At 45.0% G+C, this 288,358-nt stretch overlaps 2 protein-coding genes and 1 long non-coding RNA gene across 5 annotated transcripts in view; 1 reads left to right on the forward strand and 2 right to left on the reverse strand.

The window, feature by feature from the left end:
* LOC149329216 (uncharacterized) overlaps nt 1-108 on the reverse strand; it is a 1,024-nt gene extending 916 nt beyond the window's left edge. The window contains exon 1 of the mRNA XM_089560147.1: nt 1-108. This exon is cut by the window's left edge and continues 726 nt beyond it. The gene's annotated coding sequence lies outside the window, so the exon portion shown is untranslated.
* A 24,475-nt stretch (nt 109-24,583) lies between these two features.
* LOC149329217 (potassium voltage-gated channel subfamily KQT member 1-like) lies at nt 24,584-181,240 on the forward strand. 3 transcript variants are annotated; one of them, XM_089560148.1, is made up of 17 exons: nt 24,584-24,720; nt 87,552-87,925; nt 103,397-103,522; nt 120,482-120,572; nt 129,163-129,289; nt 140,426-140,504; nt 141,252-141,348; nt 144,075-144,215; nt 165,295-165,405; nt 166,986-167,081; nt 167,836-167,949; nt 171,052-171,181; nt 172,246-172,348; nt 173,097-173,172; nt 174,952-175,046; nt 176,344-176,440; nt 177,019-181,240. In XM_089560148.1, the coding sequence occupies exons 2-17, from the start codon at nt 87,768-87,770 to the stop codon at nt 177,115-177,117; spliced, it is 1,740 nt and encodes a 579-aa protein (XP_089416274.1). In that variant the 5' UTR covers nt 24,584-24,720; nt 87,552-87,767; the 3' UTR covers nt 177,118-181,240. The 3 variants fall into 3 exon arrangements, with proteins under 3 accessions (XP_089416274.1, XP_089416276.1, XP_089416275.1); XM_089560150.1 differs by having other exon boundaries at nt 172,246-172,345; XM_089560149.1 differs by lacking the exon at nt 24,584-24,720 and adding an exon at nt 53,247-53,562.
* A 19,195-nt stretch (nt 181,241-200,435) lies between these two features.
* LOC149329218 (uncharacterized) lies at nt 200,436-204,251 on the reverse strand. Its single transcript, XR_016285845.1, has 2 exons — nt 204,006-204,251; nt 200,436-200,619 (listed from the first exon to the last, which is right to left on the reverse strand). It is a non-coding gene; the product is annotated as an uncharacterized LOC149329218 (long non-coding RNA).
* Nucleotides 204,252-288,358: the final 84,107 nt, after the last annotated feature.

Genomic DNA, 288,358 nt, shown 5'->3' on the forward strand with positions numbered 1-288,358 from the left:
AACCAGAGCGAGCGCGTCATCCTTTAGGGGCGTGCTTACGGTGCAGGTGTTGTTGACCGGGTGTACCCTGATTTGGGTGCGCGCTGGCTCCTTAAGCTGGGACGCCGCTTGGAGGATGGCCTCTCGTAGTTCTTGGGGTGGAAGCAGGTCCAGCTGCAGCCCGCCTCGTGATCTAAAAACGATCTTGTAATCTGCAGCAGGAAGCGGTGGCTGCTGCCGCGAACGCTGCGCAGCTGTGCGAGTTGCTTGCAGGTGCAGTGACTTTTCAAGGCATGGAGACTTGGGGGTACCGGTAGCAGAGGCTGCGCCCTCCTCGCGTCGGGTTGTTGAAAGGACGTCCTTGGAGCGGGCAGGCACACTAAGAATGTGCGTCCAGTCCCTTGGGTCGTAGTCGTTGGGGTTAAGAACCTCTCCCTGCACCTGCACCTCCATGATGGCGTTGGTGGCGGAAGCGTCCGTCGGAGTAGGCCTAGCTCCCAGCGGAGCGAGGCCTCGCTCAGGCGGAGAGGTCACAGAGAAGAAAGGGCCGTGGGTGCCCGAAAAATGGCGTAGGCGGTCGAAAAAGTGATGGCGTGCAGCGCTCACATTCGCAGATCCGTGGGTGGTGAAATTTTGGCTGATGATGCTGGCGATTGGCGAATTCCGCTGTCTTTGTGCGGAGCCGATGTGGGGTGCGTCTGTACTACACGGCCCCCTAGCCCTATATCTGTAACCCCCCTGTCTCAGTATAATTAACAGCGCAGCTATCCGCGGTTTCTCTCTGGCTCAATATGAAGTTAAAGTTTTAGCCTACGCTGATGATGTCGCCCTCTTTTGTTCTGACAAAAAGAGTGTACTTGAGGCTCTAAACTTGACTAAACAGTTCTGCGATGTATCAGGCGCGGCTCTCAATTTAGAGAAATCTACAGGCTTTTGGTTGGGTTATTGGGGAACTAGGCCAAGCCAGTTCGGTGGCATATGCTGGGACTGTAGCCCTCTTGAGTACCTAGGCGTTCCGTTGCACCAAGTTCGCAACAGTACAGCCTACTGCGATTCACAAATTGTAACTCTACGGCGGCAAACACAGGCTTGGATGGGTAGGGAACTCTCAGTGTTTGCGAGGGCAAAGGTCTGTAACATATTTTTGTTTGCAAAGCTCGCGTATGTCCTTCAAGGCCTGCATTGTGCGAGGAGGAAGGTGCAAGCAATACACAGAATATTTGCAACATTCGTTTGGCGCTCTCAATGGGAGCCCATGAGGCATGACAACTTGTTCCTTCCCTTAGAGGGTGGTGGAGTGGGCCTTGTTCACCTGTTAGTGCATCAACTTGTTTCCCGTTTTTTTCTTTTTCAAATCGGCAAACCACCCGTTTCTGGTAGCTGTGCTCATTAGGCGGCTTAGTTTTCATTTGCCTTACTTATTCGCACCGACTGTGCAGGCTCGTGAGGGGACTTTATGGGGATTCCTTAAGGAGGTTGCTGACACTTTCAATTTCCTCACTGTGCGCTTCTCTTTAGATTACCTGTATAGCCTCTCGAGAAAACAGATGACCCAGGCTCTCACTGAGTCTTTGTTCCCTACACCATTGTATCGGCAGCCTTATCTGGGGTCTTTGGACATCAGTGTTCTAAAGCATGTTAGGCGGACGTGCATTCAGGCAGCCGCTAAAACGTTCTTTTTCAAACGCTGCCTGTCAAGACATTTCTTAATGACAAGGGGATGTTTGTATCCTGGAATGTGAATTGCCGTCTGTGTAACGTGCCTGAGACAATTGATCATTGCTTCATCCTGTGCCGTGATGCCATGTTCTTTTGGGACATACTACAACGAACTCTTAAGAAGGACATTGAAATTACACCATACACTATTAGATTGCTGCCTGTTGATAAAAACTCTGTTGTGCCTTATGATCTGTTTATGTTGATGGGACTATTCAGTCTTTGGAAAAGCCGTATGATGGACAGAAATGCCGAGCCACCAAGATCGTCCAAATCTGTGTTTCGTGAACAGTGTGCTTTGGTGAGGAGTATATACGTATGCTGCACGCGAAGAACCACCAAGCTGGCTGCCGTGCCTAGATGCATGTGTGTGCCTCCCTGAATTTTGATGTTTTGATGGGTGGGAATGCAGTGTTGAGTTAGGGCTATGGCGGGCTCCTGTTAAGCAGCCCGGTAACTTGAGACGCGAACGAGTCTGATTGAAGTTTTCCTCCTTTCTACGGAAGTTCTTCCATGCAATAAAGAAAAAAAGAGCTGGCATGGCGTAGTAGTTAGCATGCTCGGCTCGCACTCCGGAGACCGGGGTTCAATTCCAGAACTCCACGAATTTCCTACTCAGTTTTATTTATTTATCTGGCCTGACTAGAAAGGTTAATTAGGCTAACTGGGTAATTATTCAATGAACTAAACTCATTTACACTTATTTATGCGAGCTAACCTTGAATGTTCGAGCATAACCTGGGGCGTACATCAAGCGTAACTAGTTGAGGAAAAATAAATAACCAATACACCACAATAGCTTATGCATTCAATGTAATCTGGTCTGGAAAGAGCGACAGCCATACGCATTCAGGCATAGATTCTGACTTTATCTTCCCATTGCATAACGACTGCAGAGAAATTCATTTTAACTTTTTTCATACGGCATCAAATACCAATAAGAAAAGTTACTTGAAAACATCCAACTGTGACTTAGGCCTAAGCAACCAAATAAAATCTTTTGACCACACATCGCCGGTTCTGATTCAAATAAGCACTCATTATTTCCAGAGGCAACTGAAATGTAGAACGCTTTACTGTGAGAATGTTTGGAATCTGGAAGCGTTGACGCCTTTGGAGAAGAAGTTCAACTTTTTTTTACAGGGAAAAGTGATGTAATTTGATTATTATGAGAAATTTGTTTCCATTTCCAGCCTGTTCTTTCTCTTCCATCCCTGTTCAAGTTCTCTCATCACTATTGTGATTTGACCATCTCCTGCATGAGCCTCTTGAAAGCTTACAGTGTTAATAGATACAGATAAAATAAATAATCAAATGAATGCACGTAACCTTTCTGAAGTAAACAATTTAAGCCTCACGGTTCCAAGAGAGCGACAAGTAAAACTGAAGAAAAAGGGCATTCTTAAGATGAATCGGGCAAGAGCACGCCGTGGAAAAAAGAGCAAAGGCTTTGCAGCAGCAGCAGCAGCTGCCCGAGAAAAGCAGCAGAGATTATCTTAGAGATGGTATGGCCGAAATTGCGATGATTGTAATTTTCTCATGCGTCTGAAACAAAAAGGCTGTCATTGTTCGAACAAGCTGCACCACCTGAGCACGCCTGTCGTTTTGTTACCAGCCTTTTTATAACAGCGTGAAACGAGAGAGCGAAAGAAAAAATGAGAGAAAGGACAGACGAAGATTGCCTTCCATTGTCGTGCCTGTAAGGTGTAACCGGATGCTTTAATAACCGCTTCACCTGAAAACTCGGTTCAGAGCAAGCCTTCCAGGCGAACGCTGTAAAGCAGTCTGCTGCGACCGCCTCTAGTTAAGACGAATATTTTAAATTTGGGGTACGGGGGAGGGGGAAACGCGGCGTTTATTGAGAGTTCTCTTACATGAATTGAATGGTGACAAGACAAATTTAAATTGAGTGCCAAAGGGAGGGGGAGCGGGGTGGAGATTGCTAATAAGTATACGCACTTTCCGCAGGAAAATGTAGCAGCAAAATATGTTATGTATCGCACAGGACCAGACAATGGAAATCGAGGAACTTTTCTGCAGATAGTAACCTTAAAACATTTCTAAAATGTATCAGCAGACAGCGATCTTTTTACGTTGTTTTTGTATGATTCAATTGAACAGCGAGAATGGAGGAGAGTTGAATTGTAAATAGGCTCCCGATCCGCGATCTGCACATCTATATAAAACGCTGACTGTATGATTTGAAATTCGCCTACACGACGTTTTAACGTTCTCTTGTCACACGTCGCTCATGGAGCCTTAGTTGAGAGATCATGAAGTGCGGGGAGCAAAATATTCATCTACATTCTTGATCAGTTATTTAATGCACTGATCTAAACGTCTATGCGGTCCGCATCCATCAAATAATGGAAAAAAAAAACCTGGAATTCTGCGTATCTAGCAGCATCATGCCGCGCAGACTTCCCTCTCAGTGGTCTGCAAACTTTATAATCTTTTCGCACCGACCGAAAATTATAATCACATTTTTCTTGGTCTGTACCAAACGTCATCGTGCATTATGATTGGGCATAAGTCTGCAGAAACTTGTCTGTACCTCAGATAATACACACAAAAAAAAAAACTTTGAACCGGAGCCTTTACTTGGAGAGCAAGAGGTCATTGTATTAGGACTTAATACACACAAAAATAAAGTCGTCTTCTTTTTAGACAATTTTGTGGGCCGTAGGCATATGGCAGCCTAAGACACGAATGGTGATAAGCTCTTCTGCGTACGCTGCATTCAAGTAGTCAAGTTACGAAACTGTTACGAAACCTACGAAATGAGCCAGTTTCAATTGCGCGCGGCACACGAGCACTAGTTGCCGAGTTTCCAGCGCAAATCGAATAGAAAGAGATTGAACAATTCTGTAGCCATCCCCTGAAGCGTCCGCGGCATCTCGCGTGTAACTTCGAAATGTACATATCTAGCAATCAAGAACAGAAATTCAAATCAAAGACGTTAGAAGCAAGACGTCAGAGAGTGCAGGGGGGATTAGACCGCACTGTTCTTCAGAAAGCAAGGATTACGTGTGTAGAAAGCACTGCTCGACGTGGTTGCTACGGGTTTAACAGAAAACACTTAATTTTCTGGCTTTAATTACAAATTGTATGCCTAATCGAGGCTCCAAATGACATGTGCGTGAAACAGGCTCCCCGGAAGGCATCCGCCCTCTTGCGTTCCGCTTCTAGACGGCGATAAAGCCAGTACTAAGTCAGACTGCCAATGAAAGAGTAGTTGATCTGCTCACCTCACAAAACGGAGAATATAAACGATGCTAATCGCATTATGGGTTATTTTCGCCGAACTCACCCCCTAGCACTCCACTCCCCTAGTGAAGTTATTTGCCTATTTAACCTCCACTCGTCTCAAAGCGGAATACGCATGCACTGTTTTGGATCCCTATCAAAGTTTCCTTTCTAACTTACTAGAAGCAACACACAACTCCGCAGCAAGATTCATCCACTCGGCCTACTGCTGAACTAAAACGTAATGCTCATCGTACAAACTTAGCAGACCGCCGTACTACTACAAGACTATGCCTTTTTCATAAGTTTTACTATCATAACATCATCAAGTCCGCTATCAGCCCTGCCCACCGCATCTCCAGCCGCACGAAACACCGGAAGGCCGTTTACCCTCCCCCTTCCCGGACAAGTGCTCATATCTGTCTTTTTTGTCCGCACTGGAAAGAACTGGGATAACTTTCCCAACGCCGTCGTACTTCATTCCGGCCCATCATCATTCAGATCATCCATCGAATAAACCGTGTGCCCTGAACTCCGCTCCCTCATGTAATACCGCTTTAATGAGGTCTCTGACGCGGTAATAAATGAATGAATGAATAAATATATAAATAAATCAGCAGCAGACCCTACCGTGGAATCATTGGTTGATCTGGGATGTAACAAGCACCCCGGAAGCCTTTAATCAATCGAGAACTGGTTTTTCAACCTCGAACTACTTCTTTCTCAGTGCTGTTTTTTTTTTTTGTTCTTGACGCTTGCGCAAAACTATAACAGAGATTAGCATTAACACCACCGCCCAGCTTCAATGCGGTAAGATAGTCGCAAATAACGAGTAAACTGAGCTTAATAATAATGACGGCTAATTATCTCCTGGGTATACGATGGTCATAGTGAATGAGCCTCTTTCTGTAATAATTACAGATGTCATCGCAAAAGTGCTTCAAACATTGAACGTCGATATTTCGTTTTAATTATGAATACTTTAAGGATGTTAATTTGTTCATGGAGGGGTAATGCCCTTGATGGGGACTTGATCATGCGGCTCTCGTATGGAATTAAACAGTGAAAATTGGTTTTAGTTTTATGGCGTTTAACGTCGCGAAGCAACTCGGGCTCTTAGGAACGCCGTAGTGGAGGGCTCTGGAAATTTCAACTACCTGGGGTTTTTTAACGTGCACCACATTGCACTGTACACGGCACTCTAGAATTTCGCCTCCATCGAAATTCGACCACCTCGGCCGAGATCGATCCCGCGTATTTCGTGTCAGCAGCCGAGTACCATAACCACTGTGCCACCGCGGCGGCAGTAAACAGTAAGGACTACACGTTGTATGTTAAAACAGAATACTTCTCGCTGTCACTCGCCAGGCTTTTGGAAGAAATACTGTGTTTTGATCTCCATGCGGAACCCCTTTAGGCAAGTGTCTGGCTTGGAAACCGAAACTTCGATATGGAACCATTGTTCACAAGACATGATAATGAACCAAGGTTAGCTCTTTCGAACCCACAAAAATAAAGGTTTATCGCCATATTGTTAAGGGGTGTTCCGTATAAACCCGAAAAGTCGAATATTTTTTTTAATTAGTAACTCATATTCGCAAGCATGTCGGTACAGTATGCCCCATTGTCCTTGACCACGCGGTGTTTCGTTCAAATACCCGGCAACACGTGGCATGCAGTGCTAGCTTTTGTAGCCATCCAGCATTGTTTCCTTTCCAAAAACACAATGGCGGCAGACCTATCACGTGCTACAAGAAAACCGAGAAATCACGGAAGAAGCAGGCAAAACAAAAAGCAAAGGAAGGCATAAAATATCAGGCGCTGCACAGAAGCTACAGCAACAGCTTGATCGATGGTTTCGCTGTTGTCAGCCTGAACCAGGAGAGAAATTGCGCTCGCAAAGAATGGCTTTCAGCGGCGATCGCATTCCGGTAGGTATGCTGTAATTGCATCACTGCGTCCTTGTGCGCGTCCGCTACCGCTTCTTGCAGTGGGGTTGCAAATGGTCTCGGGTTTGCATGTTGTTGCGCTGATCAGATGAAGGCAAGCGCCAAGGACACGATGTCAGGGATGAATTGCTGTGCGTGCCTGAAGCACAAGCACGGCCTTCGATCGGAATAACGACGCTGCTGAAGTTCACTTCTAGTTGCGTATTACCTTCCCTGCTGTCGTCATTCTGCTCAATAAGAGATGCCTCTGCAGCACTAATATTCAAGAATCACTGCCTATTCGACAGAAACTGTAAATAGTCAGTTTCACTGCTTACCATATTTGCGTACTTCAAACTCCACGTTCAGCCTTGTGTGCGGGCCCACTTTTCTATGTTGGTGTGAGTACCCGAGGCTCGAAAACCAGAGCGAAAGGCGCAACAAACAGAAATGCACAGCACAATATCTGACGCCCAGCCAAGACATTTACCACACGCAACAAGGAAATATACATGTAAGAATGAATATGTATGCCACCTGTAATAAACAGTTTCTCCATGACTGCATTCCTACTGCTCCTGATGTAAGGCTCCCGTGCTATAGTAAGAAAATTGCTCAAGTATTTCTAAATGGACACACACACAAATCAATATATATGCGAAATCAGGAAACACTTCATTTAGGTAGACATTTCTTTCGAGACGACGTTTCAAACAGTCTTTCCTTTCTGAAGACTGAAGTTACACGGTTCTTGCTTCACTTCTTAAGGCGTTCCCAATCCCTTAAGAAGGATATATATATATATATATATATATATATATATATATATATATATATATATATATATATATATATATATATATATATATATAAAAACCGAGAAATCTATAACATTACAGAAAGCCCCAAGGCATTTAAATTTTCAGCAGTATAATTTTTTTGCTCAGATGGGCTGTGTACTGTTTTGTGGCCCGTAAGCAGTTCTCGCCCTCATGAGTTAAACATAGCTTCAAAGGCAACTGATTGCCAAGCAGATGAAGTATCCAACCGCATCCTGGCAGCTGGGTTCGAACCCACGACCTGCGCATGTCGCTTACTGCGGTCTACTCTGCCAGCCGAGCTGCGGCAGCGCATGACCAAGATTGCAATTACGAGTTCATGTTCCACCCAGGCTAACTTTCAGAGTGCCCACCAAGTACTACCCTCTACCACAGCGGCGCTCTTGGAATGCCCTGGAATACCGCAGTCACCACACGAAACGTGGCACTTGAATTGCAGCTTTCCTGTGCTTTCCTTGTTTTGAGCGAGAGTTGGCTGTGTTTACATATACCAGGACAAAACGAGATCCTCAAAACGAGCTCCTAGGGGCCACAGCTGTGAAGGCGTCTTAACGAGCCCTAATTTCCCTACACTTGTGTCGGAAATAGCCTAACGAGGGCCTCAGTTCTGGCAGTCTTGATGCCATAGGTAGCAAGAGCGGGCAGATCACGTTCCACGTGGCACATGCAATAAAACAGTCTCTTCTATGTCCGCCGCTGAGAATGCTCTCAGAATTAGGTTACTCGCAAGATAAGCATCCACGAAGTGGAGTGTTGGATAGGCTCCGCCATAGCTGTGCACGTAGAGCCCTGTGGGCGATGCAGGTCGTCGTTTCGGAACCCGCTTAAGGCGTGGGGAATTTTCTACAACTTTATAATCAGCTATCTTTGGGGCATAAAATGATTAATATACAATATTCCTATTTATTGACAACGGAAAAGAAACAACAATACAAATTACTTAGTTTTTCTCGGTGCTGTGATTACTAGCTGGTATCGTTGGTATTTCATAACGAGACACCGCCGCACACACCTATGCCTTCCGCTCTCTTGTCAGTTGCGTATCACAGGTGACAGAACTGAGAACCGCTAGTAGGGTGCTGAACTCACACCTCTAAAAAACATTTAACGACAAAGCCGCTTCGGAACTACCTGGTTATGTGCAATACATAAGCTAGCACTTATTTCTGACTCTTTTGATCTTAGAAAGAACTGCCATGTCTTTCTCACTGTTTCTCGAAAGTTATTGAATTACGACGTTTCACATTGGCGCTGCTGTTGCTACAGAAATATTTACGATGTTGCTATGCAAATACTTACGGCAGCGCTGCAGACACGTGCTCTATTCGGTCTGTAAATTTAGGCGACTTTGTCTCACACAGTAAAATACCGGTCTACGCTGTAAAAAGAGGACACATAAAATCGGTCGGCTTCTTCAGGCAGCCTTTCTGGGATAAAACTACCAGCGAACATCCTGGTTTATCGCATTTTAAGGTTACTTCATCAAAAGACTCTCGTTCAAATTTTCAACCTTTCAGACAATACTGTCAAGATGATACGTTTTACTGCGACAACTCTTTCGGGGTATCTGCCCTATTGCTATTTTTTCCAGCATAAGTATTAACGGCCCGGTAAGAGTGACGCAAAAGCAGCAAACCTTTTGCACACATTGATTATCGTCTTCTTCTTTTGCAGCTAGTGTCATAGCATGAAGGGCAAACTAGACAGGCTCAAACAGAGCGGAAGCAACCGCAGAGACGATAATGGGCTGGATATTGCCTGCGGGCTGTCAAAGTGAGCTTGCTTTTCCCAGCGGACAGTGAATGCAAACAAAGGGGAAATCGGGACGCGTGCAAAGGGCGAAAGCAAAAAGCTTTGAACACCGCAGAAGCGATGTCTGGACTCTTCCTTCTTATCGCACACGCAATGCCCGAGGCAAAGTTAATTTAGCGTGCTTTTTTTTGGTCTCGCGCTCTTGAACTGAACGGGGCATTGTGGTCTGCAGCTTGTCGCGTTCATTTTGCTGCAGCCCGGAGGACTGGGACGGCAGACAGATTGACAAGGCAGGCGGTGACCTTTCAGAATTCTGGTTTATTTCTGGAGGCACTTGGATAAGCACCATAATGCCAGCAAACAGCAAAGCGGGGTGAGGGACAGAAAAATAGAAGGGGGAAAAAAGATAGAAGGGCTCTGACGTCACTTTTTTGTGAAGCCAAAAAACCGGGTATGTGCCATAGCGACTACAACGCCGTTTCGGTCCGTTGTCCGGAGCAGATGCACAGCAGCATCAATGCACCAGTTTTCAGGATATGGAGGGAGGAAAACGACAAGGCAGGCTCTGTTCGTTCCTTTAGGTGCTATTTCTTACACGGCTATTTACGGATGGATCGCCAATTGGCGCTACAGTAGCTTCTATCATAGCACTACAATGTAATGCCTGCCCGTTCCTGAGAGTGCACAGGAAAAAATGGCCTCCTGAAACCGGTAACCACCCCACCCCTCCTCCCGCTTCACCGGCCATGGTACTAGATGGATCCTTGGTTTTTTAGAGGTAATAGTGGAAAACATATTTAGGACTATCTACCAGAAAGAGTGGAGACTGGCCTTAAGGGCCAGCTCCTTAGAAAATCAAGGAGAGGTCCCTATTCCGGGACCCCTGTGGCTTCCTCGACTGCTCGGGCCCTAGACACGAGGGCTCTTTGGCTCTCTAACGTAGAGCAGCCGAGCAGGGCAGCCTCCCAGCTCTCTTGGGTTGGTGAGGGGAAAGAGGGGTAGGCAGGGTTAGAGGGGCATGCCCCCACCACGTGGTACACGACCGAGAACGCGCCCCCACAATGCGGGCATTCCCTGTTAAAAGCCGGATTAAAATATCGCAGCACTGCCTGACACAGTACCGTGTTGGTATATAAGCGAAGGAGTGAAGGCTCCTCGCTTTTGGTTAGCCCTTTCGCAGGGGGATGAAAGTGGCTATGCTTGGTTTAATAAAATTTAACAGTTTGCTTGTAGGTGATAGCCGGATTAGGTTCTGATACCTATGGCGGCGAGTGTCGAGGCGATGCCCGGTGGTTGAGCGCGTGGGATGAGGCATCTGCAGCCTCGTATCCCTCTAGTCCCGCACGTGCTGGGGTCCAGATGACGACACGTGTGTTCGGATGATCCCGGTACTCGCATCTATGTAAAATTTTGGCGGCGTCCTTGTTGAAGATTTCGACACGCTTCCAGGAAGTCGGTAATGATAACCCGAGTGCTATGTCGGCCTCCCCCGCGTGTGTATTGTTGTGGGCACGGAAATTGAGTCCCTGAACGTACGCATTTTGATGGGTTACTGCGCCCGTACACCGCCTACCATGTTGTGGGCAAGCAGCATCCATGTAGAAGACTCTGTAGCGAGAGCCATAGCTGTCGTTAAGGGCCGTCACGAGCGCGGTTCGACGGCCCTCGTGAGTCTCTTTGTCATGTTCTATGGCAGAGGTTGGACAGGTAGCGCGATGCGCCAGTCCTCTTGGACTGTAGTCCTTTCCTCTGCATGCGCTTTGTAGGCAATGTGCAGGCGGTTTAGGACGCACTTCCCGGCTGAGGATTTGTTCAACCGCAAGTATTGATTGTTTAAGAGCGCCTCGCGTAGCTTCGCAAAGTTGTGACGTCACTGGTGACGTCACCATTGGATGACGTCACACATAATTGATGACGAAGTAATGACAAAAACTAATTACTGACTAAATACTGATTAATCACTCAGTACTAATTGACTGCTAATTAATGGCGCTTAAGCTTCGCATTTAGGAGTGGAACGCGACAGCGTGTTGTAGCGCTGACAGGGAGTCCACGGAACGGAACGCCACCATCCGTTCGGCGCGATGCCTTGCCCTTTGAACGCAACGCTTTTTGAGGAAAGGAAATGACACTGTAATTCTCAGTCACCTCGGTGGACACCTTAACCGTACCGTACAGGAAGGGAGGAAGTGGCAGTGAAAGAAGAAAGAGCGGCCGTAATGAAGAAACAAAATTTTATTTGAGGAAAGGAAATTACGCAGTAACTGTCTCAGATATCTCGGTGGACACCCGTCAAAACGCGGACACATCTGTCGACACGGCTGCCGACACGGATTATGACAGCATGAGGCATTAAAGGCTTTCGCCTTGCCGGCCTGGCGGATCCGCTCAAAAGCGATCGTACAACGGCCCTTGAAGTGTTTTAGTGCTGCCGGGCACAGCAATGTATTGCGCAAGCGCTGGCTCGATTTCCCAACTCGAACAATTTCCTTCTCGGTTATATTAAGCATGAAATGCTTTTAGCTCCCGTTGTCGGCAGTGTGGTGAAGCCATCATCCGGGCACTGAATTCCAGTCATCCGGGCACTGAAATTCACTCATCCGGGCACTGAATTCCAGTCATCCGGGCACTGAATTCCACTCATCCGGGCTCTGAAACGAGAACATCCGGGTACCGTACGAGACTTAACGAGATTTAACGAGACTCTCTAAGGCCTCCTACGCGACCGGCATGCAAGCGCCGGTTGGTCTCCAAATGAGACAAAAAATAACTGCTGCCAGTGCCTTCTCAATGTTTATCAAGATATCAGTGGAGCTGTGGGTTTGATAATGCACGGAATTATAATTTCCGATTTCTAATAACGCGTGCAAAAAGCACATAAATGCCACGTTACACTTCGTTGTCATGCATGATCCGGGGGAGAAGCGCTGCGTTCAAAGGGCAAGGCATCGCGCCGAACGGGTGGTGGCGTTCCTCCCTTCCTTTACGGTGCGGTTCGGGTGTCCACCGAGATGGCAGAGAATTACTGCGCCATTTCCTTTCCTCAAAAAACCTTGCGTTCAAATGGCAAGGCATTGCGCTGAACGGGTGGTGGCGTTCCTCCCTTCCTGTATGGTGCGGTTCGGGTGTCCACCGAGATGACATTAGGCCCGTAAACATTTCATGCTTACTCTACTCTCGTTTACGGGAGAGGCAGAGATTTTTATTAATGCTACTGGGATTTTTCGCTCACGGCCAACGCGTCCGACGACGACACCGGCTTATCTGCGACACGGGGCCCTTAACGTGGTCGCGTTAAAATATGCTTAAAGATCAAAGATGAGAATTACAGACAGTTTATTATAGTAATTCAAACTGTGGTTTAAACATGCAGAACAGCAATACTGTAGCATATATCGATGAATGGATGCTACAAACGTACCTTTGAAAGCGCGATGGTGGAGGGTTTCACCATGCTAGTAGGCAAAATAGGTGCAATATATTGGCAGGCACACAGCAGTTCCTTTTGCGGACACGCCCGAACGCGCGTCAAATAGTAGTCGCTGCGGTATGTCACAGCAAACCCCAGGCTTTACTGCCCTATATAACGAAATCCTTATTCAGGTAGGCCTCGATCATATTGCTACTGAGTCTGTAGCTGTATGCGCTAGTTGTGGCAATAGCTTCTCACCCGCATAGCGTTTATTAAGTGCGCGCCGCCGGCAGTTGTTGTGTTTCGAGGAAGGAAAGTCATCTGGGTTTTGTAAGTGTGACAGAAAAAAAGTGCAAGACGCTGAGGCATCATATGAGCATTTAGCGTTAGCAATATCGAAGCAATGTCGAAATGCGCCATTAGCCGCCTTCGGTATATCCAGTCAAATTTATATCCAGGTATCACCCCACCTTCCCTCCTGATGTACCACGTCTGGCGTGCCCAAATCCACAATTTTCCACTACCTTTGGGAATGTCCTTCCCCAAAGGCAGTACCCCCCATCCCCAATCCCACTCATTCTTCCTGGGAGGCTGCGTTACGGACCGCTCAGCCCGCCGGCCAGAAATGGCTGGTGGATCGGGCTTTACGTGAAGCACAAGCCCGTGGACTCCTGCACCAGTAGGGGACCACTCTGCAAGATTTTTTTTTTGCGTGTTTGTGTAATAAAGTTGTTTCTATCCATCCTACCTTTTTCATGTCATCGTATACAGCGCAAGGGGAAAATCTTTTGACACTGCTCCGAATGCCTTACGTCAATTAGTTTGTCCATACCATCGCCACCGGCCGGGCTGCCAGTGTTATGGACCTTAGTAACATAAACACTTGATTGCAGTTGGGTCGTGCGGGGACCCTGGGGCGTGCCCCGAATTTCTGATATAATAAAGTTTTTCTCTCTCTCTCCATAAAGGACGTTTCAATTTGCAATAAGTCACGATAAGGCGAACCAAAGGTCCTTGGTGCGAATACTTGGGATGTGCTGCGCTTTTTTTTCGACTAGTAATATTATGCTCCGTAACGTACTGAATCATCTGATGCACTCCGAACGCTCTGCGCTAATTAGGTGGCCCACAGTCTGCGTACCAACGGTACCACCCCCGGTCCCACCTGAATGACCTGTTTTGTACTAATGCGACCTTGAGCATAGAGAGTATTTGAGCTGTGTTACCCGATAGGCTGATGGCGTGGCGTTTGACATAATAGTAACAAGAGGAAGAAGAAAACGGTATGATGCTCGGAGCCGCATACAGTTCTCCAATACCAACTACGGAGCTTCAGCCACGAGGAGGCATGCTCAGCATATTAAGGCGAAAGCCTTTAATGCCTCATCGTTGTCAGCAGAAGCTTGTCAACAGAGGTGTCACGTTTTTCATTTCCTTTCCTCCAATACAATTTTCATTTTCTTCATTACGGCCCCTTTTTCTCTTCCTTCTTTCACTCCCACTTTCTACCTTCCTGTACGGTGCGGTTCAGGTGTCCACCGAGATTACAGAGAATTACTGCGTCATTTCCTTTCCTCAAAAAGCGTTGCGTTCAAAAGGCAAGGCATCGCGTCGAACGAGTGGTGGCGTTCCCTGGACTCCCTGGCAGCGCAACAACACGCTGTCGCGTTCCGCTCGTAAAGGCGAAGCTTAAGCGGCATTAATTAGCAGATTAGTATGTAGTCATTATTTACTAATTAGTCATTAATTTTTAATTTGTCATTACTTAGTAATTAATAATTAATTACGTGTGACGTCATCCAGCGTTGACGTCACCAGTGCCACAGAGGCACTCATAGTGCGGAAAACGATTTCGCCTCTACGCTTTTTAGACAGACAAAGCACCCCCTGAGATGCCGCCTCCGACGCGCTCCCGCCGATCCAACTTGCACAAAAGTGATCTGGGCTCCTGGCCACCAGGATCTACGAGGCAATGAGGCCGCTGATGCGGCCGCCCGAGCGCTCACACACCGGGCTCCTCATCCTTGCTCTCCTGGCTCGGAAGCTCATAAACCGCTTCTGGTGTTCCGCGAAATCCTAATTCATTATTGCGACAGCCACCGCCTCTACCCGGCACCTGCCAAGGGGCTGAGTAAGGAGGAGGAGGGAACTCTGCGGCGCTTGCAGACAGGAACTCTTCTCTGTCCTGCCATAGCAAAACACTTCGACCCGAACACAGATGGGCGCTGCCCGCACTGTGGAGAGATCTGCGATATATTTCACATGGTGTGGGCGTGTACTCAGAATCCTCACCTTCCCCCTTCCCCCACCCCCACCCGAGAGGCATGGGAGACTGCCCTCCTCAACTGCTCCACACTGGAGTCCCAAAGGGCTCTAGTAAAGCGGGCGCGAGACGGGGCCTCGTCGTGCGGTGTCCCGGACTAAAGATACCGACCATGTAGCGGGGTCTTCTGATCCCCAAACTCTCTCTGAGTATTAAAAATGTTTTTCACCACCACCACCTTCGCTGGGATTGCCGCGCCGTTGCTTGCGCAGTTCTACTCGGGGCGGCCATTGGTCAAACCACAGCCAATTTTTTTTCACCAGCGCATGTGTACATCTCACGTCTACAATCTTTTGTTTTCTGATTTAAGCTTATTCAGCATTTAGGAAATATCAATAAGGCGCTATTTTTTTAGAGCTCCAGGCTGGTAACAATTCTTGTTCCTCACGAATAGGTTACTGGATTGAGGTTCATAGGCTGTTTCACACTCTTCAGAAATACTTAACTAATGGCATTCTTTTTGAGCACGATGTAAAACTTCTATATTTAGCTCAATTCTTTTATAACCAAAATATTAATAAAGCTTCACAGAGGAGCTGCCTGCCAAATCGGATTTCTATTTCTTTTTCACATTTATTATTATTTCTTCGACTACGCAAGAAACTCCACTTGCACCTCTTTCGAACTGTTTCATACCTGTCCGTTTATGACTGCACTCTGAAAACAACAAGGAATGAAAATCACAGCTGCCATTTTCAACACGCAACAGCTTTGAAGCAGAAACAGCCTGCGCAGCACTCACAATAAAACTTCGGATCAGATCCTCTCTTCCAGCTTCACGCTTCGAATGTACTTACCCAAAATTATTTTCACTTTACCCCATGCCAAGTATAATAAGCGTGAAGATATCTTTTTAACTTTAATTTACAGCCAAACTGAAAACACTGCAAATAAAAAAAAATTTCTGCCTCTCCCGTAACCGACAGTAGAGTAAGCATGAAATGTTTGAGGGCACAACACATTGATTGTAGATGGTACTACTCAAAATTTTAAAAAGGGTCTAGTGTTCAACACACCACACCACACATACTGTGCACTGGTCCATATGGACGCAATCGTTTCCTGTGTGTGTCTGGGGACTCTCTTCCGCCCTGCCTCGTCAGCTGCATCCGGTTTCTGTTTGCCTTCCATCTTTGTAATCGTTGTTTTCATTCCTCGGTTATTTGTACCACTTTGCCTATATTACACTGGTGGCGTCACCACTGGATTACGTCACACATAACTGATGACGAAGTAATGGCAAATTACCAATTAGTTACTAATTACTGATTAATGACTGAATACTAATTAACTGCTGATTAATGACGCTTAACGTTCTCCTTTAGGAGTGGAACACGACAGCGTGTTGTAGCGCGGCCAAGCAGTCCACGGAACGCCACCACCCGTTCAGCGCGATGCCTTGCCCTTTGAACGCGACGCTTTTTGAGGAAAGGAAATTACGCAGTAATTCTCTGTCATCTCGGTGGACACCCGAAGCGCACCGTACAGGAAGGGAGGAACGCCACCACCCGTTCGGCGCGATGCCTTGCCCTTTGAATGCGACGCTTTTTTAGGAAAGGAAATTACGCAGTAATTATCTGTCATCTCGGTGGACACCCGAAGCGCACCGTAAAGGAAGGGAGGAACGCCACCACCCGTTCGGCGCGATGCCTTGCCCTTTGGACGCAACGCTTTTTGAGGAAAGGAAATTACGCAGTAATTATCTGTCATCTCGATGGACACCCGAAGCGCACTGTACAGGAAGGGAGGAACCCCACCACCCGTTCGGCGCGATGCCTTGCCCTTTGAACGCAAAGCTTTTTGAGGAAAGGAAATTACGCAGTAATTATCTGTCATCTCGGTGGACACCCGAAGCGCACCGTAAAGGAAGGGAGGAACGCCACCACCCGTTCGGCGCTATGCCTTGCCCTTTGAACGCAACGCTTTTTGAGGAAAGGAAATTACGCAGTAATTATCTGTCATCTCGATGGACACCCGAAGCGCACTGTACAGGAAGGGAGGAACCCCACCACCCGTTCGGCGCGATGCCTTGCCCTTTGAACGCAAAGCTTTTTGAGGAAAGGAAATTACGCAGTAATTATCTGTCATCTCGGTGGACACCCGAAGCGCACCGTAAAGGAAGGGAGGAACGCCACCACCCGTTCGGCGCTATGCCTTGCCCTTTGAACGCAACGCTTTTTGAGGAAAGGAAATTACGCAGTAATTATCTGTCATCTCGATGGACACCCGAAGCGCACCGTAAAGGAAGGGAGGAACCCCACCACCCGTTCGGCGCGATGCCTTGCCCTTTGAACGCAAAGCTTTTTGAGGAAAGGAAATTACGCAGTAATTATCTGTCATCTCGGTGGACACCCGAAGCGCACCGTAAAGGAAGGGAGGAACGCCACCACCCGTTCGGCGCTATGCCTTGCCCTTTGAACGCAACGCTTTTTGAGGAAAGGAAATTACGCAGTAATTATCTGTCATCTCGATGGACACCCGAAGCGCACCGTAAAGGAAGGGAGGAACGCCACCACCCGTTCGGCGCGATGCCTTGCCCTTTGGACGCAACGCTTTTTGAGGAAAGGAAATTACGCAGTAATTATCTGTCATCTCGATGGACACCCGAAGCGCACCGTAAAGGAAGGGAGGAACGCCACCACCCGTTCGGCGCTATGCCTTGCCCTTTGAACGCAACGCTTTTTGAGGAAAGGAAATTACGCAGTAATTATCTGTCATCTCGATGGACACCCGAAGCGCACCGTAAAGGAAGGGAGGAACGCCACCACCCGTTCGGCGCTATGCCTTGCCCTTTGAACGCAAAGCTTTTTGAGGAAAGGAAATTACGCAGTAATTATCTGTCATCTCGGTGGACACCCGAAGCGCACCGTAAAGGAAGGGAGGAACGCCACCACCCGTTCGGCGCTATGCCTTGCCCTTTGAACGCAACGCTTTTTGAGGAAAGGAAATTACGCAGTAATTATCTGTCATCTCGATGGACACCCGAAGCGCACCGTAAAGGAAGGGAGGAACGCCACCACCCGTTCGGCGCGATGCCTTGCCCTTTGAACGCAACGCTTTTTGAGGAAAGGAAATTACGCAGTAATTATCTGTCATCTCGATGGACACCCGAAGCGCACCGTAAAGGAAGGGAGGAACGCCACCACCCGTTCGGCGCGATGCCTTGCCCTTTGAACGCAAAGCTTTTTGAGGAAAGCAAATGGAGCATAAAATCTCTGTGATCTTGGTGGACACCCGAAGCGCACCGTACAGGAAGGGAGGAACGCCACCATCCGTTCGGCGCTATGCCTTGTCCTTTGAACGCAAAGCTTTTTCATAAAAGCAAATGGAGCAGTAATTCTCTGTTATCTCGGTGGACACCCGAAGCGCACCGCACAGGAAGGGAGGAACGCCACCATCCGTTCGGCGCTATGCCTTGCCCTTTGAACGCAACGCTTTTTGAGGAAAGGAAATTACGCAGTAATTATCTGTCATCTCGATGGACACCCGAAGCGCACTGTACAGGAAGGGAGGAACGCCACCACCCGTTCGGCGCGATGCCTTGCCCTTTGAACGCAACGCTTTTTGAGGAAAGGAAATTACGCAGTAATTATCTGTCATCTCGGTGGACACCCGAAGCGCACCGTAAAGGAAGGGAGGAACGCCACCATCCGTTCGGCGCTATGCCTTGTCCTTTGAACGCAAAGCTTTTTGAGGAAAGGAAATGGAGCAGTAATTCTCTGTTATCTCGGTGGACACCCGAAGCGCACCGCACAGGAAGGGAGGAACGCCACCATCCGTTCGGCGCTATGCCTTGACCTTTGAACGCAAAGCTTTTTGAGGAAAGGAAATGGCGCAGTAATTCTCTGTGATCTCGGTGGACACCCGAGCCGCACCGTACAGGAAGGGAGGAACGCCGCCACACGAAGCTACCGGTGCTTGTATGCCGGTCCTGTAGGAGGCATTCGAGAGCTCGTTTAATCTCGTATGGTGCCGGGATGTTCTCGTTTCAGTGCCCGGATGTTGGCTCTCGGTCTTGGCGTGACGTCACCACACTGCTGACGATGGGCGCTAAAAGCATTTCATGCTTAATAACAGAGCAACCGATGGTTCGCAGTGGACGCCTTTTGCGTTAGGGCACAATTTGGTTTCACAGAAATTTTGAGGAAACCACGCAGACAAACATCTGGCTAAAACGTTGTTTTACCGGAAAACGATGTTCGCTCTTCATGAAACAACCTTCAGCAGCTTCGAGCCCCAAAGCGCATGTTTATTTTGCATATAGCGTTTCCTTCTTGCCCTTGTCGCAAGTTTTGTGCGCAGACATGACTGTGAGGTTCTACATATCGTCAACAAGTGTTCCACTGCACTAAGGTGCGCGGCTGGTGCACTCAGTCTACGAGACGGCGAATCAGCTGCTGTGCTAAATATTGTGTTTTATTTGAAATGATAAGAAATATTACATAAAACAATACACAGTCAAGGTCCTGACCTCCATCTTGCAACGGGGCCTTCTTTTAATATGTATACCTAACGTTTTAAATCGAATATTCTCTAAAACAGAAAAGGCAGCTAATGGTAACACACAAAATCAAGCTAATGGAATAATTTAGCAAATCAAGAAGAGCCTCATTATGGAAACGGCATTATTAGATACAACTTCCCGACACGTGCAATTAGAAATTTAAATAAAAGTATCCAAGCTTGCGTAACGCTGATGAAAGAGAAATACTCAGCTCGCAGTATTTTATTATTAGGTCTATCAAGGACGCTAGCATTTCAGATAATAAAAGTTCAGCAGTTTAAACAATAAAGCGGTAAAGATTTGGTCTGTTGAGAGACAGAGCGAACGAGGGAAGGATGGGGAGGTTAGCCATAAAGCCGTTCTGATTGCTTTCGCTGAATTTCGGAAATACTAGACATGTTGCAAAATTGAAACAAAAAGGGAAGGAATTGAGTAAGAAGCAACGATGTCAGCTAAGCTTGTTCATGCTATGTCGCAACCTGCAGCATATGCAGGAAGAGTTCTTGAAGCTTCTGCAATCACTCAAGAATGTTTGGGAAAATAACTTAAGCGAAAGTTTCATCATAGGACTTGTCCACAACTCTATTCCCACCCGCGTGCTCGGAGACCCCGGACGAAAGAAAACAAAAAACTAAAGTCCTCGCTAATGTTGCCACTGCTGCACTTATAACTTATACATGGATAGAGTTCATCATTAAGCATTCATGGGCGTCTATGTCAGTTGTTTTATCATATGCGCCTCTTTTTGCTGCACTGGTTTTGGTGTTGCGTAGCGGCACTCAGTTCGTTCATTCCTCTAAGCGCCATGTTGCAACACGTTATTACGCGTCAATGAGCAAACCCATATTACGCAAGGAATGGCCGCTAAACACTTGCCAAGGTTATTAACACGTCGATGCCGTCGTCAGTTAAGATAACGAGTTTATCTGCGTTATTTTTCTCTCTTGTTCCTCTTTAAATACGCTAATCATTATGAGAAGCTCTGTCCCAACTCTGGTGGGAATTCTAGGAACTTTTCGTGCATTGTTCTAGTGTATCTAATCAGCCTTTAAGTGAGAGTGATTGACTGAGCAGCGCAACGTCAGCACCTTAGTTATTTTTTGGTTTCAAATTCGCGGTCATATCAAAGAATTCATATTTTTGCCTTTTCTTTTGTCTACTTGAAATAAAGTTATTCTCGCTTGAGCATATTAGTCCAAACGTTTTGCGCGCGGGTTAGCTTCATTTTTGTTAAGTTTCCCTTGCTGTGCTCCCCTATCTGCGCCTATTTTCAGTGCTTCGGGAGATCACGTAATCCTGAAGTCGTCATGGAAAGGCACTTACCTAAAAGAACGCTTCACTCAACTCTGATAAATCGACTTGAACGCAATTAAATCGGCGACGTAGTCTTCCTCACCGCCGTTCGAGCAAAACTGCTCTCAGTCTCTACACTTTATTTGTTCATCCCTTCCGACCCTACCGATCCCCACACGGCCTTCGTCTTCTTCTAAACGGTATTTGTTCAACGACCGAGAAAACACACCCAGCCACCCACGAAAATGCGGATGCTGCGTCGCCTTGCACGGTAGCCTCTCCACGCCCTCCTGAAGGCAGCGACCCAGTGTTGATCCGGCCGTGACCGACGGCATTTCTCGACGTCTAGCTCACGAGTTAGGCAAGCGAGGCGGCAGGCTTAGAAGGAGAAAGCTTCGCGGCAGGAAGGAGCAAAAGGAATAAATGATGGTAGAAAACCAAACTCGATACAATAAAAATTCCAGGCACGTAAAAAGGATCAGAACTATTAACATCGACGAGCTGACTTCGTCATTTGTTGCCTAAAGGGAATAAGCAGTTACAAATGTAATTTTGAATACTGTGGTCAAAAATATGCTTGAAAAGTGTTCATATCAACTTTGTTGGCATCTTTAACTGATTCATGTCTTAAAATTAGCCACGTCAACAAACGACTGTCAGTCAAGTTACTTCTTAACGGAGGTGATGCAATTACCCGAAAAGCGTACATCGAATGACATGTAAATCTGGGAAAGGAAGGCATGCTTGAAGGAAAATTATGGACGACTTTTACTTCAGAGAATATTTTCAATGCTCATACAATTGTAGTTAGTGGCTGTGCTAAACTTTTTTTTGTAAATCCTTAGTGGCCCCCGTCATAAGTTTCAGATATTACATTAGCCGTCGTGCTGTGTTAGACAATACAGTAGAAGCATTGAAATAAGTAAGACATCTTGGAATGTATGCGCAGTAATAGAATAAAAGCCCAATGGTTACTTTACCTATTAAACAGCCTTTTTAAATATTGCATAGCAGATGCAGCATATATATTTTTTAAGTTACTCGAACGCCTATTGATTACCTTATAGGAAATCTCTATTGATACGTGCTATCCTGCGTGTCACTGGAATTCTTTGCACCAAAGTGGGCTGCAAGGAAGGCTGACAAAAGAAAACTGGCCACTTACTGTGCTGTGTTAAAGTTTACGAAATAGTTTTCGTCTTTGCCTTGGTCTAGACAAAACCTAAGAGAGAAATAGGGCGAAAGTTTCTCCTTCCATTGTTCCCCCTTGGTAACAAGACCCTATTACTACTCATTTTCCTCTACAACTGCTCTTCTTTCCAGCAGTTCACTGCCTGTGTCTTGGCCGTTCCCCCGTAATGGTTATGTTCCATTTTATTTGAGGCCAACCAACCACAAGAAGCTCAAAAACGGTCAGAGCAGGAACGGGTTGCACATGATGAATCATTCCGAGATGGAGCTGGTTAATGCGAATCTCTAGGGCTGCGGTCACGAGAGACTCTCAGGCATCAGAAGGACCTGATGACATCTTCGCCCCGCAGTCTTCCGAATCTTTACCTATTATCTAAACCTGAGTCATATTAGCTCCACTGATCAGAGTCGGGAAGTCACTTTGGAAAGCATCGAAGCTGAGACTGCGAGTGGTTAGATGACCCATCCCTCGCCATGTTCCGCAAGGAATTTTTTTATATATTCCTGTGGTTCATCACGGAGCAGAATTTTGGGTTCACGTCTTGTCATTTTTCACACGCAAATCTTTAAGTGCAGTATTGTAATGTATTCTGCGCATATCACTGCTTGGGAGTGTTGAATGATTCTACTGAGTCAGGTTTACCCGGTATTCTGAGCGAAAGACAATATTAGGGGTGCAAAGCATCACTCGATGAGACTGGTATTGAAATTCATCTTTTTTTTATACATCACGTTCCGTAGCATTAACTAGGGCACTCTGAGAATTGGCGCAGTCGCATGGATTCCGTGGAACTAAAACACCATGTGTTCATGTGTCTCAAATTTCTGCGATTCAAATGGGGTGGAAATAATATCTCCTGCACCCCAAAACTTCTAGACTCTAACGAAGGACGGCACCAGTGTAGTTCGCGGTGCAGTCGGCGTGCGAGTTACTTGAGCTCCACCACACAGTTACGCGAGGGGCAAGAGGTGTCTACTCCGGCTTCTTCACGGAAGATCAAATGACACTGTGGAAACTACAAAGGATTAATTCAAAGCGTGTGTTTCTGTTGGAACACCTACATCAATATTGATGAGAGAGTATACACTGTTTTGGAGTAGATAGCGTTCGTGCTTTAACAACATGAGTACGCTGAAAGGTGGTACGCGGTCGTGACTGCAGTGTCCATGACGTAAGGACGGCTTTGACTTCCATGTCAACGTTTAAGCTTGCTTTCGCCGAGTTTCCCATTTTACGTAGCTAAGCGGAGACGTAGTCAATTGTTTTCCTTCTTCGACTCTTTCTTCATGCAATCTCACTTCAATAACATGCATAACTTATCAAACAACCAACACAGCCTTGTCTGAGGAGTAGTTTATGTGGGGTTTTGTGCGCACTTTGTTCTTAATAAAATGTGTATCTCCATCCTTATCGAGGCGAGCTCTGGTGTGTAAACAGAAAAGTGCTGCCTCCAAATACGAACAAATAAAGAGATATGAGCCGTCACCTCGGGCACACTGTCCTTTCATACTGATACAGCCGAAACTCGACGGTTAAACATTCGACACGCATTCACCAGATTGAAGTAGTGTGCCTCTTACTGAATACTCAACACAAAGTGTGACAACAGCCACTCGCGATTTGGTTCTTAACAGTTGTCAGAACCGGCTTACACTATGTCCTAAAAAGGATGACAAGAGGTAAGATTTTGCTTTAAAACTTAGTTTGCGTATCGCATGTCAATTTGGTAATGATGAATTGTGTTAGCGAACTGAGTTAGTTTTATCACTCTGGGCTATTGTACTAGTTGAAATCTAGGAGCTTTTTTAACCAAATACAAAACTTGCAATTTCGAGGGCAGGAATGCTTTTGTGAGTTCAGTTTTCGGGTACGATTTTCGCCATTGCAGTCCACCTGAGTTAGAGATACGTTCTTCCAATTTCTTCATTAAAACTTAGGCCGGCGTATTTCATGGTACCAATAGCGCTGACTCAATTTAGTGTCACTTCTCGAGTCAACGTCGAGCTTCTCAAAATATCTACACTAAGAATTTGTTGAATCTTGTGCGGCAGCTTTCGGTACGCTTGTTTACATGTCGCTGATGTTGCCAATGTAAAGTACTTTCTGCTCTGCCCAACGGTACATCGCAGCTTGAAACTTTCCCTATGTGTCCACGCAGGTGATCTGCAGTAGTCCACTACAGCTGACATCCGAAGCACCCATTCTCGCTCGAATTACCGGGTCCAGCGCCGGCAAGAACCTAAGAAGATGGTAGCCATTTTACAAGGACGATCTCCATCTCGTTGCCTCCTGGATATAGGGTGACCTCAAACAACCGAAACGTACCACCGACGGCAAAGAGCGCCGTCTAGGGCACAAGTTCACTTTCAGGGGCTATGAGGAACAATATTCCCTATGGTGGACAGCAGCTATCAGTACAAGCCACACTTAGACATGACATTACGCAATGGTCTGCGATGCAGTTCAAGCCGTACATATGGAGTGACCCGCGTCTTCTCAACTCCCGAGCCGACAGCAAAGACAACTTCGCAGGGTGAGTGTTTTGTCGTGTATTATATGACATTTGGCTAATTTTTGCCTTTGAGCCTCTGGAAAAGTACAGAGAAATATGCAGTGTTTTGTATCATTCCACATCGTGGACCTTGCGTTGAATAAGAGCCAAATGATTATGCAAAGGCCGGACAGATTAGTTATTAAACTTCTACGCCCAAAGTCCTTCATAACAGCAGCTGGCCAGAGTTCAGGACTTCTGAACACAAAAATATAGGACGACTTCGTCATTTAGCCAGAATGTCATTGACCATGGACGCACAGAAAACTTACGTACCTAATTTACATAATCAGTCCAGGATTCTAAAGTTTGTTGTCAGATGGCTTGGCAGCCACCTCGTTAGCAGTAGCGACAGTTTCACCATGTGCAATGAAAACTGCTCCAACACAGCTGGCGGCTTTCCCTAATGAAGCCAACCTGGACTACGTTGTCCGCTGAAGTCCAGCTACATAAATAAACAAAACCATTATAAAAGGTAAAATTGTATCTGCTCTAGCAATAATATTTATTCCTTCTTGTTATTCGTTTTTATACACAACGAATTTTTCCAGTTCACCCCTCCCGCCCTCATCAGTTTAGCACAAACTTTCAGCGACATAACTTTTGAAGCATTTGCATCTTCAGCTCGTAAGAAGGTGTCTTTAAGGACCGTCTGGTTTAAATAGGTTTTAAAAAAATAACTGCAGTTAAAAGCCCCAAGATATGCTGATTAAATGCGATAAAACTGTAAGTCTTCTATTTTTCTATGTCATTACATTTCACGCATAACTTGTAAGCAAGGTTTCCAAACCAAAAATACTCACGCATAATTTGAAAGCAAAGTTACGGAACCAAAAATTCACCGTTTACACGGTCATTGCAGCTGCCGTGCAGTGACTGGTAAGACACGCGCAAACCATGTTCAAGTTCTCCCAAACTATCTCAAAGATGGGTGTTTTTTTCACTCAAATGAAAGAAAGACGCAACTAAGTTGTCTTCGCACTTATTAACATAAATGTACGCCACCTGAAATTATGCGCTGAGTATAAAAAGAACAAGATGATACAAAGTGATACTACCATAGAGTTTACCGGGCGCTCGGCGACGATGATATCACCTCATTTGCGCGAGAAGCATGGTAAGAAACCTTTCCTCTTTTGCATTTAAGCAATTTTGGTAATAAGATTGGGGAAAAAGTGCCCCGCATTTCTTTCCGAATGCTGGGAGAAGAGAGTGGCTTCGTGCTTGCTTTCTTTATTTCTCTTCTGTTCCTCAGTGCTCTTTGCGCTGGCATTGCTGTTGACGTGCGTATCGCACAACTCTTCGCAGACTCTAGGCCGCCTGTCGTGTTTTCCACTCAGGGCAGGGGAGGGGGGGGGGGGGTGAGGCTCTCGTTAGGGCCCGCTCTTTTTCGCCTCGCGGTTTCGCGTGGCTGACATCTGCATAAATGTGCCGCCAAAGGGGATGGAGAGGGGGTGTGGCCGGAGTGGAGCCTTGACGACCTACATGTGAGCGCAACTATTTGCGTTTCCGCGAATCGGAAACGTGTCGTCTCGTGGACTCTGTGTAAACAAGCCGGGATCGTGTTTGCTTCGTTCGTGTCGGCTTTCATCGTTTGTTATGACAGGAAGTTCGTGAAGGATGTGCTTGGAGGGTTTTTTCTCCCTTGGAGGACTTGCTGGCACGTGGCACGAGAAACTCCGGTTAAAGACATCCCTTCCTGGGCTCGGTTTCGAGGAGTGTTTCAAGTTCTCAAGGACGAAAGAGACGGTGGCTGGAGAAGAAGATTCCTTGTTTACTCTTGCAAAGAAAGAACCAAAACTTAAAGACGTTGTTTTGTAGTTTAGGGCTCGGGTTGAGATATTTGCGTGAGATGATGGCAGTATGAATGAAACGACGGTGAACAAAGTTCTGTAGTAATTGGTTTCTGCTCAGGTGTTCAGTAAGATCTTCTGCAAGGCTTAAACATCTAATTTTGATTTTCTGCCAGCTTTCGAAACCTTTCGGAGTCGAGTTTCGAAACCTCTCGCTGCCTCAGGTCTTGGAAAGGATTAATAGCTTCATTAATAGATTCATACTAAACTGGCAATTAAATGTTAACTTAATATGAATTCAGCGTTAATTGACATGCAATTAAATGTGAACTGCAGGTTTATAAACAGTCAGTTAAATATGTATTGCCAGTCAATAAAATCTCAATTTGGATCTATCGAGTTAAGTTAATAAACAGCCAATTGGAATACGGTGGTCAATTTTAAATTGAAACTCAACACAAAAAAGTCTATAAATTGTCAATTAAACCGCAAAAGAATTCATAATAAACTGGCCATTAAAGTTAACTTAATATGAATTCAGTGTTAATTGACATGCAATTAAATGTGAACTGCAGGTTTATAAACAGTCAGTTAAATATGTATTGCCAGTCAATAAAATCTCAATTTGGCTCTATCGAGTTAAGTTAATAAACAGCCAATTGGAATACGGTGGCCAATTTTAAATTGAAACTCAACACAAAAAAGTCTATAAATTGTCAATTAAACCGCAAAAGAATTCATAATAAACTGGCAATTAAATGTTAACTTAATAAGAATTCAGTGTTAATTGACATGCAATTAAATGTGAACTGCAGGTTTATAAACAGTCAGTTAAATATGTATTGCCAGTCAATAAAATCTCAATTTGGCTCTATCGAGTTAAGTTAATAAACAGCCAATTGGAATACGGTGGCCAATTTTAAATTGAAACTCAACACAAAAAAGTCTATAAATTGTCAATTAAACCGCAAAAGAATTCATAATAAACTGGCAATTAAATGTTAACTTAATAAGAATTCAGTGTTAATTGACATGCAATTAAATGTGAACTGCAGGTTTATAAACAGTCAGTTAAATATGTATTGCCAGTCAATAAAATCTCAATTTGGCTCTATCGAGTTAAGTTAATAAACAGCCAATTGGAATTCGGTGGCCAATTTTAAATTGAAACTCAACACAAAAAAGTCTATAAATTGTCAATTAAACCGCAAAAGAATTCATAATAAACTGGCCATTAAAGTTAACTTAATATGAATTCAGTGTTAATTGACATGCAATTAAATGTGAACTGCAGGTTTATAAACAGTCAGTTAAATATGTATTGCCAGTCATTAAAATCTCAATTTGGATCTATCGAGTTAAGTTAATAAACAGCCAATTGGAATACGGTGGCCAATTTTAAATTGAAACTCAACAAAAAAAGTCTATAAGCTCTCAATTAAACTTCAAAACAATTTATTGCCTAGACTCATTAAGTATTTAATTAAAACTGGGTACAAATATTTGTAAGGGACTGCAGAATCGCCTGCGAATAAAGGTAAAATATTTTCTTGCATGAACCTAAACTTCCATTCCGCTTTCAGATCCATGAAGTGTCATCTTTTTTTATCATATGCATCCTTCGTAGTAAGTCAAAGTCCGTTCTGGAAACCTGCCCGCTACTTTCGCCACTTTGATATAATTCGAAAAACTGATTATAATTTGGATTCTAAGCGATCTCCAATCATCTTTTTCCCTGCTTGCAGCACGTGCTGACATTGCAGTTTGATCCGCATCTTATCCAGCTGAAGCACATAACGAACACCTTATCCGTTCCTACAATTTATCTACAACAGCAAAAGATGAGGTGAAGAGAAACGGCTATTCAGTTACGAGAAGGGAGTAAGGCGTGCTCGTGAAAACAGTGCGCTTATAACGAAAACTGGAGCCTGTCTCAACTATCGGGGAAATTGCAGCCGAAATCGTGAACATAAAATAAAACACGGGAATATAGAAAGTCCTCTTGTGGTTTATTTCTTTAGTGCAGCGGATCTTGAGGCGTGGCATATAATTACAAGACAGACCGGCGGCTGCTTTCTCGATTAATCAATTAACGCGGGTTCGATCCCGGCCGCGGCGGTGGAATTTCTTTGGAGGAGAAATTCTAGAAGCCCGTGCACTGTGCGATGTCAGTGCACGTTAAAGAACCCCAGGTGGTCGAAATTTCCGGAGCCCTCCACTACAGCGTCTCTCACAGCCTTAGTCGCTTTGGGACGTTAAACCCCATAAACCAAAAACCAACCAACCAATTAACATCTTCTTCCAACGTGTACCGCTGAGCTCTGATTATGCCGCTCTTTCGTTTTGCCTGAATTCAGAAAATATGAACAAATCTAGGTCGTAGGCCAAAAAATTAATCAGGGTTCCTCGCGAAATATTACAGCCCTAAACCTAAAATGCAGAGGCAGCGGAATGGGCACTACCATCATGACGCCAATACTTGCATGATCAAGAAAGAAGGAGGGATGGAAAGCGGGAAGAACTAGATAAGAAAATTAGTCTTTACGAGATGGGCGTTTGCATCGTGAGAATAATATTAGCACTGAGCAATGCACTTACATCAGGAGGGGCCAGAACGTTATAGAATAGTTAAAATACCAAAAGAAATCGAAACACAGAAGGCAACTAAGAAAACAGTGAAAGAAAATGCGCACTCAATATTTCAAATCTGAATGTGCGCACAGGAGTAACTGAACCTAGCCTGTATCGATGAATTACCGCATTCTGACGAGGAAAAGGTTACTGTCATGCAAAACGCGCCTTTTATGGGTCACAAAAGAGATAAATATAAAATAGAGGTTTCGGCCCTATTGGTTTTTGCAAGCAAAGCACCATAATGACAAAAAAGCATCAAAGCGTCAAGAGTTACCAACTCTTGAACACCCAGTAGCGTTTCAAACTGGGCTATCTTGTTACAAACAAGGCTATGAACATGCAAGACGATACTAGCTCTTGTCCTGGTGTTGCGACATCGCAGTCACTGCTCTTGGAGTCCGCACCGTGCTGTGAAGGCAAGCTAAACGATCTCTTTGACGAGCAAAGCACTTGGATTCAGGACACACGATGGCTGTTTGCCGCTGGAGAAGGCCGTATTAATACATCGTGTTTAGTCCAAGTTATGGGGAAGCACAACTGCACGCGCCAAGATTAAATGTTTTCCGGTCAGCTTCGAGATTGCACCCTATACCTGCATTTAATGGGATCTAAGAAACCCTTTAGGGTCAGTCGCGTTGCAAAATTTCGAAACCTTTGACGCATGTCCTTTTACTCATGTGACTATTGGCCCATGGCTGAAGTGATAACTGCATTACGCCCGTCGCAAAAACTTTGCCTCGCGAGACATTGCTTCATAAAGAGCAATCGCCGACCTTGCCAGCAACTGACGCTATGGCGCGGGCAACAATTGCACGCAACTGGCATTGCGCTGCGGCGCGAGTACGAGAACTGAAGCGACCAAAGCTGTCCCCCTGTGAAGAGAGGATGTCATGGAAGTGCTACATGGAAAGTTACCCGCGTCATGGAATGTTAGCCGCACAAGTGCCACATAGCAGCGTCGGGTAAATAATAAAAACAGAAAAATTTTTCAAAACCTCGAAATAGCGCTGCGAATTGTGCCTTTCTTTCAAACCATGACATTTATACTTGTAAGCCCTAAATGGAAGAGACGGAGTGCTGCACAATCTGTCTTGTGAAATTATGTCATGTACGGTACACCGAATTACAGGACTGGGGCGCTGTGCAAGGAGGCCCTGTGTTTGGCGAAGCTCGGGATCTCGCCGATCTCTGGTGACGCCCTCAGATGAATAAACTAATGATATGGACATAAAACCCAACCATCCGCAAACCACCAATTTTGTTGGGATGTCTAGAATTCATTGGGGGTTATTATCAATCTGGCGTCACTTCATGGGTGGTCAACAAAACACCACTTACGGGATCACACCGTCGATGACTTCTTCCACTTCCTTATCGTTCCACTGAGTGCATTAACTATAGAACTACGTTATAGAGGCAATGATTTTAGGGCATTTTAATTTCGCGGTTATCGTGCTTCACAAGCACTTTACACTGCGCAATATTCGCATTGAACGCGCTTTGGAATAATAATAGACTCAAGTTGGACATTTTATGATGAACGACCTTTCTTTAAACCTGCCATTGCTGCAAAATAAATATATTGATGGAAACTCTATGGTCCACAAATGTGAAGTAGGGTTCTGCGCATTAGTTTCAACATTGCAATTCCAAACATCACAGTACGCCCGTTAGCCTGTCATCAACCCGCTTAACATTTTTCTCCTCGTCTTTGCACTTCTGAGGCAGAACTGAGAGCTTAGGTATCATCCTTTTGAATGGTTTTTTTATACTACGGCAAGTAAAATATGGTTAGGGGTTAGAAAAAGCTTAACATTCACAAGGAGACGAGGAGCCACAAGGGTAAACATATAGAACACTAGACAGGTTGCATATCAGAACTGAGACGACAAGAAAAGCACACTAGTACAGCATAAAATGGATCGCTTAAAAAATGTAGACACGAGATAAACATGAAAATTATATACATGCACAATGTTCTACGGTTGCTGAGGATTAAAATACCCTGATTGCATCTTATTTTGTAATGCGGATTTGACGGCAGGTGTGGTTAAAGCTTGCTTGCTTCTCAACATTTTTAAACCATTTAAACTGTAACGCTGAGCTATTTTGCAATATTACGCAAAACAGCGACGCGCAGAATGAAAGGATATCTATGTAATTCATCCTAAGTGAAATCATCTCAATGTCAGGTCCTAGGTGTCTGCCATATGCCCAGAGTAAAGCCTTTTCTTGGGCCGCAAATTTAGTCCGCTAAACAATTTCGCCTGAGTATACACCTTAACCACAATATCAAGGACTTGCAGAGGAAAGCTACGCTGCCCTAAAGTAACCAGCGTTTATACGTACACTGGTCTTCTGCGTTCGAAGTTTATTCTTATCAAAACTTATTTACCCGGTCTCTAAATTTCTGTTTTGATCAATGCGATATATAGTTTTATGGTTCCATGTTTATGCATCTCTCAAACATTTAATCGAATGAACGTACAGCCGCGGCCATAAGTAAACGGAGCACGCTATTGCGTTCAATGTGCAATCACGCTTTCTCCATTGGTAATGAAGAAGCGTTGTTTGTCTACAAGAAAGCCCACCAACCTCCTCTACCAGCATGTGCGCACCACTGCTGGAAATTTCAATTAGGTAACACGTGAAAAATATTCGAAGACCGTTGAGTGCTCCGTTTACTTTTGTCCGCGCCTATACGTGGTTTTTCGTCTCGTCGTAAATTTCCGGCCCCGCGAAAGATCTCCCTAGTTCCTTGATGACGTCTCGGTTAGATTTTTAAATAACTTTATTCCAATGTACGTACCACCGACACAACCGGTGACGTCCGTAATGCTGCCGCGAAGAAGAAAACGTTGAGTTGTAGTATAAAACTTTATTCTGCAAAATGGGATGGGGTTCAGGGGTTGGGGTCCTGAGCAGCAGGTGGTGTTTCTAGGTACAGGATCCCATTGGTTCTTGCTGCCTCTTCGGCCCGCTCAACCAGCGCAAGCTGATCTTGCGGGTCGGACAGAAGCTCCTCCCACTGCTCGACTGATGGGTTTGTAACTTTGGGCTCTATCGGGCTCGCCCGACAGCCCCATAAGGAGTAGTAGAGGTTGAAACTTTGAATAATATAAGTACGGTCTGCCACAGTCTTTGGAAAAGCGAGCGACCACTTCTGAACAGCGCGTCGGAGACGTCCCTTATACAGCGACTCACAGCTGTGATATGCAATGCGTCAGTCTCAGCGGACGCTTCCCTGTAAACCCCAGTCTTGTAGAATGGAGGACACAGAGGACTTGCTCTTCTACTACGAAAGATTCAGGACCACCACGCAGTCGCCGCAGGCGTGGGACATCGCCTAGATCGTCGCATAGCCAGCGTATCGGCTTACCCCCTATGCTAAAATTAACCGAGAGACATGTTTTTGCTTCTAAACCATACAGTGGGGCCTTTACTGTACCCCTAAAGACCTAAAGATGTCAAAACGTGAGGACAAGGGTTCACCTTACGTTACACAGACTCTGAGCTCAAGGGCTGCAATAAGTGCTTCGCTGCGCGGCTAAGAAACAAACCACAGTTGCACGGTTACTTTTGACAAAGACGGTACGTTCTAGAGAGGCAAAAATGACGGTGGAACTCTTCGCGTGCAAGTTACTGTTCGGCCATGCGCAAGAGCTAAAGCAAGGACAAGCTGACGGACACCAACAATCGTGACTGTCGAAGTATAACGGTAGACAACGGACGGCATCGCGTCGGAGTCTGAGCGTCACTCTCGAAAACACAAAGTGCATCGATTGTCGCTTGTTTCTTATCTTGGACTGCAATCGCATGAAATTCCTATAAGCTGCATTCTAGCCACGTAGCACTGACCAGAAAGCTGTTGGCACACGTCTACAGCTGCTTGTACGAGGTCTGTCCGACCTTTGGCCGAAGAAAAAAAACTGGCATGATTGGAGCGTTGAAAACCTGATCATCTTCAATGTAGTCTCCTTGGGACTCAACACACTTCTGCCAGTGGTGCTGTCACTTTTGGAAGTATTCCGAAAAGGCCCCTTTCGGAATGGAGTTTAGCTGAGCTGTCGTTGCCGCCATAATGTCCTCTCTTGTTTGAAATCGCGCTAATTTCAATGGGCTCTTGATTTTGGGAAACAGCCAGAAGTCGCAGGGGGCCATATCAGGGGAGTAAGGAGCCTGTTGAACTTCTTGAGCCTGGTTTCTCGCCAAAAAGTATGAATTAAGTGCGAGGAATGTGCAGGAGCATTGTCGTGATGGGTGCGCCAATTTCCTCTTAACCTCAACTCCGGTCTTTTGCGCCGCACAGTGTCTCGTAGGCGACGGAGGACATCCCTGTAGTAATATTTGGTCATTATTTGACCATGTGGGGTGCGTACTCGTGGTGTGCCACACAGCAGGAGTCAAAGAAAGCAATTAGCATCATTTGGACGTTGCTGCGCATTTGGCAGGCATTCTTTGGTCTTGGGGACGTGGAATGCTTTTACTGTGACGACTGGGATTCGGTTTCCGGGTCGTCCCCGTACACCCAAGACTCGTGACCAGTGATTATGGTGTTGACGAAATCGGAGTCACTGTTTGTGGAATCCAGCATGTCCTGTGAGACTTCAACACGAAGCTGCTTTTGCTCCACCGTGAGCATTTTCGGCGCGAATTTCGCCGCACCTCTCTTCATGGGGAAATCTTCGTTGATAATGAAATGTGTATAAAATTGCTGATGTCCACCTCCTCCGCAATTCCTGGAATAGTCACTCGACAGTCCCTCATCCCCACAGGGTTCACTTCAGTAATGACCTGGTCATTTCGGTATGTTGGTGGCCGACCGGAGCGTGGTTCGCTCTCCACCGATGTGCGGCCGTCTCTTAAATAGTTGTACCACTGCTTAATCTGTGTGCTGCTCATAGCATCGTCACCAAAAGCTGTCTGAATATTCCGAATGGTCTGCACTTGGCTGTCGCCCAATTTCTGGCAAAATTTGATGCATTAGCGCTGCTCCGGTCACTCCGCCATTTTCTTTGCTATAAAAAACCGACGAGAGCACTGCGCACCACCTCACTCAAACGCTGCGTCCGAGCGACTGACGCTATCGGCAGGCGGGAAAAAACGCATTAACTGTCTCACATATCTCAGTAGACACTAGTCGAAAATTGTATTTGAGGAAAGGAAGTTGCGCAGTAACTGTCTCACATATTTCGGTGGACACCCGTCCAAATTCGCGCGCGGTGACGTCACGACAATTAGACCAATCTCAAACACGGACAAATACGCCTTGCTCGTCGGTAAATTGGTTTTTGAGGAAAGGACATGTATCTGTCTCGCATATCGCGGTGGACACCTAAACCTCGCCGTAACGGGAAGGGAGAAAGATGGGAGCGAACGAAGACACCGTATTCACTAGACGCACCTTTGTTCATTCCAAACCATCGAGCTGGCATCGTGGTGTGGTAGCGTGCTCGACTCGCACTCCGGAGACCGGGGTTCGATTCCCAAGCTCGGCCAATTTGTTACTCGGTTTTATTTATTTGTCTGGTCTGACTAGAAAGGCTAATTAGACTAATTGCTTAAGTAAGCAATTAACTAAACTCAGTCAAACTTACTTGGAGCATCACTATACGATCCCTTTAATTGGTTGCTTGGTTAGTAGCCAAAGTACAATTGGCTCCGTCTGAAATTCGCGCACTGTGACGTAACGACCGTTTCGACCAATTGAAAAGCGTGACATTTCTGTCGACAGCTGCTGCTTACAACGATGAGGCATTAAAGGCTTCCGCCTTAAAATTCGTGCATGCGCACGAGGGTTCAGGGTCGGCTGATGCAAGCGGGCTTGTTTCATATCCATCAGGTGTTTGTAAAAAAAAATAAGGTCGGATACTTTTCTAAGAGACCTCGTATAGCATTACCCAAGGATGACAACGATGACAAAACGGTGCAATGGGGTATGTGCCACTCCCAAACAGCAGCGTATAAGAGAGCTCTGTTGGTTGGCATGGCCGTGCTTTAATTGAATGAAGCGAAAGGTTTGGCGCAAGAATGTGCGGCATGTCCGCTGTTCGCCTTTGACCATGGATAGACAGATAATACCCGAAAGAAGAGACAAGCTCTTGGCACACTCCAAAAAGGCTTGACAAACGGATTCCAGCGAGTTTCCAATAGGTGTGCTTCTCTTGCGCTTTCCACACTATCTTCTTTCACTGACTGCAGTCTCGCAAACTCGCGGAAAACTCGGGCCACCGTAACGTTGCATTCGTTTTAGCCGTCTCGTCATAGCGTGAGTCGTGGCGTAAGCAAGAGGAGATGGAAAAGGAAACCAACCATAACTGGCAAGGCGATATCGTCGAGTCGCTGCTGACTAACCACCTTAATGCCGCCGATATCAGGTCTGCGCGAGCCACAAAGACCGAGCTCCGCCAATCCGGCTAGAAGAGATTCTTCCCCTAGATTAAAGCCGGCCTGCCAGAAAGGCATGGGTATGGCGTGCGTTTACGGAAGTGGCATCATAGGCATGTTCTTGCTGCGATCGGCATGACACCATCCCGCACTGCTTTCGTCATTGGCAGCAGCGACCAATGTCTGAAGAGGGATTGAAAGAAAACCGAATTTAAAGGATACAAAATGAGCAGCTATTTTACATATAGGCTTCTCTTTCCATTCACTCATATGTAAAAGTTATGGAAAATGTTTATTGCTACTCAGCTTTACAAAAACTTTTTCTAAGAATAATCGTACAAATATTAACTACCGTGCGGACCTTCATGAGATGTGAACTACAGTATCAGCGAAAAATAACAAATGAAACGCAATAGTCTAATTAGAACGATGGGATTCATTTCATAAACTTCTCTTTATATATTTCTATTGTGTTCTCACTGACTTTAATCTATTTCCTTCCACTTTGAATGAGGTCTCGGCGCTTGCATTTCGACTCTGGCAAAATGAAATTGGGTTTCAGTTCAATTAGAACAATGCCTAGAGTTAGAACTAAACATGGGACACTGAAATGCGGTGTCTTCGTGTTTTAAGGCGTTATCTAGGACAAATGAAATCCAGCAATCGATCGATGCACTCCAATTTGCGCATTCAATACATTTCAATTACAGCTTCACAATAGCACCCCCTATACAACAACAATGAAATTGAGTCTTCGCTTTCGATCTCTTACATTTCTACGCAAACACGATCATCTCTGCCACTCTTATCAAGTTTTTCTTCGTATTCATCTATGCGCGTTTTTGATCTCGCCATTTTGTGTGCGTCATGTCACACCGACCACGGTAACAATATAGGGCTTTCATTTTGCAAGACAAACAATTGTTATTCATTTTTATCATTCATATCTCAATATTATAATTGACTTTCAGCAACAATTCCAAGCTTTGAAGGTCGCTTACACTGTAAAGGCGCTTGGTCTAGCGTTTATAATTTTTGTTTGCTTTTTCTGCGACCAAAAGCTGGTGCTATCTCCTTATATAATTTTTTTCAATTTTATTCAAAGGTCAGAGATACTGCACTGCTGAAATACTGCGGCTCTTCCTAAATATGGCTCTAAATCTGCCCTTAAAGTGGTGTACTAGAAAAGTGCAGAAAATTTCAAGAAAAATTGTAAAATATAATAATGCGGCACTTTCAAGGTCCATCGTACAAACTGCTAGGCTAAGGCAACATGCTCGCAACTGAAAATTTGTTAACATCTTAAGAGCGTGAGAGAGGCGCAAAATAGAACGCGGAAAAAAAAATACAGTTTCTCTGATGCAAAACGACACCATCGTAGCATCAACGTAGAATTTTGCGGAAGGCCCGACGAAGGAAGAAACCGCATTAATGTAACGGGAATGAAACATTTTGTATAGTGAGAAGCATCTTATGCTATTATTCACAGTGATTTCTAATGAAACGGTCCGGGCCAAGGAATGCAACAAATTTCGAGAGTGCAATTCTTTTGAGGTGAGGAATAGTTAGAAGACTCAAGTACATGTGTGGCAGCATGTTCTTTTTTTTTTTTTGTTTTGAAGAAAAATTTATGAGAACGTGAATGGGCGTGTAGGAGGTTGAAATCGATGTTTGAAGAAAAATCTCTAATTTGCAACTTTAACCTCTTTCTTTCCGCTCTTGCAGAAAACGATATCTAAATAGAAAGAATAATTCAAACTAGCACGAAATGATTCTTTTGTGTGCCATCGGAATGGCGGTCAGGCTGATGATTATGATGAAGATAATGGTATGGTGAATCATAACAGCATGCTAGGTAAATACGTACTAGGGCGTAGCTTTCGATAGGTACTAAGATGAAGGTGCCTGAGGGTTATCTTGGGAAAAAACATGTTATAGATGGGCATCGACTGGAAGATTGCATATGTACAGTCGTTGCCCAAAGTAACCGAGGTCCTGAAGGGGGAGACTTACGCCAGCCCTTAAGCTCCAGATCAGCGTAAGGTAAGGAGAACTCTCGTCCTCACTTTTAGAGGCCGTTTGGTCCATATGAGCATCGTAAGGCTTCATAGAAAGGCAGAGAAGGAAACCCCGTTCCTCGGTTATTTTTGGCAAAGCAACGGGGTATGCCCTTGCGCCATGAAAATTCATCATCATCATCACTTTTGGCAAAGCGTGCATGACCACATGGAATATGGAAAGGGTCAGGTATAGAGAGTTCTTTGAAACAACAAATTGGCAGTGCATGCAGCTTAGGAGAGTGATAATCCATGACACGCATACGAGCAGCTACCGCTCAAATACAAGCGGCGAACGCTGAATGAAGAACGGTAATACGACCACAATATGCAATTTTCGTGACGTTTTATTGTTTTCACGCTTAAGTAAAGGTCAAGGGATTTGGAAACGTTTAACTAAACACGTTTCAGGACATGTTTTAAAAGCTGAATTGTAGGAGCAAAGCAAAAACTTATAGCCGGGTACCGTCTTCTCAGGACGAGCGGTCCGCAGTGGTTGGATATGATTAAAGTACTGTAATGTCGCCACGCATTATGGTCACTGCCACCGGACAATCAGAAATAGCCGCGCTAGCTCATGCATGGTTAAAGGGATTCGTGACAAAAGCAGTAAACTCTTCAGCAGTCTGGTTCTTAGTTTTGGCCAGCTTTTCTAATTCAGTGGCCATTGTTGGATTTAGGCGGATGGTGGAGACGTAGAGTAGCTGTGATCCGAGCCGGCAGCTTGACATTTGTTTATCTATAGTTGTTAACCTCTCTGCTTGCGGACAGGACTGAAGCGACGTCAAGGACGCGAAAACGGGTGCACTAGGCTCTTATAGGTGGCGCTGTAAAAAATAATGGACAGGCGAATAAAATCACGGATGACTCCACCTCATTTTGCTTTCCTTCCAACCTTTACCACATCCACAAGCAGCAAACCGCACTTCGGTATCGCTCTAGGGCACCAGGCGTCGACGAAGTCCGGGGACAACGTACCCTACAAAAAATGAACAGCCAACCACAATACAGACTAGAGAGATGAACGCAAGGAAGAAGAAAGAGGAGGTGTGTTCCCTGGAGGGGAAAACATGAGCGAATGAGAGTGAGGTGTTTGGGGGAGGTCGAGGAGACAGCGACGGCGGAGGCAGGGGGGAAGGGGGTAAAGAACGATGTTTCTCAACCACGCAAGCAAGGAGTGATGGGGAAGAACCGCGAGACACAAGGTAACCGACCCGAAGCGGCGGCCGGCATCGATCCATTTGGCCAAACACACCTGCAAGCAGCCGGGGCAGCGGGCCGCTCCGAGTCGTTGGACTCGCGTCGAGGGAGCAGCAGCAACTGTCTCGACAAGACGCCCCCATACGAGCTGGACGCGGCGAACGAATGCCTAGCGCTGAGCCGTCTTCGTTTTGTTGTTAGGGCGGTAGTACGTGTAAACTGGCTAGGAGCTTGGAAGTTTGTGTGTTAGCGTTTTTTTCAATTCCCAGAATACATGACGTGGCACGACGCTTTTGTTCTTGCAGACAACTTTGTCTTTCCTAGTTGATTCAACCCTTAGATCATAAAAAAAAACAGGAGGAAAAAAGAGTGGAAATAAAGCATAGATAGTGCATCGGATTATTCAATTCATTTATGTGCTCGCGACTACTGCTAGCTACTACTTGCGGCCACAGGACATATGGCTGTCAAAGAACTAGAAAGTTTGTCGCAATATATATAGCAGGTAAGTAAGGCAAGATGCTGTACTATCATTTCCAAATGAAACGTGTACAAATCAACTGAGAGAAGAACGAAAACAAACAACAATATTAGTGACCGGAGAGAAATTACAGGCTTGGCCTATTAAGAGTTCCAAAGAGCGGTTTCTTACGCCTTCGATGCGAAAGTCAACCTTTCTAGCACTCTGCATTCCTAGGGTAATATCTTCTTGTTTTGCTGTTCGCATTTCAGTTATCTCTTTTGCGTTTCATTTCTCGCTGAAAGTACATCGGTTGATAACAAGCAATAGAAGTAGAAATGTGAATAAAACAAGCGCTACAAACACAAACACAAGGGGGAACACTGCGCTTACTCACAACTGAAGGGTTTATTAAGAAGCTCCAATATATATGCACACTGAATATATACGAAGTGCTACTCACAATGAATGTTTATCAACTTGCTCAGTAGTCTGCACTGATGCAACTAGAAATGTGCCGTGCCAGCCTATGTTCCTAAGGCATTTTTTAAGAATAGTAAAAAGAAAATAATGGATCAGGAAAAGAGACGTTACGAAACACGCAACGAAATTGAAAAGGACGACGCAAGAAGGGGTGTCTCGATGCAAATTCAGTTTTCTTTCTCGGCGTGAAATGGCATCCCTGCTATGTAAATTAGATGCCTCCTCCTTGGTTGAATGTCATGAAATTGGGACTGCGTGAGCATTCGCCGTATGTTTCTTAATATCTGATGAAGACTTCTCTTCAGGAGTGCAGGCTAGAGCGGTATATGCAAAAGGATTATGATAATGCTTTGCATGAACTGAGAAGCTATAAAAGGAAAAGTAAGCTCATTGAGAGATGAAAGACACGCCTAAAAGTACTTCAAGCGAGATTTTTTCCTCACCAAAATTTCATGTTTTCCTTTTTTGTGGCTTCGCTAACGTTCGTTCTGCGGCAAAAGCCTATTTGTTACTGATAAATTTCGTTTTAAAAAAGGAATACTTTTTCGTTGCTTTATAACGATTTATGACCTTGATGTTGAAGTCAAAACATAGGAGAGGAAGGCAATGTCGTGCAGCTTCAAACGTACGGTGCGAAAAACGTTATTGACGTCACCGGCCCCGCCTGTGGAAACGGCTTGTGGCGATGATAGGGGTATTTAAGCTCTGTTTTTTTTTTTCTAGACAATAAAGGCTTCATTTTAATGAGTGGGCCCTCTTTTACGTAGAAAGCCGCAACGAATCGCACCTCGCGAATATGAAACCATCCGTCCAGTTCTTTTACACTAAAATTAGCTGCGCTGATCTCAGATAGGAATATATTGACCTTTGCTTTCGTGTGAAGGTGCAGCGGCCAAAGGGAGGCCAGTTCATTCGAGATAACGGCGTTGGGACCAAGTTTTAATTAGTAGGAGATCGGGGAGAGAGTAAATCTATGATTTGGAGAGCTGTGATTTGGAGAGGAAGCTTACACTTACGTTAAAATAAAGTAGATGTTATGACAGTAAAAACGCACTGAAAAAAATCCATCCGCTATTTACATGACCAGGTCACGTATGTCCAGTCCATTATCCATAATAATTTTGCAAAATAATTTTTCCAATTCTCAAAATTCGGGCCACAGCTCTCAAGTGATTGCTGCGTTCGCAGGGGTGACTTGTGGGCAGGTCTCTCATCACCACGCAGTGGGTCTTAGCAGCCCACTGTTAATGTGACCTGAGGCACAAAAATGGCAATAGGTAGTTCACTTATCACGTATTTTGCATCAGCATCTTCTCGCACCTCGCTGGTAAACGGCCACAAGGCATAGTGCCTACTATTGAAAGAGTGAGCTCAGCATACGCGCTTGACACTTGATATACGTGAAGGCAGCACGGTCGTTAAAGCATATTCACAGAGAAAGAAGACATACTTTTTTATTATTTGATACCTCAAAGGCCCCTCGTATGGGGCATTAAAGAGCGATGGGCATGACAGTTCAACTATTTTCTTGATAGCGTTCTTGAAATGGATGGCGTTGATGTGATGCACGGCGTCCTGTGGTAGATCATTCCAGTCCCGGGATGACGTGACGAAAAAAGATCGGGAATGAGCGGTGGTTCTTGCGGTGGGGACGTAGACGGCCTTATGGTGGTTAATACGGCTTGAGAGGCGATAAGCAGGTGATATGACCGATTCTCCTAAAGATGAATGATAAAACATGTGAAAGAGGCACAATCGAGAAATTTTTCGTCGCGTTTCAAGGCTGGCTAAGTTAGCTCTAGATTTTAAAGCAGACACACTAGTGTAGTACGAATAGTCAGAATAAATGAAGCGGGTAGCTTGATTTTGTATTTTTTCCAAGGTTAAAGAGAGGTTAGACTGGTGAGCATCCCATATTGCCGAAGCATATTCTAATTTAGGACGGACAAAAGCTATGTATGCAAATGATTTAATGGATGGGGCGGCAAAATGTAGATTGCGCCGTATGAAACCAAGGGTACGATTAGCTTCGTTAGCGATGTTCGGGATATGAGATGACCATGTTAGGTTTTCCGTTACAGTAATACCCAAGTACTTACAGAAAGAGACGGACGACACTTCTGAACCGAAAATAGTGTATTTAGAAGGAGTACGCATCTGCCGACGATGGAATGAGATTAAACATGTTTTGCAAATATTGAGAGACATTAGCCAACGTTCGCACCAAGTTTGGATTCGGTTAAGATCTTGTTGAAGAATGCCCGCGTCAGTACTGTTAGTGATTGGGCGGTAAATTACACAATCGTCAGCAAATAAACTGGAGTAAAGTAATAAACGGGAAGAGTAAAGGAAAAAAACGATTTCCTTAAAAAGTTATGCTATTAGAATGGTGCGATATATATATATATATATATATATATATATATATATATATATATATATATATATATATATATATATATATATATATATATATATATATATATATATACAGGGTGTCCCAGCTAAATGTAACCAAACTTTTAAAAAATGCGAAGTGTCCTAGTCCAGTAAAACCAACTCGGAGTTGTTCGTAGTCACGTGGCCTAGTCTTGAGTATTTTTTTCGCTCTTCAAAGTTAATTAATTAGTTAAGTTTAATTAGCCAGCTTTTTAATTATTCACTTCAGGAAGAAAGTGTTAATGCAAAAGTTTTAGATCACCTCAAAAAACCGCTAGTAGTGCTATTTCCGTCAAGTTACGATTTACGTAGCTTCATTTATTGGCCTTAGAAGAAAGTTGTCACGTGACCAGCTGCTCGCTCACTTCTCTGCCCCGATGTGCACCCAAAGTCTCATCGAGGAGAGGACTTCAGAAAAAATGGGTTTTATTCTTTAAGGCGCGTCTTGGGACGTTGAAGTGGCACAGTTGTCATGTGGAAGCTTTTTCTTATTGTGCGGGTTATGGTTAAAGGCCGGTAAAAAAACTACTATACGTAAGTATTACTTTGCTGCAAATGTTTCAGTAAGCTGTTTCTCAAAGCGATCTACAACTTTTCGAATGACACTTTGTTCCTCAAGTCAATAATTAAAAAGTTAGTTAATTAAGCTTCACTAATTATTCAACCTTGAAGAACGAAAAAAATACTGCAGACTAGGTCACGCGACTCTAAACAACCCTCATTTGGTTTCACACGGCTAGGACACCCCGTGTTTTTTAAAAGCTTGGTTACATTTAGCTGGGACACCCTGTATATATACCGGGTGTTTTTTTTTAGAAGGTCCAAAATTTTTAAAGACAGGTAAATTCCTTTAGATTTATTTTAACCCTGGGGCTATACTGAGGGCTGCGGCGGACACCAGGTAACAGGCAAACTACTTTAATTAGTTCGCTGATTAACTTAATACGTTAATTAACTTTTATAATTTTTATTTTAGGGGATATGTTGTTTGAGCAGAATTGGAGATCGTCTTCCAAACAGTCCAGAAAAAAAAAAGATTTTCATGGAAAAATTTTTTCCGCGCGTAACGAAGCGCGAAAAAGTCACCCTAGTAGGCAGCTTCACACTGTAACACAGCGTCTGTGAGCGCCTGTGAAGTAGCTCGCTCCGCCCTGCACTTTGTGTCAATGCGTTTTTGTTCCAGCGCGGCATTCCGTGAGGCCGCGGAGCGAAGCGAGATAAGCAGCGATAGCGCAGGCCGCCAGCCCGGGACGCGTGACGCAAAGCACAGGGCGGAGTGATCTACGTCAGAGGCGCTCCCGCCGCTGCGTACGGTGTGAAGATGCCTACCAGGGTGAATTTTTCGCGCCTCGTAACGTGCGCGAAAAATTTTTAATTAAAATTGTTTTTTCTCGGTTGGACTGTTTAGAGGACGATCTCCAATTCTGCGAATACAACATATCCCCTAATACAAAAATTAGAAAAGTTAATTAACATATTTAGTTAATCAGCGAACTAATTACAGCAGTTTTCCTCTTGCCTGGCGCCCGCCGTAGCCTCCAGTATAGCTCCAGTGCTAAAATAAATCTAAAGCAATTTACCTTTTCTTAAAAATTTTGGACCTTCTAAAAAGAAACACCCGGTATATATATATATATATATATATATATATATATATATATATATATATATATCAGTAATATCGGTAAGAAATAATATGCATATATATATATATATATATATATATATTATTTCTTACCGATATTACTGACGGCGGGCTACAAGCCTCTCAAACGTTAAGGAGCTTCACTGTAATAATCCAAAATCACCATTCAATATATATATACAGAAACTGAGACGCTGCTAATGCATTGTGTTCGGTCCTTCTACAGACTCATCACTCGCAATAGCCTCATGAATTTTAAAAATTTTCCATTGCTCCTTTTCCTCAAATACCTTTCACAGAACAGTTGACCGGTTATTCAGTGGTTATATCTTCATGCATAGAGATTCTTAACGTTAAGTAGTACTCTTTAACGAGGCTTGTACACTGCACACCCCAAGCCTTGCAGTCGTCGGTCAACGCCCTCTCACCTAGCGAGAGCATAGCAGCTCCTCAATTCCTGAGGGTCCTATGCCCGAGCATTGTCTTCGCTTGGCGTGTGTCCTGACAACCATCTCTAGACTACAAACTACAGTGGCGCGGCGCCGGTTATTTGAATAAAACATTCCCGGGCTCGTAACCAGCGGTTAAGTGTTTGTCCTTCGTCCATCTGTAATTACCAAGGACACCAGCAGTACCGTAGCGCAGCAGGTAAGGCGGTGTAATCACGGTGATTATGACACGACTACAAGGTTACCGGTGCTAATCAAGAAGCTTCAAATGACAGAACGCCGGCTGAATTCTTAGAACCAGCCTTCATTACTGGGGCGCATAATGACGCCGCTTCCTAAGCCGGCTTACGGGGCCTGTGCGCGTCGCTGTTGGAGGCAGAGAAGCCGGTGTTGTGTGGAGGTAATGGGCGAGGAAGTATTATCTCCCTCTCTTTCCCACAGATTGTTACGGTACCAGTACATTTCTTTCTGTAGAGCGCGAGATTACGGCAGACCTCTTAAATGAGCTGCATTATGCAGGCCATTTTTCATACTTTCGGACTGTTTTGAGCTAACTCAGGTAAAAAAAAAACAATAAACTAACAAAGCACAGTCCTCGGAGTCGAACTCGGCTCTTAGGACTCCAAATAAAGTACTGTCTAGGTATAAAATAAATGCAAATGAATCATGAAGCAAAATGTATATTTTGCTCAAAAATATAGTGTCGTTTTTAGAGCTGGGTAAGGAAATGACCTGATTTCTCGTAATATGGCCCCGAAGGCCCTGAAATTGTGCATTTCAGGGAAAGGAGTGAAGACCGATGAAATATGTAGGATAACACTACCATCACAATTCTGCATGTCGTCAAAAGAATTCCAGAAATTTAGCAAAGAAGAGGCAAAGCTTGCCACAAATGCAAACCTTTATTCTAGATGAAAAAAGGGGGGAACAATGTCAACGAAAACAATGGACACAACGTTCATATTCACAAATATTACCGGGAAAACCTGCTTCCGGCAGTAAGGGAGGGCAGGGATGATAGGAAGTTCGCCATGTACTGTCGCAAGCATTATGAAAGAGAATGCGGGAGCGCTGGAGTGCGTGGCAGATAGTCTCAAACCGTGCTTGGGGCGATACGCGCGGCCGCGTTTCGCAGCGTGATGGAAATGACTCTGCTGCATTGCCTGCTTCTGGCAGATTGTACCTCCCATCCCACTTCGTTTCTGAAAGCGGCCACCGCGTATCGCCACAAGTTGGGTTCCATTCTATCTGCCACGCGCTGGCTTGTTCCCTTTCATAAAGCTCACGACGGTACGCTTGCATATGAAAATTTTGAGCATCATGGCGTGACAACGACAGTAAATATAACCCATAATCTCTAAAATGCCGCACTGATATGCGAAGCAATCTTTTAGAGAGAAAAGTAAGCTCCGGCTTAAGGGTCCAAACAGAGGATCCCTACAATGCACTCGAGAGACGAGATTTTGCGTTCCTGCGTTCACGGGCTGTGAACTGCAATGACTCTGCGCACCGAATGTAGGATATCTTCAGAGGCAGGGGAAGTAGTTTTGCAATTTTTTTTTCTTTAAGACAGGATTTACGAAGTGTAATGGCTGAACAAGAGGGTTCTTGCACGATTACAGCTATGTGCTGCGTGGTGGACAGAATAATATCTTGACGCATAGCAGAGTAGAGAGGGATTCGTTCAGAATATAAGAATTGCTTGTAATTGCATAATTAGTCAGGTTTCTCCAGCGACGATAAGAGTAGACGAAACGTTAATTTTACCATTCCGCTTTCTTGCAATTGCCTACTCGTTGTCTATGTCAGGGGAAAGCAAGGCTGTGTCGCAAGTGTCGAGGCCTTGCTGGTCATGAGGACGTTTCTTCAGTCTGCTAAGGAGTACTCCACTTTGATTATCCTCGGATGCAGCCTAATGAATGTGCAGTACAGATAGTGGGAATAAATTAGCGCGTCGAGTTCTTCATCCCAGAGAACAGCCATGCCTCATAAGTGGGCGCCGGCACTAAGTTTCTGGTTAGCGCTTTCTACGTTTTAGCGTTGCATTTTCCTCCACTATGTATGATACGTGCTCCACGGTTCATATTGTTACGTGGGAGGAGGCGTTCACAGCCCGCAGAACGCTGGTGCACTCACACTGAACAGACCACAAGCACAGGGCGCACCGGACGTCAAGACACAGGCCACTGCACAGGATTCAGAGCCCGCGCACGCGCCAAGCGCCCTCTCACTTCGTCTGCCTCATCGTCTCTGAGTCGACCCGTAGCATGACCCCCGGGCGTGAAAGCATCGTCGCGGTGCGGCTCAGAGAGTGTCAGAAGAGGGTAGGTGGTAGGGCTTAAGGCGCGACACGTGCACAATATCGGAGGGTGGAGTACGGGAATTGCACTCGGGGAAGGCAGGCTCAATCTCGTATGTGACGGCTGTGACTTGGCGCAGCACGCGATACGGGCCCACATATCGAGAAAGAAGCTTTTCCGAGAGCCCTACACGGCGAGAAGGCACCCAGAGCAATACAAGGGACCCAGGCAAGAAGGCACTGTCCAGGTGGCGGCGGTTATAGTGCTCTTGCTGAGAAGCTTGGGAGGCTTGCAAGCGGGAACGGGCGACTTGGCGAGCATGGTCAGCATGGGCAATGGCTTCACGGGCGTATTCAGAATGTGCGGGAGGAGACGTTCGATACAATGTGTCAAGCGGCAGTTGAGGCTCACGGCCGTACAAGAGGTAAAACGGAGAGTATCCGGCAGTGTCGTGGCGGGAGGAGTTATATGCAAATGTAACGTATGGGAGTGCGACGTCCCAGTCTCGGTGATCAGAGGAGACGTACATGGCGAGCATGTCGGTGAGCGTCCGATTGAGTCGCTCAGTGAGGCCATTAGTTTGGGGGTGGTAAGCGGTCCTCAACTTGTGCTTAGTTGAGCACGTGCGAAGAATGTCGTTTACCACTGCGGAAAGGAAGGTGCGGCCACGGTCAGTGAGCAGTTGGTGGGGTGCTCCATGATGAAGAATGACGTCCTGAAGAAGAAAGTCGGCGACATCAGCGGCAGTACTCGTGGGGAGCGCACGCGTTATCGCGTACCGGGTGGCATAATCTGTGGCGACTGCAACCCATCTGTTCCCAGAAGTGGACTCAGGGAATGGGCCGAGAAGGTCCAAGCCGATACGGTAGAACGGCTCCGGAGGGATGTCAATGGGCTGAAGAAAGCCAGCGGGAGCAGACGCAGGGCGCTTGCGACGCTGACACTCATCGCAAGCACCAACGTAACGGCGCACTGAGCGGTAGAGGCCAGGCCAGAAGAACCGACGGCGGATGCGGTCGTACGTGCGAGTAACGCCTAGATGGCCAGCAGTCGGGAGGTCATGAAGTTCGTGGAGAACGACTGTTCGTAAGTGCTTCGGGACGACGAGGAGAAGGTCAGGACCAGTTGGTTGAAGATTCCGGCGGTATAAAATACCATCAACGAGAGCAAAGCGGTTCAGTGAAGGGTCGGTTGGGGCGGACGTTAGGCGATCGATGATGGAGAGAAGCTCCGCATCCCGACGCTGTTCTTCGCCGATAGCTGTAAACGGAGTTACAGAGAACAGGTCAATGGTGCTTGCGCTCGTCACAGTATTAGAGTGGGCAACAGGGTAACGAGAGAGACAGTCGGCATCTTTGTGCAACCGGCCAGACTTGTATATCACAGCGTAGTCATATTCTTGGAGTCGTAGCTCCCAACGACCGAGGCGACCGATAGGATCCTTCAGAGAAGAAAGCCAGCACAGTGCGTGATGATCTGTCACAACTGTGAATGGCCTGCCATATAGGTAGGGACGAAATTTACCAACAGCCCAGACGAGGGCCAAGCACTCTCTTTCGGTAATGGAGTAGTTCTTCTCGGAAGGGGATAAGAGACGGCTAGCATAGGCAATTACACGATGTGTGCCACATTGACGCTGGGAAAGGATTGCACCGATGCCATGGCCACTAGCATCAGTACGGACTTCCGTAGGAGCGTACACATCGAAATGTGCCAAGACCAGTGCAGTGGTAAGCTTTCTTATAAGGTGGGCAAATGCTTGGTCTTGGGAGGACCCCCAGGAAAACTAACATCCTTTTTAAGAAGATCGGTGAGCGGCTGAGCAATGTCGGCAAAATCTTGAATGAATCTACGAAAGTAAGAACAAAGGCCCAAAAAACTTCGGACGTCATTGCTCGAACGGGGTACTGGGAAGTCTTTTACTGCTCGGATCTTGTCTGGATCGGGACGAACCCCCGTAGCATCGACGACATGGCCTAATATATTGAGCTGGCGACGCGCGAAACGGCATTTTGAAGAGTTGAGCTGCAGCCCGGCATGGCGAAAGAGGGAAAGAACTTGTGAAAGGTGGCCCATGTGGGACGAAAACGAGGGCGAAAACAAAATTACATCGTCTAAATAGCACAGGCAAGTGGACCACTTAAATCCTTGCAGCAAGGAGTCCATCATGCGCTCGAAAGTGGCTGGGGCGTTACATAAGCCGAAAGGCATAACCTTAAACTGATATAAGCCATCAGCAGTAACAAACGCAGTCTTCTCCCGGTCCTGGTCATCCACAGCAATTTGCCAATAGCCAGATCGGAGGTCTATGGAGGAGAAGAATTTGGCTCCGTAGAGGCAGTCTAAGGCATCGTCGATTCGAGGAAGCGGATAGACATCTTTTTTAGTGATCTTATTCAAGTGACGGTAATCCACACAAAAGCGCCACGAGCCATCTTTCTTCTTGACCAAGACGACGGGCGAAGCCCAAGGACTGTGAGAGGGCTCAATGATGTTCTTCTCCAGCATTTTTGTCACTTCCGCCTGGATTACCTGTCGTTCGGCATGGGAGACCCGGTATGGTCGGCGGCGGATAGGAGGAGCATCGCCGGTGTCGATGAGGTGCGTAACGGTAAGAGCTTGGCCGAGGGCGCTGTTATGGAGGTCGAAGATGTCGGAATAGGACTCGAGAAGCGCACGCAGCTGAGAAGATTGGGCAGGGAGCAAATCGGAGGGCATCATTGCCGTGATCGCGTCAGTCGAAGTGGGATCGTGAGCAGGGTCTGCAGGAGCTGATGCATGGGCAGTGTCCAATGGGGCAACTTGGCAGGAGCCAATAGGTGCGAACGTTGCCACGCATATGCCAGGTGGAAGGACTTGGGCTGAATAGCTGAAATTGATTAACGGAAGTGACACACTGTTTCCCCTGATTGTAGCGACAGTATGGGGCAGTGCAACGTTGCGGTGCAGCAAGACATCTGAAATAGGGGCGTCTAAGTAGTCACCATCGGCGACTGATGAGGTAGGACGTAGGGTAACGAATAAGGCGGCTAGGGAGGGCAGAGAAACTTGGTCGGGCGAATACAGTATGGGAGAAGGCAAGGGTTCAGGATCGATGGCTGGGAGATCGAGGTGTAGGATGCCGTGCGAGCAGTCTATCAGGGCGGAGTGTTCTGATAGGAAATCGAGGCCGAGGATGAGGTCATGAGCACAAGGGGTCGAAACATTGAACTGCACCGGAAGGTCATGGCCAGCAACACTAACGCGTGCAGTGCAGAGTCCGTCAACACAAACTGTTCCGCCGTCCGCGACACGCACTCGAGACCGAGCTGGCGTGAGAACTTTACGTAAACGACGACGAAGTTGTGCACTCATGACAGAGATGTGCGCTCCAGTGTCGACAAGCGCACGCACGGGAACACCATCAACACAAACGTCTAGTTGGTTCAAGTGGGAGGTCTGTAGAGGATTTGTGGGCCTGGTCGTGGATGCAGCGTCACCTCCGGGAGCTGCATCAGCTAGTTTTCCAAGTCAGAGCGGTCGTATGAGGCTGCAGTCGAGGATCGAAGGGACTGCGGGGATCGGAAACGACGGCCTCGTGGAGATGGAGAGCGGGAAGAACGACGTGGTCGGGAGCTGGTGAGATCGTTGGCCGAATCTGATTGGTCATGAGGTGGTCGGGGCGGAAAACGGCGGGGAATATCTGAACGGTTGTCATAGGAGAGCTCGGTGCGAGGAGTCGGAAACCATCTATTGCGGCAGTGCCGGGAAATGTGGCCGACACAGGAACAATTGAAACATATGGGGCGATCATCAGGCGTGCGCCACTCTGCTGGATTTCGGTAGCGACGAAAGTTCGGAGCACTGGGACGGTAAGCATTCCTGGTTGGAGGCCGGACGCTAGAGTTCCCGATGGAACAGATGGCAGGTGAGAGATTCAAATTTGCGAGTTCCTCTCGTACGACGGCTTGAATAAGGGACACATCGGGCAAGGGGTGACTGGGGATGGTAGGTTGGAGGGCCGCAGGTGCACAGGCCTCCATTTCGCGGCGAACGATCCGGGTGACTGTGTCGTTGATGTTGAGAGGCGAAGTGGGAGGTGGGCTAGTTGGCGGCTGCTGCAAAACACACGAAGATGTGGCGGCCGTATGGGGAAGTCTGAAATTGTGGAAATATGCGCCGGCTCTTTACTTGCTCGAAGAGACGGCACTCCTTAATAAGGGCATCCACGGTATCACTGCCTTTGCAGAGAAGTAAATGAAAAGCGTCGTCCGCGATCCCCTTTAGGATGTGGCCCACCTTTTTCGATTCCGACATGGAGTTGTCAACCTGGTGACATAAGGCAAGGACGTCTTGAATATACGTGATGTAACTTTCACAGGTGGACTGAGCACGCGAGTCAAGATGTTTTTGGGCTGCGAGCTTCGAAGCATCTGGAGGTCCGAAGAGAGCGCGAAGCTTTTCTTTAAAGGTGTCCCAACTCGTTAATTCGTCCTCATGGGTTTCGTACTATTGCCTCGCTGTGCCAGACAAATAGAAAATGACGTTGGCCAGCATGACGGTGGGGTCCCACCTGTTATGGGCGCTGACGCGTTCATACATCAAGATCCATCTGTCGACGTTTTCAGTTGAGGCACCGGAGAAGATGTTGGGGTCACGGGGATGAGCCATGACCATGAATGTAGTGGCAGTGGGACTTGGCGAGTCGCCGGGCTGCGTCATTGTAGCGGTCCCGGTGTAGCGACCGCTGCGAAGCTCCGTGATGGAATAGGCCAGAACGAGAGGAAGGGGAAAGTCCTCACCTCCACCAAGAGATGTTACGTGGCAGGAGGCGTTCACAGCCCGCAGAACACTGGTGCACTCACACTGAACAGACCACAAGCACAGGGCGCACCGGACGTCAAGACACAGGCCACTGCACAGGATTCAGAGCCCGCGCACGCGCCAAGCGCCCTCTCACTTCGTCTGCCTCATCGTCTCTGAGTCGACCCGTAGCAATATAATAAAACTAAATAATTTAGTTTTGCATTATTTCTACCGAGCCGTTTCAGTTTTGGGTTGTTTGTGCCGGGGTGTGCTATGATGTCAGAATCATGGAAGAACACAAACCTCGTACCGGCGGTCACAAACGTAGTAACGCACAGAGTGCTGTATCGTTTGTCCTTGTACGCATGCTGTGCATACAAAGCGCCTTTAGAAACGGCGGCAAACTTGGCCGGTACGGCGATAAGCTGAGAAACGCTAAAGCAGCTCGCTTGGGCTGGTCTAAGTGGGCACACCGTCTGCCAGCGCGGTTTATGCGTTGTGTTTGTCTTTGTCACACTATGCCAATACTCGGAGGAAGGCTCTTGGCTCGTAGACCAACGCGGAATAGTAGGGCTGGACTCAGTCGTTGTCATTTTTACATTACAAAAAGACGACGCTTCATCATCCGCACCGACCAATAGCCATCGCCTTATTCACTCCCCCCCCCCCCCCCCCCCCCCCAGCCATATCGAGTGAGTGCTTCGGCTCTTGGGGCGGTTGACTTTGATACCTGCTGATCGCTTTTTTTCTGGCGCTTGTTTAGCAAAGAGTCCATGTGTTCGCAAAGTGAATGCTTCAAGGTGATACTACGCGATTCACTATTTACAATGCGAGTGTGAACTTCCACCACAGATGCACGTCAGTGCTAATGTGTGCACACAGCAACAGCACTTTCGTTCGCATAAACTAGCGCTATGCTCTACTTCCGCCAAATGATATCTTCTTTCTTGCGCCGGTTCTAAAATCGTCCAGTAACTGAACTGCAGTACAGCGAGACTTCCCTGTAATACCACTTTTATATGATGCAATTGTATGCAAATTCTGCCCATACAAGGCTTCCGTATCTAAAGCCCAAAACGATGGAGGCTACCAGAGAAGTGCGAAGGTGCTAGCCAAGTTTCTAGCTGTGGCGTCAAACATGGTAGTTGAGTTCCATCCTGCAATCTGACGTGAGTCTTTGAATTCTTGTTCATTCTATTGAGGTCAGGGTCAGATGAAAAGGACCAGAACAGCTTCAGGTGTGAAGGCTAGATAAAGTATCCTTCCACAATGTGCCCTAATGACCAAAAACATGACATTTCTGTCACAAGTCCCTGTAAGCGCATTGGATAATAAGATATTTGCAGGCGGCTCGTACCGCTTCGTGAACTCATTCACAATTGTGAACGTCAGAGGGGCGTTCATAGCAGAGCAGAGGGCTCTTCCGATCACCTTCAATTACTCCCATTTCGGCTAGCTGCTCTCTTATTGTACTGTAAACTATCGAATTTAGTCCCGTCATCTCAGTGGCGGCCGTGTCCGATCACGTTAATGCGACGTGTCCCTCAAAGCTCGACACTGTTGTGTAACCATATTCTGTACTCAAACGCTGAACCATCACTCCAGCAAACATAATGCTTCACTCGGAATCGAGAAGGGGGCCGTCGCGTCGCCGCGTCTCTACTATCTCTCACGCCGCCAGACGGGAAAAGGGGAAGAGGGAGAACGGGTCAGGAAGGAAGGAAGAGCCGGCGCGACAACGGGAACACTCCCCTTCGCCTTAGCGCGCGACGTCTTCCTCTCCGTTCCTCTCCAGGGGGCGCCAGCATCGGCGCTTTTTTTCCGGGCGCTTCGGGAGCCCGCGCTCCGGTGCCAAAATTAACCGGCAGCCGGCAGGGTTCGAAGCGCGCGTACAGCTCTCTGCATCTGTTCGCTGCTGCTCGTAGGCTCGTCCGCATGACAGGCTAGGAATGCGGTCACGCATGCATGGGCAACCCCGGATGTCCGACAGGATACGTGGTGAAATGAAGAGTCGACTTCGGTTAGCCGTCAGGGTTGGCTGCCATGTAACACTGTGGTGAGCACGCGGCGACCACCGGCACCCATGGATACTCAATGATTTTCCAGACAGGATTGATGACGCATGATGCTGGGCTCGTCAACGTGGAGTGTGGGTTGTGCCATTTGACGGATGCGTCACTGTTTCTTATCAGGTGAGCTTTCGCAGTCCGTTCCATGCTTACTCTACTTTTGCTTTTTCATTGTCTGAGGGAGTGACAGAGACCATGTATCAGGGAACAAATTGGCTTCCTTATAAAAGAGTAACATTTTTTCGTCCCGTGCAACAGGCACACGGCAGCTTTATCGTGCGCTTCGGTGTATGTTGCGAGTGGCGCTATGACTATAGGTTAATTGAAGTTTAATTTGTTGATAAGTAGATAAAATATGTTTTAAATCTGAAATACGCGCAAATGCTGCACAACATAGTGCTACCTCGAAAAATTACTGCGCAGCGTTCATTTAAAGGCTGGAGCTATTCCTCTCTCTCACTGTGAGTCGACAAAGCTAATTAAATAGCACCAGCTTAAGGGTTGTAAGTGTTTCTAGTGCAACATGGAAATGCATGTAAAGTTCAAATGGGAAAGTCGATAATTTCAAGTTATGTGCAATAATCTTGCACTGAGAGTAAAGAAGCGCTGATTCTACCCTTTCGAAAGCTAACACCCATAAACAATTTAAGTACTTTCATCAGAATGCAAAAAAAAATATAGCTGAAGTATAATAAAAAAATGCGATTCCGAGAGAAAAAAGAAGTCTTGAAAAATTTACACTTTCTGAAGCCTACTTATTAATGAGCTTATAAGCGGAAGAGCCGTGAAACACTCTATCTGCGAGTTTGCGCGCACATAAAGAAACTGATGCATTAATTTCGAGCTTAGGAACGCTTCGGGTTCCACGTTGATCACCGACAAGCCAGAGCAGAAGGCTACTAAAACATTGACTTGCGAGATGCATATCAATGATCTGGTGCTCACATGGTTTATAAAACTACTGGAACGTGCAAGTACCCTCAGGTGATGTGTTAGCGTCATCGTGTTCATACTCCATGCGCTCAGACGACGTGCAATTTTAACGCACTCACATATCGTAAAAACGAAAAGTAGGACAGGATACCCAAAGCTCTCAGTGGTGTTCATGTACACGAGTGTTTCTGTGCCGTTTTCGCGCTGTTTTCACTGTTCCTTGCCGGTTCGCTCGTCAAGTCATCATGCTACCCTGTTCCCTATTTGCAAGCGTTAGAACCGGAATAGGAGTGCATACACTATGTTGCAGATCCCCCCACCCCCCTCCACACACACAGGCAAAGCCTTAGTGCATGCAATAGACGATTTGAATCTTCTAGTTCAAGTAGCTACGAACGAAAGTGCACTTTGAGGAACTTCGGAGACCTTGTGAAAGTACTCTTTCATAAAAGGTGAAAACAAAAGTAATTTAATTAATTTTGGTGACAGCCTTGTCTCCCACTTATTATGTAAGCGCATCCGAGTGTTCCCATTTCGTGCTGGATCTAATGCCATTTCAGTGTAGTGATGACAGCGTGTTCGTGTCTTTCTTTAACTGATCTGAAAACCATTCTCCCAAAGATTTGTTTTTGTGTTTCTCTTTTACGTGTACGTGACCGCGTTTTTCATTGTGCTCTACACTTTTGTGTTTGTAACTCCTGCCCCCACTTCAATTGGTTTGGTTTATTGGGGTTTAACGTCCCGAAGCAACTCAGGCTATGAGGGACGGGCACTGCAATTCCGACTGGCGCTGTGGATTTCAGATAAATAAATAGTAAATAGTCTTCTGTCTTTCGTCCCGGCACGTTCATAATGGGATAAAAGCATAAGCCTGTCGCGTGTCGTTCTCTGACCTTGGCTTCTCAGGCTTCTCTTCGCAAATACAGTAGACTGCCGCTCGGTCTCGCTGTTAAATTCAGTCAATGCATTCCGAACAGGGTTCTTTGTCGCTTTTGCTAAATGTGATCGAATATTCTTCAGATATTTTTCACCTGGAACCGCCTGTCTGGTCGTTAGACAACTTCATTTGATCTGCGATGAGTTCCCGCTCTTTATTGTTTAAGGCTTTAAAGCAAGAGAGTAAATATTCGTACAATCATTAAAAAAAAAAAGCTGGAGAAAAATAGTACCGTGACTGCAAGATATTTTCATACTCTAGGAAAAAGATGTCAATGGTAAGAAGGCGCAACTAGGCCTTTCTAGGCGTGCAACGCTCCGAAACCAATTTCCGAAGGTGCTGGAAGGCCACTGGTTTTTTTATTGCTGTAAAACTCTAGAATGCTTTTATATGCATAAGTGTATTGAAAACAACATGTAAAAAGAGGCTTATTCGTTGATGTTATGTGGAAGACTTTTCGAAGTGGCTATGCAGTACACTTTCTTGAAAACAACATGTAAAAAGAGGCTCATTCGTTGATGTTATGTGGAAGACTTTACGAAGTGGCTATGCAGTACACTTTCTCAAAACGCCCTTCTTTACACCGTGACGTTACTTGAGCACTACACTGTCTAGTAAACTATGCGATGTAGACCACAATCTGCACCGATCAAAAAATGCACTGCACTTTCCCCTATACTCCAACACTATTGCCAAAGTCCGCTTCTGAAGGCCACTTCTAGGTCACTCAATCTCGAGTATAGAGCGGGATACGCCCCAGTAAGACCAACTGTGCAACACAGGCAACTTCACAATGAAAAAATAAACAGCAAAAGGGTTTCAACGGGTTCGATATATCTGACCATTTACGCAATCAGCTATAGCAACTACACTAGTGTTTGGTGTAACAACTTTAAAACTACAACAATAAATAATTGTTTCGCAGTTTTGTTTTGTTCTGTCATTTCCTGAAGCTCTGGTATAAAAACAAAATCCGGTGTCATGACTGGTAATGGCGGTTTAATGTATGTTATAGAAGTGCGAAAAAGGAAGAAGGAGTTTACAAACAAAATATCACCGTCCTTCATCTAAACAATCGTCGTATCTGCTCTGTAGGGAGTGAAGGACAAGAAGCGGGATATGTGGTGCGAAATCATTTCAGGTGAGCTGTGTAATGACATAATGAGCGAAGTGAACAAAAAAATAAATCCGCAGTGTGCATTAAATTATTCAAACGCTGGAGCAGCTAAAAAAGCACTATACATGGAGCTCTCGCTACTAGTTCGAAGGATATAGAACCCAGTGGCTCATAATCCTGAATTTCATTCCGGGATTTCAGGAATCCGTAGGTGTAAATGGCTGTGCGAATAAAACTCTTTACAAGGAATAAAAAAAACGTACGTTCTCAAGTGAATTCGCAGATCATGACTCGTCCCTGCTAAAGCAGCCTGGGCGCTGTTCGTCGATCTTGACGCAAAACTGTGCCTCCCAAAGTGGCCAGTTCGCATCAGCTCAAAATTCGTAGCCTAGCCTACTCGAAACCATCGTAACAAAAACACCCGAAGAAAAGGAAAAGAAATGCGAGGATAATACACCAAATAGCGGAAAATAAGGCCAGAATGGGCTTATTCATAGGAGGAAAAACATGCGCAAAAAAGAATGCACTTGAGACACCGCCCTGCATCACTCCCGGAGGCCGCGTGACACACATGTTTCCCCATCCCACTGTCTATGGAAAGGCGTTGCACGATGTGATCGCACGAGCACGTCCCCTCGTCAGGAGACGAGAGATGGGCGTGTTTGCACGACACTTCCATCCACTGCAGAAACCAGTCGACGGGAGTTTCTGGGAGCGAGAACAACAAGAGAGGAGCGTCACTGGCGGAGACGTACTGTATTGCGAAAACACAGGCCGCTGCTCCTGGCTTGCGAGAAGTCAATAAGTGTCTCAGAAGGATGTGGGAGTTAGCGTGGCAGTGTAAAGACGTGTCTCAAGAGAAGAAAATGAAGGGGAGCACGTCGATGAACTCTCCCGAGGCCTGGTCGATGAATCCCCAATACCACGTCCAATGCATTGGGCTTGTTAGAGCGGGGCAAACAAGCAGCACGTTTTTGAGGTTGCAGATGGGAATGCGAAATTAATTAGAGGGGAGCCGCAACTGTTGCGATTACTTGCAAAGACTAGCCTACCACTATAGGAGCGAGATTAGCTTCGCTTTTCGCAAGCGACTTAAAACCAGCCTCACAATTACCATCGTTTCGGTATAATGTGCTACATTACTCGCCGAAGGCTGATTTATGCGGCTTTATTCTGTGAGCTTTTTCATTCTCTTGGTAGTCAATATGAGGAGCAGTCGAGAGCCGAAACACTTTGAACATGTGAGAGTTTTTTTCTTTTTTCAAAACAAAATTTAGCAGTCAACAAATGCAGATTGCCCAGTGCGTACGGAAAAGTCTGATTATTATTTCGTTTCTCCAAAATAAATGCGCCACCAGTAATATAAACCCTTTTTAATGACTCATCGAGGATGAAAATTTGTCTGAAAACATCACTGAAACAAAAGCTAGAACTGAACAGTTAATAAAACATACCTACACTTCTACAGCAATTGTGTTGTTCTCCAGTGGTTTCTCAATGCTGCGCGGTAATGGGTTCAATGAAAGCCCGACCAACCCCCTTTGTTCATTTTCCACAAAACTGATTTCTTCCCCAAGAGAGGCGTGTGGTTTCTTTATATGCGTACTACTTGTTATTGTGAAATTATCGGGCCTTGAATCTTCTTGCAGTGACTACTATTCAAAAAGGCACGCTTGTACTTCTGTTTACTTGTGCATGTCGCTGATGTTTCTGAGCTTTATAGATTGGAGGCTGGCAGTCACCTTATGTAACAGTAGATTTGGTCCCGTCCTGGATGACACGTTGGGTTCAGAAACGACAACGTGCACAAGCATTATGTAGCCACCTTGTGTCAGACACTATTATGAATTAGAAAGTGTTTTTGGAAACCAGTCATGCGGCCTTTATGTTTGCTTGGCTTCTGAGTGGCTAAGATGAGCGCCTATATTAGCCCTGAGGCATGGAAAATACGGCGCTTCAGGAAATAGACGTTGGTTCCGCTTCACCCTAAACACCCTTAAATGTCACCGCGACATTTCAAAAGTTTACTAGAGCACCAGATTGGGAAACCACCAAGACATCACGGGAAACCTATTAGACCGTTTTCAAGAAGAAAAAATGTAAAACTGCATATTCCTCATGGTTTCAATGCGACCAGCCATTGAATGGGCTCAAGAAGTCGACCGCTCTGGAAGCGTGAGAGCTATTCACACTAGACAAAGACTGAGTACCGAGTCGGAAAATTAGGTTTTCCGGGCGTTCAGAGAAACTGCTTGCAGCGAAAAGTAGTTCAGTGAAGCGCGAGTGTGTTTGTACTTTCCGTACGGACAGGGAAGAAATTGTTGGGCGGCTATTGAGATTCGTTTGAAAGACGCTAGTGAGGTCTAGTAGTCGTTGCCGCAGGAGTCTCTAGAAACAATTGCAACCGCAGATGGAAATCATATTTATTTTCAAGGTGACCTTAAAGCACCAAGCAAGTACAGTGATGAGAAGTAGGACTGTCATTGTGTCGTTGCAATTTTCTCCGCAGCGGCTTTATATAAGTTTTGGAGTTGGATTAGTTTTTCTACACTTACATGCATTTTCCAGCTATCTATGAGCCCACACCCATGCGTGCCATTTGCAACGTGCATTTAACTTATCAATAATCTATTTATCTTTCCCACTCATATTATTAGATACAAATATCTATAATGGATTACACCTCTCATGACTTAAGTCGCCAGTCCAAGTCGAGCTGGCATATAGGCGAGGAAGCGTGTCGATGGCAACAGAATACAGATGTTGCAAACAATTTTTTAAAGCACAATGCTCTGACGCAAGCATCCAAAGAAAGAACCGTTGAGCCCCGGACTCATCGCGATGTCGCTATTACAGGAGTTTGCCCTCGTGAGCATTTCTGCCTCTCATTGCCGAAAACGAGAAACTGGTGTCATGAAAGTGAGGTAGGTATCCACTATATGAAACTTGGAGACGTTGGTGCTTTTCAAACCTAAAAACAGATTGACTTATCGCTTTGACGCGACGTTTGTGTTCTTAAAAAAAATTCCTCTATTATTTTGAAGCTACCGCTTGTAAATACTTATGTATAATGTACAACGAGACCGCGTTGAAGCTTGTCACTTGGCGGCTTGTATCTGTTCAAACCTGATACTGTTACTCCTCATTGTCTTTTCCAGTTTATTAGAGTAGGTATAGTATCAGTGTGTTGGATAATATGCAGTCTAATAATTCAACGGAAGGAAAGGGATCCAAGCTTATGATTTCGGCGGCAATGAAAGATGTGGTAGCATTATAATCTATGGCGAAAATCGCTGAAACGAGCTCTTTGCTCGACATGGGCCCAGGTGGCGCTAGAAATAGACATTCACTTGACGCCAGATGGAATGTAGGGAGAGATTCGAAGCAGTCATGTATTTGCAATGGAAGCTTTTATAGCGCTTCTTATGTCGGTGCCACGTTGTTTCCAGTTCCACTATACAATAGTACTGGAACAACTGGCATCTGACAGGAAACCCGGGAGGCTTGCGTGAAATAAGGGGTTCGAAATAAAAAAAAGAGTAATGTTAAAAATGCTCGAAAAATGAATACCATTGGTGCAATATCTAAAAAAAATTATCCAACATAACAATTTTATTTTTTCAGTTTTATTGCATTCTCACTTGTTCTCGTACCGGCTTTGTTATCGCAACGGCAATAGATGAGTGAATAGGCATTAACCCCGAACGAAGAGACACATAGAATTGAAAGTGCAGACAACAGTCATACCATTCCAATATTTTTGTTTTATTTTCGACCTGAAGCAGCCTTTCATGAAACAGCCTATACAAATTCTGTGTTCCTTTTTCTTGTCGGCCCTAATATCTACCTACATTCTCGTTTTGTCTCACTCTTTAGTTGTTGGCTGCTGTTAGGCGGCTGTTTTCATTTTTCTTTTTTTTTTTCGGGACGGGAGCGCTGCGATCATTTCTCAAATCGAGGAACAACTTTGGAAGGTGGGTGGCGAAGGAAAAAAAAGCTAGCGAGACGATGTGGAATGAAACGAAAAATAGGCAGTTTGGTAGGATGAAACTGCGGAAGTTTCGTCCAGGGCGGTAGAGGTAACTTTAGGTTAGCGCCTATCTATATCCTAAAAAAGCAGAGTGTTTTTCCGGTGTTCAGAAATAAAGAAAAGTGCAATATGGGGAACTATCTTGTTAGAGATACAACCGTTATGTTGTTAGAGACAAAACCGTTCCTGCTTGATGCATTTTTTTTTCGCGGGTAAGTGCGGTGACATCTCCAGTATTGCAAACTTTTCTTTACCATATTTGTCAGTTACCTTCTGAAACTTTTTTTCTCTAACCAAGAGCAAACTATAATTCTCGCAAGTAAGTTTTCTTGCAACTCCTCGACCTTTCTGCGCACCTGCTTGAGATAACGGCACATGGCACTTGACAACCTAAGGCATCGCGTCCAGAACTACGGAGCGCTATTCAGGTCTACTCCTAACGCTATGCGAAATTCTAAATAATAAATCGCTGCAAGCGTCGTCCGTCAATCATTTTTATAAGGCGCTTGAAGACCGAAAGAGAGCAACAGGGGCGGATTTCTTGCGGTTGCACCAACATGCACCCAAGCGTGCGTTGAAGATAAGTGGTGCACAAGCACTGGGGAACGTTCATGGCTGCCTGTATCATCTGACGGGTCGATCAGCTGCTTCTACACCAGGCCCTTTAAGTTGCCTCCGATAAAATTTTGGCAGAAATCTACATTTCCTTGTGAGGCTTAGGACTCTGCCTTAATCGAAACAGGCCACGCGTTACAACACACTCTCAGTCGTTATTTGGACTCCTATCCATTATTTCCGGCCACGTAGCTTCGGGATTTGGTTCGCTGAGGTCGAGGCTATCATAGCGTTCAACTGCATACCTCTACAGCATATTTTCTAATCCGTCGTCGTTGACGAGCTGCCGATCAAGCTGAAGCGCGTTTTCTTAGGGACGTTCATCAATCGCCACCCCAGAGAAAGCCTAAGATAATCCGTGCTCTCTCACTGGGGAGCCAAGTAGTAACTCCTCCCGCATGAAAGTGCCGATTATACCTTCGTCTCACACAGACGATCTTCCTACATCTAAGCTATCGATCACTGCCCGCCTTCATAATATATACTCTACGTGTTCAAGATGCGAACCACTTGGTACATTGAGTTCATCGCTGCTATAGTGAGGCTCACTCCTTCGTTCACAGTGTACTATGTCAAAACACGGTTGATCCTTAACCGCAACCTGTCGTTATGAGCAACAATCAAAAGGGAACGTCTACTAAATGCCAGCTCTTCTCAACAAACAGCTTGCTCGTGCTCCACGAACCACGTTTCACGCGATCGCTTCCGGACAAAACTTATCAAATGGGTCTCAGGGCTTGAGTGACGGAGGTCGTTGCACAGATAACTACGAAGACCATCTGACCAAAGGGGATGCATGCCACAGTGCTAGTCCGAGTAGATCTTTACTGCTCTCCGCACTTCAAGCGCCATTTGTATGCTGTCCGTCATTTTTTCACGATTTTGTGCATGGATCCTCACAGTCAGTATGGAGCTCACCCATCCCACATGTCTTACCAATTCGCTGACGTTTCTCTTTTCATGTAGCGCATCATGTAACGACACACGTTGGAGATTTGCATAGCTGCTATGGTGGCCGTGTTGTTGTGATGTGTCTCTCAGCACCAGCCGCGCTTGGTTCTTGGCGCTGCTTTCATATAAACGCTGGCGAATCCCAACTTGGACAACTCTTTCAAGGGGCGTTTAGAAGATCACTTTCAGATAGACCTATAGCCTCAGCGAATATACAACTTTGTTAGTCAAGCCAAACGGCTGTTTTCCAAAGACATTGACCTGCTTCGATTGACTTAGGATGAAGGATAACTGTTTGTGTCCTTTCTCTTTAAATGAAGCCCAATGTCATGGTACAAGCGCACACTGGGCTCTAAAAGGAGCGGCAAATCGATGGAGGGAACTTCTTCGTATTCTGATATTTTTTTTTTCAGTTTGAAAAAGATTAAGACGTTGAAATGTAACAAGAACATACTTACCAATTCTGGACAAAAGCAATTTTCAATAGGAAACCGTTTAGGAGCGCAAGTTTTTCAAATGTTGTCAGAGTTCATAGTTGTGAGATTGCACTATACGAATCAATATATCTGCAGATCTCCAGTGGCAGGCTTGTATTTTTTGCCATTAACGTTTTTGCTATTGTCGAAATCGTTCCCTTTTGGTTCGCATCGAACACTCTTAACTGCTCGATTCGAACGATAGAAAATTTTTAAATGAACTCCCATGCATCGGATGAATGTGCCAATATTTTCAATCTTTCTCTCACAGTAGCTTACAATATTCTAACATAAAAGTTTTCATCCAAGAGCGCTAGACATGAGGAATGAATAAACTGCATTAGAATGAACCACGTATAAACAAGAAACATTTAATATTCTCAAAGAAATCTACAAAAATAGGATGATTAACAAAAGTTGAAAAAAACAGTTGGCGCTGGCACTTTTCGAGACAAATTGCGAACACCATCACAGAACACGGAAGAAATAGAGAGTGGGAAAAATCTGAAATCACCCTTCTGATTTTATTGTTCCCACATATCAGCTAACAAACAAAGTTGCACTTCTTGCGACCGCACTGTGATGAAATTCACTAAATGTGCTGGCCGCCAATGGCAACACGGAAACGTTTCACGGCGCCGTTGCTCCATAGCTTTTTTCATGACCTGTCTCCTTTAGACCTCAGACAGGGCTTTCTATTTGTACGTTAGGACTGCTATGGATAACGTAAAAACATAGGTAAAGTTTTAGAGTAAGCAACAAAACCATTACCTTTACTTCAGTCTCTCCAGAACATCAGAATTTTGCGTATTGCCTTACTTGTATCCTGCTGCTGAAATAGCTCCCTGTTCGAATCCTAGAACTTATAATACATTAATTTGACATAAGATAAGGCAGATAACCAACTGTAGCATTTGAGCAATTATGTTTATCTTGGACGGCAGGCCAACTGAGTCGCATAGTTTTAAAAAATTTGGGGTCCAGATTTTCGCATCTTTTAGACCGCTTTTTTTTCACGAAGGCTCTCTTCGCAATTTTTTTTATTGCTCAGAAAAAGCTATTCTAACCATCAATACGTTATCTTCTAGAAGACATGTAGTGGCTCGTGTCAGCTAGATATCAAGTTTATATGATTGCATGATCAAAACTTAAGAAGCGCAAAGTAACAAGATATCACGGTGTTCCCCACTCTAGCCCGTAACTTTCAATAGAGCAGTAATAGTTTGAAAGCATCTACTAACTGCTTTGAGGCACCCGTCCTGCTAGACCTTGCATAGCTCGATCGTTCAAACAAAACTCTAGTAAACACAATATTTGTAAAAGGCCTTTGCAAAATTTATTACAAAGTTTCAACAAGATTTGGGTTTTGTATGCTGTATGGTCAATAAAGACAGTCACATCAATATGCAGTAAGAATAGCACTTGTCAAACCGTAGGACGCTAGCTTAACGCAAGGGGCGCCGTCAGACGTAATATAGAGGTTTACCTTTCGCTTTATGCTACGCAGAATGCTATTCATACGTTGAAGAGGAAGAAGGCTCCATCCATACAGCAGGCTCGAAGCATAACATACAATGCATATAATGCATTTGAAAGGAGAAACAACTGAAAAATTACGCTCTATCAGCGGCATTCAGAGCGCTGCTTGCTTGCGTTCTGCAAGAATTGCTCTCGCGCTCGGGCTTTTCATTTAAGAAAAGCAAAAGCATAACTAAATTTCCTATTGTGCTTCCTTTGAGTCACCTTTTCTTTTTAAAGGGAGGGGGAATTGGAGATAGCAGAACTGGACCGTACCTGGCATTCGCGGAAAGAATTAAACGAGAAATGAAGACCGACGAGAGGCGTAAGCTTTCAAAAATATGTATCTCAAAGTCGCCGTATCAGCGTTGCACGCCTCTCTGAGTGCTCAGTGAGCCCTTGGGAAAGGTTGAAATTGTTTTTCATTTCGCGCGATTCGAACCAGAAAGGCTGCGCCTCCATCTTTGCAGGTGGATTTAGTGAAACAAATTAACGCGCTTCCTATTATCCTGAAAGACCGCTTCAGGATTCACTTTTTTTTCTCAGTTTCAAAAAACAGGTATTTCTCTGAGTAGTTCCTTGTTTTCTTCACTCTCGGAGCAAAAATAAAATGTGGCTGTACTTTTCCGACGGTTCTGCGTGATGTATCTAAAGCTGCTTCCGGGTTCTTTCATCTCTGTTGACACCGAGCCTAGATTGAGTTTCATACCTCTGCCTTGATGTTTATTTTTTGAGAATGAAACAGAACGTCAGCGCTAGAAGTAAAATAACGGGCATTCTATAACCGCTCGGACAATGCCATAGCTATAGGAACGTTGAAACTGAGACCACACTGCTTTAATTATTGAACCGAGGGGAATTTCCCCAGCACAAATCCCGAAGAGCCTTCCTCTGTGGCTAGAAATTTATCTTTTCACCTATCCGCTAATGTGTTTACGTCTAAGCAATCTATTACTTGCGGTTCGCTGGAGTGATTTTTTATTGACGTGTTTTGAACTGTGGGTGTTCGAATCTAAATGTTTCAAGAGAAAAACATTTCTGTACATACCTCACCTGAGTGGCAAAACTCTGAGCAGAACATCTATAAGTTACACCGGCCATTATCCATAAACTCTACTTCGCGTCTTGCTGCAAATTCTTACCCGCTGTGCGGTATATACGTAATGTGTCCCCAAGGCAGCTCCAGACTTGACGGATTGGACCACACTTAACGTCAACAGTTGACTTCGTCGTTATGCAGCTCACGATACAGGTGCTTTGCTGACACTATCTGGCAACAAATCAACAATGTCAAGGCAATGAGACCGTGCGCCTGCTACGGGATGCACCCGCGGATTTGTGCTCCTTTTCTCCCCTTTTTACGCCTGGACAAGAATTTCTAATTTACAAGGAAATGCCAAAAACAGCAGGTTCTCTTGCAGTGCGTAAAACTGAGCATTTGAAATATATATTGACTTACAAAAATAACCAATTGCGCTCCGTTTGAGCAAAGGCAGGGAATTGCCGCGCAGGTTACTGAAAGCTTTTTCAAATTCGATGTACCAGCTAGTAGTTGTATTGTGTCGCTAAGGGCGGCCTTGCCCGCTCTGGAAGCCAAAAATGCCGATGCTCTGCAGGAGATAGGATGCCACGGAAGGGACGCACTGACTCCAGGTCAATTAGGTGGGCTGTCCGTAGGTTTAGGTATTTGCGAGGAAAGTTCATGGAAGGTTTTATGGAATCTGCACTACGCGTTGTACAAATCTGAGAGTGAAAAAGTGGGGTCCTATTCATACATTACTACTCGGAAGCGTGGCACTATCGCCATAAAGCTTATTATGATCGAAGAAGTGTGTGGTATGAAAGATAATAGCCAAAGTTGTAGCTGCGTAACTTTCCTCGGTAGGTGCTTATAACGCAGGTTCTTTCGCCATATTTTTATTCATCGTCTACATTTTTCCGCATCTGTGTTTTATCAGTAGTTACCGTGCCACATGTAGGGCTGATAGCTAGCCGGGGGTGTCACTTGTTCCTTTCTTTGTTAAGGGTGACACCAACCAGGCGCCACGGAGAACATATTGTTAGGAACGAAACACATCCGGGTTAACGCCCCTCAAGTTGGGCGTGGGCTATAAAAGATGCCGTGATTGACCAGTCGGCGTAAATTTCAATCTCTTTCTTGAACTAGCACTTACATGCAGAGAAAACTACGGCAATCAAAGCTTAGAAAGCACAGGACTTACAAGAAAGCCTGACGATCAGGTGAACATGATGATGATGATTAAAACTTTATTTACAACAGGGGAGTTTGGGACAGGTAGGTCCCTGGGCCCCCGCACGGCCCCACTGTACTCAAACGTTCATGTCCCGGAGGCTCATGACGCTGGCAGCCCGGCCGGTGGCGATGGCTTGCTTGGCCGGGTCCTCGGAGCGCAGTAGGGTCTCCCAAGCCTCCCAAGTGGTAAGGGGCTCAGAGTTTATGTGCTGAGACAACTGGCTACTCCATCAGCGATTTTCCATTTCAGTTTAAAGTGAATGGGGTCCAAATCCAATGTTTTCTTTCTTTCGAACCAACCAGATTGCATGAAGCTCATTGGATGCAAACATCATGGTCAGCCATGTTTTCTTTTTTTATCAATAATGACGCGGACATGGTGCAGTGATGTCGGTAGCAGTCACAGCTGGTCACGTGCCTATTTCTCAACAAAACAGCTCGATGGAAGAACCGCATCTGGAGCGAGGCGGCGACGGCGAGGCCCCCAAATCCCGGCCAAATACTGGGACGAAATGAACTCTCTGCCTATTTCGCCTCCTGTGGCAGCTAAGGCAGCTGATTGTTTTGCTCTCTCTGTCCGAGTCGCACAGATGTCGACGCGACTCCTCTGGGATCCGAATGCCGTCTGCTTAAGGCAGCCGAATTAGCAAAGCGCTTTCTGGGAAGCGGATGGTGTAGAACAAACAAGGGCGGATAGTCGAGTCGGCTTCCATTACTCGCCAGCTTTGTTGGCTCGTGTCTTTTGTCTGCGTCGTTTTTTTTTGTTCGTTTTTGCCGAAGTTCCCCAGTAATTAGATTGGGGACCAAATGGACCCGGAGATTGCATGCAGCGGATAAACACAGTAGACGATTGCTTAAAGAAAATGAGATTGCGGCTCTGAACGAGACACCGAAGAAACATGGATAAATATTGTCGCTCGCAAGCCTATCCAATTACCCGGACAGACAAGCTATAGATTAGATAGGGCTGTTTGCTTAGCTAAATGCCGAAAGAATATAATTGATCAACTTCTCGAAGCAAGTAATGTTTAGGAAGGACCACTGAATTGTGCCATCACCTCTTTTTAGCTGAAAAGATCTCAATAGCGCGGTTTCGAACTTAGTTTAGGCGTTTTAAGAGGCATTTATTGACATATACGTAGTACAGAATGTTAAAGCAAGGAGTCGTGGTTTTAAGTTTGCTTTGTGTGGAGCCTCTCTTGAGGCCCAGGTCGGATATTTTATTACCTGTAGTAAAACACAAACAGGCCCACCAGGTACTAGGAAATATTATTAAACTTTCACATATACAGAAAAGTGCAATCCGTATAATTGGAAAAGTGCCTCCTTACTCACACACAGCCGAATTGTTCAATACGTTTAACAGCATCCGCATACAATGTCCATACACCTATAGACTGATCCGCTATTACAAATCAGAAAAAAATCAAACACAATAATTCATTACCTGAACTAGCCAGGCTCTCAGTGAACGATCCTGTGTATTGTACGCGAAAACCGGAGAGATGGAAAGTTGACGTTTGCCGCACCAATTACGGAAAACAAATGCTGAAGTTTTGCTTGCCATCTCTCCTTAACTAATTTTCCGGAGAAGATGGCACAGACCTCACTGACAAATCATTCAAGGATTTGCGTAATATATTTTTGCACAACTACATACAGCAATAGTGTTAGTTTCTTTGTCTATGTTATATGTACTCATTCAGCTGTGTTTCCCAGTGCTTTGCATTTTTCGTTGATCATATCTGTCATGTTTCATAACCTAAAGTTTGTCATTGTTATTCGCATCACGCTTTTGTCGTTTTTATAGTTTTCTGTTCATGAGCAGCTGCGTTTCTGCTGGTGTATTTCTGTTATTGATGTCTCAGATGCGTTCCACTGTATGCCTTGTAGGGGGCATGGACCTCGTCAAGCCCATTTAGGGCTTTTTGTACGTGCCCCTAAGCATTGTAAGATGTTTAAATAAACTGATTTGATTTGATTTGATTTGATAGAGGGGGGCGCGAATGGCTTTGTGCGTCATCGAACAGTTAGAATGTAGTCGAAGTCATCCATGATCATTCTGGGTAATTCCTAGACTATATATATAGAGAGAGAACAGAGATAGAGGAAAGTCGGGGAGGTTACCCAGAAGAGTATTCCGGTTGGCTACACTGGAAGGGGGAAAGGAAAGAGGGGAATAAAAGGAAAAGGAAAGAGAAATGCGGCTTGCAGCTAGCACAACAAGCTGAGATACGAGCTCTGAAAGTCAGTCTACTGCAGCAGAGGCCTGCACATCGTGAGGACTGCCAAGCGCTACACAGCGTCCGACCTTGGCTGCCAAACACAGAGCAGCCAAATGACGCGCAGACTTTCCACCATGAAGCAAGGTTGCTTGCCGTTGCGGTTGATAATGTCGGTTGTTGAGACATCCCGAATTCTCAGAACGATGAAGCCGGAATACTACGTAGCCGCTACTGAATGGCTGCAAGGGCAGGAATGATCACGTGAATTTAGTGCCGCTGCTATGTTCAAGCTAGAAAGAAACACATGCATGGTGTTCACGAGGGTCTCCATGATGGCATCAACTTACTTGTCTTCGAGAGGCGCGCACAAGGGCGTAGTAGACAACGCGATGACTCCGACTGTATCACTATAGACACACTGCTTAAAGATTGAGACTAACGGTAAACTGCACTAAACCAGAATATTGGTCTTTTGGTCTCTCTGTATCGTGGGTATAGAGAAAGCAGGCCATGCGAACGAGCTGTAACTTGATGTCGATGTATGTCGCAAAGGTAAGATGTTTGGTACAAAGTATTCAAACACACTGGGACCATCCGAAACTGCTACGCAGAACTAACAACGTAGAACGAGATACGAGTGCGCAGTGGCCTGGCATTGCACAGCATGTAGAAGCCTTACATAGATTGACGCGCGCAGCCACATTATATTCTGATGGAAGTGCAGATAGCTTACTATTGTTGAAGTGTCGACTTCACAAATGCAGCCCACGTTTTGCAGCCGGCAAACTTGAGTGGTTCAGAAAGAAGTACGCCTTTGTACGGGATAGAGTTAAGGATGCCCGTGTACGGAAAACTGGGCGTTGGCGTTGGAGTGTGGAAAAAATTTGAATTGGTCGAGAGGGTCGTGACTTCACAACCACATGACCTCGCGCGGGTCACTGAAACACTCCACAACGATCGCAGATTACAACAGTGACGACGTCATTAAAAAATTCCTCATTGGTCAACAAGGTCGTGACGTCGTTTCACCTCCATTACGTAGTGTCTCAGAAGAAAGAAAAGCAACTGCGCTTTAAACAAAATTGCCAAACCGGGACTCGAGCAATTGCATGCCCTTTGGGCCATGAGCCGGCCGAGCTAGACCGCTGATGAACGCTCTTTCGACTTGGTTAAAGGAAGCCCTTTATGTCTTGTGATAAATAGAATAAAAAACAACAAATCAAATTTATAATACATCATCCTAAAAATAAAAATGTAACAAACAACAGTGTCTCCTCCTCCGAAGCGAAATACAAAGAGGACACCAGGACACTGAAGCGATCCATTAACGCTGTTGTGCCAAGCCCTCAACGCGGAGATTGAGTTTCCCAGGAATTTTCTTTCACTTAGCGCAATGACGGCTTCGTGAAAGCTCGCTGAATTACACACCCTTAGTGCGAAGCGTCTTAGCTCAAGCAATAGCGGGGCCGTGAATAGCGACAACTTACCGTCACGTCCGCAATAAGAAGCGGTTTTCGGCTGAAATGACGAACCGTCTTCCAGGATTTTGCGATAACGCTTATGTCCTGCGCGTACGGGCCACCATCCACTCCGCCACCGAGTTGAGTTTCTAGCCAAGCAGCACATTTAATTGGCCTAATATTGTAAATGTAATGGTAAAGGCCGGGCCTACAAAGGAGTAGAGTAAAGACATCCATTTCCAATATGGTGCCAATTACCTGCACTGCTTCGGTGTTTGCGGCCAAAAGATCTCTCAGTAAACAGCTTTTGAGTTTGCCTCAAATCCCCCGGCTTCTTTCTGAACTGCCTGCCATCTCCACTACGTGGAGATGCAATTCGTGTCCAGCCTAGCGTACTATTTGTTCTTGCCGTTTAGAACATCCCCCGCTTCTTCGGATACCGGAGCAGCAGGCCCAGTAGGGTATTGTACGCTGGTCAGTATCAATGATAATGTCACTGCAATTGCGGAAGTGCGCTCTTTTTTTTTTTCAGAGCATTTCACCCCAGTAAAGCCGACCACCAGGCAGGGGGAAATCTTCTACCCGTTTGAAAAACGGCGGCTATCCGGTCACTCTCGGGATTGAACGCAATACTTCCCGGTTTTGAGACGGATGCTATCCCACAATGCCATCGCAAAGATCGCTAGAAAAGGCTAGCAGACTTTTCCACTTACCAGCAACATTGTGACAGTTATTGACAAACCTCATGCTTAGGCCCATGTTCGGCAGCCGACATCCGGTGCTGGATCCGTATGAAATTCAGGCCCTACCACAATTGACTTTGCCACAACTTCCTGGTTTGTAGTAAATTGTAGATGCTACTGGCTAATGACATCACTTTTCGTAACACGTTAAATTAATCACCGCACCTAAAATAGATATCTCTAACAGTCGGTGCTTGTTCGAGAATGAATTTGGCTGTTTTTTACTTGATCGCAGCTACAAGCTAGTGTCGCAAAAAAAATTATATTAATCTTGATCCATGCCAGCAAAGTGCTTCTACTTGAATTGATCTCTTACGACTAATTCCAAGCATTGTGAATGAACCAGTGTCTGCGTTATATAGTGTTCATGACCAGTCATACTCCTGCGGTAAAATTACTTGAGTTCTTTTGATTTCTCCATACGTGACGCTTTTTCATCAATGAACAAATTGCAGCTCCTATTCATGGCAAAAGCAGTCCATTTCCGGTCGGAAATGGCTGTGAATCTATTGTCGAAGATGAATCCGACTCTTCGGGAAAAGGTTCGAGATTAAGCATTCAAATGGTATCGAGTGCAAAGAAAATTACGCTGTCGAGCGGGGTGCGAAAACGCCGCGGCGCAAACACAGCTGCTTTGTTTTCTTGTATTCTACACGTTTGGAGACCACCGAAGCCTGCTGCTTCTCGATTCGACACTATGCTGTGAAGCCTTTGCAAGAAAAAAATTAAGCCACGTGGATAAGATTAAGTGATAATTTCAGGCTACTCTTTTGTGCACCCAGTGCGATTTGAGGGAACACAAATAAGTAGTTTCGTATGCTTGTTAAAAGCAAGAAATTTTACATTGAATATAGAAATTAACAAAAAAAAATTAAAACTGCAGAGTCGCATCACGCAACGCCTAGCTCATTTACAAAGACATCACCGAGGTTCTGCGGCGGCATCTCTATACCAGAGCGATGCAAAGTCATTTCCTGGTTTTGCTCCATGTTTAACTTCTGGAAATGTTCTCTGTCTGTGTTGTGTGGCATTCAACAGCACGAATATTGCTTAACCCAGTGGGTGGGGGGGGGGGGAGGGGGGGGAGGCATGAGTCTTCGCCCGTAAAGATTTTCGTTTGCAGTTGAAAATACTTATGTAACAAATATCCTTACTGATGCGTAGTTTTAGCGAATAGAATTACTGACTATCGTACGCCTGATAGATATCAGCTATTCGCATATTTCTTAAGTGGTTCTCGTGCTCAGTCGTGTTACAGTTGAAGCCGGATTTATAGAAGTCAGAAAGCATCGGCTAATATCGATATATCCATAATTAGATATATAAAAATGGCGGTAAATAAGTACACCTGTAATATAGAAACTGAAAATTGAAGGAGGCACTTAAGACAATTTGCATGTGGTAATGGGAAAGCGCTTGTACTTGCATTAAGGCGCCATCGGCAGGGCCATCGTCATACATTGCGAAAGGTTTTTCAGTGGATACCGCATGATGGCGCTACGACACGCCAAGCAAGAAGTACATTTACCGGAAACTTACTTTTATTCTCGGTAAATTGCGGCATCGGTATTTTATCTGCTCATAACTACTTATGTACGCCTCTAGGACAGCTCTTCATTCAATAGACGCGCCTTTATTTAGCTGCAAACGTCAAACCGTCGTGACGGAGCTGAAAATTCTCTCAACTGCCTAAATTTTCCAGAATTTTAAACCTGACAAGACCTGCCAGGAAAATCTGGCGGGTTGCTGGCGTCAAGATTGGTGAATGGCCCTGTTGTTTTTGCAGTGTTTCTTCGAAGTATGGCATTAAAGTAAAAAATCGTCGTGGCGCAGTGAAATCAACCCCGTCTCACACGCCGCTGGCCCGGGTTTGATTCCTTCATAGGCCCAAATTCTCTTATTTTGCATCATTGACACTTCGTAGCTTTTTTGGATTATGTATTAGATTGTGGATTATAATTTGGCTTCATGAATATGGACTTAAATGTGCAATGGCTTCTTGGATGGCTGTGCATTGTATTATGGATTGGCTGAATTGGTGAAAGCATTGCACATCCTGTCCACGCTACCAATAAGGCATAAAAGGTATTCGAATTAAAATACACTCGATACACTTTTGTGATACTCTTTCAGCGACGTGCCACGCGCCCACATGCAGGCAGCGCAGCACCCTTCAGGGGTTGCTAAGCCTCAACTTCTTAGCACTGAAGCCGGAACGGACTTCTGAACGAATCGCCTGCTATCCTAAGACGTTTAACCCTGTCACTAGCACAGTAGTCCACACGCTTTTCTAAAGCGCTCAAACAGGCACTGCAGCTTGAAGGGCCTGAGCGAGATTTCAAAAACATGATTTAAACAAGATCCATGGGAATGCGCATGCACACATAATGTCAGGTTTGTACTCCCCTATGCCTCATTCCTGCCTCTGGACAGATTTGTGAAGGACTGTGCATTAAAAATTTAATCCGCGCTGAATAAAATCAGGATACGATCAATTTCAGCAACGCCTTCGTCATCGATGAGGACATAGAAGCCAGATGAGTGCCACCGCTAGGCTTTACTTAAATAGTTCAGAACTCTGCAGCGCCTTTAGCTGTTATCAATAGCCGGCGGGATAGGGATAGACAGCACGAGTACAATCTTTGTCGCATTCTTACCGCATATCCTGAAGGCTTCAAAAGCATTTAGCTATGCACGAGAAGCCCGATCAAACGTGGCTCATCTTGTGAGAACACCAATTTTTTAAAAGCTACCTTCCCTTCCGTTAGGTCAGCACAAGACAGGTTTTTTCGACAAGGTTCTCATTGTCGCTAAATGTCCTATTTTGAATGATAAATAGGAGGGGGCACCACAGGCTTTGATTATAGAGCACACAATCACGGCTTCAATACCGAGAGAAAGAGAGCACCTGTGAATTATGCTGGAACCTCGAAAAAAAGTGAAAAGTAGTTTAAGTAGCAGTGATCTTAGAGTGAAGGCGTTCAATGCGAGCAGTGAGCGGATGAACGGAAATATATTCTCGTAGACCTCGCGAGAGATTGGTCACGTAGAAGCAGGCTTACCGCCCAGATTAGAACACGCTGGTTAAAGACCACAGAGTTTTAGGAAGCGCGGACGACAACGTCGAGCTAGAACGCAGGCTTGGCGGTGCTTGCTCAAATTTTTTTTTGTTTATCCCGGAAGCTTGGCTAATGGGTGTCCTGCAACGCGTCCTCGCCTCCGGCTTCTGTCGTGTTTTCTGTCAATCGCGATCGATTGGTTTGCCGAGCGCTTTACGAACGTTGAGACAACTGCCTTACGTGGTGTTAAGGCGTTCCTTGGGGGGGGGGGGGGGGGGGGGGGGCTAAAGCAGTTTGTGCATGGCTTTAGCTCCTCAGTCAGTTGCATAATGCAGTTTTATTTTTATCGTGATGGTTATAGGGAAAACTACCATTTTACGTGCAAGTTTTTCTTTTCTGCTGCCGGATATAGCATTTCCACATTTGTTTTGATTATTTGGTACACAGAGAAATGTTAAATGTTGAACCTCAGCAGTGCTGATTCTTTAGATATAGGTACTACTATCAAATAACAATAACTTCTTGACGCGTGAATCGGGGAATGTTTTAGGTAATTAATCTTTAAAGGTTTTACACAACAGCCTGTGAGTACTGTCGATGAATGCAAAAATATTTAAAACGACACATACCTCTGAGATTTCTAAATGGCATATGGTAGGTCTCAAGAACCATAAAAACATAAATTCGCCAACACTGAGAGAAATCATTACCTTCTCGAGAAAGAACAGAGAAAGTCAGGGATATCTAATAAAATAATATATTCAAGCCAGACTTGCACACAAAGAAAAAGTTAGTTCACCATAATGACTTGTACGTAATGGTTTTCATTGAAACTTCAAATTGCGTAGTTAAACTTTCTGAAAAGACACACTGGCTACCAGGGATGCAACATTAGAGGTCTCCAGAATAATTCAGACCACTTGGGGATCTTTCACGTGCGTCGACATCGCACAGCGCAGGTGCATCTTTTGCGTTTCGCCTGCATCGAAACGCGGTGGCCGCGGCTGGAAATGAACCCTGGTCCTCTGGCCGAGTAGCCAAGCGCGGTAGGAACTAAAACATATCCTCGGGTGAATGATGCTAGTATCATACAGAGGAAGTGCGTGTATTGGTTCGAAATGACCGAAAGGTGAATTTTTATGTCTAGCGCAGATGCACAGAGCCTTACACCATAAAATCGAAGCTCGCGTTAATGTGACCCCTACTGCACCTTCTTTATGCATCCACTGTACCACCACTGCACCCCATTTACGCTATCCGTAATCGGCTTTGTAATTTTACTTTCTGGCAGCGTAAAACATTTGTTCAAGGTAAAATATGCTGCTCAAGATTTAGTGATAACAGAAAGAACCGCACTCATCGTTTAATTTGTGTGCATTAGTCTAATATACATGATCCTGGCAATTTTCCCATCTTTATTATAGTTCATAATCGCCATCATAACTCTCTGGGAAATTGAAGAGTAAAGGTAAGTATAGCAGTATTTAAGTGTAAAGATAAGTATAGCACTGTTTACAAGGTCAGGTGCCGCTTCTCGACCTTATACTTCATTCACGACTTACCACCGCCGCCTTTATGATTTATCTCCAATTATCCCAACCTTGCGGCTATAGCAGCCGCAAACTCCTAAACTCAACCAAACGTCGTAATGTTATCTCCCCCGTGAGCGCTCGGCTTAACCGGCTACGTTGCTCTTCCCTTGGTATTTTATGTAATAGCTTGCCGGACTATAGGTTATCGGCTGTGTACGTTACATTTCTTGGCCAAGCAAAGTCATTCCTTTTAATTTCTGTAAAAAATCACTCCGTCAGGTTGTTATCCGATTCAAGATTTTTCTTTCCATTTCATAACGTTACATAAACCATAAACAACAGAGCTTCGCCGTCATTTGAGGTTAAGCTCAAATATACTGCTTTCGAACAGCTCAAATATACTGCTTTCGAACAACTAACAGTACTACTAGCGTCATCGACGGCTTTGAGCTGAGTAGAATATAAGAGAGACATATATTTCGATGCCATTACAGACCGAAATCCAGGTAGAAACACAATAAATATTGTTTTGCCGACAAGAATATCCCTCTTGCGATGACCCCGCACCGGAGGATGCCGGTTTCTTATCTGCACTGGCAGTGGCATTTTCTCTCGTGAAACGAAGGGAAAAAGTTCGCTGTGGGTTAGCTTGGTTAAGCCCAGTAATTGCGAAAGCAATATTCGTACCTACGCCATGGTACAGCTGGTAGTGTAGCTAGTGGTGGTGCTTGTGGTTAGACTTGTGGTGATGCATTGGTTATACAATCCAATCCACTACTATCCAATCCAATCCAATGCAATCGAATCCAATCCAATGTAATCTACACTAATCTAATCCAATCTAATCTAATCCAATCAAATCCAATCCAGTCCAATCCAATCTAATGTAATCCAATCTAATCCAACTAATGCAATCAAGGTCAAATGAAGGTCAATGGTGGTCACCGCCGCGGCACGATGGTGGTCACCCTGGAAAGTGCCAGTAGTATTGCTTTCGCAATAAAATATAGTGCGTCAGTTAGGCGTGCGCGTTAGAAGTATATAGTTCTACCCTCTAAAAAAGAAAGGTTCATTCTCGAAGGACCGAGTGAAGGGAGCACTGAACGCTAAGCCCAATTATTCTAATTTTTTCGTATATTTCAAGGTTTCACTTGATGAGCCTGCATATCCGCGGGTCACCCGCTGGCAGACTTGCATTTTTTATTATTAATAAGTTTTCTATTGTCACAAGCGTTTCCTATTGGTGTTCTGTGTCAGCCCTAACTGCTCGATGCGAACGATAGAACGCTCAGCTGATGACCGAAGAGATGCTGGTTCGATCCCGGCCGCGGCGGTCGAATTTCGATGCAGGCGAAATTCTAGAGGTCCGTGTACTGTGCGATGTCAGTGCACGTAAAAAAAATCCAGTTGGTCAAAATTTCTGGAACCTTTCACTACGGCGTCTCTCACAGCCTTAGTGACTTCGGTATGTTAAACCGCCATAAAACATAAATCATAAACACTATAAAAGAAAGTTTTTGCTACATATTGGAAGAATGAACCATTGCCCTCAATATTTCTAAACCAGTAGCTTACAGTTTCTAATATTGAAAACTTTTGTCCAAGAATGCTTGACCCGAATGACTTTCTGTTGTCCTATCTTCCTGCTATTATATATTTTAATTCGCCTGTCTACCAGTGAAGATTCTTAGTGCACTGTTGAGGTAACATCCTGAAAGATGGCTTATGGTTAATGCTTTATGGGGGTTCAAAGTGCCAAACCGACTCAGGCTATGGGGGACACCGTAGTGAAGGGCTTCGAAAATTTAAACCACCTGGAGTTCTTTAACGTGCACTCACTTCGCACAGTACACGTCCCTCTAGAATTTCGGCTCCATCGGAATTTAGCCGCCGCGGCCAGGATCCAACCCGCGGAGTTAACCTATTGAAATGAGGAATTCGATGTGCTAAAATTTCCTATCACCTTGTACTTACAGTGCGTGTTGTTGAGTATTATTGCTCGCTTGACAGTGGGGTTATTTGACTGGTCGCTGAAATGCTTGCTTGTTGAAGGGTAATCCTTGCTAAACGACCTTGTTTTGTCCACTCCCTTTTCTTGTTCTGCTTCCTCCAAGTCTGTCACGGGCCATTTTGTTAGCGTGTGGGCCCAGAATCAATTTCCGAAACGTCAGCCACTAGTTTGCTCAATTGGTTATTTTTGTGCCATAATGTTTGGAGTTGATCTCTTTCATGTTCTTGTAAAATGTATAAACCGGCTTGAAGAGCTTCTGTGCACAAGAAAGTGGTTTCTAGAAGAAGTGGTTTCGTGAAAGAAGAAGCTTCTTCTTTCACGAAAGGCACCTCGGAGGTCACGCATTACTAGCCCTGTACACTTGGGAGCCAATAACTGTGAATGTTACGGAAACGAGAAGGCATCTAGCCTAGGCAGTAATATCACTTCTGTTGGTCTTTTTTTTATTTGGTAATGTCCTTAATCTGAGGAAGCAATAGCGACACTTTGCTCTGATTTGTCGTCAGGTTAAGCGCAGGTTAAGCTTTGATTGAGGTTAAGCTGATCTCATCTGTTCGGGCCGCAGTTTGAAGTAGATGAAAACGATGACGTACAGTGCACAGAGCTAGAGTGCGTTGCAGCTCAACACAAGGCATGATCGGCTACGGGGGTAGCACAGTGCTCTCGTGCAGTGGCCAGCGCAGCTGGTCTGTTCTCGCCGCTGCGATTTCCAGACCAGGTCGCGGCAATATTAATTTTATTTTTATTTATTTATTTACGAATACTGCGATCTTGTACACAAGATCATAACAGGTGGGAAACAATGTATTAAGATACAAAAATACAGACACATACGAACAAAACAGAATTGCACATAGAATTGCACATAGAACAAAACAGAATTGCCTATAGAAAAATCAGCAAGAAATATACCGCGGCAAGGTCATAAACAAACAATTATTTCAAATGCTCTTCAAACAAATGCAATGATCTCTGCCTGACAACATCATCCGTAAGGTTATTCCAATCAGTGACGGTCCTTGGAAAAAAAAAGAATATTTAGAACAATTAACTCGAGAATTTAATGGCGTTATGGGCAGAGAATGGCTATTTCTAGTTTGGTACCCCGAAGAATAAGCAAGGATATTGGAGGTGTCAACTTCGAAATTATTATGAATTAATTGAAAGAAAAATTTTAAGCGACATATGCGATTTATGTTAACAATAGAGGGTAAGCCGCTTTTTTTTCAGGAGATCACTGACTGATGCTCGCCCGTAAGTGTTATTTATGAACCTTACTGCTTTCTTTTGGATTCTTTCAAGTTTATTTATGTTTACCTTTGTGAACGGGTCCCAGATAATCACTGCATATTGTAAGATTGGTTTAATAATAGTGTTGTAGGCAAGGAGGCGTGTAGCAGGGGTCGCTAACTTAAGCGAGCGTCGTAAAAAAAAAGAGCTTTCGGGGAGCTTATATTCCGTTTTTATTCCTCAGTGTCGATGTCATTAAAACCATAAGATTCTTGGTTGGATTTGAACCCGTGAAGTAGTGCTTTCCCACAAAAAGTTTCTCTGAAATTATGTTTGCGGCAACAGCGGCAAAAGCGTAAGACAGGATAACTCTACAAACTTTCAGGAAAATAAGGGCTTGATTTGGTCAGAGTAGACTTATTTGGCGATGCATCTGCTGCAGGCGTGCCTAGCCAAAATGTAAATCATTAAATGAGATCCAGAATGCTAAATCTCTGTCGCGCGTTGAAATGAGCCACCGGCTACCTCTCATGTACGTTTTCATTGCCGCTCATAGGTTCTCTCTCAAAAGTCTATACGTACTCAGATTCAGGAGCTTTCCTGCACCTGCTAGCCTATATGGCAATACTTTGGTTTATTGGTTTATTGGGGTTTAACGTCCCAAAGCAACTGAGGCTACGAGAGACGCCGTAGTGAAGTGCTCCGGAAATTTCGACCACCTGGGGTTCTTTAACGTGCGCTGAGATCGCAAAGTACACGGGCCTCTAGAATTTCGCCTTCATCGAAATTCAGCCGCCGCAGCCGGGATCGAACCCGCGTCTTTCGGGCCAGCAGCCGAGCGCCGTAACCACTGAGCCACCGCGGCGGGGCCTATATGGCAATAGGCTGCAGCTCTTGTATGCTCACAGTGCTGCGAAACCTGCATCTTAATAACATCTAACAAACATTATTAGGCTAAAGCTTAATCAATTTACATAATCCAGATAAATTTGCTTATTACATTTCAATTGATGAGAACAAAATGTTTATTTCCTTTTCTTGTTGTTTGCAAAGATTGTAATGATAAATTAAAAACTTCGGAGAGCTTTTTGGGCTCAAGAATCGCCGTTACTTTAGCGTTTTTAAGAAAATTGAACTGTACCACTGGCGATGTCTGTTTCACATTCACAAAACTTTCTTCCTTTTAATCTCCGTCTCAATCGACACGCATACACGGATCCTAATTCAATGCTTTCACCGGACCGGTTCAATTTCCTCTGCGACAGGATCTACCATCGTGCGCTGCGGTTGCCTTCAACACAGCTACAGCATACAAAAAAATCGCATTGCGATCTTTATACTTTAGCTGTCGCTGGATGGAAGACAAACCTGAAAAACTTCCACAGCGCAGATGCATTCTCAGGGCACTAATTGACCGGGTATTGAGAGGACACTCTGAAAGAAATTTTCTCGGGCACATGAAGCGCCTGCAACTCTATAAATAGCTGCATTCTGTGCCTCGCCATCTAAACCACGTCTCCTGGAAACCTCAGACTCAGGAATCTGGCAGCCAAATATTAGTTTGCGGTCCCTTTTCAAACAAGTTTTCAGTTGCGTGACGTCTTTGGGATCCTCTCCTATTTTGGGGTGATAAATATAGCGTCCTTCGATCGTAACCGTTCACGTGAATTGAAGCACGCTGTTTATAGAGGCCTTTTATAGAAACTTGAAATGCTCGCCCCTTGGCGGGGTAAACAGACTCATCAAACGCTTCACCGTGCTATGGTGAGCTTGGTATGAAATATTATTTTGCTGACGATGGCGCTTTCCATCTGTGTACTTTTTTTTAGAGTAGTGGTACATATCACTAGGGCCATTTTAGCTGCTCTTTGTATTGTGCCTTTTTAAGCTGAAGAGATGTGGAGATAAGCAAGAAGGGCACAAAACAAATTAGTACGCCGCCGCAACCTCATTTTACAAAAATCGACTGCAACAACCACGTCGCCTGCACATTAAGCGGCTGTAACGTTTCCGCATTGAGCACGTCTCTCATAGAACCCCTGTAACGTCAAAATGTAGTGTGGAGGTATCAAGCGTGATGCCTCAGCGCATACTTGCGATTGCGAGCCTGTAGCATTAGCTCACGGTAGTTGTGAGCTTATGACCTCGAATAATTTTGTATGGCACTGCGCAATAAACGTATCCTTGCCGTAAAGATTCCACAAATATTTAGGTAGCATGGAACGCTCTAGTAAAGGACAAATAAATATCTGTGACGGATGGTTGATTTCCTATAGTGGTGCTAGGCGTAGTGATTTGGTCCCGTCTTCATCCCGATCTTTACAGGAGAAAACTCACTCTCAAATATTAGCTTCTCGGATACCGAGGGAATAGACGGATAGAGTATTTTTTTTTTCAGAGCCGTCGGGCAGCAGAACTATAAAACAGCTTGATTTTGGTTGAGTTGAGCTCGAAGCTAACTGTGTCTTCAAAGCTTATAAAGGAAGAGTCAAAGGAACCAAAACATATCTCTGCGGAAAGTTTGCGCACACTGTGCATAAAGATAGCTCTGGCCTGTTTGGATGTATGTTCTCTTTCTTTATTCGCTTTTAAAACTCTTCGTTTCCTCGAAGCATTTGCCACCGGTTGCACACTTGCACAACTGTCGGCGGGTCTCTGATTGGTGACACCATTCAGAGCGGGTGTGTTACTTGCCCTCGGATGTAACCATTGAGAGTGAGGTACCACTAAATACCGCAATTTTCGACATTTAATGCGCACCTGGTGTACGCAGCTCTATATTTTGAATGAAAAAAAAAATATTCTTACTACACTCCGTTTTGCACATAGCAGGAAACACTGCCAAAGCTAGCGTGTTTGTTCGCACAGGCTAAGTCCGCGCCCAAAAAGTAGTCCACCCTACAACAAAAGTGAACCCAAGAAAATTTCGTTCCGATAAATTTTCACTGCCGCGAATGGCAATCTGTGACTTCGTTTTACCCTTTGCCACATTTAAGTCCTCCAACTCATGGAGACTTCAGAGAGTAAGGATGACTTTGGCGGTCTGGTACCCGGCTAGTAGGCCGAATCGCTCTTGCTCCAATCGTCCCTAAAAAGTAGTTAACACTGAGTGAAAATTACAACCAGAAGGTCTGAGTACTGAGCGCCTGGTAGCTTCGACTGCAATTTTCAGTCCTACCACTTTCTTTTATACCGCTCCTTGTTTTCATCCAAACACTCATGAGGCATCGAGATGGACGAATTATACTTGGCGGAGTAATATGGTTTCGCGGACGCACTATTTTCGCAGCTTCCGCAGCGTTGCCTGTAATTTATGAAACAGAGCATAGATAGCCTGCACACGGTACGCATACTCCCCATCTAGTACATCGGGAAAAGTGTTGAAGATTTCATGCGATATTGGTTGATGTTAAAAAGGAAATGTTTTATACTACGCACACATAGATGATCCGCAAACTTGAATTTTTTAACTATTAAGCATATATAGCGTGTTGACTGCATAGTTTAATTAGCGGTAAAAGTTTTTACGCCCGCAGTGGGAGGTATTTCTTGGATGGTACGAGGATGCGGCTCCGTTTACCATTCGTGAACGACGAAAAAATTTCTGGTCGAATCACAGTTCGTTCCAAAGTGAAGAAGAGCATTTACGTTGCATTGTATCTGTTTTTCCTTGCGTTTTGAGCTCCCGATGAATTCCAAATGTCATTAACTTCATCATAGTGCACGTGTTGCTTCGTAAACTCTTCGTTCAAAAAGAACTCGTGCTTTGCATACAGTGCCAAAATCATTCGAAGGAAACAGATTAAAAAATGCAGGAACAGTTCGTTTCCCTCAGTGTCAACGCCCGCCTGAAGTATCGACATTTCAAAAGAGAAAAAGAAACACCGTGACGTCCCTCTATTGTGTACTTGAGGCATTTCGGCACAATACTCAAGAAGTAAGAAAACAGACAACGCTACTCTGACTACCAAGCTAGAAAAAAATCGATTTCAAGTGCGGCAAACAATACTGTTAAAAAACACACTGGTCACATTGGCTTTGGAGAATCTGTATAAGGCCTGGGCACAACTTGGATACAAATCAACCTTAAAGGTTAGCAATGAATGGTTTCATGAAACCATAAAAGCAAGAAAGACGCTTTTTCGGTATCAACGTGCAAAACATCAGCAATCACAGTGTCACCTCGGGAAGCAATACTGCGAAACATTTTTCTTTTGAGTAGGAAAATACCAAAAACGGCGACGAAAGGACTTAGCCCCCATATCGGAATCTTTCCGCTTTTGTCGGTGGTCTTATTTTCTGTAACGTCTTCATAAAGACAAACACAAAACTGCGTCAATCCAGCTTCCCCTCTACCTTGCTTCCACATGTGGCTCCTTGGTTTCGAGTTCCATGTGAGAAATGTTTTCTTCGATGACTCCACATCCTAGTACGTTTGTGTTGGAGGCCATTCGGACGTTGAGAATTGCCAACTTTGGCGAAAGTACTTGAAATGGAGGGAGGAAATGTCTGCCCCGTTATTTGCGATAAGCCTCTACGTCGCAAGCGCAATATCACTGGAGGATGTATTGATTTAGAGAAAAGCTTAGCTATGACGGATGCAATTTCTTGAAAAAGTTGAAGCGTATATTGTGTTTGAAATGCGCGCTGAATAAACCAGACGCAATTGCTCTCTCAACTGTCCTTTAGGCGATAGAAGTTCCATACGCATGGTCACCGTGTATGTACAGGATTACTTCTACGCTTGAGCGCGTTGATGGAGATGTTCGTGATTTCGAGCCTTAGTATCGAATTCGCTCACAGTAGCCCAGAAAATACGCCAGGTTATTTGGCAACACGCCGACATGACGTAATAAATAATGGTAATATTCAGAATTTCTTCAAAAAGGTCACTAGGAGTTGACCCGGCAGTTACTAGATGCTTTCCTTACTGTCTCAGTTTGGGAGCCACCATACATAGCTCATTATCTGCAAAAAGAATCCTTTATGAGCCCGAGAAGAAAAATCGAGTGAATGGTTGGCAACAGTTCAAAGAAAACTTCAGGTTTGGCAGTCCGATATAGTGAGCCGCAGAGAATAAAACAAGCACCTACACTGATAATAAAATTTACAACAGGTTATAATAAGGAACCAGGGATCATTAGTAGAAGCGAAGTCAAGGATTACAAATGGGTAACCCAGCATCACCATCGAAAGGTCAGACGGGACAAAAAATTGGGGCTTAGATCGGATTGGCGGCAAGGGTACAGTATTAAGGGATATCTCTTCTTAGAGCGGGGCTAATTTAGCAAGTTTTTTGTATTGTTGACGATCAAAATTCCGGAAAAATACAAGGTTCCTTATCTTACGATATGCTTTTCATGCCACTGACTGGATTGCGATACTCCAACTATCGACAAATGATTTCTACAGGCAGTACTCTTCTGTCGTTGCGTAACTCCAATTTAGGTGATGAATGATATCAGGTTGAAAGAAGTCTAGTTAAATTCTTTTCAACAAATCGCTTTCTGTGCTCAGTATGCAAGTTTTTTGTGATAAGCGAGGGCCTAGTGTACTGGTGATTAGCACTGCTGCGGGCCACACTGTGCTAAGACAAAAGACAAATGTGGTCACTTCTGCAATTTACATAATTCAAATGACTTAGACATTCAGGGTAGCATTTATTTTGGGTCCTGTTTTGAGAATACGGAGAGCTCCTGGGAGGTAAAGTGCGACCGAAACATTTGCATTGATGAGCGGTATTTACAGAACAGCGCGTCGGTTACACTGCGCTGCATTCAGTAATACTGCACACAATCATTCAGTTCAAGGCAGGTTGATGCTTCGCAACAACTTTCCCGCAGGGCTAACCAGGACGAACAAGAACTTGACAAAAAAACGTTAACGTGATGTGTTCTGTGCAAACAAAGCCAAGAATGGCTTTCTCCGTGCATCACAGTCTACTCCAAACTCCAGGAGCCCTTCTATAATCGAATACCGGCTCCCAAGAAAGCGTTCCGCCATCGATCATTCCAGGATGGAGCACACTAAGGCAAAGCTCTTGGGTTACCGTACTGAGCGCTTTGAAAACACAGGAGAGGCTGACAATGTTTTCCTACTCCGATCTTCCGCCTAGCGTGACCTCTTCAGCATGCAGGAGCCAGCGCCTCAAGGAACGCTAACCTTTGAGGCCCGTGTGCGTTCATCCGCTGACGAAACCATTTTCGCACACAGGAAAGCGCAACCGGAGATGCGCGAGATGTCGACAGCAGCTGTCGCCGGTCCCTGGCGACGATTGATCCTGGCGATGCCTAACTCCTAGGGCTGGAAACGGGCTATTTCCCTCCCGCAGACCCTTGGCATTCTTAGACGAATTGTTCTGTCTTTTTCCGTCTGCTTGCAGGCAGGATAGGGAAGGTCGGGACGTCTGGATGGGGAGGAGATGCTGCATGGTTAATGGAATGTCTCCCTGGCGGAAAATTGCGTGTCTTCCGCACACCCTGTGGGAAGGGCTTGCGGAAATGGAAATTTTTCGGCGAAAGAGGTTCCGTCATGGTAACTAGCTGTGCGATATTTTTAGTGCGTCACTTCCTGTATTGATCGAGACTGATTATTTCTATTTTCTTACAGCCGCTATTTCGTTTTCGGCTCTGAATCGAACGGAAAGGAAGAAAAAAATGTGGAAAAAATTGGACAGCACACTTTAGTTCCGTCTTAAGGGTATGAGGTGGTAGCTCAAGAGGTAAATTCTCATATACGCAGAATTGTTCATTGTCTACTTTGATTTCATAGATCCCTGGGATCCCTCATACCATTTCTGGTGCAGTGGTGCAGCGGGTAAGCAATGCTCCACTGCCCTGCGATGGCAGGTGCTACCCCCAGTGGTCCTTGTGCGGCCCTGTTTGCTCTTACCAAGCGACCAGTCAGTAATTCAACCGCCACCTACCACGGTGGGCAGTTTGCTCCCTATACGGTGGGCGGGTTGTGATGACGACGCAAGGTCACGTGACCTAGATGGCCTAACTGCCTCCTAGATTTCTACTCAGGGGATTTTCTGTGGATTTTTCGTCCATGGTCAACAGCGCCGACGACGCTGACGCCGGATTTTCTCACGCGCTTATTAATGAATTAGCGTTACTACGAATATATTTGAACCAGCAATGCCATATACGCCTACTCATTATTCAATGTTCGCGCTTTAGACCTCTCAAAGGCACAAATCGTAAGTGTATCTAAAAACAAACGGGCTCATAATTATGTTTTCCCACAGTGTTCACCGAAGTCTACCGTATTTCACTTGCATCCGCTCGCTTCCCATCCGCTTTACTACGGCGGACCTGGCCACATGCGTTGTCTCGTGGCGACCTCTCCACTTTTTTCATAATAATAGTTTCCCTCTTTATTTTCCTTTATATTATATTTATTTGTTACTTCTCCATAGTCCCCATAGCGACATTACCTGCGGAGTGAATACACCAGTAGCAAAAAAAAACAAGCACAAAAATTTTGCGTGATTGATAAAGGAGGAAAATTATTTTGATTGATCAACGTGCCTCCACGATGGCTGAATAAAGAATTCGATAGTTAGTAATTGTCTGCACTTCGGAAGGGAAGTCATTTCATCCGCCTGTAGTGTTCAAGAACGATTCCTAAGCTCCTGTGGTTAAACAAGATTTGAGAAAAGTGTGCACGGCTGGCCATGACAGGAATACACTGAGCGCGCGAATTGATTTCATTAGCTGCTGTAATGGTTTGAGGAAACTTGTGATATAAACTCAGTTTAGCTGCTTTACGGCGACCGACTAGTGTAGGTGAATATCATCGATCTTTTATTCCTGAGACAATAGTAAAACAAGGGTAGTCCATATATATCGACATGAATATACAAGCTTTTTGTCTACTTGTTTTTCCTTAATATACGAAGGCACACCCCACAAAACGAAACGCAAGATAGAAAGGCAATAGCATCCGCTAGTATCAAAATTCTAGACTAAATGTTTCGTTCTCAATTACACGACCCAAGGTAGCACGTTGGTCAGCACGTTGATGAAGGTTATGTTTTTTTTTCACTGAATTATATCCCTTATCTGTCAAAGAAATCAGTCAAACCAACTTATTTTACAACTTTACAAGGCAAAAAAATGCGACCGATGAGAAGGCTCCTTCACTGCAACTTGACTTGGCTCGAGGCACGCACCAGCAATGCAAACGTAATACATCCAGCAATATTATAGCATTATACTAACCATGGAGCAATAAAACCGGAATATAGGCCAAATTAAACACCGCACACAAAGAACAAATGAACTTACAAGAACGAAGGATCGTCATGGTGTTTCATTGAAAGGGCAGAGTATTTCTGACATAAGTTATACATGAAAAACAATTTTAACCTAACAACCTCAAGCAAAACTGGTTGTATCGGAGCCGGTTGGCACAGCTTGAGTGACGGATGCACGGCAATGGACACAAACACATGAAGGACAAAGCAGCGTTAGCGTTGTGCTTCGTCCTTCATGTCTTCGTTTATATTGCCGTGTTGACGTCAGTCAAGCTATGTGGCAAACTGCTCAGATACAACCAGTTTTGCTAGAGGTTTCTATGTTAAAACCTCAAACAAGAAACATAGGAACGAATTTGTGAAATTATGGCAAAGTTAGTTAAGATCGACCGAATCTGAAGGTATATGTTATCCGCCAAATGAAGGAAGCCCGCTTTGACCCACGAATGACGTATGCTCTGTATTTTCCGAGCTTTGCATTAAATATAATACATCACAAAAAAATTTATGCGCCCTTAAGCGTAACACAGCTAGTTACAAAATGCTTTAATTTTCGCAGCAGTGTTCAGTTTATCTAGAACTGCACTTACCGTCCAAACTGTGGTTCAATACGTTGACAGCGGGTTGCACAGTACCACACTACCAATAGTTGGAACTTGTCGCGGCAAGTCCTTTGGTAAGCAAAAGAAACTAATTTCCTTCATTAGTTTTCATTGGTGCTATACATGCATATGAATATCTTCTCGCTTTCTTTTACGCAGGTGAAATACCGTCGTCTAGGACAACGTGCCACCAAAGCCGGGCTACATCTTCAGGATAAAGATTGCTTCAAGCGGTACCCAAGGCGCCGGCCATGTTTGCCAGGACACCGTTCTGGCTGACTCCCGGCCAGGTGGTGACCTAAAGACGGCCAAAACGACGTCTTGGGCGTCGTTCGGTGGGCGCCTCTGGCGCCGGAAGTGCGCGTTTTGGCGGAAATGACGAACAAGTTACCCGGTGACAGGTTGCTTCCCGTCATGGACGCCGGGCTACGACCCGACTCACAGCACACGTTCGAGATGGAGGGCAAGGCGTCTCTCCTGGGCTACTCGCCCTTCTGTAGCCCTATGGTCGACGACCGCAGCTCTTTTGCCAGGTAAGGCGCGAGGTGGTTGCACTTGCTGCGAATGACTGCAGAGCAGGTAGCATTACGATATCCAGCTCAGTTTACTCTACTGGACTTTCCCGTCAGGGATTGAAAGTGCTCCCTTTTAGTCTTGTGTTCTGATTTGTATATCATCAACTTTAGAGCGACATCAAGGGCCACTGTGCTGCGTGTAATCACTGACATTTTGGTTCCAACTTCGGTTTTCCACTCTTTATTTTCTAAGACTCACACCGGCTACAAGCAATCCAGTTTTTCAAGGCCAAAAATCTGCAGAAATAATGCGAGTTTAGTTTGGTTTTGGTGTCGATGTCCAAGTGTCTACTAGCTTTATCATGATTAAACGTCATGGCTCAGATGAGAGGGGAATAATGATTGGTTTATATCAAGAAATCTCAGGATTTTCCTTTCTGTAATTGCGCCATGGCCAGTGTTCCGGTTGTTTTGGTCCAGCAACGCTTTGGGGTGTCGACTATGGGCTCGAAAAAAAAAGTGTTCGTAGTACCCGCAAGGTTAACTTACTTAGCGGTCTGAGAGAATATTTCTGATGTCTAAAGGAATGACCTAATTGCACAAAGGCGTATCTAACCCATCTCTGTCGTACTCCCTATTACTCAACAAGGAGATTTACTGTTTATCTTTAGGCCACTTCGGAGCCCTAATAACTTGGTGGTTCAGTAGAAAATTATTCCAATTTATTACATATTCTTGAGCAACGCTTTAAGGACGCGAAGTTTACTCTTGTTGTTTGTATTCATTGCTCAACAGCCCAATACCGGAGGAGAAACCGATAATCAGGTAACAGGTAGGATAGCGACGCTTCTAGAAGTTAGCGAGCTGACTAATAAAAACAGGCTGAGCGCTGCCTTTTTCGGATAAGTTGTGTGACCTTTGATCTGCGTTCTTTATTCCTCAGCGTCATGCCGGAGGAGAAACCAATCGTCAGGTAAACAGTAGAGGAGATGCTTGTTATATTTATTTCTTCATTGAGTTTTTTTTTGCGCATTGGGAATTTTTGTCATGAAGAGATCTGAACTGGTATATAAATATATATCTTTGGAGTGTTACGAAACCAGCAAAGAAGGTAGTGCCACAAAGGTTCCTCTCAGAACCGGTGTTCATTTTTTGATATTGGTGAGGGTGCGATCAAAAGGTAAAACAAAAGGAGGTGGTTAAAAGTTTAAAGAAGACTAGGATGCCTTCTAGGTTATACAGTTGGTTGGTTGGTTGGCCTCAAGTAGAATGGCACATACCCCCTACGGGGGAGTGGTCAAGACACAGGTGGTGAACTGTTGGAATGATTAGGAGTTTTAGAGTAAAAGGAGTATTAATAGGGTATAGGCTGACAGTTATACAGTTTTAGCCGAAACTAGTAACAAATTTTCTTCTTCCTCAGATTGCACAATATCCGTCCAAGTACGTCAGGAACAATGGTTGCTTTTGCACACAATGTTAAGGATGTTTTGTGCACCTTTTTACATGGACCGTCTTACTTATCCCCAGCTTTGGAAAGTGGCTGGAAAGTGTGAACTGAAACTTGTTGCCTCAATGAAAACACATCACTACAATATCCATTATTGACGAAGTCTACCTCCTATGAAGCTGAATTCTGCAGTGTTTGCGGCAACTTTTGACACCATAACTGATATTTTCGTTGAACAACCAGCATGTCTAGCCTAAAGTGATAAGCAAGAAAGGCGATTTGAAAAAGTTCTGCGTGCAACGTTGCTACCGCTGCCAGTGATTTTATTAGAAATATTTAGCATACCGGCCGCAGCGGGGGCTCAATCACAATGGTGGTCAGCTCCTGACTCGAAGGACGTGGGGGTTCGATCCCGGTGGCGGTGGCCCAGTTTCGATGGAGAAAGAGTGCTAGAGGCCTGCGTACTGTGCGATGCCAGTGCACGTTAAATATAAATAACCCTAGGTGGTCGAAATTATCTGGAGAGCCTCCGCTAAAGCGTCCCTCCTAGCCTGAGTTGCTTTGGGACACAAAACCCCCAAAATAACAAAATGTTTAGCATACCATGCGCCGTGTTACCCTTGCCATTCCCAGAGTACCGGAGCCCGTGCGCCGTCAGTTTGCGTGCGCAAATCGTATCGAAGAAACCAGATGGCGCCAGGACCAATCAGCAAGTGCGCACTGGTGGTAGGCGGGCATGCGGTACTCCAGTAACGATAGCGTTGACACGGTACACGGTGTGCTAAAATTGTCTCCTATCGTTAGTTGACATCGTCTTTTTTGTCATACATAATTCTAGCGCTTATATCATATCATACCAGTAGACCTTTCTTTGTGTGTGGTGTTCCTAGGCCGCAGCTAGTAGTCCATCAAAAGAATAAACGATTTTTTCACATGGCGTACTTAAGATGAAAAACAAGGCACAGCAGGCGTACTTTGTTCGCAACTGCATATATGACAGACTGTGTGCTTCATATTTTCCGCAAGTCACTGCACACATTTAAACCCCTCCGCAGTGGCTATGCGTCTTTCGAATTTGGTTCGGTTTATTGGGGTTTAACGTCCCAGAGCCACGCAGGCTATGAGGAAGGCAGCAGTGAAGGGCTCCTGATCCCTATAGGTGGCGGGTTGCGCCCCGGCAGCGGAAGCAGTATTTAAAGGGAGCCTAAATACAAAATACGCATTTTCTGTGTGATATGAGCACACGGAAAAGAGTCCCAGCCGGCCTAATTATTCCGGAGCCCTTCACCAAGTCGCCCCTCATAGCTCAAATGCCGCTTCGGGAGCTTCAAGCACACAATTTAAAATGTGCGCAAAGCATTAGACTCGTGTGTAGTTTTTTCGCAACGCAATTTCAGCTGAAATTATGACCTAAAATGTGGTAGGCAGTAAAATGCCCTGCAGCCATTAAAGAAGACGCCTGGAATAAAAAACCCTGATTAATGGCTTTGAACATAAAACAAATACGGGTAACACAGTAATTTAAAACTAGAAAACGCCCGTCTCTCTCGGTGCCTCTAAATGCAGCTGGTGCCTACAGATTTAGTTTAACCTTAAACCTATATTACTTTCGCAAAGTGAACTGCGTCTTGCAGAGCAGTCACAATAGACAAGGAGCCAAGGACCAGTCGGGTACAGCCAACACTAGCCGTCCCGAGACAAAACAGAGCGCGCGATTTGATAGCTCGGGCAAAATTGCGCAACCCATCGCGATTTCTGCGCAAGTTAGGCAGGACGAGATTGTCACGGACCATACGACGACGTGGGGCGTAAAAGAGCGCAACTGCGAACGTGGCGTTAGTCTCAACGCCGGCACCACCGCCATCAACAACAATGGAGCGAAGCATGGAAGGCAGCAGCGGCCTAAGCGCGCCAGCCCAGGGCTCCCAAGGCGGCACTTTCGAGAAAGGCTGCTACTACTAGAACCGGTGTACGTTTTATGGTTGCAAGCGCGCAAGGCTGCCGATCGTTGCTCTTTTATTTCTTTTTCCTTTTCGACTATAAGTTTATTCCAAGTCAAAGGTCGCGCCAAAGCAATGCGAGGAAGCCTTGCGTTGTCGCAGAGCGCGAAGGACTAACGGGGGCGTGGAATCACGTCCACTTTTTTTTATGTTTTCACTTTGTGTTCTTTCTGCATCGGAATGAAGCCCGGCCATGAAAACTACTGTCGTCCACGGGCGGTCCAGCACGTACAGGCACTCAGGTCAAGGCTCGCACAAAAGCGGCTTGGTTACTCGGGGGCTTCAGATTAGGTTCATCAGTACATAAGCCAATATATGCGCCCATGTGTATCTTATTGCAGTTTAGTCGCAGTCTAGCTCTGCTGCATTCGCGAAGACAGAGTTGCGCGCCGTCGGCTGGCCGGACAGGGAGTGCTTACTTTGCAGCATAAAAAAGAGGCCGCATAAATTAATTTTTATGAATGATTTGAAAGGAAGTTGTCGACGCTGTCACAGTGGCACTGTCGAAGGTAATTAAGCTTCAAAGCGACAAAGAGTTTTTATACTAGCTCTAGTAAACCGGAGTCTGAACACAGGTGCGATACCATCTGCAGCGGGTTTTAATAAGAAGGTATCAGCATTAACACAACGGCGTACGAATGAAATCCCGAATGAAATCAGCTGAACATCAACATGCAAATAAATAAAACTGGAGAAAGGTCACCCCCTACCCTACACGCACGAAGAAAACAAATAAATAAAATGATTTTCCTCAATGCATTTGTGGTTTTTCGGTATCTCGACCTCAATACGGTGGGATATAGTCCTCAAAGGGTGCCCTCTCCTCTTGGTGACTGATCGCGACACCTTGACCAAAGTCCGCCGCCCCTGGTTGGAGCGCGTTTTCCCACAGGCATTTGGCACTAATTTTGTTAATGTAATAAACAATAATTTCGAATTTCTCTGTGCTTCTAACAAAAGCACTTATGCTCTTTAGCGAAACATTTTTGGCGCTACTGTCAGTGACTTCGAGCCTTTGGAAAAACTGCCCAGTCGGCACGTTTTACGGAGCAGCCATGCAATATACCGGGTGTATCAGCGAACAGTTTAAAAATTTTCTTAGCCTTTTTGGGTAAAAATATGGCTTTTGCGGCACAGTATTACTAGTATTGATGGACACCAGAAAACTGGTGAAAACTGGTAGTAAGTTCGTTAACCAATGTTTAATAATTAACTTTCTAACTAGCCAGCATCGGCGCATAGTGGAAATTAGACATGTAGCCGGTCTTTAGTAACAGTGAAATAAGGTTTTAGAACACAGAAAACGCGATTACCCTTGGCACTGCGGATTGACAAAGTCTGGCTTTTTCGGCTGGTTACGTGCACTTGAGGGGTTGCTTTGCTAGCATGCTTTCGAAAACCCATGTATTTCTGCGCGATGCAGCCAGATTTTGTCGAGTCACAGCCGCGAGGGTAACCGCGTTTTCAAAATTCTAAAAATATATTTGGCTGTTACTAACGACAGGCTACAAGTCTGTAATTGCAACTAGGCGCCTAACCTTTATAGTGATTAAGGTAATTAATAAAAATTGGTTAACCAGCTCACTACTTTAGACAGTGCACCGCTTTTCTGGTGTCTGTTAACACTGGTAACACTGTGCCGCAAAAGCCATACTTTTGCCCCAAAGAGCCGATTTATAAAATTTTTTTAAATGTTGGCTGAAACATCTGGTATATAGCTTCCCTGCAGAGACCTGCTCCCTGCTTCCCTGGAACGAACAGGTTTCTCGCTAGAAAGGTAATCTTGTGGACTAGACACTTCTGACAGTCTGTGTGCTCTTGGATTCGAGTATATATAAAAATCATAACACGTTGCAAGTCTTAGCCGCCTCCCCCCACCATGCCATTTTATCATCTTATCTTGGCACTTTTTAGTTATTTCGTTAGGCTGTGGCTAGAGTTCCGTCCAGACGGAACTACAATTTGTGCTAAAGTTCCGTACAGACGGAACTGCATGTAGCGATGGGGTTCCGTACAGACGGAACTGTATCTGACAACAGTTCCGTCCAGCATTATCTGCCACAAGAGTTATGTCAAGACGGAATTAAAGCAGGCGTTAGAGATTGGGAAACCAGTTCGCTTGCAGACTTTTGCATGTCCATTTAAAAAAGTGGCAATCCTGTTCCGCCTAATGTGTGACAGGATATTCTATTGCATCATTTTATTTTCCAAGCAGTCAGTGAGAAATGGCAATAGATCGAGTTTTGTCTTGGGTTTGTTGGTGCGTTTGCATAATGCTTGTTGACCGTTTATGTACGTCTTAGTCTTTTTCGCGCTACGTCATCTTGCAGCACAAATAGCGACAGGGCATCGCATCACTTCGCGAAGAGTTTCTGCACTCTGCTTCTAACAGTATAGTTTTCCCGATCACCTTCGAGGATGTAATTAAACGCAGTACGCGGACAGATATTTTGGTGCCGTATACATGCGTAGAGAGAATAGCTGCATACAGCTTTGTCAACTGGTTATTCCAGAGGCAAAGAAATGCTTTATGTGGGTATAAATCACCCATTTTGTATAGTATGGACCGCACGAACGTTAGACAGTTTTAGTTTTACGTAGTACGTAGAACCTTCACGCACGTAAACGTGAGCAGTCAACGTAGCGTACGCTCGTGTCGCTTCGTACAGTTTTAGCTGCACGTACGGGACGCAAACTGTGTAGATCTGCCATAGAACCTAGAAATGCGCTAGCATGTTGTGCCGCGCCATCTAGTACAGATAAAGAAAACTAATCTTGCTTAGTTGAGTTGCTTGGAGCGGAACCAGGCCAAGCCACAGTGCGGGCGGTAAACACTTTCCCACTTTCTTCTGACAAACGTTGAGCGATTTCATTCCACCGAACTGTATGTTGCATGTTATCTTCAAAGGGATTGCATTACTTCACGCCCCGCATCATATTTAAATCATCGCTTTTCGAGAAGCGAAGGCGCGCTGGTGTCCCACTCATGTTGACGACGTCTGCGTGTGGAGCCAAGACGTGCACCGTTTTGCTTTTCCCGCCGACTATGCCGAGGGTGTCGCGATATCCCGCGAGGTTGTGAGCTTCGCGTGGTCTCGCGAGACCGTCGGCACACTCGTTGCTATGGCGACCACAAACGCTTCCCCGTCAGGCTTAGGAGCTGCTGAAACGGATTTTTATCTGGAAAACAAAAGCTAGTTGTCCCCTAAAACTTCATGCGAGAGCAAGAATGGACCAACTGAAGGCAAATACAGCAGTTTACAGCACGATACCACGCCGAGGGATTAGCGACGAAGCTGTTACCGTTGTGAAGCGGGCGGGCAGGGCGCCGCCATCTTGCCAACGCCACGCACGCAAGCAACGTGAAGACCGCAACGAGAAGATCCGAATCTCGCGTACGTCCGTGCGACCCACACAGACACTTCATGTTCTGCGCATGCGCACTGGTGACCCGTAAGCGCTCTACTTACGTGAAGCTTCTGTGTACGTGAAACTAAAACTGTCTCTTGTATGGACGGAGCTCTAGCTGCCGCAAACATTCCGTCTGGACGGAACTGCAGCAGCAGCAAATGTTCCGTCTGGACGGAACGCTAGACACTCCGATTTCGTTAACATTCTTACCGTAGCTAAGAAATGAGGCGACCAACGCTGAAATACTTGGTTGAATACGGTGTTCGATTTTCCGGATGGGAAAATATTTATTAAGAGAACTATTCTTCTAGTTTATTGTTACAGCGGCTACATTCTGTGCTGCAGTTAGTGTAAGAGTTTCTACCTCGGGCATCTCAGAACCTTTGGTAGAATAAATAGACAAAATCATTATGCACGGTATTCAACCTAGAACTGAGTGCGAATGACCTTACTTTACAAATTTCTCAACTAAGGTTGTACTTCTCAAAAACAGAGACACTTAAGCTCCGCCTTAAGAATATGACGCAATAGCGTAATGGGTTAATTGCTGTATACTTAGACCCCTGGGAGAAATCACACCACTCTTGGCAGAGTGGTGCAGCGGTCAAATGAAGCGCCACTGCCCTGCGATGGCGGGTGCTGCCACTAGTGGGACTTGTGCGACCCAGGTTGCTCTTCCCGAGCGACCAATCAATAATTTAACTGCCACCTGCCATGGTGGGCAGTTTGCTCACTATCCGGTAGGCAGGTCTCTCGAAGGTCATGCTGTACACACGGCGATACCCGGCTTTACCTAGCAGAGTGAAGCTGTCGCTTGAAAACTTCACTAGTCCCATACCTGAGGGTACCGTAATGATACATATACTCAGAGGTATCCTACACTCAAGCGCAAGCAAGCTTATGGTTCACAGACAGCAGCGAGACAATTCTAGTTCCCCCTAACCTGGGGAAACAAAATCTAATTAAAACACACGCCCCAGTTTGTCACAGTCTCAACACGCTTCTCAGCATTTTTCTCATCGGATGCATGCTCACCCGCCTAAGTTCTGGGCAGCTTTAGTCGCCTTCAGACACTGTCTACAAGGGCACAAATATGCATCATAAGAAACAAGTGCAATCTCTCAACTTATTACTGAAACGATAAAAACTCTTTTCTTAAATGCGATTTGAGCTTCTAGCGTCTATTGTCGAGGTAGGCTAGTTCCCTCACAATGAAAAGACCGGCAAATCACAACGAATTTCGACAAGAGGAAAGAACAGTGCAAATCAGAAGAGACAAACTATGATTATATTGATTTCTTCTGATAAAACAAACTCTTCATACACAATATACTACATACTAGACACATTGTACACATGGCATAACTCATGTCATGCAGAGATGTGTCGACCATATTTATTTCACAAGTTAATTATTCAGAACCAAGTTTTGATCCTACTTAGTTCTCTGTACCCATACACGCCAATACGCAATACCAAGCTTCCCGACCAACTTCATTGTCGTAGAATACAAAACAGATCGCAATAAATGGGTGCATTTTAGAATATTTCGCTACGTAGATGCACAGAAACCATTCAAATATATTATCCACGACCGAATGACCTAACATTTGTTCGATGCTTGTGTTGCCTGTAGGAAGCCTACTAAAGACAGTATTATTTGTAAACTTATCAATAGAAAAAAGGATAAATTTATATACACCATGCAACCTAATTTTTTCACTGCTTCCATGCGTACAGCTGCACTTCTATGACTTCATGTCATAGCAGGCCTTGATCCAAAGTATTGTTTGTCTATTTCCTGGCGGACCAAAAGTTTCGGTAATGTACAACTTATAAAATTTCTCCTCCCATTCATTATCCTCCACGCAGCAATTCTACTCCAGCAACACCGAAATGCTCCTTCTTAGTACCTCGACTCATTGTAGCCCCGTTTCGCCTAGCCGTTGCCCTTTACAAGGGCAGAATAAAATATTGAACTCAAAGCATCCTTAGCACACATCGTTCGGGAGAACAACAATCAATTTTTATTGGCCCCCGGACAAACAAGCGTTTCGGTTGAAACAAGCAGGATGTCCTTTGAGTGCTGTTAAGAGAGAAGAGAGAATGTATAAAAATAAGCAAGCGGAAGAGACGCGTCTGGCACTCGTCGGAATAGCTTGGCGTACGTGTGTCCTCGAGCGATGTGATGTGCGCTCCGTGCTTAGAGGACAGCCAACGATTTGTGTTCATTGCCTCATGTCCGGTACTTGGGGAGGTAAGGGATGAATACAGAAGTGCTTGTGCTGATTTCTAGATTTAGTTTCATCTTATTTCTTGCTTTCCAAGGCCAATACACATCAACTCTTCACATACACATAAATTCTTAATCTCTGCTGTGATTTTCTTCTGCGTTGTTTTTTATTCTCAATCTCAGCTGTTTGAATTTTTACGCTTTTCTTTTTCCGCTGTAGTGTTGTTGTTGATGTCTGCATTGCTTTTTATACTACTTCAAAAAAACGTGCGTATTTTTTGTTGCTCTCTTTTCTGTGCCTTTGGTTTTGAATAAAGTGTCAAAGTGCTTCGTGTGTGTCCCCTATGTAATACCCTCCCCGGAGTGCCTTTAGGGTTTTTGAATAAATAATAAATAAATAAATAAATAACTTTCTTTGGACGCATAATCTTTAAGGTTAGAGAAGAGTCGAAATGCGAAATAAACTTAGTACAGATTCAGACATTTCAATTAGGATACAAGGAGACGCAAACGCTTGAACAGTAAAAAGTATAAGGCATGGTAGTATACAAGAACACTTCTGGATAAAAGCTAAACAAAAGATAATATATATCGGCATAAAATTACAAAAACCAGATCACATTATCTTTAACCGCTCCCCCAGTTTCGTGCAGTCGAGCAAAAGAAGTTTTAAGGATGCCGAAAAAATTATTTTTAGGTTGAGATCATTGGAGGTTCCTTCTATACACGGGCGCAGGTATATTCTAGGAATATATGACCATAAATTATCCAAAAGGATGATACGTTACACCTCTTATCACTGGCGGCTTCTGTTTTTGTCACCGGTAATTATAAACGTGTAAGGGGTAAGGGATTGTTGCTTTGTATTATTGTGCGGTTCTTGGAGCCGTGTTCGGCTTCATTATGTCATTTAATATGTTTTGTATGCGAAGTTTTTCATAAATGGCCTACCAGATTCAGTAGTTCTTGATAAAGTTGTAATCTGATTGCCTCCTTCCTGTAGCCAATCAATTTACTCAAGATGCGTAAGTAATTATCTGTGCACAATCGCAAAAAGTATAGTTAGCAAAATATAAAAACTGAAGCACTCTTCGGCCATTAATACCAGACGACAGATATTAGATGATTTTAAGCAAACATTATTAGTTTGTCGGTTCAGTGCGTGTACGATTCGAATAGGCAACCGAAATGCTTGCACTCAGGGACACTAAGCAAACTCGAACCATTCAAGACAAGGACCAAGTGATCACAAAAAACGTTCGTTCTTCTTGAGGTAAATAGGCGGCACTTCGTTTTTCCAGTGTTAAGAGAGAATCGATTTTCGGCAAACCCTTGTCACACAAGGTAATTTACTCATTATTTTTGCTGCTTTACAACCGCAAACAAAAGGTTGAAGAATGTTTCTGAAAGCTTTGGTGTTGGGTTGTTTCGTGTCTGATTTGGGGAACACATATTTTCATCTTTAAGAGTTTTATGCGCAAGTGTTCGATAAAACTTTAGAGTTTCACAATTTGAATAGTAGACAAGGGAGAATTATATTTTGAGATGCGCAGCATAATGCTGACAAGCAGTTGCGTTTGTTCTTTTATCCATGAGTGCATTAAAGACTGCATTCAGGTTAATCTGAACTACTTCTGAAGCTTCGTGTCATAAAATTGTAGATTACAAATATTGGAGCTTAAACTACCGAAGCAACCCGCGAGCTATGAAAAACATCGCAGCTAAAGGCTACAGAATAATTTCGACCACCTGCGGATCTTTAACGTGCACTGACATAGCACAGCCCATGAGCCCCTTTTGCGTTCCCCCTCAATCGAAACGCGGCCGCCGCGGCCGAAGTTGAACCTGGGTACTCCAGCTCAGTTGCTGAGTGCTCTAACCACTGAAGCGCGCTACGCCGACATACGCTTCCTACACCCGTACTCTCCCCGCGAAGTGAAGCGCGAACAAAACAACTATAAACGGAGCACAAAAAAGAAAAGATCTTAGGTGAGGGACACTCACCCTGAGGCGCATAACAAACTTCGGTGATGCGAAGGCAGTCGTGTTTGACACACGCACGCACAAACACGCGCATACACACATACATACAGACACACACACATACACACACACACCAGACACACACCCACGCGCACACACACGCACACACACACACACACACCACGGCCGCTTGATGCTTTGCATCAAGCGGCCGTGCCCACAAACACCCCCGACACACACACACACTACAGGACAAAATCGCCTCCCATATCTCTCCAATTAACCTTGTCTTGTGCCAGCCGCAGCATCCCCTACCACAAATTTCTCAAATCTCCACTGCCCATCTAACTTGCCGTCCCCTGCTACGCTTCCGTTACTTTGAAATCGAGTCTGTTACCCTTAGGGACCGTGGCTTATCTTGCAAATACATACATACATACATACATACATACATGCATGCATACATACATACATACATACATACATACATACATACATACATACATACATACATACATACATACATACATACATACATACATACATACATACATACATACATACATGCATACATACATACATACATACATACATACATACATACATACATACATAAATACATACATACATACATACATACATACATACATACATACATACATACATACATACATACATACATACATACATACATACATACATACATACATCTAGATCATGGCGTTGTACACGCCCTTGAAACTGAAGTGGCCTGCGCGACGAAATGTATATATTTTTCAAGTTTTTCCTCTTTCAATCTATGCCGAATGCTTGTTGACAGGCCGGTAGAAAATACACCGATCCAATCGACAAAAGTTTCGGAGAAAAACGCGACCTTGCAGTAAGCTTCGCATAATTTAATGTGTTTAAATTCGGATAACGAAAAGAGTTCTAAAAAACACATGCTTATGCGAGGCCACGGTTTTTATTTTTTGTGACTCCCGGACACATTTCAAAACGAGGAAACAATTACAGCGAAGAAGGCTCGCGAACAGGCTCGTGCATTTTTATTTGCGTTCTTTTTATCGGAGGGCTCCGCCAAGCAAAGCCATCTGAAAGCGCGCTCATCTGAATAAGTCCTCCATGTTCATAACGAATCCTCTAAATAGAAACGCCGTACTCTAGCTGAAGCACCTGGAGCTTGCAAATAGGGGAGCAGTTTCAGGATCCATGTGAACTCCACGATCTTATGCCGCATTGTAGATTTTTAGGCGTTAAGGTTGACCGTCTAGTCTCATTCTGGTCGTAAGGCGCGCCAGCGGAAGTTTAACAGAACGAAGCCTCTTAAATATGTATGGAACGCCAGAGGGTACGGGAGCACTGTAGCTGCATCTAAATGAGAACTTCGCATTGCAAACTAGGAGTTAAGTGAGCGCATTCGTTTTCTTTTTATTTGGGCTATTAAAAGAACTATGCACCTTGAACATGTGTGCTAGAAACCACCAAATCGCCATTTTCGTCGAAGAAAACAATAACGTAGAGGAGACAAGAATTTTGAGTAAATTGGCCATTGATATGGAATGGAACGTAGCTCAAGGAGGGTGCCTATGAAGTGTGCTCAAGCGTAGCACTGATCTTGTCTAAGCCGTTTTTTCTGGCTCTCTTTCCGTCGTGCTATGCACCTTTGAACATTGCCACATTGCGGTAACGGCATGCCGTGCAGCTGGTTGACGAAGTTCTCTAAGTGGTATTTTTTGAATGTCTTTCAAAATGCACCCTTCGACATGCTGGCCAAAAATAGTGCACGACAAAATCATTTTTGGGTGGGAAACCCAATATGAAAGCAATTTTTTTATTATAATGCGAGATTTCACTACGCCAATAAATGTATCAGCAGATCACTGGACGGCAGCCTTGAACTGTTTTTTTATTGTTTTTGCTATCATCAAAAGCGTCCCCATTGGTTTTCTATGGCAGACTAGACTATTCGATGTGATAGATGGAAACACTTTAAAAGACAGATTTTGTCAGATATCAGAAGGACCGACCATTACCTTCAATATTTTGTAATGGTGTCTTATAACTTTACAATTTCCACACTTTTGCCCCAGATTTTAGGACATGAGCAGTAGGGACGAGTGGGTTCACTTGGGGCATAGTCGCCTAGGCGAACGTTAATTCACTCGTCTTCGACTAACATCAACATCGATTTTTGAACCAACTTAAACGCATTTCCCAAGTTTCAGTACACAAAATACGCTTATTTACTCCTCCTTGTTTGGTAAAACTTTCAAATTTCATTTGTGGGGCTGGGCTGCTTTTGTTTAATGCGGGAAATCAACTGGCTTAAGCGGGCCAAGCATCTCTTTTAGGAATCCAGTCTTTTAAAAACGTCGGTTCCCTCCCTTTACCTCCTTCCCCAATTCATTATACCTACATGATGAGGGTAGGGAACATTTTTATTTGCTTTTTCGTCCTACAATAAGAGACTGTACTTCCCGCCTCCAGATCAGAGCAAAGCTGGCACCGTCAAGCACCTCGGGAAGCGCCCAAAATAAAGCCTTTGCAATATCAACTGTATACTGTAGCGATCTTGCCGCACAAAGCACGATGCAGGCTGGACGGGAGCGCGATGAGCACAGCGGTGAAAATCGCCCGCGTGCTATTTAACCACTTCTCGCCGCTTTTCATATCATATGTTCTATGTCCCAACAATGCGAAACATTACATAAAAGCTTTTAGAGAAATCGTGCATTTAGACTTCAGAGTGGTATGTTGTAGGGTGTTTAACGTAGAAAACGAACCTGTACTTTGACTACTTTGAGGGACGCCGTAGCAGAGGGCTCAGGATCAATTTCGACTACGAAGGCTTTTTTTTTTACCCTTAACTACAATAACGGGGCGCCTTACGTTTAGCCTCCATGTAAACGCGGCAGTCGCGGCTGGGATCAAACGCTCGACCTCGGGCTCAGCTGCCGAGCGTCCTAACCAATGAGCCACCACGTTGAGGGCCAATTAAATTAAATTCCAATTAAATTAAATAGTATGCCCACGACTCAAGAAAGCTAGGCAGCTGGGTGAGCAACTAGACAGTTTGGAATCCCGCTTGCGATTGTATATTTTGTTTTCTTGGTGGGGCTTGTGAGACCAAAGTTGCTGTTCCCGAGCTGTTTTTGTGCACAACCTGCCACGGCTGGCAGGCAGTGCATGGCTCCACCTGAGTTAAGAGCAACGAGTGAGAATAATTACCCCAGTGAGTCCCGAACACTGCGGAATCGGCTGCGTCTAGCCATGATCCACAGGGGAAAATCAGTCATGTCTAGGGAGGCTATGCAGGATGAACCTTCACGCACAGCGGAGCTAAAATAATAATGGCATGCGCGGACACGAGCGGATAACATAAAATTTCCATAAAATATATTTTCACGAATATTAATGCATTAGTTCACATCAATTAAAACTTGCACCAGTCCCACGTACAACAATATACGGGAAGAAGCCATATGACGCCAGTAAATTTTAGTGATACAAGACTAAGTCAGTGTGAATCTTATTAATACTTCTAAGAAGATGGCTTGCCACGTTGAGAAAGCAGAAAATACGGCTGAGAAAATCCCGGAGAGCTTTTTTTCGACAAAGAAACGTCTTAACCAGAAGTTCCTTCATGCTGCCTAACTGAGGGCATGGACTTTATCGCAAACAATAAAAATGAAGCAACCGGCGCCAAAAACGCTGGACGCCAAGTAAGACAACCGTTGATAGATGAGGACCGAAGAGGCGTGAAATTTCAGTGGGAGAAATAAAGTTATCCAAAAAGGGGCCAAGGTTGTTGCAATAACTGTGCTAACGGGGTGACTATAGCAAAGTGCCTGCGCTTCTCAGATTGTTTAATTGCATACGAGGTGCCTCAGCAGTAATCAAATCCAACATACTGAGTCACCAGGTACCATCGCAGCTATGACCCTCAAGCGCAAATTCAAAAAGCAAGCATGGTCAAATAACTCCAGTCCAGTCGGAAAGAAAAGAAAGAAAAAAAAAAGCATTCATCAGCATCACCTTCATCTCTACAGATGGAGTGGCGGCGTTGGACGTAAAGCGGCATAAAGGAATAAATCCGTCTTTCTCAGGAGCTTAACTTTTCCCCAGGCGAATATATTTAGACAGAGGTGAAAAAAGAAGGAAAGAATTAACATTTCAGTGCAGGCGTGCAACAGCCTAACTAACCCGCAGCATGAGCTGACAGCTGAGTGTCACACTAACGCACTTTCCAAACGAAAAGACCGCGACGTCGTGTTTGCTCTTTTTATCAAGACCTTTCTTGTTGAGACAACAATGACCACCGAGAGTCGAGGTTTGGATCTTGCGTTTGCTAAGTCTTATGTTTTTTTGTTTTTTCTCATGTCACTTACCCCTCTTTCTTTCGTCTTTTTCAGAACAAACTTAGGTGTCTTTCCCTTTAGGGATGGCTGCAAGAAAGGAAAGATGACCTTTCAAGGAAAGGTCTACAATTTCCTGGAACGTCCTACGGGCTGGAAGTGCTTCCTCTACCATTTTTCAGTGTAAGTACCTTGAGGACTCCCGTAACAAGGTTCACCGTTATTGCTTTCCATTTTACTGCTTGTTTCTGCTGCAGCAGCTTCATTTACGTTATGTGGCGACGTTTGGCATTATCTTTCGCTCGGTTAGGCAGTGCCTAGACGATGCTTCATATTCTACTCGAAAGGCGCTCTCATTGTGTTAGCCTGATGACATTAATTTTCTGAAGGCAAAAAGATTGAAATTACGTTTGTACGAACAAAAAAAACAATCTACTCTGAGACGCCGCACTCTTGGTATACTGTGCAACAGCGCTGCAAGAGTAACATTTGGAAAGCAGCTGAATGGTCGCTGGTTATTTACCGCCTTTCGCGGAACATTTCAATGATGTACTAGACAAGCGCGTTTTGAGGGCGCGGCAATGACGCTCCGTGCACTCGGCGCCCCAAACTATTAGCGATAACAAGCCGATATTGTGTTCTGGATATTCGTATTTTCATTTTGTGTGAAGGGGCAAGGTAATGTTTTCCCTGCATAATTTTAGTCCCACGCCCGGGAACAGAACGGCTATTGTTTTGTAGAATTTTATTTGCTAACAAGCTACTTCATAGAAAAACGGTGAGTAGGCGCAGTGTTCTAGCATGTGCTTTCATGCTTAGCGCCCCAGGTGACTCTCTACCAAACAAGTCTGGATAGAAGCATTTTTCAACAGGGATAGTTCATAAGCGCCACTTTTTTCATATATGGCAGAACTTCACTACAATCAATCAGTCCGCAGGTATTTCGTCAGGAGGCTTGCATTTTTTGCTACTAGTGTTTTTGCTGTCGCGAAAAACGTAACTGCCCGATGCAGCTTTAGAAAAACTTGAAAAGAAAGATTGTGCAACGCATCGAAAGAATCGGCCGATGGGCCATTACATTCAATATTTCCATAACAGTACCTTACAAATTTCCAATATTCAAAATTCTTGTTTAAGAATGTTAGACTTGTGCTCCAGAGACGTTCTTGGGATTGTTGGCTTTGTGATTGTTGGCTTTGTGACGTTGTGATTTATGGATTAAACGCTGACTTTGGTTTGCCGCAATTAAGTCGACTTTGTGGCGCTATCTTTCTGTGAGTTGTAAGTCTGCAATACGCGCTCTCCGTCGCTCTAAGCTTTTAAATTCTGATCATTTTGATTCACAGAATTGATCAACGATAACCCACACTTGAAAACCGTAGGCTCAGAGTAATTTTGATAACCACCTTGCTCTTTAAGTAATATCTTCTGTAAAGTCTCATTGCACAAGCTGGTAGCTACAAGTAACCAGATATTTGGTTTCTTCAAATACAACGTAATCGCTCTGTGTCCTCAGCAGCTGAAATCATTTTGGCGTACCGTGCTAAGGAGGTGGTTTGTAAATCTAATCTGCGTCCCTGACTGTGAATGCATACCCAACAATTCTGGGCAAAGTAACTTTTGAACGGGAACCCGTTTATGAGCGTAATTTTTTCATATATTTTAAGATTTCACTCTAACAACCAATGTGCCCACAGATCTCCCGTCGGCAGGCTGGCATTTTTTTTTTGCTATTAACGTTTTTGCCATCGTCAAAAGAGTTTCCCGTTGGTTTTATATGGCAGTCGAAAATGCTCGATAGGAGTGATTAAAGCACTCTAAAAAAAAGCTTTTCCTATATATCGGAAGAATGAACAGCTGCTTTCAAAATTTGCGTAACAATACCTCACAATATTCCAATATTCAATATTTTTGTCCAACAGTGTTCGGCAGGGCGCTGCTTGTGGAGCCCTGTTGTTTTCTCCGCCTCTGTTCATGTCCAGCCTGGTAGATTGGTCGTAAATACCCGCCATCGAATGAGAGGCGGCTGCAATTTTCCAGCAAAATGCTCACAAATTTAGAATGACTAATAAGGCAGTTTGTTTTCTAAGCTGTGCACAAAAACAAAACTGAACTGCGACAAAATTTATTATAATTGTTCGCTTTTTTCAAAACTCAATGAAAATTTTTACTCCTGAACCATAAATAGCGTCCTAAGTTGACGACTGCACTGCCAACAATGTCATATAACCTCGCAGCTATGACCAAACACCTGTATCAGCTATGACAAAAACACCTGTATCGCGATCGCTCCGATAAGAACATCACTGACGAAGACAATAAACCGGCATACCACCTAATGGTAGTGCCTTAACTATTTGGCTGTGTATAAGAAAAAAAATTCCAAAAAAGAAATCACTCAAAATGATTCTGTACAATGCCTTCCCGTTAAGCGCCATTAGCGTTAATAGCGTCATCCATTTTTCGTTATTGCCACATCCCACAAATTTAGGTTCGAGCGTCGACATAAAAACAGGCACTTTGGCTCTACGACGGTACTTTTTTAGCAAAGATATACGGCCGCAGACGTCTTCTTTCCAATCTACTGGACTCGTTGTTTGCCATTCGGGATCCGAAGCATTTGTTTGTTTTGGCGGGGAGGTCGGTGACACATTTTACGGTGCGACGAGGCTGAGCCTGTGCCGTGTGTGAAATAATAATATCCTCACATCTAGGAGTGCGAAAAAGAGACCGTGTAGAAGCATGCATTCTGCATCCGCGCTTTCATTTTGTACCACGCGGCCTGCGCCAGTCGCTCGATGTTCTCTTGTTCGGTGCCTCACGAGGTAGCTTGTTCTACTTCCGCCATTGTGATCAGATGTTCCGTATTTTTCTCCTTACTGTTGCAGTAATGCTTTGTACTCTTGCCTCGGCGTCTCTGCTACTGTTTCATGACTTGGCGCCTAGCTAGTTTATATTTATGCTTGTTCATCGAAAGAATTACACAAAAGAAAATTTGCTGGATCACAGGAGTAGCTTCTGTTGTGACCGAAACAAAATGGTGGAACGTCATGCTCCTGAATGTCACGCGTCGAGATGTTCTGTTATTAGTTTTGTTTGCTTGTTTCAAGTTTGCTTCAACGATTAATTCGGCGAACTGAACAACCCTTGGGGAGATGGAATGTGTGCTTTTGATTTGTTGGTTGGTGAGCTGATCTTCATAACCTATTAATGTGTTACCAGTAGATCGCCCATTGCCTCCAAAGGTGCCTGTGGTCGGCATGCGAAGCGTCGGATAGAAGAGGCAAGTAGAGAGAGTGAAATGCATTTTCTCTTCTTTCGTTGGATAGTAGTGAGGGAGAGCAATAGTGGAAGAAAGAGGAATTGAAGGAGGCAAGGCGGGCACCGTGGTCGCCAAAACAATGCTCACAAAGAGAACACTTGCTGGATCATCTTCGAAAATGTATGCGCCACTTAGAAAGCACAAGGAGGAGGTTGCAAGGAGTGGAAAGGGTATACTAGGTGTCACACGGTGATCGATGAACTGGATTACGGTACCAGCTCTCACAGTCTGAACTACTTATTAGAAGCGGCTACTCTTTTCGAGAGGAAGACTAATGAGAATGCATAAATTCTTCTTTAACTGCACTGAACACCTGTGAAGAGAGAGAATGATAAACGGAAAGGCAGGGAGGTTAACTGCGCGACGCCCACTGCACGACAAATGCCTCTGCCATATCTCTTCCACAACCCAGTACTAAGCCAGATGTCCCCCTTATCCCCGCAAACTTCCTAATTTTTTTCGCCCAGCAAACTTTCTGCCACGCCCTACTACGCTTACCTACACTTGTAATCCAGTACGTTAACCTTAACGAACATTAGTTATCTTGCCTTCGCATTACCTGCCTTACCCAAGCTCACTTTTTTTTTATTTCGACTAAGATGTATTTCGCTGTCGTTTGTTTCGTGACCTACTCCGCTCTCTTCCTGTACATTTACGTTGCACCTTCAATTTCTTTCCAAGGCTCGTGGCGTGGTTATGAGAGGCAAGGTACGAAATTAAGACACACAAAATAAGTTACTGTTCTTTCAGATAAGAGCTCTTATCTTTTCAAGAATATCGCCAAATAAGGCCACTTGGAGTTACGTAGTGGCAATCTCTATCTTGATAATTCTACCCAACACCTAAAAAACTGAATTCTAAGCCAATACAAAAGACTAATCATCTAGGGTATCTCTGCAGGTTAGTGGCTTCAAGTAGAAGTTAGTAAAGTCTGTGATTCTAAACACCTTCAACACTTTCTTCACAGAAGCACCGATGAAGGCCAGTTTATCAGGCTTTGACATAAAATACAGGCAAAATAACTTCTCTGATGGCCTTTGTCTCGTTCTGTGAAACTTCCTATCAAATGCATGATACGGTCAAAACATGTGCATCGGAATTTATGAGAAATTCGGTTTCTATCCTAAAATAACAATTTGAGCAATAAACGGCATGCTCAAATTCAGCGATTATGTTCCACCTTATCAAGGTGTGCTGGATGCGATAAACATGCTGAAGCAAATGAGAAATTTCCGCTAGTTGGGGAATATTTGTAGGGAAAAACGGCGGATACTTTATGGGACACACAACAGAAAGAAGATGAGACAGGCGCTGAATCGCAAATGAAGGTTTAATGCAACGACTAACCATATAACCACCTACGCTCTGCTGCTCACCAGCAACTTTTTGTGTGCAACTTTCGTGCCACGCGTTTCCCATTGTCTCCATGTAGCCATGATGTGCGCAGCTTTTGGTGGTTCTCTGCATATATTTCTTGCTTTTTTATTTAACTTTCAGTTGCGAGTCAGCGTGTTTATCGTGTTGGTTCTCTTGTCTGCCTCACTAATTCCCACTGCTTTTTTCCCGTAGGTAAATATACTTCGTGAGAAAAACACAGGTTTTTTGCCCGCCCATTACCATCCATATAATTAATCTGAGTTACGTTTCGAGAAAAGTTGAAACAAAGTATTGCGCAACAGAAGAGCTAAACTGGTAGGCCCAACTATACTGCACTAATGGATAAAACACCAAGTTGCGTGTTTGCGCCAGCGTTTTCAAAATTATTCTTAAACAGAGAAGCAGGAATTAAATTGCGTCCAGCCACCAACGTTAAGCATCCTTTTTTAATCAGCCCTTCCCTGCAAACTTTTCTGGGAACACAACTGGCAGGAAACTAGGAGATTCCAGACAATGTATTCACGGAACAAATGAACCAGCCGGAGGTTCCTGCAAGTGCAGGACCATTGCTCCGAAAGCGAATTAAATACGCTTCCAGCGAAACAACACGGTAGCGTGAGTTTTTGAAAAATGTGTTGTCGTTTGAGAACTTGGTCCTTATACATTAAAGTATTCTCTGCGTGCAGAAGATTTTCAAACCCCGGAACCGCGGTGCCCGTGTAAGCGATTTAGGACCTAATACATGCGCTTTTCGTTGGTGGTAATTAATATTATCATTGAAGTCTAGGCCTTTCTTCGCGCACCGAAATCCAGTAGTTTGCGAAACCTTAGATTTTGTCATGTTTAATTTTTGGTTATTTTAGAACGCGTAAGAAACAGCTATTTCGAAAGAGAGAGCGACGATTCAGCAATGGATTTAGAATGGCTTTGCACTAAAGCAATGCAGCAATGCAGCCACTACAGCTTTGCTGCTGGCCAACGACGACTGCATTGCTCCGTGGATTTATTCTTTCGTTTTCACGGCCACCTGAACAGATCGCTAATACAACGTGAACACCTTTTTTCCCTATTAAAGTGCAAGAAAAGGGAATATTTTCCAAAGAAGTAAACCATTTTTCAGGAATAGAATCATATTTATTAGTGTGGTTATGAAAACTCAAAACATTAGCAATTTGTTCTAGTTATTGCAGAGAACAAGTTGTTCGATGTATAAAGCAAAACGTATCAATTTTCTTCTCCAGCTAAAGCAAGATTTCAAGTTTGTCGTTTAACACGTTGTTCTCTTCCCCGCTCGTTAACTGTGCAGTGCAATCGGCACTTTCCCATTGTAATTCGCGCTGATCAGGGTACTCACGATTCTGTCTTCTAGCGTGTTATCATTTTTGCTTCACCATAGCTTTTTCTTCGGTGACAAAATTACAGTGGCGTTTTGATGATTAGAGCCTCAGGTTGAGGTTCTTGTAAGTTACTAGTGGCATTAGTTTTGCGATTATTCCGCTGGTGACAATTATACGTTTTGTGTAGTATTTGTTTAGGTACCCCGTTTCTCTAAACGGTTTCAATGAAGATTTCAGTAAATGTATTAGTTTCGGAACTTTTTAATTCCTGACGCACATTGTGTAACGCCTACGAAAGCGAAAATTAAACCATTGAAGGAATAAAAAAAATAGGCCTACTGAGCGCACTTTTCTCTCATTATCAGATGCACTGTCTTGATCCGATTTCATGGTGAGCAAAATTTTTGCTTCATCATGATCATCGTTTCTTCTGCAGGTAGGGTAGGCTATCAAGATATTCATGCCAGGCGATAACGGTAGACGTAACGCAAGATATAAGTCTATATGGGGTTAGAAGCAAGCTTTTTTATTGAGTCGTACAAAATTAGACGGCATTTTTCGCTTCTCATCTAACTATAGCTTTCCCGATATTCATATCAAAAGAATTTTCGCGCTTCATTACCGCTCGGAAACGAATTCAGCCATCAGGATGCATGTTTAAGTTTGTTTCTGGCACACAGTACGTGAATGTATCATAAAACGCTTCTTTTTACCCTTTACACTTTAGGCAGTGAACCTAATTTTGCCCAGAAAGCTTTTGGCAAAGTCAGCAGATGTTCGCATTTAGATTGCTAAGCGCAGCAATAAACTCACCGAATGAAATTGACTACTGAATGTCCTTTCACGTTCATCCAATCTCGGGTTCCATGATCGGTAGGTTGGCAAAGTGCTATCAGTGTGACAGGAAACGCTGTGGGCCAGCCCATATGACTGCTATTATGACCACAATAATGTCGCTGCCGTGCCGCCGACGAGCAAGTTACAGCGAGTCAGCATCGACACCTCACAACCGGCAAATGGGCTCCGGTGTGCAGGGATAGCGGAAGGTTCTACGAATGTCGATAATTTGTTTATGTTTTAGTTCAGGCTATGCTTCTTGTCTGCCCAGAAGCGTTACCAGGCGTGGCACGCTACAGCCTTTCTGCGGCTGGGAAGACGCAGTACCATATCATCATCATCATCATCAGCCTGACTACGCCCACTGCAGTGCAAAGGCCTCTCCCATGTCTCTCCAATAAACCCTGTCCTGCGCTAGCCGCGGCCACCATATTCCCGCAAATTTCTTAATCTCATCCGCCCAGCTAATTTTCTGCCACCCCCTGCTACGTTTGCCTTCTCTTGGAATCCACTCCGTTACCTTTAAGGACCAGCGGTTATCTTGCCTGCGCATTACAGGCCGAGCCCAAGCCCACTTCTTTCTCTTGATTTCAACTAGGATATCATTACCCGCGTTTGTTCCCTCACCCACTCTGCCCGCTTCTGATCTCTTAATGTTACACCTATCATTTTCCTTTCCATAGCTCGCTGCGTTGTTCTTAACTTAAGCTGAACCCTCTTTGTTAGCCTCCATGTTTCTGCCCCATAGGTGAGTACCGGTAAGATACACCTATTGTATACTTTTCTGTCCGGGCGCATATGTGAAAACAAGATGGAACAATATCAAGAAACGGCCAGGAATTCCCGCTTCATTATTTTTACCTACCAGCCTTTCCTCGGCGTCTTTACTAGGTCCTGGTTATGGCAGCATAAAATAGCGGCCACTTCGTGGATGCCAAGCGGGCGAAGCGTAAACACATGAAATATGTATATCACAAATGCATTCTTGTGTTTCTTTCATGTCAGAGATTTTCGCTTAGCGCATGTATAGCACAATGACATGTAGGTTTCTTGCCACTGCTGTATCCACGGTCTGTTTATATGTTTACTATGGTCTACCATTCCTCGGTGAGCTTAGGTTGTGGTAACATTGTGCCTAACCCAGGATCATCGATCGGAAAAACGCTTCGGATCATTATTGATGCAGTAGGTGAACCATATAAAAAAGTAGAATTTAATGACGACGAATAAAGTGACACGTGCAATAAGCTGCCTTCAATCTCTAAAATGCTTGTTGATATTTCAGCAGTGGTGACCGACAAGGTTAAGGTGTATGAGCTTTAATCAACAGCTGAGAACCTCTCTTGAAAAACACGATTTGGAGAATAAGAGCAAACGAAATAACTGTACTGTAATTGGTGTGAACGAAATGAAAACAAAAGAACAACAAACCCTTAAGCAATGAAGGTTACAAACGTGGCTCTTGAGTGCGTTCAATAAATTGGACGTCCAGCTGAGGCAAGTACCGGCCTGTCATATTTAAACTTTTTATAAAGAGGGGCTAAAAAGGGGCACACATAAGAAGCTAGTTCGCCACAGCAGTAGCAAAGAAAGGACGTAGATCCTACTTTGCTCTGTCGAAACAGCATTTTATTGGCGCCGCTTTGATGCCGCCAAATAGAAATCTTGACATATTGAAATTCCTTGATGACTTCTTGGACGAACGTAAAAAACGATGCACACCCAGGTTAGCTTGTGTGGTCATTTCAAAGTGTCAAATATATATCCGGACTTCCTCTCGACATTCCGATCAGTTGCTTGAAATTACTTCTTCGATTACTTTGAAAAGGTTTGTACAACCACCATCGCTTGTAACTGCAACAACAAAGTTTATTTTAGAAGTGGTGTTTTTAAGTGATGCTATCGACAGGCTGAATTCCGCCGTAGATATCCTGCGTGAGATATCCGGCTATGTGTTTCTTCTCTTAAACGCCAAAATGAAACAACACAGCAATTTTACGACTTCATTAACACCGACGATGAAAGTGGTTCATGTGTCCTTAACATGAACAGGACACTGGCTCTATAATGTAGGTGAGGACCATATTTCTCCGGAACCATTGTGTTAAGAGTTTAAAAATGTGGTGCATACGTGTCAAATCTACGTTCCACTAAGCAAAAAATATTCATAGCGAAAGTTCTCGGATCACACATGACATAATTACAGTAAAATGCCGAGTGAAGCGTTTCTCAAAAGCCATGTCAATGGTTGGACACAGCGCTCTGACAACACTCGTTGAGGCAGCGTACAAAAGTAATCTTATAAAAACTTTTCTTCTTCAATCTAAAACTGCGCAGCTATCTCATTAGTCATGCAAAAATATTGTGGACTCAATTAAATCAAAAGTAGGTTTTGCGTAAGCAAACTGAAAACAAATGGTTTAGATGTCATGAAAAGCTAACAAATAGCGATATCTTTTAATGACTGTTTCTGATTGCATTTCCTGATTGCATTTCCAGGACCCATGATGTCCCCTTCCTCGATATAAGCGAAGACTTTTTTGATGCACTGCTTCGCATGAATATTAAGAAATCCGCGGGATATTTCGAAAATGACCGTTTTCTTGAGGGGCGAATTTTCTGTGAAAGATGCATAGCTTTCTTTTGCAGCCATATGTTGCGCTTGGATGGATGTCCATGAGTAGTTACTCCCGTGTTATATTCTTGGGGGTACGCTGAATGGTGTCAAATTATTTTTTTATTATTTTTGGTCGTAGCCTGCGTACAGATGAGCTGCGCAGCGATATGAAAGTGGCTATAATTATTCCTGTTAACTAATATGGCGTTAAGCTCGGCGTTACGAACTTGAGGCCAATTAGTAGTCGGTGCACTTCAATTCAAACACCTTACCACATGCACGCAGGATAACACATCTTTTTTATTAAATGAAATACGGATTTCATCGCAGGTTGTCGACCGCGGCACGGTTAAAACGCAGTACCAACATGACGAAAGGTCAGAAGAAAAATACACAATTTTTTCAGATTTTTTTAGAAGGCTGACCCAATAATATAGTGGAATATTTTACTAAATCTTATCTTACAGAACCAACACATTCGGCATTTGCTTGCCTCGTATAAATTCCACCGACATCAATAAGTTCAGCTCTCCGTTCAAGTTCAGCGATTGTGCAAGTGTTTTCAGGATTCTCGTAGGGCTCAGTTTTTTCACCCATGTCCAGAATTTTTGGCGAAGAATTTTGAATATTGGAAAACTGCAAGGTACTGATATACGCGTAGAGACATTGAAGATATGCGCCATTCTTCCGATATGTAGCGAAATCTTTCTATCGTAGGGTTTCCAACGCTCGCATCGAAGAGTTGAGACTGTCATAAAAAAAAACAGTGCTAAACTCTTTTGACGTTAGCAGAAACGTTAATAGCAAAAAATGCACGCCTGCTGAGAGGAGATCTGCGGCTATATAGATTGCTATAGTGAAACCTTATTATATATCAAACAATTACATTCATGAACTCTTTCCTGTCCAAAAATGTTTTTTGTCCAGAATTCTCGAGTATGACTTCCATAAGTTATTTAATTAAATGACCATAGTTTTTTTTTTACCTGTAAGGTCCTTTTTTTGCGGACGACTTCGCCGTTTGTTATAATATTTAGCCCGTCGAAAGGCAGATCAATCTAAATAACTTTTTATGGGCTGTCAGTAATTCACTCCACACTTGGAAGGTAGCAATGAATATTATCTAGCGGAAAAAAAAAACATAACCAAAAACAAGCTACTACAATGCAGCACACAAGCGACAGTTATAATGTTGCACTCAAGCCATCAGGCCAACTAAAATACCTAGGTTTTGCGTCCCTGATCTCACTCGCAGTCTCCAAATAAAAAAGAGTATCAGCGGCATCCAAAAACGATCTTTAATAAGACACCGTCTAAAACAGGCCTGCAGAAAAACAAAGCTTGTAGCCTATGTATCCCTCCTGTCCTCTGCATTGAGAACGCTGACGTGGCTTGGAGCCCGCATAATGAAGCGGTCGAAACGAGTATAGAGGACATTCTAGAGAATGCGTTTCAATTTATGCCTGCTGATTGATGTGAGCCGTCCACAAATTTCTTAATTTATGGAGTTATATAAAGATACGGCTTGTGCCGCATAGCAATACCGTATTTGGCGGACATCAGAAAAATGATGAATGATGGTAGTTAGTAAGCTGGTTAACTAATTTCTCGATAACTTTTCGGTCACTTGACCACTGAAAAGAACATACAAACAGTAAAAGGTTACGACGAATGGCGAACCACGAAGACGGAAGCATCAGCTGCTGGAGACAAATGTTGACCAAAATATTACTGTTCTTCCTTTCAAGCGCCGCATTCATCGAGAACATAAAGGGGTCGTGTTTCGAAGCTGCTTTTAAAATCTGGTCTGCGAGCTCAACAGCGCGTGAGTCTCTTTGAAATGAATGCGGTCATCCATACTCTGGATCCTTGGATATATTTTTTTTTCAGCGCGACGACCGAAGGCAAAAAAAAACCAATTTAAAAGTATACTAAAATCAAAGTGGTATGAAACTTGTGCTCTTCAAGGGAAAGGCCACAATATAGCGCTGCTCGCGAAGTAAAATCTTCGCGTGCCCGAGTTCCTACTGGTTCAATGCTATGAGTTGTTTGGGTACCTAGTGCTCGCTGCTCAAATAAATTTCAATACCTCGACTTGACGACAAGCCGGAAAAAAACACAGGAAACGGTATAGTCTCTGTACTCAGCATGGTTTATTTTCACGGCGGAAAACCTGAAGTTGGATTGGTGCTTCCATCTAGTTTACTACAATGCGAGCGGTTGAATTTTATTGCAGCTTCGCACTTGCAACGGTGTCGGGGACGGACGCACATTCGGTCAGCCGTGGTCAATGCTACAGCAAACCACCGCGAAGTGTGATAAATGGTGGCACGTCTCGAGTATAAAATTCAGATGCCTGGGGAGCGTAAATCACATCAAGGCGAAAAAATACGGCTCGCCACATGTTCTCTTGGCTTCCGGCTAGAAAATCAAGCAGTTCTTTTTGTTTACATTTTTCTTTAGCAGCGAAGCTGCTTTATCGAAAAACTTTCAAGGCCACTTTCAATTTACTCTTTAAATATTTTGAACAGTATGATTCACTACCTGTAGGCGCAAAGGAAATGCGACGTAAGATGCTTGAGAGAAAATAAGATGCGCATTTAAAGCGGGAAAAAATATAATAATATAGCTTACCTGCTGAATCGATCGCATGGCTATGAAAGCTGCGGTAGCAACTGAGTTATGATGCAAGCTGTGATAGGCTTAAAATGGTGCTATTCGCATTTTCCTGTCCTCCACCTTAATGTAGGAAAGTAAGAGGTTTTTGCGCATGCTCTATCCCGAGAAAGTCGGCGAGTTCTTAAAACATCGGGAACAGTTCAGCTACAAGGCGCTTCTCATGCCCACCTCTTGAGCGGGCACAACTTGGACAGCATGAAAACTGGAATAGGGTTACAAGTTCTAGGCAATTCATTTGTATGGCAGCCAAAAACGAAAAGAGTGAAAACAGGGCAACTATGGATATATGTCAGTAGCAATATCGTGTTTGCTAGCTGGATAAATGCATGTTTGAAACAGAGAGGCGCAAAGAGGACAAGGACAAAAAAGGAACGTAAAGCAACAGGACAGGCGCTTGTCTTGTTGCTTCACGTTCCTTCTTCTCCTCGTCCGATTAGCGCCTTATCTGTTTCAAACATGGCTACGAACCAACTAGCACAAACCAAAGTATTTCTGGATAAGTGCAAGCTTCAAAGTATACTAACTTCTTACGTCGGATGAACTGCATTGAATTCTGAAGGTAATGAATGTTTAAGGTAATCGGGAGGTCAATGCCAGCGCTCGTTTTATCACGCCATCCGTGTTATATGGGGAGCGAGATAGTCTAATGTTTTGGGTAATTTCCAATGATTGAGTACATTTCTATTACGGGAAAAATTTCTTGCTATCATCTAAGTTCGGCCATACCGAAACTTTGTTGTAGAAAAAAAGTTCACACTGCTCTAGGGATTGAGCCGGAGACCACCGTCTCTCCAGGGCAGTTGCTCTACTAACTGCCAACTATCTTTGCAAGCCGTTTCGGTACTTTTCAATAAAGAAAAAAAAAATCTTGATAAAATTTATTGGCAGAGTGACTGCCTGGAAGAGCAGGTGATTTCGTGTTCGATCGCAAAACTGAAAAAAATAATATTTCCACTTCAAATTTTGAATTTTTCATTGACGATTTCATGATCCACTAAAGAATGGCGTTTTCTTTTAATTATCACATTATTTCTCAAATCATAGATACCTTCCAAAACATCTGAATGGCTAGGTTATGTGCTTATATTCCTCAGCGCAAGGTGATTTTTGCAATTATTTCTTAATAACAAAAAATAATAATAATAATAATTAAATAATAACAGTAGTAGTGATTGTTCAGTGCAGATAAAGTTATGAACTGCGGTTCCGCTAAAGCCATAGGGTGGCTTCTAGGGCGACGACCGGGAGAAGAAACGGCAGAATTGTGCCTAACCTCTGCCTAATGACACAGTGCATAGAATAAGAACCATATAAATATAGAAACAGGTAAGTCAAACTATTATAAATCATAAAAATAAAGAAGAAGAACACACTCTGAGAATTTTTGTATATCTCACTGAAAAACGCAGTTCTCTGCGACTACAGAAAAAAAACACTTGATCTGGAAATTGATTACATATGGACGGAATATAACAGCATCTCGTTGCTATTCCGAGCTTTGTGCGCGCCCTCGGGACAAAGTAACGTTGCGCATGCCTCAGTGAAATGGGCTTTATAATTTCACCATTGTATTCACTACTCCAAAAATACTGAAGTGCAACATTTTCTTTAAATAAAGTGCTAAACAAAGTTAATATGGCCCTTTGAAACGTACTTTGAGAAGGACAACCTGGGAACATACTTTTTGATATGTTGCATAAAACCATTCATTCTGTGTTTCCACGTGGTACAACAATAACAAAGAAAAACATTCCGTATCTGACGACACAGCTTTGAAGTAACTTTGGCGAGGTCGTTCCTTTCTTCGGGAGGGTCTGAGGGCTTTTTATGATACGTCACTCTGTGGGCACATAACAGGATGGCAACGCGTGCATTACAGTGAGCTTATACTGTGTTTTGTGGTTGCGGAAAGCTCATTCGTTTTGCATTCAGCCATTTCTTTTGGAAAAGCGAGAGCAGCGAGGGTGTTCGTTCGAAGCGACTTTTGAAATGATGCGCGATGGAGGAGTGCACTTCTGCAAAAAATATGATGCGCTTTGTACACATAGATCGGCATATGGAGAAATCAAACGGAATAATGTTTTTTCCTGACATTTTTTTTTCATTCGGCACTTGGATTTCTAAGACATCGCCAAACCAAATTTCGACGGTTTTCTTGCATTCGCGTCCGGTTTGACGACATGTCGGGGAAGCTGCGCAAAGATATGATAACGAAAACGTTTCCCTACGATAATGCACTTCTGCCAACACGAGCCATGGCGACAGCGTTATCTTCACGGTGAAGAACAAGTGAGAAGGGAATACATCTCAGTGCTAGTCAGATGTGGTGCTGCGTGCAACATTATGTAAGGTACAACCCGTCAGAATGATTTCCGTGGTTGTATAAGCGTCATGCGGACACGTTTCTGAAACTGGAATACCTGGTCTGCGGCGCCTGCTTTTCGCAGTCAGGGCGTGCAGTGAAGCAGGACTTTTTTTTTTCCAAAAATAATATTTATTGTCAATGCCCCTTCTTTCTTTTTCATGCGTTTTTTTATTTTTCCGGGAAAAGCACTGGTTACTTTGGCAAACAATTCAAATGAGAAATTCGAAAACGGAGTATGCAGCACTATCCTCGCTGCAGTTTAAATGCGGGTTTCGTGTGGTTTCTTTATTGTTCAGCGTCCTGTTCAGCAACTATATGTTTTAATGGTGGGAATCTAGACTGTTTTAGCTAAAACTTAACTTAACTGCAATGTATTTGCGTCAGTTTCCGGAAGATAGTGCACAAAATTCTATGAAAGCATTAATGCTGATCACTGATTAACATAAAGAATTCGAGGAAATGTCAAACAGTTTTTAGCGAAGTCGGCAATGATGTCCAAATACCTTCGGAAGCGTTCATTTAATTTGCAGTGCTGATCAAGAACCGGTTATTACGCAACGTGTGAGAACAACACTTTTTCTTAATGACTCATACTAGCGGTGCGCTCCGCATTAATTTCGGCTAATGGAGATTCTTTAATATGACACAGATGTTGAATACGCACGCTTTTCTGTTTCAGCACTGTTGAAATGTAACTGGTGCTTCTGGGATCGCAAGCGTGAAACTTTCCTCACCATCCAAAACCGCAGCCGTACACTCAGCATAATAAACTGTGTAGTACCGAAGACAACATCTGTATTACGTAAATCCTTAGCGGCGTTCTCGCTTTCTGTTTAATGGCTCTATAGCGAAGCCATCACGACGGACGGTAAAGTTCATTTCTGGATGATGGCACTGACGCAAGCACGCGCGGTCAACAGATACGCCAAAAAAAAAGAGGACATAACTACTTCTACACACTTCTGCCCAACGCAATGGAAGCGCGCATTGCCTATCTTTGTCTCAAAAATATCGCTATTTTCGTTCGTGTTAAATATGAGAGTTCACTGTCTCAAGTCATCAGTAAAAGGCGCGTTGACGCGCATGTGACCACCTGCTTTTATAAATATTACCTGCACTGTCTGACAAGTTTTATATAACCAAAGCATGAACCCAATCGCCGGCTGAAAAATACTCGCAAATATCCAGTTTTCAGTCTCCAATCTCACGCGGATCCCACCGATACGCCGCTTATACTCAATCTCGTAAGTAGTTTGCGGCGTTGTGAATGCTGATGGGATCTGAGACGATCAGAACGGCATGCGCTGCAAAACGTGTTCCTCCAAGCCCCTAACCTAGTGACTGGTGGCTCTATCACTGGGAAGAAAAGAACTTCAGTGTCCAACTGCTTAGGACACTTAGCGAACACGACAGGCGCCATGTTTAAGAATACGGACACACCACTTTGCAGCAAGCCTCTGCAGTGCTGTGTTCGTGCGGGTTTTTTCGATTAACTTTATCAGTGAGTGAAATGCTCGCTATACTTTCAAACTACCATCCTGCGCAATATTTTTAATTACTGCATTAATTATCTTAAGATCAGTCACAACAACGTTCAACTATCAGAGGTACTGCTTTGTTTATGGACGAAAATAGTTCCACCTTTCGCAGTGGTGCATACAGCTTGTGAGGTCATGCATGGTGTCATAAATATGCACTTTTTTTCCGTCCAATATAAATTTATGTTCAATGCACCAATGTGCTATCCTAAAAACCTCTAGACTTGTTTAATATTAAAAGCCCACAATGGTGTCCCTGAAGGTATTTTTTCATCGTCGTGCAGATTTTATAAGATTTTCAGCTGGTAATACTCTACTTAGCGAATAAACGATTTAACACAGTGCAAACGAGTAGACATTTCTAGTTACACGCGCACACATGCCCATACCGCTTTTTCGCATCAAATAACTGTGAGAAAGAGCCTTTATATATATATATATGACTCAAAGGTTAAGGTCAGTTAGGATCTATTCATATTCCAAGGTACTCAGCTAAAAATATACACCATTGTTTTATTCAGGCTGAATTAATCATAATATATTCATTACGTGGAATGAATAAAAAATGTGCAGCACTTAAGATGCTGCCCGAAGTCCTTTCGTTATGCTCATAACATTATATTTACGTTTTCATTTATTTCCATCTTTGACAGAGAACAGGGATGTTCCGGGAGGAGGTTATAAACAACTTATCTCTCTCGTATTTCATTTCGTAAACCTTGTGTTCTACCCGGCCGCAATCAGTAATTAAGATATAAGTAGATAGATAAACAAGAACGGCTCCAGAGGCAATAGCGGGGTCACTGAAACCACTAGAATCTCGCTACGATCGTTACCTGCATTTAAGTTAACGTAAACGCAAACAGAAGTTTCAGCTGAGTTTTTATATATGTATATATATATATCTTTGCAGTGAAAAAAAGTAACAATAAAGACTAGAAGATTGACGCAGAGAAGTGCAGCTCTGAAGATAACAATCTCATGGCCTTCGAACATTAGCAAAGTGAATGTTGTCGGTTGTGTTCATAGTATGTCTTGTAACGCTTTGTTTTTATCTTTTTGCTTTGCAGATTTCTAGTTGTTTTGATTTGCCTCATCTTCAGCGTCCTGTCAACCATCGACCAATACAGCGATTTTGCCATGTCATCTTTGTACTACATGGTAACGTAACTTTCTCTTTTGCACTTCGTACATTTCGCGCGGTCCCTCTACAGACTGACAATGAACACGTCCAAATGTTCCAAACTGCTAAGTCTTGAAAAGAAACTGAAGAGCCTTCGCTTCTTCAGTTGTGCGGCTCATCTGTATTTGAAGTTTATTGTTTTGTAAATATGCCTGGTTGTCCGTTTCATTTTGGTTGCGCTTGGCAGCGTCAGTGAAAAGTGTTCCCAATTAAGGCGAACAAAACACAAGAGGTGCTTCAGAAGTTAGTTGTAAATGTGCTCAAAGATAGCGCAAGCACTCAAGCTCGCTACTTGCAATGCCCAGCTGCCGTCCTATAAAAATCTCAGACTTCTGCATCGCACTCTATAAGACACGGTCTAAAGGTTCGCCCGTTTTTAATACGGGCCCCTCTCAATATTCTACAGATGGTTTAGAAGAACATCAATTTGGGCTAGATGGTGCATTATTTGAGACAGAAAAGGAAAATAGCGCTGCAAAAAAGACGTACACAAGAGAGACTGACACAGGACTTGCGCAAGTCCTGTGTCAGTCTCTCTTGTGTACGTCTTTTTGCAGCGCTATTTTCCTTTTCTGTCTCTCAATTCTGTCCAGGTCTCTTTCTACGCATTTGTGTATTAAATACTGCGGACAAAAGGAGCTTAACTGAAAAGGAGACGTCATATGCTAAAAGGAAAGTTATAGATCTTAGAAGTAGAACCTACACATGAATAATTACTAGCGTACCATTACACAGGTGAACTACCGAGCGTCTCATTTTCTCAACGAATGGAGTCATGGTAGTCCTGCACTTTGCATCGGCTGGAATGTTGCATTTTCCCATTCATCGGAATTATTCGTTACGAACAGGGATTTATATAGGAATCTATTCAGGCTGATTAAAGCCACGTGCCTGAGAAATGATTTCATTTCCCGATCGACCTCATGTTTTGTGTCTTAGCTAGGAGCCCCCTTAGTAAATTCGTTTTTAACATCGCAGTATTAGTGACAAAACCGGGGAAAGCAGACAAGCAGACTGAGGCATCACTGAAAAGAACTCATTACTGTTATAACTTGTGGTCACAAGGAACAGGAGAACTCTACGGCGGCGACAACACAAACGTGTTCGGCGGCTCACGAAAAACCGAATCACCCCCGCTCTCTGCTACGCTCAATCTAAAGCTGACCAACTTTTGAGACAACGCTCGGCGATCACCAGCTATAATTCTTAAAAACACCGGAGCAGTTTCACGGCCACAAACATTTCAAATAAATCTCGTCGCATCTCTCGTCACAAACCAATCCGCTTGCACCTGTTCTGAAAATGGGCAAAGAGAGGTTACAAACTTTTGTGGCAGTATTTAAAAAAGCAGTAGTCGGCCACTCTTCATAGGACTGATCAGGCTGCTGAGGCAGCTCTGTATCTGGCAAATGTTGGGTGTGTACTACTACCGGTTGCTAGCAAGAGGAGCGGTAGTTGGAGCGCTTAGCTTCAATCACACACCTCGAAGCATACATTAAAGGATCGCGCAATTATATCATGGACAACATCGACGCCGATATCAAGTATTGGAAATGCATTTGAGTTGAAAACCCATGGTATAGTGATAGCTTTCGCGAAACACCAATCTCCGACGTTGCGAAACTCACTGCACGCTCCTGGTTTCGACATCCAGCGCCTTGATTACTTGGAAGCCTCGAAATTGTGTAAATTGTCTGCCCCTATAGACGGGAAATAAACAAAGAAAACAAACGGCGAGTGTAATCAGTGCTCTCGTGTGATGTTAATTACATGAAACACTGTCGTCTCCAAGACCTCCTCTCGGCAAAAAATTTTAAACCCTGTGATCAAGGCGATGGAGGTCGCGCCCGACTGCTTAGATTGCTTCATACTCGGTCAAGCGGCTACGGTAAATGAGTACCGGATTATCCTCAACAAAGGCATCAATCGTGGTGCGCGTCTACAAGCACGAATACGTCGTTTCTACTAAGGGGACAAAGACAGATTTTAATAAAACTACGAAGCATTGAAGGAAATATGCCATTCTTTCCGGGCTGCTGTAGCGTACAATTATCAGAGCTCCGCAAGCAAAGACCATCGTAACAAATGCCGTTGAAGCGATGGTTAGCGATGCATTATTTTTTTTTTCTCCGCCGCCGCGGTGGCTCAGTGGCTATGGTGCTCGGCTGCTGGCCCGAAAGACGCAGGTTCGATCCCGGCCGCGGCGGCTGAATTTCTTTGGGGGAGAAATTCGAGGCCCGTGTACTGTGCGATGTCAGTGCACGTTAAAGAACCCCAGACGGTCGAAATTTCCGGAGCCCTTCACTACGGCGTCTCTCATAGCCTTAGTCGCTTTGGGACGTTAAACCCCATTAACCAACCAACCAGCATTATTTTTTTATAAAAGCGAATCACGCTAACTGTTTTCGTGCAAAAACACAAATTAACATGACAGCGCGCAACCTCTCATATTCGTCTGTGTGCTCGTCTGAAAAAAGTAGAGCTGAACTATCTTTTCAGAACAAATCCTACCTTTGGGCCCCTGCGCGGCGGTCAACTTTCGTACGTGGACCGTTCCCGATTGCTGGCGCACGCTTCCAGTTGACTTTCACGGTGTTAGTGTTACAGCCCTAATTAAGTGTAAACGCCGTTGTCTGGGCGTTCGAAGCCTGCCGTCATCACCCACCCCTAACAGACACCATTCTGAAGGCCTCCACGCACAACCCAGCCACCCTAGCCACCCACCAAATAGCCTCACCCATCAACACACCCACTTCCATCTTCAAAGAGCCCATGGAGCACTCTAATGAAAACGCAAAAGCGAAATCAATTCAATGGCGAATTGGTAAGCCGATGTTTCTAAAAGTAATTGTAAATGCAGCACAGCTTCCCCCAATTTGTCACATCGCAACGTATGATCGCCCGTCAATGTTTTGTTTGATAGAGAGCTACAGATAGTTAATTTATCAGGATATGAAGCTTCTGTCTGGAAGACGACATACGCGGTGCCTGCCAACAGTACGACGGTAAGCCAATATGTTTGGCAAGCCAAACCATTAAAAAATACAGCCCATTAAAAGACAACTTCTCGTGCGGAAAAAAAATGGCTAGGGTTCAACACGGCTGAACCTAGCCTACAGACTGGAAGTTTGATTAAGTATGGTCATACACGAAATCAGTCTAACACAAAGAGAAATCAGTAGAATACCGCATATGTTCGGGTGGCTTGTTTAAACATGTTTGCTCTTTGCGGTATGGGATATCAAACGTTGTAACGTGGCAAAGCCTCTTCTTCCCGGTCGAGAAACTCACTGCGAAGCGTGTCAAGTATGTTCGAACTCACCGCGCTGCAGTCTTAGGTGAATCACAGCCGATCACACTCCACAAACGTGGCCAAACGGATTCTGCGCAGTCTCTGCGAAATTAGTTAGTCGAGATCACACACTAAGCCAGGCGGATCGTGTGATGAGTTAGCTGCCGGCTAGAGTCTTCACTAAACATCGGCGAGTCGGTTTCGTCTTCACCGATGGTCGATGCAGTGGTCGAAGTAGACGCGGAGGCAATGGCAGCGACCACTACCGGCTGCTTCTGTCTGTTGACATTGCTGTCGCTACTTCTCTAGACGAGCCTCTGGTCCTTATTTAGTTTTTGCTTCAATCTTATTACATTTCCTCCCTCTATCCTTCACCAATGCGTTCTGTCGACTTCTTGATCATAATAATCATCAGATTCAATCAGCCGTCAACGGCACACAGCCGAAGCACTGGTTGCAGCGCGCTACTCCTCTATGGCTATCTGCGAACGTCAAGCGACATTTCGCGCTTTTTATTATCTGATCAGATGAACGTCGAGTCACGTTGTTCAGCGCAACTGCGCGGTGAGCGCTGAATCACATTGTTCAACGCAGTTGCGAAGGCTAGCGAACGCCGCCGGCTCCGCACACCGCACCTGCGCCTGGGCGCAGCAGTCTTATGGTATGACGTCACAGCCACAACCCCGTTCCGCCACTCGAAAGTCATTCTTTGAAGCAACATGAGCTCAAAGTCTTCCCTGGCGCTCTGTGGCCACCCTTCTTTTTATGTACTTTTGCCCCTCCTGATTGTGGTCTGCAGTGTTCTATAAATAAATAAACAAATCACAAGCCACGCCGGCTCTAATATCTGCAGCGAATTCCACTGACGTGGCATGGCAGCTGTCTGATCAGCGTGTCTTTTGAAGCCACGATATGCCAGTCCCCCTAAAGATCGGTACTGGAGCGATGAATCAATCCTGCAAGATTAGTGCGCAGCCCCCATGCATTGCGATAAATGATGTCTGGTGGAAGAGGTAGCGTCACAGACTGTCTTCCTCCTGCAGCTGGGCATACTACATGGCATCCGATAAGACCGCATTTTTATCCCAATTTTTTTACTTGTAGGGCTCTAAATTGTGCCTACAACACGGCGTCACGGATGTCTCAGTGCAACGTCGTTTGTAACCTGCACAGTTTGTGACATGAATAGTACGCGGTACAAACATGTCAATTTCTGCCCTAGTATCGGTCCTTGGATATAAAGCCGTATTCACTTTAAATATTCATATGGCTCTCTCAGTCACTTATGTTGCGTGTGCAACCAACGAGGATACCTTGTTGCCGTCACAAGGATGCAATGACAGTTGTCATTGCCACAGCATTGCCGTAATAGTAGTTGTCACCCGTTGACTTTATGGTTTAATATCTCTGCCAACCGCATACGTTCAAAGGTCGGATGCTAGCTGATGATATAGCAAACTACGAGATTGAAATTTCCTACTCTTAGCGCAGTAGATACGCATTAGGAAATGTTTCTGGGCGCTATCAACAACTGGTAGCTCCTTTTTAAAAGTGGAGTCCGCGTTTCCAACCTAAAAGAGTGGGTGACTCCAAAGGGAACCTTGAAGCGGAACCTTGAACCTTGAAGCGGAATTTCCGATGGCAGTTAGAAAGCATGATTTGCGGCATGAACGTTGCGACATGAATAAAGACCTTAAGTTATGGCTGCCCATGCCTTCTACCCCCATTTCTTCGCTGCCTAGCATAACCCGGTTAAACATGAATCCTTTAGTCACTTTTATCAACTGTCTCCGAGCGCTCACTTTAAGGGATTACCATCATTGGAGAGAAGGGAGCTGTGCGCCAACTGGCGCGTATTCTGCGCATTCTTCTCCGGCGTAAAGTGGGAAACGACGGGTTCGGCGGCGTCGCGATTGCTTGTCGCCATTAGTTTTGCAAAACAAGGTGCATCAGTAGGCTAGGTACAACAATGTCGACAGAATCATACGCCGCAGTCGCTCTGTATTGCGACTGCTGGGTAAGGTCATTGGAAAGTAGTGAAATATAAAACAGGTGCTTTCAACCACATGTGGACATCATATTCGAATGGTGAACGCGTAAGAATACACACACGTTCGCCAATCTTTTTTCTTCTGTTCAACCAAGCTGGGCACGCCTTCGTGACCTCCGCTAGTATGGCCGAACGATTGTGAACAGCTCAAGAGACGGTATTGATGTTCGATACCAAACGATATGGTACTATTTATCTCAACTGTTTTTTTTTATTTTCATGCATCATTATACCTGTGGCTGTGCAATGGTATGCTTTAAATTTATGGTCTCATGCTAGACCGCTTGTTAACTTATCGCGACTCAGAAAACTCTCTTCGCAAGCCAATTGAAGCTTTCTGCTCAATACCTGCAATATATCTTCGCTGTCTAACTCCCTGTCCACAAACGACTAAATAAGGACCATGCGGCTAGGACAATGATACCACCTTGTTCTACCCCATCATTCTTTGAGCAGGCTCGGGTGCGTGCTTCACCTATAAGCTGGCATAATACACACGATCCTCAATAAAGCGTCCTTGACTCCGCCTCCATTGATTGTTGCGAGTTCAGAGAAACCAGACTGTTGACGGAGTTCAATGGACGTCCTGTTCCTTCGGGACTATTGTTCCAGGAATTCAGGAGTATGTATTTGTGCAGAAACAGCGAAACATCAGTTTCACAGTTACTTCAGCAACGCTCTCGGCATGTGGGGCCGGTAAATGACGTTTGCTTGAATATGAGACGCGTTCTTGCGGACGCAGTAGCCTCTCGAGGGGGATGGCAGTTTTCAAAGCGGCCTACAAAATTGAGGAAGCCACGTTCCCCATCTGAAGAGATTCTGGTGCAGCTGAGCACGAGAGTTGTTCATGCATTCAGTCAGCACGATATTATGCTATTATACTCTGCGTATAGACCGAACATAAGCTTATACTGTGCGTATAGTCCGAAAAATTGCCGAAGAAGTTAGTCATGAAGTACGGAGATTCTTAACTGGTAATTGTGCAGCTGCCTCCTGCGCAGGTTGCACAAAAAGCTGCAATTATCATTGCACGCTTTCTGCAGTCTAGGCAAAACTAAGCTTCACACCACTTCCAGTGAAGTTTGTAGAAAATAATTGAGACCCTTCAATTACCTAGACCATGCTATCATAGACAATCCACTGTGTCCTAGGAAGCGGTTATAGACGTAAGACCGACTGCGTCTCTAAAGGCTGGTAGCTTCTGAAGTGCCTATTGCATTGTAGCCTGTTCTGGTTAAAACAGACGCTCCTTAATGGTTCCATTGCACTTCCATTGCATTATTAAACCGCAGCGCCCTTTCATCGCTAGATCACAGATGCCCATTATTCTGGTACTACGTCATAGCCTACTCTGTTTCGCTTTCTTCAGCTGATCTTGATGCGACTATTAGTAGAGTGAATTAACGAAGAACTCACGAGTACTTGCCACTTACGCCAACAGATATGTCCTACCTTTTCCTGAGACGATGACCGGCAGTCTCGGATAATGGACCGGTAGACATTCAGAGTGGATACTAAACTTCATTTTGTATTAAAACGTTGCATCATCTTGAAGAAAGACGGCGAAGGTTCAAGTCGAAAAAGAATTAATGACTCAAACGGGCCCTGGATATTTCGTATGTTCTCGTTTGACTTAGCGCTCCATGGACATAAAGTTCCTGGCTTGAATCTACATATTTTAGTGACGTCGAGAAGAATTAAAGAAGCAGTGACGTCGGCATCGCTTTTTGCTACCTTTCCTGCAGATTAGTTTGATCGCAACATTTGTGGCTGTCTTTCGCTAACACTAAACAAATGATAAGTCGAGTTTTTTTACAATTTAAGCATTGCAGAAGAGTTTTTTCTAGACACAACCTTGGCTTCCCGACGAAGTGTTAACATTGAAGGCCAGCACGGGACTTTTTAGCACATTTATGCGCTGCTGTGTGGCATTAAAACAACTCTGGTCGTCATTAGAAAACTATTTTAACCAACTCACACGGGTTTTCTGCTGTTTTTAACGTAAGGGGAGGTAAGTGCAACTTGCGCCAAGGAGAGTTGAAGATACTGCGAAGACGTACGTGCTGCATTTTGGCATTTGTTCCTTCTCGACTCATGCGAGCATCTTTGGCTACCCTTTTTAAAGGTGGTAAGTGCAGCAAAATCACGTTCAACTCTTCCTCCATGCCTGCGTGCGAGGCTCCACATATAACTGTTATGTGGTTGGTTCTACAAAAAATTGTTTCAATAAAACCGAGCGCTGCATAGCACTGCTGCGTAGCGCTCTAAATTGATAGAACGCAAAGCGCCTCAACAAACACCTACTCCACGCTTCATCGCACTCACTCAAGTTGGCCACGTTGACAAAAGATAAGGTTTGAACAGGCGAAAAGGTTCGTTGGGTGCAACTTACGACATGCCCGTGTGAACAGCGCCGGTGACGTGACTTTGCGCAGTGACGTCAACACAAGCATTCAACCATCCGAGCGTGCGCCACTATCTTAGATCTCTTGACAACTTGATGCTTCCCACTGGCTGAACGACGACCGCCCCCCAGGTCTAGGGACCCCTCCTAAAGTTTTTAAAGGGCGGGCCCTTGACGCTAGTCCCCACTGTCTCCTGTAAATAGCCTAAAATAAATTTTTTCCATCACCACCACCACCTGAAAGTTGGCCATGCTGGCGCAATGAATAAATGAAAATGTGGATACAGGACGACGTAAGGTTGCAATCCGGTTTGGCTTCTACTCATAACTTTCGTTCTGAAAAATCAAAACCTGCTCCTCAGTGCCACTTAACTGCTACGCTATGCCAGGATTCAAACTCTGCGCACACATTTTGAATAGAAATTACAATCCAGACGTGACAATTGGCTGGCATCTGACCGTTTGGACGGGTACGTTTGATACCCTAACTGCCCTCACAGAGCTACAGAAATCGCGCCCATTTTATCAGTTTCTACGTTTTTATAGTTGCCGTTCTTCCTGCTACTGCACCTAATACACAGGCGCAATTGGTGGGACGAAGCAAGTCATTGAGATTTACGCGTGCCAGCATAAAGAGTTATTTGAACGAGTTGAGCGCAGTTCTCCTAAGAAACTGCAAAATAAACAGAAAAGGAAAACCTGCATGAAGTGCTGAAAGACCAGAGCGAAAGAAAAGGAAAGAAACCGACAGAAAGAACAACACGAAACACAAAAATAACAGCGAAACGTTTTCGCCCTCTCTTTTCTACTCCCTTCTTGCAGGAGATTTTTCTCGTCGTCTTCTTCGGAATGGAGTACTGCGTGCGGCTCTGGGCGGCTGGATGCCGGAGCAAGTACCTGGGATTCTGGGGTCGGCTTCGCTTTGCGCGAAAGCCCATCTCCATCATCGGTGAGTGCGACGACATCATCCCCCCCCCCCCCCATTTTCCCCTTCTTTCTTTGAGTCGAGAAACGTGCAGGGAATGGCGCTCGAGAAGCAACAAACAGTAGCGAGGAATTCAGTGTACGGGTCATTTAAGCCCACTCTTGTTGGTCATATAACACGCTCTTGTGTTCTCGGTGAGGATGGTCAGAATGTAATGGGGAAAATGCGGCATGATCGAAAAGCACCGCTGGTAATGTGTCGTGGTCTAAGCGTGGTTGTGCTCGAAAACGCTTTTATGCGAAGCATACTGCTTTAGCTACCATTTCAGCCCTTCACCATGGTTACGCGCCTCCAAATCACGTGATACATGACGTCACACCACGTGACACGATGACGTCACGACAGTGGAGAAACGGGGGCCCACCTCGCGCCGTCGCTGTGGTTGTGCGCCTCCAAATCACGTGATACGTGACGTCACACCACGTGACACGATGACGTCACGACAGTGGAGAAACGGGGGCCCACCTCGCGCCGTCGCTGTGGTTGTGCGCCTCCAAATTGCGCGACACGATGATGCTTCGCATTCTGCAGGCTTAACCCAGTTAAGCCTCAGCCATTTTTTCTTTAAGTACTGCACCCGAAAGAACCGAGCACCTTGCTACGAGAAAGCTTGTGCCCATTGAGAAGACGGTGGGCACCAGGCAGCGCTATGGATCAAGCCGCGCGCCTGCCACCAAGCGCTATATCTACTACAAAAGGAAATATAGTTCAACAGCAAATACTATTCCAATGGAACTAGTACCCAGTAATACTGCTTTTACTACTACTTCTACTACTACTATTATTACTAACAGTACTGCTACTAATATTACTGCTACTATTATTACTACTACTGCTAATTCTACTGCTACTACTACTAATGCTACTGCTACTACAACTACTACTAATGTTTGTGATCACTGTCGCTCAGGACAGTCTCGCCGCTATTCCTCTTCGCTGGTTTCTTCTTGCATTATAAGAAGATGAGTGCTAAGACTGCCCCGAGTATATTTAAGCAGTTCAAACATCGCATCGATGAAGGCATACCTGTCACAGATTTTATTAATAGTTGAAAAGAGTCTTAGAGTTGTCTCTGGTTATTACAGCGGTAATTGTTCAAGAGTCAAGGTTTTCTGAAGAACACCAGTATGTTGGTCCAGAAACCCGATTCTAAAAAAAGTATGAACTTCAGTTTACATTAACCGGCCCCGGATGGTCGATAATAATTGGCTGAGTCTAATCAAGTTCTAACTCCTGCCGCGTAACCATCCATTAGTTATATCCATTATCCGTTAGCCTTTTAAAACACCACCAAGTATGCCTAATTCACCCAACATACAAGAAACAATGTATCTCATGCGGCGGCGCCGCTCAATATATTATAATTCGCTGGAAGCTTCATCATTACAGCTCGAGAAGCGAGTTTTGCTGAAGTCATTAAGATAATGCGTTAGAGATTTGCAGGGCAGAAAAAGAAGGCAATAGGTTGCGCGATAGCTTGTTAGACGTGTTACGCTCACATTCAGGCTTTTTTTTTTACCCCAAGTGTTTCGCGTATTAGCTCGTAAGAGGGGCTCTCTTATTAAAAACTCCCTCATGCAACATGTCGGCATGCTTTTCCAAGAAAAGCTCTTCTACCGCTCTTCTACGGCTCTTCTACGAAAAGCTGACGCCAGTATGTGGACGTAAGTGTCCCCGTCACAAAAAGTTCGCAGCACTTGCGAAACGCGTTGGGCAGAATTGCTTGAAAGAACAAATTGCCGCATTAATTAGACGTGAAAGGCAGTCATGAATCGGGCACAGAGTGTTCCAACAAGCTGTATTAAGCCATGGGGAAAGCGACATTTTCAGCAGCGCTTTACTGTTGATGATTTTCTTGTAAGATGGCACGATTTGGGAGAAATAAGAAATTTCAGCGCCATTGCATTTGCGCAGAACATTGTAAAAAGATAGGTGGTACGTTTGTTGTTAGGTTGTCTGTTGTTAGAGTGTAGAAGTAAATTAGCGGTGTTCGACGAAAAGGTTCGAGGTTAGGGTAAACTTGTCTGACCAGGCTGAGATGTGTCAACGTTATTTAAAGAGAGGCACAGATAAGCTAGTTGATTTTAGAGCATACCTATGCATCCCTTGCGAAAGAAGCATAATCCTATAAAGCGTAGGAGTGCAGTAGCCGGCAGAAAGTTTTACTTCAAAGATTCATAATACATGGCGCTGCGTTGCAATGAACAAAAATGTCACCGTCCTCTCTTTAATTCATTCTTACTTGGAATTTTTCGCCGCCTGCCGTCATTTATTTTCCTCCTTTTCGCTTTCGCAGTCTTCTTTCTTTGGTCATTTCATTCCATACTTTTATTTTCATTCGTTTGTTTCACTTATCACTATTTTTTCTTTTACTTTCTCTATGATCACACGATATGCAAACAGCAGACTATTACCTAAAAAAAACTTTAAAATAGCTACGACAGACTGATTTTGGGCTCTGTGCAATATATTAATCGCGTTGATTAAGTTTGTGGTGCTCTGAAACAGTGTACGTGCCTCTGTCATTCCGTTGCAAGTATATACCTGAGATCTATCTTCCTGCTCTAGCGCACCACGTTTCTTGTTTTCGGCAATGGTCTGCAGGCCGTCCCGATGAAATTATTCGTAGACGTAATATGCTGTGGCTGATACTGCCCTCTTAAAATGGTTATGCTTTTTGCGCTGCGTTCACTTCTTTGTCAGTCGCTGGAGACAGCAAGTGCACCACATTTGTGAACCGATAACCGTAGTTGCCACATAGCTAAGAGGGCGGCATTAGTGACACATATATAGAGAAGAAGCTGGCACCATGTGAATGCTTAATAACGTGCAGCAACATGGCGTACTGAGCAGTGTTGGTAAGTATGCACAATGCAGTTTTCAGTGTTGTAAGGAATATTCAAAGGCGTTGCTGACACATAAGGGAGAACTGAGGTAACACGGCCCGTAGAAATGCATGCGAAACGAGTATCTGAAGCAGTGTTCGGATTTCACATTGCACATTTGATGTCGTACCTTCGTTCACAAAAAGAGACTACATTCCAAAATATGATACCTAGTACGAAACGTGGTTTCAAAGGCGATGAGTTTTTAAAACATCACAATGCGCAAGTGCCAACGTTACTCCCGAATTGGGATGCCTAGTGAGAAAGCGGCCCATAGGATCGGATGCATACCTCTGTAACAATTTTCTCATTTCACAATGCACCTGTGAAGACATCCGGTCGTCTCAACTTCCGAGTACTTAAAATAACTGAAGGAATAAGTAAGTGTACAATGTCATTTAGCAGCTGACAATTCTAAAAAATCAAGAGAAATGTGTGTTGTGATTCCGGACAATCTCCTGCCCTCTTATCGTATAGGCCTTTACTCAACTGGTTGTTTCTTTGATTTGGACAAGGTTCTCCTATTCCGGTCGACAAGAAAAGTTCTGGACACGTCTTTGAATTGGTAGAGTTACGACATCCAGAACTTCTGGAGGTGTATGCGACTGTTTTCTCGACGTCTTACGTATGTTGAAGTGATAAGGAAAAAAGACGAATTTGCAAGATTGTTTACAGGGTTGCCTTCGAAACCAAGGTTCATAGGGGATATCTGTTATATTTACATTTATAGTTTTGATTAATTTATTATTATTACTAACTAAAAGCAGAAGAAAGAGCAACCACATGACGCCGGTGGGATCCTAAAACATGACCTTCGAATTTCGCGTCCGGTGCTCTACAGACTAAGCTACGGCGTGGCTGTCCAGTCTTCCTCTTTAGGGGATATTGATGCGTAGTGTGAGCGAACCTTGAGAGTTATAACCAGCGCTACCTTCGTCCACAGCGGCGGACGTAGAACGTCCTGTATCACCGCCAGTGCTGCGTAGGAACGTGGTCCAAAGGTGAGGGCGAAAGCTGTGCGAGAACCCTCTTAAGAGGGTTTTAGCACAGCCGTAGGTAGCATAATTATGCCACCTACAGCATCAAGACTGTCAGATCCGAGGCCCGCGGTGAACTATTCAGCAGACAAGGGAATGGAAATAGGCACTCGTAATGACAAATTACAGAAGCCAACTACAAAAAAAGACATCCTTTTAGCTCTTTGGTATCGGTGACTATTCGCTTCCGTCATCCGTAATTTAGAGAACGACAGTTCACGTTATAATGCCGTCGAGAAGGCAGTCCCGCACAGAAATCAGACATACCGCCCCCCGAATAATTTCAAACATAAGTATACTGCTGAATTTACTCGGGCGCTTTTTTCAATGCGTTCTTTCCGTTCGTACTTCGACTAGTGGCTTCTTGTTCCCATTGTTCGGGGCCATGAATAATATTCTATTAATAAGGCAGATAGTGTGACGCAATTGGCAAAACTAATGGCAATGAATGAACTCTTTGCTTATCGTGCGTTTTATTTTGTGTTCGCCGCCTCACCTTCAAGAGAATATACGGATCCTTCACCAGTTAGTGGACAGATTTGCATCATAGGGTGTGATGATTATCTAGTGGTGGAGTCCTGCTACTTTTCAGAACGATTTTATAGAATGAGTTACGGATGGCTAAAACAGAGCATACTTGGTTTCTAAAACGAGGATTGAAAAGCTGCTCTCTACACCCAACAAAGTCGACCTCTATGAAGCTGTGAAGCTCATGGCAAGTTAATTTTTACAACTTCCAGCGCCATTACTGAGCCACCGATATAAACAGCATCACATGGCTGTCAGTTCACACAAATACGACAGATTCTCAGTGGCTAACCCAGAATCTTGTGAAGAGGCTAGCTTGGGATCAAAAACTGGCAGGCAAGGAAATATACTGCAGGCTACCGGGCGCCGCGGCTCCCGTGTGGAGGAAGTGTTTGCAGATGGAAAATATCTTCCCTTGGCTCATAATACCATAGCAAGTGACACTTTAACAGTTCACCGTGTATCACATACCTGGCTACACTGCTGGAGGCTTTCACCGCAACAGAAATGAAGCAATGCTTAAGTTTTCCTGCATAAATTGGTAAACTTCGCGGAATCTAAACATACAAGCAGATCTTGTTAGCATCCCCTTTGAATTGAGGCGGTGGTTTGTGACACCTCATCTAGTGAACTGAAGTGACTGTTTTTTTATTTGGCTTCTGTTGTTTAGTTTTGATGGTTTAGCCATTGTCTTGCATTTTAGGCTACCTTAATCTTCTAAGTTGAAATATTTCGATTTCAGACACGGGTCCTCCAATTTTTGCGTTTATTTGTCTCCACCATTTCTCTGGTATTTTCTTGACATTTTGTGCTCCTGATATGTGAATTTCTTTTCTATTATACTTGATACCCAGAGCATCTTTCATGTCCGCTTGAATATATATCTGCGTATACCTCTGAAGCACAGCAGAACATGTTGAGCGTTTTTTTTTACCCTGCACCTGCGTGCAACATAAATATCTCTTTCTTCCTACCTGTTTTTAAAGTGCCTGATTCTACACAACCTCGTCTAGCCGTAGCGTTAAGGGCATAACTTCCCGGACACCCTTTCCTTCTGAATTTTCCTATTTCGAGCTCTGTATTCATGCAATGATTCTTTTGTTCCGAATTCTTTTGTCTCCAGAGACTTTCTTTTTAGTTTTTTGTAACTTCCTCTTCTTGGTTGCTTTCATTGAGCCCTGTTGTTAGCTTTCTAGTGCTTTTCCTCCAGACGCGTTGTCTTCTTTTATTGCACAAATACTGCAGGGCTGTCCACCTTTGTCATCCAATGTTCGTGCTGTCTTCGCGAACAAAATTTTCTTCTTTTTACTACCCGTACTTCAAAGGACGACCAATTCATAACCCTTGTACAGCTCCGTTTGTTGACATTCCATGCGCCCCTAGATCCAATATCTCAACCGTTCTTTGCTTAATCATTCATTCTGGGTAAGTCATCAGATTTCGAGAACTGAACTGTGTTCGCAACGGCTGTCCCGGGAACATGAAAGCTCTCCAAAGCCCTCGTATTTCTTTACATCTACTCTGCCCGCGTACTCCTCTATACATCGGTATGGCCCCGTGACTCTTTCCTTTCATCTTCAGATGTTCTTCGGGCTCTCTAAATATCTTCTCCCTTCATTTGCTCAAGCAAAAGACATTTGAATTTCTATGCGCATGGTATCTCACGTTTCTGTATTCATGTTGTTTCTGTCCTGCTATCGTTATATAGCATAACGCCGACTTTTCGACACTGCATTTCGATCCAATATTTACAGCTTCTCTTCCTATTCACGGAGTTCTTTGAAGTTTTGTGGTTTGTTTGGGGGCATAGTATACGTTGCTATATGTTGTGTATATGTTTCCATACGTTTTTCATATGTCTCAAATTTCTGTTTGAACGACCACTATTCCTTTGGGAAGGCGGCTATAGCAGCAAATAAAAACGGAGGCCCCAATAGGTAAACTACGGAAATACCACTACACCGATTATCTGGATACAGTAGCATCAGTATACTTTCCGAAAAGCAGAGCACGATACAAAGGTAATTTAACACGTGTCTTCACCAACAGAGAACGTAGGTTTCCAATTTAGAAAACGAACTAATGCTGAACTATGACACCTTTTCATCCATGGGCCCATTTGCCATGTCAACGTTCTGAGACGCTCACGCAGAGATTGCTTTCAAGAAAAAATCACACTCTTCGACACGGAAATTGCTGCGGCACAGTTAAAGCACTCCCTTATTTCACACAGCGCCTTTGGAACAAATTAGACTGAAATAAATTGAAGGACAAGTGCAAGATTAAACAATGACACCTTTTATACGAAGCCTGCATCTCTTAATCACTCCCACTTCCTGGTCATTAAAGTCCAACATGTGACAAGGCTGCTGGCTGGGAAAGCAAAGAGCTTAGAACTGTGTTTCTTTGCCGATGAGAAATGATTATGCATGGATTACCGAAGGTTACCGCGGAAAAGGACGCGCTATTAAGCCGGCTCTTTGGACAAATGGGCAAAATTCAGGGGCAAGCAGTGCTTTTTTTTCTTTGTTCTTCGTGTTGTCATGCACTCTGGCGCTGTTAAATCCTGAAAGGATGCAACCTCTAAAAGACCATCTTAATTACGGGTATAAGGGAATCCTCTCTTTCTGAATGCTCCTCTCGAACGACCGTTCCTTCCTGCGTTCTGCGCCGTAGCCGTCGAGTTGCCGGAGTAGTCGGCGTAGTAGGCGTGGAACAGTTGCCGTGGTGGCAGGCAGTAGAAGAGCGAATGCCAGCAGCCACGACGAGAGCGGAAGAACGGATAACCAAAAAGTGGCTGCCAAGAGAAGATCCGGGAGGATGGCTAGCAGCGTAACACACCACCTGCTAGCAATAGCAAATGGCGTGAAAATACGTGAAAAGCCACGCTGATATTTTGTATCATGATTATCGTAATTATGTATTCATTTCTTGAAAGAAGCGCCCAGATTGCCTTTCTACTCAGTGAATATGTTTTTAAGAGGGATTTATGCGAGTGTGGTGTTCAGGCCGGCATTCATAGAGCAAACTAACTTAAGAAGTGTACCCTGAGAATCGTGAAGGAAGAATCATAGCGGGGATCGCTTACTTCCTCTTAATTTATTCATCCCACGAAATTAAAGTAAAATGGCAGTTTCGTGCCACTACCGTATTTATTAACGTGTATACGGAGTAATCGGTTCAATCCATGAAACCAGTGTTCTCAATTTAAGCGGAAAGAATAGATTTTTCTGCACAACATCATTGTCGCATGAGAGGCAACACGATTAAACCTGGCAGCAGTTGCCCGTGAAGAGAGCTTAACGCTTTATGAGCAGCAGCGTTTTTGTAGCGAGAGCTATACTATGACAGCTCTTCGAGCATTCAGCGTGGCACTTCTTGAGCTCCGTGGCCTTGAGCCGGTTGGTCACGTGGTGCGGAGCAGCTGCTGCTGCCGGCGAAACCGAGCTGCAACAGCTGTGCGCATGCGCCGTGTCGAGGGGGGGGAGGGGGTAGTGTAGAGGGGGAGAGACGTCACAGCTGTATACGTAGGCGGCTCGGCGGACCTCTCGCGTCACTCCAGGTTTAGCAGGAGCTAAACCACTGCCAATTTTTATTAACGTCATTACCGTACTGTGAGTAATAGGTACCGCTGTAAGCTGCGAGAGAAATGTTGAAGTGAGAGCTTCATCACGATGCTTAAAAATGAAGATCTACATGCGGAATCAAAATCTCGTATAGCCGACTTTCAAGCACGCTGTTCGAGCAGAAGTTAGGCGCATTTCATATTCCACACCTTATTTTCTCATGCAAAGATATTCATGCTTCTTGCCCAGCTACTTCATTTTATTTTTACTTAACTTGAAACCCTTGAGATTTACGCCCATGGTTTTTTAACTGCCTTATCGGTTGCACACCGCGCGCTCAAGTTTATTTTTAAGGCATGAGTTCTCACGCTGTCCACTATGCCAAACACGCCCCTGCATCTGGATTGGCTGAGTGTGTCCTTGTGGAGGTGTAGGCATAAGTTTTTATGCATATGTGGCTTTTAACCTGAGATAAAGTTAAGTTCTGAAAATAGGTTTTCAGGTTCAAACAGAGGTTTTTAGGCATAGCATTGTTAGCAGTGCACCGCATAAGAATATAGCTAAGACATTCTAACTAGTAAGATGGTTACCAAATTCTGAGTAAATTTCTTAATCTTTACTCTTAGTCTCCTTATTTATAGAGAGGCATGCAGCTCACGGTAAGTAATACCAATATCAGTTTCTAAGATTCCTGAAACTAAGTTACTCTTGGCGCTGTGGAGAAACAAACTTTACCTACACTGCGCCAAAATACTTGCGGTTTTGGAAACCTTGCACTCGAAACAACCATTCCAGTGCACGTAACTCATCGAATTAGCCAAACTTTCTTGGGCCACAACGCATAGGATAACTGGGTTTTCGAAATTCCAAAAGCTGATATTGATATTACTTGCGGAGAGCTCATGCCTTTCAACAAATAAGGAGACTAACAATAATTATTAAAAATGTAATTGCTTAGGGTTAGCTAGCCAGCACACTACTTAGCACCTGTCAGTCATACTCTGGTGCGCTGCACCACTGACAGTGTTGTGACGAAAGAAAAGCTCTCTTCTGAATAAAACAGCCTTTTTTAAAGATTTGCAAAAGTCTTGGGTGAAACGCCCGGTATCATGAAGGGGGAGATCAAGGCAAAAGGGTTAGGCTAAGTTGCTTGCTTCTGCGTGCGCGTGTCATACTCGTGCTCGGTGGTTACGATTACGTGCACGGGGGGGGGGGGGGGGGGGGGGGCATTTTCGGCGTTACGCACGAATCTGGGAGAAGACGAAATGCTGTTCTTTTCATGTGAGCCCGAGCTTTCTTGGAGATCCTTTTAGTTTTACGATTAGAAATTCAGCCTTAATCCAAGGAAGCCAGGCACGCTATGAAGAAAACTTGGCGAACCTTCATTTCTGCCTGCGTCAGGTAAATCTAGTGGAAACAAGAATATATAACTCCTCCTGCGGGCCCTTGCCTTGATATCTTCAGAAATAAATGTCAAGGTAGCAACAATGAATATGCAATGCCTCCTGGCGTGGATTCTATGGCAGGTAATTCAGTACACATTGTTCAGCCATTAAAGTAAAGCGAGTCAGTTCGGAAGGAGCCCTGGTGTAAAAAAAAATATGTGACAGAACGTGCATGCAAGCCTTCTCACACGCATTTGCGTGACGCACTCCGGGTATGCACTGACGACCTCGAAGCCATCGATTTATTCATTGATCAAAAATATTGAAGGCATGTGTGCTAGTACAGCGAACATAGAGATTGATTGTAACGTAGGGCGGACATCAATGCGCGAAAAAATCTTCCCAAATTGCAGTGAGGCCGTGTACCACAGACAGATCTCTTTTTCGCGTTCGTGCTATTCACGAGATCGCGTGATGCGGACAGGCACGCGAGAGTGACTTTTAAAGTTTCTGCGTCCTCGCCATATAAGCCATGGGCACGGTACGTCCGGTTGAGAACTGAGTGGCTGTTTTTTTAGCGCCTGAGAAATATAGAAGGTGTCGAGTCGCCGTCTGTGTTTCCATTCCATATGTACTGCAATGAACTGTGTCCTCGAATTAACGTGCTGCTTCCATCGATGCCATCGATGGGGTTTTCGTCGGCTTTTTCGAACAATATTCACAAATGAAATGATGTCCAGTTTTCTAACACAACTTGCAGAGAGGCGGCGTAAATTGAGATTTACTTTTTAGCACCATTTTGCGATGTTTGGCAGTTGGTTAGCAACCTATATTGAGCTTTATTTTTAGCATAATTTTGCGATGTTTCACAGTTGGTCCCAAATATATGCCATCCTGCTCGCTGTTCCATCCTGAAGCTGAGACTACACGTTCCACCACCGAGTCAAAAGCACGATTATTATTACTTATTCCGTGCGCATCCAGCGTGCCTCTCTGGGGTCGAACATCTTCTAGCGTGCCGAACTTCAGTCGTAGGAATCTGCTCAAGCATTTAGTACTCCCGCCCGTCACCGCATGACACTTGACGCGGAATACACAGAATGACCGCGAGAATTTGTGAACAAACGGTCCAACCAACTGACTTCCTAAAACCGCTAGCAGCAGTCTTTGCGTGCACGGAAATTTTTTCAGAAGACAATTTGCAGAGCTTAAAAAAAATAAGCCGTCTCGATCAACATGTCCGTGCAACATTTGAAATGAACTGTATGGTTTTCTCAGCGTTCCAATGAAAGTATCCGCTTTAAGTTGCGTGTCGGTTCTCACTGGCGCTCGACAGATGGCGTTACTTGGGAATGTCCAAGAAAGGTGGACTTGCATAGCCTCTCGCTCAGGAGGTATGACGAGAGCAAATCTTTCGCCGTGGCTCTGCGCTGCATAAATTGAAGCCACATCTCTTTATTGCCTTGGGTGCTATACTCAGTCGCATAAAAAAGCGCGTGAAAACTTACATCAGTCCGCTGTATTTGCTATAGCTATTCAGAAAGAGGTAAAAACATTTTTTTTTTACTACATCAGCGATGCAGCGGCGCCAATTTACAGTTTATAGTACTGCTTCTTGTGCTGAGTGTTTGCATTTGATCGTGTGCTATAAGAAGCACAAAATATGTTGCTGCGTTTTTTCCCTTGTCACTTTTTCCAGATCTCATCGTCGTTGTCGCTTCTGTTGTGGTCCTTGTTGCTGGCTCAAACGGCCAAGTGTTTGCTACCTCAGCCATCAGGTAAATTTTCCTAAATATTTTAGATTGTACATTTAGTGCTGGGCAGTGTTGGGCTGTTATTTTAAGCTCTCGTAAATAAAGCTGTTAAAGGATTCAGTGAGCGTGTTGCATCGATAGGCCACGTCGTCTACTTCCGCTACGCGGCCACCAGTATTAAGCAATTGCAGGTGATGCCACTGCATTATTGCTAAATGCACTCAGTACATAGTACACTAAGCTCTGTAGTTAAGGTGCTTGCTTCGAATTCGTTCGTATGTTCCTCGTTTGCAACACCCTTAAGCTAAGCGTGGGGACATTTGGACTTCCCTACGGCTTCAAGCAACATCTATCGCAGCCCAACAATTGATGTGTTTGCGGGAACAGCTTTAGCTTTCTCAACTAGCTAGCAGTTCTTAGAGAACGCTGAAGTACTGTCATTATTTTTCCCTCAAATTTTCTCCGTTGCCAACGAGTCAGTCATGAGCAATGACAGTATAGTTTCTCCATGTGAGTGTATCAATTTTTTTTTCAAGGATACAGTACTCCTGGGCAGGTTGTCCCGCTGTCTTTATTGAGCTGTGCTTTGTTTTTGGTGGCTCCAAAGTACAATGAATCACAGATAGGCTTCGCTGGTATGACGAAGGCCCTTTCTGTTTCACTATTATTATGTCTACTTTAAAAACACAAATACTTGTCTGCCATGTTAACAGAGGTTGATCGAAGCTTTCCGTCAGCCCTTCCTGTGCCATTCTCTTGTTTTGTGTGCAGGGGAATCCGTTTCCTCCAGATCCTACGCATGCTCCACGTGGACCGACAAGGAGGCACCTGGAGGCTGCTGGGATCCGTAGTGTTTGTACATAGGCAGGTGGGTGCCGAACGTAACGCAGTTCATGAGAAGCGACTAATCTCGTAACACTGAGTGGCTGTTCGACACACGCTCTCAAATATTTAACATAAAAGCGGTGGTACAAACTTTTAAACACGTCGGCAAATATAGCCGCTTGCGCAATAATCGGCGCCGCGCTAACCCGAGCTGGAATTCAGGCTACCGCCTGTAAGATCAGTGCCACGTGATGGTTAAGAAGTGCTTGGGACTGGGCTAGTTGGAACATCTTCTCATAAATGCTGCGCTGCTTAGAGAGAGAGAAAAACTTTATTATGGCAAGTGTGTTAGACCCCCTTGGGTCCCTGGACCACCGCACGGTCCCACTCTACGTCGGAACGTTCATGTGGTGTTTGTCCATGACGTCGGCACCCCGAAGCACCGCAGCAAGCTGCGATGGCGGGTCCGGAGACGAGAGCGCGACCTCCCAGTCCTCCCAACTTGATAACGCGGGCTGTCCCTGCGGGGGAGGATCAGCAGGGCAGCCGAAAAGGATGTGAGAGAGTGTGGCGTGAGGGTCGCCGCACAGGGTGCATGCAGGGGAGGTGCCACAGTAGTGGGATAGCAGCTGAGGGGATGAGAGAGAGCGGGTCTGGAGGCGTCTCCAGAGGATCTGTTGGGAATGGGTAAGGGAGGGGTGTGGAGGAGGGTAAGTCCGACGGTCCAAGCGGGGCATTTGCGTGAGCTCTGCAAAGGTGTGCGCCCGCTCTCTCGAGAAACCTGGACTGAGGCCGTCCTGAGCCCGGCAAATCAAACCTCGGGCCAATTTATCGGCAGCCTCGTTTCCTGGATTCCCAGAGTGAGCCGGCACCCACTGGAGCTCTACCCTGCGTGGTAAGTTTTTGGTGGGGGTGTTCAACAACTCCCAAGCAGGGGCGTGAATCCTGCCTCTCGCGAAGTTGAACAGAGCCGTTTTGGAATCGCTAAAGATGTAGTTTGCATTGGAATGTACAAGGGCTAGGGCGATGGCGGTTTCCTCTGCCTCCTCAGGCGCACAGCCCGAGGGAAGGCGGTGTGTGAGGGGCTGTGCTAGGGCTGGATTGTAACCAACAGCTACAGCTTCATGAGTTGTGCACGCGGCGTCTACCCAAATGGCGTCCTCGGCTTGTCCATAATACTTGTGTAGGGCCTTAGCGCGAGCCATGCGGCGAGGGATGTGGTACTGGGGATGAACGTTCCGGGGAAGGGGTTTCACAACGAGGGGGGTATGAATGTGTCGAGGAATAGCTATAAGGGATGTCTGATTAGCGGGAATGTTGATGCGAAGGGAAGCGAGGATATGCCTGCCAGTTGCGCTCGCGGCAAGTCTCAGATACTGTGTCTGGAGGTGCGCGTCTACTAGTTCCTGAATGGTGTTATGCATGCCTAGTTCAAGGAGCTTGGCTGTGCTAGTGCTGCGGGGTAGGTTTAAGGCTGCCTTGGTTGCTACACGAATCATGGCGTTCACTCGCTCTGTTTCCATGCGGTTGAGCTTAAGATATGGGGTGGCGTATAAAATGCGGCTAAGTGTAAAAGCATGCACTACTTTCATGCTATCCGCTTCGTCTAAACCTTTGTGCAGGGACGATACGCGGCGTAGAAGTTGCAACACAGATTGCGTGGAGGCCTTGAGCGTTTTAAGGGTATGATCGCTTGAGTGTTTTAAGGGTATGCGCTGCTTAGTTGTACACGGGCTTGTTTGTTTCCTCCGGAAGTTCAACGGGCTTCTTTTTTCCCTATGGACCACCTCTTCAACGTTTGCGCTTAACCTCAGCGTTTGTCCAGTTTCTTTGTCCGTGTACAACTAAGCAGCGCAGCATTTATGAGAACCACTTGATGGAACCACTAGTGGCCCGGCGCGCCGCACCTCCCGCCCCCATATTTTATCCACCATCTCATCTATCCACATGACCTACATTAGGGTGTGAATTACTCTCAGCCCCATCACTTCATCCCCCCCCCCCCCCCCACGGCGCACTGCCAATTCGAGCCTTCTCAGCGCTGTTCACGGAGCGATCTGTACCCACCGCAGCTCGCTAGTGGTGACGCTAGTGAAGTAAATTCCGATAATCACATATTCGAGTACGAAGCGTAAAGATCTGGGCAAGTTGGGCAAGATTAGCGAAGAATGGCGAAGCAGAAAATACGAGGACGCGAAGAAGTGACCAAGACGAATCTAATTTTTCTTGTTCATATCGCAATCAGGGCGGGAGGTGGTTCTGTCTCAAATTTGTTTTAAGCACATCTGTACGGCATAACACGTATGTTGATATTATGTGTGGTTTCATACCTTACAGGTTGCGTAGGATACCCATCCGCTATGGGCTTCTGGTGAGGTTGATTGGCTTTGCTTCACTGTTGATGTCCTATTTCGAGTATAAGTGGATGTTATTTCCTTATTTATGTGGGTACTTTACAGCTGACTCTCATTAAAACTGAGGATTCCTTCAGCACACTTCTGTGCATTTAGAATGAAAATTACCTAATAGTATCATTTTGTTAAAATGTTTTTCTTCTGAAGTTCACTCGGTCTAGCACTTTTCATTTTCTCTTCGTTAAGATAATTAATTATATCCGCAATGAGCCCCACTCATCACAAAAAGCATATACAATGTAGGCCGCCGAGCTATGCTATGACACACTGAGAAAACGCAAAGAAACAAGAACAAGCCACTGTGCATTTTTTTACTCGAGTGTAACCTGTACACGTCCTTTTCGCGCCGGTGCAGGAGCTCATCACCACGCTGTACATTGGCTTCCTGGGCCTGATCTTTTCGTCCTACTTCATGTACTTGGCCGAGAAGGATGCGCTGGGCATCGAGGGGAAGTCTGACTTCACAAGCTACGCCGACGCCCTCTGGTGGGGAGTGGTGAGTGTCCTACAGGCTCGCACTGAACGCATGTGCGAGCGCCAAGATGTGTCCATGCGTTTCGGCTTTAGACCTCACATGCCTGTGATCCACCAGACATTGTGCAATATGTTGTCAAATGTAAACAGAAGCTACAACAACCGCTATTCATCTTTAGGGCATGCCTTTGTTTCAATCTTGTAGGAGCTAAAACCATCACCTTTAGGGCAGTGTTTTTTTTTTGTTTTTATAAATAGAAAACAGAGAACGTGCGCGAAATTATCGTTGCATACATGGCGAGAACACGACTTTCTGCGTCCCACTATGAAGAAACACTTTGCGCCTTTTTCCTGAGCAGGGAGCATTGTTAGTGATGCACGTACTATGATCAACTTTTTCTGCATTCTGCAATGAAAGCGCGCAATAATCAGCGTACGCGTTGATTGGCGTGCTGGAATTCTACCTACCACGTGCATCCAGTACGGTACTCGACGTTTTACAGCGATCCCTTCTATGATGCTTCCGTAGGGCTGCCCATATTTCTGATGTACACTCAAGGAATTACTGAGCACAGCGGGGCAACCTTGGTAGCGTCGAATGTTCGATTGCTAACTGCAGTAGCGGCACGCCAAGCGAGAGAAGCAAGTCCGGTATTGCTACTAAGCGTTGTAATGTTTCTTTGTTTTTCTTTAGTCGTTCTGCAAGCTCCCTTTATGTGGCCTTGTTTATTTTGTTTCCCACGCGAGAGGCGACTCCATTTCTCTCTAATTATATTAGTTGCGCGCAACTGTTACTTTGCTGTTCGCGATTGTCGTGGATCATGTAAGTGCCTCTACGAAGATCCGTCGTCACCTACGAATTTAGCGGTGCCAAAAGCGACGGCGATTATGACCTGCAGAGGCGCTGAGTTACTCATTCATCTGTGGTCGAAGTCTTCCAGTAAACCGCTGGTTTGAGTGCTCAGCTTGCTCGTCCTTCTGTCCGCCACATCGGCTGGAACAGCCCTACACGACCCCTGAGCATTTAGTATCGCTGTAAAAGATGTGACTGTATTCGCGACTCCATTCATGCCAAGCAAGAACTGCGTCATGTTTTGCAGGTGCATCTGCATATACGGGGCCTGAACCATCCATGTCGGTGTATTGCAGACAAAAAAAAGGAAGACCTTCAAACTGTGAAATAAAGGCGAAAAATGAAAATCTTATTGGACCTTTTTGAGGACTTTTCTTTATCTGAAAAAGGTCGAGTTGGTGGACTGCGAACAAAAGTCAATCAGTGAATATTTGGTACCGTGCAGGATTGTGCATATAACCGTGCGGCTGAAAACCAGCCTGTGGGCTTCATAAGCTACCACGGCATGATCAAAACAGCGGAGCTAAAATGAAAAAAAAAATGCCCGTGTTGTTGGATTTTGTGGCTGGGTATATGAATACTTAAGGCGGTAGTGATTCAATCAGTGAAAAGCAGAACGAAGTAGTCGTTTCAAACGTCAGCAATAAAACATGCAAACTACAAACGCATAACGTTGTGCCCGCCACGTGACCCAGGAACAGTATCCACGTTGGTTTTTGCTTTGTACCTGAGAAAGCTCTAGCCTTTTCAAGGATCACATTTCCCAAAGAAAAGGGACCGTAATAATCGCTTAAATATGGTATACAGCCCGATAAGTGCGCTACGTGAAGAGGCCTTGCAGTCTGTAGATTCAGCTTGCATTTTATGATGTGTTATGTGCGGTCAAGGAGCCAATATAGGCATAGCCGTGTCTTCTTTTGTCAGGCAGCGCGAGACCGCACCGATATATCAGCCAGCTCTTCTGCTTAGCGCTAAAAGATTGAGCACCGTTTTCCCCTTTCACTGCTTTTTTGACAAAGAAATTATATCCTCTTCACTTTCTCTGTTTTGAAGGGCATCGAAGAAAATTTTTGCCCTGCTCATAAGCTTACGTACAATGTTTACAGAAACCAATGATATAGGCAGTACACCACTCTTTGCTACACGATGGAGAACAGAACCTTGTTGTTCAGTGTTGTTAGGGGGATCTTCTCATGAGAAATAGATATGTAATAAAACTTTCACAGTTCGAAAGAAGAACGCCCTTAACCGGGGATCAAACCAGGGACTACCGCCCATCTTGGCCAGTTGCTCTAGCAGCTTGGCTAACCAGGACGGCTAGCTGATTATACGGCAAGTTCGAACTGTTCGACAAGACGAATTTGATACGTTAAGTTCACTCGAGTGAAAGCTAGCAGAGTTAGATGATAGTTTCGTACAGAGCTATTGTTTAGACATAAATTACATTTTTTTTTTTTCATAAAGAATCCAGTCTAGCCGTTCGCTCTTAATCTGCCGCATGTGAGGCTTGCTTGCCAATGTTACTAGGCAAAACACGAGCGCCCTGATTGAGAAGTCCCTTCGTTGACGTCATTGCGTTTCGTAATCCAGGAGCCACTCTATCGACAACCCTTGAATAAAAGAAAATAAAAAAGCGCGTGCAGGAGGAGAACGAATGCAGTGGAAAAAAGACATTTACTGCGGCCCGCAGCCCTCACGGAAGGGTAGCGGCTGGCTGACGTCGTCTCGTCACGCAGAGCGGCCACCTCTTGACATGCGCTGAATATAGCCTTTCACAAACCACGCGACAGGCACTTATCGCCGCACTGGGGAACGTATCGATCGCTACGGCCTTGAAAGAAAAGTGCCGTTTCCAAAGATCGTCTATTCTGAGTACGCACTGCCTTAAGGCCAGGAACCTGAATGCCGGAGTAAAGTGCACTTAGGAAAACGATGGCAGCAGGTAAAGTTCGAGAGCTCGCTGTGTTCATGATGCAGGCATATACCGAAGCACAAAAAATAAAAAGTACGTGACATCAAAGCGAGTATGATATTAACCAACCAGGGCAGTAAATCCATGAAAAGTAATCCAGAGTTGGCTTTATTCCTGCCTTAATAAATTTGTCTTTTTTTGTTTGTTTCATATGAAGGCGTGTTTTTATTCCATTACTTTGAGTAATACGTGCATATAGCAGCAGTTCTGGCTCAGGCTTCAGCTGTCTCTGGAAGGTTCCTGCTTACTAATCATTACTGTATTCATGGCTTCAAGGAAATGCCAAAGAATAATGAACGGAGGCTGGGAGAGGAGCCAAATGCTGTTACTGCAATGGAATATAGCCCATCACGCACGGTTCGTACTGCTGATAACGCTGTACAGAACTGAGGGTATTAGACAACACCGGCGTCTTCATGAATCCAGAGGAAGACACAGACTTTCACTCGGTGAACCCAGAAAGAAACTACGGCAGTAAAGTGGGCTGCGCTTTTGACTCACTGCATCTGACAACAGGCTCCCACTAAAGTACATGGCCGCCGCAGAAGAACGTTCAGGATTGGTTCCGGCAAGAAATAATGAGAACACAGGAACCCCTTCCGAGGCCGAACCAACTCAAGCCAAGGACTCATACGAAGCCGCGGGAAGAAAATGGCTCTTATCGCTTCCAAGTAGGGAGTACCGGTCAGTGCAGACGACCCGTCTTTACGACGCGCTTCACCACCCGGTTAAGGAAAAGGGGGTCGTAAATCTCAGCCAATGCGGTTTCAATTACCCATTTTACGCCCCATAAACCTGACAGAGGGATCACCTAAGTTCCCTGGCAGACTCTGTAATTTATATGAATTACGAAGTTTACTTGCCGCTGGGGAGACATCTGCTGGAGTCCTACCAAATTCAAGGCTTCACCCAATGCGCTGCCGGCATTAGCCCCTAGTTACCAAACCTTGCTCTGCTTACAGCAAAATAACATTAAACGTTTCTCTGAATCTGTCGTAGGAGAAGGAAAAGAAACGATGAAACGCGGGATAATGGTAACCACGTAATATTTTTGTTCATAAATAAAGTTTCGTCTTTTGTGTAAAGTTACCAACGCTAACATCCTAACGCCTCGGTACCAAAAAGACACGTTTAATAGCGAAGCTCCTAGTGGCCTGTTGGCTTGAGCAGCGACGACGGTGGTGGCCTAACTAGATTACGTGACTCGAGATAAGGCCAAACAAGCTCGTGTCTGGAGGCTACCACTGCGCTTGGTTGCGGAAAAGAGAAATATGAACAGCTTTGTTCACACGTGCCTGGCCCGTCACTCCACGTCCACATAGGACACCTCTGTAGATAAAAATCAGCCGACACTTGCAAGAACCCGAAGAAGTTGAAATTATTCCGGAAACCCTCCTCTATAATGCCTCTGCCTCCATTCTTTCTTTCAATCCCACTTTCATGTCTTCGCTCACGGAGTGGTTTTCGTATACACAGAGAAGTCATACCCTTCACGGCGTGTTTCTTTGCCTGAAAACTAATGTACAAGTCTTTTTCCTGCGTACAGTCTGAAATGAAGTGATACTTATGCAACTGCTTGACGTTCGATTAAGTTCTAACGAAATGAAAACACCCCCGTCCCGATTTTAATAATCGGTAACTGTGCGACGTCAGTACGCGGTAAAAATCCTGGGCGGTCGAAGTTATCCGCAGCCCTCCACTGAAGCGTCCCTCATAGCAGAAATTAAATACCCAACCATGTAATGCTGGGTAATGTGAACGTAGAGCGTATCTGATTTGTGCAAAACATTATATAAACTGGCAGTGGCTTAACTCAGCTAGGCCAGGATATACTTTGCGAAAGAAGTTTCGTCTAATGACATTTCCGTAGCTACGTGACATTTCGGCTGGCGAAGCGAGCGGAGGCGGGCGCAAGGACGAGGCAAGCGGTGTGACGTCATACCAAACGGCGGCGGCGTCTCCGCGGCGAGGCGTGTGATGTGACGTCATGCCAGATGGCGCGGCGAGCGCGCGGCGTCCACGAGCTGCGGCGGTTGCTAGGCAACGGCTCGAGGTCGGTCTCTGTGCCTCCACGGAGCACCGCCGCAGCGAAATCGCAAGTTCGTGGCCTATGTAGCTTTCGCTACAGAAAAAAAGCGTCTGAGGGTCAAATTCACCTGCGAAATCCACTCGGGCAGAGGCTTAGTGCGGTTGGCACCAACACACTGACGTTAAGGCCGCGGAGGCTGAAGCGTAGCGTCGGCGTCCAGGATTTCGAAGAAGTAGCGATTCAGCTGAAGTAAATAAAAATTGACACAGCTGCTTGAAAAAATGTATTACCAAGTATTGTTGGTTTATTGTGGTTTAACGTCCCAAAGCAACTCTGACTATGAGGGACGCCGTAGTGAAGGGCTCCGGAAATTTCGACCACCTGGGGTTGTTTAACCTGCACTGACATCGCACAGCACACGGGCCTCTAGAATTTCGCCTTCATCGAAATTCGGCCGCCGCGGCCGGGATCGAACCCGCGTCTTTCCGGACAGCAGCCGAGCGCCGTAACCACTGAGCCACTGCGGCGGGGCAATACCAAGTATTGTAATCGTTCTCTTAGTTTTTCCGGATCTTTCGTCGGTAACATGTTTAGTGCCTCAGACGAGACTCGCACTGGTTTACTAAGGCTGCGTTGGGTTAGGTCTGCGTAAGTTTGCATCGGTTTACTAAGTCAGCTTTAACTCCTCGATGCAGCCGATAAAAAACTTTTAAAAAGTTTCTACGCATCGGAAAAATATTCCCACGCCTCCAATATTTACATATTGCATTACAATATTCTAATATTCAAATATTTTTTTTCAAGATTGCTGGACACGTGCGCAACATCTGAGAAGTTCTTCCGAGCCTCAACACCGGGGATATGATACGGTAGTGAAAACTTTTTTAGACGGGCTTCTCTGACCACAGAGAACATAAACTGCAGCTGAGAATTGTACGCGCAATGTCCGTTTGTTTTAAGTTCTTCCCTATAAGAGTCAGAACTTTCGTATAATGGCTCATCGTATAATTATTCTAAGAAGCAATACTCTAAAAAAAAAAACAAATATCTTATTTTCTAACGGTTTTACTCATATCCTGGGGCATCACGTTTTTCTCGGCGCTGCATTTCGTGCACCTTTTCATCATTCAGTTTCGTTCCGTTCCAGTTTACCGACACTCAGTGAGTCCTGACCAGGGGGACGCAGGTGCAACTTAACGGGTGGCTTCGGTCGAGTGCAGGGCTAATGAACGATTCAACGAGAGCACTGGAGAGCGCCGATGCACTCTTTTATTCAGTTCGCAGCGGACTTACCCGCACTTCTTTCCACTTAGGGAATCCAGTTGACTGCGCTCTGCACCATGCGGTGACTCTCAGACTTCATTAGGCATTCCTGCTCGGAGAGGTGGATCGTGCACTGCAGGTAGGAAAGCATTGAGTGAGCTCCTCTTCTCAAAAACCATAAAAATAAAACAGGGGACGGGGCGTGCGCACTGGCTCTGTAATTGCAATGACGTCTCTTATAGGGCAAGACCGCTTTCATGGTGCCGGCGCAGAGACAGTGCGTTTTATAGTTCGGTATAGCTGTCCTTTATGGCTTGTGAACAATTAAAGTGCGGGAGAGGAAAGCAAAGTTTTGACAAAAAAAAACTGACATGTGGCGTTAATAGAGAGTTATTAGCGGGACAATATTTTAGCGCGTGACTGCCGCTTCACCGCGAGAAAGTGAAATGAACCATTTGACAAAACGTTTCGCAAGGCAGAACTTCGGGGGAAAAATGTAAAGTAGGTAAAAGCGTGAGCCCATGAGATGTTTACAGTGAACTGATCTAAAAAAAATAGCTCGAAAAAAGCATGACACACGCAGACAATCCAGACAAGCGCTAACTTGAATCTGAGGTTTATTGCTCAATGTGCGCAAGTTCTACATGGCACCATCTATAAATTATACGTGGTTCAAAAGTTCAAAAGGAACGCATGCAGCACGTGTAACTCATCGTTTGAGGAAAGGTTTGGTTTGGTTTATGGGGTTTAACGTCCCAAAGCGACTCAGGCTATGAGAGACGTCGTAGTAGAGGGCTCCGGAAATTTCGACCACCTGGGGTTCTTTAACGTGCACTGACATCGCACAGTACACGGGCCTCTAGAATTTCTCCTACATAGAAATTCGACCGCCGCGGCCGGGATCGAACTCGCGATCCAGGCGGCGGCGGTCGAATTTCTTTGGAGGAGAAATTCTGGAGGCCCGAGGAAATGCCTTTTAATGCTTGTCTGCGTCACCCTGCCGGTCTCTCGTGTGTCTTTCACGCTACCTTTTGCCTCGTGAACATTCATCAACTCGCCCAACTTTGGACTTTACAGTGAAATGCGCAGAGAAAAGCAGTGTATTCTCTGCATGTATAAAAAAGTGAAGCCTGACAGAAATGAGTTATTTTATATTCTTGAGATTTTTTTAGTGCGATAACTTTAAAGTTCTCATACCGAAATCCAAGCAATATTTGAGACGAAATAAGGTCATTAGTCGAATGAGGTCATGTGACCTTTTAACGTCATCAGAACCTGCTCACATGTGCTGAGCGACCTACTTTCTGCAGCTGAAACTCACATCACATGAAATGATCATTAGATCATTTCATGTGATCGAATGAAATGTTCGCACCGTCACAGCAAAGCGGATTCGTGCTACGACAGCTAGCAGCGCGAATATGTTGATTGATGAATGAAAGCTGCTAAGAAACTAAAGCAAACGAAAAGAGAAGTTCCAAGAGAAGTTCGGACAGATGTGAAACATGGTACTTTTGCATTCCACTTCTGAGGTGACTTCAGCGTTCCCACTGTTTTTTTCTAAGAGTTGTTTTCCTCCGGTCCGGACGAGGACTATAAGATGTGATATCCGCGTAAAACGATTTAAGTAACGCACAATGACATTCCCGGCTTGGTTGCACCACACCTGAATACCTTAATCGTTGGTTCTTGTTCGTGCTTTACATTATGTAAATGTGCAACATCACTGCATATTTCTTCCTTTTAAGTAAAGTAATGCCTAATATGTTAACAGCTTCCCGTCGGCCATGGCTCCAGTAAAGAACATGAAAGATTACCTGAGTCTAGCAACAGCCAGCAGGTAGGCCTGCTTCTCTAGGATGGCATGCCTTCGTAATTAAGACAGCAATTTCCTATTTTATTGTGCGAACAACCCCCTCCATGAGGAAAGGACGTTAAAAAGCAGAACTTCAATAAAGGGAACACGATGAGCAGTTTAGGGACCTTGTTGGTAAATTTCCATCGCTGGTCGTCTATGTTGTGCTTCAGAATACTTTGACGAAGTTTCCAGCTAGCGCAGGGGCAATCTCTTGGCATATATTTTCTTACGGTCAAGAAGAAATTGGAACATTATTGAGCATCAAAGATACTTACTCTGTTTATGCCACTCTACAATACAACCCGTTGCATAAGTTTTTAATAGCTAGTGCTTATTTCATATCCTTCTAAAAGAAAGACCCCATAGAACGCATATGACAGAGGGCAGTGCATCTTTCTTAGCGGTAGTAAATCACGGCGCCCACTTCGTTGTGGAGAAGTGAGCACGAAAACAGAAGAAACAGAACGCCTGGTCGCCGCCAGCTCATTGTTTCATGTGTACCCGGTAAGATGGCAGGCCTTAGTAGCGATGACCGATCGCCTCTTTCCGAGGTGGTACTGGCGATCTGTTTGACGGGTCTCGTATTGTGCACCATGACACTCACTCACGCGCGAATATCTCGCAAACACATCGATTCCATACGAGAAGACGCTCTTGTCGGAGAGCGGGTCGATCGCTGGAGCTTGGTTATTGGCGAGAAATGTATGCTGCAAGGACTCGCTCATCGTATACGTGCATGCTCTTCGCAGTAGCCAAACCGTGACAGAGTTTGCGAACAGTGTTTGAAACCTGGAGGACACCCTGTATTTGGTAGTGTAATTTTCGTTTCTCTATGTTTATATGATTTAAGGCCCACTTATTTAGCACTCTAGAGGACTCATTTTTTTTTCATCTTGATATTGATCGTGTTCATGACACAGCTTAACAAGAATATTTGTGTGATTAAATATTTGTATGAATGTTAGCACACTTCCCCAATGTTATCTGGTTTAACTTATACTTCATACACTTACGCGATTTATGTCTGTATTCCTGACGTCCTACCTGAGAAACAGAAAACTAAAAACCTAATATGCAGTGGGTCAACATCTGAAGAATAGCTGTCAAAGTATGCAGTTCACAATCTATTCTCGCTGAATCCGCAAGATACCCGCATTTCTCTTTACGATGCGGCTGCTGTAATATTCATTCCAGCTGAAACGAAAATGGCCGCCATCATTTTGGATCTACGGGTTCGCTGCGATTGTCACTGTAATATTTTCTGCCAATTATTCATCGAGCTGAACTCTAGACATAAGAGTCCAACTTTTTGTGATCTGACAATACCAAAACTAAAAAATGCGCAGTGGCTCTTGCAAGGAATATATCGAATGGGTACCAGTTTTTTTGTAAACGCAATGTCGTTCTGTAATGTAATAAATATGCTGAGCTTTTCTTTTGTTCCAACAGTAGCGCCAATTCCAGAGCTATATTCTTCTTTGGCAGTAGATATCAGGCTAGGCCGCATTGTACGTAAAATGTTTCACCTGTTAACCTTTCCGGTTAACATCCCTGCCTTTCCCCTACTCTTTATCTCTCTCTCTCTCTCTTCACGTTGTCTATGAACTTAATTCTACTGCCGTAACCCAAAGAGTAGAAGATTTTTTTCTGTGACACTTGCGCGAAAACTAGTTTACGGGAAGTAGTTTTTCTGTGAACGTAGTATTTTATCCTGGTTTAACGTATCTGTTTTGTTGTTGCTATAGCTCCCATCTGCGGGCTCCACACTATATATATAGTCAGCAGCCTAGGAAGCAAAGTCTCTACAGTGCCGCAATTGCATTAGAGATGGAAACAAACCGTGTGAGAAAAAGTCGGTCAAACTTTGTTTTAAGTTTGTTTTAACAGTGGATTGTGGCAAGTGCTGCTCAGGGAGAGTTCGGGAAAAGCGACCTGGCTCTCACAAGCCACACCAGTCACTTCCGGCAAGGACATCAAGACTTTTGAACGCTATGTTATTGCCAACGCACAATGGAATTCAGCGTCTGTGTGGTTTTATTTTTTGACGTAATTCAGTTTCTCGTCTTGCCATAAAATGTAATTAGCCGAAACGCCATGAAAGGTTTTTTTGCGCAAAAAGGCGACACATAAATAGACAGGACAAGACGAACGCAACTAACAAATAAAAACATGGCGTTTCAAATATCAGTCCAATTAGAGCGACAAGAACTCTAGCGATAAGGGATTTGTTAACCAGAGCAACTCGACGATGGACTTATGAGCTCTTTAGACCCCTACACATGACCAGAGGATTCACCTGAAGGGCACTGCATTGATCAAAAAAATGAATAAAGAAAAGAACGGAGTATTACCAACCGGAATCAGATGTATAAATGACTAAGCGCAGGGATTTTCTACAGCCAAAATTACAATTTGCGGGCCACTGCCCCTTTGCAGACGATCTTTTCGATGCCACAGTTTTATGATGAAATATTTCAGTCTGGTCCAATTTCTCCCAAAGTTGTAATCTTTGCAACAGCGCAATGCAGCTGTGTATCAGCGAGTCGTTAGAGAATATAGCGTATAGACACACTGTGACCTGTAGAGCACGTACTGAGAATACCTTAGACTACGCATTTGAGATTTCTCCAATGTGCACTTGGGAGAGTGTAATGTAAGAAACTTTCGTCGAATAGGGAGAAAATAACTACCGAAATCTATGATTCCCACAAGCAACCATAGCGAGCCTCGAATAGACAGGGATCGATCCAACCAACCTGGCGGCTACTAGCGCCTGGAATAACACTATGCCATGAACGAACACGTAGATGTTGCACGCGGTCATGTCAGTGTCGCCTCCGGCGTTTCATTCGCGCTACCTGCCAGCCGCTCTTTTTTAACTGCACCGGCGGGCATTCGATTTGTTGTGTAAAACCGGCAGTGACGCATGCACAGCTCCTAGAAGTGCTCGAGTTTTTGTTACTTTCACTGCTTTTTCTCTGGGGATTTCAGCGAAGCCAGGTTTCGCAACAAGCCCGTCATCGATCTGACGTGCTTTTCCTCTTTTATCTGTCGCCATTTTCCGCCGGCTCTACACGCTACAGAATTTTTAATAGCGCCCTTCGCGTGTCTAACGTCCCCTGAGTGAAGCGAGATAGTGTGATGGTTCAGACAAACATCGATCCGTCCAGTTAATTGCTTTAGTTCGCAATATCGGTGGAATCTACAACGCTGAAGCTCTCAAACCCGCATGCACACACTGAACTGCCGGACATGAAGTGTTCCAGCGACCATTTTTCGTTTGTTGTTTTTTTAAGTAAGTGCGATTTGTCTGCGGGCGAATGAGTTCATTGTGCATTCATGGAAGAAGGCTGCTTACTTTGCATGGCGACAAACAACTCCCTCGAGTCGGCGTTACAACGAAAAACGTTTCGACATCGCATTTCTGCTCTGTGCCATTGAAGTAACGAACGATCGAAGTTGAATTGGAACACTTTGGCTGCTACGTGGTTCGCTTTGCGTAAAACGGCAGGCAATTCCGAGGTTGCGTTGTCGAATATAGAATGCGAAATTTGGCGTGAAACCTACAAGTCGTCGCCTACAAGTGCTTCTTTCGGGCCTGCAATGTTCAAACGACCAACAGCACTGCGTCATTCAATTTGGAAGGAAAATGGGCCACTACATGCACTGAACGTTTGAAGCTACTCCGAACAATTTTGCTATACGGTGAATACTAAAATAGTGCTGTCATGCAGTCACCGGTTCACGTCAGCGCAATTTGCTCCCCTGGAGCTCGAGGCAGAGCACTCAAATGATATAAAAGGGTTAGAAGAAAGTTGGGCGAAGATTGGCCAATTTTAAGTTTTCGGTTAAATTTTTTTACACTCTGAACGCACCGAAGCGGAAAAGGAAATCAAGCGCTCTAAGATGAATTGCTATTAAGACGTGAGGTTTCTAGGTTCGCATACTGGCCCTATGCCGATTGAGGCTGCAACTAGTTGACGTCCTGTGCTCCATGTTCTGCTGTCGGGGTTGTGGGGGAGGGGGGAAGCGGTAAGAAAGAAGCCAGTAATAATTATTTGTACGCAATAGGCAGTGATGCCTCCTATCAGTAAGCTTGCCGCTATTTAATTCTTCTTCACCCGTTCACTGCACAGAAGACGCCAGGTTTTGTAAACGTTTTATTTCTTGCATTGAGGTGAATTCTTTGTTGTCTGAAACGCGCGAGTGGTCCTCGCTCTAACAGATACGTGATCGCTCTTCCATATTCGTTTAAAAACTGGCTGTTAGGGAAAAAAATAGATCGTAAGTGTAGCTGACGCAATTTCAGTTAAAGTGTTTTCAACTCTATACGTACCGAAGTCAACGATGTCTTTTCATACTTCTGAAATCTTTTATAGGGATTATTGGTGAAATGTGCAGGCATAAAGTGTCAATCTAATTAAACAGCGCAAAACAACAAGGGGCGTAGTGAGGCTGATGATGTTAGTGATGATGAACATGTGCTCTAAATACTGCACCACATATACTCATGCCTACTTATACATACAGTGTTTCACAGCGCCAGAAGGGATAAATTATCTACAATATGTACTGTGCCCAAAGAAAATTTGTTTTCAAGCCTACTTTTTCCTCTAAACGTCACCACCTCGAACTATTCTCGCTAATAGGACCGACAGCAGAAGAATTACCTGATGGGCTAGTTGGTTTTCAGCGGTTTCAGCGAGGCATTATCATCATCATCATCATCATCATCATTTATTAACCCTTAAGGGTCCCGTTAGGGACATTACATAAGGGGGGGGGGGGGAGGTGGTACAGGGGTGTTCAGCAGTCACACATGAATACATAAATATAGAAGGGATATGGAAATACAGAAAAATATAGAAAATATAAAATATAGAATAGAAAAAAAAGAAGAAGAAGACGAAAAAAAGACAGAAGTAACAAATTCAAATAATCACGTCATGACAGAGTGTAGCAGAAATATAAACAAATTACAACTTTGGAAGTAGAACAGGCTGGTCAGTTTGCAGGGCTTGGAAGCTGGCATAGGGTGCAGGAAAAAATTATTTGTCGTTGAGATGGTCGATTAGGAGCTGTCTGAATCAACGCATAGTAGTAAAGAAAAGTTCCTCGCTTAGTTTTCTTTCTACGAAAATTTGGCATAGGAATAGCCTATGCATGAACAAAAAAAAACAGAATGACCGTTATTTCTTTGGTGGCAGAGGATAGGCCGAGAAGCGCTTTTCATGTCGTGTCAGCTATACGAACATGCATGCAATGCGTTGATTAAAACTGCATTCCATGGAGCAAAATGAACAATGCAGAAAAAAATCCTAGTGACGCAGAGCTTTTGTTTCAGACTTGAGCGAACAAAGACTCATTACTGAATACAAAACAGCCCGGTAGCTAACCTGGCTCTTGGAAGGGAACAAATGTTAACGACGCTTGCCCATCCTCTTGCAATCTTCATTCAGCTCTTTTCTCTTGTTATCTAGAAACAAAACGAGACAGCGACAAAAAACGCCATGCAATGTCTTTCTCGTCCGGGTGCAGGCCAGCCTTAATCTCCTTGTCTTAATTGCCTCTTTGCGAGCGAAGCGCATTAGCATAAAATGAGCGTGTTTTGACCAAACGACAAGGGATATATTGTTGCGCAGACACCAAGCCGGTAGGAAGCAACGAGTTGTCCAAAAGCAAAGAATGAATAAAATTTGTGCTCTGAATACGAAGGGAGCCCGTAGTAAGGGAATATCTCTGCGTTAGGCATAACAGTAGCCTCGCGGAAAAATAAAACGCATCGAAACAATATGACACTTTCAAAAGAGAACTGCTGGAGCCCGCTTACAAGCTTTTGTAAAATTGCAAGAAAGTCCCGAAAAGTCTCGCACAAGGATTGTACACATGGTGGACCATTGTGAAATATCATCCCAAAGCATTTCGGCTTTATGTGTTGCAGTAAATAAGGTAAAGGTCACTTTAAATCATAGTGTTTCTAGGTACATATTAAGAAGCAGGAAAGTGGCCATGTCACGCAAAAATACGCAATTTATTAACCACACATTTCCATTGCTGAGGAATTCTAGTTAGAGCATGTAACCAAGGTAGCAAAAAACAGATCTTGTATAAAGGCTTTTTTTAATAGTTCACGCTGTCAAATCAAATGTACTATTTTTAAAACTTGGTTACTTGCAATGTGATCCCCCTATGGTAAATGGCACCTAAAAATCAAGAGAAATAATATTGTTACGATACGCTGCTGCAAGACGAGGACGCTCTTCTCTCGGCTCTCGACGACGACGACTTGGCAGCTACTCCTGTCGCGAACTAGTTTTTCGCTGCCCTGACTACGGGCTTTCGCACCGGCCGCTTAGATAGCACCCCGTAACATTTCCGTGAAGGTACTGGGTGGTTCCATATCTTCGCAGCCGTCGCCATATTAGTGCCAGTACGATGACTTCCGAAGAAGCTCCATCCTCGGTGGAAATGTGAACGCTGATGGTCGTCACGGCATAACCACAGGACCCAGTCAACTTCTATGGCACATAGGACGCCTACTAGTAGCTTCCAGGGTACGAGGGCGTCAGCAAACAAAATGTTGGACGCGAGATTCATCCTCGTGATTGCCGATTTCTGTTTTTCGGGCACCCAGCGTTTACTTCGAGACGTATGAAAACGATACAAGCACCTACAACCACTGTTAGTAAAAGCTCCAGGAATAGTTTGGCTAGCCCATTATACGCAAGCACTGTGCGAAAAAAAGGTCTTGCCTCTCGAACCGTGTGAACCACATAATACAACAGCCCTTACATTCATCATGACCCCGCTAGTGCCGCTATTCTCTATCTTAGTTACTGATTAGAAACTAGTTTGCTAACAACTCGGTGGGCAGGTTGCGATCACATCAGAGAGTCATGGGATATCTCTGAATCAGCAGATTTCGTGACACCAGACATTGGCAGGGTGTTGGTGTGACAACTTTAATGCTATAGCATTAATATGAACTGACATCTGTGTCCTTCGTCTGATAATGAAAACTTTCGTCGTTCCGCAACTACTTAAAAAATATTTCAATAGTTTAAAAGGAAGCCAGTTAAGCTTATTTTAAATACTAAAAAATGTATATTTGGTCCCCTGCCCGGCCTTCCCCAGCTGCGTATGCATTTCACTGTCTATTTTGCTTGTCTGCAATCCTTGTTAACAAACGTACTTAAACATTCATATTTCTCAAATGACATCTATTTGCATGGCTACTCTTTAGTTCTTAACGTGTTGGATTTTTTACTATGTTCCATACCAATCTCTTTGTCAGGCCTTTTTCCGCCAGACTTAATCCTCTAAGCCTCTCAGCTTGACTGCAAAACCTGGTGGCAAAACGTTTTTTCCATTCTCTCTCCCAGGGCTTTCAGAAGCAACGTAGTTAAATTATTTTCATCTAGTTTCTAGCAGAAAAGGTAGACTTACTGCATAGCAACGACAGCCTGACGTCCCTCATTTTAATGCTAAATGTTGCGTTACAATTTTCTCTTGAAGACTACCGCCTCTTTCGAAAGTTTCCTGCTAGTCGGCAGACCTCTGAGACCTAAAGTGTGGCTACTATTGCACCTCCAGTTCTGAAAACCTCAGAACAGTGACGAGAACTTTCCCTCATGCTTTTTAAAACCTCGGTATTTCTGAGAACAACACTAAACTTCTTATACACGCCCAGCAAAACAGCTCTTTGACTGAGGACTGTGCACTGAGCGGTAACATGTTCCTTTGTGCTTATTTGGCCACTGCAAACAAAACTCAAGCCAAATGGAAGTTTAAATGCTTGGCGTCGCCCTTTAAACTCATTGTGTGGAAAGATTTACTCCAACAATAAGGAGCGAAAATACGCTAAAGTTATTCCACTCTCTTCTGTGATTATTAGGGCATAACCCGTAAATAAAATTTTGATAACGAAGACATTACAAGTTTGTCCAAATTATAAATTTCACTTCACAATTCAGATTCATTCTTTGATTGGTGGAAAAACTTTTCTCAACACCCACTTTTGAGCAGTCCTACGAATTTCTAGGGAAATTCGATACCTGCTACTTTAGGTAAAATTTCAAACATCTCACTTCGACTATAACATCATAGTTGTCATCATGTGCGGCGTTTTTCTTGTGCCAATGCGCGAAAACTGTTTTTGTTGCATAACCACAGTCTAGCCGATGTGGTCAAATATGAAACATTGAGTCTAGAGAAGACTGGCTGATCTTTCTCAAAGCGCACAACATACTAAAAGGAACGCACAAAACACAAATATTGCATAGTTAAAGTTTATAGGCTCTCGAACCTACGCGACCGGGCGAAAGTTTTTACACAATAAACTTTACAGGTTACTGCGCAAAACAACAGTGAACTATATGCAGGGCGCTAGTCAGATGAAATAACTGAGCACTATACTATTTTGCACTGCCATTTTCAATTAAAGTTTCCTGCCGCAACGCTTCCCAAGGAGCAAGTGCAGTTAAATCCCACATTGCGTCGTCCGCACTGCCACCTAGCGTTTTGATTGATTCTCGTCAGTCGTGTGATAATGGCGGCTAGAGACGCTTCTTTTATTACCATCTTCACTAGATCGCTGCTTGCTTCTGCTTCACGGGCAGCTGCCGCTGTACACAATGTCGGAATAAAACTTTTTTTACGTTGCAATACGCTACTTTCCACTGCTCGTTCTTATGCCTCCAGCACGCTCCCAGTATGACTTATCTTTCTTTGTTAGCGTCGCCACCACATTACAGCGCCCTTTTAGGGCTTATTTCCAAAGTTTTATTAAAGCACCCTCTGAGGCCTCATTTCAACAGTTTTTTTTCTTTTTTTCGTAGTGGTACACACGGTGCGCTGCAGCACACTCTAGTGCTTTGCATCAACATGGGACTATGATAGGACACAGTCTAGACGCCAAACTCTTAAAAGAGCTAATGAGGCTACATTAATCTTCAATCATATCAAGAAATCAAGCTTTAAAGGTGTGAAGAAAGCAAACACTGCCATGTCAGATTACCTTCGGTGGTGCTCTCATTTCGAACTTATTCTCTCTTGATTTTTGTTAACTATAGCGCAGTGAATGGCCTTGAAAACTATACTGAGACCTGCTTCAGCTCCGAACTATTGTTTCTTTATACGCCTACGCCGCAGCCACTATTTCAGACTGCAGAAAGAACACGTGACGCGCAGTCACATTAGACCAGCGCACTTGCACGAATTTTGTTACCGGCTGCCGCCGCCTCTCCCTGTCTGTTTCCGCCGGCGCCACTGCTCTAAGAATGAACATAATGAGGATGAATAAACATGGAATAGTTTTTGTGTACAATTTCTGTACGCACTGAAAATATTTTACTCGAGTGCACTCTCAAATGCTTCTCTTGAATAAGAGACTCCATAAAATAATTCACGTATATGGTGTTAATAAAACGCTACTTTGGGTGCGCGCTAGTGGACAAGAGATCTGCTCCCATTTGGGCGTTTTTTGTGTGTGTGGAGACTATGCTTTCGCTTGTAAGATTAATCCGCGATCAATGAAGGGCTAATGCTTAAGTCAAAAATATCCTTACTCTCTATTATTCTTTGAGTAGGGCCTTCCTACTCAAAGAAAGATGGGGAAGTTTGCGGGCACACGGTGGCCGCAGCTGGCAAAGGACAGAGTTAATTGGACAGACATGCGAGAGGCCTTTGCCCTGCATTGCACGTAGTCAGGCTGATGATGATGATGATGAGGGTCTTCCTTTTAACCTCTTTAGCGACACCAGCTGAGGGGCCCGATCAAAAAGGGGTGCAGCTGTGAGACCAGCGTTCATGTTGGCCCCTGGGTAGACATTCGACCGTGAGACGAGTGCTCAATAATCAAGTAGTGCGGCTTACTGGGGGTCTCTTCCCTCGCGTAACTGCCTTCGCGAACTCAGGGTCTAAATTTGGCTTGAGGCAGCCATTCTTTCTAGATCGACCTTTAAGCGTTGGTTAGACGCTGAGCTGCTTTTTGTAGTCTTTGCATCGCTGGCTTAAGTGGTGCCCTTTAAGAAGCTGCACCTTCAGCGCAACCTACCAAGTGAGATCGAAAATACCGGGTTGGGCACGTTCCTTTCCACGCGGGCCCCACGGGCGAACAAAACAAAGGATGTTTTCTCGTTAAGTTCCTTGGCGTCACGGCTGTTTCTATTCTTCCTCTATGAGACGCACGATCGATACACACGCCTCTCTTTTTGCTCACTACTTTAACTCTTTTGGAAAGTTCTGCAGCCGTCTGAGGTGAAGGCCTTCATCTCCTATGGAAGTCTTGCAGCTTAAAGAGAAAATTGTAATGTCGGGATGGATGGCGACAAGCGTAGTGTCGCCTAAACTCCGAGAAGCTTCGTACATAAAGTATGCATTGGTATAATGAAATCAAGTATATTAGATACTGGCTTCCTCTTTTGCTGCACTCCAGTCTGGTCACATTTTTTTCCTCTTGATCAGTGGAATCCAATCCGTTGCTCTTAAGGACCATTGATTACCTTGCCTTCAGATTGCATGCCTTGCACAAGCCTATTTCTTCCTCCTGATTTCAACTAAGATGTCATTAACCCGCGTTTTCCCCCTGACGCGCTCCACCCTCACCTCGTCTCTTACCGTTACACCTAGCATTTTGCTTTCTACAGATCTCTGCGTTGTTCTTTACTTATACTGAGCCCATTTCGTTAGCCTTCATGTTTATGCCCAATAGGTGATTACCGGTAAGACAAAAGCTGTTGTATACTTTCCACTTCAGGGATAATGGTAAACTGTCATTCATGATCTCAGAGAACCCGCCATATTCTCTCCACTCCATTCTTATTCTTCTAGTTATTTCACTGCCGTGATCCGGATCTGCGGTCACCACCAGCCCGAAGTAGACGTATTCCCTTACCGCTTGCAGTACCCTGCTACCAAGGGCATTCCAATTACTTCATCTGAAATATAACTGAATAGAGTTTTTCGTTATAGGCCTCAAAAAGCAACTTAGCAATTAAAGAAACAGTAATCTACTCTTGTAAAGCATTTTTCCTTCCCACTTTTATTAATACAAGGTCAAGAATGAGCCCGTGCCGATTCCTAGATTTGTTGTCTGAAGCAATTCTTGTGCTGCTAATTTGAAATAGCACCTGTATTTGAAGTTTTCGTTCGTATTTTTTAGACGTTTTTGTGTGAAAACTAAACAGCGACACTGAGAACTCTTGGTACACGCTGCAGAGAAGCGCGAAGTAGTGAGGTAAGAGGAGCTTGGTTACCAGCTGGTAACTGCACAAAGCACTGCGGTTTGTTCTTGTCCAAGCTGTGAGGGGACAAAGCCTCAAAACAGTAAACACGGCATTCTGTTGAGCCGTTGCAAATAAATACCAACTGCGGTACATGCGGATAGGCACATGCAGGCCGCCCAGGCTTGCATGTGTGTATATATCCGCAAGCGCAGTTTTCCCGCAGCCCGACCATTGTCGGTCTATCAGGAGGGAATATTCCTGTCTAGCACTGGTGCTCGCCACCAGGTTCAGGGTCTCGAAGGCATAGCGGTGGTCCCAACTTCTTTTCAGAATAACAGCGATGTGACTGCTAGCACTCGATCACTGAAAAAGCAGTTTTCTTACCGAGAACCTTACTCCTTGTGAAACGTAATCAGTGCATCCCAAAATTTATAACGAAGGAAATTTTGTAACTTCTCAATTACTTCTAATGCACTGTGTGCAACCCTGGTCCAAGTTAAAACTGGCTTGGGTAATGTTATCCCTGGAGTTGTGGTGAGTAAATCCACTCTTGTTTGACTAGGCTGGGTCCTTTTGGAATTTTGTACGCTGCCCACTCGCTTCTCGCCACTTAAACAATTTAATCTGAATATTTTGAGCTTCGAAAGCAACCAATAAATAGTTCGACTGTGTAGAGTTTACATTATGGAAAGGTCCCTTGGTTTCCTACTACTACAGTGTAATGGTGACGGAAAAAAAAAGTCACATTCACAAAATGTGCTGTTGCAAATAAACATGTTCGAAGCTAAGAGATGCCTTGGTATTTCATCTTCCTGGTGATGGCGCCGGTTCTTCCGACATTTCGGGCAAAAAGTGCGGTGAAAGCCGCAATAAACCACTGACCCTTCTTTGCTCTGATGATAAAAGTGAGGGTAATCGATGGCGTCGTAAATGTCGCCTCGTCGAGGTTCAGTCTTCTTGTCACCTACAAAACGGGTGTGGCTTTGCGATGCGCTTCAATGTTTCTCAGGTTTCTTATCTTTTGTTTTGAATATAGAGGAAATCTAAACAAGCTACTAACAACAGGAAAAAAGTTCTACGAATTTTTGCTAACGTACCCTATTTAGAGTACGCCTCACAGCTTTTGAAACAGTTTTCTATATTCCGGGTTACTGATCTGTACAAGTACATTTGTCACGGGAATACTATATTAGTAGTAAGTGGGGAACACTTACCGACATTTTCAGACTATGCTTAGCCTATTCGATCTACACCACCTTGTCAGCACAAAATTTGAATATTTTTACTTAGCGCACTAACTGTGGTCGACAAATGCTTTACGTTATGTTACCAAGCTTGTTGAATGACTGTATCAAAGGGGGCACCGATATTGCCAAAGTAAAGGTTTCATATTTCATTGCCATGTTTACAAGCTGACTCGACTAATTTCATGTCCTATGTATTAAGATTTGATTTATGATTATGATTAACGCCGTCTAACGCAATGAATTTTAAGTCGGTTGTTTGTATCTTGCAATACGTTTTCATTTTTACTGCATATATTCTTTCATAGCTGACGAAGCTAGTTGCATATTTTTACGTTTTCTTGATTTTTTTTTCGCGTTTTTCGCGGTTATCAGTGCCTGCTAAGAGGCCCCGGACTCCTCCAGCCATGTTTGAACTGCTTTTCCCTAGGGTCCTTTTTCACAAAAGAGTAAGAAAAAAATGAATGAATGAATGAATGAATGAATGAATGAATGAATGAATGAATGAATGAATGAAGCAACTTTTCTCACCCACTGATCCTTGTTATCAGACTGCACAGTGTGATTTCCTGGCTTTCTTCAAATGTATCCCAATTTTGGTCGACCATGTGCTCCCTAATTCCTCATCCCTGTTCTTGCATTTCTTCACTTGTGCAGATAACGGTCACTACCATCGGCTACGGCGACACTGTTCCTAGAACGTGGATGGGGAAGATTGTGGCCTCCTGTTTTTCTGTTTTCGCTATCTCATTCTTCGCGCTACCCGCGGTGAGTTTTACTTCTATTTCAATGGTACACAAGGGACAAAGTGACGATTACCCTGGTCTATAGCGTACTGCGTTTTAATTAAAGAGACACTAGACTCACCAAACATGGATGTTTTATGAGCCAGGAAAAATTTAAAAACGAAATACAGGTGTTGTGATTGGAAGGCCAATTCACACTTTTTATATGTATTTGTAGCGCAACCAGTACAATTATGTATAAATATACAAATATGTATAATTTGTCACAAATCCAACAAGCCCAACATCTAACTCTTCTATCTAGAAAATTCATACTTGCATGCGTCGGCACCGATTTTTGGTAGTGGTTTTCAGAGGCTCGGATAAAAAGCCATTCACTTCAAAACACTGAAAACTATTGATTTTCGAATAGGACGTCACTAATTTGAGACGAGTGGCGAAACAACTTTGCAACTGAATTTTCTAATTAGAAATTCATCTTTTTGGTGGCGTACAACAAACGCCAAACATTGCTAGGAGAGCCACAGAGCCAGTTTTCGCTTAAACAATATTACGATGGATTTCTACTCACTGTCACTTTAACAATACGTGAACTGTTTCATGTACTTGCTTTCGAATCTGTGTGATTACTACTTCTGTGATCGTGTTTGCAGTTATGCACAGATGAAAGCCGAGGAAATAATTTTCAACAACACCTGGCTGAGACATCTCCTTTTAAACATTTTTCGTATGGTGCTGGATGTAACTAAAATCTTCGGCTATGTTTAGAAAAAACTTCTGCAGCTGCTAATTGCATGCGCTTCAAATATTCTCGCATCCTGTTCTGTGGTGAATCTTGGCTTTTAGTCTGTTTTAGGGGTGTGTCGGACACACATCACTTACCTCACTGGTGAGAATATCAGGACAGCAACAGAAGCTGCAAGATAAAAATGTAGCGTGGTCAGAGGAATCCAGTATAGAAGGAACTATAATACTAAACGTAAATGTAATGCTATGTGTTGAACTTATAATGCTTAGAAGTTATCTGCGATATGTTACAAATTTTGTAGCAATTATTTTTTAGTATCAGCCTGGCATTTAGTTGGAATAAGCTTACTTTGCAGGGGGATAGATTTGAAAGATAACGTGTTTATGTCTGTTTGACTAATGTGACGGTTAGTTTCTGAAGCTTCTTGGAGCAAACGGAAGTTCAAATAGTCACATTTTGACTACGTAATTTCTGCTTTAGAAACCATATGTGCTAAAAGTCTGCAGAAGTCAATATTCCACTCACATTTCTAAGCTAAAGTATTGACATCGACCAAAAACACCTGACCAATGCTTCCAGAAAAATGCAGTTTTCATGTCTACAATCACTTGCGCGAAACAGGCCTGAGATATATGAAACCTGCCGACAAATATTTCAAATCGCGCTGAAGCTTCAGTAAAGGCGGTGTTCAGGCTTTGTACGCACTCAGGCCTCATAATAGTAAAAAAGAAAATAATAGCAATGGAATGCTTGGTTACAGCATATTTTACTTCTTATATTATGAAAGAGTGGAGTAGAATTATTATCAATTTGCACTGATCAGCACTGTGATATGTATTTTGTGTCTTGCGCAGGGCATTCTGGGATCGGGGTTTGCACTGAAGGTCCAACAAAAACAGCGGCAGAAGCACTTCAATCGCCAGATACCGGCGGCTGCCACTTTAATACAGGTACAGAAAACTGAACAACGAACCAGGTAAAAAAATAAGTGGTGATCAGTGATGCCACTTTTTGCAGTTAAGGGGCATAATTTGCAGAGTGAAGGAGTAGTTACAACTGGCATTAGTAGTTTAGTGCCCAAAATACGGATGACAGGGATATAGCAATGTGTGCTGCGTAAAAGTTGCCATCTGTACGTTTAGCAGAACTAATCCAAGATTCTTAATTTGGTCTTAACAGGAACGCATTTCCGGGACTACATACATGTTGGCTGAAGCGGCAAGAACGCCTCTATTGCTTACTTAGAACGACTAGTCCAACCACTCCAATTTAGTTCATTTTTCGTTATGAAGAGCCTTTGTGCCCTGACATTTGCGTTTTTTAAATAACTTATTAAAATCAAAATCATAGCACTGCGCACAGTGAAATGATGTTGTTCGAAAAAGTGAAAACGAGAAAGTAAAAGGAGAAAAGTGAAATTGTCGGAGAAAGTAAAAGTGAACAGCTTTTATAAAAAGTAAGGAGTCCATGCCGTTGCCTTCTAATTTATTAAACAAACAATGCATAGGATCCCTACACATTGCCAACGTTCCTGTCCTCCTGAAGCTGTACGGAAGTCTCGCGCTCGTTATTATAGAAGCCAAGGCTTCCCAGGTTGGTGGTACAGGAGCGCTAATGCACGGCTTATCGGAAAAGTTGTTGGCATGTTTTCTTGTTACACAGGCTGTAACTTTAAACTCTCTTTAAACAAATCCTCCGTTGCAGTGCCTGTGGAGGTGCTATGCGGCAGAGAAGACTTCCCGGTGCGAAGCCACTTGGAGGATTCACGTGAAGGAATCCAACCACGGTGGCCTCAACTCGGGAACGCCACTAAGCAGGGTGCGGTGATTTCTTTCATGGATGGATGAGTTTTACTGTGTTTTGTACAGAAGAGGGCTTTTTAGATGCGTTGCAACGTCGATAAATGACGAGGCTGAACAGCAGGCCATATGTGCTTATTTATTTTATGCAGTTGAACTGCAGGTTAATTCATGGGCCAAAGTAGAAATGCTTTTTTTTGAAAGAACAGAAGCTAATGCAGAAAATAACTGGTATCTTAAATGTAACAAAAAATTGAACACAATTGCAAAAGAAAAACGATGGATTCCTCTCGAAAGCGCGTAAAGATCAAAAAAATAATTTTTCAGTCTTGCAAGCAACTATATTCCGATGTAATAGCCACTTTTCGGACAAGTAATGCCTTTAAGTACTCATTTTTTACTAAAAAATGGTTCCTGACTGGAACATACTCACAAATTATGACGCGTTACCGCCATTGCGAAATTCGTGTGGTCTAAATACTAGGTTTCTTTTATTTTTGTTAACTACTTTTTACCGTGCATTATACCTAGCTTTAATTTTGGTCATGATATATTCAAAATCTGCTTACTGCTTTGTTATTATGACTGCAAGATCTTGAAACGCCCTCGTTTCCATTCACTCTATTACTTCAATTTTTTTGTTTTATAGATGTATTCCCACCACGTTAATATTCGTCCACGAGATTGCAGTATCAATATATGTGTGTGTGTGCGTGTGCGCGTGTGTGCGCGCGTGTTGTGTTTGTTTGTTTTTGTGTGTGCACGCGTGTGTGCGTGCGTGTGCGTGTGTTTCATATAGAAACAAAATGCGGCTGCGTGACGTTTGTTTCGTAGAAATCCAGTTCATGCGATCGGGTCGCGTTGTATTAATTTTTCAAGCTCATTTACATAGATATCAATAAAAACCGTTGCCAGTTTTCAAGCATTCATGCCCTCGATGCGCAGTCCGATGCCATCCGGTTATACCTCTGAAGAGACAAACTCATAAAGTCATAGCCTGTGTGGCTTCTGGGTGTTAAGCCACCATAAACCCATTTCTCTTAAAGGGATTGTCAGCAACATGATATCAGCGGATATTTTCTCAATTTTAACTTCAGAAAAAGTTCGTGGTAACACTGAATTCCTATATAACGTGAAACAGGCTTCTTTGGACCTTCGAGATGATGGCGCTTGCTGGTTATTCATATTAATGGGGACAAAGGAGTAATACCTTAAAAACATAGAGGTGACTGATGGCTTGTAAACAAAATAGAAACACTCCTCAGAGAACCGTGGATACTTTTTCTCAGCGTTCAGTGCCGCGGCCTAGCGTCCTTTACACCCTACGAATTTTTAATAATAACGCGAGTTGCATCTCTCATTGCAACGTGTAAAGTGCTTCTCTCGATTACGCAGCTTGCTTACTCGTGCAGCAATTCAGGACATGAAGTGCTAGCTAATCTTCCGTATTTTTTTAATAATGTGTTATGAAGCAGTACTTCCTTCGTTCAGTTAGAAATAATTGAAAATCTGCATCCTCTGCAATGGGAACTGCAGTCATGTCAAACCTCATCATCCGGCGTGCAGAAATAACTGTTAATGTCGCAATCGCCGGAAGCAGCGTACTTCCGGCTGGTATCGCCAAACAGGGTACGCCTTTAAACCAGGCAACAAGTACCGAAAGTGTTGTTCCATCACACCGAAAGAACGGATTGTTCGCGTCCAGAAACGAACGAATACGCGGGGTTGAACTTCCTGCGTTAGTACGCTGTTATTCACGATAACAACTGCATTAAATTCCAGTAATGTGCGAATTGCTGCATCTATTAAGCCAAGAACCAATTATCAAAGCGATGAATAACTACAAATTCGTGAGCAGCCATTATTGGTGCCTGCAAAATCTATGCAGCCAGTTGCTACGTTACGAATGATACAGAACTGATTAGGTAGAGTTGTCTTTTTGCGCAAACTTCCCAAGGTTTGTCTTGCCGGCGTATTTGTAAATATATAGAAGCAGGTTGTATTATTTAATCTTCAAACCACCTCTAATACACGCAGATCTCTCGTTACGAAAGAGTTCATCATTGCTGCTTTCTCTTAGTTTTTCCTCAAGCGGTAAGAAGAATAAAAATAAAGAGCCTTTCTAGCTCATTCGGAGCTGCAAAAACCTCACCACTAACAAAAGATTGGCAAAACAAGATTGTCCGTATACAGTGCTAAAGTATCTGTGAAGGATTTCATTCGAGCAAATATTTTACACAGCAAGAGGGGATACCCAGGCAGTAAAAATCATCTGTGAAATAAAAACTCATCCGGTACATTTCTTTTACATTTGAGGCGTGTGGTTTGTATTTTATTATTTACAGGAGACTGCTGGCTTTGTTGCAAAGCCTTAAGCAGTAGTGGGTTTAAAATACACTTTGACAAAAAGAAAACCTCCTGGTAGTACACGCAACTCAGCACACAATACCGAAGAAATGAACGAGAAAGGAAACAACATTATACAATATTAGACGACACCTCGCGTCAAAATGAAAGAAAAAAAAAGGAAATGGGAAAGAAAGAAAAAAAAGGAAATGTTGAATGCTGCCAAATTTTTATGAATTCCTACGCGACGCCATGAACGACTCCACAGTAGAAGCCTCTACAATATTTGCTTTCAGGACATTCCATTCCCGCACAGTACGGGGAAGAAAGAATTCTTACATGTTTCAGTGCGGCATGAGTACTCCTTCACTTTTAAACAATGGTAGGATCGAGTCGAACGACCCGGGACGAGCTCAATGTACTTGCTGCTGTTAATTCGTAATTTGTTGTGAACAATCATGAACATATATTTAAGCCTCTCGCGGTATCTCCTTAGCTGCAAAGACTCCAAGTTTCCTTTCTCAAGTAGCATGGTAGGGGACGTCTGCCAGCTGTATGAATTATAAATAAATCGCACTTACTTTCCTTGAGTATTTTTGAGTGTTTTAATGTTTTCTTTAGTATAAGGGTCCCACACAACAGAGGCGTGTTCTAAAACAGGTCGGATAAAGGTTTTGTAAGCTAGTAACCTAACTTCCTGCGTGGAGTACCGGAGAGACCTTCTTAGAGTTTCAGAGTAGTTTATTTTTATCCTTGCCTTCATCGACGCTCGCAGGTGGCAAAGCGGGCGAGCGTTCTGCGGCGGCGCAAGTCCAAGCAGAAGATCGAGGTGCCCAACTACTCGGCCAACATGGCCGCCAACGAGACCGAGGGAGACTCGCAGGCAGAGGACAGCGCCAAACTAGGTTAGTCAGCAGTATAGTACGTCAGTTGCCCGGCAGTATATACATAAGGAGTGTAACCCGATAAGGAAGCAACCCGTACCAAAGCAGGCTGTTTTTCCTGCCCTGCGGCTACAATCATGTGCTAACGAAGTAGTCAAGAGGGAATCACGAGTTCTAATATCCTACTACAGCCTACATAGGCGCCTGAATTCATCTTACTGGAACGAGCGTGCAAAGTGTCAGTGATGACCTGCTGAATTTATTTCTTTTGCTAACTACGAACCGCTCGACTGGCACTGGTGAACGGGGGCAGACAGCAAGAATTTGAGACAACGACATGGGCCCTGATGATCCACCAAATTGCGAAAATAAGTAATTACTCCCTTATTACAAATCTACTCCACCTTGCGAGATTCCCCTTAACATTTGACAAAAAAATTCTAAGCAGCATTTAGAGAAAGAGCGTCCGAATGCCCGTGCATATGAATTAAAAGTCAAAGTGGCCAGAATGGGGGTTAAAAAAAAGTAGAATGGTGGACTGCTAGTTATGAAGGCAAATAAAAAAATGGCACTAGACGTTTCCATCAAACGATGGAATTCTTTACCCGGTGATATACGCTCCCTGAACCAAACCTATTTTTCAGCGTTGTTGCAAATCAGTAATTAGTCTGTTGAATTACTGTTCTGTATTTTAATGGTGTTCACTTCTGAATATGTTGTCCCTTTCCGCCTTTTCTTTTTTTTTCCCTCCAACTCCTGCAATAGCCCCATTGGGGCTGCGGAATATGTAAATAAGTAAATAAATAAATAAATAAGTAAATAAATAAATAAATAAATAAATAAATAAATAAATAAATAAATAAATAAATAAATAAATAAATAAATAAATAATGTAGTGTTACGAGGCGCACCATTAAGACAATTTTATTCCACTGAAATTTTTTTTTATAGGGGGAAGGGCACTTTTTATTCCCCTACTTTTTGCTTTACGCGTGTTAAAAACAAAACTAAACACAGGTTCTCTCAAGGAAAAAATTTCTTCTTTTGAACTCAACACATGACCCGTTCCTTCTTGTTGAATGCAGGGCAGCGAAGGAAGACGATATCGACGCCTAATGCGAACTGTCACGACGCGAACAACGAATTCGTCGAGATTGACATGGACGAACCGCCGCAAGTGACCAGGTAGTGGTAGTAACTTGGACTGCGTCTTTTTCTTTTCTACTCCTACGCCTATTCGCGGTTTGCTGGTGGCCGTAGGCTCAGCTACTAAGCACTGTCGTTTGGCGCATGAAGAACTAATTTTACGATAAACAGCTGGGGTAAAGAAAGAGTAGCGGAGGCGTAAAGTTTTCCGTGCATTGTTTTATTACTTTTCCGAACAAATTGTTCTGCCTTCCTGCGATTGTTCAAATGAGAACCAGCGATCTGCTTTGCCTGCCTGTCATTAGCTCTAATATTAATCTCCAGATATCAACTAGAGCAGCCCTTAACAAGCGATAACACAAAAAGAAGCGTGACTTAGAGATATCGGACCACAAAAAAAAAGAAAAGAAAACGATGCGAAGCATGTCGACCGCACTGCTGGCTCATACAGTGTCTCTCGTGAGACGTCTCATAGAACACCTGTTGAAGTCACAGTGCATTGAGCGCACCTAGCGGGAATCTACGGCCCTATGGTCTATAGAATGCTTCGTTGCTGTACTGCTATTTCAATGAGCGTTCAAGACTTTTTTTGCCTTCAGTACATTTTTATTTGAGAGGGAGAGAAAGTAATTTTAATGAGGGAAAGGTGGAGATAGTATATTGGGTACATAGGCTTTTAATTAAGGTTGTTTAACCAGCATGCGTAAGTTTTATACGAAGAGGAAGAGTGTTAGGATTAAGAAAATGATTACAACTATCTCAATTTTCTTCCCTTTATTTGCCTTTACAGCCTGACCGAAGCCCACAAAAACGCAATACGTGCTATTCGCAAGATCAAATACTTCGTGGCACGCCGAAAGTTTCAGGTAAGTCGCTAGGTAAACCAAGGGAGTAAATTAATGGCGCTTCTCGGTAAAATTACTTCCGTGGTAATTTGTTTTTTTTTCTCGCTGTATTCGCTAAAGTAGGTTTTATTCCGTGGTTCGCTATTCTTCTACCTGTATATATTGTTTGGTCTGCAGTAAAGACTTGGGAAACGTGCTCCATCTACAACCTCTCATCAACCGGGCCCCCTTGAGAGGACGCAGCAGAGCGCTGCTTGTGGTTTGTGCACTTCACGCACACTTGCAAAAAAGATGTTAGGAAAGAGAGGGAAAAATCATTTTAAAGATTGAAGGCACCAGTCGCCGAATTATTTACAGACTGCAGTATGGTACGGTGATTGACCAAAATACGAGTACATGCTCATAAGAGAAGTTTATTTGGACTCACGATCAAAAAAGGACATCCGTCCCTCTACAAAAACAAAGATACATTGCGGCAACTGATGTCGCCCTATGCACACGCACTCACAGGGAACGTAAGCGCTTTGTATGCCACCACGAGGGAATCTGGTAGCAGCGCTGCACACGGAGTAGCCGACCTCTCCCAGGAATAGGCGATATGGGGGAAGGAAGTTAAAAGCTAGGTAGTTGGGTGTCTCTGGGGCTCGTGTAGTGGACACATGTGGGAGTGTGTTGTTGGTGGGGTGGCACCGCACATCAGGCAGCGAGTGTGGCCTAAACTGTTAATCATGAATTCATTGGAGAGAGGAAAGATAGGAATTGGTTGGAATTTCGCAATAGATAAGCAAATGTGGGCAATGGGAGCAAGATGGTTAAGGGAATGGTTGAGTACTTTCTTGATTCCCGGGTTTGGAGCATTTCTCATACAGGTGAAAATGTCTTTGCCAGCGGGGCAATAAAATTTTTTCCTCTGTTTGGAACGCAATTGCCAAACTGTCTTCAGATTTCTCGGTCAAAGAACAGTTAAATATCCTGCAATATCGGACAAAACCATTTTGAACTGAAAGACTTTATAAAAAGACATTTTTTCATATAGCGTCACATTTCACTATGACTATCAATACAACCGCAGATCTCCCGTCAGTAGGCTTGCATTTTTTGCTTTTAGCGTTTTTGCTATCCTCAAAAGCGTTCCCCATTTCTTTTTATAGCTATCGTAACTGCTCGATGCGAGCGATGAAAAAACTTTGAAAGAAATGTTTTGCTGCACATCGCAAGAGTGGCCAATTACCTTCAATATTTTTGTGAGAGTACATTACAATTTTTCAATATTACACGGTTTTGTACAAGAATGTTGAGAATATGTTTGCTTACGCCTTCTACTGAAGTGTCGGCCAGCTTGGTCGAAGTACGGGCAGCAATTACATCACCCTTTTGCGCGGAAGGTAGCAGATTTGATTCATGTACACATTTTTACTCGTCCAACACGAAAAGAATTTACTCGCACACAAAATCCGACATGGTTTTCAAAACGACTACTCCAGGTTGGCTTCGGAAGGCTGGTGTTCACCATGTTGTGCGTTAAATGTGTAAGGTCGCTTTGATGGGATTTCTATGGACACATCGTGTAGAACAGATCCATGCGTACCCTACTGTCCCAGCATGCGAGGAAAACAATGCTTTTCTGCACTGCACATTGGTTAGGTTTATTTTTTCAAGTTTCACAATCCTCCATTAGATCCCCACATTTTTTTAGAGACCACTGCAGCGGAAACAATGGTCTCAAAAATGTGGATTCATTTTTTACCGTCACCAGCTGCAGTCTCGCATTACCGTGATCACTTTGGTTGCTCTTTCCAGCAAGCACGCAAGCCTTATGACGTTCGTGACGTCATCGAGCAGTATTCCCAGGGGCATGTGAATATGATGGTGCGGATAAAAGAATTACAGCGAAGGTAAGTGTTCTTCATTCGCCGAAACTGTGTATAAATTGCACCAGTAAAGCAATAAAATCTCGTCAGCACATATCTTATGCACTAGCAGGCAGTGAGACTATAGAAATGGGGCGAAGCAGGAGTTTTCAAGCTGAAAATTTGTAGCGTAGCTCTCACACAAAATAAGTTCCATTTCTCTGGACAGCCAGCTGAGAAGATGGAATTCTTGGCAGCGTAAACTAGAACAAGGTGGTGGCGCGAAGATTCCTTCCGCTAACTAAAATGTGCACAGCAGGATATGACTTGGTCTGAGCCCAGACGATGAAGATCCTCTTCCTAAAACTGTGCACAGCGCAGGCATGCTGAGAACGGCGTGAAGCTAATTACCGTGAGAGCCCGCTTACAACGCCTGCCTTTCAAGCATGCGTAAGAATTTAATAAACAAACAATGGAGGAGGAGTCGGTATATCGCCTATCGTCATCACTGTAAGGGCACGGCCGTGAGTGTCGTTGCAGTAGTTATTAATTCGTTAGCATTCGAAGGGGCTGTGAAAGCGTAAATCGCGGCCGACGTCACGCATGACGTGTTCCGTGGCGCGTGGAGTGTGTTAACCTTGTATGTAACGAACCTATGTACGCTACCTCGGATCTAACAATCTTTCGGGCGTTAGTTACTCTCGGGTACAACGAACTTTTGAATGTTACCTCCAAGTAACGAACTTAAGTAGGTCACCTCAGACATAACGAACTCCCGTGTGTTAAGCTCGAATACAACGAACTTTCGTGTGTTACATCTCAAATAACCAACCTAAGTAGGTCACCACTTTGGATACAACGAACTTTTGGGTGTTAAACTAAGATATAACGAACATGCCTCTGTTGCCTCAGAATGAACGAGCCTAAGTATGCCACCTGGGATATAACAAATTTCTGTGTGTTAACCACGCATACAACGAACTCTCGTGCATTACCTTTGATATAAAGAATCTAATTATGTCTATTTGGTGTAACAACTTTCTTGTGTTGACATCGAATATAAAGACCTTAGTATGTTACCCTCTGACATAACGAACTTAAGCATACATCGTCGGACATAACGAACTTTAGTGCGTGATGCTCTTATAAAACAAACGTAAGTATAGCACCACCATCAAATGATAACGCATTCCAACAATCCACAGAGGATCGTCCAAAAGTTTTTTTTTATGATGTCTCGGCATGAACCCATTGAGCTGCATCAGATCCTTGCCGTTGTCTCAAGTTTCTATGTAAACACATTTTCTGAGAGGCTGCGTTCGTCTTCTGAACCGTTTTACAGGCTGGATCAGACACTTGGAAAACCGGGCTCCTACTTGAACGAGAAGGGCATGAAGCCAATGACCGTGGGAGCCCGATTACATCGCATGGAGATGCAGGTACATGATATACATATACCACAACAAAAAAAATGAATAGCTCAGTTACGGGTGCGCGATAGCCAAATGAGCCGATCATAGAACTAAGGCCTCAGTTATTTGTTTCAAGTATTTGTTAAGTAACAGGTGTCTTTATGGTTCTGTTGAATGACGAACGGCAAAATGAGTGATTGCTTTAACAGGTTAGTGAACATGGCAAATTGCCCTAGCCGCGCAAGGACATGCAACGCTGATATGCCTTTCGTAATGCTGTAGGTGTTTGCAGCGCACACGAAACACGGACGGACAGAAAAGGGAACGAAACACAGCGCTCGTTCCCTTTTCTGTCCGTCTGTGTTTCGTGTGCGCTGCAAACACCTACAGCATGAAAAACCAACTAGCCCAAGAAAAGACGATTCTGACCTTTCGTAATAATTAAGAAGAGATGATAATACGCTACCTTTTCAACCGGCTTTTAGCTACCGGATAGGTACCAAGCAGAATTCAACCCTAGCCGTGAAGCTATTTTGATAACTCATGTCAGCTTGCTTTCGGCAGTCATTGTGGCTTCTGTGTAATACGCACCTCACTTTTTTCAGTTGATGAGCCTGGAGCGAAAAGTCGACAGAGTGCTCTCCATGCTTGAGCTCATTACAAGCGACCACAAGGGAGACCATGGACAGGAGTACGACATCTAAGGAACGCCAGTATGAAGAATATAAATGCAAGAACGTCACCGCTGATGCAAAGCCACGGCTTTTCAGCCACCTCGTCCAACGACCGAGGACTACTGGCGAGAAACGTTTTCCGAGTGGCCCCTGTGACCCCCCTTGGCTTGCTAAAGCGCAAAATCCGTAACTCTACGGACGCCACAGAATCGGTCACGGCACCCGATGCCGTCTTTAAGCACCCACCTCGTACAGCGTGTCCCAATACAAGGGGCGCCGCACGAAAGCCGGCTAATGTGCAACACCCTTTTTTAGCACAGTGTTGCCACACGGAATATCCGTAGGCACGGTGAAATGGTGAACTCTAAGAGCAGTGGCAGAAAGATTCTTGTTTCTCTGTCCACGGACCGTCATATCTTTACCGGACGTCCTGCACAAACTCCAAGGCGCCTGTGATCGTGTAACACACCTCGCGAGAAAACGCTATTCAGCTACTCATCTGAATAATTAACATAATGCAAAAAACATTTGCGCTCAAATCGCTACCGCATCAATGAGCTGATGACTGCTGTGGCGATACTACAGTATGAACTTACACCAATGTACTACTGCTTTCCAGATGGTACTTTATACATTGGCAAAAATCCCAGTACAAATCTGCAGGACGCGTTTATTGTTCTACAGAAAACGATCATGACATCGTTTTCCTTGTTTCAGTGCGAATTAACAAGTCGTGCAAAATATGCTAGTCGCAGTCCAGCGGCAAGGTTTTGATGACAAGGCGACGCATGGTACCTGCAGCGTAACTGGTGAGTTGTGTTTGCCTAATCTCATGCAATTCTCAGTATGACTTTTCTCGGAATTTTGGCCGAGGGTTTCTTGAAGTTAAATAACAGCGTTATAAGGGAAGAATTGTTGTACAGAAATAAGTGCCATGTAACGTCCTCATGATGTCATGATGGCTTAAGACTGTCCATTCTGAAGGGTGTCTTGAAGACCTTGCGGTTTCTGAGATGACTAGCTGTTAGGAAGCCTTCGTGAAGTTATTAGCGTCACGGTATTTGAAGTGGTTCGCGGACTAGTAGAGCAGTGTGAGAACACTATGGTTACTTTACACTTGAAAGACATTGGACGTTGCTGTGATGAACCCTTTTGGCTAACTTTTTGGACTACTGCTGTATATTAGGATAGCAGCCTGTTGACACTTCCACGAAGAGAACAATCGGCTGTGCTTCCCGTCACGCACTAAATGGCTCCAAGAATGAAGTGCCCAGTTTTCATTAGCGTAGCGTAACTTTTACTCTTTTGAAGCTCATAGAATGTACACTGTACGCCCCCTGCAAACAAACATGGCTGATACGCAATGACACCAATTAAAACCTAAAATTATTTCATGTATTTGCGAAAGTAGACTTGCGTCGTCGCTAAGGGTTCTTGATATTCGTTGAACCGTTCGAACACTTAGAGCTCGCATTTCTCTGAGCATATCACCCACGGAAGCACACACATTACGCGCTTGCAAGGTATAAGCTGGGAGTCAGTTCAGGGGACAAAGGTAGCAAGCGGCAAGCAAACTCAAGAGTACTCTCTTCTGGCAAGTTTGGTTTAGCGCCTTTTAAACTTGCTGCAGTATTTAAAATCATTACAATACAGGCACGTGAATTAAAGAGGCACAGCGCAATGCTATCTTTTGTCTGTTTTTTTTTTCTTTCAAAGAGGCTTACGGGCCTAGCGGTGGTGAAAATAAGCCAAGAGCACCAGTTCGCAGCGTTAATAATTAATAAAAAGCCATTTTCTACAGGCAGTTCCGATCCTTACCGGCGCAAGCGTTAAAGTGTACTCTGACGTCACCGTAGACCGGTCAACTTGAGTTACCCCATTCCTGATGACGTCAATGTCGCCGGCAAGGACAGGTTGTACCTGTAAACAAACACTGGGATCTGTGACGTCACAACAAATGTTGCACCTTGGCATCACTAGACACGGGTGAGAATGCCAAGGTGGCTCCTCAGAAAACATTCAAAAACATGTTAAATTATGTTCCACTGAACGGCAGCGACTTAAAGTTGCTAGAAGGCCCATGAAACAAACAGTATTTTTTGTGTCCGAAACTCTTTGTCTGCACCCCTTTAAGGGAGGTAAGAACTATAAGCCAATGTTCAGCAAGCGACCTAAGTTGGCGGTTGCTTCCCGAAAAGTATGCAGTGTAAAGGTGTCCAAAAATTGTGTGCACTGAATCTATCGATTATTACTTTGGAGAGTTAGAAGCGACAGTAGGCGAGACCTGGCTTGAATGATTTAGTCATAAGGCCTTTTATGTTCTAGAAGTGGGCACTGACCATGTAGGCTCATGGTAAACGCAGGAAGCATCAGCAGACACAGATTCACTTTTAAGAAAAACTTTGGTCTCCTTCTAAGCATGAAGACAATATTTCCATTTGCATACCTAAGACTTTCGTAGAATTTGCGTTCTCAGGCATTAAATCAAGGGTGGGATATCAGCAGGTGAATTGCAGAAGCTCATTTTACCACCTGCGTTCTTGTATTTTTTTCTCCGCGAATTGGAGTCCAAATTTTTCTGGCCATTCATTCGGGCGTTGAAAGCAGGTGCCTATGTTTTCAAACGAGAAGCGAAACTGCAATTTTTCATTTATTAAACATAACGAACACGCTCAACCTCAATTGGAACAACAGAATTTTCCAAATATTATCATACAAGAACTCCCTTTTACATATCTCTTTTCAGTCGAAAAGTGAATGGCAAGCATGGAGGAGAATATCACATACTGTCATCGACATTACTACCGCAATTCTTCTGTGTTAAGACTGTACATGCAACATGGAAAATATCTGCGGTGGTTGTGACTTCTAAAGCAGCAGTTTAAAATTATTCCTTTGTAATATTAAAATTCTCCACGTATAATACCTAGTAACAACAACATCCAATGAATCTTTCATCTCCATTTGCGTTCCTTCGCAAGCACAGACGGTAATACTGCACTGTGCTAAGCATAAGTTTCCAGAGTAGAACACTCTTCTTCCCTCATGTTTAGCAGAATAACAAGATGATATCGCTTGTTCGATTTCTCATATCAACTCTCTTTCTTTCACTCAAGAAAGCATAAATTTCTTGGGAATACCAACCACTGGCCAGAACGATGAAACAGCTCCGACCAAACATGTCATTCACCTTGAAAGACTGCTGCTATTTTCTACAAGGCACTTTCTATCCTGACTCTACAATAACGCACGACACATCATTCCCTTTTCAATGCTTGGCACTTTTAGGGATAACCCGCACCACTTGCGCGGCGGATGTACATGCTGTTTTATATATCCTCGATAAAGGCGCCAGTAATAACCATGAGAAAATTCTACTCTATTGCGGGTCTTTTTCTTTATCAATCCGCTTCTAGTGCAGCACCTCATGAGGGAGGACTCATCAGATGTGTTGTCTTGATATGCGCCTCCTGGCATTCTACAAGCCATGTCTTAGTTATCGCAGCAGGATACGCTGCCTGAACAGCTCAAGAAACTGTCTAGCTGCTGCGCTCCACCCGAACCAATAACTTTCATGAAAAAATACTGCCAGTTCACCAAGCGAGACACCGTTTATCCTGGCTTGCTACTGGTTTGTATAGCGGCTTAGTTTTCAGCAAATCCCTCTCATCTCTCTCGAAAATCTATCCTTTCCATTTTTTCAACTACGTCAAAGCTCCTGGAAGTCCTGTTGATGCTAAGCCTTGAAAACACCTTTGGAAGATATCAGACAGCCACCTTTTTCACGTCCTTGCATGCGACAGTGATATCTGTACACGCGTATGATGTTGCAAACGGGAAATATTTCATGTGACGAGCGCAAAATTATGTAGTCCTTAATGAGTCTGAGCGGGCTCAACTCCTAACTTGAACGTGAAACCCGTGATGTTGAAAATGTAATAGGGTGTTTGCGCTGTGAATCAGCCGAGAATCCTGCACCTTAGATTGTCATTTGGCACTGAATTGTTTCCGTCACTGCTCCTTGATATGGAAAGGAGAAAATGTTTAAGCGCAACTTTTAATAAATAGTACACTGCATGCGGCGAATATAAAGAAAGAATGTGGCCGATGAGAAAGACCAATGACGGTGGACCAATAAAGAATGTTCTCCGAATGCGGACTATTTCTTTCAATCGGTCGTTAGTTCACACGTGCGAGGTTAACAAACACTTAAGAAAACGTCTTTGTGGCGTTGTAACATACATTTTCTTTCTAGATTTCAACACAAAGGTCTGCGATAACACCACACAATCCTTTTCTAGTTAAGCAGAGTTAGGTACTAGTAAGGGATATACTCTGGTCCCGAGAAATCCAGGGCTGCTTAGCCAATGCCTCATTTACTTCAAGGACATCGACATCGCTCGCTTTGCAATGAGTCTTTTTTTTTTACTCGCCGCGATATGACTACAGTGATGTGGACTACATCATAAACAAGCGGCTGGCTTGATGTGGACTACATCATAAACAAGCGGCTGGCTTGACTACTGAAAGCCACTTGGACTACGCCACCTGGAACGCGCGCCAAGTAAACGCCCTTTTGTGCTTAACGGCAGATACAGCTGCGACCTGATAATGATCTAATAACCTTAATGCATGTGGATGGCGTGATGCTGAAAAGGAAGAAACTAATAAATTTACCATACTACTTATACGCACACGCCCTGCCATCCCTTCCACCACTGTGTCAGGTCAACTCAGAATAGAGTTGCTGGCTTACGTGTTCAAGCCTGACTTCTTAAGAGCTGCGTAAGAGCGTTTAGCAGCAGGATGAAGTCAGCACCAAGCTTCCCAAAGTTTTCGGCCACTGGAAATCATGGTAAGTCCCTCCGATAACTTAGCTCGAGGCTTCGGACATGGCTATTCGAAATGTAAGTTTATTCTCAAAGCTCGTCGCCACTGTACTGCGACCAAGCGTTCGCCACTCAAGCAATGACGTAGTAGCCATAGTTTACTTACGGCACGCATGAGGCTTGAGAGAAAATAATGCACCTGGCAACGTTGGCATGCATATTGTGTATCAGTATTATTTATAGTTAAAAGCTGTTGCTGGGAGCTCAAACGCCATGGCTTTGAAAGATGACTCCCGTTCCAGGCACAAATAGCACACTCACCTTTCCCTTTCGAGCAACTAGCACGTGCCAAGAGGAATGTACAGTTACGCAGCGCCGAGCACCGAGGAACTACAGAGGGACCCGCCGCGAGGGCTCAGTGGTTATAGCACTCACCCACTGAGCCGGAGTACCCGGCTTCGAACCCGGCCGCGCTGACCGCGTTTCCACAGAGGCGAAACGTAAAAGGCCGCCGCAAGCTATTTGATGTCAGGGGACGTTAAAGATTCCCAGGTGATCGAAAATATTCTAGAGCCCGCTACTACGGCGCCTCATTCACTCTCTATTTCCCTCCCAGGTTCTTCCCTTCCTTTACAGCGTGGTTCAGATTTCCATTGAGAAGTGAGGCACTTACTGCGCTGTCCTCGTTCCCAATAACCAGTTTTACTACACAAGAATCTTACACAGCTCCGATGAGTGTTGTTCTGTGTGCGCTGCGGAGAAAACTGGCTCATGAGTCGTTTGTAGAGTAACGATACTGTAATAGCGTTGTAGTGTTGCAGCCGCCTTTCATCGGTGTATTAAGATTCTTGCTGTTCGTTTAAACTTGCCGTACTCGATTTGTTCGCAACTGGGCGCAGATAATCAAGGCAACTACTGCAAGACCTATGATATATAACATAACACATTATTTTCGGCGACAAGAGTCACTGAAAAGCGAGCAAGCGTGTCGGAGAGGCAAGTACGGTAGAATGTCGATCATTTAAAATTCCCTACTCTGGTACATCTCTCTCAATACTTTGTGCTCTCATAAGATGCATTGACGATGGGAATGCAAATTACAACGCACGGGGAGGGATAGTATTAACGCGTGATTCTCCACAGGCATTTACTGCTAGGTGCCGCAAAATGCTTATGTTAGTTTGGTTTTTTGGGGTTTAACGTCCCAAACCGACACAGCCTATGAGGGACGCCGTAGTGAAGGGCTCCGGAAATTTCGACCCCCCGGAGTTTTTTAACGTGCACTGACATCGCACAGTGTTAATCACCGTAGCAATGCGCCCGTGCATTCAGGAGGTTACGCTACACGAGTGAAATTATTTTGTTTTGGTTTTATTCAACTTGCGACCCAAAGTGACAAAGGCTATGAGAGACGCTGTACTGGAGGGCTCCGCACATCTTCGACTACCTAGAGTTTTTTAACGGACACTAGCATCGCAGTGTACACGGTTCTGCAGCATTTTATGTCTATTGAAACGCTACCCTTGCAGTAGGGACCGAACCCGCGTCATCCGGGTCAGCAGCCAAGCACCGTAACCACTATGCCATCGCGGTGGCTACGCGGGCGAAATTGAGCCTATTTCACAATCCGCGCGACATACTGAAGCCAAGTCGATAGTACTTGCAAACACCAGAAGAACCATGGCACCCGGCAATACTCTCAGTCTGCACTATGAGCTAGAGGGCCACCCGATGAGAAATTTAGACTAGTGTTGTCTTATTTGAGTGATGAAGCTACATTTTAAAGGATTTCAAGCTTTCTTCCGGTGGCTCCATGCTGACCGCACATGGTACACGTTCATCTGTACCATTAGAGGTTGCGGTTTTGATGAAGTCACGCTTTTTAAAGCCGGTGTTACCGGCTGCCCTCATGCCTTTAGCGTTTTAACCTTATCCTTGGCTGGCTGTTTCTTATGCGACGTACCGCCAGCACTTCGGCAGACCATTTGGTTTGGTTTGGTTTGGTTTATAGGGCTTAACGTCCCAAAGCGACTCAGGCTATGAGAGACGCCGTAGTGGAGAGCTCCGGAAATTTCGACCACCTGGGGTTCTTTAACGTGCACTGACATCGCACAGTACACGGGCCTCTGGAATTTCTCCTCCAAAGAAATTCAACCGTCGCGGCCGCGATCGAACCCGCCTCTTTCGGGTCAGCAGCCGAGCACCATAACCACTGAGCCACCAGGGCGGCGGCAGACCATTTGAACGTGCCCCTTCCGCCTACACCGGTAGGATTTGCTGCCTATGTTTGTGCACCCTCGGCTTCAGTGCTTCTGCGAGCCGAAGCGGAACGCACCTCCTGCCGGTTATCCAATACAGCCTGCACGTTATGGACGGAAGTAACTACTGGAACAAAAGTGCGGGCTTCAGCAGTGATTTTTGTTGCTACTTCCGTGGCCCCAGGACGCTGTACTGCTTCCTTAAACGTAAGTGTGCAATCTTCTGTGAACAACACCGCTGCATGTCCTCTGTTATCAGACCGCACACGAAGCGATCCCGTTGGGATTCGTCTAGAGCGCTTACAAAATCCCATGCTCGGGAGAGCTTCTGAAGCTCGGCGACGTTATCAGAAATAGACTCGCCTTCGTGCTTTTGTAGCTTGTGAAACTTGGCCCAGTGTACCGATGACGGTAGGCCTGGGAGACAAGACTTCCCAGGGGATCCTTTACAAAACCTCTACACTGTTGGTAGACGGCCACTCCGGGGCTACCAAAGACATCGGAAGACCGTAGGTTCTAGAACCTATGATTCTCAGAAATGCGTGCACCTTGTCACTTTCAGGCAGCTGGTCGACGATCAGGAACGATGTTCAGCTTTCTTCGGATGACGCCCGGTAACTGGCAGAGGCATCCAACGGTTCTATTTGGCGCAGTTGCTGAGCGAACTGCGTCAAAGATACGGCACCTTCGTTCATGATAAAAGTTATCGTATCAGCAGCACTCCTCAAAACATGAAATTTCAGGACAATTCAATGCAGGGAGCACTTTCCGTCTTTGGCCATTTGCGATGCTTCGTAATCCCATGCTCGTCATCAGTTGCTTGTCCGACAACCGTGCCAAGGAGCGGACAGATTCTCGGCAGAACGACGTTTTTTGTCCCATGCTTATGGGTTCGTGGCTCGTACAGAACAGCGCCCGATCGCAGGCGATGCTCGGCTTTTACCCATCAGCGGCACATGCGCAATTCGCAGAGTGTCTTATCAGTGGCGCGCACATGCACCGCACATGATGCGAGCCATTTCGTCTTAGCCTGCGCGCGTTTTTGTGCCGAGCATGAGACAATCCTGGAAAGCATCAGGAGAGCCATGCACGACCCATGGACGACGTCTCACGCATCGTGAACTCTGAGGGCTCCCGAACTGAGCGAAGATTAGTGTCACGATCACTGCTGAAGTTTTTAGAGGGCACTGGTCTTACAGGTCAGTGATAGGGACGCAATCTCTTCAATCAGTGACTCAGACGGAGCAACTGCCGACAGACCTCTCGACGGCTAACCCCGCCTGTATATTTACGCCACCAACACCAGGGATGTGGTGTACTTGTACACCCCAATTACACTTTTTGCTGCACTCTGACATATAACACATGTGCATTTTTTTCCTAAATTAAACCGAACAATTTGGGTGTGCGACCAGATTGATTACGAGCTGGTCTTGGGCTACAGGATCTTTTGAGGTCTTACACTACCGTTCTGCGCGTCCTATTAAGCGTATCGTGAAGGTGTTAAAAGTCCAAATCCGTCCCCCCTATATCCGCCGGAAGCTTGCCCGTTTTCATACCTCATTTCGAGGCACTCCCACTGCCTCCAGTACCGGAAGTAAGCAGAGCCTCGCGAGCAGGAGAGAGGAACCCTCCTCGTTGCTCCGCGGCTGCTACAGGCCCGTTTCCGCTATACTCGCCGTTGTTCCTGCCAGCCGTCTTCAAAGAAGGCGTTGCTTAGAACCTGCTGCCTGGAGTCACTAGAAAAAACCTGCTGCCCAGGATGATGTCGGTGGAGACGCAAGAAATGCTACAGCAACAAGAACACCTCCTCGGATACAGCTTTTCGCTGATTTGGATAATCTTAGGAACACCATTACTGCTGTAATGTTGTTGTCAGATCTATCTAGCTACATCGGTGCTGTTTTGCTTCCTTCGCATTGCAAGTGCACTGCGAAATAATTTTCTTCGGTCTGAGAACTATAGAGGCAGTGTCGCATTATATGGCTGTCACCTTCTTATTTAAATAAGGGCACTACGGCCTCATTGCGGGCTTTGTCATAACGGCTTTGCTCCGAGACTCACGAAACGCGAACTGGAGAAGGAGGAGGGGGGGGGGGCGGCATAAACAAATTTCTTTATCTCTTTCGCGAAAGAGGAAACCGGCACCATGAAGAGCCCAACAGGTTAGAGGAAGCGTAGGGGCAATGCCATCTTGTCGTGAAACGGCGGCAAAAAATTTCAGTAAGAACATGGGCCTAAAAGTGATGTCCATGGAAAAATGTACGCTTGAAATTAATTTCAACAAGGGCAATCAGTATTGTTAATGAGAAAGAGTTAATTTCTCTTTCCGCGTGAAACTCATCAGTTAAGTGTAATATAAACACTGCTTTGAAATAGACGTCACCGAAATAGATTCCCACGGAGCTTTTCAAAAAGTGCAGATCGTCTTTAGGTAGCCATGGACGGTGCATTGCGTTAAAGAACCCCAGGTGGTCGAAATTTCCGGAGCCCTCCACTACGGCGTCTCTCATAGCCTCAGTCGCTTTGGGACGTTAAACCCCATAAACCATAAATTTTCTTCTCCGTGTTAAAAAGAACAAATCCGAAACCAGCATAGTTTTTAATACTGCAGTATTAGCTAGCATAACTATTTCGGGAATAGGTATACATAAGGTATCATCTATTTAACCATTTTATCGCTTAAGGTGCGAACTGAGGAGGCAGCAAACTTTTATGCATTGTTAGAGGAGGACGAGCATCGGTTCACCGTAGAAAGCCCAGCAATCAACGCCGGATTCCCGCAGGCGCGATCGATCCCTGACGAGCCACTGGGGAGCCATAGCGACGCAAATGGCTGGTTCTGTCGCCATTCACGCATGGCTCCTGTTCGTTTTCATCACGCGAGAGCCGACCTTTAAATGGCGTGGATGCCCTTCACTTGTTTATTGCAGCTTCAGTGGTGGAGCCAAAAATAACGTGTGTTCTTTCTGTAAGGAATTTCTGCTACGATTACGCTGTTTTATTTTAAATATTTTCGCATCGTATGAATGCGAGAATTGCGACTTGCTTTAGCCAAGTTTTTTCCCATGATTGCTTTTTAAAGCAATTTTATCTCTATGATTGTAAATGCCCGGCCCCCTCAAGATTTCGTCCACATTTGTCATGCATATACCAGAAATGTTCCAGGCATTATAATTATATCATTGCCATCACCATACAGACTCCAGGTAAATTTCACATGCAATGAACCGAAGTATTTGCACCTTTCAAAAACCTCCTACATGGGTGCCGCACTCCCTCTAAAACTTGACAGCCCCAAAAGAATCAATGCAATCTTCTATTGCAGTTTAGAGTTGCCGCAACCCGAGAACTACAACACATATCGCTTAAGTTCGCGGCCAGACAGGAAACCGGAGCACTTTCCTCAAACAGCGCATGGACATCTTCTGAGCCTTGAACGATAAGCGTGTTATCCAGTTAAAAGGTTTGAAAGATGCTCTGGAGATACTGTGCAACAAATCTCTGCCAAGTATCTCGGTCCCGTGTGTCATATAAATATTCTTGACTTGCGGCAAATGTTAAAACGGCATTTTGGTAGGTGCTTGAAAAGGAGGTTGCGAGAACACTCCAATAACATCGGCCAATTCGATCACGAAACCTGGTCATCCAGCATCGCAGTGCTCAAGTAAAAATGTGTACGCTGCTTCCAAGTATTAGCAATCGTACTTTGCGAGCGAGGAAAAGCAAATAGAGATAAGAGATAGCCCGAGATGCTTGAGGCAGCGGGAGACTACAGTGGGCCTACCCTCTCAGTAACACGGGCTACGGAGGCAATTAAAAGTAGGGGAGACACTTAAGCTCCGCCTTAATGGTATGGCGCGATAGCGTTATTTGGTCCTCCGCCCATATAGGCCCATATAGGTCAATTGCCCATATAGGCCCATATAGGTCAATTGCCCATATAGGCCCATATAGGTCAATTGCCCATATAGGCCCATATAGGTCAATTGCCCATATAGGCCCATATAGGTCAATTGCCCATATAGGCCCATATAGGTCAATTGCCCATATAGGCCCATATAGGTCAATTGCCCATATAGGCCCATATAGGTCAATTGCCCATATAGGCCCATATAGGTCAATTGCCCATATAGGCCCATATAGGTCAATTGCCCATATAGGCCCATATAGGTCAATTGCCCATATAGGCAGAATTCGCTCATTCTCTTCTTTACATTCATGGAACGCTGGGAGTCCAGATACTGCTCCTGGTGCAGTGGTACAGCGGTTAAGCGATGCGCCACTGCCCCAGCAAGGTAGCTGTCAAACACAGCTACCGGTGGGCCTCATTAGGCCCATGTTATTCATCCCGAACAACCCCTCTTGACCAATCAGTTATTTAGCTAATCCCGCCATTGTGGTCAATTGCCTGCAGGTCGGTGGCCAGTTGCCCACAACTCGGTGACCAGGTTGTGATTAAGTGAAGGTCATGTCATCTAGGTGGCCCCCTAGGTTTTTCTGAGAATTTTTCAGTCACGCCGCCGCCGCCGCCGCCGCCGATGACAACGACACGGGCTTCCTGTTTGAGAGACCCTTGACGGACGCAATCGCGTTAAAATATTATTACAAACAGGTTAAAACGGACGTGTGTTGCACAGGTCGATAAAATGAGATAAACTATGGCGTCGGCTTTTAGCGCAAAAAATAAAGAGCATGATCCTGGGAGATGGCGCCCAGAGAGCAACCTAGGGGGCAGGGGGGCCACCTAGGTTCTGTCACTGCCCACCATGGCAGGTGGCAGTTAAATTACTGATTGGTAGCTCGGGAAGAGCAACCTGGGCCCACCGCTCAAGGACCACCACTGCAGCACCTGCCATAGCAGAGTAGTGACGCATCACTCAACCGCTGCACCACTGCGCCAGGACTCGCGGTGATCTATGAATGAAAAGTAGCGAATGACCGTCTGCATATATGGGAATTAACCCATTACGCTATCACTTCATACACTGAAGGCGGAGCTTAAGTACCCCTATATTTTTTTTTCATTGTCTGGACATGTTAATCAATTGGATAAAGGCACCATTGTCTGATTAAAGAGCAGTTGTCTGTGTGCGCTTTATTCGTGGTCTTGGATTTCCTCCTCTCAATCGTCGCGCAAAGTCTCAGTGGTGGAGCGCTAATCAAACTCTATGCAAAATCAACTGGACCTCATGCCACTGTGATTCCATTCCTAGAGTTTTTGGTTTTATTTTCCACTGTTTTAACCACTCTAGCATCTTTGGCAACTGCATTCTGTGACGTTGAAGCGATCTAACACCTGTCACCTTTTTACCGTACGGTGCACAAGATAAAAGTAAAACGCTAGACGCATGCGAGCTTGCTGAACATACAACCATCCCAGCAAGTGCAGTATCGTCTTCAAAGCAAAAACGTGAGCCCAATTCAGTGTGTAGCGCAGCCATTTTTCGCCCAAATGGGTCGATCCAATCGTTGATCCGGCAGTGAGTGTTTATATAACGTACCCAAGAAAATATTAAACTTCATATCATATACTAAGAGGTAAACACGAATATTCTAGTGAAACCGCTTTTAGAACCCCTCCTCGTACTCTACGTGCAGTAATATCCATAGAGACTTAACTCACTTCCAACCTCAAATGTCTTTAAAGGCGTACCTTTAAGGCCGCAGCTCCTTAAATAGCCCCAAGGTACTTAAAATTTGCCACTCAAACAAATAATATCGGAAACCTCAACATAAACAGACTTTTCTTCTTAAGTATTTCAGTTCCCATGTATAATGAGGCCGAGCAAAGCGCGTTGCTTAAGATTTCCGGTTTCGTGACGCACTAGTTCTGTAGTCATTAAGGAAAGCGCTCCTCATTAGTCGACCCAGCAGGCGCGAAATATGGGGGTAGGCGAACGGCGAGGCAAGGGCTGCTGCCTTAATGCCAACTAAAATTACTGCACCGCCGTTAGCCTCAACAGATTAACTCCGCGTGAAGTAATTTTTCTACCTGCTGCGACATCTTAAGAGCCTATTCGAGAATTAATGCACTGGAACTTAACTCCGCGCCTGTGGTATACAAGTGGAGTTCCTAACGGTGATGCACGTTTACGTGTACTGAGAAAGAGAAAGAGAGAAATGCATTTTATTAAAAATCTACCTTCAAGATCTCAAAATATCCTGCTTATTGGCCACTAGCTCCTTTCACTGAAAGAGTTGTTATTGATGCAAATTTACTGTAGAAATTATAGGCTTCTTTGATTCCCGTATGACCTCCTACCTTATCAGTACACTCCTGGAGATGGTTGATCATTTTTGAATCCGCTGGAGAAATTATTCTTCCGTTAGTATCGATGGTTCTGTCACTGCGCTAGCAATGCCTTCACAATCCCCGCCGCTCCACCTACACACGTTGTGCTTTATTTTCAATCAGAGTCATGATTCGCTGATAGCGCTGTCAGGTAAGTTGGGCGCTAGAAATAAAATATAGCCAACGGTGTCAGTGATAAAGGCGAACGTAATCTTGCGATGGGCGCCAACTATGTCATGCAAAGGAACTAGTCGTTCAAGCTCCACCGTGGACAGGATGTTCTGAGTTTCTCGGAAAACCTTATTACCACGCTTCACAGAAAACACCTCGGCGGCCGCAGTCTAGAACACAGGTGGCAAAACAGCTGTGGGTGAAAAAAAAAATTGCTGAGGCTCAGCTTGGCTAAGCCTGGGGAATGCGAAGCATATTAGTGGCTAGGCTTGGTAATACATGGCTTTGCTTGGTTGAATACTTGGTCATTTTAATACAACCACTAGAAGCCTTCGTCGTGGGGGAAGACAACGGCATGGCTACAGCGGAACGCCGACTAACCCCGAGACGCGCGTTGGGTGAGCGCCTGGATTGCCACGGAAGCCTGCGTTCAAAGGGCAAGGCATCGCGCCGAACGGGTGGTGGCGTTCCTCCCTTCCTTTACGGTGCGGTTCGGGTGTCCACCGAGATGGCAGAGAATTACTGCGCCATTTCCTTTCTTCAAGAAACCTTGGGTTCAAATGGCAAGGCATCGCGCTGAACCAGAACGGGTGGTGGCGTTCCTCCCTTCCTGTACGGTGCGGTTCGGGTGTCCTCCGAGATGACATTAGGCCCGTAAACATTTCATGCTTACTGTACTCTCGGTTACGGGAGAGGCAGAGATTTTTGTCCTGATCGTTTGGAAGTCAATAAACTTCTCTCTATAGTGTGAGACACAAGGACATTAAAGTGGTTGTATTAGAAACAACGCTCTTCCAGCCGGTGCTCTCGTTCTTCGGAGGATTCCATGGCGCGCCTTTGTCGTCTATAGGCATTCCGACGCTCCAAACGAGTCGACATACTACTACACTCACTACCGTCCACACTGATTGAAGCACAGTTTAACTCTTGCACCAAAGTCCATACACCACTGTCCGCACTGGTTGAAACACGAGGTGGAGGCCGGCTCTCATCCGATGTCACGTGGTGTGACGTCTAGGGGACCCGCGGCGACGGCGCGAGGTGGAAGCCGGCTCTCTCATCCGATGTCACGTGGTGTGACGTCACGGTGCCACGTGTATGACGTCACGGTGGCACGTGGTGCGACGTCACGGTGTCACGTGGTGCGACGTCACGGTGTCACGTGGTGTGACGTCATGGTGTCACGTGGTGTGACGTCACGGTGTCACGTTGAGTGACGTCACGGTGTCACGGGGGGGTCCCACGGCGACGGCGTGAGTGGTAGCTCTAGCAATATGCTTCGCATAATGAACACCCCCTTGGACAGTGCACTTGTCATACTCACTTCACAACTATGTGAGTATCACGTCAAGAATCGTATCGATCAAATAAACGTACAAATTCGTATTTCCATTGGTGTACCACCCTTTAATCTCATTCATATCAATTCTAGTAAACCAAACAGTTAACGCTCGTTACTTCTACGTCTTCCAGACGGTGGCGGCATTTTATTAAGGCGAAAGCCTTTAATGTCTCATCGTTGTAAGCAGCAGTTGTCGACAGAAATGTCACGCTTTTCAGTTGGTCGAAACGGTCGTGACGTCACAGTGCGCGAATTTCAAACGGGGCCAATTGTACTTCGGCTAGTAACCATGCAGCCAATTGAAGGGATCGTATAGTGATGCTCCAAGTGGGATTGAGCTTAGTTAATTGCTTAATTACCCAATTAGCCTAATTAGCTTTTCTAGTCAGGCCATATAAATAAATAAAACCGCGTAGGAAATTGGTCGAGCTCGGGAATCGAACCCCGGTCTTCGGCGTGCGAGACGAGCATGTTATCCACTCCGCCATGCCAGCGCTGGGGTTTTCGAATGAACAAAAGCGCGTGTAGTGAATACGGTGTCTTCGTTCACTCCCATCTTCCTCCCTTTGCTCCTAGCGAGGTTTAGGTGTCCACCGAGGTATGAGAGACAGATACATTTCCTTTCCTCAAAAACCAATTTACCGACGAGCGAGGTGTAGAGCCGAATGGGCGATGGCGTTCTATGGACTCCCTGGCAGCGTTGCAAGACGCTGTCGCGTTCCACTCTTAAAGGTGAAGCTTAACATCTTAACCACACATCAGTGACCACACTTTAGGTCAAAAAAGTGCCCCTCTGAATTTTGACGGCTCTCCACCGAGATATGCGAGACAGTTACTGCGTAATTTCCTTTCCTCAAATACAATTTTCATTTTCTTCATTACGGGCCCTCTTTGTCTTCTTTCACTCTCACTTCCTCCCTTCCTCTACGGTGCGATTCAGGTGTCCACCGAGAGAGAGAGAGAGAGAGAAAACTTTATTTACAAAGGAATTCGGGGCACGCCCCAGGGTCCCCGCACGACCCCACTGCACTCAAGTGTTTATGTTCCTGAGGTCCATAACACTGGCAGCACGGCCGGTGGCGATGGTCTGCACGGCCGGGTCCTCCGAGTGCAGCAGGGTCTCCCAGTCCTCCCAGGTCTTGAGGTTCTCTAGGTCCCGCGGGGGAGGGTCCGCCGGGCAGAGGGAAATGATGTGGAGGGAAGAAGCGAAGGGTTCTGGGCATAGGGCGCATGCAGGAGTGGGGAAGGAGGGATAGTGGGTTAGGGTAAGGGGCGAGGGGAGAGTATGTGTTTGTAATCTGCGCCAGAGTGTTGCGTGTCATTAATTAGGTTTGGTTTGGTTTATGGGGTTTAACGTCCCAAAGCGACTAAGGCTATGAGAGACGCCGTAGTGGAGGGCTCTGGAAATTTCGACCACCTGGGGTTCTTTAACGTGCACTGACATCGCACAGTACACGGGCCTCTAGAATTTCTCCTCCAAAGAAATTCCAGCCGCCGCGGCCGGGATCGAACCCGCGTCTTTTGGGTCAGCAGCCGAGCACCATAACCACTGAGCCACCGCGGCGGCCGTCATTAATTAGCAGTGAATTAGTATTCAGGCATTAATCAGTAATTAAGCGTTAATTAGTGATTTGTCATCACTTAGTAATTATACTCCGTTTCATACATCACGTGCAACGCGGTGAAGGCTACGGAAGTAGTCCGCAGAAAAAAATAAAGAGGTGTATCCCTCCGCGCTGTTTTGTGGCCGTGCGGTCTAACGCGTCGCTCCATCTTCCTCCCTTCCCGTTACGGCGAGGTTTAGGTGTCCACCGAGATATGACAGATATATTTCCTTTCCTCAAAAACCAATTTACCGACGAGCAAGGCGTATTTGTCCGCGTTTCAGATTGGTCCAAATTGTCGTCACGCCGCTGAGCTGGACGCCATTTTCTCAAAAGTAAAAGGGAGGCGGACAGAAAGAGTAAACACGGCGGCCAGTGGGGACAGCGAAAACAAGAAATGGAAAAAGACGACACACGCAAAATACAAAATCACAGATCTCGACCGATTCGCTCGCAATATCATCGTTTTTTGTCACGCTGATGACAAATGTATTACCCACGAAGCCTGTCGGCAATGCATTTGTTATTTTTCGCTCACCACAAGCAACGCACTATTTTCTGTCACGGATGCAGGCTGCGCAAAAAAGAGCGCTAGCTTTGACAGCGTTGCACCTGATGTATGAAACGGAGTATAGTACTCGATTATATGTGACGGCGGCAGTGCCACAGAAGCAGCGAAAGTGGTGCGGAAAACGCTTTCGACTCTACGCACTTTAGACAGTCAAAGTGCCCCTGAATTTTTTTTATTTCCCTCACTCCTTTATTCCTTCCCTTACGGCGCAGTTCTGGCGCCCACTTAGATATGTGAAACAGTTAAGTTATTGTTTTCTTGCCTTCCCTCAAAAACAATTTTTTTTTTCTTCACAGAAATGGGAGGTACTACCATTAAATTAAATTCTACAACTAAGGAAGCACGTGACAATCTAGCTAGCGCTGATGATGTGCGTTATTAAGTGCTTAACGGTTATTTATTTTATTGGTCCTCAAGGTGCCAAAGCGACTGAGGCTATGAGGGACGCCGTAGGGAAATGCTCCGGAAATTTCGACCACCTGGGGTCTTGTAGCGAGAGTTACATTACGCACAAGTCTCGCCGTTTCGCTGTGGCCCCAGTTTCGCCGTGGCCGCTCCGTGACCTTGAGCCATTGCCTAGCAACCGCCGAGCTGGCGGCCGCCGCTCGCCGCGCCATCTGGCGTGACGTCACAGGAAAACCCGGTGCCGCGGCGTGCCGGCGAAAACGGGTTGCAACAGCTGTGCGCATGCGCCATAGGAGGATGGAAGTTGGTGCAGCTGTATATATATAGAAGGCCGCTTGGTGAAGCCGTGGGTAGATATGGGTAGTTAGTCGGGGAGAGTGAAAGAAGCCAGGCTTTAACTACGAGACGAAGAACCGGAAATAAAATAAATGCGTCACACTTTGCTGCATAACAAATGTCTCGTGTTTAATGTAGCCGCAATTAGACGCAACAGGAGGATAACAACCAATGCTAAACATTGGGCGTAGCCGGAGAGAAACCAAGCTGAACGGCAAGGTGTAATCAAGTTTAACCGTACTCTCACTACGTAAAACCTGGCCTAGCTGAGCTAAGCCACTGCCACTGACATCCCACAGTACACTGGCCTCTAGAATTCAGCAGTGTTTTTTTTTTTTTGAAGACCACACTCAAAGCGAAGGGCTCGTTAAGTTTACGTTTGGTCGTCCTTCGTATTGTAAGAGATTCGGTGGGCTGAGAGAACTGCAACCAAATGCATGCGGTACCTTTTTGGAGACAGAGTTTAACGTACTACCTCTAAAATTTAACGCGACGTGAAGAAGGGCGCCTATTCTTCGCCACCCGGGTGAGGGTCGTCATGAAGAAAATTGCTCGCCAACTGATTTTTTTTTTTATTGTAATTGATGTAATGTGGTCTGACTTTGGTTTGTCGAGCTTCTTCCTTGGAAAGATTACGGCTAAAAACATCGGTCTATTTCAAGAAACTGGTATTGGCGGAACGTGGTACTAAATAGAGAACAGAAATAGAGAACAGAAAACAGAAATAGAGAACAGAGATGTCCATTGCATGACAGCGCGGCTCAGACGATTCCATTCTCGAACAGTTCGTAGGAAGAACGAATTTTTGAAACCATAAATCCTGCAAGTAAAGTCGGTTAGTTTTTTAGAATGATGTGATCGTGTTGGGCGTCGACAGACATCTTGGATGTACTGTTCTCTATTTAGTTTCAATTAACCATGGTAGATAGATTCAGTGCACGTATTTTGGTCTTTCACGGCGTCTTCTTTCCTGCCGTGTCTCGAGGATTTTGTGTCTAAAAGAAGGATCGGTGGTGTTTTCTAGCTATATGAATTATAAATGAATCTAACTGATTTTCTTTGAACACTTTCAAACTTGTTTATGTTGGCTTGAGTGTACGAATCCCAAACGACTGCTGCGTACTCCAGGAATGTCTTATAGTGTCTTAGTGGATTGTCGCAGGGACCTTTTTAAAAAACCTAGCTTAAATGTTGCTTTTTTCTAATATAAGTAATATGGTCATTCCACTTAAGATATGCTGCGAATACGACGCCTAGGTATTTATAAGTTTCTACGATGGAAAAATACTGACCATTGGTGCTGTATGAAAACGTTCAAGGCTGCTTTTTGCGTGTTATCCTCGTGGCTACTGTCTTTTTCTTATTTATTTTCATCTGTCATGTTGAGCACCAAGATTCTATTGTTGATAAAGCTACCTGTAGTAGGACATGATCATTCGGGCTTTTGATTCCCTGGTAGAGCATGCAGTCTTCCGCAAATGGCTTAATCTACATTGGTATATGCTGAAGAATGTCACTGATGAAAACCAAGAAGGAAAGTGGTCCAAGTACAGATCCCTGCGCTCTGCCGGACAGAATCTTGGCCCTGTAGGGCAGAATCTACAGGGCCACATTTCAGAATCACTACCCACCGCATATCACAACCCCTTTCAGAATGATTTTTGCCTCAAGTAGAAACTTCCCGCGGGACCTATGGGCACACATGGAATGATCAACTGCAGAAAACGCAGGAAATCAAGTAACGCCTGTAAAGATACGTATGGGGCCTGTATGTTGATTTAGACAGGCAGGGCAGAGCGGTGAGGCTAAAAATTTACACGCAGAAAACAAAAGTAATGTTCAACAGCCTAGCAAGAGAACTGCAGTTAGCAATTGGTAGCCAGGTGCTGGAAGTAGTAAGAGAATATGTCTATTTAGGGCAGGTAGTGACAGCTGATCCAGATCATGAGAGGGAAATAACTAGAAGAATAAGAATGGGGTGGAGCGCATATGGCAGGTTATCCCAGATCATGAATGGCAGTTTACCAATATCCCTCAAGAGAAAAGTACACAACAGGTGTATCTTACCGGTACTCACCTATGGGGCAGACACGTGGAGGCTAACGAAGAGGGTTCAGCATAAGTTAAGGACAATGCAGCGAGCTATGGAAAGAAAAATGATAGGTGTAACGTTAAGAGATCGGAAGTGGGCGGAGTGGGTGAGAGAACAAACACGCGTTAATGATATCCTAGTTGAAATCAAGAGGAAGAAGTGGGCTTGGGCAGGGCATGTAATGCGAAGGCAAGATAAGCGCTGCTCCTTAAAGCTGGATTCACACGACGGACCAAATCGCGAAGTGCCCTCGCGGATGGGCATCACGTGACCCTACGTCACTGATTCCTGCTGCTCCGCTTCACTCGCGAGCAGCGATTCGTGATATGGCCGAGAGACCTTTTCACACTTCGGATTGCTTGAGATCCTTGACCGTGACTCTCAAAGCAGTAGCGGTTAAACTGTTTAGTCTGGCAACGAGCAAGCTTACAAAATCCAATACAAGCCTCTGGTCGAACCAAAGTACATGAGAGCGCGAAAAACTACATAGTCCTGTTGACAGCTGCGAAGATGGAACCACTTGGCGAACTTTCTAACAGCCAAAGCGCGTCTTGTTCGTACGGTTCTAGGTTCACAGATGACGCAACCTTGTTTTTTCTTGCCCTTGTGGAAAGTTTTCCCGCTCTGTGGGATACGCACAGAGACGATTACGCCGACAATGCGACAATCCGACTGGCTCGTCCGCGCCGTCGTCTGCTGCTTCCTCCCGTCGTGTGAATGCTCGCCGCGGACGGGGGGACCGCGCGTCAGACATCACGTGACCGATTGGTCCGTGAAGTGGTCCGTCGTGTGAATCCACCTTAAGGGTAACGGAGTGGATTCCAATAGAAGCCAAGCGTAGCAGGGGGCGGCAGAAAATTAGGTGGGCGGATGAGATTAAGAAATTTGCGGGAATAGGGTGGCCGCGGCTGGCGAAGGACAGGGTTAATTGGAGAGACATGGGAGAGGCCTTTGCCCTGCAGTGGGCGTAGTCAGGCTGATGATGATGATGATGATGATGTATACTAATGCATCAGCGGACCTGTAAGGATGCCCGTACGGAAATGTCATATCTGGTTTGATATGAAAAAATCCAGATATGAACAAATAGGGAATTGGGCATATAAGGTCTTATATGAATATACGGGCGTATATAGCCTGATATGCCCAATTCCCTATATACCATTATCTGAATGGAACTCATATAAGGAAATAAATGTATATATGGTCGTATATGTCCTGATATGCCCAATTCCCTATATATCCATATCATGACTGAACTCATATATGATAATATATGAATATATCTGGCATATATGGCCTGATATGCCCAATTCCCTATATATTCATATCATGATTGAACTCATATAAGGATATATCTGGCATATATGGCCTGATATGCCCAATTCCCTATATATCCATATCATGATCGAACTCATATATGGATATATCAGGCATATATGGCCTGATATGCCCCATTCCCTATACATCCATATCATGATTGAACTCATATATGGATATATCTGGCATATATAGCCTGATATGCCCAATTCCCTCTATATTCATATATGGATTGAACTTATATATGGAAATATATGTATATATGGTCCTTATATAGCCAGATATGTCCTATCCTTATATGACCTTATCTGATGGAGCCCATATATGGGATTTCTATATATGGTCTTTATATAGCCAGATACGGCCAAATCCGTATATAGTCATATCTGCGAACAGTCATATATGGATGAATATACTTATGTGGGCCATATATGGCCAAATATAGATAAATCTGTATATGTCCATATTTGGCTGGAGCTTATATATGGAGCTAGTTCTATATACGAACATATACTGACAGATCTGCACATAGCCTTATATACTTTTGGTTAAATGTTGAGGGGAAATTTCCCCTAAGGCGGAGCAGACTTCCATTAAGCTATTAATTACTTATTCGCATCTATCCAAGCGCAGTCATACACCATGTCCCCAGACCAGGACGAATCTTTTTACGAAAGAGCAAAAGTTTCTGTGGAAGCTGTGTCGGGTCCCTTTGTAGCCATGTGACTGCTTGGCGGAATGAAAATGAGTGATTACTCCCTTATTAAAACCTTATAAGCTTTCATATGGAAAGATATAATAAATGGCAGCCTATGTATATGTGCCCTCATACGGCGAGATCTACCGAAGGAGACGGTACAAAAAAAATTGAAGAAATCCAACGATTTGCGGCGCGCTTCATCTGCAATCTCTGCAAGCACCTAGGCTCCCTTTCTCCAATGTTGCAGGCTGCTACTTCAGAACAACACCAGCATCACAGCCAGTAAAACTATTCTCATTCGAGTTCTGTACTGCTCGCTCTCAGTGACTGCCTGCAACAGCGACGCGGCCTTTTATCACATTAGCCAATAAAGAGTGAGCCTGGGGCGTGGCGTCTCCAAACAGTGATGGAGGGCGGCCAAACAAAAGATGTAATCAAATCAGTTACAACCATTGCAGAATGCTGTCATACATATGCCGTTATCGCCACATGCAGACGTAAGCGACTGTGCAGTACGTCCTTACCGCTACTACTTCAGATATGTAATACAGCTTACATTTTTGACGCAGATTTTTATTTTAAAACTTTGAGAGATACGTTGGTGCTGTGTAGGGGGTTATAAAGGATGGTTAACATTATGTGAGCGATAAACCTGATTTAATAGACGATTAATTAACTAACATTAACTAATGAACATTTCATTTTGATTCTAAGGGGCAATATTATGTTGCGAAATTAAAGGCCGTCATCGTAAAAGGTGAGCCCAGTTTCTAACTTTTTTTTTTAATTGTTATAGAGGTTTGAAATATCGAGCGCCAGATTTTGGGCATTTCAAAGCTCGCTGAGTTGGTTTACCCGAATTGAAAATGCATAAAACTGTCGGTCACTTTTTTTATGCATCAAACACGGACACCGTTTGTGTATTTTGTGATGTAGAAAAAGTTTCTTTGATTTCGGCGGCAATACGATGCGCAGCAACGCGTTTAAGAATATCCGAAGCGGACAAGGCAATTCACTGAGCTTGCAAGTGTGTATGTTCAGTATTTCGAACCACATTAACGATTACGAAAATTTAAAAGCTAAGGTTATCTTTTTTTACTGGCGGCCTTCATTTTCGCGATACAGACTTACGCCCCAAAATCAAAATTATGAAAGCTGATTAGTTAAATATAATTAATCATTTTTCAGATTATTGAGCTCTATTACGTACACAATGCCCGTCTTGCTGTACGGTCCACCTTCACTGACCAAACCGACATATCTCTCGCACTTTGTAAAATAAAAATTTGTAAACGTTAAAAAATGTCATCCAATACATCTCTAAGTGCTGCTTTAAATTGAAAAACCACTCGGTTTTATGCTGCTCTAAATCTCCTGATAATCATATAGCATAGGTAACACAAGTAACACAATTACCACACAGAATTTGCGCAGGAAATTTTATTGGGGTACATTTAATGCTCTTGTGGTTCTATAGTTCTGTATGCTTCTTATCGTCGATGCTTTTCTTTCTCGCTCCTTATTTCGCTGAGTTTAGTGCCCACGGCCAGCAACAGCAGCTTTCCGGAGAGCTCCCGCCCCTTCTTGGTCGGCAGGGCCGTTGTGTAGGCTGCGTGGGAGATAATTAGAGCGATCATGATATAAATCTGCGCAGAACTTGTGCACATGGCCACAGTAGCATAAGTTGAAGAATTATGCACTGAATCCGAGGCACCCTACCGTAAAATCCATTGTGGGATATTAAAGGTGCCCTGCGACGTACATAAAGCATGGGTTCTTTAATCTTTGTATGCAGAGTAAGGGACATTGTGAGTCCTGAACGCGCAATGAGATCACCGAAATCATAATATTTGATATTTTAATCTTCGCTAGAAATGCTTGTTTCGAGCCGATGGTGTCGCAACGCGGCGGCCATTTGCGGCAGCGGAAATGAGGTGGCATCTAGATAGAGCGCTGCCTTTCTCATTGATTGGGCGTCCAGTTTGCAAATTGTTCCTTCATACTTGTGAAATGGATCCACAATATTATGTCTCTGAGTACTGAGAGCTTTTTCGCATGCCACAAAAACTGGAAAGAAGCAGGGAAAGCGAACGAAAACTAAAGGCCGAGTCACACTGCGGAAACAGTCCGCCAACCCGTCCGACAAAACAGTGTTTTCGGCGGGTTGGCGATCCTGTCACACCGCGTCAACACGAACAGAGGGTAAACATGTCGCTGTCTCCCGCCAGCCTGTGTTGGCCACATGTGCGCCGCTTGTTCACAAACTCTCTGTCACACCGGAAAAACCACCTCAATCGCGTTCCCCGGCGCTTCTCTGCCTTTGCTCGCGCGCTCTCCTCCGTGCGTGGGCACAACCGCGGAAACTGGAGACACCTTGCGCTGTCGTAGCTACTGGCGGTTTTGCAGAATATCGGACGAACTATGATCGTGCGCGGCGGATGAGGTGCAGCCTTGCTCGATTCTGACTCGGACGACCAGCCGCCACCGCAGAGAAACCGCGCTGGATGATCGACTGGCTGAGAAGGGCGCCTCAGAAAGGCGTTTTCGAAAACTTCATGCGAAAGAATTAAACACGGACTACATGCGTCTACTTTCTGTGCCCTGTGTCTACTTCTGCACATTTTGTGTTTTGCGCTGCTGTTCCACAATGCATTATCAACCCGGCCGGTCACTATACAAATCACGCCACAATCTCGGCAGATTCATCGAGTTTGTTCCACGCTCTGAGAGTACTAAAAAAAAAAGATATAATTGTACGCATGATTCTTGCAATCAAAAGGGGAGCCAAGTAAAGTTATTCTGATTGATATATCTCAAAGAAAAAAAATGCAGCACTGCTTTCTTCTTCATCTCAAGTTCAAAAATAGCAGGCCAGGTAACTGGTAACTAGCGCTCACCTGTGAAATACAGTCCCAACTAGCGATCTCTTGAAACACAGATTCCTTCAGATCACACCATTGATATTTTGGTCTGTTATATCCCATGGAAAACGCATCTCTTCAATCATCGCGATCAGGTCACTTTCCTGGCGGCACGAGTACGACGGCGGCATGTTCACGCGAGCAACTGGCACGCTCGTATGCCGGCTCCTGCTCGGGTGGTTCTCGCGCACAAACCCGTCAAGAAACTTCTGGAACTCGCAGCCGAGGCAGTCCCTGGAACAGGACATTCCTTTCGGCTCCCTACAGAACCGCGTTCGTCAGAAATGTAAGCTTGCTCACAAGAATGCGACGGGGATCGAACGTGCTTCTCCACGGCGGCCGCACCTGCCAGTGGACGGTGGCCACGACAGCCATCCCGTCTGTATGCACCCTCCTGCAAGACGCCGTGCCGCAGCAGACAGCATTACCACGAAAGGAGGCGCTCTTTTTTGCACTTTGCAAACGAAGTTTCCAAGCACGAAAGGCACAAAAGCGGTGAATCAACACAAAGTGCTTGGATTGTTCGTGCGGTGTCGCCAGGAAATTCGTACCGGCCGGCGAACAGCGCCAACCGTGTCCACGAACGCTGTTTGTTTGTTGTTCCGGTTCCCGGAAGCTGTCATACTGAGGGAACACCCCAGAAACCTGTCTCGTTTCCCTGCCGTTCGTGCAGTGTGACAAGAAGTCGTGGGACGAGTTGGTTGGGCGACTTGTTGACGGCTCGTTTGCGAACGTGTTTGGTTCATGTCGTTGTTGTCTTTCCGCAGTGTGACTCGGGCTTAACAAGAATACAGCTAGGGGCGACACTTTCCATTCCGCTTCAAACCTTCATGGCGGCCAGCGCTGTTCAAAAAACGTTGGCTCAGACCAGAAAGCGCGCGCGTCGAGACCGGCCGTGACCATACCAAGACGGCAGCGAAAAAAAAGCCAGTCGATACACCTTGCCCAAAATGTGAAGAGAAAGGCCGGACAGGAGACGGGAGTCGAGTTTGGAAGGGAGGGGGGCTACCGCTGACAGCCTTAGAGTCCGACTAATAAAGAAACTTCGGGGAGCTTCCTTTGTCGTTAGTCACCCCTGGCCTTACTACGGCGTCGCGTACACGGGGGGAAGAAGCCGTCAAAATGCGCGGCTGTCTACAGCCCCGACAAAGCAACAACTGCATGCACGCTTCCGCTGCGTGGCCGCTAGGCCAACACCCCCTAGAAATGGCTAGGCGCGGTTATCTCGGTACTGGGTGAGTGAAATGGGAGAGTGAAATGCGTTTTCGTCTGAGCTTTTCATTTCGAATTTTCAGAGTGGAATAACTTTCGCTTGCATGCTCCGATTTCAATAATTCTTTTTGCTCTGGTCTCTGGAACGCATGATGAATCTATTTAATAATATTAACTGGTACAGAGCAAATCATCGCGATGCCCCTTTAAAAGCTTAGCCTCATGCTTTTTTTTTCGGGCTTTACCATTAAAGTTTCCTGGCACAACCGCGAACGGAAACAGGTTTACGCCAATTGTTTCTGAAACACGTTCGTTCGCACTAAGCACCCGAAATAAAACGCGTACCAGCTCTTCATTCCACTGCTCCTGCTTAGCTGTAGAGCGCAAGCCTTGTGGCAAATGTAATGGGGCCATTGTAACCTAATTGGATACGCAGAACGCAGCAATGCTGATCCCGTGTTAAAATAGAATTAGCACTATTACTTACGACAATGAAAAGGGTTCAGTTCCTGATACGTGCATATGACAGAATCCATGACAGGTTGTTGTCTACGTCTCGTTACTTAGAAAATACATCCCTAACTAGCCCCGCAATGTGCTTAGCGAGGTTCTATGTTTTTTGCGTTACACAATTCATATCATGCACTTGAACTACCGCTGGCAGGAACGCAACTCGGTGGCGGTAAACATTTCGCTACTGAAAAATGAGAGATTACTCTCCGACTGCACATACAAATAAATCATGCATTATGATACCATTTATCTTAATTTATAGCCCTATCATCGAAAACTGCCGACAGCATTGACAAAGGTAACCAACAAAGCAATACGGGAAAAACAGTAAATGGTTGTTCACGCTTACCTGAAATATTGATGATTGCAGGTTCACAGAAACCTTGGTATTTCCCGCTCACTTGCACCCTGGATCCTTCCGATGGCTCATCATCCCATGCATGCTTGGCGCCGGTCATTTTAACGACGTCAAAAGTGTCTTCTTCCTCAAAACGCACAAGTGTGGCGCTGTACCATGATTTCAAAGGGAAAACAAGTGGATGCAACAACGGGTATAACCGGAAATTGCTCGCCCGGCACGAAAGTGCGTAGCACACTGCAGGGTCCGGCTTCTAGCTCTGTGCAACAGACGACAGTCAAGGGTGGCGCCACCAATGCCTTCCTTAGCAGATATCTGTGCATATCTGTGCATGTCAGATATCGCACCTGCGCACGGGCGCTCACGCGCGCGTCAGAAGCGGGGTCCGGTTTACAACAATGGGAGGACCGCGGGGGCTGTCGGGGACTCTTTTTCTTCATGGCTTGAAGCTCTCCTCCCCTAAATTTTCTTGGAATCCTTGCAGCTCCCCAACCATCTCTTGTTCACGGCTTGACATTTTTTTCAGTCGGCTCCCGAGGGAGAGCGAGCCAGCACCAGGAGCATGGAGGTTCATGCCACTTTTCGACGCCCGTCGCGGCGCGTGCTGGGCGCGCAGGCGCTTCGCGTGTATGCCTTGGAAGTGTCCATCGAGATGGGGCTTTATATCGCGTGTATCTTTATCAAAATAAATATAACTAACGATACCCCTGCTGCGTCGTGTTTTCGGATCACTCTGTAGGACGTATTATGTAAACTGAACCGAATAAATATTTCGTCCTATCTACATAAACCAAAGAGAGGCTTGATTGAGACCTGTTATATTCGAAGTGATTGTTAAAGCGAATTTCGAAAATCGCTAGCTCTCTGCTCCTTGTGCTGGACACTGCGCAATGAATTCGACCATACATCACGTCAGATACATCACAAAGGTCCCAATCGCATTTCCTAAAGATTGATACGATGCGCAGCTTGACGTTTGCATTCGCTCGCAGATTTAGCATCGGCTTGTTCCGCAGATTCGGCACCCCATTCGTGAACGGTCTTCTCTTCTTGAATGCCTATAGTAACTGCCCGTTGTGGCACATAATCACGTCATTTTACATGTTTGTTGCTTTAGGACAGGGTGGATTACGGGAACGTTTCAGCTGGTTATCAAAGGTAACGGCGCGCCTTCTCTATCAAATATGTAGCTAGTGAAACGGCAATTTCCGTTATGGACAAATAGGTTTCATGAGTTTTTTGCACACATAAATGATGTAGTGAAGGTGCGGTTTCACAATTTATATTAAGAAATGATTAGCGGTACACCACAGCGGTTTCTGTATGCAAGTTATTCGGCCAAGCGACCGTATAGTGTGGTGGAATTATCACCGTTAATTTCCTAACAAACCTCTTAAAATTCTAATTACTTGTTGAGGCTTAAGTGCTTGTTTTTGTGAAAACACAGGCAGTCATTGTGTTAGGGCGTTATCTTTGCCTGAATTTTTCAAAAAACGACGGCGTTCTGAGGTATCTTCAATGTCCGGTTAAATCGACGTGATTACGACCTGGCTAGAGTGACCAAGGGCGCCAAACTTTTCCCTGGTGTGATGACCAGGTGCATCTCGTGATGTTTCTTCCATTTCTCTTGCCTAGAATGAAACAAAACACTTTTCAGCTTCATATAGGGCTCGTCGTCATGAACACACACAAAAATCAGCAACAAATGCCTTCTACCAGGGAACAGCAGTTAGCATACTTCATTGGAAAAATTAGATCGCTGGTATATACTGTTTTGCATGCATAATTGCACGGATTGGGTCGGAATTTTTTTTTTTTTGAGAGGGGGGGGGGATTTGTGCGTGCTGTACTCCATTGCAGCACACAACAACATGTTGTAGTTCTTTAAGGAGAAGCAGAAGGCTGCAACGGCTATAAGAACCGAATTGCCTGATCTGAGGGTCGCTTTTCACTCCAAAGTTGAAGACGGGGATTGTCATCATCGTCATCCGTGATCAATTTTACAAGACAAAGAACCCTCCCATCGACCACCGATTAGCTGCTGTTGAATTCAGTCGGGCAGGGTCAGGCTACCCATGTTTTTTGTCACATCTGCTCATCAGACATTCCATAAGCTTTGACTGTGACTCGCTGCCCTTGGAGTCCACTCTGCCACTCTGAACGCCGACCTTTGTTCGGCTCGTTACTTGGCCACCCTAAGCTCATTTTTCCACATTTTGTTAGTGCTAAGATATGGATGACACCAGTTTGTTCAGTAATACTCTAATCGCTCCCCTTGACGTTATCGCTAGTATTTTCCTTGCCATGCCCAATGCGTGCTACACGGCTGCTTGAAATCCCGTCGAACCGATCGCCACTCGAGTCGACAGAGCTTTGCGGAAAATGAGAAAAAGATATCTTAGCGGAAAGTGGAGCACTCAGAGGCTCTTCGGCGTCCGGCCGACATTCGACGGTTTCAATTGCTTACGAAATGCGAACAGAGACCGCGCCTGTCATTGGCGGTGGCCGTTATCTTGCCTCAGAGCTGCGTCCCGCAACTGCTTCGGCCCTCTTGATTTCGACATCTGCTGCTGACTTGTTTCTTCTCCTCTTTGTTTAGCACACTGCTTGCGTTGTCGCAATTTAGTGCTTCAAGTTAATGACTCGTCATTCAGCATTTACAGCGTGCGCGTGAAATTTCAGCGGGAATACACAAATGTCGACTGCACTGCAGTACCACCGTTGTCTGCATACCTGTTATCGTTTGGATATGGCATAAAACGCAAGCTATGTTGAATATTCTCTTTCTGATGCGCGGATTGCTTGTTTACACAGCATGATCACTGCAAGAAGACCGGATGATTGCGACGAAACACTTGATAGCCGGAGAACTGGCGCTTCCCGGTCGTGGCAGATCCGCTTTCTTCCATACCACAAATACTCGGTGCTGAACTGCTTTATCCAGAAGGATGTTCGACGATTGATCGCATCAATGAAAATGATCTGATTTGTTATCCACGAGCGGCGCCAGTGGTCGACTGTTGACAGCTCCCTAAAGCAATGCTCGGCATGCCGGGTGACACCGGCGCTTCCCGCTCGTTCTATTTGTCCTGCGATATCAGCAATCCTCCGCTAAGGGTTGCAGTTTCCAAAACTTCACTTATGATCATTTGCATTCGCCAAAACTAGTGTATTAGCTCTCCACGAAAGCCGAGACCACATACGCGAACAATGCGGACGAGCGCTTATTCGTCGAAAACAAGGGTCTCATCGAAGCAGCTCATGACGGCGCTGGAGAGCTCGGAAAGCGCCGTGATATGGTCTGGTTGCGTGCACAATGGACTTCTATTCAAGAGACAAATGCTATCTTTCTATGATTTAGTATTTTTTTGCGGAAATATGGGGAGTCATCATACTAAGAAGCGAACAGAATGAGCGGGAGCGTCAGGTTCATTATAACTAGGATCGGCTATACAATCCAGCCGGAATGAAACGCGAACACGCATATCGCCTTCTTTTTCTTCATTGCAGAGAAGTATTCACTTGGAGCCAGTTAAAAAATATGTTTTTCGGTAGATCCTTCACCCAGACACAGGAATCAGCCTAGTTCTACACAACAGCTGAAAGTCTACAGTCAAAATATTTTGTTTTGTTCACATGGGCTGTTCGCTTGCCTTGCTGTAGACGGAACGAAATGGGCTGTTAACATCTGACCAGTAAATAATTTACATAGCATTTTTTTTCTCATATGGTGTTTCGAATGGGGTTTTAATAGCCGAACGATGGCTGTGGTGTCCGAGGTAAGTATAGGCTCCATGCGCTGCAGTTTGGCGAGCACGAGTGACGTCATCTGGGTAACAGGGAAGGGGGAGGGGGGGAGGTGGACGTCGCTCTCTCGCTCAGTTTGCAGTCAGCTAGGAGAGCTCCAAGATATTCCCTCCGAAAGCGAAAACAAACTTCGCTAATTATGGGTGGCTCGACCTACTGCTATGTTTATATATCGAAGATAAAATTACATCTCTTTCCATGGAGATCATGCATGATTGCGCATGCACATGAGGGTCCACTGGAACAGAGTGTATTTTGGAACGAAATTCATGAGTGCAAACTGGGAGCGGATTTACATAGTCTAGGGTGTTTTCAATGTGCCATCACTGGTAGGAGTCCTAGGAGTTGCTTTGTTTCTTTGTGTAAAGAGAAGTAATGCGCTGAGTAATAGGCAGTGGTTTTGGGGGGCGTTCTTGGAGCGCGCATCTGTAGTTTCAGACTACGGTTTTTTATACATCTGTGTGGTTCAGCGGGTTAGGGCGGTTTTTTTTACGTGCATGCGTGCGCGTTGTGGGTACGATGTCGTTTTTCTGAGCGTGCTTATGTAGTTTTTCACGATGTTTCGCTTACAAGTTTTTCTGTATGGATTTGTATCACGTTGCATAGAGCGGTTTAAAATTTTTATATTGATATTGGTGAATTCCCGCCATCTAAAACCCTTTTCTTGATCAATAGAAAGAAAACTAGAAAGGGCATTACATTTTGTGAAGTAATTTATTGCATTTCACATCGCTAAACCCTTCCTGAAGTTTATCATCACAATGTGAAACATCACGTCAAAATTCCTTTGCTGTCCCTAATTAAATGAATGCCCTGAGGAAATACCTAACACAAAAGTCCTGTAACATACTCAGCAAGAAATGCTTAGTCTTTTTGTTTACTTACACCTATGCTTCTCTGAGCGGAATACATGTACATAAAGCAAACTAGTGTTCATCCTGAGACATGCAGTATATGGCACTACCATTCTCTTTGTGTAGTAACGATGCGTTTTTCGCAATTCCAGCCGACCATGTTATGTATGCGGATGTTAGGTATGCGGCTGATTTCATTATGTGAGTCAGTTAGACACCTGTTCTTCAAACTGTAAGGGCTCTTAAAGGAGTATGGACACCTAAGTTTTGGGTGCGTGTTTTCTGCTTTGTAATGATGCGTGAGGTATTATTGTACATGGAGTACCACGTGGTGTTCCTAGTACTGCTAAATAATTTCTTATCGATTTTTTGTCTTGCTGTTTAAACTTCAATAACTTCACTATGAGTGGGACGTCAATGAGTGAGGCATGAAAAACTGCGATATAATAGCTGCGTCCTCGTTTTAATTCACTACAATGCTGGAGCCAGTCAGCCAGCTTCACTATCCGGACTTGAAACGAATGTAAAACAGCGATTATATTGCACTTTTTTCATGCCTGCTGGTCATTTCCGAAATTCTGTGCGGGCACGTCGCCGGCAAAGCGCATGTAGCCAGCAACGCCTCGACTGGTACCCGTGCTGCTCGCGGTGCTGACACTCTTTCTTTCATTGTGAGCACGTGCCGTCCTGCTCATGGGTGCACAAAAGAGGGGTTGCCACTCGTTGTGAGTCATGACTGGAATGCCGCGACGTTGAGAGAGTGGAGAAACGTATTGTTGAGTCGTTTGCTGCCACAATATTTCTCACAACATCAACGGCCAAGAGCAGCCAGTGTAACTCTATAGATTTCCTGGACATATGTCCCACATTCCTGGAAAAAAAATCAATATTCCAAATTTGTAATCTACTGCTGAGGAAATTTTGGAGGTAACGGGGAATCTTTTCGATGTGTAGCAAAATCTTGCAGAACTTTTCCATCGCTTGCATCGAGCGATAACAAAAAGATTAATAGCAAGACAAAAAAACAAAACCATGCAAGCATGTCGACGGGAGGTTGGTATAGTGAAATCTTCCAGTGTATAAAAAAAAATGCGTTCATACACTTTTTCCCATTCAAAAATGGTTTTCCAGGGAATTGTTGTCTGTGAAATGACTGAGAACGAGAGACGGCAAGCCTGGATAACTTCTGTGCGCAAGCTGAAGTAGGCGGTTTTCTCTTGCTAAATTGGTTTGGTATGTTGCGCGTGTATATTATTTCTGACGAATTTTCATTGTAATTCACTAAGCATGCAGTGTTTAGTCGTAGAGCTCACGCTAACGAAACTATTTTTTTTTTCCTGTAAAGCCCTCCGCCGGTCAGGTAACGCAAACAAATATTTTGAAGGCTGACATCAACAGCTGCGTTAGGCAGACGCGTGTGAGGCAAGGTCAGTGATCGCCTCATTGTTCCTTTGTGTGACGCCCGGCTCAATTTCCAAGTTATTTTGCTAGATGTAAAAGATGTCTCAAAGTAAAAGTAGTAAAGATATTAGCTTGCACATGAGTGAGCATTTTAATATAAGCGATGGCTCTGCAAATAAATTGTTTTGGGAATGCACGTGCGCTGCAATCGGCATTAAATTAAATGTACCAACCACTGCGCAGTGACTGACCAAACTATAGCATTTTTTTCTTTTAGCCGTAAGCGAGCAGCTGGTAAGCACATTTCGCGCGTATTTTCGTTTTTCTTTTCAGCCTCGCCTACTTTTATTTTACGTCCAAATAAACACATACTCGTTCTTATTCAGCGAAAAACGTAAAAAAATTCCAATTATTTGGCCAAAAAAGTTGCGTACATCGAACTGCTCAGCTACCCAACAAAATTAAGTATTTTGCGAAAATGTCCCCGCCATATAAAAAAATGTCTTAAGCTCGAATTCCACGTTTTAAATGAACTTGCCATTTACTTGCGACAAACATTTCGGCGCAACGGTGACGGCGGTTTCGTCAACAATCTGCTCCACCAAGTGGACCTGATGCACTGTCAGTTCTTTTTTTTTTTCAGGTTCGGCGCAGAAAAAAAATATCGTTGACCACTCTTTCTTGGAACCTGCACCTGAGAGGGTACTGTCGCGATAGAAAGAAATGCGAACAGCGCGGCGCCTAATTCGAACACAAGTACGCTACAGACATGAATTCCAATTTCGCAGTGCCTAGGCAACATGCTGTTCACATTATTTTCTATCGCCCTTGTACATTTTCCTAATCCTCTTAATCTCGTCAGCGTTCTAGCCCGAAGGAAAAAGCAAGCGTCAGCGCAAACAGATTTCCAGGCAGTCCAACACGTGCAAAGCACGTGCGGAACAAGTTTTTTTTCAAGAGAGAGGGCGTTACGCGCAACTTCTCAATGGTATGGGTGACAGGTCTGTCCGGTCAATTGTGGGGAGTCGCGGGAGACGGTGCTATGCTGCTTTTCACTCGCGCTTGCAACGCCCCTCTGCAAAGCTCTGGTTCCCTCGGTACCCTCGGCGTGCCTTTCGGAGCGAAAGAAAGGGGGAAAGTGACATGGACCTGGACTACCCACCCTCCAGCTATCTGCTGAGCACCGCCGACGGCGGCAATGTGTCGCTTTTCTGCTGTTCTGGGGGGGTCTCGAGGGTCCGCTTTTTCACCGCTCAGCAACGCCATCTCTCGCTCAGTAGGGTAAGGAACATTTTGCCGAGAGTGGTGGCTAACCGTGGACACAGCGGCGGCTCATTTATTACGCAAATAAAGGATGTCTTGCTTCCCCGTGACGGCCTGTCTCAGAACTGGCATCTGAATATCGGCCGGCAGGGGAGGTTGGATTATGAAGGGAAGAAAAAGTTAAGGAGAAAAGAAACAGATCAACGCGAATAGTATCAAGAACTATTTGCAGAAGATTTTTTACAAACTGTTCAGCTTGGCACAACAGTCGGAGTAGAATGGCGAGCTTGGTCAGCACACCACGGAGACTCGGCGGCGCGGAAAAGGCGATGGGGAAAAGATTTGCGTGTAGCTGTGGAGTTTTTCTCGTCTGAATTGTAAACGTTTTGCTGGCAACTCTAGATAGATGAATTTCCAAGTATTTTGTATTTTTTCTCTGACAATTATACTAGAGCGTTCTAATCTTCATCCCTGTGCCGCAAGGAGCGATGTGTTATTTACGCTCCTGGACAAGAAATGGCCGTATGCTGCAACGGTTTTGCAAACGTTTGTTGTCTGGCATTACCGCAAACAATGCAGGTTTCCCAGTCCTTCAGAACGATATAGTTTTGGGGAACAGCGCCGAAAGAAGGAACGTACACCGCACCACCGGCTTGATGGTTTGAGTATTCATCACGTTTGCGAAGGGGCTGAGTTCGATCCCCAAGCGCTTGTTGTACGTTCGGGACTCTATAATCTATCAATGTTCCTAAAAACTATGATTTCGATCGCAACCAACTCGCTGGACTTATAATCCACTTATTTAGACCCAGTCAGGAAGGTTCAGTTCGCAAGGAAGGTTCGAAGTCCACCCAAGATAGAAAGCGTGTATATGCATGTATTAGTACATTTAAATCATAGCAAAGTTGAAGGTAATTTATAGCACTGTACTTTAATTCACCTTAGCTAAACACCGCTATGTAATAGCAGTCTAACTTGATTGAAGCCTCAATCATACAAAGCTTAGTACCTTGTTGTGCGGTGTGTTTCACCATCTTAATAAACCAATAATATCATGTTTGACACAGAGTTAATTATTTAAGTTCGGAAGTATATGGCACAAGCATCCCATATATGAGGTAGGATATGTTCCATATCTGCGAGATTGTTTCCATATAAGGATTTGAAGGTCCCCATATAAAGAAAGAGCATCTATATAAGGACGCAAATACGACTATATATAGCAGATTATGGCACTATATAAGGTACCTTATGGCCGTATCTGCCCGTATTTGTGGTCTTATACGCCCATATATAGCAGTATGCGGCGGCATATCAGGTTTCCCATGGTCATATCTGGCCGTATATACGACCATATATGAACCTATTTAACTATATATGATCCCATATATGAGTATATACAGCCATATATAAAATATATCTGGCCCATATCTGCCATTTTCGTAAGGGTGATTTCATTTATACGGTAAAAAGATCATTTAGCCAAGAAGTTCAAAGGTGTACGCGCGAGGTTGGGGCAACATCCCATTTTCAAAATGATTTCATCCGAGAGGAGTCGTGCTTCAAGCTCAGAATAAAGTTCTTACCCGTGTTAAAACAGGCAGACATGCCAACGTCAATGAAGATCAAATTTCGCGTTCCGTGATTACTCAGCGAAGGCTCAAGCAACGTGGCCACAGCTGCGGTCTGAACACACTTTCGACGCACATTTCGTGTATACCACCTGCCGCTATCAAATTATTCAAGTACTTTTACTCCACGTCGATTTTCTCTTCGGGTCACTTGACGAAGCAATAGGGCGACTTCGATGAAAGCAACCGTGGCCTGCCATGATTCACATGCACCCAAAAAGTAAACTTTTTTTCTGCCACGCGAGGTTTCAAGAAACTATATTTTATTGCGTCCAAACTCAATAGTTAATTCACTTTGATTTTCCTTGTACAAGGAAGGTCGCAAGCGGATTTGATATCAGGGACACGACGGCTCGTATCAAAGAAACTACTCTGTGATTTAAATATGCTACCTACTATAGCTTTTCGGCCATGACGTGGCTCTTATTCTACAAGAACAAAAGCGGAACACATGAGACTTTTTAAATATAGGCTTTCTGAGGCATCAACTGAAAGAAGAAACCACAACCATCAGCTATTAGATTATTTACAAGCAAAAGCAAGCCAAACCCTTAACAAGGCATTGCTTCAGTTCCCGCGGAGAACACCGTTCTCGCTACCAACACTCTGTTGCTAACTTATTCATCGTTCGCTGACGGAGGCAGGATTGGCCTTCAACTCAGCTCCGTACCTTCCGGGACCCCACAAATGAGTTCCCACGTTCCTTGGCCATCACCGAGCCTTAAGGGCAGATGATCCTCACGTCTAATACCACGAATTCAGACAGGGCTTTGTTCACATTCCGGGTGCAGTAGACAGGAATGCTCATACGTCATGATAATGCGAATGGGATGATTGCACCCCGTTTGATGGCGCAGCACACTACCCGAGCGTAATGTACAAACATTCTCGTAAACAAAGCGTGAAGCGTTTTCAGTCTGTAGGAATGCTAAATGAACGCTCTTGTTTTCGGCTCTAGTGGTCTTTTAGGAATAGGACAACTATCATATAGAAGAGCCTCAGGCAGTTAAACGTACTAAGGAGACTTCATGCACAGGCTACCTCATAGACAATGACCATCTTTGGGACTTTGAATCTCACACATGACACCATGCAAGAATCCTCTCTACCTGTCTTCACGCTGACGGGTGCAGTACTGCAAGGTTGGTTAAGACACTGCAGAACTGCTTTCTGTCTATGGCGGTGGTAAGAAATACTTATGAGAATGGAAAACCGGAGAACGGAAAACCTGCCGCAGAAATATTTATTTCTGCGGCTGGAAAATGCAAAGCGCAGCGTATTTTTGGGAAATCCATTGATATCTATGTCTGTGCGTCGCGATGTGCTGTGAGAAACTAGAGAGGCTTGAAGTAGCGAACAAGCCGCGACGCATGCGGGGTATTTTGTAAACCATTATTCCACTCTTTCTTCCATAGCAACAGAGGTTTCAACAGTGCAGATCGCATCTAGCTGCCTGCGTTCTTTGTTGGAAAGCAAACCACGAAGTAAAGATTGGTGTGATCGCTGTTCCACATCAGAGAATGCAACACTCGGACTGGGCGACTCCACTTATCGTAATACAGAATAAAAATGCCACCTTGTGATGCGGGGGTTAGGGCTATTTCATCCTGCTCCACTGAGGCGTCTTTATCCTTCGCTAACCACGGAGGGGGCACGTGATTCAGGGAACAAAGAGGGAATGGCAACAAATGTGGAGCGAAATGTTATTTAATGCTAATCAAATTAATACATAGAGTGGGCCAGCTATCTGCAACACATCATCGAGGGAGCGATCGGATGCAGAAGGATATGTAAGGTTTTCCAGCTTACCGACTGGGGTAAGGTCGCTACTTCGGCCACGAGCACCGTGAATACCCGCCGTTGGCGCCACAATCTTTGGGCCCAGTCATGCCCGGAAGCCTTCGATGGAAGGCGCAGAGCAAGCGTTCACTACCGCTTGCTTTTCTGCCCATAGCCAGAGGACCTCTTATCATCTCCATGTAAATCTGCGAATACGTCTAGGAGGCGCTATCATCGCTACTTCCGCTTTACCCATAAGGGTGTTATCCTCCCGCAGTCAGGATGGACAGCACAACACGTGAGCTTCATATAGAAAAGTGTGAAACTAGTTTCTCCCAACACTCTGTGGTCAGTACACGAGCATGATGAACTTGTCCGCCCAGTCGTTCTCCTACCCGCTACCAAGTCTAAAGGTTTGGTTTGGTTCATTGCGGTTTAACGTCCCAAAGCGACACAGGCTATCAGGGACGTCGTAGTCAAGGGCTCCAGAAATGTTGAACACCTGGGGTTCTTTAACGGGCACTGACATCGCACAGTACACGGGTCTCTAGAATTTCGCATTCATCAAAATTTGACCCCTGCGGCAGTAAGAAGGTGTTTAACACGGTACGTGCGGAGAATGTTTTCACAATCTATAATCTACCGCAACCATACCAGCAGCTGAATTTGAACGAAGCAACACCTGACCTACTATCAGTGCGCTGAGAGATAGCTATAAACCCAAACAACTGCCATTTCGCATAGCGCCAGCCGTAGCAGTATTCCAGAAGTATACAGAGGCACTACTTCCCAGAATCTCCGCCAACATGCGTATATCCGGATGATGTAATCATCAATGCAGTATCAGTGGAAGAGCATCCTACATGCTTGCAGCAAGTATTCGAAAGAGTAGCGAACACAAAATTGCAGAGGTGAAATTCCTCGGACGGCTATTTGACGCTCAAGGCATTCATCCAACTGATGGCAAGCCATGAACTATAAGAGAGGCATAAGAACAAAGTAAATAGTAAGAAATGCAATCGTTTCCCAGAGTACTTACATTCTGTGACCAGTTTATAGAACAGGGAGCAAACGCAGTCAACAACCTATGCAAGCTAAAGCAAAAGTCATCCTATGCATTCGGTCGCCACGCCGTCAGAAGTCAGTGCGCTCCCTTAAACAGCGAGTTGAGCAACGCGCAGTCCTCAAGCATTACTATGGCAGCAAGGCCTTGCTGAGAGAATAGAACGCGTTGCCCCACGTCGTAGATGCAGTTCTTTCTCAAGCTGCACTGCAATAGAGGAAAAGAGACACCGATTGAGTTTGCGTCATTCACTCTACCATCAGCGAAGCGCAATCACTCTCAGTTCAATCCAAAGCGCCTTGCCGCGGTCTGCGCAGCCGGGTACTTAAGCCATTAAATTTCGGGTCGAAAAGTAGTGTTCATAACAACCCTTATGCAATTACTAAACGGAGTAGGACCCCAGAATTCCGCAGATGCTGTCATCAGGCATGACACGTTTTTGCATCAAAATGGGAGCTTATGTTTACGAGCTTGTAACCAACCGGGGAAGAAGGACCAAAACGCTGACGAGCTGACGTTTAAGGCTGCACATAAAGTTAATTAAAAGACTAGCGCATAAAACTGGGACAAAGAAAGAGAAGGAGACAGGACGAGCGCTAAACATCAACTGAAGATTTACTACAACAAACAGGTACATAAAACACTTCAGTGGCACATGCGCACACTGGGTTAAAAAGCACTAACTAATCAAAATGTGGCAAACTGCTTCGGAGATACATGGTTTCTTTCCTTGTCAGGGCAAGTGAAGTCGTGCTGACGCAGTTGTCCGCTTCAATGTTAATGTGACACAGGGAACTATGACACACCAAGTAGCCCAGCTTTCGGCCTTGATTGCACATAAAGAACCGCCTAACTCACGGCACGTTTTCACGTTCGAAGCCCTCACAACGCATCTGCTAACAGCACAGATGTTTGCTGCTTCGACGAAGACGACCCAGCTCTCTCCAAGATCTACATCGTTCAAGAAGACAACGTAATCGGTTGAAGAGAGCCAATTGCAAGGCATATGGCACCTGAGCTACGCAACTGAGCACGTACTGTGGTTGCATCTCGAGCGAGTGATGTTGTGATTCCAGTAGCAATACACGCGTAAGCCATCTCGCTTCTTCATGCAGTGAGCCGAGCAGATAGTAGACATTTAGGCTAGTTGGTATCGGTTCATTAAGAAACAGCGCAAATGACGGGACAAGAAAAAGGAAACAGGACGAGCGCTCGTCCTGTTGTCTCTTTCTTGTCCTGTCCTGTGCGCTGTTTCTTGAGTCAACCGAGGCCTTGTTTCATGCCGTGTATCTGTTTTTTCAGCCAGCGTCCGCTCCGGCGGACGCGGTTGTTGCGACGCGCGTCTTTACTCTCTCTTTTACTCTGTCCTCTTGTCTTTCAACTCGCTTCTATCTGCACGTGGCAGGTGTGGTGGCTAGGCTGGAGCCAGTTGGCAGGCCCGTGCGCTTTTCTTTTCGCCCTTCCCTCAGTCGCAACCAACCAACCAACCAACCAACCATCTATAAACCCACGTGTTGCCGCAGGAATCGACAACAGCATCGATGCAAGTGCTCATAAATGCAACACAGTTCTGAACGACAAAAATGATCAAATCCCTAGTTCATACTGGGGCAAAGCAAGGTTGCTTTCGCATGCCCTGGCTATTCAGTTTGGAGACCCGGCCGAGAGATGCACAGTTCTTACTGTTGTCGAGACGTTTACTAATTGTTCGAGGTCATGCAGATGTGCAAGACAACGTCAGCTGCTATGACCGATTTGGTGAGATTTTTCTCGCTACATTTGAACTTATATGGATCATGGCCTTCGATAAATGCACTGCCTTCGCATCGGCAGAGATCAAACAGTGCATTATGCCAAACGGCATCTGGTCAGTCACGTCTCTTCATACAATGCAACAAAAAGCTGTCACGCTGAAAGGTGCTCCGGAGAGCTCAAACGAGCTCTTTTGAAAGAACCAGCGGGCGTTTCATTAATGCGCCTGCCGGCATTTTTAGAGAGAGCCCCACAGAACCAGTCCAGCTTATGCTCTCAAACCAGCTGAGAACCAATCTCAGTGCAATTCTTTCGGAGCCCTGCCCTAAAACAACACAGAGAGAACTAGAGCATCAAACGGTGCAGGTCACTACAAAAGGTACAAAGTGTTCTCGCCGATGATTTCACTCAAGAAGTCACGGCTCCTAGTGAGAGTAGTGAGGTGCATTGGGAAGAGATCATGCAGGTAAGCATGGGAGAGAGACTTTCCTGTCGGCAATTAAAGTATCCTCGTCTTTTGAAAGCGCAACCACGAACGACCCCCGCCAAGCAAGCAGCACTTTATAGGCTCCTTGTAGCCTAGTTTGGGACATCCCTGTAAAGGGCGCAACCCTCCGACGGACAAAAACACACAGAATCACAGAAGTGGCTCACGCCACGGGAACAGCATTGCTGGAGCGATTTGCCGGCACACATCAACAAGTACACGCCAGCCTCCCGACCATTATAATATTTGAATTAGAGAAAAAGTAGCGCCAAACCAGGCACACCACAAGAAACGAACGAGGACGAGACAAAAGCGCTTGTGTCTCGTTCTCGTTCGTTTCTTGTGGCGTGCATGGTTTGGCGCTTTTTTTTCCCTAATTCAAGTATGCACCAACTATCCCAAAAAGAGGTGTTAATCACTATCATATCGTTTATCCAAGAGGAGCGGAACTGATGCGTACAATAAGACTATGAGTAGCTTTCATTTGTCCCAAAATGTATTGGCTAAACTCGGTGCAAATAACACACTTGTGTTCTTCAACCGCTCCTGCTAAAAACACGAACATCACCTTGACATCTCCTTTTCAGGAATGGTGTGTTGCATATATCTAGGGGAAAAAAACAAATCGTGGCTTAATGGAACATGGTACTCTTCGAAAAGAAAATGAACTCCTGTCACTGCGGTGTATTTTTATGAAGAACAAAAGTTACTTTCTGAAAAGAACCCCGACAAAAGTCCACCGAATTATCAAAATTGAACAGGAAGAGTTCCAGCCCCTAAATTCACAGAATGCTTGTCTTGTCCATATCTCAAGAGCAGTGATGCGCGTCTTTCATGGGCCGCCGCGGTGGCTCAGTGGCTATGGTGCTCGGCTTGCTGGCCCGAAAGACGCGGGTTCGATCCCGGCCGCGGCGGCTGAATTTCTTTGGAGGAGAAATTCGAGGCCCGTGTACTGTGCGATGTCAGTGCACGTTAAAGAACCCCAGGTGGTCGAAATTTCCGGAGCCCTCCACTACGGCGTCTCTCATAGCCTTAGTCGCTTTGGGATGTTAAACCCCATAAATCAAACCAAACCGTCTTTCATGAAGAAAATTTTCTGGGAGCATTTTTCCGATTTGTTTACTTGACACTTTACCGCGTGGGAAATGCATGTTGACGATTTAGAGCACAAAATATTCGCACCGGAGGCAATCACTTAGCAGGATAAATGGTAACAGGTAGCTCAGCTGCTGAAAACTACACAGCTAACAGTGCCAGTCTGTTCTCACTCCCCTCGTCGGATGTGGTTTAGCAAACCACCTAAGGTGCATGTATGCACGCATGTGTGTCTGTACGTGGCAAAAGGCAGAAAAGCCCTAGCTGTCGAGAAGAAGGCTTTTCCAGCTCTTTCCACCGGCTCGCATTGCTAAGAGGACAACCGCGTTTCACACACGCTACGCATGAGGTGTCGCCACGTTTTCTAAAGCACTGGCGGCTCCATACCACTGCACGAGGCTCCTACCGACGACCTTTTGCAAAGTGCAGTGACTGCTGTCCTTTCGTCTCTAAAGAAATGTTTCGGATCCTCTGATATAAATTTTTTGAACAGAACCTTTGTAAAAGAGGTCAGAGAGCCCATCCAAAAAACAAAAGAATGCCAAGCAAGAGAGAGCACACCGAACAAACAACCATATCCATTGCTAATGAAGGCAACAACAATTTATGTTCATGGACTTAAAATATCACGCAAGTTGCTTAGCTGCTCGCTGACGTCAATTGCACGACTGGGCACGCAGGCATAGCTGCTCTTCAACAGAAGCATGAAGATATACTCAGACGTTTGTATAAAAAAAATACCCGTCATGCGAAGAATTATTTGTTTCAATTGCATTTGACTTTTAGGAAAACAGTTGAATTCCCGGTATTTGATCTTGGGTTCACTTTGGCTGCTTTGAAGAGCTTGACATATACGACGAGAGGAATTTCTTGCTCGCGTCTTATATGTGTTTCTAGGCACTGCTTTTAACCTTCAGATATGAGCACACTGTAGATCACAAGATAGTTTGTTTGCAAAAAAATAAAAATTTGTACTTATGTATATGTAACCAATAAGACATATCTCCTCTGACGCGGGGTACTGTAGACCAGCTGTAAATGAGCTAGTAGTGCATGTAGTGTTACGTAGTCGAAGCGTTACAGTGGAATAAATTATGGCAACTTTCAGTATTTCAAACTCTAAATCTTTAACGCAATACCGGTTGCTTTTACTATAGTTTAGAGTATTGAGTAGCTGAAAGGCGAATGTACAAACTTTTCTTTGCGCAATATGAGGAGCTTAACTTGCAATGAATTTAAAGTTCTAGATTTGCCAACCTCAGCACAGTACGTACATAAATATTACGTGAATGTACGAAAGAGTTACAGCGCGTCAATAAAATTGTTAACGACGATAAGAGGTTCCCACCGATGAAATACGGTTGATATTTGTGCATCCTTTGCGTGATTTGCTACAGGTATGAGCTCCGCTTTAACTCATTCTCTACCACGATTCCAAAGAATTTGGCAACATTCACTCTTTGCAGAGTGTTGTTTAGAAAAAGACTGTTTTTGAAAGATGGCTGTTTTCTGCACTGTAAGTTATGTAGTTATTTTTGGGTACATTCTGCATTATCATATTAAATGGCGCCATAGAGAAAGTTCTTCTAAAGACCTGGAAGTCAAGGTGCCACTGATGACTATATTTTCAGCAATTATGAAATTGTCGGTGTCTGGGGTAAGTCGTTTGGAGTTCTGTGCAAGGTATGACTGTAAGTCATTTACGGATATTAAAAATATATATGAGCCTATTTATTTATTATAGAAACATCAATACAAGCTGTCATTGTTTTTGACACTTGCCGTTTACGACTACGCACTGATGCTTATTTATTATAGAACTATTCATCTAATCAATCCTGGATGCACTTTTCCGTACGGTATTTTTCCTCACTGTTCTCAACCGGGAAATCAAATATTTGTATTGCGTAATATTTCATCGATGACCAATTACCGTATTGTCACGTAGTGGTGACTGCAGTCCGGGGAACAGGAAAACATCGAGAATCGCTTATAAACGAAACACTTTATGTGGGCTGACTTGCGCCCGCAAAGAACTTAATCACCCTTTCAGCGGCGTAACAACAAGCGCGCTCGGCAGTCGTCGAACAGAATGCTTGCCGCTCTCGGCTGGGCTCTTTTTAAAGCTGATAGCGAACTTTCGAGATAAAGCTTGGAAAGTTACTAGAACACACTGGAACAGCGTAGATTCGGCTCCGCCTGGATGCGATCAATCGAGATAAATCTGAGCGCGTCTTGCATCACAAAAAAAAAAGCGATAAAGCGGCGTGCCGGCAGCTTTGAAGAACGAACAAACAAAGACTACAAACATTCGCGGCAGTAGAAAAGACCTTGTATTTCCGTAAGTGGATGGCATGTCAATGCATTCATGAACAAAAATAAGACAAGAGCAGAAATAGCCCCATCAGAATAACACAATTGCATGCCAATGATGCTAGTGTTCTGAGCATTTTTATTCACGCCCACCACAATATCGCCAGACCGGCCCTCTGCATTTTGTCCGTGGTTAAATAGATTGGTATTGTCAACGACAAACGCTGGCGTATCCGCGCCAACATGCGAGAAAACCAGACGTGGCCTGAAGGAAGATAGTCGTGGCACGCACGCAGAACTTCGTCACAAAGCGTTGTAGACACTGCAAGCGCATAGACAGTGTCTGTTGGGCCGTAATTCTTTTTTTAGAGGACACCATTGCGCAAGCAAAACGATGGTAGTCTGAGCTTGAAGAGTCGAGGTGGAGATGGAGCGGTTCCTTCGAGGTACTCGATGAGGGGCAGCAGTTCGGAGTCGGCCCTCTGTCGCCGTGCAGGGGTGGGCGTGTTGACAGCACCGAGGAAAGCCGAATCGTCGTCGGAGTCGTCCGTGGGGCAGGGAATAGGAGCGCGGGATAGACGTGAAGTAGTTAGAAGCTAAATGAATTTGAAAATGAGCCTCTACCGCACCGCTACTGTATCGCGGGTATAAACAGACCAAAATAAACGAATTGGCCCGTAGGCAGTTTTAATTTTGCCACCAGAAGGTGGAAAAAAATCAATGACGGAAAGCTACTATAGCGACCCACAGCCGGGGGAGCGGGCCCGGGGAGACTCCCCTGATCTCCCCGGCGAAGTAGCGGAAGGGATGGGATGAATGGTTGTAAGCAAATGGGTTGGGATAAGGGATGGCAATGGGGACAGCGAGATTTTTGTTCAGAACCTTCAATTGTCTCGACTCCATTTCTGGCCTGCCTGGCCAGGGCAGGGAGAGCATCGAGATTGCCCAATGGTGCCGCCCCACTCAAGGCATGCCCGACCACCCACCAACGCAACGGGCTCCGACCGCCAGAGATAGGAGAACCTAACATGGGGTCAGCAGCTACTTGGGGCCCCTCCACGACAGGGTTTGTTTCCAACCTGCCAGTTACCAACCGACAAGTGGTTTTCACAATTTTTCAGACTCCGGAAGTATGTGTGATCTGATCCAGCCAGTAGAGGTCCTAGGTCGTCAGTCTATCGGCCCACCGGCCCTCGGAACATGACCTAACACCTCCGGGGCCACCCATCTGTGCTTCCAACCAACCAACCATGCACTTATTTTCTCCCCTAGCTTGCTCTTCTCCTACAGAGATGGAAGTGCTCAAGGCCGGGCGACCGGGCCACAAACGAAGAACGGGGCTTAGGGTGAGTTGACCGGGCCTACTCCGCGTTACTCCACAACATCGCCGGAGTCACCTGGACGCTTCGAGGTCGTGCTTCGCGCCATTACTCGGCGTCCCGCAAAGGCCATAACTGCCCTGCAGCCGGCCGTGAGGCCGCTTCCCCGAGGCGTCGTTTCAGAGCCTGGCTACTATAAACCCCCGCACGGACCTGGTTTGTCCGTAACCAGAAACCGGCGTGTCGGTAGCCAGACTTTCACGCCCCCGCGTGCGGAGGGAAGTATCATGTATTTGAAAACCGTGTGATGTTTGGACATGCCTTCCGTGCCGGATTTCATGGGTCCAACCTGAATATAAACCCAGGCCTGCCTCCGCACAGGCGTCGGACCTCACGCCCGCGACTGGCCCTCACAGTATTCTGGAAGTCGCTGCCACTCCCATGGGGTATTGCATCCCCAGAGGATGGGTCCCGGTCGCCCCATTCCCATCGCTGGCTTTGCACCGGAACAAAGCCTAGTAGCCGAAACTACACCGGTCCGTATCCGGTGGCGGGGGTGGGGGGGCATGAGCAGGCCGCACAGTAGCATTCCCCCCCACGGGTAGACAGTCAGCATTGCTGTGTTTCTGGCCGTCGAGAAAGCCGCCGCCTCGAGGGATCTTTCAGGTTCGCGAGCTAACATAGTGAATGATGATTGCTGACAACCCGAAATGAGTGGCCACACAAGTAAGGACAAAATTTTGTAACGGCCCACAGCACAGCCATACATTCCGTTTCCGTGGTGGAATAATTGACTTCGGAACGGGTAAAGTGCGCCTGGCGTAAGCAATCAAGCGTTCTAGACCATTCTGCCACTGAACAACGACCGCACCGAGACCAACGTTACTGACATAAAGGCGGTCTTCTCTCAGTCGCGTTCCTCGACCTCTATTTGCCAATACGCACTGCGGAGGTCAAGGGGCGAAAAGTAGGTTGCATGGCACAGGCGGTCTAGGGAGTCATCAATGCATGGCAGAGGACACACATCCTTTTTCGTGACGTTATTGAGGCGTCTGTAATCAACGCAGAACCTGAGGGTGCCGTATTTCTTCGTGACGAGGACAATAGGTCATGCCCAGGGGCTCGTGGACTGTTGTATGACGTCGTCCTGGAACATTTGTGCAATTGGCGACGGATTGCGTCACGTTCATTTGAAGGCGCCCGATAAGGGCGCTGACATAGTGGTCTGTGGTCGTCAACAACGATAATTCGGTACTTCGTAAGCGGCGTTTGCCGCACCTTGGAAGATGATGCAAAACAGTCGCGAAAGAAATAGATGAGATTTTCCACGCAGCGTTTCTGACTGGCCAAGAGTTGCGGGTTTACGTCGGTCGGGATGGCTGTAACCGCCGCCTCGTAAAGGTCTGAAATGGTGGACAAAGAGCACTGTTTGGTACGCTCCCCATGCTCGTCAAAATGAGCGACGGCCCCGGTCTTCGTTAAATCATAAGGTTCACTGGTAAAGTTGCTGACTAAGATGTCCGTGTGACCGTTGGCAAGTTCTACTAGACCTCGAGATACACAAACTTGCTGAGTGAGTAGCAGCGACATGTTCGCTTCAACGATGCCAAGAGTGCCGGTGCTGTCAACACAATCGGCTGCGACGAACTTGCTGGCTCGAGGAGGGATTGTTATGTGGTCGTCACATACGCGCAACACTACTCTGCTGAGCTGGATGTTGGTGTCAACGGCTAGCTGGGCGCAAAAAGGAACAACGAGCTCCCGAAGGTCAATGACCGCACGATACACTTGAAGGAAATCCATGCCTAGAATCTGATCTTTGGAACGGTCACGTAATACGGCAAAGGAGCCAATTAAAGTAACACCGCAGATCTGGATGCGGCAGGTGCAGACACCGATCGGCGTCACTACATGGCCGCCGGCGGTGCGGTTCACAGGTCCACACCAAGGCGTCAGAACCTTACGGAGAGTCGTGGCGAGCTTACTTATCATCACATAAAAATCAGCGCCGGTATCGACGAGTGCGGTCACTTCATAACTGTCGGCGGTTACTAAAATTTCCACAGAAACTAATCGTTCGCAGCACAACGGTGAGGTCGCCAGGTTCGGCCACCAGGTGGCGCCGGCAGAGTGTCCGCAGTGTGGCAATATGAGTCCGTTTTAGAGAACAGCCCTCAACCGGATCAATCTTGAAGGTAAACGCGCTAATGAGGACAGTGCTAGAGCATGTACTACCATTCAATTGCGGCTGCGTGATTGCAGCGAAGAATCTTTCAATCTCGGGGGTCATTTCTCTCAATAATTGCGTAGTGCTCGTAATTCAGTCATGGTTGCCCGCGAGGCAAATATTATAGGTTATGTGACCCGAATTCACTGCTTTTTTGCGACGCAATAGACTCGGCGAACATAAACGGCCGTTTACGTATCAAAACTCATAAGAATCACTGGGGCTCACTTCAGCGCAAGGGAATCCCGGACACGCGCTTGCGCTATGTGTTTCTCCATTGAGCTCATACAAAACCTCCCTTCTTCCCAATGCGACTGCACTTTTTTCTGTGATGGATCGGCAGCTTGGCCTTTCTGCAGCACGTCTGTTCGCCGCTCTAAGCTTAGAACACACCACACTTGACAAGGTGACGCTAATATTCCTCTGTATTCATCCTTTGAGAGTCTTGTCGAGTCTCGATGCTTTTGCCCGTCGTTAGACGACCGGCACACAGTCACACGATTCCAAGTAAAAATGAAAATCAAAACGCAAAAAATATAGAAGTCGCGAGGCTACGTACACCTGATAAAACACGTTACATAGTAATTATATACCTTGAACAATTTGTGAATGTCGTAATAAAATTAACAAGTACAAAATAAAAATATGCATTTTAATTGCGTACAAATAGTTCACATGCAGCTTTTTTTATACTCTGCACAGATGAGTGTAAAAATTTTTGAAGGGGATATACTATTACTGGGCAATGAGGTGTGGTTTTGGGGACACACACCTTAATTACTGCTGACAAATTACTGCACTGCGGTATTTCTAGAGATGTGATTTTAAGTTGAAAAGTGTTTGAACAGTCGCATCGTGACAAATTCCTCGATATTTTTCCCCTAGATTCGGAACCCATTTTGGTGAATCCATAAAACAATACTATGTACCTTATATATTCAATGAGCTGCAAGATTATATTTCTGCTTAAATACGTATTCGCAAACAAATACGTGTTGCCATTGCTAAGTTTGAAGAATTTGGACGCCTTATTGTAATTTCGGAACAAAACATAAGTTTGACTGTAGAATAGGTTGTCGCTGCAACCGGACGGTGTCCTACAAACCCAATTGTGGCTTTGGCGTGTCTGCGACCTGTATTATGTCTTTGATTTGAATGAAGTATTATTATAATTATTTTGAAAAGTGGGCGGATTCGATATTGAGTGAGTCAATACTGCCGTTATAGAAAGTCTTAAGCACCCTTGGCAGTGCACTTTTTATATTTGTGAACAAATGTTGGTCCGGGATTCAGGTACATTCCAAAATTCTAATCTGCTAGAGTGGTACGAGAAAACATTTTCCTCTAGATTGGCTAGTTTCTTTAGGCTGTATTTATGTAGACGACTGCGGGTTAATTTTAGTATGTTATATTTCATAAACAAGTTTGCAGTGTATTCAGCATAGACGTGTATTGCATATTTTATTCTGCCGTGTATCCTCATTGCCTGTCGTCCACATTGGCTACTATATGCAATAGACGGCTTTATTTCCTATTCCTTACTATACAGGTCGGTTCGTTTTTGTTGTCGAGGTGCGCCGGGAATTGTGCTGACGGAAAAAAAAATTAATGGACCTAACGAGGCGAGACAACCCCAAAGCAGACACAAGCAGATCGCACTAAAGGATATTTCAGTAGAGTACGTGAAAGCTTAGTTGAATGATGAAATTCATAGATTTTTATCACCAGAAAAAAAATTCATTACGTAGTTGACTTGATACACTGAAAAGGTAAAACTTTAAAATTTTAATCCAAATGACACTCCGTTCTCCGATGTTCCGGTTAAACCTTCATGAACGTAGCTCAAAAAGTAAGTGGTGGTTTAGCTTCTCTTAGCGCGTAATATTGTACGAAAATACTTTTTTTCCACATGGACACCGCCGCCACGTATCTGGAACGGCCATTCAGGTCTCCTTTGAGTCAAGGAACCAATCATACGCGTCTTCAAGTTTTAATCGTCATTGAAAGTTTGCGTACTGTACGCCGGCGGCCAATGATTAGGTGCCACGTTTCGGCAGCAATGTTTTCAACGCCATGGAGTATTGCTCTAGTGCCTTGTCTGTGCCACAACTTTGTCCATTCCAAAGCATGCAGCGTACATCTCTCTGTCATAGCCAGCACATCGCTTAAAGCGTGAATGTTAGTTTCATTGCAGTATTAGTGGATGAAGGAGACGATGTGCAATCCACAGCACGAGCGTATGTTGCAGTTCAACACGAGGCGAGCTCGACTGCGGCGGCAGCCTACAAACTTAGCTCTTCTACTTAAAACATCACATCATTTTAATAAATCCCCCGTTGAAAAATTCGCTGTGGCTTAGCTTGGTTAAGCCCGGTAATTGAGAAAGCAATATCCGTACCTACGCCATGGTTATACAATCCAATCCAATCCAATGCAATCCAGTCCAAGCCGATCCAATCGAATCCACTGCAAATCAATCCAATCCAATCCACTCCATTCGAATCCAATCCAATGCAATGTAATCAAATCTAATGTATTGTAATGTAATCTAATCTAATTTAATTCAATCCAATCAAATTCCAGTCCAGTCCACCAGTCCAGTCCAATCAAATCCAACCCAATCCAATTCACTCCAATCAAATCAAATCAAATACAATCCAATCCAATCCATGTAATCTAATCAAATCTAATTTAATGTAATCTAATTTCATTTAATTTAATCCAATCCAATCCGATCCAATCTAATGCAATCAAGGTAAAATGAAAGTCAATGGTGGTCACCGCCGCGACACGATGGGGGTCACCGCCGCGGCACGGCAAAGGCGTGAAAGTGCAAGCAGTATTGCTTTCGAAATAAACACAAGCGGCGAGAGCCGAATGCTCTCATGCAGCTGCCTGCGAAGGTAATCTGTTCGTGCTGCCGCGGGTTCGAATCCGCGTCGTGGAAATTTATTCCATTGCTTTTTATTTATTACTTTCGCTTGGCGTAAACACGTAAACACCGCAGGCATACAAAGATGCCAAGACCTTTCTCGGGGTTGACCTATCGGAATAGCCCTTTCACACTAATATATGCCATATATCGAGCCTAGCCTGTCCGTTTCAAAAGCCATGTGCATTGGTGGACTTTGCCCTCCACTTTAATAAATTCCTAAAAAAAAATCAATCCTCCCCACAAAGATCAGATAGCGCACATCAATCTCTACGCGTTTCCAATCGCTGAAAAAAATTATTCCATCTTAAAAACAATGTGTCGACAAAATATGCATACCTCCATCGTAAAAAGTTCACCGCGACCATAAAAAAAATCAGGCAGCAAGCCATAATGTAGCCGGCAGTGCATACTTTAGAAGTCACAAGCCTTTTCTAACCTATGCCGATGGATGCTCCCGTGCAATTAAAAGGTAAAATGCCGGATGTGAATCAGCTCTTCAAATCGTATAAAGAGCCAGCTTATTCGGGCACTGGCATTGAATCTACTTCTCTGCCCAGGCAACGTTTTCTAGAGTCTTTTTCAATCTAATGCAGCTAGGCTTCGCAGAAATAAGTTTCTCATGATGCGCCTAACCAGCAACCTTATAATAATTGGCTCAGTTTGCCTGCTTACCCTCGCGGTGAACGAAGTCGGCACAGTGAAAGCGCCTGAGGACCCCCTCAACAACCGCCGCAATATCATAGAGGTAAGTAACACAGCTTAAGTATTTCTGCAGATTGAGATGAACATAAATTGCTTGTTTTTCGGTAGAAAAGCAGATCAAAATGCCCAATGTGCTAACCTCAACGAATTCATTAATACTGCAAATATCGTGCGCAACAAATTGCATTTCACGGCATCGTACACTGCATGGGTGAATAGTAGCTTGTTTAGGTCACATTGAAAATCGGGTATGCACCGGTGGTTCACACCACCAATGTCGATATGCGCTGCAACTATGGCACTCCTATAAATATTTAAGAAATTATTCTATCTCAAGCCACTCCTCGACCGTCCAACTCGACAAGAGCTGCGGCATATTTTCTTACCGTCTATCTGACCCGAAATGACTCATACTGGCCGCTTCCTGTATGCATTGCGAAGTCAGGACATTCTGAATCTCCTAAGACTGGTTTGCAGGTCGCAGAGGTGAAAATATCACGCAACTCTGGCCTCTGTTCGTTTCTTGCACAGCGTGGGTATGACGCCCGTTTTTTCTATGGCGCTCTCCTAGCGAGGCTCAATATATGCCCATGTGACTTTTACTTACACCTTCACTCACCAACACCCTCCCTCTGCTCTTCCCATTCCACCGTGCAGTGTTAGGCCAGAAAGATATCATTTAGGCCGGATTTTCGGCCTCTAACTTAAATGAACACCTCTATTTTTGTTGCAATGCGTACACACCGAGCTCTGTTATTGAGTAGGCATTTACACACTCAAATTTGCGTTTTCCTGTCGTGAAGTGACTCAAAGCGCTACACAGCGACATTTCACGTGAAAGCTAAAAGACGTATTTCTTGTCAGGATTGTCGCTCCCGAAGTAGTTGCTTCTTTTGTCTGTTATCCGCGGTAATAGATCTCGCCTGTTGTCACCGGAGACAGTCGCTGCGTCATCTACCTGCCGCGGTGTGCAAAAGAAGCAGCTGATCTCGGAGCTTTTGACTCGGAGGCAGTCTCAAATGTCTCACCTGCTCGACGGTTGACATAATTGACTCAAAAACCATTTTACAATTTTCCACCCCTTGTGCTCTCTTCTCCTCTTTCTTTCTTTGGCATCAGTGCAACGCAATTCTTTATTCTTGGTTGATCCCTAAACTTCCTAATTGAACACCTGTTTAAGCAGGAGAAGAAGGATGGTCAGTGGAGTTCATGCAGTTTCCATCGTGGCTTTCTGTAGCGTAACTTTAATTCTTGTTTCAGGGCCGTGCTTTTCTGTGATGAAGGGATCGTTTGCTGAGCTCTTCGTGGATAGCTGAGTGTCTCAAGTAGACATGCTACCCTCAAAGCAACACAAGTTTCTGACAGGCGACAGGCTGATCGCATGTTAAGCTTTGCGTTCTTTTTCAGTGTGCGCGTTTCAAGTGTTACGAAGTGCTTCAAAATGGCCTTCAATACGCAGTGCGAAAATATGAAAAATTAAATGCTTGGTGATCACCTTTTTCCTTGGTGAGTCGTTACGTCAGGCGAGCAGGATGTCCTTGCCGTTCACGCACCACTGCCACACATTTACACAAATTTTTCCCCGTGCATCAGCATGCTGTGCAGGGCAGTGTCTCATGGCAGTGCAGGGCAATGTGCAGGGCTTTGATCGCATGGTTTAATAAATGATCGCAGTTTAATAAATTTCCTACAGAATTCCCTCATCCGCACATAAAATATCAAAGAAAAAGTTCAATTTTGAAGTTTTTTGTAAATATCCGAAATGTCATCGATATAAAAGACGTACATGCTGTTTCTTAGAGTAATATGATGCTATATTCCCTTCCCCTTCCATCAAGAGTAGCTAGCTACGTGCAGACGCACAGAATGTTGTGCAGGACTTGTTAGCTGTTAAAAAAGAACAGGCTGAGCATCGACCGGAGACTTTGCGACTTTGTAATGAACTCAGTGATATGCGGCGGGAGGTAGTTTACCTGAAGCAGTATTCTCGCAGAAACAGCATAGAAATTAAAGGCCTGCCCTACTCCGCTGAAGAATCGTTATCTGGCATGATCCTTAAGTTAGCCAAGCACCTAAAAGATGATCTTAAAGCGGCAGACATTTATGTCATTCTTCGCGTCGCCACCGAAAAGAAGGATCCAAATAACATTGTCATAAAGTTTTTCTCCAGAGCGGTTCGTGACCGGCTGGTGCAAAAGGCATGGAGACAAAGGCTGTCGACTGCAGCTCTGGGATTCCAGGACGAAAATTCAATCTTTGTCAGTGAGTGCTTATGTCCAGAGAATAACATTCTTCTTCGCAAAGAAATAAAGCAGAAAAAAGATAACGGCTGGAAGCTCGCCTGGATGTAACAAGGCAAGCTTCTCATGCTAAAAAGTTAGAACTCTCATGTCTTTCACATAGCCTGGGAAAACGACCTGACAGTAGTTGTTTAAACGATGCTAGTTCACTTTATAAAGTCAACTATTGTTCATGCTCTTCAGAGTTACACAAGTGAATGGTGAATATCAAAAATTCTGCCACTTCTCGTTACTAAATTGTAATATCCGAAGTGTACGAAAAGCAGACTTACTGTTAGCATTTGTCTGAACATCAGTTTATATTCAATGTCATAACTCTATGTGAAACCTGGCTGAGAAAGGATGTAGGGGTTTCTGCTCCATGATGCAACTTCGTATCGAGCCCTGGAGAAGCTGATTTACGTGGTGGTGGTGCGGGACTGCTAACTGAATCTATCTTACGGTTTAATCTTATACCTGAATTCTGGACCAGGGACATAGGTGTGGACTCGCTCTTTCTTACGCTGCCATTTGAAATAGCGGTTGGTGTGATATATAGAGCTCCTATCTCGAATATGAGCCTGGTTTTAGGTGCCATGAAGTGTATACTGAGGAGCATGGGGGATAAACTTATAGGCTTTGTTATAATCACGGGGGATCTGAGCTTAGATGTTTTTTTCGAGCATAAGCAGTGATTACACATTCTCGCCTAAATCATATGACTTCGACAATCTAACTTCTGATCCAAGAAAGGTCACCTCTACATCTGCAACTGTAATTGATGACTTATCATGCAACAGTACGGACAATATCTTAGCGGGTGTGTATAATGCCACTGCTGGAGATCACTCGCCAATTTTCTTGCTGCTACGTCAGAGTTGGAACGATTCTACTCTGATGAGCTCTGTACCAAAAAGACCAATTAATTATCGCCTCTTGCAGGAAGAAATACATAAATTAAGTCTCAACAGCATATGAAACACAAATTAACCCAGATATCATTCTGCATTTGAAAATTTTTTATACTCTCGAGTCTGCCACAGCAAAATGTACATCGTGCATTGCCCGTAGGTACGAACAACCTTCGTGCCCCTGGATGAACAAGAACACGTTTGAAGCTGTAAAAGAGAAATATAAATGGTATCGCAAATGGAGACACCGTAAAAAGAATGTTTATTATTTGAAGCATATTAGATCATCTACAAACCGCGTGGTTACATTAATTCGGAAAAGAAAGAGTAAAATTATTTGCTAATAGAGAAAGCACACGGAAATACCAGCAATATGTGGGCACTGGTAAATAAAATAATCGAAAAGAAAACAAACAGCATATACTCCATGCGCTCATTGACGACAACACAGCTGATAGATTTAATGATTACTTCACACGCACTGGCCCTGCGCTTGCGGCCAATATTCGTAATCTGCCGTGACCGATCTGTGACCCACGTGTTCTTGAGACTTTTTTACAACAGGTCAATGCCAGCTATGAAATCAGAGCAGTTGTCAATAATCTCGTCTCAAGCAAGTGTACTGGACATGACAGAATAACTGTGAGAGCACTGAAAGACAAGAGCTACTACCTTGCACCAATCCTCACAACATTATTGAATCACGCTATTAACGCTCTCAAAGCCGATCCGATGCATACGGATAAGTTTGCCTCCTTGACTGAGTTCAAAATACTATGAGCGAGGGAGTGTATCAAAGAAATTTTGAAGAGCTGAAGCTAGGCTAGGCACGCAAGAATCTGGGATATGGATATGTGTTTCAACACAAATGCGTTTCGAAGCCTTGTTCCGCGCTTGGAAAAAACAGCATGAAGAGGACGGTGGACCATATGGAGTAGTCAAGTTGGTCAGCTGGCATTATTCGATCTGAACGCCTTTGGACAAGAATCGCGCATCACTCCATGGGCGAAAAAGCCAGTAGCGCCGTGCATAAAGTATACCAGTTGGTTCAACACTGCGAACCAGAGACTAGTCATTCAATGACAGTTTCCTCGGCTCCATACAGCGGCGGCGTCAAGCAATGATCGACGGAAAAGGCTTCCGTCCTATGTACTGATGGTTAGGTTACTGTGAAAAGGCGCTGTTGAAATTGTTGCCTCAATTTGTAACAAAAAAAAAATAAAAAATATTACATGGGACACCTCCACAAAGCACCGATAGCAGTTCGTTAGTAAAATTGCTGTGGAAACAAGCTGTGGCTCAATATGGTGATAAATACTGATTCCCTTGGTGTAAAAATGTCTGACACCGTCTTTCATATAATTTGTGCGGAAATTATAGCAAAGTAAAGAGGTCAACTTCGAGAAACTTAACAATCATGTGTTTTTGTTCACTTCTGTATGTGCACTTGATAATTTTCTTTATACTTTTATTTACATATGCCTTACAGGCCTCATGAGAGGCATCGCGTAAGGGGGATAAAAAAAAGCATTTGTGCAACGTAGGTTACGAATCAAACACATAATAAAACAGCAGCAAAAGAGACCAAAAAAAACTGAGCTCAGATAAAAAGGTATCGTTATTCACAGGAAGTTATATGAAGTGCAAGACAACTGTGCGTCACGGAACCAAAATAGGGGAAGTGCACAAAGTATGACGCAGAAGCAAAAAAAAACCATTTCACTTATACTTGAGGAAAACTCCGCATCAATAGAACCGACTAGAAAAACAGTTTAAAGTAGCTGAAAATTAAGTGACATGAACATGTGCATAAAAACGGGGTACTAATCATTATCAACGAAGTGTTTTAGTTTGTTTACGAAAGGTGTCATGATTGCGGTGCAGGGCGATTGTAGTTCAGAAGATGTGGATGGCGCGCGGCCAATGGGGTCTGGCGCGTGGGAGTGATGAGAAGTTACACGCCTGTGCACTGCCATAAATGCCGGGGTAGTTGCAGTTATTCTGTAATCTATTGTTAATTAGGAGGGACGTTGTAGATGCCCCAGTGGCGAGTCAGTGTCATGAATGTAGTTATGAAAGAGAGATAAAAGGTCAATGTCTCGGCGAATTTTCAACGGGTGGACTGAATGTTTGAGCTCCAGATGAGTTACACTGGACTGGTATATATAACTGCGCGAAATGAAACGACAAGCACTGTTCTGGAGAGATTTCATCTAGTCTACTAAGTATTTCTGGTGAGGTGGCCACATGGATAAAGCGTGCCCTAGCTGCTCTATGTCGAAAGGTATGTAGTCTTATTTACTCATGTGAGAGGTAGCGCTTTGCCGGTTCCGATGAAGGAACCCTACTGACCTCGAAGCGTTTGTGAAAATGATGGTTATATGTTCAACCAAAGAAAGATTTGATGCTATGTGGATGCGTAAGTACTTATACTGTGCAGTCCGAGCCAACGTATCGTTGTAATGGTCCCTGTCACAGTAAGAGACTTAAAGCGGTTTAGGATTTGTTCAGGCAAATCATTTTTTGTGAGTATTTCATAGTTTTAAACACAAATATCTTCATTTCTGTTTCACAAAGCTAATACACAGCAAACAGTGAGTTTTTATGAAATTGTTTCCAGCGCATACGGACTTGGTACGCTGTGTTTCTATACATCATTTAGAATGCCGGAGTACGCAGCACAGCTTGCTCGCAGAAATAACCTTTACAGGTATTATCAAATCCCTACAAACTAAACCTTATGGTACAGGATGGATTCGCATTCTCTACAGGCTGCTAGTTAATCTTGGTTAAAGCGGCAAGTGCTGCAGATATATCCAGTTATGCATCCTCTAGACGACACCCCCTGAAAACATACCTATATTGAAAGCATCTGCGTTTGAGAGCGCGTAGTTCTGATCTACACGCACCTCAGGCGAAAATGAAAATGCCCGAGTAGGCGCCATCAGTAGTCCCTGTCAGTCACCGCTTGCAACACAGTTGTAATATGAGCGGATGATTATCTCCTGGTTCTGACTAAACGCACTAACCAGCTAGCGACTCGCACCAGCTGCTGAGAGGAACAGGCAAAGATCGCGTGTGGAGGGCAGCCCAACCGCCTTACATCATAATTTTTACAGACAGCAATGTAGTGGAGCAGGTTTGGTGGGTGAACTAATGCATTCCAGGATGGTGGCCGCGATACTGCCACGGTTTAAGAGGCACCGCAAGGATCATTCAGAGAAATGCTTCTCCGTGTAAGCCGCCAACCGCATACTCAGGGGTGAAGACAACTGAGGCGCAGTTGCATAAAAAATCAGCCGGGGTTTAACTTCGCTTAAATCGATGTGTGACGTGCGAAAGCGCGATGACGTACACGGTGAAGCCACAACTGGCACCACAGCAGCGAGGCGGCGCAAATATCAAAGCTGTGAACAACATTTAACGCTATATCTTAAAGGCCCTGTTACCCAGAAAATCCGGCGTTGGCGTCGTCGGCAGCCTCGTCGACATTGGGCCCGTTGTGAATAAAAAAATCACAAGGCAGGCAGATCGCGCTCAGGGAGCAACCTAGGAGGCAAGTGGGCCAGCTAGGTCACGTGGCCTTACAGCGTCATTACAACCTGCCCACTGCATAGTGAGGAAACTACTCACCGTTGTAGGTGGCCGTTAAATGAATTATTGTGCACACGGAAAGAGTAACCTGGCAGCACCTGCCATCGCAGGGCACAATGTGGCATCGCTTAACCGCCGCACCACTCCACCAGTAGGGGTATGAAGACCCCCAGGGATCTATGAATGTAAAGTAGAGAATGACCTTCTCCAAATATGGGAGTTAACCCATTACGCTATCACGTCACACCCGTAAGGCGGAGCTTAAGTGTCTCCTCCAAGTTTTTTTTCCAGGGTGGCAAAGACAAAACTTTTGAAAATTACCGGGACAAATTTGGAAGTCGCCATCGTGTCAGGCACGCTCAAATATGTTTGGGCATCGATTTTGGCCCAAATCAGACAAAGTCAAATTTCGGGGGGAGCCCGGGCCATACTCTTGCCACTTTGCTTCGCAGCTGCTCTGGCAACGAGAGCGATGCATAAGCAAGATCTTTGCTCGGCCCTGACGATCGTATGAATGCTTGCACACAAGAATATTCAAAAATACCTTTCAGACAAGCACCGACCGCTAAAGTGCGACGGCCGCCGCCTATTATTTTCATAAATTGGAGCCTAAATCGAGCTGTTAATGCTCTGGCACGCTCGATCCAGAATGATTTCTCTCAATGGCCGCGGAAATCTCGACGTTTTCTACATGGTCTGGGCCTGCCATTCCAATCCGCACCCTTCAAGGGAGGCCTGGGAGGCGGCGCTGCTCAGCTGCCATGACCTGCAATCACAACGGCCCTTGGTCGACAGGATGTGAGCGGCGTTGGACGCCACTGGAGATCTAGAATAGGAGCTCTACCTAGCTTTGTGAGTACCTGGACCAATAGGGCCTGGGACCAAACACCTCCTTTGTACATAGTGAATAAATGTTTGCCACCACTACCCCCACGGACACGGTGGCCTCATGCAAGTTACGCACCCAGTTTACTACGTTTGCAGTGAGGAGCACAATGATTCACTGACTACTATTTTTGCTGCCCAACTGCACTCTGAGAGATGTTTTTGCCCGCGGCCAATGATTAAAACCCAGCTCTGAAAACTGTGCTTGCTGAAATTTTTTCGCTGTCCAAGAGCAGCACGCCCCTTTGTTGTAGATGCCAGAGATTTTCGAAAATACATTCGCGCTGTTCTCTAAACAAAGCTGCTATTTTGTCAAAAAAGGGGGGTGCTGAATTTGCAGTGCATATGATTACTGGCTGTCTATTATATACCGGCGTATGGTGTAGTTTCGTTCGCTCATTCAGAATTGGCAACTTTCACTCATGAGCTTTGGCGACAGGTAACCATCGTTGCATTCTTAGTAGCGCCTTTTAAATGCATCGCTTTTCTAATTATAGAGGTGGATAACTGTGATTACAGCCTGTGTGATCTAGTGCCAAATCACCAAGCAAAAAGCATACTAGAGTGTTGTCTACAAGCTTTGAACAGAGACTCGTACCGTCACAATTCTTACGGCTGCACCTACGCCTAAAGCTGGTACGCAAAGAACAGGTACAGAGCGTGAAATTGGCCAACGCGTATTCCCCTCACTAACAACACGAGATACAAGCAATGGTCATTGCACTTCCTTGTCAGTAAGTGTAACCCTCGCAGTCACACTTGCGTTTTGCTAATGTACCCAGGTTTTCAACACTAGCCAAAAACTTTGGGTCTACCAGCAGACGGAATCGAATGTATTGAAGGTAGGAAGTCATACCTCGCCTATAATACTGCTCGAGAGATGCATATATTTTGTGAAAATAAACATATCAGCGTCAACATACGTTTTCTGGCGTAAAGCAGAAATGAACGGCAGTCTGTAAGTAATGATACTTCCTTGTTCCATTTTATTGTACTGTACATTGAACTTATAAACAAAACAGATTGCCTTACGGTTTTGATAAATGCGTATCAAATTGACAGAATTGATTTTAAGCCATTGCATGCCTATTTCTCTTTCATTTTTGTGAAACTCACACTCTCACATATTTTTTTTTGAGTTCCCTACAGCAAGCAAGCAGCTCAAGTGTTATATCATACTAGACGCACTTCCTCAGATTACTTTAGGCGCTAATGTATCAGTGACTATGCCGGTTGTTTTCCAGATGGAATATTCCATTCCTTTCGCTACGTCTCATCTCTTAGTTTTGAGCCCAATAACTGCATTACCAAAGACGGAAGTTTTGTGAAGCCTTCTAGATCTAAGTTCTGTGCTTTAGTTTTCTGCAATGCAACCTACATTGTCATATTATCAAAGCTTTAAAATAACGAGGAAGGTTTAAGCTCAGGCGTGAACCATTCTTTACTGGTTAGTGCTCATTTTACATGCTCTGGCAAGAATTTGTGCGTATTCGCTAGCGAAACTTGTTTGGAACGCTGTTTCTGAGAAGAACGGGGGAAAATTATCTTTAATTCGGAACAACACATTTCATATTGTAAGGGGACAGTGTCCGAAAATGTACAACCTCGAGCTCTATCTTAAACGCATAACAGTGTGCAATGATGTATATGACATATTTCCGAAAGCTATTCTTTGAAAGGGTTTGTGTTTCTGCTATCATGTGTCTGCCCATAGCTACAGGAATCTCTACCGCTAAGTAACTTATTCCTTAAAATTTGTAACGCAGAAATAATCAAATTGATTCGTTTCCTTTACAACCGCAAGTAATCTGGTTTTCATCAAAGGACTAGAGGTAAATTTTAAAAGGAAATATGCGTCTAGGCGGAGCAATATTATTTTATTAACAATGGTATTAGTTACAAAATACCAAAAGATTAGAATTTTTTTCTAACTTGCAGACGTGTCCCTCAGGACATCGGTGTCTGCAATAAATGCAGACGGTAAAGAGTACCACTTTATAAGAAGCAGACAAGGCTAGAAAAATGAGCGGGTGGTTATGACATACGTACATGATAAGGAAGCGAACAGTCATCGAGACTAAGCAAAGAGGAATGTTTTAATATTTTTTTCTCTTACTTTATGATCGGTATCATATGTAAGAATAGTTCAATGATTTATGGGTGCAAGTTAATTGGTTAAAAAGTATAAAAAACAACAAGCACATGCTGATGGTTAGATCCGAACCCACCACCTCTGAACTAGGCGTACGGTGCTCTACCAGTTGAGTTAGGACGGCGGCTGGCCAGCCTTCTAATCTCGCAAGTATTTATTTTACGTGTGATATAACCTTGAGGGAGTTCACCACCACCACCCTTGTTCATAGCGAAATATGTAGTTCGTCCTGTGTTAAGGCGAGTTTCATGTACAATATGATCGAACAGTCAGGGCAGATATTGTGCTGGAATCATCTTATGTTAATTACGGCATCAAGACAACCACCACCAAGGCTTTCATTACATACTGAGAAGACAAGGGTAGGAAAACGACAGGTTTGTTATGCCATAAAATTGGAGAAAGACAACTGTCACCGAATGCACGAAGTGAACAGGGGATTTTTTTCAATATTCTTGATTGCTTTTTAATGTTTCCTGTTGTTCAAAGCGTAATAACAGTGCAATAACAGTGCAATCACTTTTGGCTACTTTTAAACATTTAACTTTTCGCCAATAAGCTACGCTATCTATTCAAATTGATCACTACTACAAAGTAACAAAACAAAAATTCGATAAAGATATCTCCTCTTGCTCTTTTTAGTTTCGATGACTGTTGGCTTCCGACCTTTATACAAAGTCACGAAGCACAGCTACTAAGGTATTCTCAATTATACGAATTTGCGATGCACAATAGAGATGTACAATTTATAGCAGGAAAAAAGCCTAAAATACCTGATGCGATAGCTCAGCCGTGCCGAGTGGTGGTGCAAATAAAAGCAATTGAAAAGGTTTGTGCAGCTACGCCTAGAATATTCTTGAGATATGCGAGAGTTCATAGTAAAAACGCGACATTAAAATTTGAGCAAGTGCTCGTTTAATTCTATCGATGTAACAAATGCAGTAAGGCATTCTCCACCCTAGCATTTCTCCGCCCTGGAGGGTAAACGGATACGCCGTTATCAGATTCTATATCGTGTGCCACGAAATAAGCTTTTAAATAGCAATTAATAAACAAAAGCAGTCGATTATTGATTCAAGCGCTGACATACCCAACAATTCTGGTCAAAAACATTTTTAACCGTTTATTAACGCAATTTTTTAACATAAGGTAACACACCACAATAACAATCAATATATTAACAGATCAACCGAGGGCAGTCTTCTATATTTTTTTGTCTACTGAATTTTTTATTATCATCAAAAGCGTACCCCACTGGTTTCCTACAGCAGTCATGACTACTTCATGCGAGAGATGGAAACACATAGAAGAAAAATTTTTCAACATATAAAAATTGACCCTTACCATCAATACTTTCACAGTATTATCTTACAACTTTCCAATATACAAAATTTTTGCCTGAGAATGTTGCACACGCTTAGTTTCTTTATGTAGCGAGATTCCAACCAACTACGAGAACAATATTGCTGCCGCCTAATATTGGGAAATATTTTGTACTTGATACAAGAAGCGCTTAATAGGAAATGATTAGATTTTTCGTAGCTCCCTGTCACTTTGTTTCAATGTGATGTTTGATTTTTTTTTCATTTCGTTTGAACAACACAAATTCGATCTAATACTCGAATCGTGGTATCTGAATCAATGAGTACTATTAGTGCAAATAGAAGAAGAATAAAGAGAAACAAGATAGAACGCTGAAGTGAAGGTGTCATTTTCATTTTTCGACCTCCGATATATTATTGTTTGATCAAGGAACTTACCAGCAATGCATAGAAAAATAACTTATGAGCGATATGAGATAAGGCGCAGAAATTTAAAATCGGCTGTGGGCGTACCTGCGTACATTATAACAGGATAAAAGAGGCCGGGTATTGTCAAAGTTGCCCTCTCGTAGATTTCATTCGTTACCTGCTTTGTCCTTCAGAGACCAAATGAAGGTTGCTTGACTCAGTCTTAATTTTCGCCTCAAATAAGGAACACCCACGGCTTAAATGTCGCCTGCCATTTTCACGGCGTGTGAGCCTAGCATCAGCGACCAGGAAACGAGCTTAGTAGAGGAATGCAAACAAAACATGTGCAGTTCAGCGTAACCGCGAGCCCCGTGGACTCATTTTCAGTCCCTCTAATTTCAACGTATTATTAGCCCCGCACATTAGCATACGCCAGTTCGCCCCAGAGCATGTTGTTCTCCACAAGCGTATTTTTAAGATTGCACTAGGTCGACAGTCAGGGAATAAAGTTTTTGATGATCTCAACTACTACGTGTTTTTTTTTTCTGTACAAAGACATGATGTTAAGTCATATTGCTATTTTCAGACCTTTTAGCCGTTTGGTGGGAACTTTCTATAATAACGGTGGAGGACAACCAATATCTATGAATGTTTCGGAATTAAAAGGTAAGCCTACTAAAATTGTCTTTGTCTGTTCGGATCACTCTCAGTACACACAAACGCTTCAAGTGTTAATATTAGATTTCTTCTTTACCCGTAAAAAAACGACAGTAATGACCGCGTTAAACAGACTTAAATGTAGACACAAACCTGAAAATGTGGCAAAATCTTTCTCAAATAGGCCTTCTTTAGTGTTATTAGCAGCATTATAATCAGGAAGTCCTCAAATCATGAGCCTCGCTTTCCTAGCTGCGTGGTTTTCTGAAGGGTGCAAGATTGTCTCGGCCTGGTGCTTGGCTCTTTTAGGAGATGTTCGGGAAAATCGCACAGAACCACGCACCTACTGCTTCCGAGGCGGATGCTGAAACCACTAAGTTTGGCTTTAGAACAAGTATTGTGCGTTAGTGCATGGTGTTTTGGAAGTTTCAGTACTTACATTCGTAATTAGCTTGAATGCGCACTCGAAAATCAAGTTCTGTGTGTTCCTTTTTTATTTATTTATTTATTCATTCAAATAACCTAAGGGCGCACTAGGGGCATTACATAGGGGGGGGGGGGGGGGGACAAGTCAGAGCACAATTTTCAAAGGGCAAAAAAGTACTTTAGCTGGTTAATACGTCATGTTGAGAAAGATCATAACAACGTAGAAACTTACAAAAAAAATGCACAAATAACAAAGAAAGAGAACATACTAGTTTGCAGGTAAATGATATAAAAGCCAATCTGGTTACTGAACGCGCTGGCATTCCAGATATGTTAGCAATTCCGACTGAAATAAGGAAAACTGGGTTATGGTAGCGATACTGAAGGGCAACTCATTCCATTCTTTTATTGACAAGGTTAAAGGCAAATTCTTGTAGCTTTCCGTCCGAGCGAAAAAGGGGTTAACTTTGTAGGTATGATCGGTGCGACGTGAAGTGTGAAGTGGCGGTAAGATGTGCGACCGGGCAAATGATGTACTGCTGTGAAAGAGAGTGTGAAAAAAAAATAATCTGGCAAATTTTCTGCACATTGCGAGAGGCGGCAAGTTGAGCTCTTGCTTCAAAGATGAAACGCTTTGAAATCTCGAGTACGATGATAAGATGAATCGCGCGGCTTTATTCCGAACGGCTTCAAGTATATTGGTGAGAGTGACTTGGTAGGGAAGCCAAATGATTGACGCATATTCCAGTGAAGGTTGAACAAGAGAATTGAATGCTTGAAGCCTGGTGTCCCTGTTGGCCAGATATAGGCGCCGCTTCAGAAGATTTGAGTACAACATAAAATATCCAGACGTACTCTCAACTGTTGCATGTTTTTGGATACGTCTATAAGTCTACTTTTTTATCAGAAAAATTGAAGCGCACAATTGTTCTAGCTTGGCAAAGTCCCTAAAGAAGGGCCATCTGCAGTTATGAACATGCCAGCGAGTAACTTTTAAAGAACACCCTGAACAAGAATCCGCGTATACGGGAGTAAAAAGGGTGTAAGCTGTCCTCTATCACTCTGCCTTTCCGAAAAGGGTGTGCGCTAGAGGACATACTTTACTCCCTTTTTACTCCTTTATGTTTAGAGTGCACCTGCTCCTCCCACTGACACTTCATTCTTCGGACGCTTAGGTCAAAAAGAATTCAACTCATTCCAAGAAGAACGAGTCTCCACCGCTAAACTGCCTTCTTAATGAAGCCTATGTCAAGGCTGTAATAACGAAAAAGCTTGATCAGTTTAAACGAAGTAGCAGCAGAAAGAAGGTAGGCGTGACTGCTCAGGAACAACCAGCAAATCGCTAGGTGCACACCGCTAACAAGCAAGCAACGTTTTCGGGATAGCTGGAGCGCTATTCTGGATATCAGTTTTCTCTCGAATTGCCTTAGAGCACGATGCAGCCGCCCAACACTAGCGGGAGAAGTCCAGAGAAAAAAAGCGGTCTAGCCCTTGCTGCGCCTAGATTAGTCCAGTGCACGAATGCATGCGTGCTGACCCATGTTCTGTTGCCATAAAAGAAGGATAGTTTTTCAGGAAACGTTTATTCACGCGTGCGCTCCGTCCACTAAAGCTACAAAACATCTTTAGAAGCCCAAGCGAGGCTCACAGGAGTTTCAAAAATTTTCGTGTGTTGTTCTATTACTTCAAATATTGTCAAGTGAAGCAGCACTAACTGCGAACATTTTTTTTTCTTAAATTACTACCTGGAATAAAGACATTGCGCTGCGCAGGCACAAGATTGTTAGTGTGGGATTTTTTTCTGTCGCGTAAACCCCGTAGCCAAGGATTGCCACCACCATGCGGCACGCAGCCGTTCAAACCAGAATCGGAGAAAGAGATGTGAAAGATGTGAGAGGAAATATGAACAGACGTGCCTCCGCCAAAGTAATGACGCCAGCTGTCCCCAGGGCTCAGTGGTTATGGCACTTGGTTGCTTACCTGAAAGACGCTGGCTCGATCCTTGCCGCGGCAGTCGAATTTTGATGGCGATGAAATCCTAGAGCCCCGTGTACTGTGGGATGTCACTGCACGTTAAAAAAAACTAGGTGGTCAAAATTTCCGGAGCCCTTCACTACGGCGTCCCTTGTAGCCTGAGTCACTTCGTGGCGTTAAGACCCCATAAACCATGCACCTTCCGCCTGTCCTCTGTCTGCCATTGGGCAGTCCCATGCACTTCCCTTTTCATCCTTCCTCCAGTCGCAACAGCAACAACAGCAACGCACGTCGTTTCTAAACGCAGCTAAGTACTGAAAGCTGCAACTGGTACAGCACAGGGTTAGTGGGAAAGATGCGCGAGAGGCGTCTGTCCTGCAGCCAACCTAGTTGGGACACTGGGACAAAACAATATTTCTAAAAAGCTTTCTACTGTTACTGGTGTAATCTCACGCTGTCGCACATTGCCCCCCTAAGTGCCAAAAGGCAGATTTACTATGATATGTTCGTTTCTCACTTTAACTACTGCACTCTAGTATGGGCAACAACAACTAAAACAAATATGATCAAGCTTCTTGTCTTGCAAAAAAAAATTATTCGTCTCATCGTAAACTTAGAACCAGCGTCAAATATTTAGCCTATAATAACATCACTTAATATGATCCATGTGGATAATATTTATGAATATCGCTTGTTACAATTAACTTATTTCGGTTCGGCAGGTATGGGTAACTTCTTGGTAAAACTTGCATTTCTTGAACACCGCACTGCAATAGTAAATAATTGATGCACTGACACGTGGCCCCCACCACATTTTAGAACAGACTACAAATTACAATCCTTGGCTCATAATCTTCCCGTTTTTCTCAGCAAATATAAACACACTGTTAGTTTTAGTCGTAAGCAATTGAGAACCTACTTGGTGCAAATATAATTTATTCATACATGTGTTCTTACTTTCAATATTATACTCGCATTTACAAACTTTCTGCCTCGTTGAGCTTTTTTCATTCATTTTATTATTGATCAACTTTTTTATTTTGTTTTCATATCGTGCTACAGTGGCGCATGCATTGTATAACACTTCTGGATCTCATGCTAATGAACTTCTGGAATTTGCTGTTTGCTCCTGCTATGATGTGTACTGTTTACTGATGTGTACTGTGTACTGGCCTTTGTCAAGCTGTTTGTACAGCTTTTAGCTCACGCGACTATTCCTTTGTTGGAAAATAAATTTGATTTGATTGGATTTGGTTCGATGACTGGTAGGCTACGCTCTTGGTATGCTATTAGTATTGGGATTAGTATTTTACTTACTGTCTTTAAAACATTTCGTGCTAACAACGCCATTCTAACGTCATTACGTCTTTTTCAGTATTTGTAGACATATAACATGTTTTCTATTCGAATATGCAACCTAAATAGTTCAAAATCTCTTTTTTTTAACATTGCGTGGTTTCTGACAAAGAAACTCTCAACTGGAATGGAAAGTATAAGCACGTACTGAACCTCTCGGGAAAGGTTATAATTTCTTCGTGTTAATTTGCTCTAAGCACATGGGTTGCATTTGGTTACAGTGATGTAAAAGAGGTTATCTGTTATGTTCACACTGCATGCTACCAGAGCACCTCTTGAAGATTTATATTCATGTGCATGATTAAGTTTTTCCAAAGCGAGAAGAAGGCTACTCAGTTGGTTCCCTATGGAAACAGTAATTTTGACCGGCTGTGTAAATGTAATTTACCTGCTCTCATTCTTCAGAAGCTGAGGTTTATTCCACTCAGTTGCCTAAACCTTGGGATCAAACCGTGACTGGGCTGAGCTATAGCACTAAACTCAGGCTTTCACAGGATTTGTATGCTGTACTTTAAAATATTTATTTTCAGATAAGCCTTCATCGCCATATATGCGCATGACACTGATATACGAAGAAAAAAACCACACCTGCAGTGTGTTTTCAATAAGGAATTTCAAAGCCGATGCTGAAGAAGGTAAGCCTTCATAATGGAGCTATAGTCTAAGTCTATGGAGCTATATTCTGTGGTCTAATGGAGCTATAGTTTTTCTTACTGAGGCAAACATGTAAACAAAATTTCACTGAAAAATTTGGCTGCGGGGCACCTGGCTGCTCTTTGGAGATTAGTTGTGAGCAATAAACTTAGAAAACGAGCGCAGCAGGTAAAATCCCTCAACGCACAGTAAGAACAAAACTTCTTCCTGTGAAAAAAACCACTGCAACATGAAGTATTGGACATTTCCGTGGTGTCCGCGAGATTTCATCTTGCTGTCACAAATTCATTCTGAAGAAATTTCCGCCATCATGGCAGGCACCCGGTAATGGGTCTGTCGAAGACGCTCGAAAGCCACCGCCGACAGTTTAGGCACCATTCTCTCTTTTATGTGTCATGCGATCCACTACCGACGATCCACTATCGATCTGTGGTGGAAGCTGCATCCCAATTCCTTTAGGCAATCAGCCATGTTCTAAGCAACGGAGTCTTACCAGTCCCGAATAAAGAAGTTCTGTTCTAACACCCTAGCGTTAGAACAGAACATGCACTGCTTTGTAAAAAAGCCGGCATCGCCGTTGTTGTTCTTGACGTTGGTGGCATTGCAACAGGAGAATCTCCAAATAAATAACTTGAGGAGATACGAACACAGGTGTTTCAGTCTTCGAGGCGAGCGCACGCAAAACACGCTACAAAGGTTAGTTAATTGTTTATTGGGCTTTAACATTCCAAAACGATTCAGGCTATGAGCAACGCTGTACTGAAGGGCTTAGGTAATTGCCACCACCTAGGGTACTTCAACATACACTCACATCGCACAGTACACGGGCCTCCGGAATTTCGCCTCCATTGAAATTCGATCATCGCTGCCGCGATCGAACCTGCGTCTTTCGAATCAGAAGCGCAGCGCCACAACCACTGAGCTACCGCGGCGGCCGGGATAGGGTTAGGGGTGAGGAGAGTGTGTGTCTGTAGTTTGCGCCACAGTGTCGCGTGTTCGTACAGCGGGGGGGGGGGGGGGGAGGGGGCAGACTCGCGCAAGGCTCTTTAAGCCTGCGTCAGCTCGCTGAATGAGTACGTGCACTCCTTCGTGAATCCCTGATCAGCGGCCACATGAGCCAGATTTCTCATTTCCTGGATTTCTAGGGTATGCAGGTGACCTTATGTGCTCCACTTGGCGGGGTTGTGATGCAGCAGGATCGCACAGTAAGCTAAAAGCAGGGGTATGGATCCGGCATCGCGGAAAATTTAGAATCGCAGTTTTGGAGTCAATTAAAATGTACCGGGCTTCCATGCGGGTGATAACAAGCGCAATGGTGGCTTCCTCTGTAGCCTCTGGGGGGGGGTCTGTCTAGAGGAGAATGTAGTTTGGTGATGGCGGATGAGGACAGCTCGCCACGATTGCAGTCGCTTCATCACCCGTGCAAGCAGCGTCCACCTCGACGGCGTCCTGCCCGGCGCCCAATCGCGATGGAGTGCCTTCGCACGGCTCTGCGGCGCTGCTCATGGTGGGGCTGGTGCATATATTTCGGGAGCGGCTCCATGAGCATCTTCCGGTGGAGAGGTCGAGGGATGGAAACGAAAAGTCTAGGATTTCATGGTGTGTAGACGTTTGAGTGAGTCTCAAGCATTGGGCCTGTCGCTGGGCTTCCACTGGTTCCTGATCATGTTGCGGAGGCCCGGACTTAGTAATCTCTCTGTGGGTATGATCTTTGTGGGTCGGTGCGTACATGTAGGTAAAATAATACCCAATAATTCTGGTCAAAATCATTACTTACCGGAAAAGAGTTTATGAACGCAATATTGCGATGGAGTGCCTTCGCACGGCTCTGCGGCGCTGCTCATGGTGGGGCTGGTGCATATATTTCGGGAGCGGCTCCATGAGCATCTTCCGGTGGAGAGGTCGAGGGATGGAAACGAAAAGTCTAGGATTTCATGGTGTGTAGACGTTTGAGTGAGTCTCAAGCATTGGGCCTGTCGCTGGGCTTCCACTGGTTCCTGATCATGTTGCGGAGGCCCGGACTTAGTAATCTCTCTGTGGGTATGATCTTTGTGGGTCGGTGCGTACATGTAGGTAAAATAATACCCAATAATTCTGGTCAAAATCATTACTTACCGGAAAAGAGTTTATGAACGCAATATTGCGATGGAGTGCCTTCGCACGGCTCTGCGGCGCTGCTCATGGTGGGGCTGGTGCATATATTTCGGGAGCGGCTCCATGAGCATCTTCCGGTGGAGAGGTCGAGGGATGGAAACGAAAAGTCTAGGATTTCATGGTGTGTAGACGTTTGAGTGAGTCTCAAGCATTGGGCCTGTCGCTGGGCTTCCACTGGTTCCTGATCATGTTGCGGAGGCCCGGACTTAGTAATCTCTCTGTGGGTATGATCTTTGTGGGTCGGTGCGTACATGTAGGTAAAATAATACCCAATAATTCTGGTCAAAATCATTACTTACCGGAAAAGAGTTTATGAACGCAATATTGCGATGGAGTGCCTTCGCACGGCTCTGCGGCGCTGCTCATGGTGGGGCTGGTGCATATATTTCGGGAGCGGCTCCATGAGCATCTTCCGGTGGAGAGGTCGAGGGATGGAAACGAAAAGTCTAGGATTTCATGGTGTGTAGACGTTTGAGTGAGTCTCAAGCATTGGGCCTGTCGCTGGGCTTCCACTGGTTCCTGATCATGTTGCGGAGGCCCGGACTTAGTAATCTCTCTGTGGGTATGATCTTTGTGGGTCGGTGCGTACATGTAGGTAAAATAATACCCAATAATTCTGGTCAAAATCATTACTTACCGGAAAAGAGTTTATGAACGCAATATTGCGATGGAGTGCCTTCGCACGGCTCTGCGGCGCTGCTCATGGTGGGGCTGGTGCATATATTTCGGGAGCGGCTCCATGAGCATCTTCCGGTGGAGAGGTCGAGGGATGGAAACGAAAAGTCTAGGATTTCATGGTGTGTAGACGTTTGAGTGAGTCTCAAGCATTGGGCCTGTCGCTGGGCTTCCACTGGTTCCTGATCATGTTGCGGAGGCCCGGACTTAGTAATCTCTCTGTGGGTATGATCTTTGTGGGTCGGTGCGTACATGTAGGTAAAATAATACCCAATAATTCTGGTCAAAATCATTACTTACCGGAAAAGAGTTTATGAACGCAATTTTTTCATATAGTTCAGAATTTTATTAGCGCAATCAATATATCCGCAGAAATCCCGTTCAGAGGCCTGCATTCATCTCCTATTGACGTTTTTGCCGTCGTCAAAAGCTTCGCCTTTGGTTCTCTATGGCAGTCATAAATGGTCGATGTAAGCCACGGAAAAACTTTAAAAGAAAGATTTTGCAATATATCAGAGGAATGAGCCATGGCCTTCAATGTTTCCTTAACAGAACCTTACAATTTCCTAATATTCGAAAATTTCATCCAAGAACATTGGATATGCATAAACGTTCGACCTGGACACGGAGGCGGTCAACCTCCGATACCGGGTCCCTCTTCAGTTCAACGGTAACGCTGGAGCGGGGGAAGAGGCCGTTTTTGGTGTAGATGAGGAGAAGTTCGGTACTTTCTGGGGAGCCAGACAGTCCTATACTCCGAGCGAAATTTTGGGTGAAGGTAACTGCGTCCTGTAAGGTGTTCTGTATGCCACCGTCACTGCCCAGGGTGGTCCTCAGCACGATGTCGTCGACATAGAGGGTACGCTTGAGGTAGTGAATGGTTGCCAGTGTTCGGGCGTGGGAATTAAGGTGATGTTAAACATTAAGGAGGAGAGAATGGACTTTTGGGGGTGCAGTAGGAATGGGAGGGGAAAGGGTCGAAGTGTATCTCTGTCATGCGGTCAGTCAGGAATGCTTCAATGTAGGTACACGTGCGCGCACCCAGATGCAATAGGGAGAGGGCAGTCATGATCGCCACAGGTGTGAATGCTACCAAAAGCTTTAGAGAGATCCAAAGCTAGGACTACCTTGGCGTTACCCGAGAGAAGTGCGTGGAAAATCTGTATGAGTTGCAGTATGGTGACCTACGCGGAGGGAATGGGCTGAACCCCACAATGCTGCGCGGGTATAGATTTTTGTCTGCCATGTGTGTTATGAGTCTCTCTAACACAGCATGCTCGAGGAGCTTTCTGAGGCATGACGTTTATCGGACTGTGAGCGGTGTATTGCGTTTGGTATGAATATAACCTTCCCGTGCCGTCAGGACTGCGACAGGATACCTTCCCCCAGCATAGGTGGAAGTTCTGAGTAATCTGGATTAAAGAGAATTTTATTTACTTGAGTTGTCTCAGGGACTCCCGTCCCTCTAAACAAACAGTCCCTCTAAACAAGGCGCGAGAAAAAAGACCCATACGGGGAGCCCACCAAAGTTAGGGGCACAGTCACAAAGAGTTCTCGTCCTGGTGTCCGCCGCGCACTGGTGTCACCTTAGTCCACGGCACACAGCAGGACCACGCGCACAACACACACTTTCCTGCTCACTAGTGCGGCAGGGATAGTACGCCCACCCGGCCGCGCCGCACTTCGATGAAGCGGGTGGACCAGCGCCGAAGGCATTGGTGCTCCTCCAGCGACACGAGGTCCACGCACGCCTGGGCGAACATGCGCGTACGCACCCGCTGCAGCATGGGGTCCATGGCCCTCTGCGGCCGTCCTTGCACAGCCGCTACACCTCCCTGGCGCCACAGAACAAACGCCCCGGCACAAAGCAACATGCGTACAAAAGGGTCGCAGAATCTGGAATTAGGGCCAGGGATCGCCCCGGACATAAGCGACATTAGGACTCAGAATTCCTGGCGACTGCACATTCAAAGAGCTCGTGTGGCATTGTCTCTACGAGACCACACTACGGACATCGGACGGAGGGTCCCACGCGATGATCTATCGGTAGTCTAGAGTACGGAGCATGGTGTTTTTGATATAGTCAGCACCAGGAGCACAGTTGGTTGGGAGAGTCAGGAGGACCGCTCTGGCTTCCGCTCCATGACGTCAGTGTTGAGAGTGACATCTCGTTGTTCTGTGTAGAGAGTAGAGGTGTAGGGTTATCTGGCGAGGTGTATTTGTTTTGAAGTGTTTGTAAAGGCCGACGAGATCGTTAATGTGTGGACATGTGCGGCTTGTCACATAGTGTTTTGTTGCTGACTTGGTGCAAGTATCACAGTAAAAGTTAGGCGCAGATACACGAAATATCGCTTTGCCTTCTGACACTGCGACGCTACGGTATCCGTGTAATTCAAGATTTAAATTAGCGAGTAGAGCAAAAAAAAACCGAAAGAATAGTCTGAAAAAATATTCCCTTATATAAGAAAATTGTATTAGTCTTCTGTTGTCGATTCCAGGCCCCATGGTAGCTCAGTGGTTACGGCGCTCGGCTGCTTACCCGAAAGGCGTGCGTTCGATCCGGGCCGCGGTGGTCTAATTTCGGTGAAGCGAAGCTCTAGAGGCTCGTGTAATGTACGCTGTCAGTGCATACGTTAAAGAATCCCAGGTGGCCGAACTTTCCGAAGCCCTTAACTACAGCGTCCCTCATAGCCTGAGTTGGTTTGAGATTTTAAACCGTGATAAATCAACCGAGCTCAGGCGACAAGAATCTTGTCACCAGAAGATGTTGATTGGTAAAAAACTTCAAGCTGAGTGCAGGTGGTTGCAGTGTTCAGAATGTGACGCTCTTAGCCTTACATGCAACTTGCTGTCGATCAGCCCAACTGTCTCACATAGCATAAAGAGAATATAACTTGCTCCACCGCTCATGAACGCCAGCGTCGCGTTAAAATTTCAAAAGAGACTCTGCTAGTTCCCGCATCTCCGTTCGTGGACCTTCAGGAGACATCGTGTGAGCGACATCACCCAGTGTCAAAAATTATTTTTCTATTCCGTTGGTGGAATGCGGGTGACCTACTTCTTCCTTGCGTTCAGATACAGGATAGAGGACAAATAACCAACAGAAATACGAGAAGTTTTTGACCTTGAATGTTGTTTGAGCTATTCTTCCTTCGACATGTCCGTGTTTTGCGCCACAGAATAGCTCCTAGGAAATCGTCCTGCATAATTCTTTTTCTCCAGTACAGTAGAGATATAAAATACCTTATAACACACGCTACTCGCACATTCAGCTTTTTTTTTATAACAGGTGTGTACGCGGAGTCATCGTATATTTGTGCGCTTTTCCCTCGAGCGCTGAGCAGAATGTTCACAATCATCGTCATCAGTCTGCCTACGCCCACTGCAGGGCGAAGGCCTCTTCCATGTCTCTGCAATTAACTCCCTCTTTTTCTAGCTGTGGCCATCGTATCCCCACAAACGTCTTAAACTCATCCGCCCACCTAACTTTCTGCCACCCCCTGCTACGCTTGCCTTCTCTTGGAAACCACTCCGTTACCCTTAATGGCCAGCGGTTTTCTTGCTTTCGCATTACATGCCCTGCCCTAGCCCATTTCTTCCTCTTGATTTCTACTATGAGGCCATTAACCTGCGTTTGTTCTCTAACCCACTCTGCCCACTGCTGGTCTCTTAACATTGCACTTACCCATTTTCATTCAATAGCTTCTATCCATAGAATGAGCGTGTGGTGTTAATAGCACAAGGGCTATCTGCTGAATGATAATGAACCGTAAGACACTCAAAAAGCGATTTGCCTGCTACAGTTTCATATCGAGAGCGTCTGAGTCCAAGCTCTGAATAAACCACCTGAATTGCAGGAATATAGATTGCGCCTTAAATAGGCCAATTTTTTACCGGAATTCTAACGACATTCGTCGACCATTTTCAGGTTGTCAAATGTACATCCGAAATAAAAGTGGCTGGAAGGAACGAATTCAAGGCTGTATAGAGCAGTTCAAAACAATTTGCAAGAACAGAACAATTTACTTCCCATACCATAATTCCTGCCGAGACGAAAGAAAAAAAATAAACACCCAACAAAACGTCAAGAGGAATAACAACTGAAATAAAAGGTTCTGAAAAACTTTAATGAGCGAAAAAAAAATGCATCGTGCCACATGTATCACAAATAGAGCACCACTTTTTTCCGAACATAGCATGCGATAACATTTTCTTTACTTAGTCACACTTTAATTTCTCCAAAAAAAGGGGACTCGAGTATTTCAGCTCTAAATACACGGTGAGAATTGCAAATTATTGTTAGATTTCAGTTTTCTTCTCGGCTTATCTACTTCGGAGCTCTAAAATTATGTACCCTCTGTGGGAGATGTTCCAAGTGCTGCCTTAGAAGAATAAGCAGCAAAGGCACAACTTGAATACAATTACGGCGGCAGGTAACACGATGCAAATATGAAAGCAGTAACGATCCCACATCATCATGACGCCACCACTCAGGAAAGCGACAACGGATCACCCCAGCCACGATCACAGCACCCGATGAAGCCATTACTAGACACAGCCTCTAACACGCAACTAGAGCGCAAGAACCTCTGAAAGAAAGTAGCTTTTGATAGCAGTGAATTACTACTCTAGTTGACACAGCAGCAAACAGTTAATGCTCTAAGTGAGACCTTCGCTGCGCAACTGAAAAAGGTTAAAATCACTGCGAGCGGCCCGCAAGGGCGCACATCTTCAGGCCGCCAAGGAACATTCCTAACGCTACAACAGTGCCGCCGTGATGGGATGCCAGACATAGATTTCTTGACACAACACCCACTGAGAATCTCTGTGAAGCCCAAGTGACCCCCGATATCGACTGCCGGGTCAATAACCTCTAGCTTGACGCTCAAGCTACACGCCGCGCTGTGTGTGCTCATTGAATTAAGCTTCCCTATTTCTCCCAACATTTTTATCACTATAACCAACAAGTCTCATCGAAGGAAAAATAGTGCGACTGCACTAATGAGGCATTAGGATCGCAACAGGCATCAACAAGTTCAGAAACCGAAAAGGCTCCGTGTTAATAAAACCTGCAGCGGCACCTCCTCAAAGACGCGACCGGATGCCTTCTTGGAAGAAATAGCCGAGGTTTGTCAAATGTTTAGCGGAATCCCCCAAGGTGGAGTAGATTTGTAATAAGGGAGTAATTACTCATTGGCATCAACCCGAGCGCAGCCATCCGGCTACAAAGGAAAGCTTCCTACAGTTCCCACTTCGAGTTATTGATCGATTCGCTCTCGCCCTACCATAAGGTTGCCGTCCCGGTTAGCGCAATTGGTAGAGCGACTGCTCCGGTGAAGCGGTGGTCCCGGATTCCAACCCCGGACCAGGACGAATTTTTCTTTCACTACGAAGTTTCTGAGAAAGCTGTATAGCTTTCCTTTCTAGCCGCATGGCTGCGCTCGGGTGGATGCCAATGAGTAATTACTCCCTTATTACAAATAGCCGAGGTGAGCCGTACATTCGCCCTCTCAGACCCGGCGTCAAAGAAGCACCGGAGCCGCCATTCGACCACAGCATGAAGGTTACTATCCTTAGTTTCCCCTACGCGGTTTCGGGGACCTCCTCGCACAGCGGCTGCGTAGCTGCAATGTGGCGATGAAAACCGCGTACATAACAGCGGCGGGAACTTCGAGAACGTCTTTGCGGGTAGTTCGCACCAGCAAGTGCACTTCCATCTCGCGTTGTCGGCAGTCGGGTTGTGGGCGCATTGCGTCATTGGGGGAATTCCTGAGTCCCATTCTGTTTTATGGGCACTGACGGAAGATGTGGCCGGACTCACCGCAGTATGAGAAGAGCGGGCGCCACTGGTCACGGGTCGTCCGAAGGTCTGTGTTTCTTCGCTGAGCTTACATCTTCGTCCAGAGGTCTGTGTTTCTTTGCTGAGCTTACATTTTAAATGGGCGCGCCGGTGATTGGTGTCTTGAAGGCGGTGCATGGGGCTCCTGACACGAAATGGCAGGATGCCTTTAGCTGCGCACCCTGGTGGTGTAAGTTATGGCATGGACTCCGTGACCCTCAGTGTCACGGTGCTAAGCGCTTGTTGCACTCCTTGCAGTGCAACGTGTATTAGAGTCGATTCTTGAGGCTCTGGGAAAGATAGCAGCAGTTAGCGCAGTTTATCGCGACCACCACTAGCGACGCAAGTTGTCGCTAGTGGTAGTCGTCGTGTCCGGATCAGATGCAGACTTGGGCCGGTGGTTGCACTCCCGAGTCCGAACGTCGAGGGTCTTATCGATTGTAGAGGCTTCTTGAGTGAATTCCGCGTCGGTTTTTCCTGGCTGGCGTCAGAGGTCAGCAAATAGTTCGTCCTTGATGCGGCGTATAAAAAGTATCGCTTTCTTTTCTTCGCTAATGTTGGGGTCAGTGTGGCGGAAAAGACGCTTCATTTCTTCGGCATAATCCAGGACGGCCTCGTCCTGGAGCTCTAGCTTGGACCCCGGGGTCGTACGGCTCTTTCTCTTCTCAGGATGCTTAATTTGTGAACACCTTTAGCAGCTAACTGCTGATTGGCTCCCAAGTCGCTAGAGAAAGACCGTGGTTTTTATACAACATACGGGCTTAGTCCTTCAGTGAGACGAAGACGTGGCCTAACGCTTTAATGATTCTACCAGCTCAGATTGTTCGAACCATTAATCGGGGTCCTCGCCTGTGCAGCTCTTGAAAGTTGGTGGCGACCACTGCTGGGATAGGATGGTGGGGTCGACGTCGGGGGCAGCCTCATGATAGACATCGAAGCTTCTCTCCGCTGAACAGTGCGCTCTTGTAGGGAGCTCCTGTAGGACAGCTCAGCCAGCAGCCATTGAAAACGGCGGCTGCTTGAGTGTCATTGCGGGCCTTGTCAGTCTCGAAGCCTTTTGCGGTTTTGTCTTCTGCTAACGTTCTTATAGGAAACGTTGGTTGCACCAGCAGCATCTAGACCACGTGATCATGAAAAAGGTTTGGCAACGGACGAGCAGAATGGTGTTGCACTGAAATAAATCCTTCATACGGCTGAAATGTTCCCTCAAAGAGATGAAAAACACGGCGGTCTTGGCAGCCACACGCGCGGCTTGCAATCAAGGAAGAACTGCACGGAACCTTCAAAATAAAGCACCAAAAACAACTACAGCAGTCTCCGAAAATATAGAAGCAGTTGCGCGTGTCTAAGATCATTAGAAACAATCCTGCTGGAATCTCAGCAAAAAAAAAACTAAAATAGCTTTAAGCCCCAAGTTTTGAGCATGCAGAAATAAACATTGCAAAGCTTACCTGCAAAACCACGGTATGCAAACAAGAAAAACACTCAAAATCTTAAACCATTATATAGGCAGTGTCTTCACCGACTGTGAAGAAACTGTGTTACTGTGTCCTGTGTTACTGTGTCCTGTGCTTGTTACTGTGCCCTGAACAATACCTAAAAACGACAAAATATTGCGAAAACAATAGCGATGCTTAGTTTCGACTCATTTTCCTTTCCTTCCTTAAGGCTAACGTAGGCGAAGTAGTCACTCAACCCCTTGCACAACTAAACGGATTGCAAGACATGTTAAATTGCACGAAATCTAGACGACCTACGAAAAGTAGTACATCATTTTATCAACAATGTATATCTGCTCATTACCTTTCTGCTGACATTTCACTACTTCTGCAAATTATTTAACAATGCTTATTTCAGCGCACACCTCAGTTAAAATGAACAAAGAAAAGCTAAATTTCTAGACTTCACCGTATAGCACGTAAGGTGTCCAAACTTTGTTCCAAAACCATTAAGCTTAAAGGAACACGGTTCAGGAGTTTTGTTGCTTTGGCTATTAGGCATTTCTACTGGCAAATTCTAAATACGTAGAAAAAGAGCTTGTCATGACTCACAAACATACGGATACCTTTTCACGCTGACCCGATAACGAACGGCACAGTCACGAGAACTAATACCGCAGTCAGACGGATACGTTCCATCGTGATCGAGACGAATATAATTGAACTCAACACAGATCCAGCTTTGCTACAATGCCAATTCCATCGCAATCGAGGCTGATCCAACTTCACTTCCAACTTGTTCTTGAAGAACCATTGAGGCCTATTCATCGCGCTCAGCAAACAATCAAATGCAATATAAGATGCATGCAGAATGGTTCCCTTTGAAAGCTGTAACATTTTAAAATTCCTCTTTTGCTCTTTGAGGCTTGATTTTCAGAACCCTGTTTCTACTTTCAACATCACCCACCTGCATGGACAGTACACTAACACTTTTAACCATGTGCACGAGCCAGATATATTTTGTATGGTGTGCTTTTGTGACGGAACCTACTACAGCCGCCACGCAGGCAAAATATTTTGATCAGAAGTGTACTGTTTAAATCTCGTTCATTACAGTGCGATTCTTTTCCAACCATTTTCATAAATACGGAGGCATTCAGCGTCATCTGGCATATAGCAACTAACCCACCGATCGTAATCGATTAAGAACATTTAGGCGCCTTCAATGTGCCGCATGCACGCACTGCACTTCAACTGAGATAGGGCAGCATCTGGATCGGAAAGGCCTGTGTGGACAGCAGTGCTTTTTGAAATTGCTGGTTTTTATGGGGCAGAGAGTTGCGCCAGAAATTTATTTTTGTTTTACGTGCTCTAGTGATTCTTGTTTGCTGTAAATTAGTTTTCCCGTCTTCTTTTTGTTAAAAAGTAGTTATTTACAATCAAATGCAAGTAATAGATTGTACATATACCACGTGCATTCTTAGTGATTGTGTTGAAATTCGGCTTTTCTATTATTAAGACGCGTGCTCCTACCTGTTCTTCGGCTTGGCGCCGTTAATGTTTGCACAAGCCCTCCTGAATGATTTGTGATTCCTATCAATTGCAGCTCTTCTTCCACTATGTTTTTGTCAAGCAGTAATTTTGCTTTTCATTGCATCATTGCGTGGGTGGCGCAACGCCGCCAGTCGCCTAAATTCTCACAACGTGGTATTGTCGAATAGAAGTGAAAAAAAAAACTGACAGGCGATTGATGTCCTGATTCGACGGAAATGCGTAGCATTAGACCTTGATTCCCTTTACATGGAACGGTTCATCACACGCATATCTTTGCATCCACCTTTATTGGACGCAGAGTCTTTTGTACTCCTTTACACTTGAAACGGTTATACTCTTGGCCTTCTATTAAATATCCGATGTGCAGTATCCATCAACACTTGGTTCTGCACGTTGCTCGCGCACAACCACTTCTGAAGAAGAGGAGGTCGCATTTCAATCGAGGCGAAATTCCAGAGGCCCGTGTGCTCTGCGATATCAGTGGACGTTAAAGAACCCCAGATGGTCAAAATTATCCGGAGTCATGCGCTTCCACTGCGGCGTCCCTCATAGCCTGAGGCGCTTTGTGAGGTTAAACACCCCTAAACCAATAAACTTCACAAGCAGAGTGGCATATCACTCTGCTTGTGAGTGTATCACTCTACTATCTCCGCTTCTTTTCCCAGCCAACTCTCTTTCCCATCGCCCACCTTCAACTGTGGCCACCAGCCGGGAGTACTCGTGGCAACCGCCCTGAGGTAGCGCGTTCCTCGGCCCGCGTGATAACCTCCACTGTGAACTGTAGCCACCTCTAGATTCTTCCCATGGCAGCCACCTTCTAGGCACTCAAGTATACAGGAGTTTCCCTCTCTACACTTTTCACCTTCCAATCGTGGCAGGTGGCATGTAGTTCTGGGAGCACACCTGATGTCCTACAGTTTTTCCCCACAGGGGGTTCTTATGCGGTCACATGGTGGTAGTGATAACTTTATTGGATGCACTGAGGCACGTTTTAGGGTAGAGTGGAGGGTTTCACCACTCCATTACCTGAATGGCCGAGTCCTTATTCTGGGGCACCATTGGCGGTAGCCGCTGCGCGCGTTCTTTGAACCAGAACCCTCTGGGACTCCAGGTCAAAGCTGTCGGACAGGATCGCCTCCCAGCCGTCTCTTTGGCTTATTTATTTTCTTTATTCCTGGATTTTCTGGCAGGTTCATGCCATAGAATATACGTCTGCCACGTGTCACAAAATATGCAGTAGCAAGAAAAAAGATTTGGCAAGACGATCAGGAATTCTAATGCGAGGAAACCGAGATATTAGTTGGATTTACCCTAGATTATTGCTTCGATGCTTTGAATATAATTGAGACTCCAAGCCCATGCTTCATACACCTCACAGAAATTTGTCGGGGGGGGGGATTTGGGAGAAAAATGCGAGACTTGTCGGTGACTAGTACTTTGGTGGCTGCGTGTGAAGTGGTTGGTGGGGGGTGGCGGCAGGTAGTGGGCAGCTCCTAGGTAGGGTGGTGGTATAGGGAGGTGCCTCCTGGTTTGTGGTTGATGCTTCTAGACGGCAGCTGGCTTTCCTACTGCGTCTCTGGCTACGATTTCCAGTCCATTTTTTAACGCGGTAACATTAGGAGGCCGTAAAGGTGAGAACTCTCTGCGGCTTCCGGTTAGGACATTTGCTTTGGATCATTGCTTGACCTAATTGAATGGTCTCCAAGCTTGCCTGTGTGTCGAAAACAGTAGCTGTTATATTTTTTGTCTGACCAATGAGTGCACATCCTTCTTTTCATGTGTACCGAATACCATTTACTTTCTTCTCATTAATAAAATGCTTTTTTTTAATACCGCAGTAAAAAGTATTTGAATGTTTGCTTTTTTTGTGATGAAATATTTTTCGCTAAAGATACTAGTGGTCCGCTATGTTTTGTTTTTGTTTATAATTAGCAAGAATGTTGTACCGTTGCTTGTGCTGTTTGTGTTGCGATAGCTGCAGGTACCAGAGGTGAAGTCACGGGAATTACTTCTCTGGTTTTGTCCCAGCGCTTCAAAAGTGCCAGAAGCCATGCCGATTGTATTGACAGAAATTTCATTAAATCAAGCTCAAGCTCAATTGTCGGCGTCTGTGTGGAACCCGGTGGTGAAGGTGAAGGCGGTGTTTATAAGGATTTTCCCGTTTTCACCTGCCACCTGTCAACTGTCTCCGCCCTCCCCTCTCGCCCCCCCCCCCCCCCCCCTAACGTGGGACGAAGAATGACTCAACAAAACTGAAAATGACGAAGAAGAAAATTACTCATATAACAGCGCGATTATGTGCAAAATATACACACTCCCGAAAAACAGCTCGTGCAAAAATATTCCTTTCAGGAGGTATTCCTACTCGAGTGCTTGCTACTAATGTCCTCGTACATTTAGCTTCCTCCAGCAAAGAAACTTGAAAATATGCATTTATTATTGTCTTCACTGCGCATAACTTCTTCCACACAGGCTATAGGCACTATCCCAGTGTTCAGTGGTACGAAAAAAAAAAGGAATTACGGGATTCTTCGAATGCATTCAACTTTAGGAATCTCTATGCAGCAAACTTCATGTATGGTGACCATATTTGCTGAATCTCCTGATTACCTGACTAGTTACGTAACAAGACTCTTCGTTAGGCGAGAACACAAATTTTAGATAGGTGCAGATTAGTCTGGCGAAAATAAAATTGCCGTACTTCTAATTTATTTTTAATGCTTATTGAGCCTCCTAAAACGTATTGCATTGTATTTAATGTATGAACAAAACGAAAGGCCACTTGTTATCTCTCAATAAGTTAGAACGTGAACCTTGCAACGAAGGACGGGACCAAGCAAAAAGCGAAAGACGTAAAAAAGAAAAAGGCACTATAGTGGATGGCTTTGAATAAACTTCATCGACCTAAATTTATTTATCGTGGACTGACATCGAGCATTACCTGTGAGCTTTTGAATTTTCTTTTCATTTCATTATTACAGAGGAGGTATTAATAACCTCTTACACTTGACTAACTTTGAATCACTTGAAAGCTTGTAAATATTTCTGTGAGCATGCTTTATAATGTTATCAAAAGGAGGAACTGGAAACGGATATACATACACTGAACGCGCACTCCCCACGATAACAAAGGATATATCTAATCACGTCCATAATCTAACACAATCATCCACGTTTGATATATTTCATAACTATGTGTGAAATGCCGGAAATGATACGCCATATAATTTACACATGATTTTGAAGAATGCATTTAAAAAATTTAAATTACGTGGCAATTAGGTGGAAGTTTTCTTAAAAACATTGAGTGATTCCATTTATTTGTCGTTCCGAGACATTTTTTCGCACCACAAAATGTGTTAAAATTGCGAAAAATTTGTCACTCTATTGAGGAACACGCACACAATTTCCCACCTCACACATCGAGTGCTGAACGTATAGCTTAAATGCCAGCGTGCCGTTTATTACGCTCCTATCTTGCAAATAATAATCCGTTTTTCGCTGAAAATGAATCGTGGCTGAGCCGCAGGAAAATGTTACTCGGCTTGAACCCTTCCCTTGTTCCTCTGTCCAATAGGTTGTTGGAGTGCGTTTTCCTTGTTACTTAATCATTTGAAAGCTTTTTAAAACGCCACTTGATCTTAGAAAACAATGGGAGAGGCGCTTGCTCTCCTCATTTTGAGTGTGTGACGCCGAATGAAAAATGGAGAACAGCAGGCAACAAATGGACAAGACGAGCAATGTTCTCCTTATGTTTCCTATACGTTTTGCGCTGATCCACTCGCAACAAATACTGCCGTACAGCTAGCCGTTCTTTGCGTTCTTTCACATCCTCTGTGCCGTGTTTTACAATCCATTTCTAATTCGCAACTTCAGCCGGATGACCATTTTGAATTCAGATGATGAAGGGCCGAAACAAAGAAGCAACCAGCATCTACGACTGCACGACCAACGACGACGCCCAAGCATCTACAGGTTCACGGAATGTGCAAAACTGTTTGATCAGACAACTGCAGCGCAGCATGCATAAAGTAGGCGGCAACCGCCGCAGGGTACACGTACCTCCCAGCCGCGTCAACACTTTGTCCATAAAGTTCAACTTCCGCTGCTTTCGCTGACGCCTTTGAAGGAAAAAAGGCCAAAGAGTGCATCGAGGATAAAAACTTGGATAAAAAAAGTGAGAACTCTGAAAATCGGGAATCGATGCAGAGTGTGACAACGCAAGCAATTTTATTCTTGCTAGAATTGCTTTTAACTTGGAAGTGCTTACAATGCTCAGTCACACATTTCCTTTATGACATGGCGTAACGGTGTCCGGCGTTTAGCCGACGCGAGCGGAACGGTCCAGTGCGGAAGCGGGAAGATCTGCCTAGACTTAACACGGTGATGGTTCAGGCTAGGGGGTATGCGTTATGTTCCATAGAACATGCTATGCGCTTTGGAACAAAAGGCTTTGTGCAGTGCACAGAGGAAATAATCTACAAGATCCCGCTTCCATGCGGCAAGGCGTACATTGGGCAGCCAGGCAGATGCCTTAATGAGCGGTTGAGCGAGCATCATAGGGAAGTTAGAGATGGCGGTTCCAGCAATTTGGCACGGCACTGTCGTGCGCACAAATACAAGCCCGGTTTAAAAGAATGCGAGGTGATTGGTAGAAATGCTGATAGATTAACAAGAGAATTTCGAGGCCGCCGCAATCGAAAAAGCTGGACCTGAAAGCTGCGTCAGCAGTCCGTCACTGTCGCTGATAAAGAAAGATATGGCATTTTTGGACTCGGGGCAGTATGCCAACCGGTGAAACATGTACTTGCTTTTTAAAGGTTGTTTTGTTCACAAGTTATCTTGTATAACCTGAAACGTATCGTTTTTTCTTCATGTATAAATTCTGTGTGCACGAAATAAACCCTTAGTGGAAGTTAGCGCTTGTGTTTGTCCCCTGAGTTCCTGCTGCCCTGTGAAACATATCTGCCTAGACTTCCACGACTCCGCAAATTTCTCTAAAAAAAGGAAAAGGTAAGTTCTTTCCAAGCTCTGCATTAAGGGCAAAGTCAATGACACTACAGGTTGAGGCAGTACTTAAGTGTAGACCCTCGAAAACGGCAAACTGGTAGGCGAGTTGGTGCAATATCCTAAATAGAAATAAGCAACAAATGTCGAAATCAAGGCCATACTGCGTGGTGCCCTCTTAATTGGGTCGGCATTTTTTTTTTAGAATTTTGGTTTTAAAAGAGTAGGAACAACACTTTGAGCCCGTAAACGGCAGCGGCAGCATGGACGTCAGTGTCAGGCGGTAGTAGCAAGCTTCGAACTAAAAGAAGGAATACATGACGCGCTAACCAAAGTAATGTTCAACAGTCTCGCAAGGGAACAGCAGTTAGCAATTGGTTGCGAGGTGCTGGAAGTAGGAAGAGAATATATCTACACAGGGCAGTTAGTGGCCGCTGATCTGGATCATGAGAGGGAAATAACTAGAAGAATAACAATAAAGTGGAGCGCATATCGCAGGTTCTCGCAGATCATGAATAGCAGTTTGCCATTATCCCTCAAGAGAAAAGTCTACAGCAGCTGTGTCTTACCGCTACTAACCTATGGGGCAGAAACGTGGAGGCTAACAAAGAGGGTTCAGCTTAAGTTAAGGACAACGCAGCGAGCTAAGAAAAGAAAAATGATAGGTGTAATATTAAGAAACCGAAACCGGGCCAAGTAGAGTAGCTGAGGGAACAAGCTCGTGCTAATGGCATCGTTGTCGAAAGTTCCAAGCGGAAGAAGTGGGCTTGGGCACGGCATGCAATGCAAAGGCGAGATAACCGATTGTCCTTAAGGGTAGCGGAGTTGATTCCAAGAGAAGGCAAGCGTAGAAGGGGACAACAGAAACTTGGGTTGTTCCGATGAGATTAAGAAATTTGCGGAGATACGGTGGCCGCAACTGGCAAAGGACAGGGTTAATTGGACAGACATGAGAGGGGCCTTCGCTCTGCAGTGGGCATAGTCACGCTGATTATGGTGACATGACGACCAGTATTCCAAATGAGCCGTGGGTGAGCGAGTCATAACGAAGATAATGAGCATCAAAGAGAGGTTTCAAGGCGCTCTGCTCGCATGAGGTCAAAGCCAAGAAGACAATGGGAAAATATTTCTGAGGCTCAAATTTATAATGCGAAACAAAAAGTGAACGGGCACTTCGTTGACGAGGAGGCCGCCAAACATGATGAAGCCTCAAACGCAAAGAAACACTAAAAAAAGCAGTAGCTACCATCGAAAAAGAAACTCATTCACGAAAGGCAAGAAAGAAGGAAGCAATAAATTTCAATGTGCACCCAAAGATTCTAGAAGTGACCAAAACGGCCCTTCTCCAAGATTCCCACTCAATGGTCCCCAAGAAAACATAAATGCAAAGTTTATTTAGCGCCTCAAAAATCCAAAAACTGAGGAGGTCTATACTGTGACGGCAAACGAGAGAAATATTCGCTTCACCCATAAATATGAGCCGAAAGGAACGATAACTACCAAGATGAGAGAAACTGCACGCACAAAGTGCAGACACACTTAGAAGCATGCTAAGTAGAACAGCCAGCAGCTCACATGAGGCGAAAACTGGAAGTTTGGAGCATGCATTCCTGGAAAAATATACGTGTTATAAGCAAGTCTGCAGTGTCTTCTCAAAAGAAGTCACAGACCATATACTGATTAGGCTAAGTACAGTGCGCAGTAGCATGAGGTAAACTGGCCGCGCGCATGCGCAGTTGGAAAAAAATGTTTAGTGCTTTGCAGAAAAGACATTCAACACCTTTCTATCAAACAAAGTTGCAGAAAGAAACCTTTGCAGACGGCAGCAGACATGTTTCTGAAGTGATGATGTCAGTATTTGGGCATGCTTACGAAGCTCAACGACGGAGGTAAACCAAAGACAAGCACGAAAGCTAGAACAGACGCACCCGAAGTGTTTCTTCCTGGTTTTGAACAAAATCCACACAAGCCACCTAACCCCGATACAAAGATAAAACGTCGTCTGAGTTTCGCACTTTCATCTCCCCGTTTCATCAGCGACAAAGAAAACTACACGCCCGTAGCACAAGTAATAAAACGTCACCGGAAAAAACCAGCCTTGCAGCTGACAAGCAGCGCCGCCGACACAACCTCTTATTAGCTCCGAAAGAATGGCACGACCTCCCTCTCTCATTCCTGTTCGGTTTGCGCCCAGTAACCAGCAACACAGACGATGATCTCGCCTTCACACCACCGCTTGCACGCATTCACCAGTTTTTTTCGATGTCTTTTTCTTTTTCCTCTTAACTACTTTCCATCTCTTGGATTTCCTCGTATCCTGCAGTGACCACATGTCACTGAGTTATCCGGGGCAAGACTGTGGTTGACAGTGCCACTTGTAGTGAGGGCTGAAGGCGCGCTTCAATCTTCGGCTGCTAGGTGTTATAGGTGTTACTTTTGGCACGGTAGCGCGAGGACTGGCAGTCCCGAGGAAAAGCGCGGACTCTGCGCCTCCTAGAGACAGACGCCGAAAGGCGTGCTTCATGGAACTGAGAAAGCAGACTTTCTTTGCTGCGTCCTTTCCATCCCCTCTCTTCCTCTTCTCGCTTTAATCGGGTCTTACCCTTTTCACGTATAGCATAGACAATCATTTCCACTGTTTCCTACTACAACTGCCAAATATTAATGCAACATAGGAATGGTACCGTTCTGCAGTAAAGCCTGCGTCGGCGTTGCTGTCGTCGTCGTTGTTACCGAAAAATCTGAATTAGTCGAAAGGATGGCTATCACACGTGGAGTAGCGGATTTGAAGAGTGATTTTGAAACATTATAGAACTAGCAATTAGAACCTCGTAACGTGGCTAAAACGTCATTAGGACCTGTATGTTTATGAAGCAAAGAAACTGTATTGAAAAGAAAATCTGCATAGTTTGCAACTGAGTTCCTGACCTTTGTGTTGAGAATCAAACGGGCTGCCGCCATGCTACGCAAGCACGTCCGTACGGATTGCATGGTTAAAGCGAGACTTTTATAAAGGGTAACTTGTTCAAACATTGAGAGATTTTTATTTTAAATCCTGCGCGAGATATATCTCCGCGGCCAGTTGAGATGGACTGTGCAGCAAGGCGGACATGGTGTACCTCATATTGACCAATAATTAAACAAACAATTAGCTTAAATACCCAATGAACTTTTTTATTCTTATTGTAGAGAACATCGTTATTTCGCGAAACTGACCGTCATCAACATCGAACGTGAGCTTTGAAAGCTTGTCGAGTTTGCTTTCCTGCATTAACTAACTATAAAAAGCTTCTACATCATCAAAAACACCCATTACGGCTGCATTCGATGTATAAGAAATTCCAGAGACCCCATTTTAAAAATATGCAATGTGCGAAAGCCAACTCCACGATTTTTGAAAAGTGTATATTGAACGACTGCTAATTGGAAACACAATGGCGACTCAGAAAATTTAGAAATATAGATTACCTTCAATGTTGAAGACCAATAATTTTGTAATTTAATCTTTCACTTAAAATGAGAACAAAAAAGTTTATTATTTAATTGAAATGAATGGTATGATTAGGTACACATAGAAGAAATAATGTCTCTCTTGCTATTCAATCCAGCTTAACATACCGCGCCGAAGTGCCTCTCAAAGTTTGTAACATAAAATCTGTAATAAAAATGACTCAGCATGTATGTCATGTTGATGCCACATAATTATTGTAATTGTCAGAAAGGAAACAGTGTCCGTGTCTCCGTGGGCAAGAGGAAGCGCTGTAACGTCTTATATTTAAAGGGAGAGTAACTGTCCATCCCAATTTTTATCGCTTCATTGAAGGCAGACAGTTTTCAACTGGAATGCGCAATAATTCAACTGCAAGGACAACAGGAAGTTGCACTCATTTTAGATGCATCTGAATATCTACTCGCCTGCGGTCTCTGTTCTGACGTCTACATTCTGCGCTGAAATTTTACCTTCAGCTTTGTTTGCTGCTTGGAAAATGTGACTTTTTCTTTCCTGGACGCCCGCGCACGCCACGACATCTTAGTTTCAGCACGCCTTATTGCTATGCCTTGCTAAAAAAAGAAACTAAGATCCATTACCTCGTAGTGATTTATAAGTGCTGAAGAGGGGTTTATTGATAGGTAGCGAGGGATGACCAAGGGCCATTTGCGGCCATCTTGGCGATAGTTGCAGCGGTACAGTATACAGTCTTGAATCGTGAAATGGCAAGCTTGACGACGAATGGACCGAGGGAACGAAGCCGTAGACGGTGCACTGAGGACGTCGAGGAGCGAAGAAATCCATGGGTCCCGTCGTTGTTCGAAAGGGAGGTCCGTGGCGGTGAGCGCGGCCAGCGTCGAGTCGGAGATGGACGAAGCGGGCGCAGGAGATGGCACAGGTGAGCGCGACAAGGCGTCAGCGTCTGAATGTTTGCGGCCCCACCTATAAATGACGGTAATGTCATTTTCCTGAAGACGAAGGGCCGGCGGCCGAAGCGTCCAGAAGGGTCTTTCAGGGTAGCCAACCTGCAGAGGACATGGTAATCAGTAACAACGTCGAGGGGGCAGCCGTATAAGTACGGACGAAATTTTGTTAACGCCCACACTATGGCGAGGCACCCCTTTTCTGTAACAGTGTACTTGGCTTCCGCTTTGGTGCGTGCACGGCTGGCGTAAACAACAACGTATTTGGAAAAGCCCGGTTTACGCTGTGCAAGGACTGCTCCGAGGCCGATGCCGCTGGCGTCGGTGTGCAGCTCAGTAGGCGCGCTGGGGTCGTAATGGCGAAGGATCGGTGGTGAAGTCCGAAGACGACGGAGCGTAGTGGTGGTGGTGGTGGTGGAAAGCATTTATGGGGACAGGGTAAGCCCCATCTTTCCCATGTATTTTGGGGCATATTGTGGTACACTTTTCTCAGCAACTAATAAAGATAGGAGCAAGATATTTATGTAATTTTGTTGAGAATTTCATCTTCTGGCCGCTGTATAAAAATTGTTTTAGTATACGAGAAATGAAATTATTAGTGATTTTTTTACTTTATACACCCTAATTTTGACCAAATTTTGTATATATTTTTATTTTAAAACAAACAATATTATTTGCACGCTGATAATTTTGGTACAGTAAATTGCCACATATATGTACTGTCTACACAGAAAAAATCAACTTGATATCTATTGTCATTTAGAGAATAATGGTACCGACGTAACAAAAAATCTTGTTTTGAGAAAACTGAGTTTAAAGTAAACAAAACCTTCAATCCCAAGATTTCGACTTAGTCAACTCATTTTGACCAATTTATTCTGTAGGCACCAGCTACATAGTTATCATCTAGATCAGCTTGGTGCTTCTTTTCCTGCCGTTTAGCTTCTCGTGCCTGTTTTGTCACTTGCTGCGTAGCTCGATAGGCAAAGTAAACTCGACGCCGATCGACTTGCTTCAGCCAGCGGACAGTGTTGCTGCCCGTAATCAGTCCACATTCCTCAAGAACTTTAGTTCTTGTGATGGCGCCGTCATTGAAGGTCAGAACAGCATCTAATGTAGCAATCTTCATTGACTGTAGGCCCGCAAAGACATTTTTTTGAGCACACTCCCATACGACGTTGTTGCAGGACTCGTTTGGGTTCTGGATGGTTGCCAGAGAGCTTGAATGTTAGCCAGAGAGCTTGGATGGTTACCAGAGAGCTTTCTCTTGCAGCTAAATTCCGTAACATTTCGAGTTTTTTTTAGTTTTTAGTAAAAACGGCAAAAAACACATCGCTGGTAAAGGGGAGTGTCGCTGACCGCTTTGCTTTAAGATAGCTTTTTCAGGTTGATATAACGTGCCCAGGATGAAGTGTGATACATCAAACGATGCAGAAAAGAATGTAATTTCATATTTAGCAAAAAGTGAAAATTGATATTTTTCAGATTTTTTGCTTACCCTGTCCCCTTATGTGCAGATACACTTCTGGAGGTTATGCACGAGCTGACCCAGAGGGAGAACGTAGTGAAAGCATCGTCGCACGTTGAGTTCCAAGCAGATAGGTCGGTGGGACCATTGACGAGCTTTGTAAGCGGTGCAATGATAGAGGCAAAGTTGCGCGCCAAACGGCGGAAATACGAGCATAGGCCCACGAAGCTTTAACAGAAGTCGGTTTGGGAAAGTGCGTCACAGAACGGAGCTTCTCCGGATCGGGCAGGACGCCATCCTTGGAGACGTGGCCGAGCATGGTCAGCTGGCGGGCGCCAAATTGGCATTTCATTAGGTTCACTTGGAGACCCGCGCTTGTTAGACAGGTCAGTACTTTGTGCAAGCGTGTGAGATGAGTCGGAAAATCAGGTGGAAAAAACAAAAACATTGTCTAAATAGCATAGGCAAATTTTTCACTTGAGCCCACGCAAGATGCTGTCTATCAACGCCTTCGGGAGCGTTACAGAGTCCGATTGACATCACGGTAAACTCATAGAGGCCGTCAGGTGTGACGAATCGGGTTTTTGGGCGTTCAGACTCAGCCATGGGCACTTGCCAATAGCCGGATCGGAGATCGAAGAAAGAGAACTCGGCTCCTTGCAAACATTCGAGGGCGTCGTCATTACGGGGTACCGGGTAGACGTCCTTGCGCGTAATTTTGTTAAGGTGGCGGTAGTCAACGAAAAATCGAATCGAACCATCCTTCTTTTTGACGAGCACAACGAGGGACGACCACGGACTAGAAGAGGGCTGAATAACGCCGCGCTGCAGCATGTCGTCAACCTGCTCAGCGATGACGGGGTGCTCCGGAGGCGAGAAATGGTAGGGCTGCTGGCGTAGAGGGGCACGTTCCGGTATCGATGTGGTGTACGATAGTGGTCGCGCGCCCCAAGGAAGTTGTCTGGTGGTCGAAAGAAGAGCGGAACTTGTTAAGCAGAGCGAGGAGCTGCTCGCGGTGAGGTGGGTCGAGGTCGCTGGCAACTGAGCGGTGAAAAAACGCCGAGGACCACGGGTCGGAGGTAGCGTTAGGCAGCGTGAGGGCGGCGATGGGTGAACTTTCGGAAAGGGCATCATCGTCGAAGGGTGCGATCAGGTCCACGGGTTCAACATGTCCAAGACATTCTCCACGGAGCAACGTGAACCCAGAGGGTGAGAGATTTGAGACGACGATTTCGGCGGCACCTTGGCGAATATCGATGACGGCAAACGGAAGAGGAAGGTGTCGGCGAGAAGCAAAGATGGGTGAAGGTACGAAGAGTACAATCTCGCAGGAACCAGAGGTGGAGGAAAGGGGAAGGAGCACAGCACTTCCGGGGGGAACATCGGTGTCCGCGGCGACAACGAGTTTGGCAGCAAAGCAATACGGCGGTTCGTCGACGGGCGCATCGCTGAGCGTGGAGGAGGAGACGTGAGCATGGGCACAGTCTACGACGGCGTGGTGGCGGGATAAAAAATCGCAGCCAGGGATGAGGTCATGGGAGCAAGAGCTGAGCACAAAAATTCGACGACATATAGAACGTCCGCGATGACATGTGCTGTGCAAGCGGCAGAAGAATGAACGGGCTAGGCGCTAGCGGTGCAAAGAGAGAGTCCAGAAGTAGAAGTGGTGACTTTACGAAGTGAACGGCAGAAGTTTTCGGCTATCACAGAAACGGCAGCACCAGTGTCCGCAAGCGCAAGTGCTCGAATGCTGTCAACTAACACATCTAAAAAGTACGGTGGCGAAAGGCGCCTTGAGCAGGTCGAAGTGTGCGCAGTTTGTGCCCCCGGAAAGGCGGCTCCTAGTTTCCCGGGTTGTCGGTCATGTTAAGAGGCCGCATGGGCAACAAGGACCGACGACGAGGGGAAGGTGAACGATCAGAAGTGACGTGGGGCCGGCGTAGCAAGTGGTCAGCAGAAGCTTCCTAAGGCGGCCCTGAAGGTGTGCCAGCGGCGCGAGACGGGGAGTAGTTCGGCACAGCGGGCGCAGGCGCAGCCAGAATGGGCCGACAGTGGCGGGCGACGTGGCCTGGAAGACCGCAGGTGTAACAAATCGGCCGGTTGTCAGCAATGCGCCAAGAATTGTAGGAAGCAGGCGCCGGTCGAAGCCGGGGAGCAGGAGATGTACGCGGCGTTGTCCGGACGTATGGAAAGGCCAGCGGTTGCGGTGGTTGGGCGACGGCTTCGGCATACGTGAGAGGCGCAGGCATAGGGGCAGGCGGCGTAGCAATGGGAGCGCCGTAGCTCAAAGTTGCAGCCACGGGGGCGGGCTGCATCGAGAGGAGGTTGTCTTGAGGAACCAGTGGAGCTGGAGCCGGCTGCCGACGAACTGGAAGCGCATCCGCTACCTCTTGTGCTATGGTCTGCCGTATCTCAGGGGTCAGAATATGGGGCGAAGAGTGCGTGCCAGACAGGAGCGAAAGCTGCCGCGCCACCTCATGACGCATGAAGTCTTTGTTGTGGTCCAAAAGGTCACTATTGACGGCCAGGCCAGAGATGGACTCGGCAGCTGCGGGCAAGCGACGAGTGTCAAGTCGCTGCTTGCGCAACTCCTCGAAGCTCTGGCACAGGTTGTACACAGAGCTGACGGTTGCGGGACTTTTTGCCACCAACATATGGAAAGCATCGTCGTCGATGCCCTTCATAATATGCTTGATCTTGTCGGCCTCAATCATAGACGGGTCGACACGCTTGCATAGATCGACCCCATCTTCGATGTAGGCGGTGAAACTTTCACCCGCATGCTGAACACGAACGCGCAAGCTTTGCTCAACGCGAAGTTTACACACGGCGGGACGGCCAAAAACTTCGGCAAACGTTGTCTTCAACGTATCCCAGGTTGGAATATCAGCCTCGAGATTGCGAAACCAAAGATTCGCGACGTCGCTCAGGTAAAATATGACGTTGTTGAGTTTGATGCGGTCGTCCAAGTTGTTGTGACGGCTCACCCGCTCGTACGAAGCCAGCCAGTCCTCTACATCCTGGTTGCAGTGGCCGTTGAAAACGACGGGGTCTCGCTGCCGGACGGCACCGTAGCAAATGACGGGCTGCGATGGGACTGCTGGCTGGTGGCTTCCGTCGGTCGTCGCCGTTGGAATTGTGCGGCTGCGGAGCTCCATGTTGGTAGTGTACTTGGTGACCCCGGCACCTCCACCAATTGAAGAGGGGTTTATTCTATAGCTGGAAGGGCTGGCAGCGGAACGCTGGCACAGGCTGATCGAGTAGCGGCGGCGCCAGGACGAAACCAAGAGCGAGCTCGAGCTCTGGACGCCCGGCCGCATGTATCTGAGGCCGCACAAATCGCTTCGTCGTCGTTGGTGCTGGCGCACCGTCTTCTTCATTGCAGTGCATAATCTCGATCAATGGCCACTCATGACCATACCCATAGTCTCCCTTCGGTCACTGGGCACCAGAAAACTTCGTTTTGGAATCCAACTTCCAACTCCTGTTCTGTTTTTTGTTGCCGTAAGATGAAAAACAAAGTTTGTAAAAGACCCTTCTTTTGTTCTCTCTCTCCAAACCCACAGCAGCTTTGGCTCCTACAGTAAGCTTTATAAAGCCGCGGCAACAAAAAACTGTAATCAGCTTCAGTGGGCAAGCACGGCTTACATAGCGCATTTGATTCAACGGGAACGGAGTTGTTACAGTGCAGGATTACTGTCAGTCCATAGGAAAGTTCGGATACCTCAGACAAAAGTTTGCGTGGGCAGAGACCATTTCAAACATGAACCAAGCGGTGTATGTTTTCACGCTTGGCCCCCTCTGCTTTATGCAAGTGACTGGATTTTGCTACTGAATTATTTTCATTCTTTTCTAGCAAACAGTTCCGCTCCATCTGGTTACCTTAGGCTTCTGGCCCGATTCCGCTTTATTATCTTCCTTTCAAGCGCTCCTGTTTCGAATTCACTTCTTGTGTTCGAGAATGGCGTGAAGATTATACAAGAAACAGCATCAAAAATACTATTAAACGGATGATGACCAAAATTAGTCGCTCTATGCGTCAGGAGTTCAACAGGGTTCCTTATCAGCCAGACCTATATGACAGATTTTTATGGTCCCGAAAATGCCCATGGAAATAATGCCTGCCAAGAGATGTCAATGCTGGTGTTTTCCGAAACGCGGGTACATAGCACGCAACTTATTTATGAGGTCAGGGTTACTGCATACCAAGACGCTTTTCTACTCAGCACCGAGCCAATAAGAGGTTCGCTGCGAAAAGGGCAAAAAGTACGTACACAGCACGGCAATTCAGGGCTGTAGACTTTTATGGCGGCGGCTATTTTTCGATCCGCGTTTGGTTCTTCATTTTCTCGTAAAAAGTCGGTAAAACAAAAGGTACTGTGTTTAACCAACGGAGTGAGTGGGCCGATGAGGGAGCAGATGATTGGAGCGCCAAATAGTGCTGTGGTTCAAGGGAATGTTGAGGTTCTGAAGCAGGTTCAGAGCAGCACTGCAGTGGCATTTGTGCGGCGTGCTGATGTCGAAGATGCATGGGAACAGCGGGCGACTTCCGATCCCAAAAAATTCTCCCAACGAAGCGAAAGCACAGCCAAATGTGAGAATACCTATACAGAGTGCGGGCATAAAAGTTTTTGCAAAATTTGCTTTTGTACGAGGCTGGTTCGGCTGCCGTCTCCCTTTGGATGATCTCTCTTTCTAAACGTGTATTACTTGCACCTGCAGAGCAGCCATATTATAATGGATGCAAAGAAGAAAATAACAGTATGTCTAACGAGGTGTAAGAAGCATGAAATTTACTATAAAGCCACTCGATCAGAGGAACAGCAATATAGGAATCGAAGAAATGTTGAGGCTAACGAAAAGGGTTCAGCTTAAGTTATGGACAAAGCGGCGAGCTATGGAAAGAAAAATGATAGGTGTAACGTTAAGAGACCGGAAGCGGGTTGAGTGGGTCAGGGAACATACGCGGGCTAATAACATCCTAGTCGAAATCAGGAGGAAGAAATGGGCTAGGGCAGGGCTTGTAATACGAAGGCACGATAACCGCTGGTCCTTAAGGGCAACGGAGTGGATTCCAACAGAATGCAAGTGAGGACGGGGGCGGCAGAAGGTTAGGTGAGCAGATGAGATTAAGATGTTTATGGGGATACGATGGCCCCAGCTAGCAAAGGACAGCGTTAAATGGTGAGACATGAAGGAGGCATTTGCCCTGCAGTGGGCGTAGTCAGGCTGATTCCGGGGAAGGCGTTGATGGCAGGGGCAGCAGACCAGTCTATCAACGTGCCTCGTTTGGGACTCACGCAAATGTGGGACCAAGAGCGAATCTTTCTACTTTTGAAGGCAGATTCAGTTGCGCTGAAAATTTCGATAGCGGAGTTTTTCGCGATAGGGAACAGCGGAACAGTCAGAGTTGTGATGCCCCTGCCACTGCGCATTTGCGTCTTTCTTAGGACATCAATGGGATGGGAGCTGCATAGGAAAAACTGCTGCGGCAGCCAAAACTAAATCCCTGCCGAGTACTGGGACGAAAAGACCTCCCTGCATGTATCGCTTCCTCTGGCTAATTTGGGTCGATATTTGGTTTCTGTGTCCAATTTTCAAAGATATCGCCAGGATTTCTCACAAACCTGAATGCCATCCTTTGAAAACAACCAAGTTATCAATGCGCTTTCGACGAAGCAGTCGGTACAGAAGAACAAACGTTTTTGAATAGTTAAGTCCGCTTCCATTACTGGCTAACTCTGTTACGTGAGGACTTTTGCACCGCTGGTCCGTTGTTTCCGATGGTATTTCCCGTAGTAGCCCGCTAATTAGATTGGGAACCAAAAGAATACGGGAATTATCAGCTATGTATAAGCACACCAGAGTGTTGTTTCGAGAAAATTACATCTGGTTCCGGCAGGGCTGCCATAGAAACACGAACAAATATTGTTGCTCGCCAGCCTATTCAATGACAAGGACGAATCAAGTTTAGAGATGAGTCATGGAGTGATGTTCAAAGTTGGAAACCTAATAAACTCTCTGTAATGAACTTCCCGAAACAAGTAGTTATATACGAAGAGCTTTTGAATCGTGCAATGAACGTTATCCCAAGGAATGAGGAACCTATGTTTAAGAAGATGTAGCCCTATATTCGGCTGCATTATACAATATTATTCTAATGCAACAACTCATGCAGCAGAACTTTCCTCCAAGTCTAACAGCACAGTTGTCCCAGGCTTGGGGCGCTATTTCCTGTATCAGACCGTAGAAGAGGTTGGTTGGTTGGTTTATGGGGTTTAACGTCCCAAAGCGACTCAGGCTATGAGAGACGCCGTAGTGGAGAGCTCAGGAAATTTCGACCACCTGGGGTTCTTTAAGTAGAACGTGTTGTCGGGCTAGTTGGTTGAATACTTCAGACATGGCAGTTGCGCGAAACACACACACACAAGACAGGTTACGGGACGAGCGCAATTGCTCTCGTCCCGTAACCTGTCTTGTGTGTGTGTGTTTCGCGCAACTGCCATGTCTGAAGTATTCAACCAACTTTGCGCTCGTCCCGTAACCTGTCTTGTGTGTGTGTGTTTCGCGCAACTGCCATGTCTGAAGGGGTTCTTTAACGTGCACTGACATCGCACAGTACACGGGCCTCTAGAATTTGTCCTCCAAAGAAATTCAACCGCCGCGGCCGGGATCAAACCCGCGTCTTTCGGGTCAGCAGCCTAGCACCATAACCACTGAGCCACCGCGGCAGCCCGTAGAAGAGGAATAAAAAAATAACAACCGAGCGGCGTTCATAACAGTCGGTTCACTATGGATGGACGAACCATATGGCTACTTCACTTTCCACATAGCGCTAAACATACACGGACACACGGACACTTCCATTCCTTTCCATTCCATTCCCAAGCTTCCATTTTGGTCATATGGCTAGTTTTTAATTTTAGCCGCAGTTCGCTAGTTTCACAAGCAGCGATCAAAATTGTGTTTGACGTTTCTTTCGAAGGGATATGTAATGGCCTGAAACAAGCATTGGTTGAAAAAATAAGAGGGGAAGTACAATAAACTCACCTCCTGTACGTGAGGTTTATAATGAAGTAAATGTGTAAAGGTCTGAACGTTTCTCGGGCGTCTCTTCAATGGTTTTATTTCGGTGACTGTTGGCCGTGCTGCCGTCCTGAAAAAAAAAATGTGCAGATGCCAGCAACTCCTTCCATAGTCGTTCAATGCTTCGGGAGAAGTCGATAAACACTATAGGTTCGTCATGAGTAGTGGTTCCATATTAATGAAATAGATGAAGTCCCTAGATAAGTTTCAGGAACAGAGAACTCATCGCGCTTATCTCAAGTGCCGTATCTCGATAATATTTCTTCTCCGTTATTCCTACTATTTATCCCACCCCAACATCAAGCCTTTAGGGAGGCAAACCTTTTTTATTTTGAACTTGAGGATTTCTACTAGGCCACAATTTTTCAAGTTAGAACACTTCGCAAGACTGATGATTATGTTCCTCGTGGCAAGAAGCTGAGGTCTAAAGACTTTATTCCCATTGGTTTTAGAAAGGGAGTTTTCACGCTATCATTTTTCTCCTTGTTTTCTTGAAGGCAGTCGTTGTTGTAGGCGCTGTTCACTTGTTCCTTCAATTTCATACCAATTTCTATCTTTGAAATGCCGGCTGAACAAGTTCCCTCTATTCACTGCGTCATTATAGTCCTCGGTGCCATATAGAACTTACAATTAGTTTTCCTCTAATAGGTGGTAGTTCCAGTTTCAGAGGCAGCATGTCATCACCCACACTATCTTCTGGTGCTATAAACGCCAGCCTTTAGTTCTTCAGTTTCTGTTCTGGAACCAATGCCTTCATAGTCATGAAACAAATTTTGCGAACATTCGCATCGACGGAGCAAAGGATATTTATTTTTCTTGCAGTAATCATATGTTAACGCGTCCTTGTGTTTCGTCACTAAGAATACGTTTTCCTAAGTGCCAGATAAAAACCTATTCATTTGTAATTGGTTTACAGACAGGCAACAGCCATGTAACAGCATGCGTTGAAAGCAAGGCTGGAAAGTAACGCCCAGAGAGGAAAGTGAAATTTCAAAAATTAAAAGGCTAAATCACTACAACAACAACAAAAAAAGTCGCAGCTGCAGTGATCGCGGGTGGGAAAAGGCAGTGGAGAGCAGTGTGCGCGAATATGGCACTAATGCCTGCTCAGACATTGTTTGGTATAAACATCCCAACCATGCCTACCTCGTGTTCTGTTGACTTAGTGTATAAAATGATCGTCAATGTTTTCGTGCTGACATGTCTCTGCATTTTCTTAAATGGGACACTTTGTATAAATTGACGTAGCTGCGTATTGTGAGTATTTTGTTTTTAACCACGAAATGCAGAAAAAAAAACTAACAGTTGGCACGTTAGGCGTCAATGTCTGGTGTTGTTTTTGCATCTGAGCCCGGTAGGTATTTCTCGCATCATAACTAGGACATGCTGCATGCATAGGAACACAAAACAAACTGTTACTCCCACTGCTAAGGGTTTTGCCGACGATTCAAAGTCTATGTAGATGCAGTGAAAACTAAAAGGCTTAACTAAGGAGGAAACTATAAATGCTAGAAAACAGGAGAAGATTACGAATCAGCCTGATTTATTAATTGTTCTTAGATTGCGCGGGACTAAAAGTGAAAGGATGTGTTATTTAATTAGAATTCTGATACCTATGCATGAGGTCGGACTCCTTGAAGGTAAAACTCAGAGCACGAGGTCGGACTTCTTGACCGTAAAAATCGCTTATTCTTGCTGACTGCGACCCGTTCATAACTTATATCTTGCCAATCTGCCTAACGGTTTGAAGAAAACAGCGTCGACTATCATACTCGTTAAAAAATTACGAGTCAGCATTCCTGATATCAAATAAAACAGGAAGCAACAGACCACCTAACCCGGATAATTTTCGTTTTGGACACCCCAAGCCGAGCCTCAAAATTGGTGCACAGTGATTAGAGGTGATCGTGATTTTAAGAATGCTGCTCACTTGCTCTCAGGGGACGCGCCTGAGCAGTCCGGAAGAGCGGACGTGTCTCACGCCGGCTCCGCCGAATTTATGACCCTTTCCCAAAGCATTTGCCGAGGCGCTACAACACCATCTGGCTACACTTCCAGAACAACGAGGAGGCCACCCACCCTTGTTCAGGTGGGACCGTTTTCTCAAATGCTACGAAAGTTTGAAGTTAAGCGGATCGTGCGAGCAGCTAAGCCTAACAGTTAGGCCTCGACTCAGCTGCCCGCCGCGGCTCCGCGGCAAACTCTGCCGCAAACCATGACGACCCTGACTGGATACAACCCGGAGGGGTGCAGATCGCCAACATGCCACAGGCGAAAACGCCACTTTTCGACAAAGTTCCGGAGGCGATTATCCAACGCAAGATAGAAGAGTGGGAACGCGCATTAGCGCGTGAGAACCACTCGGCACGGCAGAAGCGTCAAACGCCAGATGGCCGCGTCACCGCGGCAGGAGATATGCCGCTGCAGCAGACGCCCCGCACGCAAGTCAAGCGTTGGAAGCCTCCTCCGCAGCCACGTCTGGACAAGCAAGATGAGGTCATCATAATCAGGCCTAAAGGAACGCTGGATCTCAGCAAATTCAGGGGAAGCAACGCGGTCGGAAACGCCTTGCACATGACAGCTGGCGTGGACAATGGCTCAGCCGAGCTCAGCGTTTGGCTCATATGGGAACAGATCATCATCGTTCGTCGGGGTGCGTGACGCCCAAATAATCATAAAGATCCTGGCAATTCAAAAATTCAACTTGGGGACAAGGCACAAGCAGTGTACTCCACCCCTCCGCCTCTCCGACGACACGTGCAAAGGAGTAATACAAGTGGACCCGAGAGTTTCCGACGAAGACATCACGAAAGCGCTTCGTGATGTCGTGGCGGTCATCACGTTTGAAGGAAGAAAGGTCCCGTTTCACATCTTCTACTACGGTGAACAGGTTGCCGCACGCCTATACAAGAAAACAACGCCAGCCTGCGCACTCTGCGGGAAACTTGGACACCGCGCGGATGTTTGCCCTTGCCCTTCGAAGTGAAGATGTCAGCAGTGCGGTGAGCAAGATGTTCCAGAATCCCACGACTGTGAACCCAAATGCACGGTGCGCGAAGCTCCACATCCCATGGGGTCAAATCAATGCAAGTACAATTACCGAACATCACAACCAACCAAGCACAAGACAGGGAAGTCAACCATCAGTCAAGATCCGGGCTTCGCAACCGGTCCAGCAGCAGAGGCCCATCGAGCAGCGGGGACCGACTAGCCCACCAGGCCCAGTCCTCCAGCAACCACTCAGCACCACCCGGCTCACGCTCTTGAAGCAAAGGGCCTGGGACTACCGATAACCTGTCACACCACAACGGCAGCCGTCCAGCCGAAAAGACAGCAGGACCCCATAACAACGACCAGCGCAACGGCAGCAAGGTGAGCTGGGCAGATGTAGCTGCCTCCTGCCCCGAAGCGTTGTGATGCAAAAGACTAAAAGCAGAGATTGAACAACTAAAATCACAAAATAGCACCTTGAAGCAGCAATTAGGTATCGCATTCAATTCAAAAAATACATCCCCTCCATCGTCGCAACAGGCATGTCCGATGGAAGAAGATAAGGCAGAGCTACCCCCTCCGTTTCCACACCAGTTAGGCACTAGCACCCCCGAGAGGCAAGCAACTCCATCAAGCGCACAACACCAGGCACCAACGCAATATACAGAGCACCCCCAAACCAAGGAACGCATAACTCGCTTGGAAAACACAATTCAAGACGTCATTAAAAAAATACAAATGCGTTATGATCAACACGGCAATACAAAGCATGTTCGAATAAGTTATTAAACCCATGACGGAAAACCTCAAACCAGTTCTAATAAGAATGCAAGTGCAGGAGATTAGAATTGACCGCAAACTTCAGGAATTATCATATTGTCACGACCAGAGGAGCCGTGAAGGTAGACGTCGAGAAGAACCCAAGACCGGGAGCCTTCTTTTAATTATGGAGCCAGCTTCCACGACACAGAACAGAACAGCGCGCCACGAGAGCCCACCGCCGCTTCGTCGTCTTCTTCGACTCAGCGCGGAGGCCGCGCGGCGCGTTAGGCACGTGGCAATATGTTCCTCACACCAAGGGCACAAAACTACAGGGTAAAATAGGAACTCGTTGCCTACTAAGCACTCAGCTAGATCAACGACCTGATTGCGGGCCACATGATGAGACCCACGATTCTAATCCTCAGCATGGCGCCACAACACAGACCTAAACTTACCATCCTACAGTGAAACTGCAGGGGACTAAAACGGAAAAGGGAAACATTACAACAATACATAGACTCTCATGCCCATACGCCGCAAGTAATAGCCCTGCAAGAAGCAAATATGGAGGCTAAGTAAGATCCGAGGATACTCAACACATCAAACAAATCCCTCGACATGCATCTTGGTCCAGAAATCATAGACGGCAACCACTGTAGACCTTAATCTAGACACCGATATTTAATATACCTTCATAAAGCTACTACCACAGCACAGAAACAGCAAGGGCACCTACATACTTAATATATATAGTCGCCTTAAACAGCACCGCGTAGCCTTTGACGCGATCTTTCTTAAAGCACTAAGAGAAGCCCAAAAAGCTCCCCTAGCTATAGTTGGCGACTTTAATGCTTCTAGCCCCTTGTAGGGCTACCCGAGGAAAGACGCGAAAGCCACAAAACAAGCATCCGCCCTCGCTGACATGGCCTTGACCCTACTCACGGACCCGCAGCACCGGCGCGAGTCGGCAGCAGCATAACATGGGATACTTCCCCCGACCTCACGCTCATCCGGAATGCCCGCAAATATGAGCGGCTCAATACGGGAGAAACGCTAGGCAGTGATCACTACGTGCTGCAGACTATCTTCGAAAGTAACAAGCACAGCAAACCACGAGGGTAAGCCAGAATTACAGACTGGGAGACATTCAGGAAGGACACCAAACTAGCAACATCGGAACAAATAACCCGTTACGAAGATTGGGCGGCCTCCATTCTCGACCTCAAAGAAAAGCTCACAAAAACCCTCGCCACCACGGAAGACCACCCAGCTGTTGACAACCACCTCCTACATCTTTGGGAAGCGAGACGTGGTCTTATAAAACAGTGGAAAAAACGTAAGCACAATCGGAAGCTCAGAATTCGAATCGCAAAGCTTACTATTCAAGCGGAACAATACGAATGGGCCCGCGCTTGCACCAATTGGCTAACAAAGTGCGAATCACTCAAAGGCCGCCTAGACACCAAGGCCACGTGGAACCTTCTGCGATGCCTAATTGACCCTCCGAAAGCGAAGAGTGAACAACACAGAAATTTGCATCGAGCCTTACACATCTTTTAAGGCACGGATCACGAACTCGTGGATGAACTCACGCGTCGCTATATCTGCACAGCGAGAGACCCACAACCCTGCAATAAGGAGTACCGGGGGGAACCGAACGAACACCTAGATAGAGACTACACCTTGGAGGAAATCAGTGCAGCACTAGCAGATATGCGCCGAGGCACAGCCCCGGGACAAGACAAAATTACGGTCGGACTTCTGGCCAACCTCGGCACAGAGGCTGTGCAGCAACTGACGGATTACATAAACAAATGCTGGCGCCCCGGCACCATTCCACAAGCATGGAAAACAGCCAATGTACGCTTTATCTCGAAGCACGGCAAGAAAATCAGCATCGAATACTTGCGCCCCATATCCCTCACGTCGTGCACAGGCAAACTCATGGAAAAGACAGTCCATGCCCGTCTTCTCCAACTATCTTAAGGACAACGAGCTACTGCCACACACGATGCTTGGATTCAGGGCACACTTGTCCACCTGTGATGTACTTCTGCAAATCAAACGCGAAGTCATTGATCCCGCACGCACAAACAGAAACCCAGCGCTTCTAACCCTCGCCCTCAAGGGAGCGTTTGACAACGTCAAGCACTCCACAATCCTCAACACCTCCACAGCACGAACTGTGGCCAGCGAGTCTACTCGCACATCTTGGATTTCCTTGCGGACAGAACTGTCAACATCAGCACCGGCACAAAACAAACAACGGAAGTGAAGATGGGCACGAGAGGCAGTCCGCAAGGAGAAGTACTATCCCCACTTCTCTTCAACATTGCACTCCTAAATCTCCCACCTCTTCTTAGCCAGGTACAGAGCATACGCCACGCCCTGTACGCTGATGATATAACTTCTGGACAACCAGGGGAAGAATGGCAATGATCGAAGAGCAACAAAAAGCAGCGGTGACAGCAATTCAAAATTATGCATGGGCGTGTGGACTAACGTGCTCACCCGAAAAATCTGAACTCATAGTCTTCAGTCAACGCAAGAATCAGGACAACGTCGACATCCGCGTTGAAAATTAACTCACCCATCAAGGAAATTCGCACCCTGAAGATACCGGGTCTGTACGTAAATAACAACGGCAACAACCTTCTCACCCTCCGGAAACTACGGCTCGAGAGCGAGCAAGTCGCCAGGATGATCGCCAGGATAACGAAGCGGAAATCAGGGATGCGAGAAGAAGATACTCTGCGACTGGTGCAGGCTTTCGTTGTAAGCCGCGTCGTCTACGCAGCACCCTACCTCCGCCTCAAGAAGCGTGACGTCAAAAACCTCGACATCACAATCCGAACAGCCTACAAGAAGGCCCTGGGATTCCCTCTTGCGACACCGACAGACCGGCTCTTGCGACTGGGAGTGCACAACACGACACACAAGCTGATAGAGGCACACCTCACAGCGCAGTTGGTACGGCTCTCCACTAGTCGGACTGGCCGACAAGTTCTCAGTGATTTAAACATCAATTGCCCCCAACAGCTAGACACCCAAAGCGACATCCAAGCCTCATGGAGATGACAACTGAAGACAGCTCTACTACCCAGGCATATGCACCCCGATTTCCACCAGTCAAGAGGACAAGCACGAGCCGAAGCCATGAAAAAGCACTATGGCAGGCGCGAAGGCGTGTTCTATGTCGATGCTGTGGGTCCCGAGCAGGGAATGACGGCCGTCGCGGTAGTGCACGAAAATAAAACAGTGGACGAACTAGTACTGGCTAGCCAGGACACACTGGCTGCGGAAGAAGTGGCGATTGCTCCAGCTGCAACAAACACTAGCTCAGAATACATTCTCACAGATTTACAGACAGCGTGTCGCAATTACCTCAGCGGCAGGGCCGCGCAGCTATCAGCTAAAATCCTGCAAGATAGCTACACCCGTGGCTACCAACCCACATAAAAACACTTAACATGGATACTAGGTCATCAGGGCATCCCAGGGAACGATAGCGCACATGCCACAGCCCGAGCATTTCTCCCCCGCGTACCCAGTACGGATGCCGTGGAACCTCCTACCCCACTACTAACTTACACCGACATACTTCAGCACTTAAGATTACCCCGTCGGGTCTACCTTCCGCCGGCTAAGACGCTACACAAAGGGCAGCAAAAACACCTCCGAAAGCTACAGGCCAACACTTACACAACCCACGAAGAATACACGCAATAGACCCGGAGTCTGCGGGGAGAATGTGGAAATTCTGCGGGGAGAATGTGGACCTGTACCATATGGTATGGGCCTGCCAACAAAATCAGGCCATCACTGTTAGTACCCAGCCAACGCAGTAGGCGTGGGAGGCAGCTCTGACCATCTCGAACGAAACGATTCAAAAGCAACTCATCGAAAGAGCCCGGACAGCGGCCTACGGCAGTGGGGTTCCGAACTAACCGCTACATTTCATTAAAATATTTGCACCAGTTGCTTTAAAAAAGCGCCAGGCTGTCGGACCACATTACTCGTCTCCTTCTTTTTCGGGTTCTTACTCCATCTCTCCAAGTTGATAAAAATTGAAAATCTAAAATGGACCTTTGATTACGTCATGTACGTTCCGATGTACAGGGGAACGTATAGTGAAATTTTGCCACTGATGCGATTTTTACCTGCAAGTTGAGTATTTACGATGTCACCTGAATTAACGCAGTTTTTCTGGCGTAAATTCGAGCGTCACAATTCTTCATTTACAATAAAACCATGCTATCCAGAGTACTCTCATTAATCAACATCACATGGGGCCACATTTAGAAACTGTTGGATTGCGCGTTCTTGAATATAGTGAAGACATCCTCTCCGAAATCAACACATGAGCCTTTGCTCCGTTTGGACTGCCACAGAAGATCTGAGCAGTCACGTCTCCTTTCTACCGAGCAGTAAAAAAACGGCTAAGCTGAACGGTGCTCAGGAGAGCTCAAACGCGCTCTCTTGAAAGCGCCAGTTCGGTCATTTGAGCTATACGTCCCCTGTCCTTTTTTACAAACAGCGCAGCAGAACAGGCCGATTTTCAGTGCAGTTTATGTTCTCACACCAGCTGAGAACCCCTCTCATGGCAGTTCTTCCCGAGCTATTCCCTAAAACAACCCAGCAAAAAGACAAGCATTGATGTTGCAAGTGACTACAAAAGGTTCAATAACGTCCTCGCCCACCGATTTCAGGAAAAAAGCGCATGGGTGGTAATTGCAGTAGTCATGTGCATTGGGAAGAGTTCCTGGCAGGTTAACATGGAAGAGAGAGTTCCCTGTCGGCAGTTAAAGTAGCCCCGTCTTCAAAAACCTGACCCCGAGCCAAGCAAGAAGCGCTTTTATGCCTCCTTGTAGCGTAGTTTGGGACATCCCTTGCAGAAGGCCCAACTTTCCGACGGGTAAAATGCACCACAATTGCAGAGACGGCAACATTCTCTGCTAAAACAACGGGCACAACGCTGCCAGGGCGCTTTTCCGGCGCCCATCAACAATTGCACGCCAGCCTCCCGACCACTGTCAGGCCCCTTCTTTAAGAGGGGCGGAAGTGACGTATACGATATGACGATGAGCAGAGTGCGCAAGCTCGTCTCCCGCACCGGAGCCTTCAACAGGAGCATGCTTTCAAGATATATTCCCTAAAGGGGAATATCTTCCATCTCTCCATTTGTCCGGTATTTGCCGCATCTCCGTCCAGAAGGGAAAATGATTCTGGACGGCGGCAACGCGCGGCTGCAAAATGTGTACTTGTTCAGTCAAGTGCAAGTAGCTTTCATTTGTCCCAAAATGCATTCGCTAAACTGAGTGGTAGAAATAATACCGTTCTGTTTTTCAACCGCTCCAGCTAAAAACACCATGATCAGCTTGACGTCTCATATTCTGGAGTGGTGTGTTGCATACATCTAATGGAAAAAAAGTAAGTCCTGCTTTAACGGAACACGGTATTCATCAAAAAGAAAATAAACTCCTGTCCCTGCGGTGTATTTTTGTGAAGAAAAGTTACTTTCTGAAATGAATCGCGGAAAAAGTCTACCGAATTATCAAAATGGAACAGTAAGAGACCCAACCCCTAAATTCACAGAATGGTTGTCTTGTCATAGCTCAAGAGCAGTGATACCCGTCTTTCATGATGGAAGTTGCCTGGCAGATTTTCCGATTTCTTTACTCGACAATTTACTGCATGGGAAATGCATGTTGTCCAATGTGAGTACAATCCATTCGCAAGGGGGAAAATCACTCAACGGGAGAAATGGTGACTGGTGTCGCAGCGGTTAGAACCACACGGATAACACTGTTAGATCATTCTCACTCCCCTCGTCGGAGGTGGTTCAGCAAATCGTCAATGGCGTATGTATCACGCATGTGTGTCTGTGCGTGGCAAAAGGCAGAAAAGCTCTAGCTGTCGAAAAGCAGGCATTTCCTGGTCTTTCCACCGGCTCACACCCTAAAGAGGACCACCCAGTTTCACGCACGCCACGCCTGAGGTGCCGCCACGTTTTCTAATTCACTGGCGGCTCCATAGCAACACACGAGGCCCCTACCGGCGACCTTTAGCAAAGTGCAGTAAAAGCCGTTCTTTCGCATCTAAAAATTATGTGTTTCATGTCGTCTCGCATAAATATTCGGAACAAAACTCTTGTAAAAGACGTCATAGACCCCATTCCAGAAAAGAATGGCAAGGCAGAGACAGCAAGCCGAACAAACAACCATATTTTTGCTATTGAAAGCAAAAATATATTTAAATTGATAGATTGAAAATACCATACAAGTTGCTTTAGCTTCTTGCTGACGTCAATTGCATGAGTGAAGCACGTTGGCATAGCTGCGTTCCAACGGAAGTATGAAGCGATACGCTGACATTTGTAGCTAAAGAATAGCAGCCACAGGAAGAATTTTTGTTTCAATTGCATTCTACTTCTACGAAAAGCGTTGAACTCCCTTGTATTTCATCTTGGCTTTACTTGGCTGCTTTCAAAAGTTTTACATCTACAACGAGAGAAATTTCTTGCTCGAGTCGTACATGTGTTTTTAAGCACTGCTCTTAACCTTCAGACACGACCACAGTGTAGATGACAAAATAGTTTGATTCCGAGTAGATAAAAATGCCTAGTTATGTATATGTAAACCACTAAGACCTATATCTCCTGTGATGCGCGGCTACTGAAGAGCAGCTGTAAATTAGCTAGTAGTATATGGAGTGTTACTTACAAGAAGTGTTACTGTAGGAAAAATTATTGCTATCTTTAATATTTCAAAGACTAAAATTTTAATAATACCGCATGCTTTTACTGTAGTTTAGAGTATTAAGTAGATAAAAGGCGTATGTATAAAACCTTATTTGCACAAAATGAGTACAGCGTGCAAAGAATTACCCTCATCAACTTGCAATAAGTTTAAAGTTGCTAGATTTGTCAAGCCCTGCACAGGAAGTACATAAATATTATGTGAACGTACGAAAGAGTTGGAAATCTGGAGTAAACCACTCAACGGTGAGAGAAGTTCTCATCGATGAAATACGGATACGTTTTTGTGCATCCTTTACATGTTCTGCTGCACGTATGAGCCCCACATTAACTGCTTCTCAACCAAGACTCCAAAGAATTTTGCTTCTTTCACTTCTTGCAGAGCGTTGCTGTTTAGAAAAAGTTTCTAAGATTTTGAAAAAGGGGGTTGCTGCACTGTGAGTTATGTAGTTACTTTTGGGTACATTATGTGTCACCATATTAAATGTAGCCACAGAGAAAGTTCTACTAAAGACCTCGAAGCCAAGATGTCACTTATCACTCCATTTTCAGAAGTTATGGAATAGGCTGCCTCGTGGGCGAGTCATCTACAGTTCCGCGCAAGTTATGACGGTAAGTCGTTTACGAATGTCAAAATAGAAATGAGCCTATTTATTTATTGGGTTCATTATTTCGAGGTTCATTATTTGTGACGCTTGTCGTTTACGACTACGTACTGATCCGTATGTAGTAAAGAGCTGTTCATCTAATAAAGTCTGGGTGTGCTTCTCTATTCGGTACTTTTTGTCATTGTTCTGAATCAGGAAATCAAATATTTGCATTGCGCAATATCTCACACATGACCAGCCATCGCGTGAAGCACCTTGAATGTCAGTATGCAAATGAGATGTCAATGCATTCATAAATAAAAAAGACAACAGCAGAAACAGTCAATAAGAACGACACAATTGCTTGCCATTGCTGCTAGTGTTCTGAGCAGACTTACTCAAGTCCGCCACAGGGTCGCCAGGCCGGCACTTTGCATTCTGTCCAAGGCTGAGTAGATTGATATGAGTCCGCTTTAGAGAACAGCCCTCAATCGTATCGGTTTTGAAGGGAACCGCACCAATGGGGTCTGTTGTACTGCATGTACTTCATTTGCTTGCGCCACCTTGATTGTAGCGAAGAATCTTTCAATCTCGCTGGTCATTTGGCTCAATAATTGCGTAGTGCTTGGCATGCAGGCATGGTTACTCGTGAGGCAAAGATTTTAGATTATCTGAGAAGAATTCACTGTTTTTGCGACTCAAATGGCTCGACAAACATAACCAGCGGTTTATTTATCAAAACTCATAAGAATGAGCTGATGCTCACTTCAGCGCAACGGAATCCCAGACAGGCGCTTGTGCTTCACGTTTCTCCATGAGCTGACACAAAACCTCCTTTCTTCACAATGCGAGTGCTCTTTTTTCTGTGATGGATCGGTAGGTTGGCCTTTCTGCAACGCGTCTGTTCGCTGCTCTCCTCTTAGAACACGCCAGACTTTGCAGGCTGACGCTATTTACAGGCTGATGCTAATATTCCTCTGCGTTCATCCTTCGAGAGTCTTGTCAAGTCTCGATGGTTTTCTTACGACTAAAGCAAAAGGTTAAACGACCGGCACATAGTCACATGCTTCCAATTAAAAATAAAATTAAAGTGCAAATTATAGGCCAGTCGTCAGGCTACGTCAACATGATGAAACACGGTGCATAGTAAGTTTATGCCTTGAACAAATTATGAATGCAATAATAAAGATAACATGTACAGAAGAAAAAGATGACATTTTAGTTGTGCACAAAAGTTCACATGCAGCTCTTTTTGGTTGGTTGGTTTATGGTTGGTTTATGGGGTTTAACGTCCCAAAGCGACTAAGGCTATGAGAGACGCCGTAGTGGAGGGCTTCGGAAATTTCGACCACCTGGGGTTCTTCAACGTGCACTGACATCGCACAGTAGCAGCTCTTTTTACACTCAAGATCACAGAGTACGAAATTTCGCAGTTGATATGCTATTATTGGGCAATAAGGTGTGGTTTCGGGGAGCCACACATTAATTACTGCTGACAAAGTAGTGTACTACGGTATTTCTAGAGATGTAGTACCAAGCTGCAAAGTGTTAAAACCGTCCCATTGCGAAACATTCTTCGATAAGCTGCCCCTAGAGTGCGAAACCATTTTGGTGAATCCATAAGATCCTTACTATGTGATTTATATAATCAATTAGCTACAAGTTGTGCGACAAGCACAATTGCGGCTTTGGCGTGTCCGCGTCCGGTATTGTGTACCTGCTTTAAATAAATAATTATTATTACTACCCCAAAATTGCTAAAGTTTTAAGGTTGAGGGTGTCAATACTGCAGTTATAGAAAGTCTTAAGCAACATTAGCAGCGTGCTTTTTAATTTTTGTGAACAATACTTGGTCCGAGATCGAGGTACATTCCAAAATTTCGGTCTTCTATAGTGGCGAGAGAAAATATTTTCTTCAAGTTTGGCTAGATTTTTGGCTGTATTTATGTAGACGAATGCGGGTTTTGCATGGGCTGTACCTTGGGTCGGTTATATTTGGTAATTAAGATAGGAGTGTATTCAGCATTAATGTTTATTGCATATTTTGGATGCGCGTAATGTGAATGCGTCTAGCATGTACATTTAGCTCCTTGCCAACCCAGTCCTGTAGCCACGCCGCCTGCAATACGTAATGGTGTACTTTTTAAGCTTTTTATTACTCTACAGGTCGGTTAGTGATTGTTATCACTGTACGCTCGCAATTGTGCTGGCGAAGAAAAATTAGTCCACATAACGAGGCCAAACAATCTCAGATCAGACGCAAGCAGATCGGACTAAAGGATAATTGAAAAGTGTAACTGAAATCTTAGCGGAATGACAAAGTTCACAGATTTTTACTAACTGAAAAAAAACTAATTACGTAGTTG

Source organism: Amblyomma mixtum, chromosome 9, assembly GCF_055824585.1.
Source record: "Amblyomma mixtum isolate Tamu chromosome 9, ASM5582458v1, whole genome shotgun sequence".
Lineage (NCBI taxonomy): Eukaryota > Metazoa > Arthropoda > Arachnida > Ixodida > Ixodidae > Amblyomma > Amblyomma mixtum.

Coding starts and splice junctions, on each gene's coding strand:
- LOC149329217 (XM_089560148.1), top strand. CDS start 87,768: ATGACGAACAAGTTACCCGGTGACAGGTTGCTTCCCGTCATGGACGCC. Junction 141,349..144,074: donor TAGTGTTTGTACATAGGCAG/GTGGGTGCCGAA, acceptor GCGCCGGTGCAG/GAGCTCATCACCACGCTGTA. Junction 175,047..176,343: donor ATAAAAGAATTACAGCGAAG/GTAAGTGTTCTT, acceptor ACCGTTTTACAG/GCTGGATCAGACACTTGGAA.